This window comes from Sarcophilus harrisii, chromosome 6, assembly GCF_902635505.1.
Source record: "Sarcophilus harrisii chromosome 6, mSarHar1.11, whole genome shotgun sequence".
NCBI lineage: Eukaryota > Metazoa > Chordata > Mammalia > Dasyuromorphia > Dasyuridae > Sarcophilus > Sarcophilus harrisii.
Genome location: NC_045431.1, coordinates 116,823,410 through 117,111,767, shown reverse-complemented (window position 1 = coordinate 117,111,767; position 288,358 = coordinate 116,823,410). Strand labels below are relative to the sequence as shown.

Below are 288,358 nucleotides of genomic sequence, written 5' to 3'. Positions count from 1 at the left end.
ATGTTTGTATGTATTTTTGGTTTTTATTTATCTCTTTGGGATACAGACCTAATAGTGGTATTGCTGGGTCAAAGAGTGAGCCCTTTGGGGGATAGTTACAAATTGCTTTCCAGTATGATTGAATCAGTATACAACTCCACCAACAATGAATTTAATGTTTTAATTTGTCTATAGCCCCTCCAATATTTATCATTTTCTTTTTCTGTCGTATTAGCCAATCTGATAGATGTGTAGTGGTAGTACAGAGCTATTTTAATTTACATATTTCTAATAAATAATAATTTAGACAACTTTTCATATGACTATAAGTAGCTTTGATTACTTTGAAAACTGTTCATATTCTTTAACTATCAACTGAAGAATAGCTCTTATTCTATAAATTTAACTTAGTTTTCTATATATTTGAGAAATGAACTCTTTATCAGAGAAATTTATTGTAATTTTTTTCACAGTAGTTTTTACTATGTATTTTCCTCCATTCTATTTCCCTCACTAAATCTATTCTCTCTTTTCACTCTATCCATTCTCAAAAGTGTTTTGCTTCTGACTTTTGCCTCCCTCCATCTTCTGTTCTATCACTTCCCTTCCCCTCCCCTTTCTCTTATCTCCTTTCCCTCCTATTTTTCTGTATGTACTTGAGTGTGTATCATTGCTTTTTTGACCCAATTCCAATAAAAGTAAGGTTCACATACCTTATCCGCCCTCCATTTCCTTCATCTTTCCCTCCACTGTAAAATTTCTCTGGGACTTATTTTATGTCAGATAACTTAGCCCATCCTACCTCCTCCTTTTCCCCTTTTCCCAATCCATTCTTCTTTCTCATCTTTTATTTTATTTTATTTTTAGATTATCATCCCATCATGTTTAACTCACACCCATGCCCTCTGTCTATTTATACTTCTTCTAAAGGCTCTAATATAAGAAAATTTAGGAGTTTTATTTTTCTCAGGTAGGAATGTAAACAAGTTAACCTTATTGAATTCCTTATCGTTTGTTTTTTCTATTTACTTTTTTCTGCTTTTTTTGAGTCTTGTATTTGAAAACCAAATTTTCTATTCAACACTGATTTTTTCACTACAATATTTGAAATCTTCTATTTCACTGAACATCTATTTTTTTTCTCCTGAAGAATTATATTAAATTTTGCTGGGTAACTGATCTTGGTTATAATCCTAGGTCCTTTTCCACCCAAATATCATATTCCAAGCTCTCCAATTCTTTACTGTTGAAGCTGCTAAATCATATGCTATCTGTATTCGAATTGTATCTATATGCTCCCTTAAATGCTATTAGTTTAGGAGAAGCAGTTTTTAGATTCCAACAAAGCTCCTGATTACCCCAAGTTAAGTATCTACTGTTTAATTCTTTTCTCACCAGACATCTACTCTTTAATAAATACACATAGCAAAAAAAAAAATCCATAATCCAAATATATCATCCAGAAACACAAGAGACTTCATATATACTAGGTAATACAAACAGTAAATGAGCTCTCCCTTTGGGAAGAAGGTAATTAGCCCACTTGTTAGAATCCCAGATCTCACCTAGGGAAATTCCCCCAAATTTCTGGTGTAGCGGACTAGAGGAAGGGACATGACGGAGAGTACAATTCCTCTACTTACTGGCTTCTTCCTAGAATCTTTCTCTTTCCAAGGACCTGGAATGGTGAATTTTCCCTCTCCAAACTAAAACCAGAAAAAACAGGAGGGAGAAAAAGATCTCACTTCTCAAGTTTTTAAAAACTCCTCCCCTCATGCAGGTGTGGAGCCTTAAATAATCAATCTCCACCAATAGGGATACTCCCATGTAAATACACACACACACACACACACACACACACATATATATATGGATTGTATATGTGAAATATGTGCAAAATAAATACTAAGTAGTTATGGAAAGGGACATCTAAGTGGCACAGTGGATAGAGTGTTTGGCTTGGGGTCAGGAAGATTTCTCTTTCTGAGTTCAAATCAGGCTTCAGATATTACTAACTGAGTGACCCAGGCAAATCACTTAATCCTGTTTGCCTCAGTTCCTCATTTGCAAAAATGAAGTGGATAAGGAAATGTCAAACCCTTCCAGTATCTTTGCCAAGAAAACTCCATAAGGGATGATGAAGAGTTGGACATGATTGAAAAACAATTTAACAACAACAAATTTTGGAAAGGAAGTTGGAAGAGGGAAGAAAAAGTCTCAAACAAGGGAAGAGAAGAAGGAGTGGAAGAAAAGGCAAATGAAGAAAGGGGAAGAGAGAGGGAAAAAAGAGAGAAAGTGGGGGAAATGGAGGAGAAAAAGGAAATAGGATAATAAAAGTAAACTACAAGTTGTTACTGCTATCTAAAAGTAGAACTTTTTTTGAAGTTTAACTGCAAATCTCCATTTAAATGGTTTTGTTATTATAAAAGTCAATTTCAAGCTAAATTATATTGTATAAAAATTATAAATAGTAACCAATAAAAGAAAAAGATATCTGAAGTCATCAGAGTTTCTATCTGTAGTGTTTCAAAAAGCTGATCTCTTTTGCTCTGCCATCATAGAGCAATACTAATAACTGAATTGGATGTGGAAAATGACTAGAAGGACCTGCCTGATGAGAATGTCAGATTGTTTCTTTTCCTGACACCTGCAAGGAAAATGCTAGGAATCTATGACATTCACAATTAAAAACTGGAGATTAACCAAGCACAAGTTCAGACAAAGGCTAATTTGGAAATTATTGTCAAGCCTCATTGAGGAGCTGTCATAATTTGGAAGAAAAATGTACAAAATGGTAAATGCCTTACATAGACACCATGACCATGACTTTTCCATTTCAAACAACTTGAGAGGGAAAAAAGAATTTCATTGCATATACTAAAAAAGGTCACCAACAATCAAGACCTATGTAGTTTGAAAGGAATTGTACTTTTGATCTGTTTTCAAGAAAGAATGGGCATAAGTTTAAGTGCAGTAACCCACTGTATCAAAGAATAGAGCAAATTTTTTTTGTAATTTCACCAAACTTCATATTGAATTTAATTTAGAGGTTCTTAGGATTTTTGCCTTAAAACTTTTAAAGTTTTTTTTTAAGTACCTCCACTTTTTTGGATGAGGAACCTTAGTCCCAAAAAGGTTATCCAAGATCTTCTACTCAGTAAATAGCTTACTCAGATGAGAGGATCATAGATTTACTGCCAGAAGGTACCTTGAAGGCCATCAATACTTATTTTACAGATGAAGAAACTAAGGCAGATATGAAGTGATTTGATGCTGTGGCAAGATTTGAGTCCAGGGTCTTCTGACTCCAAAGTTAGTGTCCTATATATAAGAATCTAGTATTCCCTCAGGACCACATCACTCCGTCCATCAATTGTTTGGAGGCTGTAGTGTTCCATGACTTTCAGTCATACAACAAAAATAAAATATTGGCATTTAAAGGATGTGCTTATGTTGATAATTTATAAAGAATTTGAGCAAAGAGCTGCCTTATAAGTTCTTATCTAGCATCCTTCATAAATCAAAATTATGTTAGATTCCTTGAAAGATTTAAGAGCAGAGGCACCAAGAATATTACAGGAGTAGGAGGGTGGGAAAAGTGAAGGATGAAGGGAAGGAGGAAGGGGTTTCTTTCCTTGAAGGAAATTATATTCTAAGCAATGATTTTTTTAAATTAATTTAATATTTCCCCCCAAAACATGTAAAAACAATTTTGATATTCTCTTTTCAAGATTTGAGTTCCAAATTTTCTCCTTGCCTCTCCTCTCCCCCATTGAGAAGTAAACAATTTGACATGGGTTGTACATGTGTAGTCATGCAAAACACATCTAGATGTAAGTCATGCTATGAAAGAAAAAAAAGAAAAGTAAAGAAAGTAAAGAAAAAGTATCTTCAAACTACATTAAGGCTGCACTAGTTCTTTCTCTGGAGATAGACAGCACCTTTCATCATAAATCTTTCAAAATTGTCTTGCATGGGGCATACAAGAAGAAGAAGCAGCATTCAAGAGCTTTTTGTGAGTAGGATCCTCCCAGTGTTCCTTTAGTAACCTGCAGGGAAGGAAAGGGGAAAAAATTAGTACAATTGATCAATACATTAGAAAATTCCCTACTGTGACATATTTAACATATATAGGACTGCTTGCCATCTGGGGGAGGGGGTAAAGGGAAGGAGGGGAAAAGTTGGAACAGAAGTGAGTGCAAGGGATAATGTTGTAAAAAAAAATTACCCAGGCAGGGTTTCTGTCAATAAAAAGTTATAATAAAAAGAATTCCCAAACATGTGCAAAGTGTAACACTTGTGGGCCTCCTACCTTCAACAAGGAGTGAGTTGAATGTGTCTTCTCAGTTTTCATTTGAATCCTGCTTCATTTTTATAATTTTGTTACATCTATTTTTTGTTGTATTGTTCTTTCCATTAACATTGTAATTACTGTATAATATTGTTTTCTTGACTCTGTTTACTTAACTCTGTATCCATACATCATGATCCTTCTCTGTATTCATCACACTCATTACTTCTTATAGAACAGCAATAATCTGTTACATTTATGTACCACCTTGTTTTTGTTTTTTCTAACCATTACCCATTTGGTGAGCATCTACTGGTGTTGATACCTAAATCAGAAAGGGCCAAAACAACAAAAAAAGAAAATTATAGCCTAATTTTTCTAATGAATATTGATGCAAAAATCTTAAGTAAAATATTAGCAGATTCCAGCAATTTATCAGCAGAATAATGTGCTATGACTAAGTGGGACTTAGACTAGGAATGTGGGTTCAATACGAGGAAAACTATCAGAATAATTGACCATATCAATAGTCAAACTAACAGGAATCACATGATTATCTCAATAGATGTAGAAAAAGCTTTTGACAAAACACAACACTCATTCCCGTTTTTTAAAAAAAGAACTAGAGAGCATAGGAATAAATGAAGTTTTCCTTAAAATGATAAGTAACAATTATCTAAAAGCATCAGCAAGCATTATATGTAATGGAGATAAGACTGAAGCATTCCCAATAAGATCAGGGATGAAATATTAGTCCATTATCACCATTATTATTCAATATTGTACTAGAAATATTGACCTTAGCAATGAGAAGAAAAAGAAATTGAAGAAATTAGAGTAGATAACAAGGAAACAAAACTATTACTCTTTGCAGATGATATGATAGTATATTTAGAGAATCCCGGAGAATCATCTAAAAAACTACTAGAAACCTTATCAAAGTTGCAGGATATAAAATAAACCCACATAAACCATGAGCATTTCTATGTTACCAACAAATCCCAGCAGCAAGAGATAGAGAAATCCTATTTAAAATAACTGTAGATAATATAAAATATTTGGAAGTTTAACTGCCAAAACAAAGCCAGGAATATATAAACACAATTATAAAACACTTCTCATACAAATAAAGTTAGATCTAAACAATTGGAAGAATATGAAATGCTCATGGTTAAGCCGAGCTAATATAATAAAAATAACAATTCTGCCTAAGTTAATCTACTTATTCAGTGCCATGCCAATCAAACTGTCAAGAAATTACTTTATACAGTTAGAAAAATAATAACAAAATACATCTGGAAAAAACAAAAGGTCAAGAATTTCAAGGGAATTAATGAAAAAATGCAAACAGATGGCTTAGCTGTACTAAAATTAATTATAAAGTGACAATCATTAAAACCATTTGATACTAGCTAAGAAATAGAGTTGGATCAATGGAATAGGTTAAATTCACAAGACACAATAGTCAATGATTATCATAATCTAGTGTTTGGTAAATCCTGGATTTACCAATCTAGATATGGGTTTATTATTTAGATATCCTTTTAGGGAGATACTATAAGCAAATCTTACTTTGCATATATATATATATATATGTATATATATATATATAATCCCTTAAACAAGGGATACATCTGTCTCTCAGATCTGTGGAGAAGGAAGGAATTTATGGCCAAAGAAGAACAAGAAAACAGTGAGAAATGCAAATTAGATAATTTTAACTACATTAACTTAAAAGTTTTTGCACAAACAAAACCAATGAAGGCAAGAGTAGAAGGAAAGAAGAAAGCTGAAGGAAAATTTTACAAAATTTTACATCTGTTTCTGATAAGGCAGCATTTTTAAAATATATAAAGAATTGATTCAAATTTATAAGAATACAAGCCATTCCCCAACTGATGGTCAAAGAATACGAGCAGACAAATTTCAGTTGAAGAAATTAAAGCCATTTTTAGTCACATGAAAAAATGCTTTAAATCACTACTGATTAGAGAAATGCAAATTAAGACAACTCTGAAGTATCACTTCAGACCTCTCTGATTGGATAAGATTCAGGAAAAAAAAAAAATAATGATGAATGTTGGAGGGGATGAATGAAAACTGGGACACCAATGCATTGTCAGTGCAGTTGTGATTCAACCCTTCTAGAGAGCAATCTGGAACTATGGCCAAAGGGCTATCAGAGTGTGCATAACCTTTGATCCAGCAGTGTCTCTATTGGGTCTATATCCCAAAAAGAACACAAAAAAGGGAAAAGGAACCACATGTGCAAAAAAATGTTTATAGTAACCCTTTTGTAGTGTCAAGGAAGTGGAAATTGAGTGGATTGCCCTTCATTAGGAAATGGCTGAATAAGTTATGGTATATAAATATAATGGAATATTATTGTTCTATGAGAAATGATGAGCACACTAATTTCAAAAAAAAGCCTGGAACAACTTACATGAACTGATGCCAAATGGAGTGAACAGAACCAAGAGAACACTGTACAACAAGATTATGTAATGATCAAGAGTGATGGAGGTAATTCAAGGCAATTCCTATAGAATTGTGATAGAAAGTGCCATCTACATCCAGAGAACTATAGAAACTGAATGTGGATCAAAGCATAGCGTTTTCACCTTTTTTTTGTTGTTTGTTTGTTTTTCCTTGCTTGTACTTTTCTTTTTTATTTGATTTTTTTCCCTCAGCATGATGAATATGGAAATTTTTTTAGAATTGCACATATCTAATATATATCAGATTTCTTCCTATCTTGGGGAAAGAGGAAGGGAAAGGAGAAGGAGAAAAATCTGGAACATGAGGTGTTCCTTGCAAAGGTGAATATTGAAAACTATTTTTGCATATATTTGGAAAAATAAAATGTTATTGAAATTTAAAAAAATTTTTTTGCGTTCCAAATTCTCTCCCTGTTTCCCTTTCCAGCCCCTGTCATTGAGAGGGCAAGCAATTCAATATTGGTTATATTTCCATAGTTATGTAAAACATTTTCATATTAGTCATGTTTGAAAGAAAACAAACAAATTTTTAAAATCTTGAGAAAAATAAAGTAAAAATTAAAATATTCTTTAATTTGTATTCAGATGTTATCAGTTCTTTCTCTGGAAAAGAACAGCATTTTTAATCAGAATTCCTTCAGAGTTCTCTTTGGCTGAGAACAACTAAGTTATTCATTGCTGATCATCTTACAATGTTGCTCTTACTTTGTATGCAGTACATTTCGCTTTGCATCAATTCCTGTAAACCTTTTCAGGTTTTTCTGAGAGTATCCTGTTCATCTTTTCTTATAGCACAATAGTATTCCATCACAATCAAATACTATTATTTGTTCAACCTTTCCCCAATCGATGCACATCCCTCAATTTCCAGTTCTTTGTCACCAAAAAAGAATTGCAATATATATTTTATGCATATAGGTTCTTTTCCTTTTTAAAACAAAATCTCTTTGGGAATAGTCCTAGTAGTGATATTGTTAGCTCAAAGAGTATTCATGATTTTATAGCTATTATTTATACAAATTTGATTCCATTCTCTATATGTTTGGCAAAAGAGGCTTTTATTAGAGAAAGTTACTTCAACTTTTTTTTTTTTTACAATTACTATTGCTAACTTATTTCTATCCCATCCTCTCTGTAGTCTATTTTTTTCTCTCCTTTCAATCTGTTCCTCCTCAATAGTGTTTTGCTTCTGAATACCCCCTTCCCCACTTGGTCCTTCTTTCTATAATCTCCTTTTATCTCCTTCCCATCCTAGTTTCTAGTGGGATAAGAGAGATTTCTATACCCACTCAAGTATGTGTTATTTTATCTTTGAGCCAATTATGGTGAGACCTTTCTGTCCCTCATCTATTCCCTCTTCCCTTCTACTGTAAAAGCTTTTTCCTCCCCTCTTTTATATGAAAAAAATTATCCCATTTTGCTTCTCATTTCCCTTTTCTTCCTTCTTCTCTCACCCCTTAATTATATTTTTAGATATTCTTCATATTCAATTCATACCTGTGTCTTCTGTCATTTTACACATATAATATATGTATATACACACACATATATATGTATATATCTGTGTGTATGTGTGTACATAAATTATTAATGAGAAAGTTCTTGTGAATTATAAGCATCATCTTTCTATGTAGGAATTTAAACAATTTTTCAATTTATTGAGTCCCGTGTTATTTCTTTCTCCTGTTTGCCTTTTTATGCTTCTTCTGAGATATACTTTTGGAATTCAGATTTTCTATTCAGCTTTAATATTTTTATCAAGAACTCTTGAAAGTCCTCATTGAATATCCATTTCCCCATTAAAGGGTTATACTCAGTTTTGCTAAGTAGATGGTTCTTGTTGTAACTCTATCTTCTTTGCCTTCTGGAATATCATATTCTAAACCCTTCAATCTTGTAATGTAGATGCTGTTAAATTGTTTCTTTCAGATTGCTTGCTCTATTTTCTCTTTGACCTGGGAACTCTGGGATTCAGCTATAATATTCCTAGGAATTTTCATTTTCATTCATCACCTCTTTTGGAAGGTGATTGGTAGATTTTTTTCAATTTTCACTTTATTCCCTGACATTAGGGCAGTTTTCCTTGATAATGATGAAACATGATGTCTAGTTTCCTTTTTTGATCATGGCTTTCAGGCAGTCCAATAATTTTCAAATTTTCTTTCCTGGATCTATTTTCCAGATCAGTTGTTTTTCTAATAAGGTATTGTCTTCTATATTTTTCATTCTTTATGGTTTTGATTTATTGTTTTTTGATTTCTCATGAAGTTATTTGCTTTCATTTGCTCAATTCTAATTTTTAAGGAATTATTTTCTTCAGTCAGCTTTTGCACCTCCTTTTCTATTTGGTCAATTCTACTTTTTAAGGAGTTTTTTTTTTTCTTCAGTGAATTTTTCCTGCCTCTTTCCCCCTCTACAATTCAATTTTTCCAGGCATTTTTCTCCTCATTGGCTTTTTTTGTAGTTCTTTTACCATTTGACCTCATCTGCTTTTTAAGGGATTATTTCTTCAATATTTTTTATGTCTCTTTACCATTTCTCTTCCCAAGTTTTCCTCTATATCTTTTGTTTGATTTTCAAATACTTTTTGAACTTTTCCATGGTCTGAGACCAATTCATATTTTCTTGGACCCTTTGGATGTTGGAGCTTTGACTTTATCTTTTTATGAGTGTATGTTTTGATCTTCATGATCATCACAGTAATTTCCTATGATAAGAATTTTTTCTGGCTTTTTTTGTTGTTGTTGTTCATTTTTTGGTCTATTTCTTGGCTTTTAACTCTTTGTCAAAGTGGGATTCTGCTTACTGGGTGGAGGCTACACTGTCCCAAACTTCTGGGGTTTGCATAACTGTTTTCAGAGATACATTTAGGGACCTGAAAGTTTTCAGTTTATCCAAGGGGGTATGTTCAAACTACGGCCCGCGGGCCAGATGAGGCAGCTGAGGACGTTTATCCCCCTCACCCAGGGCTTTGAAGTTTCTTTATTTAAAGGCCCACAAAACAAAATTTTTGTTTTTACTATAGTCTGGCCCTCCAACAGTCTGAAGGACAGTGAACTGGCCCCTTATTTAAAAAGTTTGAGGACCCCTGATCTAAGAAGTGTATTTATTGCTCTAGAGAGTAGTGCTCTTGTTTGTGAGTATTCTCTTCTGCGCTGGAAGTATAAGAAGGGTCCCCTTTCCACTGGAGCCACAAGCTCTAGCGTACTACTGCTCCTACTCACCTTGGAACTGCCATCCAGGACAGAAAACCTTGATCCAAATATGGGCAAAGCAATAGAGTCCTGCTTAGGCAGCACCGAGGTCCTATCAAAAAGACCCCTGTAATCTCCTTCTGACTAGTTGTTAGACCCCCACTCACCCTTTATGTGCTAGAGTTCTTAAGCAATCACTGCTGATATGTTTCAGTGGCTTTCAAGGCCTCACCTGATTTGCTGAAAGCATGGTCTGCACTGAACTGTGCTCCACTCTCACCCAGATGAGATGGACTTTTCCCACTAACATTCTCCATTGCCTTGGCTGGAAAATTATTTCACCCCCATCTTTTTGTGGATCCGTTGCTCCAGGCATTGTTTTGTAGTATTCTTTAAAAGTGTTTAAAATGGTTTAGGGGAGAGTGACTTTGGGCAAGCCACTGCCTTTGCTCCACTTCTGTACTTTTTGTCTTGTTAAGGGGAGAGTGACTTTGGGCATGTCACTGCCTTTGCTCCACTTCTGTACTTTTTGTCTTGTTAAGGATAACTTCCTTAAAATACAAGTTGAGTAATTGAATCCCTGGATGAAGGGTATGGACATTTAAGCATTTTATTTGTATAATTCCTAATTGTTTTCCAGAATGGCATCATAAAAACAATATATTAATGTATTTTTCCATAATCCCCCCAACTTTGAGTGTTGCCATTTTTTATCATTTTTATTGATTTGTGGGATGTGAGATGAAATCTTAGAGTTGTTTTGATTTCCATTTCTCTTATTGTTACTGATAGGTGAAGCATTTTTTTTCATGAGGTTCTGAATAGAGTTGTCTTTTGGTTTTTTTGGTTTTTTGGTTTTGAGGACTGTTTGACTATCTATTGGGGAATATATTTCATTTTTTAGCTTTTGGCTACCAAACTATTATCTTTTTTTTTATTTAATAGCCTTTTATTTACAGGTTATATATATGGGTAACTTTACAGCATTGACAATTGCCAAACCTCTTGTTCCAATTTTCCCCCTCTTAGCCCCCCATCCCCTCCCCCAGATGGCAGGATGACCAGTAGATGTTAAATATATTAAAATATAAATTAGATACACAATAAATATCCATGACCAAACCGTTATTTTGCTGTACAAAAAGAATCAGACTCTGAAATATTGTACAATTAGCTTGTGAAGGAAATCAAAAATGCAGGTGTGCATAAATATAGGGATTGGGAATTCAATGTAATGGTTTTTAGTCATCTCCCAGAGTTCTTTCGCTGGGCATAGCTGGTTCAGTTCATTATTGCTCCATTGGAACTGATTTGGTTGATCGCATTGCTGAGGATGGCCAGGTCCATCAGAACTGGTCATCATCTAGTATTATTGTTGAAGTATATAATGATCTCTTAATGTGAAGATCGTGTATTTTTAAATCAGCAGGAGACAGGAATTCAGGTTAGGGGAAAATCGTCAGTCTTTATTCTCAGTGAAGAAAGATCGGAGGTGGAAGAGAATCGGCAATAGCAATGTGTGCAGCTGAGTCAAGAAGCTAGCTCGACCAGCAGCCACACAACCAGCAGCTCAGAGTCTCGAACCCAGGGCCAATCTCTCCCAGCTTCTCTTCCTGTCTCTCCCTCTGCCTCCACCCACCAAAATCGTCATTTCCTATACAACACATCAGGACTTGCACAGAGAGTGGGCAGGGACCATTCTTATCCAAACATGTATATTAATAGAGTATAGCCCAATTACTCTTTAGCCTCACGTACTTGGGACCTCAGTGCATCAACTCAAACCTCAGCCCATTACATCTCCCGCTTTCTTTTATTTTAGAACACATGTGGTCATGCCATCCCTGACTCCTCAGGGAGGTCAGAGCCCCAAGGGAGGTGATCACAGCCTCCCTAACTTCTCAGGGAAGGAGGTGAAAGCACCGAAAGGGAGGTGATCACAGCCTCCCTGACTTCTCAGAAAAAGGTGAAAGCACTAAAAGGAGATGATCATGCCCTACTTGACATCTCAGGAAGGGAGATGAAAAGCACCAAAGGGAAGTGGGGGTTGCTAGCGGGTTTCTGGGCTGAAGGGTCTTAGTATGCACAAACCCATCAGCATGGGAGGTATTACACAAGCACATAGCAATAACAGAGGCTATTAAGGGATGACCCTCCCCTCAGTCAGTGCAGGCTCGATGTGGTGTAACAAACATGAATTTTACCACTAAGTAGCGGAATAGCAAACAATATAAATCAACATGGTGTTGGAAAAAGATCACCAGAAGTCCTAGAAGGTGGGTATGTAAACAACAGTCACACATACACCTTCTTCAGCAGCCAAGAGATAGTCCAAAACCAATCTATTGTCCATTGTTTCACATGTCAGAATCCAATGATCCCCCTGAGTTTTTGAAGTCCTGCAAAGTCTTTTTTTATGTGTTAGGGAATCCAATGATTCCAGCAGATTTTGAAGTGTTGTAACAGTCTTATCATTTCTCAGAGAATCCAGTGATTCCTGAGAGTTTTCAAGTCCTATGTCTCAGAGAATCCATGATTCCTGAGGGATTTTCAAGTCCTATGTCTCAGAAATCCAATGATTCCTGAGGGTATTGAAAGTCCAACAATCTTTGATGTCCATGAGTCAAACGCCATAACTCCCACGCTCTTTCAATGGTGAGCACAATCAGCAACAGAACCACCCCGATATTTCTTGGGTCTTCTCCTTTGTTTCAAGGGTCTGCTCCATCTCTCTGCGATGGACAAGGCGAATATGGCTCGTTGGTACCCATCTGATTCCTTCTCCACCTGTAGAGATACAAGAAAACCCTCTCCCCAAAGCAGTTAGCCTATCTGGTCCTTTCCATTCACCACTTTCTGGGTCTCTCCACATCACCTGGCGATTATCTAAAGATAGTGGAGCTGCTCGCACTGGACACTGACCTTCCGTGTGGTTATAAAACCTGTCTGCGGAGCCAGTGCATCTTTGTCAAAAATCAAGAAGTTAATAGTATAAAGAGCTAGATTTAGAAGTTCTCTAGGGTTACCTGTGGCTCCCCCTTTCTTTGTTGTTTTGGAGGAGTGTCTTAATATCTCTGTTTCTCCTCTCACTATTGCCTGTCCTTGAGGATTAAAAGGTATGCCCGTGGTGTGTAAAATCTTATACTGTGCACAAAAGTGTGCAAAATGTTTTGAAGTATAAGCAGGACCATTGTCTGTTTTTATTGCTTGTGGCACACCCATAATGGCAAATGCTTGTATGAGGAATTCAGTGACCACTCGGGCTGTCTCTTTTGCTGCTGGCATTGCAAAAGTGAATCCCGAAAAGGTGTCTACCACAACATGGATGAAAGACAGACGACTTGGCCCTGCTTGTTTCACACAGCATCCATTCATGTAAGTCTCTCCAGGCCTTTCTGAAATCATCCTGCTGGTCATTTCTTACAGAACAATAATATTCCATAATATTCATATACCACAATTTATTCAGCCATTCTCCAACTGATGGGCATCCATTCAGTTTCCAGTTTCTAGCCACTACAAAAAGGGCTGCCACAAGCATTCATGCACATACAGGTCCCTTTCCCTTCTTTAATATCTCTTTGGGATATAAGCCCAGTAGTAACACTGCTGGATCAAAGGGTACGCACAGTTTGATAACTTTTTGAGCATAGTTCCAAATTGCTCTCCAGAATGGTTGGATGTATTCACAACTCCACCAACAATGTATTAGTGTCCCTGTTTTCCCACATTCCCTCCAACATTCCGCATTATCTTTCCCTGTCATTCTAGCCAATCTGACAGGTGTATAGTGGTATCACAGAGTTGTCTTAATTTGCATTTCTCTGATTAATAATGACTTGGAGCATCTTTTCATATGACTAGAAATAGTTTCAATTTCTTCATCTGAGAATTGTCTGTTCATATCCTTTGACCATTTATCAATTGGAGAATGGCTTGATTTTTTATAAATTAGAGTCAATTCTCTACATATTTTGGAAATGAGGCCTTTATCAGAACCTTTGACTGTAAAAATGTTTTCCCAGTTTATTACTTCCCTTCTAATCTTGTCTGCATTAGTTTTGTTTGTACAAAAACTTTTCAGTTTTCTATTTTGTGATCAGTAATGATCTCTAGTTCTTCTTTGGTCATAAATTCCTTCCCCTTCCACACTTCTGAGAAGTAAACTATCCTGTGTTCCTCTAATTTATTTATAATCTCATTCTTTATGCCTAGATCATGAACCCATTTTGACCTTATCTTACCAAACTATTATCACAGAAATTTGAGGCAAAGATTTCCCCCCCCATATTCACATTTTCATTCTTATCCTAGATCCATTAATTTTGTCTGTGCAGAAACTTTTCAGTTTCAACTCATCATACTTATCTATATTATTCTTTATAATTGCCTCTCTTGTTCATAGCTTTGAGAGTCATATTATCTGTTTCTCTTCTAATTTTTTTTCTTTTATTGTGATGCACTTGGGGTTAAGTGACTTGCCCAAGGTCACATAACTAGTTAAGTGTTAAGTGTCTGAAGACAGATTTGAACTCAGGTGCTCCTGACTTCAGGGCTGATGCTCTATCCATTGTGTCATCTAGCTATCCCCTCTTCTAATTTTTTTATAATATGATCTCTTTTTCTATCCTTTTCTTACCTCTATTTAAAAAGAAAAGCAAACTTTTATTGAAACTGCAAACTAGCTTAAAAGAGTGTTCGTTCATCATTTTGCTTGATATTCTGAATTTTTTGCTCTTCCAAGGGATGCTTATTAATTATTCCCTTGATAATTTGATTGGTGTAGCATTAAAACTCTAAATTAGTTTTTGTAGTAGTGTCATTTTTTCATTGGCATGGCTTAGCCACGAACACTGGATATTTCTTTATTTCTTAAATAGCACTTTATATCTATGCAAATCTTTTTTATATGTGCTCTGGGAGGTTGATCCCCAGATATTTTGTGTAGTTATTTGGAATTTGATTTTCCTTTCTATTATTGCTTTTTGTGTTTTTTTATTATTAAATAGTTCAACACTTTAGAGTAATGATGCTTTCAGGTTATGGACTTCACTAGGTTTTTGCTCCTGAGTATCTTGTTGCATACTGAGCAAACTCCCACAATCTGAGACTGGGGTTTCCTTGGAATTGGAAAGATGGTGAAGACCTTATACTATAGGAGTTTGGATATAAGCCTTTTATACTGAAATATATATTTGTATAAGACTCATAATGTAGTCGCATTGCCAGTAGTATGAGAAATGGAAGAGGATTGTTGAGTGAGCTAAGCAGTAAAAATCAGTTCCTAAGTTTTTATTTGTTTAGTTTTTTTTTAACCTTCTTTTGGATTCTAGTAGATATGCTACACTGTGGAAATAGCTGAAATTGCTTTATCTTCAAGACATAATTCTATTTTGGAGAGGTCTGAGAGATTGTAGAGATTGGGGAAAAAATGTCTAGTTCACTATCTCGTTCATGTGACTTGGAGATCTCACCACAACTTTTAGAACCCCATGAAAGAGGGTTAATTACCAACATAAACCTTCCCTTTAAAAATGTGCAGAGCCTGGCCCTGTCTGAAGACAGGAAGTATGCTGGAAGAAAGATCAAACTAAAAAAAGAATCCCATTGTAAAAAGCTATTCTGGTGACAAGGTGTCCTAAGGGACACCAACCCAGAAGAAGAGAATGACTCCAAAACATCTATAAGCAAAATCTTAAAGAAAAACATAACTCAGGCAGAAATTCAATTAGAATTCCTGGGAGCTATGAAGCATGAATTTTAAAATTAATTTAAAATGTTTTATAGGTGAAAAATAAAAGCTCCAGATGGAAAAAAAAGGGGGGAAATGAGAGCTATGGAGGAAAAAAGAATTGGAAAGGGAATGAATATGCTAAGGCATAGCAGCTATAAAAATTTTTCCAAGCAAAAAATTTTTAAAATCCAAGGCATTATATTTTAGAAATTATTTAGAAAATATTTAAAAGAAAACTTCTTAGAAGAGGACAACATAGAACCAGAAAATTTCAATCAGTTAGCTCCTAAAAGAAGTCCCCAAATTAAAACTCCCAGGATCTACATATATGCTAAAATCCAGAAGATTATAGGTCAAAGGAAAAAAACACAATTGTAGCACAAAAGAAAAAATACAAGTAATTGAGGAGCCACACTCAGAATCATGCATGATTTAATGGCCACAAGTTTGAAAGAGCAGAGAACCTGAAGTTAAAATATTTCATAAGGTCAAGTATATAGGCTCACAGCCAAACATATCTTAGCCAGAAAAATTGAATATAATGCAACAGGAGGGGAAATTGATTTTTGATGAATTAAGTGATTTCCAAGCATTCTTGATGAAAAGACTAGTTACATAGAATATTTGAAGTTCAGACACAAGAGTTAGAAGAAACATAAGCAGGTAAATACAAATGAACAACCAGAAGTGACTAAATGAGATAAAAGTTTACTTTCTACTATAAGGAGATAACACAGGTATCCCCTCAGAGCCCTATTATAAGCAAAGGTCCGAAAGGAAGTCTTAGTGAACATAAAATCTGGGGTGGTTCTATTATATCCTGCTGATCTTTAAAAACAAATCAGAAAGAGAGGAAAAAGAGCAATACCTTGAAGTATGGCAAATATTATCTCACATAATTGGGGTACAGAAGGAGAAGTCTATATTAACAAGGAGGAATGGAAAGAGTGGCTAACATATGAACTTCATCTCATTTGAAACAATCAAAGGAGAGAAGAATTTAGTCATGAGGTTGAGCTCAGCAGGAAAAGAGAAAGGGAGAAGGAAGGAGGAGGAATAAGAGGGAGGATAAATTAAGAGACCTTATGCAAAATAATCTCTAAAGACATACAAAAATATTTGTAGCTCTTTTTGAGATAGCAAAAAAGGGGGGAATTTGAGGAGATTGGCCATTAACCAGGGAAGAAAGAATATTGTTCTGAAAGAAATGATGATTTCAGAGAAAACTAGGAAGGAATATGTGATCAGATGCAATGTAGAGTGAATAGAATGAGAACAATGATAACAATATGGTAAATATAAACAAGTTGGGAAGAATTAAGGACCTCCATCAATGTAATAATCAGCAAAGATTCTAAAGAAGTAAAGATGAAATATACTACCCATTTAACTTGACAGAGAAGAGTACAGAATTGTTAGGTGTGTTATATGCATGCATGTGGATATGTATATGGATGTGTACATTATAGCATACAAATCCATATATACATACCTTTTTTTCCCTTTTTGGATATGATCAATGTGGAAATTTGTTTTGTTTGACTGGACATATTTGTAACAGGAGTTAAATTTTTTTTTTCCTTTCTCAATAAAGGAAGGTTTAGGAGGACGAAAAGGCACTTTTCTTCTGAATTTAAAAATATATAATATAAAAAGAAATACTTATTTACACCCTCAAGATTAATTTTCAATGTCAATTGCTCTTATTTGGACAATGGCAAGCTGAGACCTATTATGGAGGTGGGTGGAGTGCTGAATGAAAAATTAGTGGAGAGGAGGGGATTAGAGAAACTTGTTGGCAACTGTTCACACATGACAGCACCAGAAGGGGCCTATGAAAACAAATAAACAAGATGATGGAAGGAGATGGGAAGAGACGACAGATGTGGGAGGCTAAACTCATTTTCATGAGTTTAAAACAGATAAAACCCTTAATCTAAAAGAGAAGTAGACTTGTGTAGATTGGAAAGTTTGTTCTCTAGTAAATATTGTTCTTCTAGAGGAACAATCTGCCTTTGGTCTTGGGGTACTAATAGCACTTCTTTGAGCCAATTATTTTTAAATTGATAATTAGTCTTAGGGATTCCTAGGATCACCTGGAGCACACTGAGTTCTTCAATCAAAGCTCAGCCTTGTCATAACAAACTAAGTCAGTCCACTGCACAATTGTGAAGGAGAGTTTGAACTTGTGTAGCCCAGTCTTTCGGTCTGCATGGTCTTCCTTTCCCTCCCCACCATTCAGGTTCTTTGAACCTTCTTATTTTCTGTCCTACCTCCCAATAAAATTTCGAAGGAAGTAGAATTAAGTTCTTTGGGGGCAAGGACTATTTATTTAATTTTTGTCTGTCTACCTACTACATCCTCTGCTAGATGCTAGGGAATCTGAATCAATGCTTGTTGAATTGAATTGAAACTATTCTCATGTTCTATTATTACTCATGAAAGCACCTCACATTAACATAGTATATTAAAGTTTAATATATGTATTTCAGAAGTGAGTACATTAAGGTTTTGAATGGTTCCTTCTACAACAGACACTTAACTCTTCCTAAACAAGACAAGTCACTTAACTCCAATTACCTCAGGAAAAAAAAAAGTTCACTCCTTCAATCAATAAACAGTTAAGCTCCTACATTGTGCCAAATAGAATGTTAAATACTAGAAATTTAAACAAAAGCAAAGATAAAAATCACACAAAAAACTCAGTGCCTATTCTCTTTTTGTTCATTCAATATTATTTTATTTTTCAATTATATCTAAAGATAGATATAATTTCAATATTTTAATATTTATGAAAACATTCATATTTAACATTCATATTTAAGTTTTCAACATTCATACTGAAGATTTTGAATTCTAAATTTTATCTCCCTCTCCCCCTAACCACCCTTCTCAGGAGAGCAATCTGATATAGATAATACATATACAATCATTTTAAATATATTTCCATATTTGTCATATTGTGGGAGAAAAAATCACAAGAAAAAGCAAGCAAAAAGTGGAAATAGTATACTTCAATTTGCATTCAGTTTCCATACTTCTCTCTGGAAGCTGGTGAAATTTTCCATCCCAAGTCTATTGGATCATTAACTGATGAGAAGACTATCATAGCTGGTCATCACATGATCTTCTATTACTGTGTACAATGTTCTCCTGGTTCTGCTCACTTCACTCAACATCAGTTCATGTTAATCTTTGCAGGCTTTTCTGAAATCAGTCTGCTTATTTCTTATGGAATAATAATATTACATTATACTCATATACCATAACTTATTCAGCCATTCCTCATCAGATAGGCATCCATTCAATTCCAAGTTCCTTACTACTACAAAAAGAGCTGCTACAAGCATTTTTGCACATGTCCTGACTCTTATGATCTCTTTGGGATAAAGACCCAGTAGTTCAGTGCTTATCTTCAAAGGGCTAACAGTTTAATGGTAGAGACTACATGTAAACAACTATGTAAACAAACATGTAACAACAATTCCTATACAGGATCAATTGAGATCAATAGATCCAAGGTGCTAAAATTAATAAGAGAATGGAAAAGACTTCCTGGGACATGAAAGAAGTCCAGAAATAAGTAGAAATGAGGAGAGAGAGCATTCCAAGTTTGAGGAACATCCAGTGAAAATATTCAGTCATGAAATTGAGTGTCTTATTCAAGAAAGTACAAGGAATCCAATGTCACTGAATAGCAAGATTCATGGAAAAAAGTTATGATGTAAGGTATAAGATTGGAAAAATGTGATAGGACAGGTTATGAAAGGCTTTGAATGCCAAATATAGGATTATATATTTGATCCTGGAGGTGATAAGAAGTAATTAAGTGAGGAGGGGTATGTGTGATGGTTCACATATGCTTTTTAGAAAGATCAGTGGCAACTAAATGGAGGATGAATTGGAATGGGAGAGATTTGTGGCAGGGAGACCAACCAGCAAACTCTTGCGGTAGTCCAAGCATGAGGTGATGAGAGCCTATATCTAGGTAATTATAGTGTTAAACGAGAGAAGGGAGTGAATTCAGAGGATATTGGGAAAGTAAAATTGACAGGTTTTGGCAACAGTTGGCTATGGCTGGGGGAGTTAAGGATGCCAATTAAGTTGTGAGTCTGGGCAACTGGGAGAACGGTGATGTCTTCCATAGTAAGAAAGAAGTTAAGAGGTTTGTGTTTTGGTCATGTTGAGTTTAAGATGTCTATCTCTTAAACAAGTTTGATATATTTAGTAGGCATTTGGAAATAAGAAACTATAAATCAGAGTTTAGGACTGAATAATTAGAGTTGAGAATCATCAGCTTAAAAATTATAATTGAAGATTTGCCTAGGATGATTTATCTAGGAAAATCAAACAACTCAAAACCTAGCCTTTTGAATCTAAAATTAAAGCTCATTCCCCTATAATAGATCTTAAACTTTTTCCACTTGTGACCCCTTTTCACTTGAGAAATTTTTATGTGACCCTAGGTATATAAGTATATAAAACAGGTATAAAAAATCAATAATTTGCTGATAACAAATCATAATTTTACAACCCTCACATTTAGTTACAAGACCCACACTATTTTTCTCTCATTCTTTATTTCTTTAATTCTTTCCTTTTCCTCTTCCCTCCCTTTCCTCCCCCTTTCTTTCTTCCCTTTCCCCCTTTACTCCCTTCTTTTTTTTCTCTTCTTCCTGTCTTTCTATCCTCTCTTCTTCCTTAATTTCTCCTGATGATATCTTAATATAAAGAGTTCATAGATGAATAAGAAAAAGTTTTCACAATCAAAGCATTTATAATTTGATATTTCATATCTTAGTTTGTTGTACATTGATATGTTATATCTAAGTGACATGGTGAATAGAGCATAAGACCTGAGTTTAAATCTGGTTCAGGCACTATGTGACTGTGTGACCCTAGACAAGTCACTTAACCCTGTTTGTTTCAGTTCTTCATTTGTAAAATGAGTTGGAAAAGGAAATGACAAACCACTCCAATATTTTTGCCAAAAAAAACCCAAATGGGGTCCTGAAGAGTTAGACACAACTGAAAATGATTAAACAACAATTTGATTTGAATTCCTATGTTAACCTCTCCTACCTATTCAATTTTTTGGTCTAGAATGGAAAAGTTTTGCCCCTTAAGAATGGAATTTCTCATGTCTTCCAGTAGTTGTGGTGAGAGGAAGACCTTTAGAAGGTCAGTCCTACACACAAATCTCAAGCTAGATCATGAATGCTCTCATTCACTTGCACAATCCTGATGAAATGAGATGATATTACTGAGTAACGTGGTCTATTTACCTGGAAGCAAGGTAACAGGCGGGAACTTGTAAATCTTCAAGAGGTATAGATGAGCCCAAGCTGTTAGCCCTTAAACATGCTCATGAATCTCCCTCCCATCAACTCCACATAATTTCTGGCCCATTAACAAACTCAAATAAACACAAAGTAGAGGCTAAGCTCTAGGTAATAAACCATATTAAATTACAATTTGTCTCCTAGCCTTTTGTAATTTAAGTTAAAAGGTTAATAAAGCTCTAGTCTGAAAGGGGCAGACATAAAAACTATGAAGTTTCCCAGTGCTCTTCCTGAGAGCTGATGCCCAGACAGGAAGAAAAAGCAAGAGCAGGAACTTGAAAATCAAGAATAGGCACCATCACTTCAGGAACACAGGGAAAATGACTTTAGGCCAAAATTAAATTCTTTTCTCTTTCCTTAGTCTAAGTGGGAAGCAGACATTCTAAATTCTCACTGTTTCTCCATCTTTATCACCTAATAAATGCAATATTTCAGATTCTTTCCTTTAGATCTTCCTATAAAAATTCCTAATTTCTCTCCTAACCCTCTCTCTTCCAATGTCTAAGATACTCTCCCGTTTGCATTCATACATACATGTGCTTGCATTTTGGCACACACACATTAAATTCATCCCACAAATAAATTGTATATCCTCTCCACTGGAACCAGGGATATCAAATATTAAACAAAATAAAACAAAACTACTTCTCTCAATTCTTTTCCTTCTTGATACTACTTGTGGAAAAATTCTATTTGTTTAACTTTTATATACTCAATATTAGTTTCACTTTGTTTTGATGATGGTAACAGGGCAATGGTAGAGCACTGGACTTAGAATCAGGAAAACTCATTTTATTCAGTTCAAATCTGGCCTCAGACATTTACTAGCTATGTGACCCTTAACCTCCATTTCCTTATCTAGAAAATGCACTAGAGAAGGAAATGGCAAACTAATGCAGTATTTTTGCCAATAAAACACCATATGGACTCACAAAGTATCAGACACAGCTGAAATGACTGAACAAACTGGAGCAGGTGTTTGGAGTCACAAAGACTTAAATTCAAATGCTACCACAGCTTCTTACTAACTATATGATCTTAAGAAATTCACTTATTTCCATAAATCTCAGATTCTTCAAGTATAAAATGAGGCTAATGCCACCTAACAGGGTTGTGATGAGCATAGTTAGGAACCTCTGCAAATTTTTAAATGCCATATATAAATTATTATGGGAGCTACCTGCTGCTGGGGATCTACTTCTGGCCAGCAGAATAGATCCCTTCATGTGAGAGGATGGTAATGATACAAGGAGACTGAGAAGCAGTTGCATTCTCTGACCTCTCTCCTCTTTCCTCTTGTCTCCAATTTATTTCATTCCCAATCCACAAGCAACTTCTGCTTCAGTAAAGGCTGCAACTCCTTCAAGTATGTTATGATTCACAGCTGTGGAGGCTTTCTGGAGAATTGACCTGCCCCTTCACACTTAGGGATAGTCCTTAACAATAAATGTTAACTATGATTATTGTTGTAATTAGTAAAGACATATAATTGCTATGAAGTCCTGGACAAGACATTTAATCTCTGAGTGTTCCCTGCCAAATCTCTAAAGATTGACTATAAGTTTCTCAGCAGATATAGATTTGCATTGAAAGAGGGAGTTTTAACACTGTCAGTCCTTAACACTGATGAATTCACAAGGCTAATTTAAAAAATGCTACAAAACAAAATTACACATAAAAGAGTCAAAGCCAAGATGCCAGAGTAAAAGCAGGGACTTGCCCAACTTCTCCCCCAAACTGCACCAAATTCCTTTAAATAATGACTCTAAACAAATGTAAGGATGCCAGAAACCTCCCCCCCCACCAAAAAAAATTTTGAATTCAAGTGTAGGACTTCACATTTATTGTTAATAAATTCCTTCTTACTAGGTTTGGACTGACCTTCTAGCCTGTCAAGATATTTTTGAATGTCATTGTTATTATCTAACCTATTAGATACCTATCATTATGCTTTTATTCTAGTCTTTGTAAAAAAAAATAAAATGTTGAAATTAATGGAACCATAAACAGATAGTTGTGTAGCCTCTCTCTTGGGATTAACATTAGTCCATTCATCAAATCACAATTCTTTGGGTCTATTCTGAATCCAACCTAACTACTATTCTATCACTTAGCCCTTAATTCTCCATGTTGTCCAGATACAGGGCATGAGCAGGACATTCAAGTGATCTCTCAGGCTAATAATATTTTCTAAAAAGAAAATGAAGAAAATCGGGTATAACTATTCTAAGTGAACCAAAACTGACTCACTGATTGCCATTTTTCTCCAAGTACATATGATCCATTCATTTGAGACTCTATTTCGAAGTATAATATCTGACTATTTCTTGTCTATCAAAGAGGATAGAAAGATAAGAAGCTTAGGATGGAGATGAAGTTTAAGAAGGAATTCAAAGCACAAGAACAGTCCTTATCTGATGTTCAGAAATTTTGCCAAGAGGCTTGGCATCCTACTTATTTTTATTTTGCTAAGCCTTCATTGTGAAAGTTATCTCATTTTAATCATGACTGTAAGAAATACCAGCCAATGTATAAACAGCTTTCTTCTATGAACGACCAGTGTATAAACAACTTTCTTCTGTGACCCTTGTGTGAGCCCCACTAAAATTTATTTCAAAGACATTGAAGTTGGGACTTAGTAAATAGTTTAATCCCATAACAAGAATGCTGAAGATATCCTTCCTGATGGACGTGAAAGATTGTAGCTCTAATAGAAACAATATTTCAAGGCACAATGAGTTCTATTCTCCCTCATCTCAGAAAGACTGCATGATTTTTCATAACTCCGTAGCTTTCTCACTCCCCCACCCCAAAGTATTCTGGACAGGCTCAGAAGGAAGAAACTCTGCTATTGAGCTAGGTAGCTTCCCAGGAGGCAGTTCTAATACTATTTCCAAATCTATGTGGAGCCTGTCTCCTTCCTACCTTTTCAGTCTTTTTTCACTTTGTGCTTTTCTCTATTCTATGATCCAGTGACAATGGTCTCCTTTCTGTTCCTTGCATAAACCACTCCATGTCCAAACTCTGTACAATTTCTTTGATAGTCCCCCCCATGCTTGGAGTACTCTGTGCCCTTCCTGACATCTTTTTAGTTGTCTTTTTCCTTCAGATCCCACATTCTTCAGGAGGTTTTTCCCAGGGTCCTTAGCTGCTAGCTGCCTGGCACAGAGCAGGTGCTTAATAAGTGCTTCTTGACTGACTGATAAACTAGACTCTTCCCCTATAATATTCCCTTTGTATTTTAAACTAGCCTGTTCATTTAAACTAGCCTCCCTCACTAAAACGTGAGTTCTTTGTGTACAGGGATTCTACTTTCACCTTTATTTGTATTGCCTGACATATGGTGAGCCCTTCACAGATGCTTCTTGAGGAAGCAAAGTGATGCAGTACACCAAAAGTCGGGAAGACTTGAGTTCAAATGTGACCTTAGCCACTTATTAACTGTGTGACAATAGAAAGTAATAACCTTTACCTTTGTTTCTTCTAGTGTAAAAAGGAGATTAAAATTGCATCTAACTTCCAGGGTAGTTGTGAGAATAAAATGAGATAATAACACTTGGCATAGTGACTGACACATAGTGGGCATTAATAAATGCTGGAATGACGGCAGGATTTGAATAGTTGGATATAGTATGGGTTCTTTCTTCTTGAATGATGGTCTAACTCTTAAAACAGAAAAATTCTCCTCTGAATCTGCAGGAGACTTCCAGATATCTCTCACTTCTGGGTCTCCTAAGAGTCTCTCTATTATTAAAAGGGCTTGGGGATAAGGCAATAAACTGGATGAAGCTCTCTTCTTTTAAAACATGTTTTAAAAAATAATTAACAGTAATTATTTACTTTCTCTTCCACTTTCACAACATTTAAAGAGAAAGAAATTCCACCAACAATGTATTAGTGTCCTAGTTTTCCCACATCTTCTCCAACATTTGTCTTTTCCTGTCATCTTAGCCAATCTGAGAGGAGTGTAGTGGTACCTCAGAATTGTCTTAATTTGCATTTCTCTCATCAGTAGTGATTTAGAGCACCTTTTCATATGACTAGAAATGGTTTCAATTTCTTCATCTGAAAATTTTCCCTTTATATCCTTTGACCATTTATCAATTGGAGAATGGCTTGAATTTTTATAAACGAGTCAATTCTCTGTATGTTTTAGAAATGAGGCCTTTATCACAGGCTTTATCAGAATCCTTGAATGTAAAAATGTTTTCCCAATTTATTGCTTCCCTTCTAATCTTGTCTACATTAGTTTTGTAATGCACTAAGAGATTGTTAGTGGAATTGTGAACTTTCCCATCATTCCAATTTGGAACGATGCTTAAACGAGGTGCATACCTTTTGATCCAGCAGTGTTTCTACTGGGCTCAAGTAGATCTCAAAGAAATCTTAAAAGAGGAAAAGGGACCCACATGTGCAAAAAATGTTTATGGCAGTCTTTTTTAAAGTGGCAAGAAACTGGAAACCGAGTGAATCAGTTTGGAGAATTGCTGAATAAGTTATGGTATATGAATGTTACAGAATATTGTTGTTCTATAAGAAACAATCAGCAAGATGATTTCAGAAAGGCTGGAGAGACTTACATGAATTGATGTTAAGTGAAATGAGAAGAACCAGGAGGTCATTGTACATGGCAAGAGCAAGGTTATACTTTGATAAATTCTGATGGATGTGGCTCTCTTGAACAATGAGATGATTCAGGTCAGTTCCAATGATCTTTTTTTATGGCTTTTTATTTACAAGATATATGCATGGGTAATTTTTCAGCATTGACAATTGCAAAACCTTTTGTTACAGTTTTTCCCTTCCTTCCCCCCACCCCTTCCCCCAGATGACAGGTAGACCAATACATGTTAAATATGTTAAAGTATATGTTAAATATAATATGTGTATACATGTCCATACAGTTATTTTGCTGCACAAGAAGAATCAGACTTTGAAATAGTGAATAATTAATCTGTGAAGGAAATAAAAAATGCAGGCAGACAAAAACAGAGGGATTGGAAATTCTATGTAGTGGTTCACACTCATTTCCCAGAGTTCTTTCCCTGGGTTCTATTCATTACTGTACTATTTAGTTCCAATGATCTTATGATGAAGAGAGCCATCCAGAGAGAGGACTACGGGAACTGAGTATGGATCACAACATAGCATTTTCATTTCTTTTGTTGTTGTTTGCTTGAATTTTATTTTCTTTCTCATTTTTTCCTTTTTGATCTGATTTTTTTGTGCAGCAAGATAGTTGTATAAATACAATCTATATTGGATTACTTGCCATCTAGGGGTGGGGGTGGGGGAAAAGAGAGAAAATTGGAGCATCAGGTTTTGCAAGGGTCAATGATGAAAAATTATCCTTGTCTATGTTTTGAAAATAAAAAGCTTCAATAAAAAATAATAAAAAGAAAAGGAAAGAAAAACAAATTCTTTGTAACAAATATATATAGTCAAGCAAAATAACTTTCCTCATGACTTTTATAGATATTTAGATATAAATGTTTATGATAATAAATGCATAGTAAATCTAAATATATGTAACTATATGTATCATTTTGTATATAATGTGTGTACATGTATGTCTCTATACAATTCTGTACCCTAAATCTAATGAGAAGAATAGCTTGCTTCATCATTGGTCTTCTGGAATCAGAAATTCTCAGTGATCATAGTTCTTATAGCTTTCATAGTTCTTTATCTTTATAGTGTTATAATTATTTTATAAATTGTTCTGGTTCTGTTCCCTTAACTCCACATCAGTTCATATAAGTCTTTAGCTGTTTCTCTGAAATAATCTTTCCTCATTTCTAACAACACAAAAACATTCCATTACATTCATATACTACAATTTGTTCAGTCTTTTCCTGATTTATAGGCATTCCCTTAGTTTCCCACTTAATTCTGGCTCCATAAAATGAACTGCTATAATTTATATATGTACATATATGTGTGTATATATATGTAGATATACATACATATGTGTATGTGTAAAATCTTTTCCTCTGGTTTTTAAGAATCTCTTTTGGGAATAGACATGACAGTTCTATACCTGGGAGCTAAAGGGCATGCACTATTCTCAACTTTCTCTGCATAATTCCAAATTACCTTTCAGAATGGCTATACCTATCCCAGTCCACCAATAGTTCCTTAATATGCCTGTTATCCCATAGCTCATCCAACTTCTGTCATTTGGGTTTTTTGTTATCTTTGTCTGTCTGATAAGACTATAGGTATCCTTGATTTCTTCTCTTGAGAGCTGCCTATTTATATCCTTAAATATAGCCCCATTAATAGGGAACCCAGAGACATACAAGATGGATTTTAGAAATGTGCTGGTGTGAGTGAATTATATCCTGGCCTCTTTAACAGCCTGACCTGGACATCTAGCTTCATTGTTGGATGAAATTTCATGCTGGTCTTTTAGGTCATGTTCATAGTGGTCATGGTCATTGAAATATGAAGTAAAAAATTGAATAGAATAATGCTATAAACAAAATTCAACCTTGAAATCCTCTGTTATCCTGAAATAAGGAGGAGGAAGGGGGGAAGGACTCAGTTTTTGATTGTTGGTTACCCTGATGTAATCTATTATGTCTGGGGACCGCTGCCATGTACCAACATCTGGGATTCATCATTCTCCTTCTGCTCTGCCAGAGATGAGATGATTTCTGGATATTAAAATAACATGGGGACACTCAATAGTTTACCAAAAGGAACAGCATGCTTTTCTAATTTATTGTACCAGATGATCAAGTTTAGAGATCGTACGGAGAGCTTCATGACTGTGTCAAGGTGGGAGTCCTCAGGACTCTACAGATCAAGATAAACACAAATCCCATCTGTTTTGAGGGGGCAGGGAGGAATCAAACTATAAGAGACAAACATTCCCTGTGCCTTTTTCTTGATGGTTGTGATAGTTGTTCAAAAGAATAGATACAATGCAAAAGTCTTTGGGGACAAGAGTCAGGTGGAGTCAGGTTTAGAGCTGTTTCTGGACTTAGTTAAAATGTTCTAAGAACCCAATCTGAACAGAGTTCCATTCCTTAATAGTGGCTTCTAATATATCTCAGGAGAGATTCATGCACACAGAATGAGTAGCATCCATCTGACAGCTATAATAATAGTAATTGCTAGTATTTGTACAGTGCTTTAAGATTTCACTTAAAAACCACTTTACACATTGTCTCATTTGGTCTTCACAATAACCCTATGAGGCAGATGCTATTAATACCCCCCTTTTTTAAGATGAAGAACCTTAGTAAAATGACTTATCTAAAGTCACATAGCTACATAAGTGATTGTCCGATGCTCAGAATAATGCCTGACACATAGCAGGCACTTAATAAATGTTCATTAACTGATTAAGGCAGGATTTTAACCCAAGACTTCCCAACTCCAGGGACATCATTACAGAAACGGAAAGGATGTCAAGGATCATGGAGATGTTAATCTGGCTTAGTTTTTATTGCTACTGTGCTACCTCGGATTCTGCATCCATGCATAAAATGGGGATAATAATACTAGAGTCTCTAAATAAGACAACTGTTGAGTATATCAGTTATGGGTATAAGTGATTTTCAAGTTAGGGTACCTCTGGAGGAAAGCAAAAAAGACAAGGAAAGGGCTAGAAATCACATGGTAGAAAGTGTGATAGATTTGGAATGGCAGTACCTCCTTTAAACCCTTTAGATTGTAGTTTCCTTCCATAGAATGAGGGGGTTCTCTGCCCAAAGTTCTCTTACATCTCCACAGTTACGATCTTATAACATATAGAACAAGAATTGTTTATTTAGCTTGGAGAAAAAAATCTGTCTTCTGAGTGTTCCAAGCATTGTCCTTTGGAAGAGCAGTTAAGACAAGCTCTTTTTGTTCCAGTGTGCAGATCTAAGAACACTGGGAGGAGGAAGAAAGAAGATTTCAGCTAGATATAAGGAAAGTAGAATTAGAAATATCTAAAATTCTTCAAGAAGCTTAGGATCATAGGATTTTAGTGCTAGAAGAAGTTTGAAGTCATCTTGACCATCTTTGTAATTTTTACTTAGGTGATTTACTTGAAGGCACATAGCTTGCTAGTAACTGAGAACAGATTTGAACCCAGACTCTCTGAATGTAAACTATATGTCATTTTCATATAACATTCACTGTCTCTAAGTTGGCAGGAACCTCAGGGGTCATTTAGTCTAGTCATGCATAAAGAGCAATGTTTTGCATGACATCCCAAAACAGGGGCAATCCAGATGACATTTGAAGACTTCCAGGGAGGGACCGACAACCTCCTGAGGTAGCCCATTCTACTTTGGAGCAGTTCTATTTGCTTACATTAAACTGAAACCTGACTGTCTCTAACTCCAGTCTATTGTTCCCACTTCCACACTCTGGGAATAAGCAACTTTGAGTCTCATTCCTCTTTCATGTGACAGCTTTTCAGAATATTGTCATGTCCCACAATTCCCAGCTCTAAATTTTCTCTTGACCAAGCTAAACAACATCTCTAGTTCCTATACCTAACTCTCCTGTGACATAGTTTTTATTTACCTCACCATCTTAGTTTCACATTTCTTCTTGTCATCCCTGAATGCACTTCCTAAAAGGTGGTATATGCAATTTAATATAATACTCTATCCATAGGTAGATTGCCACCAGGGCAAAACACAGTGACACTATCATCTTTCTCATTATAGAGAGCATGTTTACTGCAATGTAATCTAATGTGGCATTAACTATTTTAGCAGCCACATCCCCTCTTTCTATCATGCTGAGTTTGATAGCACTCAATTCTGTTCCATGCAAACTGATGTGAAGTCATATTTTCCTAAAGTGTACTTGAGAAATGTATTATTTGGAATCCAATTAAGGAACTTTACATTTAATCCTTTCTTTGATTTAACCCAATTTGGCCCAACATTATAACTTGTTCAGACCTTTTTGGGTTTTCCTAGAAGTTAGCTCTCCCTTAAAGCTCTGAGATCCATCTGCAAACTTGATAAGCATTACCACTGATGCCTTCATCCAAGTCATTAATAAAAATGTTAGCACAGGATATACTTTTGAGTGGGGTGAAGGGAAGAAGTATAAATTCCTACTATGTTCCAAGTACTTTACAATTATTATCTCATGTGAATAGGGTTAGTTGGATGTTGTCTTTCATTCTTGAAGAGGAACAAAACGACATCAATATGTTCGAGTCAAAGTGCAGCATGTCTGACTGTGGTTAATCGGACCAATTTGAGTTCAGAAGACTGTACCACAAGTTGGACACAAATGGTTTATGTGAACATGTGGAGATGTCTCTAAATTTGTGCATTTCATGTTTTTTTGAAGTACAGCAATTCTGTTTTGTTCATAGAGAAAATCTCATTTGAGTAGAGTATACCATTCAACAATTGCTATATTCTATCTGTGGGTCTCATTCTATCATGTCTCACTGATTCAAATATTTCTCTCTTCCTTAGGATTGCTATTTCAATTTTATTACTGTATTGTGTGTATGTTTGTGTGTAGACATCTGAGATCATGGTCTTTATTGATGGCCCTTTTCTTAGATATCACTTTTTTGTGAATTTAGTTGTAGGGGTTGAATTAGTTGACCTCTGAAGGCCCTCCCAACTCAGCGATTTTATATACTACTCTGTGACCATGGAAAATGAAATATCATTAATATATGTACGTACTGATAGATTATTATTAAATAATGATCGATACTAGCTATAATTCTGGATTGCCAAATGGTCTGCTTGATGTCAAAAGGCAGCTGAAGGAAGGAGCCCCAAAGTCTTTTCTCTTTGTAAATTCCCAATATGAAATAATTGTCATACATCTTATGAATCTTGCCAATAAATATATTTTACTACCATTGTAAGTCAAGGAGAAAAGTTTCCATCCTTCATGTGTTAAAAATTGTAACTGTTTATTGGAGGTCAGGGACTGGGAATTTTCACTGTATTTTAGCCAACACCACATATTGTGCATATGAACTGCTAAACTGTCACTGAGAAATATGGACATTCTTTCTGAGTTCTAGAATTGAATGAGTATCTAAACATCCCCCCAATAACCTTTTATTACAGACAATTTCTGGTTCAGTTAGAGTACACTATACTATAGGAGAACATTTAAAATGCCAGGAAGGGATATTTTAGAAACTATTTATCATCCTATAAGGCTTTAGTTTTCTATCAACTGTTCCAACTTGAGAAAAGAGGGCCTCATGCTGAATTTTTTTTAATAAAGGAGTTTATGAACAAATTGGGATTTGGAGCAGCTGCTATCTGACATAGATCATTTTTGTTTGATAACTCCATTTTCAAGACAAGGAATTACTAAGAAGTGGGGACATACTAAATGCACTGGGGCAAAACCATTATCTTGAAAGAAAGATGTCAACTGAAAAATTCTTCCAGGCCACAGGATTCTTGAATTTCTTCATTATTACAGAGTAATAAATCCTAGAGTCTTCTGGAGTTGGGGAATCAAATGTTACCAATACAAAGGACCTCTGTCAAGTAATTTCCATGCCAATTCGAGGGAATAAGGGAATAAGAAATACTTTTATTCAATGAATCAAAACAGAATGAAAAGATTTGAGTTTTTATAAATGTTTCCCCACCAATTTGAAGAGAAAATCACTTCAATACTGGGCAGCAAGGCCAAAGAACAAGAAAGTGAAAATAATCTGAATTATTTAGAATATTTCATCTTTAAGAGTTGGGGATGGGAAACCATAAAAAGGTTACTTCTATTCTCTGTGTAGGCTAATTTAGTTTTCTACATTCTATACAAAAGACTACAAAATTAAAATTCAATTAACTTAACAATACCAACAAAATTTTCTTCCCTCCAGTTCTTTATCTACTGTAACAGTTCTAATGTTCTTATTGTGGGAAGGGGTACCTGGACATGGGTAGGGATAGCATTTTATCTACAATTTATAGGCTTGGTAACTTCCTTAGTTGCTAAAAGGGCAAGTGATTTACTTAGGATCAAATAGGCAGTCCATGACAAAGGTATGGCTTTCTGAATCCTGATGTTTCTGGCTCTTAAGATCAATTCTCTATTTCCTGTACCACACTGCTTCTCATGCTATGTTATACAGAACTCAGAGGGGGATACTATGTACTTCATTTTATCTGTAATCTCATAATGAGGAAGCTTTTCTCTCCACTAATACAGATTGCAAACCACTTGTACTTGTAGCCATACTGTAAAATTCTATCCTTTCAAGGATTCTCCAAAGAACTCCCTCTTTTATTATATTATGGATACCTCTGTAATATCCAAGGGCGTTCAAAATCTGGAAATGATCATAATGTAACACCCAAATTGGAACATCCATGAGCCTTCATTCTTGCCACATGAGTGACCCACTTCCTTTTCTAGGAAGTCTCCACGGTGTCTTTTGGTGCTATTTATCATGAGCAAGTAATTACTGACAATTTGCTCTTGCTCGTTTTCACCTACTATGAATCTTTCTTTTGCCTTTTGAGTCACCTGGGATTATAATTCCTCTGAGAGTATTTTCTATGATTTGAAGCTATGTAAGAGGAGGACATGGAAGGAAATGTGAGAACATTGTTTTCATTGTGTGGGGGTCTTTTTAGAAAGGATTCCTGGAAACACTGCAAGATTTCCCAAATGTAATCTAAGCTGTTCAATTACTTTTATTCAACCTTGTGCCAACTCCTTGTCCCTTAGCAGTGCCTACCCAAAATATAACGTGTGTACTGATAGACGATGTGTAATGAGGATTGGCGACTCCACTCTTGCTGGGTGCAAGGGTGGAGCAGTCCTCAAGCTATGATTGGGTTTGGGATAGGGTGTGGGAATATCTCCGCTCAAGCCACTATTTAGTATAAATTCTACTCATTGCCCAGACAAAATCCTTTAATTGAACAGAAGTAATGAAACACAGCAGAAAAACCCATGCAATAAAATTGTTCTTAAACTTCATGAACTAATGGAAAACAATCCTGCAACAGATTCCCACTCCCTACCCCCAACTCCCCAAATAACTTCAAATCCATACACACTTCTACCAGTGTAAAAAAGGAGAATTGGAGAAGGGGGAGGCATGATTGTAAAACACTGTAAATATAGTTGTCTGAAGTGTCTAGTGAAACACTTCCACATTGAACTAATTTTGCCTCCTTACAACAGTACCTTCCCCACCACAATTTCCACAGTATCCTGCCCCCTCAATCAGGTTCCACTTCCACCATTGTCCATCTTAGTAAGCTCTCCATCTTTAGGCATGATTCTCCATCACAATGGCAGTCAAAGTCATCCTTGTTAACGATAACTCTTCCTTTGACTTTATCTTCATCTTTTCCTTCTCCCCTCTACCCTCCCTGTTCCTCTTCCCCTTCCCCTTCTCTCTCTTCCTCTCCCTTCTTCTCCTCCTTTTCCTTTACCTTCTCATTGTGCTTAGCACAAAGTAAGTACTTAGCAAATATTTATTGAGTTGATAAACCTCAAGGAGGAGGCAAAGTTATTGTGAGAAAGCTACCAGCATGGTCATGGACAATATTATGCCATATGAGGACTGGTTAAAGAAACTGGGAATGTTTTAGAGCAGAGACTTAGAGGAGAAATGAAAGCTGTCATCTAACAATCATCTAATAATTGAAGTACAACCCTATGAAGAGATATCAGATTTGTACTACTGGACTTCAGAGGGTGGAAGAAGACATAGGCAGAAGTTTCAGAGTCTTTGGCCATATGTGGAGAGGGCTGAAACTCTTGAGTGGTTGCGCTGAGGTCAGGACAGCAGGGTACTTGAGGCTAATTACTGATTGGATGATACTCTATGGGCATATACTTGGAAAATGGTCCTTCCCACTATCCTGTACTGGCTCAATGATTGGTGTGTACAGAGGATTGTAAGAGGGGCTAGGGGGTGGAGTAAGACTAGCCAGAGTCACTCTTTGGCGGTAAATGAGGGAGAAGGTAGTTGCCAAGATTCTATTTCCATCCCCTTCACTTCTACCCCTAAAGACCAAGAATAAAGACTAAGGACTTTTGCTTATCCTGACTCCGGCTGATTCTAAAGTATCCTGGGTGCTAGCGCGGTCGTCACACTTATGCAAAGAAAAAATAGGATGCTTCAATCTGCATTCAGATTCCATCTGAATCTTTGGAGAGCATTTTTCAACACGAGTCCTTTAGAACTGTTCAAAATTATATATATATATATATATATATATATATATATATATATATATATATATATATAAAAGAGACGAAAGAAGGCTTCAAACACTTTACTAGCTGTGTGGCACTGAACTGAAATCATGTCCATAAAATAGTAATTATTTGTGTGAACTGGGCAAATTACTCATATTAGTTTCCTTTTCCCTAAAATGAATAAATTGAACTAGATTGCCTCCAAGGTTCCTTTAGTAACTTTTATATTATAATCTATTGATTAAATTCTGGTTCTAGCTCTTGACTATCTACAACACTCACTGACATTCATGATGGTATAATGCAGTGGAAAGTGTACTAAACTGGGAGTCAGAAGACATGAACAAAGGTAAGAAAAGCCAGCCTATTGTTACTTACTACATGTTTGACTTTGGACAAGAAACTTAATTATTGCTATTAGTTTTCTTATTTTTAAAGTGTGGGAAATGAGAAAGATGGATGAGAGGACCTTTCTAGCTTTAAATCTATGATTCCATAATGGATTAATTCACAACTAGGGAATGTATTTTTCATTCAATTTCACAAAGATTTTGTAGTATTCCAAGGTTTAGACAAAGTAGATCTCATATCAGTTGTTGTTATTCAATTGTTTCAGACAAGTCCAACTCTTTGTGACCCCACACTTAAGGTTTTCTTAGCAAAGATATTTGAAGGGTTTGCTATTTCCTTCTCCATCTCATTTTCAGATGAGGAACCTGGGCAAAATCAAAAATGATTTGTCCACAGTCACATAGCTAATATTCAAGGTTAGATTTAAACTCAGGAAAAGGATTCTTCCTGACTCCAAGCTGGGTACTCTATCCAATATGATACCATAATTGTCTCATTATCTCAAAATGTTGGCTTCTGACATTCAATTGGGAGAATTCTGAGATGATTCAAACCAATTACATGTAAAGACAATTTTAACATTCACTTTTTATTTTCTTTCTTTTTTATTTTTAAAGTGTTTAAATTTATTTTAAACTTAAGTACAAAATAAGAAAAGAAAAGAAAATCCATTGTCATGTACAAAGCAGAATGCAAGAGAAGATTCAACATAAAGCAATATATTTCCATTTCAAGAAAACCTATATAATAAATATATGCATTGTTTTCAAATCTGTCCCACTTTTCTTTAGTTCTCTACTGTGCATTTTTAACTTCATTTTTCCCCTTTCCTCCTACTTCCACCATGAAGTCTTCAATTTGATGGAACACACATATACATATGTCCTTCACTCTATATATATGTGTGTGTATATATATATATATATATATGCATGTATATATGTAAACATATACATTATATGTAAATATATACATTATGTAAACATATACACTTACACAAATATAGATTATATATAAAATATAAGATGTAAGATGAAATTATGCTTATTTCTACATCATTTATTTCTCTGGAGATGGATAGAATCTTCTTTCATTAGTACAAATCTTCCCATGTTTTTCTAAATCAACCAACTCATCATTTCCTGGACTACAGTAGTATTCCAACCCAATCACATTCCATCTGAGAAATTGTCCATGACATTTTTCCTCCGTTTTTTTGTCCCCCTTCTGTTTTTGGCTGAACAGATTTTATTTATATAAGAAAGTTTTAATTTAAAATAACCAAAATTATTCATTTTATACTTCAACACTGCTTTCATCTTACAATATAGTTTAAGGTTTGATACTACTGACTCTGCTTCCTTTACAGTTTTTTCCTCTAGTTTTCTTGAATTTTTATTGTTTCATTTTATTATTTATTATTTTATTAAGTTTTATTATTTTAATATTTTATTCTTCTACTGCACTTTGTTATTTTTTTGTAACTCAGATGATTTTTAGTAATTTAATTGGAATGGCATTACATAAATAGATTAGTTGGGCAAAATGGTTATTTTTTAATATTGACTTTATCTATTCACGAACAATAAATATCACTTAAATTATTTAAATCTAACTCCACATTAAAGGTGTTTTATCTTTATATTATATTAACATTTCAACAAAATATTGACAAATAAACATTAATTATTTCTTTGTTAATAATGAAAAAGAAATTTTGTTTGTATTGGTGGATTTGACATTCATTTTTTTAAAAATCTAGAATGACAAATTTCTCCCTCCCCCCAACCTCCATCCTCCCTGAGGAAGTAAGCAATTTGACACAGTTTATACATTTACAATCTGTAAAACATATTTTCATAATAGTTGTGGTGTGAAAGAAAATACAGACCCAAAGAAAAAGAAACCATGAAAAAAGTACCAAAAGTGGAAAAAATAGGATGCTTCAATCTGCATTCAGACTCCATCTATTCTTTGGATAGCATTTTTCAACATGTGTCCTTTGGAATTGTTCAAAAGTGGGTTTTTTGTTTGTTTGTTTGTTTAAGAAGCACCACCCAATTAGATTTGAAATGTTAATTGTCTTGCTTTAGTATGAGTATGTCAAACTAAACTAGAAATAAGGACATTAAACCATAAATAAGGATCCTTGGGAGCCACATATTGACTTAGAAAAGCCTATATTAAGATTATATATGTTTTTTTAAGTTGTTTATTTATTTCTCAATTCCCAATCTAACTGTACTAAGGGGTGTTGTGGCCAAAATGTCACCAACCCCACAGTATCCCTAGTCATCTTGTTTAACATCTTTAGTGTCTAGAGAATGACTTACTCAATCAGGAAGCTGTTGAGCCAAGTGAGACCCTGCCAATAGAAGGTATGCCTCCAAATGTCATAGAAGCCAATATTCTACAAGCTATTTGTACAATCTACTTTCCCTCATCCTCATCTAGAGTTCAATTTCTTCAATATTCTTCAACCCCAGAAAATACAGGCTGGGTACACCCTGTTCTACCACTCATTAAAGTGATGTCTTGAGGAACATAAGCTTAATGAAGATGGGAACAAAATATTCTAAGCAGCCAATTCACCACAGAATATAGTCACACCATATGGCAGGGGATGGAAATATTGGAACCCCTACTCCCACAGCACTGAGACAGTATGAATCACAGCTTAGTTGCGGTTACGCAGAACTAGTCGAACACATCAACCTACCAAACTCCCTTGGTCTCCTTTAGTTTGCTGCTTTCAATAAAACATCCGTGTTCTTCCATTATGTTAAGCTATTGAGAAGATTCAAGATGGAAACTTCCTACCTTTTATGAGATTCAAACACTTGGCAATGTAAGTGTGAAACTTGTATTTTTTAACCAATTGTGTCTTTGCAATAATAACTTTGAAGATGGAGACAAAATAATGATTTTTTTTTAGAATTCCCAAATACTCCAAGGACAGGTAACATTTGTATTGTGTGGGTACTACTTTTCAAAAAGTAGATTGTTGTCCTTATGCTCCAACTTGGTACTTGAAGTGACCCAAGCAATCATCACCTTGAAGTCAGCTTTCCTTACTTAGATAGAGTCCTTCCCCCTAAGATTATCTTCTATCTACTCGTGATGTATTTTATACTTTCCTATTTATCTAAATATCTTCCTCATGAGAATGTAAGTTCCTCGAGTTTAGGGCCTGATTTTGCCTTTCTTCAAGCACCTAGCACAATACCTACCATATAGTAAGTATATAGTATATAGTATAGCATATAGTAAGTATATAGTATATACTAGTACATAGTAGTAAGCATATAGCATATAGTAAGTGCTTAGTAAATACTTGGTAATTGATTAATAATTGGTAGGTCTTCAATCAACAGGCCTATCTTCCTATTTTTTTCTCCTGTGAATAGTGAATAAAGTGCTTTATCACCATAAAGTGTTAATAGATAAATAAAAGCAAGCAAAATTAAAAGGTTTCTACAATTAATTCTAATTAGAAATTTTTGAAACAAATAATGGAATTCAGAATGAAAAAAGAATAAAAGAAAAGAAATAAAAATGGGAAACATGCCAGATGAAAAATTAGATTAAAGCAAAACTCACATTCCTAAGAAAAAAAGGAGTCTTGGGACAATTACAAAGAGCAAAGCAAATCAAAGGATGGGAAGCATTTCTTTTGTTATTCTTTTAGAGAGTTTATCTCCACAGGCATCAGCAGCCTTTAGATTTAAGATATAGTTAAAAGCAAACATTACATCAGCAGTTATAATTATCAGATGATCTTTAAGCCCCTTTTTGCCGATAATATCCCTAAGGTATGTAGCACCTTTTGTCTCTCCCAGAAATGAATAGTATTAATTCCACCTGCTTTAGTTTGATGCTTTCTCATTGGAACAACATTTACTGACTTTTCTCAATTGCTCTTAACCACACCCCCAGACTCCTTAACTCTTTTCACAAGACACTGTACACATTCAAGTTTGTATATACATATATACATAACATATACATAATTATATACTATGCACAACAACTATTTGATGCTGACACAGCCTGAATGGGTAAAAGAAAAGAGCTAGCAGTAAGGGAAAACATAAGGACAAGAATGGTAGGTACACAGTTTTTTAACCCTCCTTTTTTACCAGGGAAGAAGACTGAATTATTATGGTGTTAAAAGATAAAATACATTGATATTATATAGTACTATATAATTTTTTTACGCAGTTCTGAGTTTCTAAACTTTTTCTGTGTTGTTTTCTGGTCTTTGCATGTCATCTATAGCTTCTGCAAAACTCCCCCAAAATACACATTTAATTTATTATGCCTATCTACAATACATAGAAACTTCAATGGGGAAAGTCACAATGTAGAAGGGACAACTGTCATGCTTTTAATTTAGTGTTTAGTCTTTCATCCAACTCCAATTATTTTAAGTAGGGAAGAGTCATTAACACCTCTCTACTCCAGGCAGAGACAAATAGAGCAAAGAAGTCACTGAAAAACCCAACTGGTTAAAAGCTATTTCAAAAAGCAGCAAATCTAAGGAAAGATCCAATATTTCCAAAAATCCTGGTCCAAAGGCATCCTCATCTATTCCAAATAACCCAATGAAAACCTCCCAGCAGGAAATATCTATGGTACAATGAAAAGAGGAGTGGCTCTAGAAAGGATCTGAGTTCAAATTCTGCCCCTGACAATTACTCTTCTGTTACATTTGGTAAATCATTTAAGTTTTCTGGATCTCAAGCTCCCAAACTTTTTTCCCCCAAAAAAAAATTTAAGAGGATTTGGGTTGGACTAAATGAATTCTGAAGCCCCTTCCATGAACCTAACTATAATGCACAATTATGGAGAAATTAAAGAATATGGGTACAAGAGAATGGAGTTGATAGAATCAAACACAGAATGTCTGGATTTTAGTAGTTTTGTTAGTCATTTTTCAGTCATATTTGGCTCTTTGTGATCCATTTGGGGTTTTCTTGGCAAAGATACTGAAGTGGTTTGCTATTTCTTCATTTTACAGATGAGGAAACTGAGGAAAATGGGGTTAAATGATTTGCCCAGAGTCACACAGCTATTAAGTATCTGAGGTTACATTTGAACTCAGATCTTCCTGACTCCCAGACTCAGCTTTCTAGCCTCTGCCTTACCTAGCTGCCCCAAATTTGCATAAATAGTGTACATACTTACTATGTTAAGCTTTAACAGTTTAAAACTGCACTAAGACTTTTATATAACCTTCATTCATTATCCTCACAAGGTAATCCTGTAATAGAACTGTGAAGAACAATGTCTTGAGGTAAATGTCAGGGGATAGGGAACAGCTTTCAAGTAATGAGAAAATGCAAATAGCTTAGTAGGAGAGTGTCCTAAGAGAACAATATCCCAAGAAATCTCCCTCCTTATACCCTCTTCATTTGCTCTTTGTTTCTTTCCTATCACTTCAATCATCTATTCTTTCCTGTTCTGCAGAACTTCATTTTCTTTCAATTAAATCAGTTTTTAAAATTATTTTTAAATTTATTTTAAAATAAATTCATGTATTTTATTATTCATTAATGTCTATTAATTATTATATTATGTTACATAATATATAAATATTAATTATTATATATTTATTAAAATAAAATTTATTTTAAACTAAAATCCTCTGAAATTGAGCATAAGCTTCATATTCTCATTCTATATATATAATCCTTCTGTGAAGGAAGCGGAGATACAGAAAAATGCTGAAAATTATTAAAGTATTGACACTATTTCAAATGGGGTCTCTTCCCCTCTTTACTTGAAATATCTTGCAATCATTAAGGCCAGGTTAATTTAATTGTGAGCATTCTGTACATAAAGATGATGAATTAATATTTTTCGTACCCTCACTGAACTATTGTATTAGTTCACCAAAAGTAAGTTAAAAAAGAAAAAAAATTCTAATTCTTTCTAGCTCTGCATTGATCTAACATGGCAAATTGAGTTTTATAAAATGCAATAACAAATTATATTCCTATAACACTCTCAGGTTTACAAATCAGTTTTTGTTACAACCTTGGGGAATAGGAAATTCTTACTACCTTCAGTTTCTAGACGAGGAGGCTGAAGGTCAGAGGCAGGAAATGACCTAGGATAGCATAGTTAGCATTAGGGGTTGGATTCAAGCATGAGCCTCTCTTGGCTTTATGTTAAATTTTCTCTTCTCCAACTTTTTCCTGCCTCTTACTCACACTGACTATAATAATTGTCATCAATTGAATAGGCAAAATGAAAAGACAAAGGTGACTTCCATTATGTTTTCTTCCGTCTTGGAGCTGAGACTAAACATCCATATGTTGGGTATGCCATGGTAGAGATTCTTTGCATGAATAGATTGACCTAGATGGCTGCTAAGGTCCTCTCCCACTCTCAAATCCTGTAAATCTGCCTTGCTTAAATGACCAGCTTAAGTATATGGAATAAGTGACCTAAAAGACATCATTAAAAAGATGTGTAACAACAAAAAGGAGAACCAGGCAAGTAGAGGAACTGAGAAATAGGAAATGGAAATAGTAAATTACTTGCACTGGTATCCTTAAGAAATTACAACCATAGGAAGTCTCCAGACTCTTTGATAGAGAATCTATAGAAGACTTTAACAAGAACAATGATGTATAAAAAAGTATGAAAAGTTTTGTAGGGTTTGTAACCCTCATGGATAGGGTACCAGACTCATTATAAAATCTGACAAGCTACAGTTTCCTAAATTGTATAGCTTACCTAATCATTTTAGAGAAATGGGAAGAGGAAAAATTGAATAATTTTTTCCTTTAAAGAATTCTCCACAAGGGGTGGAACCAAGATGGTGGAGAAGACACATGCCTCTATCTCAGCTCTTCTTTGCTCTCAGACTACTTCTTTCATGAAAGGCCTCAGAATTGGTGCTTGATTGCCAAAACCTATGAATATTGGGACTACAACACATTACCAACAGAAGATATTCTTGAAATTCACTAGAAAAGGTCTGTTTTTGCTTGTGGGCAGGGATAGTTAGACCAAGTACAGCATCAGAAAAGTTAACAGTAAGATCATGTAAGGCAGCTCACGCTGAGCAGACCAGAGGGGGGTCTCAGCCAGCGGAAAATTTACGGGGAGAACTTTACCACAGTGCGAGCTATCTTGCTTGAGCAGCAAGCCAGTAGACCAGCAAAGAAGCTATAAACGCAAAGGGTAAAGACTATAACGCCAAAATGTTAGAGTCTCTCAGGACCTGGCCACACCCACCCAGCACCTGGAGTGAGTCAGCATGATCTCAGAACACAACCATTGATTCTAGTGCAGCCATTGCTGTCCCACTGCTACTTCACTACTACTTCCTGTTGTCTGTAGAGGAAGCTTGGTAACACCACACTGCCTTAAAAGCAAACAGCAATTTTTGTTTGTTTGTTTGTTTTTGTTTTGTTAAAATGAATAAAAAGTTATACTGATAGAGAACAGACTTCAAACCCCAAGGAGACTAAAAACAGATTGTCTCTAGATGAAACACCAAAGGGGGAAATGATCTGATCCCCACCCCACACGGCTCTCATAGAAGAAATTTAAAAGGCTCCTTACAAGAGAGCTAGAAGAAAAATGGGGAAAGGGAAGGGAAGCTTGGCAAGAGGGTCTGAATAAGTCATCTTACTCATTTAAAGAAAGAGTGGATAAAGAAATCAACTCCCTGAAAAACAGAATTAGTGAATTGGAAAAAGAAAATAGCTCTCTAAAAAATAAAATCGGAAATATGGGGAAAAATTCCATAGAACAAAACACAATTCATTTAAAAACTCAATTGGACAATTACAAAAAGAAATTTAAAAAGTAAATAAAGATACTTTAACATATTTAACATGTATTGGTCAACCTGCCATCTGGGGGAGGGGGGAGAAGGGAGGGGAAGAAGGGGGAAAATTGGAGCAAAAGGTTTTGCAGTTGTCAATGCTAAAAAATTACCCATGCTTATATCTTGTAAATAAAAAGCTATAATAATAATAATAATAAATGAAAAAAGGTAAATGAAAATAATTCATTAAAAATCAGAATTGAACAAATGGAAATGAATGACTCAAGGAGACAACAAGAATCAGTCAAACAAAACCAAAAAAAGAAAAAATAGGAAAAAATATTAAATACGTGCTTGGGAAAACAACAGACCTGGAAAATAGATCTAGGAGAGAGAATCTGAGGATTACTGGACTTTCTGAAAATTATGATGAAAAAAAAAAAGAGCCTAGACACTATTTTTCAGGAAATCATCAAAGAGAGCTGCCCAGATGTTATAGAAACAGAGGCTAAAATAGACATTGAAAGGATTCATCAATCACCTACTCAAAGAGATCCCAGGATCAAAACTCCAAGAAATATTGTGGTTAAATTCCAGAACTATCACACTAAGAAAAAAATACTACAAGCAGCTAGAAAAAAAATTAAATACAGAGGAGCTACAATAAGGATTACTCAGGATCTAGCAGCATCCACATTAAAGGATCAAAGGGCCTGGAATCTGATATTCTGAAAGGCTAAGGAACTTGGTATGCATCCAAGGATAACTTACCCAACCAAAATGAGCATTTTTTCCCCAGGGAAGAAGATGGACATTCAATGAAATAGGTGAATTCCATCTATTTCTGATGAAAAAAACTGGAACTAAACAAAAAGTTTAACCTCTGAATATAGGACTCAAGAGAAACATAAAAAGCTTAAAAGAAATCTTGGGAACTATATTTCTGTTATGAGTTTACATAAGGTTTTACTGTTATAAAAAAGAAGCTAGAGGTGGAAAGGAAATAGTACCAGAAAAAGGGAAAAGTGGAGGTACTACAACTCATGAAGAGGCAAAGGAAACCTATTATATCTGAGGGAAAGAAGGGAGAGGAATAAACATAGTGTGTATCTTACTGTCATCAGAATTGGCTTAAAGAGAAAAGCATTAGACATATTCGATTTACAGAGAAAGTTCTCCCACCTCATTGAAAAGTGGAAGGGGAAAAGTGAAAAGGGAAGGAGTAAACTCAATGGAAGGGAATACAGAAATTGTAAAGAAAAGGTTTAAGAAAAGGGGAGGGAATCTAAGGTGGAGGGAGGGATCCTAAAGAGGATGCTGCATGAGGCGAGTGGTGCTTACAAGTGTAATACTGGGGAGGGTGATAAGGGGGAAAGAAAAGAGAAAAGCATAATCTGGGGTTAAAAATATGGCAGGAAATACAGAATTAGCCATTTTAACCATAAATGTGAATGGGGTAAACTCCCCCATAAAGTGGAGGTGGATAGCAGACTGGATTAAAAGTCAGAATCCTACAATATGCTGTTTACAGGAAACACATTTTAAGAAGGGTGATATATACAGAGGAAAGGTAAAAGGCTGGAGCAGAATCTACTATGCTTCAGGTGAAGTAAAAAAAAGCAGGAGTAGCCATCCTGATCTCAGATCAAGGAATCCCACTCCTAACAGGAATAATCCTATTAACATGACAAAAATTTGCCCCTACTGCTATTTTTTTCCAAATCGCCCCTCACCTTAACACAAAAATCCTAGTAATCCTAGCAATTCTCTCCACCTTAGTAGGTGGCTGAGGTGGCCTTAATCAAACTCACCTACGAAAGATCCTAGCCTATTCCTCCATCGCCCATAGAGGCCGAATAGTAATTATCGTACAAATTAACCCCACCCTAACTATCCTAACTCTCACTATCTATATTATAGCCACTCTAACCACATTTATAACCCTTACCTTATCAAACACTACCAAAATCAAATCATTAGGGGGTCTATGAAACAAATCAGCTACAACAACTATCATCATAAAAGCAAAAATTGATCTAATTAAAAGAGATAAGGGAGGGCACTATATCTTGCTAAAGGGTAACATATTTAATGAAGCAATATCAATACTAAACATATATGCACCAAGTAGTGTAGCATCTAAATTCTTAAAGGAGAATTTAAGAGAGCTGCAAGAAGAAATAGACAGCAAAACTATAATAGTAAGAGATCTCAATCTTGCATTCTCAGAACTAGATAAATCAAACCACAAAATAAATAAGAAAGAAGTTAAAGAGGTAAATAGAATACTAGAAAAGTTAGGTATGATAGATCTTTGGAGAAAACTAAATGGAATCAGAAAGGAGTACTCCTTTTTAGCAGTTCATGGAACCTATATAAAAATTGACTATATATTAGGACATAAAAACCTCAAATTCAAATACAGAAAGGCAGAAATTGTAAATGTATCCTTTTCAGATCATGATGCAATAAAAATTACATTCAATAAAAAGCCAAGGGAAAATAGACCAAAAAATAATTGGAAACTAAATAATCTCATCCTAAAGAATAATTGGGTGAAATAGCAAATCATAGACACAATCATTTCACCCAAGAGAATGACAATAATGAAAAGTCATAACAAAATGTGTGGGATGCAACCAAAGCAGTAATAAGGGGACATTTTATATCTCTAGATATATCTATATCTTGCTATATCTACTTGCATAAAATAGAGAAAGAGAAAATCAATGAATTAAGCTTGCAACTAAAAAAGTTTAAAAAAGAGCAAATTAAAAACCCCCAGTCAAACACTAAACTTGAAATTCTAAAAATAAAAGGAGAGATTAATAAAATTGAAAGTAAAAAAAAACTATTGAATTAATAAATAAAACTAAGAGTTGGTTCTATGAAAAAAACAACAAAATAGATAAACCCTTGGTAAATTTGATTAGAAAAAGGAAAGAGGAAAATCAAATTGTTAGTCTTAAGAATGAAAGGGGGGAACTTGCCACTAAGGAAGAGGAAGAGGAAATTAGAGCAATAATTAGGAGTTACTTTGCCCAACTTTATGACAATAAATTAGATAACTTAAATGAAATGGATGAATACCTTCAAAAATATAGCTTGCCCAAATTAACAGAGGAAGAAATAAATTAGTTAAACAGTCCCATTTTAGAAAAAGAAATAGAACAAACTATTAATCAACTCCCTAAGAAAAAACCCCCAGGGACAGATGGATTTTCATGTGAATTCTGCCAAACATTTAAAGAACAATTAACTCCAGTGCTATATAAACTATTTGAAAAAATAGGAATTGAAGGAGTCCTACCAAATTCCTTTTATGACACGACATGTGATACCTAAACGAGGTAGGTTGAAAACAGAGAAAGAAAATTATAGACCAATCTCCCTAATGAATATGGATGCAAAAATCTTAAATAAAATATTAGCAAAAAGATTACAGAAAATCATCCTCAGGATAATACACTGTGACCAAGTAGAATTTATACCAGGAATGCAGAGCTGATTCAATATTAGGAAAACTATTAGTATAATTGACTATATCAATAACCAAATTAACAAAAACCATATGATTATCTCAATAGATGCAGAAGCATTTGATAAAATCCAACATCCATTCCTATTAAAAATATTAGAGAGTATAGGAATAAATGGACTTTTCCTTAAAATAGTCAGTAGCATCTATTTAAAACTGTCAGTAAGCATCATATGTAATGGGGATAAACTGGAACCATTCCCAATAAGATCAGGAGTGAAACAAGGTTGCCCACTATCACCATTACTATTCAATATTGTATTAGAAACATTAGCTTCGGCAATAAGAGTTGAGAAAGAGATTAAAGGAATTAGAATAGGTAATGAGGAAACCAAATTATCACTCTTTGCAGATGATATGATGGTATACTTAGAGAACTCCAGAGATTCTACTAAAAAGGTATTAGAACTGTTCCATATTTAACATGTATGTGAACTGCTTGCCATCTGGGGGAGGGGGTGAAGGGAGCGAGGGGAAAAGTCAGAACAGAAGTGAGTGCAAGAGATAATGTAAAAAATTACCCAGGCATGGGTTCTGTTACTAAAATGTTATAATTATGAAAAAAAAAATAAAAAGCTATTAGAAATAATTTACAACTTTAGCAAAGTTGCAGGATACAAAATAAATCCACATAAATCCTCAGCATTTTTATACATCACCAACAAAATAACAGCAAGAGATTCAAAGAGAAATTCCACTTAATATAACTGTCGATAGTATAAAATATTTGGGAATCTACCCAAAGGAAAGTCAGGAACTATATGAGCAAAACTACAAAACGCTTTTCACACATAGAGTCAGATCTAAACAACTGGAAAAATATTAAGTATTCTTGGATAGGCCGAGCGAATATAATAGAGATGACAATACTACCTAAACTAATTTATTTATTTAGTGCTATACCAGCCTCCCAAGAAACTATTTTAATGACCTAGAAAAAAATAATGAAAAAAATTCATATGGAAGAACAAAAGGTCAAGAATTTCAAGGGAACTAATGAAAAAAAAAAATCAAATGAAGGTGGCCTAGCTGTACCTGATCTAAAACTATATTATAAAGCAGCAGTCACCAAAACCATTTGGTATTGGCTAAGAAATAGACTAGTTCATCAGTGGAATAGGTTAGGTTTACAGGACAAAATAGTCAATAACTGTAGCAATCTAGTGTTTGATAAATCTAAAGAGCCCAACTTTTGGGATAAGAATTCACTATTTGACAAAAACTGCTGGGAAAACTGGAAATTAGTATGGCAGAAACTAGGCATGGATCCACACTTAACACCATACACCAAGATAAGATCAAAATGGATTCATAATTTAGGCATAAAGAATGACATTATAAATAAATTAGAAGAACATAGCATCATTTACCTCTCAGACTTGTGGAGGAGGAAGGAATTTGTGACCAAAGAAGAACTAGAAATCATTATTGATCACAAAATAGAAAATTTTGATTATATCAAGTTAAAAAGGTTTTGTACAAACAAAACTAATGCAGACAAGATTGAAAGGGAAGCAATAAACTGGGAAACCGTTTTTATAGTTAAAGGTTCTGATGAAGGCCTCATTTCCAAGAAATATAGAGAACAACTCTAATTTATAAGAAAATCAAGCCATTCTCCAATTGATAAATGGTCAAAGGATATAAACAGACAATTTTCAGATGATGAAATTGAAACTATTTTGACTTATATGAAAGGGTGTCCTAAATCAGTATTAATTAGAGAAATGCAAATTAAGACAACTCTGAGATACCACTACACATCTGTCAGATTGGTTAAAATGACAGGAAAAGGTAATGACGAATGTTGGAGGGGATGTGGGAAATGATGCATTGTTGATGGAGTTGTGAACAGATCCAACCATTCTGGACAGCAATTTGGAACTAAGCTCAAAAAGTTACCAAACTGTGCATACCCTTTTATCCAGCAGTGTTACTACTGGGCTTATATCCCAAAGAGATATTAAAGAAGGGAAAGGGACCTGTATGTGCAAGAATGTTTGTGGCAGCCCTTTTCATAGTGGCCAGTAACTGGAAATTGAATGGATACCCACCAATTGGAGAATGGTAAATTGTGATATATGAATGTGATGGAATATTATTCTATAAGAAATGACCAGCAGGATGAATACAGAGAGTTTCTCTTGGAGAGACTTACATGAACTGATGCTAAGTGAAATAAGCAGAACCAGGAGATCATTATACACTTCAACAATTCTATATGAGTATCAATTCTGATGGAAGTAGATATCTTCTGCAATGAGAAGATCCAATTCAGTTCCAATTGATCAGTGATGAACAGAACCAGCTACACCCAGAGAAAGAACACTGGGAAATGAATGTGGATTGCTTGCATTTTTGGTTTTCTTCCCAGTTTATTTTTACCTTTCTAAATCCAATTTTTCTTGTGCAATAAGAGAACTGTATAAATATGTAAACATACATTGTATTTAAAATATACTTTAATATGTTTAACATTTATGAGGAGACTGCCTGCCATCTAGAGAAGGGGGTGAAGGGAAAGAAGGGAAAAGTTGGAACAAGTGATTGCAAGGGACAGTGTTGAAAAATTACCCTTGAAAAATAAAAAGTTATTTAAAAAAAAGAATTCTCCACTATTCAGGAACTCCTCAGTTCCTACACCAAGTTTCCATATCTCTATTTCAATCAGCATGTGCATTGTTGCTACCACTAAAGTCTGAAGGCCTTAATCTATCATTATCATTAGAAAGAACCTGAGGTTAATAGTTTATCTAGACAGTAGTATATTTTGACAAGCTAGCAGAGGCTTGGTGACATAGTGGATAGAGAGTAACCTCAATCTTTCAGTCAATAAACATTTATTAAGCATCTAAATAGCTAGAGCACCAGATCTGAAGTCAGAAAGATCTGAGTTTCAGACACTTACTAGCTATATGACCCTGGGAATTCCTCATCTGTAAAATGAGATGGAAAAGAACATGTCAAACTACTCCAATATCCTTGTCAGGAAAACCCCAAATGGAACCGCAAAGTGTTGGACATTACTAAAAACAACACAATATGCTAGGCATTTTGCTAAAAATTAATATAAATACAAAAATGAAAGATAACTATTGCCTTCATGGAGTTTATATCTATATCTGATAGGGAAGACAAGGCAGAAAAAGAAGATTGAAAAAAAAGGAAGACAAGTAGGGAAGGGAATGGACATGCTGGAGAAATCCAGAAGAGCACATCTCCGACAGGCTCTTTCCAATGATAGATTAAGGCCTTCAGATTTTAGAAATACTGATTCAAATGCAGTTGGAGAAACTTGGTATAGGAATTGAGCTCAGAAGCTTAAATTAGTTAAAAATTCTTTAAATGAAATTTTTTAGGTAAAATGAGGTATATTATAAAAATGAATGGGACTCATTACCACTGAGAGGTAATGCCTTAGCTCAAAACATATGTATATAAAAGGATTTACATGCTCTCTGCATCCAGAGAAAGAACTGATAGAAGTTTGTATAGAATAATTTAATATGTGCATGAATGTATGTGTATATATATATATATATATATATATATATATGTATGTATTTAATAGTAGTCATCTCTAAGATGGTAGAAGAAAAAAGGGGGGAAGGAGATTTAAATGATAACTTTATTAATTAAAAAAAAACAGAAACTTGCACCTAATAGATTTATAGTTCCATGTGTAATTATCTTTTTATTATACTGTTATGGAAATTCTTGTTTAATTCCATAAACCGAAAATTAAATAAATTTTTTAAAAGAAATTTAGTTCATTTTGTGCATGATAATGTAATTGACGATTAACCTAGCATGTGGTATATCTCAAGGGTACAGCTCTCATCTATGAGGATAGCAAGGAAAGCAAATGTATTTTGTTATAGCCAGATGCAAATTATCTGTCTGATGGATCACAGGTCTAACAGTATCAAGTTTCAAGTCATTGGCAGAGAAAAGATGAATGAAGTTTGCAACCTATTAGGATGAAGATGATGGCTGATTTTTTTCCCATTCCTGTCTTAAGGGTAATGGAAATTAACTTATAATGGAAAGGTAAACAAAGATAGAATTTGCAGAAGTGGAGTGTTCTCTGGATTCAAGTGTTATAAGCAAAGTGTTAATATTAAATTTAGCATGCTTAGGAACTCTGGCTGTTATCAACACAGATGAAACTAGGACTAAGGGTAAGTGCTAACAGATGAAACAAGTCAGACAAGACCTATTGTAAATAAGAGGAAATTTAAAATAAAACCAAAGGATTAGAGGAAGTAGGAGGAAACAATGTACCTTAAAAGTAAAAGTACAGGAAAAGAATTAAATAACAAATCTTTTAATTGAGAGAAAATGCAGAAAAGGACTAAAACTGTGACTTCACTAGTATATGGAACTCCCAGGTAAGGAAATTTTCTACTACAATGCAGGTTACACTTTCTCTGACATTTTTAGACTGAGAGTTGTTTGGAGGCATTGAGAGTTTAGGGCACCTGCCCAGGGTCTTTTTGCCCTTATTTGTCAAAGGAAGGCTGCCTTTGAAGTCAACCCAAAAGTCTTCCTAATTTACCATGTCATTCCATACCCTACTGCCCAGTAGGAAAAAGCTATAAGGAATGCGATTTGTAAAAGTGTATTTAACAATCACCTAGACAAAGTATTTTTACTGGGGAATAAAACTTTTATCCCGCAAGAACTACAATTTACCAATTATCTTATGGTCCAAAACATAAAAGAGAGTAAAACATTTATATTATTTGGCTGTTTGCCACTGGCCTGTGGATCTTTTTAAAATTTTTATTTTTATTTTCAGTTCTAAATTTTCCTTCTTTACCTCCACTTTTCCCCCTACTCCTTAAGAAGGAAAGAAACATGATCCCCATGAAACATACTTCTGTATAAGCCATGTAGGGAGGGAAGTAAGAAAAATAAAGGAAAAACAGATGTTTCAATCTGCATTCTGAGCTCATCAGGTCCCTATTTAGAAGCAGATAGCTTTTTTGAACATTAGTAGTTTGGGGTTCTAATGAATCACTGTATTAAACAGTTACTAAGTCTTGCACAGGTGCTTATTTTTACAATATGGCTGTTACTGTGTATGTTGTTCTCTTGATTCTGCCTTGCATCAGTTCATATAAGCCTTTCCAGTTTTTCTGAAACCATATCCTTCATCACTCTTTCAATATTCACAGATCTGACAGGTAATTTCTTCCATGTGACACTGATTTGCTTATGATATGACCAGTTATATCTAAATCACATACCCATTTTATCAAATAAGTAGTGTGAGATTATTGGTATATGCCCACTTTTTGTCAAGACTAATTTCTGGTTTGCTTAGCAATTTTTGTCAGAGAATAAGTTCTTACCCCAATAGGTGGGATCTTTTGGCTTATCAAACACTAGTTTTTTGTGCTCATTTTTTCATATTGTAAACTTAATCTATTGTATTGATCAAACACTGACTACCATTTTGCAATAGTAGTTTAGAATTTGGTACTGTTAGGTACTTTTATTTTCACTTTTCATTTATTGCATCTCTTGATATTCTTAAACTTTTGATCCTCTAGAATCTAGAGTCTAGATGTTATTGGTTTTTTTAAGCTCTATAATTAATTATTTGCAATTTAATTGGTATAGAACCAAATAAGTCAATGAATTTTTCTTTCTTTTTTTTTTTTTTTGGCTTTCCTTGCCCAAAAGAAACATATTTCTCCATTTAAATGTTTTTGTGTGGAGTGTTTTGTAATTGTGTTCATATAATTCCAGTATGTGTTTTGGCAGGTAGGCTCCCAGTATTTTGTACTATCTTGTGATTATTTTAAAAGAATTTTTTCTTGTTAAATTTTGTTAGTAATATGTAGAAATGCTTATGATATTATGGGTTTATATTTCTTTGGTGATTGTGCTAAAGTTGTTGTTTCAACTAGTTTTTTTAAGTCTATTCTCAAAGCATATCATCTCCAAAGTGATAGTTTTGTTTCCTCGTTGTGCATACTTATTGCTTATATTTCTTGTTCTTGTCTTATTCTTATAGCTTGCTTTTGTAGTATAATAATAATATTGTGATAAACCCTACACTCCTTATTTGGAAAGGCTTTTTATTTTATTCCCATTAAGATGCTTATCCTTGGTTTTAGATAGAAACCGCTCACTATTTTAAGTCTCCATTTATTTCTTTGTTTTAGCAATAGGTGTTTTCTTGTCAAAACTTTTTCTGCATATATTGATATAATCATATTAGTTTTGCTGTTTTTCTTGTTGATAATGGACATCCTTGATTCTCCCCCCTGATCTTATTGGAAAGATTTCTCATTTATCCAATTTCTAATTATCCAAAGACAGATAATGTCTGTTTTTTATTTTAGGTAGATACTACTTAGCATTTCAATGGTAAATTATCCTTATAGTTTTCCTAATGTCAAACCAGTCCTGCATTCCTGCTTTAAGTACAGCCAAGTCATAGTGTAAGTGTATCTTTGTAATATATTGTTATAATCTCCTTGATAGAATTTTATTTTTTGCATCAATATTAGAAAAATTGGTCTTTAGTTTTCTTTGCTTTTGCTTTTCTGGATTTTGAAATCAATACCTTATTTGCATCATTAAAGAAATGTGGTAGTATTTCCCCTTTACCTAAGTTCTTCAAATAGCTTATATTGTATTAGAATCAATTATTCTTTCAACTAGCATAATTTTACTATTTCTCCCTGTAACTCTCATTTAACTTTTCCTTCAAGAATTTGAATGCTGTGCTATTTAGTGCATATATATTGAGTATTGATATGAATTCATTGTTTGTGATACCTTTTAGCTTAATTTCCCTATTTTTAAAAATAACATGTTTTTGCTTTTGTTTTCCCTAAGTCCATGATAGCTGCCCTTGATTTTTTACTTCAGTAAAAAGATAATAATCTTCTCCAAACTATTATTTTGACTCTATGCTGGTTTCTAATCCATTCTGTTATACTCTTCCATTTGATGGGTGAGTTCATCCCATTCATATTCAGTCAAGATTACCAAATATGTATTTACCCCATTCTCTTTTAATTATCTTTCTCTCTTTGCTGTTTTGTTCTGATCATTGCCTCCATTAATCAACTCTCCCTTTTGTTACCTCCCTTTCATTTAGTCGCTCCCCAAACTACTTTCTTATTGGGTAAAGTGAATTTCTATACTCAATTGTGTGTATACTTCATCTTTCAGATGAAAGAGTCAAACATTGTTGATTAAATCTACCTCATTTCCCCCCATTGTAAAAATTCTATCTATGAATTTTTCCCATTGTTTCTTTCCTTTTCCTCTTCTCCCAGTGTATTCCTCTTTCTCACCTTTCTATCCCTTTTTTGAGATCATTCCAAAATGATTCACATCTTTATTGCCTAATTAGATTTTTTAATTTCCGACAGTAATGAAAGACAGATGATATCTAAGTCTTTAGATATCATCTTGCCTTATAAGAATGTAAACAGTTTAGTCTTGTTATGTTTCCTCATTAATATTTACCTTTTTATGTTTCTACCATGTTTGACAAGTTTTCTATTTAACTCTTTTTTTTAAATAAAGAATACTTGGAATTTCTCCATTTTATTAAAGGTTCATACCACCATCTTCAGCATAATCACATTCAGTTTTTCATAGTGAGCTATTCTTGTGATCATACCTTCTTTGCCTTCTAAAATATCATGTTCCAAAACCTCCACTCCTTTTGAATGATGCTAAATCTGTGTATGTCTGACTATGCTTCCATGTTAGAATTGTTTCTTTCTGGCTGCTTTCAGTATTCTTGCCTTGACCTGGGAGCTCTGAATTTTGGCTATAATATTCCTGGGGTTTCCATTGGGGTATCTCTTTCAGGAAGTTACCAGCAAAGTCTTTCAATTTATTCTTTGCCCTATAGTTCTAAGATATCAGAGTTGTTTTCCTTTATTTAGTTTTTAATTATGTCAAGGCTTTTTTTTGTTCATGGTTTTAGATAAAGCAATAATTCTTATCTTTTTTTGATGTATGTTCCAGGTTGGTTTTGAAATCCTATGAGATATTTCATTTTTCTTTCTCTTTTTGACTTTTGTTTCCTAATATCTCACATCATTAATTTCCATTTGTCCATTTCTAATTTTTAAGGAGTTATTCTTTAATTTTATACCATTTGGCCAATTCAGATTTTTTAAAAGTTATTTTCTTCAGTATATTTTTGTGCCTCTTTTACCAAGCTGCTAATTTTCTTTTCATACTTTTTGCATTGCCCTCATTTCTTTCTCCATTTTTTCTTCTACCACTCTTGATTTTTAAATCAAATGTGTTTAAATCAATTTTTGTTCTAATTTTCACAAATCTCTTTAGCTCTTCTAGGAATTCTTGTTGAGCTCATTTTTCAATATGCATTTTTCCTTTGAAGCTTTCTCTTGTACATATTTTCAAGTTATTTTCATTCTTTGACTTTATATCTTGAGGTTTACTACTATTACACCTATAGCTTTTTATGGACAAGATTTTGTTTTGTTCATTTTCCAGCCTATTTCTTGATTTTGAAAGAGTTTGTTAGAGATGGGCTGTGATCACTTCTGGGGTGTATATGGGGTGGGCTTAGTTTTTGCCATATATGTCGTCCTATTTTCACAGCTCAGCAGGAAGCTGAAATTTTTGGTGCTTTCAAAATGGTGTGATCTAGGGAGAGACCTAAAACTCTGCTGTTTTCTGATCCTTTTTAGTGTCCCTGCTCCTTCACAATCACCACTGCATCTTTCCACTATGATCCAGAACTGGATTTGGGTGACATATGGCAGCAGTTTCTGCTCCCAATGTTAGAAAAGAGGTCCCTAGGGACCTCTATCTGACCAAGTATACAGTTCCTTTATCGTTCCTGGGTGCTGATCTGCTCCTGTTGCTGACACTTATCCCATGGGGTACTCCTTGACACCCCCCCCCCACGCTAGTGTTTGCAGATCTTTCTATCTTCCTAATCTGCTCTAGGTTGGAAAAAAACTCATTGAGATTTTTTGTTGGCTTCTCTACTCAGAATTTAGTTTGGTAGGATTTTCCCAAGTTGTTGTAGAAGGGTGTGTTGGGAGAGCTTGGCAAGAATGCTAGTGTCACTCTGCCATCTGGGCTCCTACTCCTTATCCCATCCTTAATTATCACTTTCAAAGCTCTTCAGAAAATAGCTGCTTCATCATGTCTGTCTAGTCATATGTACTATTGGATTCAGAGAACCTGAACCTTCTTTAAATATTTTCTTAAGGCCCCCCAGTCCCATCTTTCACATTCTTCTCTTCCTTCTTGGGTCTGTTCAAGCCATCAGAATGGCCCCCATTGCACCTCCCATGTCACATCTCCTTTCCTTTAAAATTATCATTAGTTGTAACATCTTCCAAAAACATTTTGCCAAGTGAACCTTTAGCATTGTTCAAATAAGTTTTATTTTCATATCTACTAAAATGTTTGGGACAATGGGATTGTTTTAATAAGTATATGCATACATGACTGTACTTGTGTATAAATTTCTAATAGGGATTTAGATAACATTCTCAAGTTGGCAAAGTGCTTTATATATGTTATCTCATTTAATCCTCACAAGCACCTATGAAATGGATGCTATTACTATTCCCATTTTTCAGATGAGGAAACTGAGTTGGAAAGAAGTCGAAAGTGACTCGGGACCACATGGCTAGAATGTATCCAAGGCAGAATTCAAATTGTCTCTAAGTAAAGCACTCTACCTACTGTGCATATATGTGTGCATGTGTATAAATGCATATGTGCACATATATCTCATATAAAACTGTGTGTGTACAAAAGTATCACTCATTTGATACATTTTCTGCTCTGGTTTTTAAAAATTAGATATTACATTATAGTCATGTCTTCAATTAGCTAATTCTAAGTACTTATTAACTTCACTAATGTTCAAATTCAAATAGATGCAAATATTCTAGAGAACTGTTATTTTCAAGAATTTCTAGAAAAATCATTTTATAGCATTCAGCTTTGCTCTTTTCTCTCTTCCCTCTCTCTGTTTTTGATATGCATTGGAAAAAATTCTTCATATCAAAATTCTCTCCCTTCTTTAAGAAGAAATATCCAACCAATATGTATCTATTGCCAAAATTTAAGGAACATATAAATGGATTGCCTAAAATGTTTTCTCTCAAATAAAAAAATCCACTTAGACATATAACCAAATGTTATTTAATATCTTAAAAAGTAACACAATCCAAAATGGATATTTCACACGACACTACATAAACAACATGAACACAATATTACCATGTGGAGGGACTTTCAAATATAGACTTACAAAAATCCCTGTCCTTTTTTTCCTTTTAAGTTATTATACTAAGCATGACAAGTAATCATCATTTACAATATGGTACACAGACACAATAAAAACCATGTTACAAATGTGCTGTTATAAATCAGTAACATTAGGGAAGACATTTCATGAGCTGTAATTATTTCATATGAAATACTATACAATATAAACAGAACATCCATCTTGGATGACCTTTACAGCAACCAGAGACCAAGTAAATTTTTAAAAATTTTTTTCAGTGCAAACACATTTATTCAAGGCAGTCTTGGCTGCAAAACTCCCTTCTAACATACAGTAAATCCCACTTGCGTTTCTTAACTCATTTAACCTAATGCAACAGTCACATTCAGTCACTCAGGGAAAGATACCTGCAGAATTATGATCCCTTAAAGTTAGTATTTAAACTGAAGTCTCATCTCTAAAGTAATAGTTATGCCAGCTACTCTAAGGACCTTCTTTATAGCTGTTATTCTTACATGGAGGTGACCTTAGGGTGGCACTATCCCCTAACCCAGCACGTGTGCACAATACTGCACATTAGTCTGCCCTTCCAATGTGGAAACATGTGGCGATGTATCAGCATCTAGGTGGAGATGGAAGGGAGGATAGGACACAGGGGTGACAGGAAGGGGAGGATTTGTCGAGTGTGCACTTCAATGATTCTTTCATCTAACTACAAAGGATGGATGTAAATCAGGTGAGATCTTCACAAGATCCCAGATTTGGTACCTCTTTTTGGTGGGAGCAATAAAGGAGCAGGGGCACTGAGGTCAGCCCTTGGAAAGGGGAGGCAGAGCATGGGCAGAATTAGTCTGGAATTCTATGGTTTCCTCACCTCCTCCAGTCACTACTTGGGAAACGTCCCCTGCTTTCAGCTGGTATGGTAGTAGATGTTCATATCTGAAGCCAAAATATTAAAGCCCTGTAACAGGGTGTGTTTGTGTGTGTGTGTAGATATATGTATGTGTGGGTGCATATGACTAATAGAAGAACATTTAATTTTTAAATCAAAATCTATTTTTAATCCACATCAGCCTTCTAGAATTCCAACAGAATTCTAAATGATCCATGGAAATCTATACAGAAATTGTAGAGACCCAAGATTATTTGCAAAAGCTATGCAACCTGTCTATCTGGATGTTGCTGAAAAGAAAACTTCAATTAATTCGTCCTAGGAGATTCCAGTTCCTCAATTCAACTATAAACAGAATTTAACCATGGATTTTTTTTAAGTGTAAAGTTGAAGGAGTACCTCCTAAATAAAAATCTGTCAGAAAAATAAGGATACTGAATGCATTCTTAACAATGCAAAGTTTCTTAAGGAAGAAGAGAATGGCAACTGTCAGGTCTCAGCCAATTGAAACTATTTATTCATTCACTTGGCAAAGACACTTGATAGTCATCTCTATTCAGCCCAAGACCTTCTTTGAACCAAATCCAGGTTTGCTCCTAAAACCATATATGCTTTTTTCAATATACTTTAGCTTCATCTAAACCTCTGCAGAGAAGAGCCACTTTGCAGACAAAAGAAGAGTAAGTATATAGGCTGTCTTCTGTAAGCAGGCAAGATGGTACTGGAGGTGGTCAAAAAAAGGGAATGCTGTGCTCTGGGTGCTCCCAAGGCCGATATAGCACATTGGACAGCTCTGTCAACTGGCCAATTGAATTGAGGAGCATTGTCACTGTTAAGGCTGTTTTCATCCCTCCATTTTAGAGGACAAGGATAAGAAGACTAGCTCCCTTCAGTAATCCAGATCCTCCAAAAGAGTAGGCAGAAACAGATTGTACAAATTCTCCTTTGTGTCCAATAGCCCTGTAAAAAGTACTTGATAAAAGTTTTTAATTAAAATATGTATTCAGCACCTTCTACTGCCAAGAGCAGTCATGTTCCTGAAGAATGTCATTGTAGCATAGAAGATGCAGAAACTTAATATAAAAATCATAGATGAGGGGGCACATCTAAAATTACCATTGGTTCAAGTAGGACATTTGGGAAGAAGTGTCAATTAATTTGTCTATAGTTTTGCCTCACATTCTATAAGCTGAAGGGATGATATCAAATTATAAAAGCCCTGAAATTTTTAAGTAAAAATGGATGCTGTAAAGAATTATTTTCTCTTCCTTGACAATAATAAATTTATATTAATTATTATTACTCTTTATTGGGAGTGATTCATTTAGTGCTTTCTTATGATGGTCGTCTATCATCTAACAGAAAAGATAATCAATAATCAATAGTTGCCCCTGAGGGTGATCTCAAATCTCACTACCTGATCATTCTTTTCTCAAAAAAGGTATTATAATAAAAAGCACCCACAATTTTTTTGTTTGTCTTGCATTAATGACTCTGAATGCTTTGGAAGCACTTTGAGATCCAAGGTGAACTGTATGCAAACAGAAGTTTATCAATCATTATTTTTAGTAGGCTCCAAATGCTGCCTTAAGTGAGATACATAAAGTGTTATGATTATGAGCAATAGTTATATAATTTAAGTTAAAAACTTTATTTTCAAGTACACTTTGTGGTAAAAGAAGTGGTTTACTCCCCAGGTAGATTTTTTTTTTTTTGTTACATTTGCTGCACCAAACTGAAAGGAGATGGTGGTGTTCGTGCTTCCTTTTGCAGAGTCCCTCCCTCAGTACTGTCTGTGGAGGGGGAGGGAGAATTCCTGCTGTAAAGAAGGATTTAGGGAACACCTAACGTACAACTTAGTTTTTGATTTCTGGACTTTAGGACAAAACCCCAAATCTCAAAGTTCCAAATAACAGTAACAGGGTTGATTTGTTCTCCCCCTACTCCCTGCTATCTCCCTTTTGACTCTTTTGTGCATGTCTTGATAGGATGGCACCCCCTTCTTAATCTACTCATTAAGGTACCCTGAGATGTGCACAATATAGAAAATGGCATATTATGCATGGTCTGCACAGAAAGTGAATTAACTGAGAAAGGGAGAGTGGAAGTAGGGGAAATGGAGGGAGAGAGAAACAGAGAGAATGAAACATAAATAGAGAGAATGGAATGTACAATGCAGCTCTCTCAAGTAAAGTGAAAATTTGACTTGATATGTTAACATGCAAGTGAAGGCAGATTGGGGCCCAAAGTGCTTCAAAGTTGGCAGTTCAAATATCTGATGTGTATTCTTTGCCTTATAAAACCTAAAACTCTAATAGGTGCAAATAGCCTGCTAAATCACACTTACCAACTAACAGAAAAAAAAAAAAATTAGCAGGGACAGGGAAAAGACAAGAATTTTAAATGTTCTCTTGATATGAACACCACCAACAAAAAAAACACCCAAGTGAGCTTTCTTGAGGAGAAATACAAAGATTGAATCTGAGAATCCAATTAAAAAAAAGGAATCATGGAAATTTGGGTGGAGAATGGTGACTTTTAACATGTGTCAACACACAGAAAATATCGTGACCCGATGCTTCAGAAAGTTTTAACCTTGCTTTTTATAATACCCTTGAACACACTGCTGCCATTTCATTGAATTCATGGAGGTAGTTATATGTGAAAATAAAAATTACCATAAAGTAATATGTTGTATTATAATAATACATATTAAATGTGCAAAATACTGACAGATGTGTTGACCTTTTAAAAGTTGAACACACACAGAGAGATTCAATCTAACTCAGTTCTGTAAACCTTTCAGTCAATATACAAAAAGAGAAGACCAGATAAGAAACCATAACAGAAAGTTCTAATCTCATGGAAGGAGTATGATCGTATCAGAAACTCTTGGAGAGAGGCCCAAACATTTGGTCACCAAGAACCTCAAGACAGAATAGCCTTAAGATCCCATTGTAAATACATTTTTCCAAGAGTAAAAATTAAATACAGATGAGAATGTTTCTATGTGAAACTCCTGTTTACATTCCATTTTTTTAAGTCCATAATTTCAATACTCATGACTGCTGGTCTATGAGAGTATTTTGAAATCATATACACCACTTATCTGGCAGAGGGTGTATAGGTTTCATTAGATTGTTAACTTCTTGTCTAATTCTTGACAAATTTTTATTTTAAAAAGTTTCTCTTAAGGGATTTTTTTTTCTTTTCTGTTCATATATTATCTGATTTTTACAGTGGCTATTTTCAGATGACCAACTAGAGGTTAACATAGCCTTCCAATGTTTCTTTTTCTTATGAACACAATAGCATGATATAAACTTCAAAGAATGTGGGGGGTTTAAAATGAATTTACGTGGAAAATTTAGTATACAACTCCCCAAAGAAATGGATTCTGGAGTCTATTAGATACATTATCATTCCTTCTGCACATATTTAAACAATGAGGCAAATGATGCATTTCTGAGCAGACATGGCATGCCATAGAGGAAATAAGGCATGAGGGTGAAGGCCCACTGGTTGAGGAGTCTACTCAGAAATGCAAGGGAATGTCTAATTGAAACACAAAAAGGAATCTTCAATACCAAAAATAAGGAATTTGACCCATGTGCCTCTCAAATATTTGCAAAGGAATTAGAAAGTCCCCAAGTGTTTCAAGTTCTAAAGCAATTTGGGGGTATTGGGAAGGGGAAAGGAATCTACAAATTGCAGACAACCATAAAATATAAGACTGCACAGATTTCTGTGTTTCCTGGTGATTCAAATTATGACATTAAGACAGAAGTGTTTTACAAAATGTTCTACCTGCTAACAAAAATCTGAGATGAAACTGCAATTTACATTTACAATTAAATGTGAAAATCATTTATAAAACCTGACTGACCAAAACAAACTCATCACAAAAAAAATCTTCCTACTGTTACATATCACTGCCTTGCAATCTTACATTGTCTTTTTTTTTTGTACAAAGCATTTTTATTTATATATTTTATTTGCTGTTCCAATAAAAATCTAGGAACTTTCAAATACCAACTTGTTTTGAGACTGAAAATTTGGTATCTTTGTAATAATCCCTAAGCTGTGGAATGGCATCTTTAACGCCTTAAACTAAAAACCAAAACAAAACACTAACAAATCTTTTGTAGGAACAATATGGTCTAATGATATCTATAAGCCTACCTAAGAGTGACTCCTGAAAGTTGGTACAATGTATCTGTAAACATTACTCTGGCATAGTTCATATATGCATAATTATCCTGGGAAATTTTAGGGGAGTACAAATTATGTATATGCCACACTTGTAGAATGAGGGCCTCCTGCTATTAATCATATGGGCACAAATTCTATTTCCACTCAAATTGTATTTTTGTATGTCCACAAACATTTTTCCAGGAATCAAAGGCCTGAATTCCAACTCTCCCTAAATTTGCTCTTCCATATAACCACTAAAGATTATGTTCCACAGCCTAATTTAGGCATTCTATTTAAAACTACATAAAATAGAATTATGTCCTTCCATTAGAAAGAAATAAACTCCTCAGGCCATACTCTTCATTTGTATCACAAAGAAATTGCTTTTCATTTAAACAAATTAGTTATTTCCTCTATTATATTAAACTAGGAACATCATAAGTATCACAAGAATAAAATGACCTCCCTAAGATACATGATTTAATACTTAAAAAAAAAAATCCACATTACCTCTTCCATCATTTAGTGCTGTTGCTAAGCCAAGTTGGATATTTCCCCCTTTCTTTGTCCACTTCAAATTCAAAGGCCTATATTCTTGTTTGTAGTTATGGAAGGTTAAGAATAAGACAAGCATCTGATATTCACCAAAAACAAAACAAAACACACCCATTAATTCAAACACAATCCCTTCTGACTCACTTCCAAGGGCTCCTGCAAAAAGTGTGTCATGAGAACTCACAGTGAAAATGATGGGTGTGAAATAATTCACAGATAGAGAAGGGCTGAGGTCCTTTCTAGTCGTGTTTGGCATTGTGTTCCTCAAGGTGACCTGTGCCTTTTATTTTATGCTTTCTGCGGTGGCTTAGCTTGGGGGAAATAAGTGTCAAGGATCAGTTCTGTGGCACCGTTCAACCATGGACTAGGAGCATTATCACACATCTGTGGCATTTGTAAATGGAATTAGCAACCGCATGACACCAAAAAATGCAGCTAACACCTACAGTGGCTAGACTCTCACCTATGTGCTCAGTTATGATCAATTAAGCAAAAGTATACACATTACCCCTACTGGGCTAGTCTGTTGCTACAGAGCCATAAACGTGAAAAACAATACTTGGAAATTAAGATTTTTTTTTGTTTTTGTTTTTTTGTTTTTTGTTTTTTTGTCCTAGCCTACTTAGCAGCACAGTTTAAGTAAACACCAAAACTGTGGTGGAGATGCTTGTCTTCCCAAAGATGTAAACATCAGTCCCAATGTCGTAAACTTCGCAATACAGGATGAGACAGAAGATTGGAGGCAGAATGACTATCACACACTAGTAACAGAAGCTTGCAAGCAATTGGGTTTCGGCAACTTCTCGGCTTCATTTGCTGAGGGGTCTGTACTTGTGCGGAAGCTGAATGCTGGAGCAGCGCCTATGTGCGCAGGGCTCAGGGTTGGGTTTTGACGACGGTTACTTTCAACAATGCTAGAAGTGTTGGAAGCCAGGCTCTCACGGGTACTGGAGAAATAAAAAAAAAAGTTTTCACATAAATAATTACATATCGAGTGCCAGAGGAAGAGAGAATGATGTATTTAATGGACTTCCTCTGTTGGTTCGTAATGTCAGATCAATAAACTACCCCAACTTGATTACTCACATATGCTTCTTCAAAATGGATTCCAGAAGTTTTCACGAGTCAACATGTTATAATACTAGCATGTTAAATGGGGTAAAGGATTTCATATGGCTGAACACACATTTGGATTTTTTTTTTAACTTGAGGAAACTACTTCAAGATGTCACATGCTAGACAGACTTCAGATAGATTTTTTTAAACACACACATAAATATACATGCATAATGCCTTCATTTCAAGCTGGCAAGTAAAGAATTAAATACCACCAAATAGGGGCAATGAATTTACTGATGGATTTTTGTTGAACTTTGCCAAATTGGACTGATCATGCCCTTTTTTTCCCATTAGAAGAGCAAAAAATTAAGACCCTTAATGTCCTCCAGCTAGTACACTTTTTAGTCTGATCTTTAGGTCAAATTTTAGCCCTTATAAAATTAAAACACTTTTTAAAAAAAATCCACAACATGAATTGTGTACCTATTCCTATCATGGACATAGATGAGACACCTAAGAGATATGCTTTACTGCTGTGACCTTAAATTCCACACACTCTGCATGGCAGCCCATTTTCTGACAACTGACCTTCCCTCAAAGAACTGGGATCTGCCCTGGAAAGCAGAAATGCTATCCCCATTGCTTGATATGTATTCAAAGCCATTCCACTTGGTAGGACCTGACTAAATGGCAGAGCTTGCAAACTCATGCCAAGATTCCAGGGGAGAACATAACTTGAAATTAGTTCAAATATTGCTAAGGCAAATAAATAACATTTGCTTTTCCCATTCAGTTGTGGGGCATATATTTATTCTTTCCTTCCTTTCTCCTTGGAGGATTCTATGTGCTAAAAATGCTTTAACAGCTATTTATTCAATTTCTTGGATAATTTCTCAAGTTTAAATGATTTGAAACTATTTTTCTAACTCTAAAAAGTCTAAGACGATTAGTGAAAATTTGTGGGGAATTTACCAAAAAACAAAACCATTTGGGTTTAGTGTGAGGGCAGGATTGCTTAATGGTGTTTCAGTCATGAAAGGCTATAAAAGTTTTTTAGTATGCTGAGAGAATGTCTCTACTCCATCATACATTTGGATTTCCTATTTGCTAAAATGAAAAGCAAGGAAAAAGACAACATATTCTTGGACCCATTGGGTGGATCCATCATGTACATGTTGAAAAAGCTTTCAAGTTCCACCCTCATCCCTGACATGAGATAGCACATAAAACTTATCTAATAAAACAGACTGGTTAAAATGTCACTTCCATCTATGAGATGCTCAAACCCTGTGCTGACAATGTTCCTTGCCTCCTGTGGCTCCTGACCACACAAGAGTTTAATGTAACTTTGGCCCATTATCTATCTAAGAATCCTCAGATGTCTGGAACTCCCCAGGTAAGATTCCTTCTCACAATGTTTCTTTACCAATCCAACGTTCCCGGAATCTTTCTGTGAGGAATGAAAAGGAAGCATCAGATTAAAGCAGCTTGAGCACAGTTCACATTGGAAACAAGTAGCGCTTGGCCTAAGTGTACAAGGTCCTTCCAAAAGTTATAAAGAGGCTAAACTAATTTTTGTTGCTAAAAAGCTTAAGTCAGGGCTTAAAATCATATTAGTCTGACTATGTGAAGTGGCAGTCTTACATTAAAGATTCTTAGCCTCTCTCATATCCTGCATGGATTTCTCCTCAGAATAATGTTTTTGGATAATTTAAAAAGGAAATGCTAAATTTTTGTTAAAAACTGCTGAAATACTTTTTTGTCATCTCAGTTTGGGAATTTCCTAAAATCAATGTATCCCTCTGGGGTTAGTGAACACCAGATTAAGTACTTGGTGTTTCCTTCCCTTCAAAAATGCTCGAGATTCCACTTTCCCCAATGGAGAAAATAGTAGCATATTCAAAGCCCATGGACTGTAAGTGTCTATTTTGCCACTCTCTAACCCGTTGTAGTCACATCAGCCACTACATGGAAATATAAAGATAGGGGTATGCTGGTATGTTTAACAATCAGCTCTTCAAAGACAAAAATGTACACCATGACACACTGCTAAATTTTACCTCTAATAGTAACATTTTCTTGATCACTTTAAGTTTAGGCACTCAACAAATTATTAAGTCCTGACCTGTTGTATTTGCCAATTTCTAACATGTAAATGGTAAAGCTGAAAATGAAATAATCAGTTCTCACAAACAGGTATTAGTTGACTCCAGTACAGTTTCTGGTAAGAATCAAGAGAAAAGAGTAGCCCTTCTCTAAAGACTCTTTTATGAAATAAGGACATCAACTGAAATGCCATTTTCTCTTATACAGTGGATAGCATAGGATTTCCTTGCATGGTAAATGCTAAATCTAGGATATCCAAATAACTTTTAAGCTCTATCCTTTGTTTGCAGTTCTTTCTTCTTGCTCCTTACCACTACTTTTGAACTGCTGAAATCTGAAAATTTTAGTCTTAAAGGAAATCATTTAGTCCAACTAACTCCCTGATGTCTACGTAAAGAAACTTGATACTCAGGGAAGGAAATGGCATGTTCTACTGTTTAGTAATTAGGGACAAAGCCAGGACTAGCTATAAGTCACTTGACTCAATCTGATGTGCTGGTCATTAAAGAATACTCCTGTACTATTAATAGAAAATGTGTTTATTAATTAAGCTTTCTATATGACAAGTGGGACTCTCAAAAGTTCTTAACCATTTTTGTATAACAGTCTGATGACATCTGTATGAATTCTCTCAGAATGGTATTTTTTAAATGCATAAAATAAAGTGTATAAGATAACTTATTAAAGGTAGCTAAGTTACACAGTGGAGAGAGTATGATGTCTATACAAGAAGACTGGAGTTCAATTCCAGCCTCAGATAAGATTACCTGTATGACTGCAAGTCATTTAGCCGCTGTCTTGATTTCCTCTTCTGTAAAAGGATAATATTATAGTGCCTACTTCCTAGGGTTATTACACTGTGATGAAGCACTATATAAATACTATTAGTATTATCATTACTAAAGAAACCAATTATAATTAAATACAGTAATCAAACTATTTTCTAAAACAAAGTCAAGTTCATGGACTCCAAGTTAAGAAGTTCTGCTCTAAAAGGAACACAATGAATGAAAAGGTGGTAGCAGAATGGGTGGAGGGGAAGGGAAAGAAGCAATATGCTGAGAGTGGAAAATGCACTGGTCTTAATACTGGAAGATAGGGGTTTAAGTCTAAATCCTGACTCCTCCTCCTTTTCTAACATTAAAGCTATTAATAATTTAACCTCCTGTTTAACTTCAATTTCCATAAGCAAGTCGATTTTTTTTTAGTTGTCCTATCTCGGAGAGTGTGTTTTGGGGAACAAAATGAGGTAATGTGTAATAAAAGTATACTATTGCTATTAGGAGGAAATGGGAGAAGGGAAAGCTCCTTTGTGTTGCCCAAGCAGGAGCTCAGGGACAAACAAAAGTCCCTGTTAATTCCTGATATTTTTACCACATCAACTGCAAGGTCACAGTAGTAATAGGAAAAAAAAAAAAAAAAAAGAAAAGGAAGAAAAGTCCTATTCTTTTTCACTGAGGGAACTTTTTGTTATTCACTACCCATCTTAATCTCTGCTTCTGTTCACGGAACCAAGCAAAGAAGACTAGAAACTAAGGGAAAATGATTATTTCAGTACTATGAATCCTATACAGGAAGGAATGAAATAAACCTAGGATTAAGTGCCTAGAAATGCCTAGTATGGTGCCAAGCTCAGTGCCTTAGCACAGTTAATATCGGAGACTAAATTTGAAGAGAGTCTAGGAGGAGACAAAAGGGAATTAGATGAAAAATGGGTACCAGTAAGGGCTGGCCTCAGGAAGGAGGAGAGTAACTCCATCAGAGCAGGAGCAAATAGAATCTGCCTTCCAATAAATATCCTAACCTTTAAGAATTCAGGGTCACATTCACATTATGATGGGGCATTGGTTTAAGGCTTCACTGGAAAACTGTTTCTTTAAATATCGCTAAAGAGAATGGGAGGATTTCAAAGGTGGCAAATATTTTAATATTTTAAAATAAAATTTAATGTTTAAGTACAATCATTTTGATCTGTGAATAGGCTTTCTTTTATTATTTTATCCCAAATACATTTATTTTTAAAAGAGTAGATACTTTCATTGACTTCAACACTAAAAAAATAAAATAAATGAGGTTACTGGGGAGGGGAGAGAAAACAATCCAATGAAAGGGATCAAATTGTCTATTTTTTCCCATTGAACACTTTTTATCAAGCACAAATTAGAAAAATGAAATTTTACTACATATCTCCATCACTTTGGTTACTTATTCAATTTGCTAGATTTGCTAAAATCTATTAAAAATTAATTTTTTAAAATATTAAATGAACTGTATATATAATTACCCCCAAATTTTAGTTAGTGTTATGAAAGAACTCCACATGACATTGTCACCTTTCTCTACTTCTTTGCATGCCCACCACTCCAGGCTGCAATGTACTCTTTCCTCCCATCTACCTCTTAGAACTACTTTCTTTTCCTTAAAAGAGCAGATCAAGTGTCACTTTCCCCTTCTGAATTTGCATATTTTATGTTTGTATGTTGTTTCTCTTGATAAGTACACACCTTGAGAGCAGGGAATTTTTTTTTTTAAAATCTTCACCATTTAGCATAGTGAGTGTATGTAGGAGGAGCTTAATACATTCTAGGTAGCTGGGGTGTGGTGGATAGGAAGATGGTCTAGATGGTCTGGAAGACTTAAGTTCAGACCCTACCCCTCAATTTACTCACTAGTACAGGGGTCCCCAAACTACAGCCCGTGGGCCAGCTGCGGCAGCTGAGGATGTTTATCCCCCTCACCCAGGGCTATGAAGTTTCTTTATTTAAAGGCCCACAAAACAAAGTTTTTGTTTTTACTATATATAGTCCAGCCCTCCAACAGTCTGAGGGAGAGTGAACTGGCCCCCTATTTAAAAAGTTTGAGGACCCCTACACTCTAGTAAAATGGTAATAACAATAGCACATATCTATTGAGATTCTTGCAAGGACCAAATGAGATAATTAACATAGGTGAAAATAATTTGCAACCCTTAAAGTCCTATGTAAAAGTGAGTATGAATAATTGATTCATTGATTGCCATTTGGATTGCATTTTCCCAGAAAAATGATGCTATCTTTTATGGTATTTAATTTCCTTGACCTAAATCCTCCTCCCCTCAACTCTCTAATCTACCTTATTTAACCTGCAACATACCACGATATATAAATCCTCTATAAATAATACCCAAACACCTTGTGAATTTATGTTTCTATCTGGAAAGCATTCTGGATGTGGGATTGCAGTTATATATTTCAACAATGGTAGTACTAGCAGTGAAAGATTTTGAGTTATTGAAGTATTCTTCCTGTTCTGGAAGCTGTATTGGAGTATAAAGGGGGTGGAGGCTCTAGAGAAGACAGAGCTGGAGACAAGTCTTCAGATTTCTGGGCCTCTCTTCAAGACCCAAAGTTTTCCCTTTCCTTCTTCAGCTGCTAAAGGCAGAGCACTGGACCTGCAATAAGGAAGACCCATATTCAAATCCTGCCTCAAATCCTTCCTAGTCATATAACCCTAGACAAGTCATTTAACTTGTTTGCCTCAGTTTCCTCAACTATAAAAATGGGGATCATAGTAGCAACTGCTTCCCAGACTTGTAAGAATCAAATGAAATGAAATATAAATATATTATCAAATGATGCTTCACAGAGGACTATATTAAATACTAATTATTTTATTATATTTCTACCTATCTGTTAAAGACCACTTAAATACCTTCTATTAACTACTTGTATTTTTATAATTACTAATAGGCACACAAATTGTTTCTTCCAACAAAAACTTCAAGGTGAGAAATCCTTTGGTTTTGGTATTAGTATTTCTAAGGGCTAGTGCATTCCCATCCCGAAAGGCTCTAGGTACCATCCAAATGACAAACTGTGTGTAAGTGGAACACCAGCTTATCACCACAGGGCGATAAATGCTTTTGGCCACAGCAACTCAACAAAGGTCAAAGACTCGGGGAAAGACAAACTGTGTTCAGCGTCAGTGAAAGGAAGTCTCCCCAAGCCATCACCACCACCCAGGAGACATTGCCAGTCTATGAAGTGTAGAAATCAGGAATGAGTACTTAGAAGTAAAAAATCTGAATTTGGTGTGAAAATGGACCTTGCTTTTGGCTCAGACTTCACTATGTTCCACAAAACCTGAAAATCAGAGTTATGAGATATAGCCAAAATATCATGTGCCAATTCCACTCTAGCTATTCAATGCTGGCAGACTGCCATTCGCTGTACTGGGCTCTGTATCATTTCTGAAGATAAATGCATAGCAAGAGAAATTATGACAACAGCACTTCTCTGTTCCCAAGGATTTGGAGTTCATCCATCTCCTAATTTGCTTTTCCTGGGTCCTGAGAATGTATCACAACCACTTCTGAGGTGTCTGTTTTCCTATTCTTCCACATCAAGGGAGAGTCATTCCTGGAGTAAGGCAAACATTTGGCTTGAGAAAAAGGCAAGTACATGGTAGATATTACCATGCATTTAGACCATTAATGGAACTGTTGTGGATGCTATATAAGAAATAGCCACTCTATCACCACCAAATTGTTTCATCAAAATATAGAGGCTTTTTATGATCCACCATCAGATTTTTTGCAAGTAAAAAACCAGGACTTTGAAGATAATCTAAAAACTAATTTTTGAGAAAGTAGGTTTTGGTACATGTAAACCCTCAAAGGATTTTATTGTCATAATGTCCTTGAGGACCTATTTAATTTTGTCTCAGAACACTAACAAGGGCATATTCACATTATGGAGTTTCCCTTTCCTTTAAGGTATCAAAAACTTAGTAGGTTACTGGGGTTTTCCTTTAATGAATTTTTTTTTCTTTTACTTTTGGGCAAGGGGTGAGGTGGTAGGGAAGAAAATGCTTTTTATAAATGATCTTTTTTTCAGATGCCTTATTTTTTAATCAAAAGTAATTGTTCTACTTGATATCACAGTCAGTCTCCAATTGGTAAAATAATGAATTTCATAAAGTGGTTGCATTTATTTGCACTTTCAAAAGTTAGTTATGTAAGATATGGATAATTGGTTCCAGTCTAGTGAAAATGTGTGGTTACAATTTGAATAGTATGACCTCTTCGTGGAATTCATTATTCATACTAATTAAGATGTAACTAAGCTATCAAAAAAGGTCTATTATTTGAAGAAAGCTTACAAAGTAAATGGACTTGTCCATCCTTACCCACATGGGATTGGATGAGAGCCCATTCTAAATTTTTAACAGGCTTGACTCTTAATTTCCCTGTTGGATAATCAATGTGGCTTGCTTCATATCAAGCATGGACTTTTTGGGACTTAGAATGGGTGTTATTATTTCCCACCTAGCTACACTCCTAGCTTTCTGGAGGATAATGGATCATCCCTCCACTCTCAATTTCTCAGATTTCATCAGCTCTGAAACTGACACCTCTTTCAATATCATCTGTCCTTGGGGTGGTTTTTGCTAGTCTCTGATGGAACTAGAGACCCGACTTTCCAGAATCTCCATTTAAGGAGAGGATCCAGGTCAGCTTTCTCTTTATTTCCCATCTGACTTTCCTAAATGTCACCATGCCCCTAGCCCTGGGTGCCTTCTTACCCTGCCTTCCCTTATTTTCTGCTTCATGATTGCTTTCTCCCATTAAATTATAAGGTCCACTGTGTTAAGTGTTTACAAATATTTCATCTCAGCCTCAGAACAACCCTGCTGTAGAGTTTAATACTGTTTAAACCTCCATTTTATAGTTAGGAAATTGAGGCAAAAACAGAGATTCAGTGACTTGATCTAAAGAATCTGGGATCATATTTGAAAACTCAGGTCTTCTTAACTCCAGACCCAGCATTCTAACTAGTTATTGACTGACTGAGCAAACCCTGACTTCAATCCACTATCCTTTCCTATGCACCACACTTGTCTTGTAGGCTTGCCATAGCTAATTCTTCACCCTGTGGTTTAGACAATAAGTGAAAAAGCTTTCAAGATCTATTGGGATAATCAGGATGCCACATTTTAAAAATACATTTCATTTAGGGGCTGAATAATAGGTTGTGTATGCAATTTATATATTTTTTCCATTCTATATTGGTGTTATTTTTGATGAAGACAGACTGAAGTATCGGGGAATTCATCTTTCCTGATGGGCAGAACTATTTGATGTATTAATACTGTCTGCAGATCTAGAATGATTACTCTGAGCACAAAATCATGGACAGAAACCATGACCAATCAGAAACATGAGCTGTGAGAACATTCCTCCAATTAAAGTTCCTGTTTCTCTATTATGTGTCAGATACAATTTTATTCATTTCTAAGGTCTCCAGGTCAGAAGAACTTAATCCATATGGCTTTGCTCACAATGCTGACAAACATTGACACTTCATTGAACTAGATGTGTTTGCAATATGTTAAATATCTTGTTTGTGTTTTATACAGTATTCCTAGCAATTGAAATTGAAATTATGAGAAATGAACATGGTATAGTGGAGGGAGGGCGACCTTGAAGGCAGTAGAACCTGGGTACTGATGTAACCTCAGACACACAAGGGCCATGTAGCTGGATAAAGGCATATAATCTCTCAGTGCTCTAAACAAATTTTTGAGGATATAAGTTGCAAATAGTGTCCCAAACTGCCTTTGTAGAGAAATGGTACTTACCTGTGAGTTCTCTAGACAGAAATGACATCATTGGTCTAGCCCTAGGACTTGTATTTATACTGTAATTATCAATTATTTTTCTTGCCTCAGTTTTTGAGCATTTAGGTTATTAATTAAGATATTTATAATTTCTAATAGAATGTAAGCTCATAAGGGCAGGAACTGTTTTAGTTTTCTTTGTATCTAGCATGGTACCTGGCATGTGTTTTAATATACAAGTGTTACTTATTAGCATCAGATATCATTAGCATCAGATATCATCCTTTACTGATACTCTTCTCCTCCAATGCATTATCAGAGTGTAGAGATGAATATGAGATTCATCTTTCTGGGTTCAAATCTGGTCCTAGATATTTAACTTTTCTGTGTGAGCCTGGGAAAACCACTTTAACCCTATTTGCTTCAGTTTCCTCATGTGTAAAATGAGCTGGAGAGAGAAATGGAAAATCACTTTGGTATCACTGCCAAGAAAATCCCAGCTGAGGTTATGAAAAGTCAGACATGGCTGAAAGATGAGTAAACAAGAAAAAAATAATAGGCAATGCCTTGTCTAGAACCTATGGGGATTTAAGGGGACAAAAATCTGAAGCTAGAACAAGATACTGAGAATATTAAAGAGAGCAATTCTTTTTAATCCTCTTTAATAAATGTGGGATTATCACATCCATTGGCTAATATATCTTCATTTCCTATGGGACGCATATACTTCTGTGGTCCTCTTAGGTGATCACAGAAGACAATAGATATTGCTTAAATAAAGGATCAATGAATCCTAGGATTAGAAGTAATCTAGTCCAACCCCTTCATTTTGCAGGTGAGGAAACTGAGGCTAAAAGTGAGCCAAGGGACCTCCCAAAGGTCCCAAATGCTCATATCAAGAGAAGCTTCTCTGACTCCAGAGCCAATGCACTTTTCACTATATCAAACTGAAGATGAAAACAGAGGAGAAAATTATTTTATTATATTCCAAATTACTGTCTAACACAACAGAATACAGTTCTAAGATCATAAATTATAAAAGTGAGGAAGTTCAGGTAGGTTACATTAGCTCTTAGAGTACATTAATAAAAGGAGATTTAAGAGCTAATTGTTATAGAGCAATCCAAGAAAATAATAATGGAGGCATCAAGGGGACACAAGGGATTTACCACTGCTGTTCTTTATAGTTAGCAACTTCAAATCCCCTCAAATACTTAAAACTTAAATGAGCAACTCACCCTCTTGGCTTCAGTTCCCTATATGTAAAATAGGAATAATAATAGCACCTACCTTAACTGTGAGGATCAAATTAGGTAGCATGTGTAAAGTGCTTTGTAAAAATCAAAGTGCTAAATAAATGCCAGCTTTGTGTGTGTGTGTGTTTGTGTGTGTGTGTGTGTTGTATAAAATATTAACTTTTAAGCATAAATTAAGTTGTAAAAAAACTTATTCCCTCCCTCTCTCCAGACTCAATCCAAAAACAAAACGTAAATTCTATACTAATAATAACATGAGTAACATTGTTGGGAAACAATGGCTCCAATGTTCTTATTTCTTTACCTTGTATAAAAAGTCTCTAACCATGTTATGTCATATGAAAATGTGAGATATATAAAAGATTCCCAATTGCTCCCTAGTGCCAGTGTCTTTAAGACCACACTTTACTTGTTTTTTTTTTCTTCATGGGAGCCAGGGATGCTGGGAAAATGCCTTGTGAGTAGTACTGAAAATGGTTTTGTGAAAAAGAAGTAGGGAAAAAATCCTGTAGATGAAGATACCACACAGTAGAAAGGCTTCAGGTAAATAGCCAAGCACTTCTTTCAGGGACTGTTTTCAAGTTTGACTAAAGATTAAAGTTTTAATTTCCCTGGGATCCATCGCTACCCAGAATTGAAAAGAAGGACAGATTAGGAAAGGAAAACAGATAAAGAGACAGAAGAACAACAAGCAAAAATTCAACATTACATATTAGGGGGGGAAAGTCCAAAATAAGTTTCCTAGAAAACGAACTGGCTGCTGAAATTGATTTTTAAAAAAGACTTAAAAATGACAATGTAAAATCTGAGATTCCCAAACCTGGTTTTATGACACTCCAGGGCTGCCAAGGCATGTAAAAAGAATGGAATGAGACTCAAAACAAAACCAAAAATTATTACTTAGTTCTATTCTAAATATAGGAATCTATCCAGGTAATGAGTAAAATGTTAATGAAGAACTAGAAATCAGCTCAAGAAATGGCTGACCTCCCAACAGTATTTCTGCATCTAAGAGTCACCAATCTGCATTAGAAAATAGGTGAAAATAAGAGCCCCGGGTCAGCCCTTTAAGCACAAAGAAGAGGCTGAAAAGGAAACAAGCTAAGAAATTCTTCTCTGGTTTTACTTTTTACTTTTTTTAAACTTTTTTACTTTACTGTTACTTAAACCTCTTTGGACATGGTCTTTTAGTGTCATCTTCTTTAATGGACAGTATATGGCATATAGTTTGGGCTAGAAAGGGCACTGAAACCAGAATTTAAATCCTGGCTCCAAACCTATGCCCCCTTGGATAAAGTCACTTAATTCCTCTCTCAACCTCAACTTCTTTATCCAAGAAATGGACATAAGAGAACAACAATTGGTTGACTATTCTACTTCTCTCCCTGGATTATGCTAAAGAAAAGCACTTTGTAAACCTTAAAACCCTACAAAAATGGGAAGAAATGCAAATGCCTTCAGCTTTCCTAAAAAATGAGGGGTTATTATCTAGACCCTAGCTTCTTAAACTGTATGGGATATCTCCCATACTGAATGTGGGGGTCATGAAATTATGATTTATTATTAGGAAATGTTTGATTTGCATACTTATTGTATGTATATCTGTACGCCTGGAGATCATGTAAAAATTTCTCAGGTGAAAGGGGTTTTAAAAAGTTTAAGAAACTGTGATCTAGAGAAATAGTGTGCTCTAAAAGTCTTAAGTATAATTTTAAGCTTTCTTAAGCTAAGACTTTCTTAAGCTAAACTATATAAACAGTTTAGAATTATCAACTCTATAGTAAAAATAAGAACAGATTAAACTCAAAAGAATATTAATATTAATAATAACAACAGTCAGAGGCAATGCAATACAGAAGACAGAGAACCAGCCCTCAATGCAAGGAGAGTTGGAGTCAAGTTTCAATTATAACACAAGCAACTTAATTTTCCATACCTGGAAAACTCTCAAAACTTATCTTAGGTATTCAAATGCCCCAAAAAAATTTATTTAAGAAAGGCCCCTCATCTTGAACTTTCTATCATTTGCAGAATGGCTATAAATCTACAGTGGGAGAAGATATTTCTTCATCAGGAGTGCCTTATATCAATTAAATTACCAGACAAAAAACAAGTGGCATTTATATACTTCTTTTAAGGTTTGAAAAGTGCTTTTAAAAATTCCCATTCCTTCCCCCCCCTTATGAAATTACAAAAAGATTCCCTCAACTATTTTAAAAAATCCTTTTTTTTTCTTAATAAGAAAGGAAAACTTGACATATTTCCTTTAGTTCTAAAAATCAGTTAAAGGAGTCCTGAGGAGGGAAGGGAATTCCTTATTTCCATTGTGTTTCCTGGCAAAACTATGAAAGGGAGAATAACAGAGAAGGCATGTGGGTAGTGGGAGAAGGCAACATGGCAGATGGAGTGTGGTTGCAGCAGCTAATTTTGTATCTAAAAAGAGATGCCCATCTAATTGGTTTGAATGTCTCTCTCTTTATGAGTTGGGCTGTGTACATGGGATGGGAATTAGCTCTCACTTCCTGAACGATTGGTGATGCTTCATCAGAGGAAGAAAACTCCTGATATCAGAAACTCTCAGTCAAAACAGTCTAGGTCTGAGGGAAGGAGCCAACCCACCAGTCCAGATTGGTGATCTCTACAGCTGCAGAAACATTGTTTTTTGGGGTTTTTTTTTCAGTTCCTGAAAAAGAAGTCAGAAATAAGTTGTTAACAAAACAGTTCCACAGTTCTGAATCCTCATTCAAAGAACAGATCCTAGGAAAGTATCTGAGTATCAATTAACATTAATTAGACATTACAGTGCTCAAGGGTAGAACTTTCACCTTTTGTCCTTTACCTTTCTTTACATCTCCAGCATTTACCACTACCCTGGCACACTGTAAGTGTGAAAAATGCTTATTGATTGACCGAAAATAGCCAAATTATTAAAGGTAATTGTGTATATAGAAAGCCATACACACATATCCCAATACACATTGCTTACCGTGGTGAATTAAACCCACTATCCACAGTGATACTGCTACTGTCCATGCTGTCCAGCCGGGCAGAATGTGTTGCTCTCTGGCTGTTGCTGTTATCAGTTTCCTTTGGGGCAAGGAGAGTGAGGTTCTTCTCAAATTTTCTCTGTAGGTCTCTTTCCTTTTCCCGCTCCAGCAGCCACTGCATGGTCCCCACATCATCCCGATTTTTCTCCTCCTCCGTATTCTTGTGTGCTCCTTCCTCAGAGTCATCATCATCGGAGACGTTGTAGTAGTCAAAGGAAGCTTCCTGGTTCCCGCCGGCTTCCTGCTGTCGTTGGGAAAGGGGCACTGCTTGGGTGACGGAGGCTGCCAGGGACTGTTCCAGGATCTCGCAGCGGCCTGGCAATGCATCAGGAGATGACTGTGGGTGAGCTTTCAGGAGGGACACAGTTGGCTTGTGATAATTATTCATGGACAGGGCGCTATGGAGCGGTTTGAAGAGGGTGTCCTTGCTGAATATCTTATCCAGACTGATTGACTCTGCTCCATGGTGGGGGATCAGCCGTCCATTGGCAATGGGGTCCGTGGCTGGGCCAGAAATTGCTGCCAAGCCTCCCCCTGGCCCTTTGGGCGACTCCTCTTTGTGCACCACAGGTTCCCTGGTGGAGTGCTGGGGCTGCCTTTCCGCAGATGACAGCTTTTTCATCCCATCCGTCAAGGTCAGAGTATCAGGGTCATCTTTGTTCTTCCCCAAAGGTGATGGAGCCGTGAGGACCGTCTCGCTGGAGGTGTTACATTGGAAATAGTCATCCATGGAAGCTTTGGTTGGACAGGCATTGAGTTCATTATAAGATGGCAAACTCTCTGGAGGTTTGCTTTGTTCCGAAAGGCTACAGGAATTGGAGGGGTCAATGCTGCCACTGACGACTTCAGGTATACACACCTCTTTATAGTTTGTGGATGAAATGTGAGCCCTTTGGTGATTGATAGTCTGTGTAGGCCTTAAAGTACTATCATCAGTATAAGACTGGCTAAGCATTGGGTCATCTTGGCTACAAGCTTCAGCTATGTCTTCCGTTGTCCCTAAAGACGCAGCACCAAGAGGGCCTTTGGAATTATCCATCGATCTGGACCTCTCCTTGGCTTTATTGGACCTTTCATTCCTGGACCTTCGATCCTGGGTATGGCTGTGACTTCGATGGACTTTCGAGTGAGAACTTCCCCGTGAAGGCTCAGGAAAAGGCATCTCGGTCCTCCTCTTGGCCAGTTCACCAGACACATCCCATTCTGGCGTCATGGGAAAATGAGGCTCAAGCATGTTAGGGTGGCTGTGTGTAATGAAATGATCCCCTTTGTGTTCGATGATAAAGCAGCCTTCCCGTGGTGAGCGATTCAAAGGGTCATTCAGGTCATAGTCTCTGTCTGCTGCGATATCAAGATGAGAACCATCCGAAGGGTCTCCTCCTTTGGACCCCCGCGTCTTGCTGTGGGAACGAGTTTTCCCGTGGGTTTTCCGATGGTTCCTACTCTTCTTGCTTCTCCCACTGTGATGGGCAGATGACCCCGTTTTGCTCCTCTGAGCTTTTTCTTCATCAAGTTTCTTCATTAGTGCAGTGTGCCTCATGACGTTTTCTACAGTCAGATCTGGGTTAATACGCCTGATAATCTCCATTTCTACCTCTCTGGGGATTGTTGTGGGTGTCTCCTCATCTCTCAGAGGCCATTCCTCTGGGGGAAACTGTGCAGAAAAATTAGTTAGTTGTTTTGTCTTGTCTTTCTTAAAACTTAGCCTAAACAACTTGAGCCCAAATTTTTTGGACTGTTTTTCACTGTCCTTAGGTTTTGAAAGCGTTTCTGTCTTATAAGAAAAATTTACAGTACTTTTACTTTTTTCAGTGGGTGGCAATTGGCATAGTGAAGGGGGGCAGTCCTTGGCAGCTTTCCTCTGCAGTGTAGATGCATGCATGCTGTGCATGTCTTCTCTACAACAATGGCAAGAGTCGCAGTGGTTTTTGGGTAATGTTCTGTCCCGGACACAGCCCGAGGTGGAGGGTGTGATGGTTCCTGGCTGTGGAGAGGTACACTGAGTCCTGTCAGGTATCCTCTCATCCAAATGATACCATTTACTATTAGTTCTTATGAGGGAAGGAGTAATAAAATAAGTCTGTGGGGTCACAATAAAATAGCCATCTGGAGTGGGGTAGATTTTCCTCTCACGAACCAGCATGCTCAGTGTGTGCCGGAGGATTTCTTGGCTTGGAGTTGGAACACCTGAAACCAAAGCAAGACACAGATGAGAAGTGACCGACCACTCTTGGCTTTTTCTCAGCAGTCTCCTCCTACCATCCTTCTTCCCTTCCTCCTCACAAGTGTATTTTATAAATAGAGGCAATATGTTAAAGAGGAACAGGTTCAAAAATTAATCCAAAATTAAATATTAAAACATGCTAATTAATATTTTTAGAGTACTAAAGATATCCAGCATTGCTAATTACAAAATGCCAAATGAGAAATGTTATAATTGTGTTTTTTTACTACTCAGGTGCAACTGGAGCATTTTTCCAGTGGGAGAAAACTGACCAAGACTATAGTACCATAATATAAAGGAAGTAAAAATATGGTTCTAGATTTTAAAGGTATCATTAAACACACACACACATACATGCACACACAATCATATAGAATGTTAGATGTAGGAAAGGACCTTTGTGATCATCTTTGCCTCACATACCCCCCCCTTCTTATCAGCCCTCAAAATTGGATTCTCTTCTCCCAATTCTTGGTCCCATGTTCTTTCTAGCTATATCATTCTGTTTTCATCATTATCACCATCTTTAAGAATTATGGTAAGAACTTACCATGAAGTCATTGGTGGCTTGAACAACTTCCTAGACTTACAGCAGTGTCAAATTCAAATAAAAACAGGGGTCATTGAACCATATAAAAGTATTCCTGTTTGCCAAATACTGTCTTGGAAAACTGCATAGTAACATTATTTATGTTCTACCATATTTTTTATTTATTTTGTTAAATATTTCCAAATTATTTTTTAATCTGATTTGAGTTGTACTTGGGTGGGTTATAGACAGTTTTGGCACCTCTGTCTGCTTAAATAAATACTAACTAAATATCCAATAAATGTAAATCACTTCTGGCATCCCATCATAGTTTTAAGATACAGTGCTTCATAGAATAAATAAGAGAAACCTCATTAAAGTTTCAGAAGTATGCACTATTTTATAGCATCGAACCTAGAATCTGGTAGATATTAAGCAGAGTATTCAGAGAAATTTTCTTTCTTGACACATAATGCTGATGAGTAAAAATTCCTAATGGAAGGTTCAAAGGTCTTTGATGGTGCTTCATTTTTCAGCGTATCCTTCATGTTTTTATGCTTTTTTAAAAAACCTCTCATAGCATAAAGAATAATACTATAAGCAAATTAGAAGAGCAAGGGATAGTTTACCTATCAGATCTTTGGAAAAGGGAGGAATTGATGGCCAAAGAAGAACTAGAGCACATTATGAAATGTGAAATGGACAGCTTTGATTATATTAAATTAAAAAGGTTTTGCACAAACAAAATCAATGCAGCCAGTATTAGAAGGGAAATAGAAAATGGGGGAAGGAGGGGAAATTTTATAGCCAGTGTTTCTGGCAAAGACTTCATTTCTAAAATATATAAAGAATTGAATCAAATTTATAAAAATGCTAGTCATTCCCCAATTGATAAGTGATCAAAGGATATGAACAGACAATTTTCAGATGTTGAAATTAAAGCCATCAATAGTCATGTGAAAAAAAATGCTCTGTTTAACATATATTGGATTACTTATTGTCTAAGGGAGGGGGTGGGGATAAGAGTGGTAGAAAAAATTTGGAACACAAGGTTTTGCAAGGGGCAATGTTGAAAACTATGCATATATCTTGAAAATAAAAAAATTAAAAAAAGAAAAATGCTCTAAATCACTACTGATTGGAAAAATGCAAATTAAAACAACTTAACATTCCATATTTCTCAGATTAGCTAAAATGACAGGAAAAGATAACGATAAATGTTGGTAGGGATGGGGGAAATAGGGACATTAATGCATTGTTGGTCAAGTTATGAAATAATCCAACTGTTTTTCTTTTTAAAGATTTTGATCATCATCAACTGATGGATGGCATTCTTGCCACAAACAAAAAGAAAAGAAAGAAATTAAATGATAACTAATGGAAGAATAACTCACAGATATTCTCAGAGACAAGAGTAGAGTGGATTTTATTATATGTGCAGGGGCAACATGTAACTTTACTTAATGGGGCATATGGTCATTATGCCAGAGAGAAGTGTTTCCAAATAAAAATACCATGAAAATAATCACAGCTTATGCATAAACATTAATTGGTAGAGCTAAAATAGGTAAAGAAATTCTAAAAAAACTAAAAGGATACTTTATATTAAATTAACATTCTGATAAATGGTGATTATAATGCAAAAGTGAAAAAAAGGTGAAGATATGGAACAATATATAAGCATAGTTTGAAAAGAAGGAACAAGAGTCCAAACAAGAGTCCAAAGTCTCAAGGATTAAACAAAAATCTCATGCTTTTACATCTTGGATGCTTTCTTTGGGAAAAGAAAAAGCAAACATGGGACATAGTAAACACCAAATAATACCAATAAAAAGCGAAATAAGATACATTTTGACAAAAGACATTTTCTTTGATTATAGGTCTTATTCCTGAATTAACTTTCTATTTACAGGCAGGGCTTAAGATAAGAATATTAAAAAAAAAAACAAGACAAAGAATAAGACACAATTGAAACCACCTGATCCAGAACCATTTAAACAAGTAATTTACAAACAAAACTGGGAAGCTGGTCCACAGAAATTGTAGCGATATTGATTATAATGATTTTATACTTTAGTTTAACCAATGTAAACTAATTAGCAAGGATACCAAAGAGCCCAAAAAATGCCTTAGTCAACAAACATCTAACTTTTGTGCCAGATAGGGAGAGATGACTGCCAAAAGCAACACCGAGATAGACTATAAACTCATTTGTAAAATCTGACAAAGAAGGATGATGGATAATGATTAGTAGGTTCATCTCATAAAGCAAGAATTGTAAAGGGTAGAACTAGTTTAAAAATTTTTGGCAAAGTATCCACCTAAGCAAAGTCATCCCAAGGGTATTTAGGGATGAAAATGGAAGAAAGTCAACAAACAAAAGACAATAGGTGAAATTTGTAAAAATCATTATCACAGCCTATATTCTCCATCACATAGAGCAGAACCAACATACTTAAAACTAACAGCACAATCCCAGATGTATTCATAGAAGTAGAAATGATAATAAGAAGAACAAAAATGGGAAGTGCAGACAAACTATATAAATATACATATATAAATATACATACATACTTGTAGACACATATGCAAATATATGTATGTATATTATATTATATTTATGAGTAATATGTATGTGCATGTACACATTTATGTATACTGGGGAAGCCATATACAAAGAAATGATATTTAAAACTCATAGGAACTGATAAGCCATCAAGAGGATTGTAGACAAAGAAGACAGCTTGGGACAGAGGCCTTATCTTCCCCCAATCAATCTACTCAATGTCATTTCCACAATTCATCATTATGAACTTTCCACTTCAATCAGAACAGTATTATTGGTGTGACTACGAAGGCCCATCTGTGTCTAAGTTAATAGTTTCTCCCTCACTCTTAAAATATAAGGAAATGCTTGCCGTTTCCAAAAAGTTAACAGATATAATTGTTTTGGACATATTAAATTCAATTATGTGAGTTAACATGTGAGGTTGAAATTCTAGTTGTAAGTATAAAATTAGTTTTATATCAATTAGACTGTAAACTCCTTAAGGGATGATGTCTTATATTTCTTTTGCATCACCCAAAATACTCAGCATAATTTTAGGAGCTCAATGAATATCTGTCCAATCAGTATTTGAATGTATAAAATATCCAAGAATGTGGCAAAAGCTTACATATTTCTGACACAAAGTAGTCTTTCATTTGGAGAAACCCATTTAATTACTACAAATAATTCATAACGTTTGCCTAACATTGTGTAAATGCTTCTTTAATGAATGTTTAAGTCATACAGTGATTACTATTAATGGGGTAGCATCACAGGCTTAATTAACATATAAGAGATAAAAATCTTTCTGAACAGAAGAAGCATGCTACTTCTTTTAAGTCTTTGGATTACTCTAAAGATTGACCCCCATTTTAATTTCACGTTTTTGGCCTTCTAACATCCTTCTAGATGTATATTAACCAAAATAATGAAATTTTATGAAATTGTTCAGTAGTCAGGTAAAGATGTGACAGCATTTTCCATTCTTTAGTCTTATTTCAGTCTTCCCTTATTCAACAATATAAAAGACTATACATGAATCTAATAATGGCCTATAATTTTATAATTCTAAATAAGGTATGTATGAAGAATTAATTATTTTTCCCTATTGTAGATATATCCATGGATCCATATCCATGAAACATGAAATTTGAGCTACTTTCCGAAATTAGCAGTTGGTAGCCACACAAAATTTTTTTCCAGGAGTTATTTTTTCTAATATAGTACTTTACCTTGCCTATGAAGGAATTCAAAGTGTTTTAGAAGCTTTATGTACATAGTGGGTATTAACTTCCTCCATATAAATCCTACCTTCAATGTGGTAATGTAATGTGAAAAAGACCCAAAGAGTTCACAAAAGCCAAGTCAGGATTTGCAAGGGCTAGCAAATCTTATGCAAAACTGGAAAAATTTTAAGTATGGGCTCAGCAACAGACCAGCCTGAATTAATGGGGAAGGGATTACATGACCAAAAGTTGGGAAAGGATTACATGACCAGAAGTTGGACACACAGGAGGAGTTTGTTGTGGCCACAAGAAATCTATAGAATGGAGGGGGAAAGGGAGGAAGACCAAAATGCCCCTTAGTTTTGTGCAGTCTCCAGAGTGATGGCAACTGGTAATGGAAAAGGAAAAATCAACCTAAAAATTATACAGTTCACAGACTGTTTACAAACATTAACTTAAATGTTGGCATTCTCTATGTATATGATTTTTCTTCGTCATCAACAAGTTGATATACTTCTGGAGGGACTAAATCACATCAACATTGACATTCGTGCTGTCATGAAGAAGTTAAGAGTTAAATGAAAGACAGCTCTCAGGTTTTCCTTGGAGAGGCAAATAACTGAGTTGGCAAGGGGCTGGTTTTATCCTGCACCCATAGGCAAAAATAAACATAATTTCATGAAATACTTAAGTCATCTCACCTTACAGTACTACTCACAAAAAGCATAAGCAAACAGACCACCATGAAGATAATTGCAGCTTATATGCCAACATCCACTGAAGATGATGAAGTATACAAGACCTATTAAGAACTTAACAAAAATCCTCTGCCAACATATACTTCAGCACTTGGTGATATCAATATGAAAATGGGCACTGGGAAAGTTAGTTTTCAACCTATGTTGAAAAATAAAGAATGAGAACAAGAAACCAAAGGCTACTTGGGAACAAAATCAGGAGCTTTCATCTGTAAATCATAACTACCTTCAAGGAATGAGATGGAAAGATAATAAGCCAGATGAACACTGAGTGATATATAAAGTAAAACTGGCAATATGCTAAATTTAAGAAACAATTCATTATAGACATAGCATTCATTTCAGAATTAACTGTGATCCATTATGCCATCAGCTAGTTAAAAGCAAAGGTCAAAGTAGAGATAAAATTAAAGGAAAGAGCAAAGATATGCTATAATAGCTCCCACCACTCCATCTGTTGATTCTTAAAAATAGGAAATAGAAAAGTAAATATTAAACACTGATTATCACATTTTCTAGAAAAATAAAATTGAGTAAAATAATTTTCATGATAAGGCTGAAAAGAGTCAGCTACCTTAACACTGTTTCAAAAAGACTAATCATGAAAAACATTTCCTATGTCACCTTATATATTAGATATCAAAAAAGAAAAAAATGACAGTTATTGAAAGGGCTGTGGAAAAGTAAGTACACTAATATATAGTTAATGGAGTTATGAATTAGTCCAGCTTTTCAGGAAAAGTAATTTGGAAATATGCACCCAATGCCACTACACTGTGAATAATACTGTTTTATTTGGTGATACTACTAGGCATATATCCCAAAAAGACCAAAGGAAGGGGAAAAGGACCTACATGTGTGAACATATCGATGCAACTCTGAAAGCTAAGAAAACATTCATTTACTAGGTAATGATTAAAAACCTTATGGCATATAAATGTAATAAAATATTATTGTGCCAAAAAATGTCAAAATTAATTAAGAGGAAATAAGCATTTGTTAAGTGCCTTTATGTGTCAGGTACTATGCTAGTTTCTGAGAAAACTGAAAATACCAGTATGAATTGATACAAAGAGAAGTGACCAGTGCGAGGGAAACAATTTATATAACAGCAGTAGTATTACAAAGAAGAATTACTTTGAAAAATTCAAGAATTCTGCTAAATGCAATAATCAATATTGTTATGGGCCAGAACTCTGAACTTGAAACAAGGTGTTAAGTCAGTGGAATTGATAAAGACAATGGTAGTTTAGAATATGTACTTAGTTCTTAATATAGTTCTACAAGATTCACACCTATGATAAGAGAGCATATAAGCTCTGACAAACTCAACCAGAATCAGAACTAAGGAAGACAGAGACCATGATCGGTGGTGGTCCTCCTACTTCCCCCACAGAAACCAAGATACATTCAGGAGGACACCTCAAGAAAGCTGGCCCGGGCCCCAGGCAAGGAGATAATAAAGGATTTGGACTTTAACTTCTGGCTACACTCGTGTAGTGATTACTGAACTGAAACGAAGGCTGCTCCCAGAGACCCCAAGGAAACCGAACCAAGAACAACATTACACAATATCCTTCCAGAAGACCAAAGAACTTCTACGTTGTTACAGAGCTTGTGATAAGGAAAAGATGGAGGAGACACATTTATGAATGGTGATTAGTGTTCAGTTCTCTCTGCTTAACTATGTATATCTTTTATGAAGGTTTCTTTTTTTTGTTGCTGTTGAATTAGCTAAAATAAAAAAGGCCCTACCTGGTAGGGTGAGGTGGGCTCCCACCCAACTTGCCCTTACACATTATCACAATTTTCCAAATTTGTGGATTTGATGTCATCTGCTGTTTTGGTAAGGAGCTCCATTAAAAATTCCTAATTAACACTCCACTGAGGAAAAAAAGTGAACTGAAAATGGATAATCTTGATTACATTAAATTAAAAAGGTTTTGCACAAACAAAACCAATGCAACCAAGATCAGAAGGGAAACACCTGGGGAAAAATTTTACATCCAGTGTTTCTGATAAAGGCCTCATGTCTAAATTATATAAAGAATTGACTCAAATCTATAAGAAATGCAAACCAAGCCCCAAATGATAAAATGATCAAATGATATGAATAGGTATAGTTTTCAGATGAAGAAATCAAAGCTATATATAGTCATATGAAGAAGTGCTGCTCTAAATCACTTTTGATTAGAGAAATGCAAATTAAAACAACTCTAAAGTACAACCTCATAACTATTAGACTAGCTAAGTTGATAAAAAAAAAAAAGGAAAATGATAAATGTTAAAGAGGATAGTAATGTACTGTTGATGGGGTTGTGAATTGAGCCAACCTTTCTGGAGAGTAATTTGGAACTATGGCCAAAGGGACAACTAAACTGTGCATATTTAACTTAGCAATACCATTATTAAGTCGGTATCCCAAAAAGATCATAAAAAAGAGAAAGGGATTTGTACATGTGCAAAAATATTTATAGCAGTCCTAGTCATGGTGGCAAAATATTGGAAATTGAGGTAATGGTGATCAATCAGGGAATGGCTGAACAAGTTATGGTATATGAATGTAATGGAATATTACTGTTCTATAAGAAATGATGAGAAAGCTGATTTCAGAAAAGCCTAGAAGGACTAGCATGAACTGATGCTAAGTGAAGTGAGCAGAACCAAGAGAATATTGTACACAGCACCAACAAGATTATGTTATGATCAACTGTGATGAACTTGTCTCTTTTCAACAATATGGTGATTCAAGGCCATTCCAATAGACTTGTGATGGAATGCATCATCATCCAGAGGGAGAACAAATATGGATCACACCATAAGATTTTCACTTCTTTTGTTGTTTTTTGCTTGGTTTTTTGCTCTCTTTTTTTCAACTTTCTGATCTGATTTTTCTTGTACAACATTAGGAATTTGGAAATAATTTAAAAGAATTGTACATGTTTAATATTTATTGGGTTGTTTGCTATCTCCCATAGAAGGGTGTGAAGAGAAGGAGGGAGAAAATTAGAAAAACACAAGGTTTTACAAAAGTCAATGTTGAAAACTATTTTTGCATAGGAAAATGAAAAGTTACAAAAAAAGAAATAAACACAATAGTCTAAGTATATAGTTTTTGAAAAGGCAAGCTATGTAGTAAGATTTGCAGGTTTTTTATCAGTATTTTGTAAATGGAAATGTTTGTGTTTGGTATCAATTAACAAAAAAAGTAAACATAATAAAAAGCACATGTATACAATTTCAAAAAAAGAATGGTTTGTGAACATTTCAGAAGTATAAGAATTGATAGTTTAAAAGCATAGATGGATTTTATAAAGAATAGATCATATATTCCATATATTTAACCAATATCTTGGAGAGAGAAGTAGAAAAAATTGTCACACAAGGTTTTGCAAAGGTGAATGTTGAAAACTTTGCATGTATTGGAAAAATAAAATATCAAATTTCCTCCCCCCCAAAAAAAACTGAATCATGCCAGAATCATTGCATTCCTTTTTTGTTGAGGGGGGACAGAATTAATAGACTAGATGATCATATGAATATCACAGACAGAGTAATCTCTGTAAGTACGACAGACTATATCAATCCATCTTGTTCTTATACTCTGGATCAATCAACAAGCATTTATTAAGTGGATGTTATGTACTAGGCAATAGATGATGGTAATTAGGTATGTTTGGAACTGACTTAAAGTTATTGAACACCAAAAATAATGAGTCATGATCAATATCATCTTGGAGGGAGGTCTTTAATGGATTTGGACTTTAGTCCTATGTTGTTCAATGTTTTTATTTTGAAAAGTATGAGGCCAGGCAAAGTGAAGTTGAAAGAAGATCAGACTGCAAACGCAATATTTTAATCAACAGAGAGACATGGCAACCAAAAAAGATGATGAAATCTTTGGTTCTATTAACAAAAGCAATGTTCAAAGTATACTCTGCCTTAGAGAGTTTTGCTCACTTCTGAACATTACATTTTAGGAAGGCCATGAAAAAAAGGGGGATCATGTCAAATGAAGACAACTAGAATGGTAAGATCACACATCCATTATCCTTGATTGACACATGATCTCCATCTCCTTTCTAACACACATTTACTTCATTCTATTTTTAACACAACTTCTGGTACACAATTCTTCATTTCTAATAGATTTCAATCTATCTAAACCCACCATTCATATGAACATCACTCTTTATTAATCCACAAGTTCAATTGTTTGGAGAGTGTGCTATTCCATGATTCACAGCTACATAAGCCATAAGCAGAAGAATTTTGATGGGCTATTGTTCCAAGGAATAGCTTGGTATATTAAGAGAACTAGAAAAACACTACACAGTTCTTCCAAATATCATACATCTTAGTTTCTTGCGTATTGTATTTGGTGGACAATGTGACAAGGAAGCCAAAAAAATGCAGCATCATTTTGGGCTGTGTTAACAAAAGTATCGTATTCATATCATGGAAAGTAGTTATACTACTTTTCCCTACTTAGACCCACATCTGGTGCAACATATTAAATTTTAAGTTCCACCTTGGAGGAAAGATAGTGAAAAAAATGAATATATAAGATTAAAATGACCGGGGTGGTAAAGAAACTGGGAAACATGCTGTATATAAGGAGTTGCTGAAAGATCTAATGAAATTAAACTTGGAAAATAATTAGAGGTTAGGAGTTGGGGCAAAACGAGCAAAATTCCTTCAACTAGGCACAGATTCTGAAAATACATCATATGACAATCTTTTCTAATTCCACTACTGTTATGTTTGTGTGTCCATGCTTATATGTACATCCCATATTGGTCTGTGAACATGTTGTATTCCCTCCAGTAGAATAAGAGGTTCCTTTAAGGGAGGGATGAATCACTTTTGTATTTATATTCCCAACACTTGTATAATGCCTGGTACTTAGCATATACCTATTATATATGATTCTTGATCAGTTGTTTCTACCCCACAAGGTGGAATTAAAAGCACAGATATTAAAGAGAAAGGTTTTGATTTCAAGTAAAGAAAAAATTAAAGCTGTCAAAAACATAGAATGGACTGCCTCAGGAGACTGTGAGTTCCACAGAACTGAAAGTCCTAGTGCTTCAAAAAGGGAGGAAAGTTCACATTTAGGTCACTTCTCCTAGATCTTCTAAATCTTTTCCCGTTCTATACTATTTTTTAATTTGAGACGTATTTTTACATCTTATTTTTTCCAATAAAAGTCAAATAAATTTTCAACATTTGCTTTTTAAATTTGAGTTCTAAATTCTCTCCTTGAGAAGGAAAACAATTTGATGTAGATTATACATAATCAGTCATACAAAACATATTTTCATATTAGCCATGTTGCAAAACGAAACAAGAACAAAAAAATAAAGTTAAAAAAAGTATACTTCAATTTTCATTCAGACCCTATTACTTCTTTTTCTGGAGGTAGATAGGCATTTCTCATCATAAGTGCTTTGGAACTATTTTATATTGCTGAGAATAGCTAAGTGATTCACTTAACTATTCACAATATTCCTGCTACTACTGTGTACAGTGTTTTCCTGGTTCTGCTTATTTCACTTTGTGTCAGATCATACATACTATTTCTGATAAATTATGACCAATGCTGGTCTTTAAAGCTGGGATTTCACTTCACTTCTTATCCCAGATTATTTTAAGTAAATTTTGTTCCTACTCCAATCTATCCTGTAGTTCCCCCCTTCCCTCCTCTTTCAGTTAAAAACAATTCTTCCCTATCTGGAGCCTTGTGCAATCTTCCCTATCTCTGGACCTTCCCAATTCCTTTACCTTTTACCTTTGGGATTTTTTTTCTTTTTTACAAGGCAATTGGGGTTGTGACTTGCTCAGGGTCACACAAGCTAATGTGTTAAGCACTAAGGTCACATTTGAACTCAGATCCTCTTGACTCCAGGGCCAGTGCTCTATCCATTGCGACATCTAAATGCCTCTTACCTCATAGTTTTCAGTCTGTGAGAACTTGGTTTTCTACTTTGCCTCATATGATAAAACTAAAACTCAGCTTATATCTATTTTTTTAACTAAGTTCTTCCCTTGTTATGAAAAAACATATACACCATATATGAAGCCTCTTTAGCAAGCACTTTATAGACCTGTTCTTCCACTTCTTTACACCATGACAACTTCCCTCTAAATTAACTTTATTTTCTGTACAGATCCTGCATTATCAAGATTGCCTGTGGCTCTCCACTATTGGTTGAGTTAACTTAACAAATATACTGTGGAACCAACAGACACTGCATAGTCTTTTTTCCACTAGTTTCTGCTAGATATAAAACTCTTTATCCATTGTTGGATCTTAAATCACTTGAGGGACAGGAAGCAGATTCTAAAAAAATTATACATTGCAATAAAAATAACAGTTTGGACATATATAGAATTATAAGTATATTCTACACATGCAAACACAAAAATTGGGCAAAGACATTTTATACATGAGACACCAGATGGATACTTTGAGGAGAACACTGGTCCTCTGCCAAGGCACTAAAATAATAAGGCTTCTTCCAACAGGGCCTTCCTTTCTCATCCTTATGTTAAGATTCTTAGCAGACTGAAAAAACTACAAAAGATTTCTTATATGAAGAAGTATTCACAATGAAAGAACCACTAATCTAATAAGGGTCAAAGTAGCCTTCTACAATCTGGCTTCTACTGTAACTGCTTGTGCCAAAGTTAACAGTAATTCCTAAACTGTCAGATAAAATAGCTTCTTCTTTCCCATTGTCATCCTTCTTGACTTCTCTGCTAAATGTGACACTGTTGATTATCCCCTTGCTGATTATTCTCTAACTTTTTCTTTTTCTTTTTTTTTATGGGTGGGGAAAGGGAAGCAATCAGGGTTAAGTAACTTGCCCACGGTCACATAGACAATATATCTCAGGCTAGATTTGAACTCAAGTCCTTCGTGACTCAAGGGCCATCACTTTATCCACTACTCCAAGTAGCCTATTCTCTAGGTTTTTAAGACACTGTTCCCTCCTTGTTGTCCTCTTCCCCATCTGGCCACTTCCTTTCAGTGTCTCCACTGTTGAAACTAAGACAAGAAATCTAATCACTGGACTCCCCATACACCAGTCAATGCTTTCAATACGTACCTTCAAATTTTGGGAATTGAAAAAGACTTAAGTAGTCATCTAGGTTCACTCATCCCCACCAGGTATTTCTTATAAAACCCGTAACTGACAAGTGACCATCTAGACTCCACCTGAAAATCATCTTCCTGAAAGTCAACTTTTTGATGTCTCTAAATCATTAGGGTGTTTTTCTTCCTGACATCAAAATAAACTTGCTTTTTTGTGACTTCCAGGTATTGCTTCCAGGACTAAGGAGAATAATTTTAATCACTCTTTCACAGGCCAGCCCTTCAAACAATTGAAAACAGTTATCACATTTTCCAAGGCTTCTTTTTTTTAAACAAGCTCAGTTCCTTTAGCTGATCTTTCAAATACAGGGGTTTCAAGGCCATTTTTTTGAACCATCCTATTTGTTCTCTTCTGGGGGCTTTCAATGTTCTTACCAGTGTTTATAATTGCCCACAACTGAATATGATACTCCAAATACAGTGACAAAGTTAGGGTACAAGAAAAAACATTGTTTCTTTGTTCTGAAAGCAATACATCTTTTAATAGGGCCTAAGTCTTAACTTTTTTTTGGTTGTTGCCTTACAATGCTGATTCATGTTGAGTTTGTAGTCCACTGGTGGCAACTTGTAGATAAGAGTGCCTGCAGTCTGGAAAAACTCATTTTCCTGAGTCAAATCTGGCTTTAGACACTTGCTAGCTATATATAACTCTGCGCAAGTCACTTAACCCTGTTTGTTTCAGTCTCCTCATCTGTAAACTGAGCTGGAGAAGAAGGCAAAACTCTAATATTTCTGCCAAGAAAACCCCAAATTGCATCACAAGGAATCAGACATGACTGAAAAATGGCTCAGCAACAACATTGCAGTCTATTAAAACTCAAAACTCAATTTCAGAGAAACTCTTTCAGTTATTCTTTTCCCATCCTGTATTTGAAAAGTTGTTTTTTTAAATCCAATATAAGACTTGACTTTTATATTCAATGATCCACTAGGATTATTTTCAAAAGCCATGCCCTAAAGAAAGCATGATTGTGAAAGAAAGGGTTTTTCCCTCCATTCTCATTTCTAGATCTTACTCCCCACATAAAAATTTAGGAATCTGGGGAATAAAGGGAGCAAGAAGAGCTTTGGATTCTTAAGGGATTAAAAACAACACTACTCTGGTTATCCACCTCTTCACTCTAAGAGGAAAAGAATAAATAACTTGTATGAGTTCAAATACTACATGCGTCTAGTAAAATAAGGCAAGAGTATGTTCTCCTACAGGGCAGTTAGCACAGTGAATAGAATTGCCAGGTCTGGAGTCATGCAGTTCTGAGTTCAAATCTGGTCTCAGACATTAACTGTATGATCCTGGACAAGTCACTTAATTTTGTCTCCATTTTCTTATCTAACAAATGAATTTGAGAAGAAAACAGCAAATGAACTCCAGTATTTGTACCAAGAAAACCCCAATAGAGTCATGAAGAGTCAGACACAATTGAAATGAATAAAAAATAAATATACTATTTTAATCAATTATTTATTCAATTCTACACCTCAGAGTCCTTTGTACTCTCCAGTGATTTTGCACTGATTCCAGGAAATTGCATCCTTTATTACTCAAAGAAAAGTAACTAAAAGTTCATTCAAAAATCATGATGATGATAAGCTCAATATAAAATTATTTCTAAGTGTCTTTGAGATTTCACCCTCATAAATTATGATATAGCAACTTTAAAATAACTAAATATATACTATTATCCCAGCTTTCCTTCAACTCCCTGAGAAAGTATCCTGATAGTAACATTAATTAAAATTACTATTCCATTTTAAGTTACTATTGACTCTGACGAATAGGCAAGTATCATTCAGAGAGCTGGCCAAAATATGTAAAAAAGAGGTAAGTCGAATGGGAGATTGCTTCCTTTAAACATATTCTTGTGCCCCTTCAGCCAATGATATTGAGGGGAAAATATTTAAAGGATGAAAAACTATCAAATCATTTCATCACAAACCATAACTCTGTTGACTAGAGAGCTTTTCATGAGAAGGTGGATGAAAGCACAAGGAGGATAAATTCTAAAATGTTCTTTTGATTCTAAGGTTTATGTCAGATACAGGAAACTTTACAAGTTGATCAAAAAGTAGAAGTCAGACTTTTATGAGTACTGTTTGTGAGACTACAAATTAAGAAACAGAAAAAATTAGTTTCTTTACTCCAAGTTTTTGTAATACCCTAATTTTTTTTAAATGTAATGTTTAAAAACAACATACAAAAATCCAAACCCTGGGCATTATTAAATGTGTTTATTAAAAATATACTGTTTAAGGGGTATTACATTTTGTAAAGTAATCTACAAATAAAAGGAATATTTTTATTTGTTCATTGATTTAAGGTTTAACATGCAGAGTGGTTGCTATGGGAAGTTATAAATAATTAGCATACCTCATTTTTCAAAGAGGCTGTGTCCCAGAATCCTATCTACAGAGCAAATCTAAACATCAGCAACCAATATACCACACATTTGAAAAAGGATCATTTTCTCTTAGACAACTGTGACCTTGGGATATATAACCAACGTTCTGTAAAATCTTGCCAAATTTTTTTTATACAATAATCAACTTATTTCTATACTAAACAGTTTAATGTATTTAAATCATTAGTTTGCCTGGCAATGACTAATGTTTTACTATTGTACACTGGTTCTGATCTACTCTCCCTTATCTCCATTTACACATTCCATAAAGGAAGATATTCACTTGAATTCTACATCATATAAAGACAGAATGGTATAGTGAGTGATTACAGCTCTACTGTACAGCAGAGGGCCACAGAAAAAGCTATGCCTTGGCAGTCACAAATCCTAGGTTAGCACTCTGGTTTTCCCAGTTAATAGTTGTGAAACTTCAGTCAAGTCACTTATACACTTTGGGCCTCAGTTTCCTCATCTTTAAAAATGACAAGAGTGAATCTGATAATCTCTAAGGTCCCCTTTTCCAACTTTGATCCTATGAAGATTGTACTTTTAGACCTGAGTTTTCAATGTTACCATAGCCAATTACTAGTTTTGTGTGACCATGACCATTGATTGGTCAACCCTCTCTCACCTTCAATTTCCTTAATTATAACAGAGAGACCTAATAGAACCTATCTCCCAGGGTTGTGATAATCAAATTAAATAATGTGTGTAAAATTGACGATGGGAACCCCGAAACTCTCTAAAACTCCTTCAAGGAGAAAGTGTCTTTGAATCCTGCCTCAGTAAAAGACCCTGGGACCAAGGAAACAAGATAAACAGTTTCATTCTGTTATCTAGGTGGGGGCTAGCTGAGTCCAGAGCTGGAGAATTCCAACCTTATTGAATTAAAAGACTCATTCACTTCTATTCAATTCCAGCTCAAGCTACACTGACCAGCCCCTATCAAGAGCAACTCTCAGCTTGCAGCCAAGGCTTATAAAATGAGCCAATTTCAAGCTTTGTCCTTGCAGAGGACCTAACATGCCATGCTATGCCATGCCATGCTATGCCATGCCATGGCAAGGAAACCTCTGAAATAATATTTTCTCAGTGTTATCCTCTCTTTATCTTCATCTATTTCCCTAACAAGACTTTATACCTCTCTGTCAGGATCTCTCTACTAGAAATTTTACTTCTCTGCCAGGATGTTGCCACTAAGGAATTCAGTCTTTCTACTCATGCATAGCAAAGGCTGACTTCCCAATGCCAATAATAAACTTCTTCTTACCAGTCTAGCTTTTCAAGTTTGTAAATTCCTTTTTGAAGGACCACTGCACCACTAGAAAGAGGGTTCCCACAACTCCCTACCTTCAAATTCTAAGGGGATTTAGGGGAGCCAAACCTTTTCATTTGGTTCCCTGAACCCTGAACTGCCATATGAATCTAAATTTTATCAAAGTAATTTATGAACCTAAGAGCAATAAGAAGAAATAAATCAAGATTGATTTTATGTCGTTTATTGTGAAGTCATGTTTAGAAATAAAAAATCAAACATCAGCTATAGGATTGCTGACTATTAATAGTAAGCATCAAAGCAAAGGCATCAAAGCAAAGGCATCTAAAGCAAGGGAGACTTTCTGTAAAAGTATCATATTTGTGAATAATGTAGAAAATGATATAAAAGATCAAGCATTTAAAATCTTAGTTAAGTTTCAGTTGAAAAGGCAAAGTTTATCTGAGAGGTTTTGTTTTTTTGTTTTTTAAATGATAGGCATGGAAGGAGCCAAGATGATAGAGAGTAGACAGGACTTTGCCTGGCTCTTCCTAGCTTATCTCAGAATCAACATTATATCAAACCTCTGAATGGATTTTGGAGTGATGGAACCTACAACTATTTGGAATGTAATACATTTCCAGCACAAGATATCTCAATTGGACTGTAGGGAGAGTGAGTGTGGTCCAGCACAGATAAAGCACAGGGAGGTCCAGAATAGAGAGGTCCCACTCAAGAAGTCTAGTGGGAAGTTCTTAACCAAAATATAGCCGCATTGGATAATCTGTTCTGGTTTAGAAGACCAGTGGATTGGCAGACTAGCTGTGAGACTTCCAACGCAAATAGCAAGACCTTTAACCCTGGTATAAAAGGCAGAACTCAGCCAATCCTACTCAGCACAGTGGGAAAACTGACTCCAGTATAGGGTGAAGCTCCTGTAAAAGAATCTAAGGACCATCTCCCGTGTGCCCTAGGAGCAGACCTCAACCTTTTAAAATGAACACAAAAGCAAAAAACAAAAACAAAAAAACTCTGACCATAGATAGCTATTCTAAAGACAGGGAAGAATAGAATTCAAACTCTGAGGACATTAAAGGCAAAATGCCTCCAAATGAAAGCTCAAAAGGGGATATTAACTGGTTTCCAACTCAAAAGGCTCTCTTGAAAGAATTCAAAAAGGTTCTTAAGAGAGAGTTAGAAGAAAAATGGGGAAAGGAAATGAGAGATTTTCAAGATAGTTTAAATAAGGAAACAGAAATTGACTGAAGAAAAGACAGAAATTGACCGAAGGAAACAACTCCTTAAAAATACATTTCATGAAATGGGGAAAAATATACTGAAGAAAACAACTTTAAAAAGATTTGGCAAAATGGAAAAAAAGATTGGTATATGGAAAAAGAAAACAACTTCTTAAAACTAGAATTGGCAAATTGGGGGAAAAAATCCAATGAATAAAACAACTCCTTTAAAAGTACAATTAGCCAAATGCAAAAGGAAATAAAAAAAGCTAACTTTAGAAAGTAATTCACTAAAAACCAGAATTGTACAAATGGAAGTGAATGATTCAATGAGACATCAAGAATCAGTTAAACAAAACCCCAAAATTGAAAAAAAAATAGAAAAAAATAGGAAAAATGTAAAATACCTCATTGGAAAAACAACTGACCTGAAAAATAGATCCAGGAAAGACAATCTAAAAATTATTGGGACTACTTGATAACCACTATGAAAGAAAAAAAAAACTCTAGATAATATCTTTAATGAAATCATCAGAAAAATTATCCTAATATCCTAGAACCAGAGGGTAAATAGTCATTTGAAATAACCCAGCAATCAACCCCTGAAAGAGATCCCAAAATGAAAACTCCAAAAAAAAAATACCAAATTTGAAATTCTGAAAATAAAAGGAGAGATTATTAAAACTGAAAGAAAACAATTGAATGAGATCAGAAAAAAGAAAAGAAGAAAACCAAATTACCAGTATCAAAAATGAAAAGGGTGGACTTACTACCAAGGAAGAAGAAATTAAAGGAATAATTAGAAGCTATTTTACTTAACTGTATGTCAATAAATATAATAATCTAAATGAAATGGATAAATACCTACAAAAATATAGATTGCCCAGATTAAGAGAGAATAAAATAAATTACTTAAATATAGCTCCATTTTAGGAAAAGAAATTGAACAAGCTATTAATGAACTCCCTAAGAAAAAAGCTCCAGTCAGATGGATTTATACAAGTGAATACTGCCAAACATTTAAAGAACAATTCCAATATTATACAAACAATTCAGAAAAACAAGGGAAGAAATCCTACCAAATTCCTTTTATGACACAGATATATAGTGCTGTTTCTTAAACCAGGAAGGACCAAAACAGAGAAAGAAAATTATAGACCAGTTTTCTAATGAATATTGATGCAAAAATCTTAATGAAAATATCAGCAAAGAAATTACAGCAAGTTATCACCAGGATAATGACCAAGTAGGATCTATATCAGAAATTCAGGGCTGGTTCAATATCAGGAAAACAATGAACATAATTGACTATTTCAATAACTAAATTAACAGAAATCATATGATTATATCAACAGATGTAGTTTGTCAGATGCTTTTTCTACAACACTCAATCCTATTAAAAACACCAGAGCGCAAAGAATAGAGTTTTCCTTAAAACAATAAGTAACATTTATCTAAAACTACCAGTAAGCATCATATGTAATGGGGATAAACTAGAATCATTCCCAATAAGATCAGAGGTAAAACAAGAGTGTCTACTATCACCATCACTATTCAGTATTGTATTATAAATGTTAGCTTTAGCAATAAGAGAAGAAAAAGAAGTGGAAAGAATTACAATAGGCAATGACAAAACAAAATTATCATTTTATGAAGATGATATGATGATGTACTTAGAGAATCCTAGAAAATCAATTAAAAAGGGGCAGCTAGGTGGTACAGTAGATAGAGCAGCCGCCCTGAAGTCAGGAGGACCCGAGTTCAAATCTGTGCTCAGAAACTTAACACTCCCTAGCTGTGTGACTCTGGGCAAGTCACTTAACCCCAATTGCCTCAGCAAAAAAAAAAAAAAAAAAAAAAAAAAAAAAAAAAAAAAAAAAAAAAAAAAGAGAAGATCAACTAAAAAATACTAGAAACATTAACTTTAGTAAAATTGCAAGATATAAAATAAACTCACATAAATCATTGGCATTTCTATATGTCCCCAACAAAGTCCAGCAAGCAAGAGATAGAAAGAGAATTCCCATTTAAAACAACTATAGATAAAATAAAATATTTGGGAGTCTACTTGCCAAGACAAATCCAGGAACTATATGAACACACAAATAAAGTTTGATCTAAACAACTGGAAGAATATCAAGTACTCATGGGTAAGCCTAGCTAATATAATAAAATGACAATTCTACTAATCTTCTTAGTCAATATAATACCAGTCAAATGCCAAGAAATTACCTTATAGAGTTAGAAAAATTAATCTTGAAAAACAAAAGGTAAAGAATTTCAAGGGAATTAATGGAAAAAAAAAATGTACCAGATCTAAAACTATATTATAAAGTAGTGGTCATCTAAACCATTTGGTACTGGTTAAGAAATAGAATAGTAGATCAATGGAATAGTTTAGATTCACAAGACACAATATTCAATGACTATAGTAATCTAGTATTTGATAAACCAAAGATTACAGCTTCTGGGATAAAAACTCTCTATTTGATAAAAATTACTGGGAAAACTAGAAAATAGTATGGCAGAAACAAGACACTGATCAACACCTAACATCCTATAATAAGATAAGCTCAAAATGAGTTCATCTTTTGGACATAAAGGGTGATACTATAAAGAAATTAGGAGAAGAAAGGATAGTCTACTTCTCAGATCTGTGGAGAAGGAAGGAATTTATAGTCAAAGAAAAACTAGAGAACATTATGAAATGCAAAATAGATAATTTTGATTATATTAAATGAAAAAGATTTTATACAAACATAACTTAATGCAGCCAAGATTAGAAAGGAAGCAGAAAATTGGAGGAAGGGGAATTTATATCCAGTGTTTCTGATTAAGGTCTCATTTCTAAAATATATTAAAAAATTGACTCAAATTTACAACAACATAAGCCACTCTCCAATCAATAAACAGTCCAAAGGTTATGAACAGCCAATTTTCAGACAAAGAAATTAAAGCCATTTCAAGTCATATGAAAAAATGCTCTAAATCATTATTGATTAGAGAAATGTAAATTAAGACAACTGAGGTACCACTCAAATTGGCTGACGGAAAAAAAGCTAATGATAAATGTTGGAGGGAATGTGGGAAAACTGGGAAATTATTCTAGAGAGCAATTTGGAAAGATGCCCAAAGGGCTATCAAATTGATCCAGCAGTGCCTGTACTGGGTCTGTATCCCAAAGAGATCATAAAAAGGGAAAAGGGACCACATGTGCAAGAATGTTTGTAGCAGCCCTTTTTGTAGTGTCAAGGAACTAGAAACTGAGTGGATGCCCATCAGTTGGAGAATGGCTGAATAAGTTATGATATATGAATGTAATGGAATATTATTGTTCTATAAGAAATGATCAACAGGATGATTTCAGAAAGGCTTGAAGAGTCTTATATGAACTGATGCTAAGTAAAGTGTAAAACAGCAAAACAATCAGATTATATGGTGATCAACTCTGATGGACTTGGGTATTTTCAACAATAAAGTGATTCAGGCCAATTCCAAAAGACTTGTGATGAAGAAAGCCATCTGCATCCAAAAGGAGGACTATGGGGCCTGAATATGGATCAATCACAACATAGCATTTTCACTTTTTGTTGTTGTTGTTTGTATTTTTCTTTCTCGTTTTTCTTCCCTTTGATCTGATGTTTCTTGTGCAGCATGATAAATGTGGAAATATGTTTAGAAGAACTGCACATGTATAAACTATATATATAAAACTATATATATATATAAACTATAAAATTGCATATTATAATCTATATAAATATATTTATATCTATATAATTGAATATATTAATATAGATAATCTATATTACTTGCTGTCTAGAGGAGGGAGAAGAGCAGGGAAAGGGAGAAAAATTTGGAACACAAGGTTTTTCAAAGGTGAATGTTGAAAATTATTTTTTCATGTATTTTAAAAATAAAAAGTGTGATTATTTCTTTATAGGCATGGATCAAAAGATGAAAAGCTGCCACACTCCAGACATACAAAGATAAAAATTATATATAATCTGGTTTATCAATAAGTGGACAAGAAAGAGAATTAGGATATTAGACCTTTTGTCCTTGTCCATGCCTCAGGGTATAAAAAGGGGCATAATTTCCCTGTCTTCTCTTAACCCTCTTTCTCAGTTTACATATATATGTAGTCCTGGAGGATTGGATCTTGTATAGGAGGTAGTAAAATGTGATAAAGGAAGGGAGTTCAATAACAGTGGACTGTTTTTGACAGTGGTGAAGTTGGGGTTTTTGGAGAAAAAGAGAGATTGTCTTTATCTTGAAAACAACAGACCATAAAGTTAGGGTCTGAAAGAGAGCAAGCAGAGAAAATATTGCTAACTTAATAGGCTCAAAGTGAGAGAGCTAAGAGTGATCTTTGTACTTCTTTCTAGGGTATGTAGACCAATTAAAAATAGGGAAGAGAGAATGAAGGGCACACAGCATATACAAGAATCAGTGTTATGTATTTTGCTGGAGTATGCTTTGTGTTCTCCTTCCTCCTTCCCCTTATTCATTCCCTCTCTTTTTTCCCTCTCTTCCCCTACCCCCTTTTCAAATCCTCTTGATGGGCATTAGGGTGGTGAAGGAAGCTGAGGAATCCCATCAGAAAGAGTAAATCAGGGCAGCTAGATGGTGCAGTGAACAGTCCCTGGAGTCAGGAAGACCTGAATTCAAATATGGACTCAGATAGTTAACACTGCCTAGTTTATAATGACCCTGGCCAAGTCATTAACCCAAATGCCTCCCCCCCCCAAAAAAAAGAGTGAATCAAATAGAATGATCCATAAACTGAAGGTGGCAGAGGTTTGTTTTTTTTCCAATACTTTTATTCTTAATTTTTTTTCTGATATTCCCATCGCAAAATAACAATTATAGTAACAGCAATAATGATAAGAGAAAGGAAAAAAGTTTCTTTGAGGAAGAAAAGGGAAGCACAATTAGATGTTTTAATGCAATACAATCTCTTCTAAGTAGGAGCTGGAAATACCTTAAATATTTTTTATGCTGACTCCTCTGAAAGCAGGACTGTGCCTTACTTATCTCTTCCCACAGAAAAACAGCATGGTACAATTTATTGTGATGTGTTTTGAATCAACATGTGTTCTATTTCAACCTACAAAATAGTCAAATTCAGTGATCCCAATTCTTAATACTGAGATATTCCAGAGCTAGCATAGAGAGTTGGGCCCTGTGGATAAAAATGCTCAGCCACTCACTAGTTGAGGGCTTACATAGTCTATCAACCACTTAGAATAGTTATTCCCTTCTTTCACCTATCTCTGCCTTGACTCTTCATTTGTACAATTAAGAGTGATAATGTCATCTACCTCATAAATGAATCCTGTAAGGAAAAAATAGGAAACTGTATATGAAGTACTTGGCAAGCCATAAAGCATTATCAAAATGGCAGCTCCTATTGTTATATTTGATAAGTTCAAATGTGCTCAACAACACAGTAATTATTTCAAACAAAATAATAGTTCATTTTAACTGTAAAACAAATCTTGTTTAGATAAATGAATAAAGCATTTATTAAGCATAGACTTTGTGCAAAGAGCATTGTGCTAAGGATCGAGGATACAAGTGAAACAATTTCATTCAGTACACATTCTGTCCAAAAATCGAACTCCTCTTTTCCTCCTAAATGTCTCCCTTTTTAAAAATCTCCTTGTGGTCACCTAATTTGCAGCCTGAGATGCATCTTTTGAGTCTCCCCTCATTATCTATGAAATCTATATATCCTCTATACCTACACCTCCCTTTTATACATCCTAATTGATATGCCTTTGCTTCTAATCATACCCCATTCCAATTCATCCACCATCCACCAAACAATTTCTAAAATAACTTTCTAAAGCACAGATCTGGTCCAAGTTACTGCTCAAAAATTTTCAGTGGTTCCCTAATCTCCTTAATTTGGCACTCAAAAATCTTTATATATCATATTCTGGTACTCCTCTCTACAATCGCTGACTTATGTTTGATAGTACTCCTCTCCCCCACACCTTTCTCTCTTATCGACAATGCCAATCAGTCTCCTAAAATTTTGAGCCTGCTTCTAGACTCATCTCCTATGTGAATCCTTTCTTAATGTTTCTAGTTGTGTTTTTTTAATAACTAAAGCAATCTAGTGTTTGACAAACCCAAAGACCCCAGCTTTTGGGATAAGAATTCACTATGTGACAAAAACTGCTGGGAAAATTGGAAACTAGTATGGCAGAAACTAAGCATTGATCCATACTTAATACCATATATATCAAGAGAGGTGAAAATGGGTTCACGATCTAGGCAGAAAGAATGATATTATAAATAAATTATAAAATGAAATTATAAATAAATTAGAAGAACATAGGACAGACCTGTGGAGGACGAAGTTTGTGACCAAAGAACTAGAGATCATTATTGACCACAAAAGAGATAATTTTGGTTATATTAAGTTAAAAATGTTTTGTACAAACAAAATTCATACAAACAAGATTAGAAGGGAAGCAATAAATTGGGAAAACATTTTTACATTCAAAGGTCCTGATAAAGGCCTCATTTCCAAAATATATAGAGAATTGATTCAAATTTATAAGAAATCAAGCCATTCTTCCAATTGATAAAATGGTCAAAGAAAATGAACAATTTTCAGACCAAGAAACTGAAACTATTTCTAGTCATATGGAAAGGTGCTCCAAATCACTATTGATCAGAGAACTGTAAATTAAGACAACTCTGAGATACCACTACACCTCTCAGATTGGCTAAGATGACGAATGTTGGAGGGGATATATGGGAAGACTGGGACACTGATTTCTTAATTCCTTCAGTGCTGAATCTTGACTCTATCCAAGAAGACCATAAGCTCCTGAATGCCAAGGGTATTTGTCCTTTGCTCATTATATTCCCAGGTCTTAATACAATGTCGTTCATAGAATAGGAACCTAAAGGCTTACTGAATTAAATTTTGTGGGAGAGAAAGTAGTCAGAAGAATTCTGAAAATAAATCATTGCTAGAAAATTGAAAATCACTTCTCTTTTCCTTAATGTCCATGAATGAAAAAGTAAGCAGTCAACAAATATCTATTATTTCACAGGAAGGTGGGACAATGGATGGAACTCTGGATCTTGTGAGAAAGACCAGAGTTCAGAAGTCACTTAACTTCAGTTTCCTCAGTTGTAAAATGAGTATCATAATAGCACCTATTCCGCTCCCCCAGAATGGTTGTGAAAATCAAATGAGATAATGTTGGTAAAGCATTTCATGTCTTGCACATAGTAGACATTTAATGTTTTTTTTTTCCTTCCTTTCTGACACTAAGGATACAAAGTTGAAAATCTTAACAGATTTTCTTTCAATGAGTTTACATTCTAATGAAGGGATGATCTGAATGAGGTATTCACAAGATAAATATAATACAAGGTAAGCTAGGTAGCAACGTGATAGAATACTGACCCTCTAGGGCCAGTCACTTACCTTGATTGCCTTCAAAAAAAAAAAAAGATAAATGTAATAGAGATAAAAGATAAATATAATACAGATATTCGGTTAATTTTAGGGGAAAGGGCACAAGCAGGAAACATCCTACAGAGGAAGGGGACATTAGAGCTAAATCTTGAAGGAAACCAGGAATTCTAAGAGGGGTAAAGAGGAAGGACACTTCAGGTATGGAGGGACATTAACTGCAAAGGAAAGAGAAGAAATTTTGTGCAAGACCAGTATGACTAGAGGAATGTACTACATACATGTCTGGAATAGAAAAAAAAAATTTAAATGTGAAGAACTTGGAATATTAAGTAAAGGTTACGTGAGGGCTTATTTTCTGGTTAGATATGCATTTTGGGAAAAGCACTTGGTAGGTGTACAGAAGATAAACTAGAGAGACTTGAGGCCTGGAAAGAAACTGGGAGCCCAAGTAAGAAATGATATCACATAGCTGCTGCTGTTAGGCACCCAAAAGGAATGTATATAAGATATATAGGGATGAAAGGATCTGGCAATCTCTGTGTGATGAGGAAGAGAAGAGTTTTTGAAGCTTGACCCCTGAAATGATAAACCCACGTGGAGTAGAAAATAATAAAGAAATTCCTTAAGTGACTTAGAATCTGAGAAACCCAATTTCTTCAACATAAACATATATAAACATAATAGTATCTATAATTGGTTTGGCAAATAACCTCTTTACACCTAAGTAAACAGAGCCTGACATGTCACTTAAGAAACTCATGCACAAAAACCACAAGTGAAGTTGAAAAAGGACTAATTGCTGGAGTTTAAAACATTTTTTTCAAATCTTAAATAATTAAACCTCACATTCTCAGAGATCAACTTAAGTGATAAAAGATAAATTGCTAGGCATATATATTTATTTTAGACATATCTTAGACAATTTCAAAGCCTTAGACACTAAAAGATATTAATTTATTTCCTGGTCAGAACTCTTAAATTATTTTATTCAAGAATTTTAAACAAAAAATTAGTATAGTTCATTGGTTTGTAAAAATGAAATAGAATATTTGCTATTTTTATTGTAATATTTGCATGGACTATAATTTAATTCCTTTGTTTAAGACCAATTTAAAACAGTAGCTATTTGGTTGAAGAAGGTACATTGTTATTTTTAAAGTAATATAGCTCCCTTAATTCCACAGTCACTTCAGATAAAAGTTTATTGCTGGTCTGGGTAAACTCAGAAAAAAAATGACTTTTAGAAGTTCTAGGCAAACCATTAGACAAGGGCTCTTACCTGGAAAACAAGTAGTCAGGTGTTCCATCAATGCTTCTGGTGTGACAGGTTTTCTTGCAGAGTTCATTGCTGAGATGGCCAAGCAAAGGATTTCTCCAAGTGGAATAAATTGAGATTGGCTGATGGGAGACATGCTGATTGGAGAGACATCACCTGTGGAAAAGGAGAGCATATGTTAAGTACTTCATTAAAGAAATCCAATTATATTCTAATTCTCTCCTTCCCCCCAACCCTTTTTCCTATCTCCATCTTTCTGATCCTCTCTTATACACACACACACACACACACACACACACACACACACACACTTTCAAGCTGATTACAACCCAACAGAAGGGAAAGAACCAATAACCAAGTTTATTATACAGCAGTACATTCCATTTAGATTAAAAAAGAAAAAGATGTGAAAACATAGTTAAGGCTTCTCTTGCCTCACTAAATAAAGAGTTTATCACATAGTAGATGGCCTAACTTACAGATTCTCAACTTTTTTGAGGGAGGTAAGGGGGTTCACTGATCTGTTAGAAATCTGGTGAGGCCTATAGATACACTTCTCCAAATAATATTTTTAAAGCATAAAATTAAAATACATAGGATGACAAAGGAAATCAAATTATAGTCAAAAACAGTTATCAAAATATTTTTTAAAAAACATTCACCCACACTATTAGAGACTCCTAGATCTTAAGCCAGTTCATGATACCATTTAACAATATAATTTGAGCCATTAACACATAAATATAGAATAATTCATGCTATAGTGCAGATATGAAATGAAGAGGAAATTAGTCTTGGTAAATACAAGGATACTTTGTTGTTGCCCTAAAATACATTTTACTTTTGTCTAAAAGAATTTATCCCTCATTCCCAACTTTCCTATTCCAGGCCTTCCATTGCTATCTTTGCATCTTCTCTTATATTCATTCTACCTAACCAAGAAATTGTTAAAACTTAGTATTACAACATGAAGAAAAAAAATAACATCTTTGCTAAAGAAATAGGAGAAAAGATATATAACAAGAGAAATCTTCCCAAAAGTACAACATTTCTAATGTTAAGAACAAATTATATTAATATGGAATGCAAAGAATGAAACTCTTAAGATGGGCAGCATATGTGTATATGATTAATATTAAAAATGACAGATAACAGTCAATCTAACTTAGCTTTGTTACATTTAGTTCATTTCCCAACAAAACTGTTCTAATTAACTAAGCATTCTATTTTTTAAAAATCTGTTTATTCCAAAGCAATAAACTGAAGACTATAAATATTGGTACAATGCCACAACACACAAGTATTTATAGAAATTACTACATTGAGGATTAATTATGATCTATGATTAATAAGAAAAGAAAACTTGCCAGTTAATCTAAAGCATGAATACATCTGTCAATATTGCACTCAGTAGATGGAATGAATAATCATTTGAATAAGTTAACATATTTTCTTTCACAGAGTTAAAAAGAGACCTTCCAGATCATTAGAGCATCATAATAATCAACTACAACAACAAAAACTGAGGCCAATTTGAAACTAAGCCCTCAAAGACATTAAGTTGTGCAGACCTTTAACCTAGTAATATGCTCATAAAAGAGACCAAGAAAAGATAAAAATGACCCAAAGATACTAAAAAAAAATTATATTCTCTTCTTTTGTAGTGCAAAGACATGGAAAGAAAGGGTGGTAGAGAATGGCTGAACAAGTTATGATATAAGAATGTGATAGAAAACTATGGAAGTGTAGGAAATTATGTAGGGAATAATGAAGGAAATGCAGAGAAATCTATGAAGACTTGTATGAATTGATGCAGAAGCAAGGTAAGCAGAATCAGAACTAACTAATCTGGTGATTAGGATCTCTGAATAGACCTACACTGTTCATCATCATAGGTTCATACTTTTTTCATTGTGACTTTGTGACTTGCCAGAAGCCAGGCTCTGATTGGGATTGGGGGTGAGGGTGGGGAGAAGGGAGAATCTTTTAGGAGCTAGTCACCCTCATACCAAAAGTAAGGGCAGTGAAAAGTCTATCTCCTCTTTTACTTCTATTTTTTTCTGATTTTTATCAATATCCTTGGTAATATATGTTCACCAAATTCAACCATTTCTTATGAAATATTATTGGGTTTTATTTGAATTATTCTAATAATATTACTTTCTATCATTATTCACTACAAACATACAGTATTTTCAGGTGCACCACAAACAGCTTTTGGGATCCGTAGTTGGAGGACTAAATTATTCACAGTACTGTTTCTATTTCTTAAATGGATTACACATTCATGAAGACTAAAAAAGACCACATTTGTAAAATATGTCAATGGCCCAGTTGCAATACAAAGAGCTTCCATCCTCTTTTCCTCTCTCTTCTTCCTAGAAACCTATTGGTAGAGTTACTAATTTGCCAGAGTTTTATCTTAAATACCCTTGGGCTTGGGGGAAAAATCACAAGCAGCCTGTGGTTACAGTTAAATGAACAACTTTGATAGAGAACATCAGAAAATATCTTGTGTTTACAACTTAATTTAATATATTAACACCAATTATATGTATAAATACTTCTTGGCTCTTGAAACAGAAAGTTTACTATAATATTTTTGAGAGATTTGTTCCAAAATTCAAGGATTCCTTTCCTAGAACATTTACTTGAAGACTACAATACCCATACATAAGGGACATAGCATATGGCTCTCATTAACTCAGACTGCTGCTAGTTGCTAGCAGCTTCCCTTTGAAACCAAATTACTATACTTGACTTTCAGATGTATGTATTTGAAATTAAAAAGCTGGAATCCAAAAAGCAACTTCCTCCCTAAAGTTACTGTATGTTTTGTTTAAATGCTGCAGTAGTGTAGGGTTTTTACTTCATTGTTTCTCATAGTGGAAGAGAATTTGGCACAAAGGGATATTCTTAAAAGGAAACAGCAAACATTAAAAAAAACAACTTTTTAACAAAAAAAATACCCTAATGCTCTCTTTAAATACTTCATAGCCCCGTTAAGAAAGCTCAATTCCCACAGCTATTAATTGAAAGAACACTCCTGTTAAGACAGGGAAAAAAAAATAAACCCCAAATAGTTATACTGAAGTTGGCCTTGCTAACATCAGCTCTGGCGCTCCTTACAACTCATAATGAGGTTTAGGGAAAGTGCAAAAATCACATGGTAGGTGGAGCAAGAGACCCATATACAAGTGAATTCAAACCAAACTCAAATCTTTCCATTTAGAGTTTTTTCTAATTGTCCACTCATCCCACAAGACAGATAATGCCCAGCAAAAACAAAACAGAAAGCAAAAAAATAAAGCACCAAGCTAGCTGTCCAATTCAGCAGATCCTGACTCACACTGCTTTATTAAAGAATCCATCACCATCCCTACACATTGTACACACATTCTCCACTATGCAAATCAGTCAACATTTGCTGTTTTAGGGTTTGGTCAGGGACTAAATGATTGATGGGAAAAAGCAGGGTGAAGATAGGGCCAAGTGAGGAAGAAAGGCAGAATGCAGAATGCTATGCATCAACACTTGCTAGGAATCTGCCTCCCTCTCCATCTCCTTTGATAGATTATGCCCATTAGGTGCCTCATTGTCTCCTCTTCATTCAGAAATTCTGAAGCTATGTTAAGATATGCATCAGTGGGGAAAGAAGGCCTAATTTAACTCCCAGTATCATTGCTGTAATTACTATAGGAATATTAGTTCACATTTCTACAATGCTCCTAATCCACTAAGCTGTCTTTCCTAGCTGGGAGAGGGGAGACACGAGTTGGATCAACTGGAAACTTTAGTGATTCAAGACCTCATAATGATCCTACAATTTAATTCAATTTGTGCCTGAGCGGCAAGTCTTTGTTCATGGCATTAAGCGGATTGTGATATGGCCAAAGGAATATCAGATCTGCAGCCCAAAGACCTAGTTTTCTACGCCCAACTCAGCCACTTAACAGTAGGGTGACCCAAAGGCAGGCCCTTAACCTTGATTCATTACAGTTTCCTCACTTTAAAATGGTGATATATTGCTTAGGCTAATTCATAGGGTAAAGATGAGATGTGCATGAGATAATGTATCTGTATAACTTTTTAACTGTCAAGTTTTAGATAACAATTACCAGTTGGTAATAGCGCACTGTCACATTTGCAGAGCATTTTTATCCGACTGGATTCTCAAAAAAACCTTTTGACTGCATTACTTTGGGATTTCTCCGACTTCTCCACTCTGTCTTGCAGCAGCTCATCATTGGGGGAAATCTTATCATCCTACAGAATTCAATCAGCCTTGGTACAACACTCATCACTGTCCTCCAACTCTTGATTGGAAGACAGAGCCATGAACTCCAAAATCTCCATTTAAGGAGAGGTCTCAGCAGAGACAGTTCTGCAATTTCCACCTGCTTCACTACTTTGGGAATCCCCTGACTTCACTATTCGTTGCCCAGAAAGGCATGGGTGGATTGTGATTTGTATTACTAGAGGGAATATTCATAGCTATGCTTCAGATGGAGTGTTCCATTATATTGAATGTAACACATTTTTATAAGTGAGGCAAAATATTATGTACACATGGCATTCGTCAAGTGGGTGTCAAACTACTCCAAAGACAATCACAGAGTTCATCACTGATAACCTAAACTTATTTAACCAAGGTTTCTGCCCTAGATTCAATATTGCTATTGTTTTAAATCAATATACTCTTTAATAAGGTAGAGAAGTGGAGCATTTAGGAACATGAGGAACATTGAGAAATAGCATAGATATCATATGGGAGGACTGTGTACATGTTGAAAGTTTTTTGGGTTTTTTTTGGGGGGGAAGCTAGCATTTATACCATGCTTTAATGCTTGCCATGTGCTTTACAATCAGTATTTTTTTCTTTTATTATTTAATATTTTATTTCCTCAATTACATGTAAAAACAATTTTAACAATTCTTTTTTTTAATTTTGAATTCCAAATTCTCTCCCCCTTCTCCTCTCTCCTCATTGAAAGAGCAAGCAATTAATGAATAAAATTTTGTAAGCATCTACTGTAGGTCAGGAACTATGCTAAATGCTGAAGCTACATGAAAAGGCAAGTCCTCACTCTCAAGGAGCTCACATTCTAATGGGAGAGAAAACTACTACATTCAAGCAAATTATATATAGGACACATAAAAAATATTAAGAAAGGGAAGGCATTATAAATAAAAGGGTTTGAAAAGACTTCCTAGCTTCTTAAAATGTGATTCATCACCCCATATGGGATCATCTAACTAAATAGAGGAGTTGGACAATTATGATTTATTGTCACAATGTTTGATTTATATTTCTATTTTACATATCTATCAGTCTCATATAAAAATTCTTTGGGTGAAAAGAAATACAAAGGATAGTGGGCTTAGTAGTACCAGCCCTAAAACTACATTATAACGCAGCAAACATCAAAATCATTTGGTACTAACTAAGAAATAAAGTGGTGGATCAGTGCAATAGATTAGATACACATGACATAATCAAGGCCTATAGTAATTTAGTATTTGATAAACTCCCAAACTCCAGTTTCAGGGATAAAAAGTTACTATTTGACTTTTGACATTTGTCTGAGGCTGGATTTAAACTCATTTTTCCTGGCTTGAAGCTTAATATATTAAGAAAAAAAAAACTAACTAAGATCTTGGCAACTGATCCCATCACTTCCTGGCAAACAGAAGGAGAAGAAATGGAAGCGTGTCATATTTTATTTTCTTGGACTCAAAGATCAATGCAGATGGCAACTATAGGCATGAAATTAAAAAATAACAAAACACTTATTCATTCCAAGGTAAGCATTGGCAAATCTGGACAGCATACTTGCAGAGACATCACCTTGCTGACAAAGGCCATAGTGAGAGCTATGTTTTTTCCAATCACAGTATATGGTTGAGAGAGAGAAGCCTATAAGGAAAACTAAGCAGTGTAGAATCTACACTTTCAAAATGTGGTGCTGGAGAATATTTTTGAGAGTTCCCTTGGACAGCAAGTAGATCAAATCAGTCAATAGTTAAGGAAATTAACTAAAACTATTTTAAAGATAAACTAAGGCTTAAAAAAAAGGTAGAAAATTTCAGTTACTTGCCCAATTTGGACTCAAAGAGCTTCCCAGTGGAGCCCAATTTGAGAAGCTTACTTTCTAAATTATGCATAAAGAAAAAAAGTCTCTCACCAAGAGTTTACTGCTACTCTTGTAGCTGATTCTCTTTTTTGTAGCTTTTTATTTATAAAACATATGCATGGATAATTTTTCAACACTGACCTTTGTAAAACCTTCTGTTCCAACTTTTCCTCCTTCCCTCCACCCCCACCCTTAGATGGCAAGTAGTCCAATACATGTTAAATGTGCTAAAGTATATGTTAAATCCAATATATGTATACATATTTGTACAATTATCTTGCTATACAAGAAAAATCGGATCTAGAAAGAAAGAAAAAAATCTGAGAAGGAAAACAAGAATGTAAGTAAACAACAAAGAGTAGAAATGCTATACTGTAGATGGCTCTCTTCATTACTGAACAATTGGAACTGGTTTAAATCATCTCATTGTTAAAGAAAGTTCACATCCATCAAAGTTGATCATCATATAATCTTGTGGTTACCATGTACAATGATCTCCTGGTTCTGCTTATTTCACTTTGTATCAATTCATGTAAGTCACTCCAGGCCTTTCTGAAATCATCCTGGTGATAGTTTCTGACAGAAGAATAATATTCCATAACATTCATATACCACAATTTATTCACAGCCATTCTCCAATTGATGGGCCTCCATTCAATTTTCAGTTTTTAGCCACTCTTGTAGTTGTATCTCAAAGTAGTTTCAGTCAGTTTTCAGGGTTGCAAATGATTCAGAATGAAAGCAAGGAAAAGCCAAAAATAGTCTCATTCTATATGAAGGTGACAGTAGAGATCAATTCGTCATTTATTAACCATTATTCTTTTGAAAGGGAAGGAGAGAGGGAGGGGAAAGGAAGCACCAGCTTTTAAAGATAGATAAATCTATCTTTAAAAGTATCAATCAACCAGTCAACAGACAGCCCAACTGTTGACTGGTTCAATAGATAACTTTTAAAAGACCTTGACTATCAATTATAGATACTGATTAATATCCTTTTTTACTATAAGATGCCATACCTTCTTACTGTTTCTGCTGTTTCCAAAGTTTGGCAATTGTTTTTACTTTACAACATTATATGTTGTAAGGCAGAGATGGGTGGGCTCAACGTGACATGAATCAGATTAAAATGTAATTTGGAAACAAATAATTAAAAACAAAATACAGATAACATTAATATGTGGTTTTTCTAAGTCAATATGCAGCCTACAAGGATCCTTGTGTAGGCTTATTGTCATTCAAGTCCTTTTTAGTGGTGTCCAATTCTTCATGATCCCACTTGGAATTTTCTTGGCAAAGATAATGGAGTGGCTTGCCAAGTTCTTCTCCAGCTCATTTTATAGATGAGGAAACTGAGGCAAACAGGGTTAAGTGACCTGCCCTGGGTCATGTCTGAACTCAGGAAGAGTTCTCGACTCCCAAATCCAGTGTTCTATCCATGGCACCACCTAGCTGCCCTCTGTGTAGGTTTAGTGGTCCCATTTCTATCTGGCTTTCATGTCAGGTTATAAGACTAAGTGCTAAGGCACTGAGGAAGATACAAAAAAATAGACATAGCGCCAACATTTGAAAAGCTAAAGCATTTTATTGATGGTCAAAGGCCCATAGAAATGCTCATGATTCTCTGGATAATATGCTGCAACATGAGTTCTGTTATAGAATTATATATTATAGAATAGAGTCTTAACATAGGATGGAAAGGAAGAGATAGTGTTTTACTAATATTTATAACTCATGACAAAAACTGTCCTTTAAGACAGTTAAATATTTTTCACTTTAAATTAAATTGGTGTAGTTGTAGTTTGCTATGCATTTTCCTCATATATTTTTATTTTTTTATTACATGCTTCACAATTACATGTAAAAAGACTTTAAAATATATATTTTTTTAACTCTCCCTTTTTCCCCTTTCCCCTTTTCTTCAGAAGACAAGCATTTTAATCTAGAATTTCATGTGGTCACACAAAACATATTTCCATGTTATCCAGATTTTTGCTGGTTTGTTTTAATGTTATTTACATGATGAGATATATTTGAGAAAAAGAAAATATCTCCATTCAGTGAAAGTAGAACATGTTTTAAGAAAGTTGGGAGGAGGTTTTTAAAGTTTTTTTAAACTCTTCAATTCCTGATTTGAATTTTACATGAACATAAAAAAATGTCTCCAGAACTATCTAAATAAACATATGAAATGTTACAACAAAGGTTTATCAAAATTGATTTTAGCTAGAAATGATTTCAGAGGCCACCTTCTTTAAACCTCTATTTTACAAATGAGTAAACTGAGGAATACAAGGCAATAAGTTTTCAAGGTGGGATTCGAATGCAGGTCTTTAGGACTTTAGGGCCAGAATGGTATTTTCTATTACACTTCCTCCAAAAAAGGAGAATCAACACCTTTAGAACCATAGAATTCTATCCTGCCATTGTGATGGGACATGTGGTTTTGAGCATTAAACATTTACCTTCTCATAATTAAAAGCATTTAACTGAAAACTCCCCTGATGCAAAAAAAGAGATGCCTATTATTATGAATTCTAAAGCAGAGCTGTGCTACAACTATGGTTATTTCATCAATATTTTTAAGGGGGGTATTAACAAGTTTCAGGGTCTGGGAGTATCTCTTAAGGAGAAAAATCAGTCTTCCTTGTCTTTTGGTTCCTTAGAGTTCTGCTACCAAGAAATTAAAAGCATGTGACCTGTTGGGAGCTATTAATTAATTCTTTGGAAAACATCCAAATGATATTTCTGAAGTGCCCTACAGCAGCCAATGTAGATGATTTAATCCATAGTACTTTTGGATTATTTCCTCTTTTGCAAGTCTTGCAGCTGGCTGACTTCAGCTCTAATGTGACACTCAAGAATGAATCATGCTGTGGAGGTCACATCTGCTAGGAAGCCTGCATGAAACAAGACAATTGCCTAGGGCCGGGGAGGAGGGATGGAAGAGCAAGTCCACTTTTTAATATACTATGCACCCATTCGAAGTGTTTTAAATATCATATAAGTGTGTGTGTATACACATATATACACACACACTCTCACATATCCCATATATCATTCCCTTCCCCACCCAAAAGAGAGAGAGAGAGAGAGAGAGAGAGAGAGAGAGAGAGAGAGAGAGAGAAAGAGAGAGAGAGAGACACAGACAGAGACAGAGAGAGAGAGAGAGACAGACACAGATAGAGACAGAGAGAGAAATAGAAAGGCAGAAACAGAGAGCCAGAAAGCAAACATAAAGAGAACTACTTGACCCTCTGCCCTAGCTCCATCCCCCAGGTAGCTTTGATGCTAAAACTTAGTTCATGCTAAGGTATTACACACAAGGAGGAAATAAATAAAATAAAAAAAGAAAGAGGAAGCTTTTATATCATCCTGGTTGAAATTAGCCATTCTGTTTGGCTACTGAGGGCACTTTGGAACAAAAGGCTATCCTGATACTTTGTTCAATCAGCCAACATTTATTAAGTGCCTAGTATGAGACAAGTATCTGCATATACAAAAACAAGACAGTTCCAGACCTCAAAGACCTCACAATCTAACACGGGGGACTAGGGGTGAGGGGGAGAGGGGGGAACAGGACAATATTGTAAACATATATTCAAATCAAGGTATATACAGGATAACAGAGGGAAAACACAGGAACTAAGAGTACAGTTAGGGAGGGATTTCAGTAGTTAGTTTTTTTTTTGGTTTGTTTGTTTTTTTAAAGTTCCAGAACTCTCAATTCTTACAATTAAGGAATGAAATACTAGCACAAGTCCAAAAGCAGAAGGGGAAAAAATGTGTATATTTATGTATGTATGTATGCATGCATGCATATATACATATATTATACATAATACTTATATTTTTATATATTTACATTACAAGTTTATGTAAGTGTTTATTCACACACATATATTTGTAATAAACCAAGAAACAATCCTAAAAATGCTTTGTAAAAGAACTTTGCAGATAATTTTTTTGAAAACAGAAACCAAAACAACTGCCTCTGTCACATCTCTACTCTTTCTAGCTATTTGCAGGAAAAACAGGCATAATGTTTTTTTTGTGCCCACTCTGGTATATCAAAGACACTCATAACAAGCCACCTTCCCACTGCAATGCCTCAAGATTCTGCAGTATCGCTCCTCTTCTGCCTGGTTCTCTGCAAAGTGAAGTCATAGGAACCCATCAGCCAACCTGACTTCTCACTACCCTGCCCAGAATCCTTTGTGAACCAGAATGAGTCATCGCTCTGAGAAAAGCGACAGGACAAAGTCTCTGGATGTCTGAGTGTTTTTCTTTGTCTTGCCACCGGAGGATGCCTGCATCGGGGAGGATACCCTGCTGCTATTGGAAGTGGGAGGGGTACAAACAGGCTGGCTGGTCAAGTGGGAAAAACTGCTATGCATTAAAATCAAGATAAAATTTTTAACCTTCCAACAATAAACACATGCACGTCTCACGTCCCCCCCTCCCCAATGAAGTTGTCATGTACTTACCAGTCTTAATTACACTTCATACACATCTTCCCTTTTCCCTCTCTGCTCTATTGTGATGAAAGATGCACCTATCTCTTATTTATCAACAGGCCGTTCCATTGTGCACCAGATCAAAGTTTAGCTGCAATGAGTGATTTGTCATAAATTCCAACAGCTGTAACAAGTCCTTGCAAGCTTGAGCCTCATCATCCCCATCACACACCAATTTCAGGCTTGGAGTACAGGGAACCAGTATCCAGCTGCTGAAAGAGGAGAGCCAGCAAAGCTCCGGTGTCTGACAAAGGCATTGCCATTTAGAGTGAGGTCACTATGTCAGGAACTCGTTTTAATGTGTGTGTGGGTTTTCTCCTAAGTTTATGACAGTCCTCAAATACATGAGAAAGTGGGCTTCCTCTTTATCTGTATTATAGAGAGATTACATTTTTATTCTGCATCAAAAATCAATGGAGCAAAAAAAAAATCAATTATGCATTTGTGGAATGATTTCCTCCACACTCTATAGAAAGGAACAAACATTTACTAAGCACCAGGAATACAAATAAAACTATTAGAGGTAAGAGAAACATTAACCCATCAAAAAAGGCTAGAAGTGGGAGTATTCTTTCCAAAATAGAAAAGGGAGTAAGAAGTATTCATATTGGAGGAGGGAAAATGAAGCAAGTTCAGCCTGAATCCATCCCTAAAATGGAGGCCCCAAAATCAATCAGAGGAGACAGCTTGCATAGTGGAGGGATATCTTGAGGCATTGAAGGCATTTACAGGATGAGCATCTGAGTCACAGTGGAAAATTCCTATAGGAATTAGCATCCCATAATATGAAAAGGCCCCATACTATATTACATAGCTGGTTTGTCTATGGGCACTATAAAGCTTAAGTAACCTAAAAGATAAGAGTGCTTATAAACTATAGCTTGCTTTAGAAGAACTTATCAAAACAGAAGAACCTTATTCATCAATATTTTGGCTATAAGGCCACTATAAATATAATGGGCGTAGCATTTTTAAAGGAATGGGAGAAAGGTGGGAGAGAGAAATTATCAGGAATATCAATAATCACAATAAAGCAAAATGGATACAAAGGAAAAAATAACAAATGACAGAAATAAGTGATGGTGATGAGACTCAACCCTTCCCATCAGCCTTTCCTTGCTCTTCTTCTCCATCAAAAACACAACCACCAAAAATAAACCAGAACTATCCAGTATATAGCAAATTCTTGTACAGCTTTTTGAACAAAATAGAACAGTCTCTACGTCTATAGTAGTTAAACTATTAAAAAAAAAGACTAGAATGGAATCACAGAAGCAAAGAATCTTTAGAATGAGAAGGAACCTCCCACCCAACCAGGAATCCCTCTAAATCCCTCCTGGCCAAAGGACTAATATAGTTTCTTTTTGACCATTTCCAGAGACCACAATCCCTTCTCCCACAAAGCCATATGTTCCATCCACAGACAGTTCTAATGGTTTGAAAGTTCTTCCACACACTGAAACAGAATCTGGCCCTTGTAACTTGGACCCACAGATAATTCTGAGAGCAACCCTCCCAAAAAGTTTGTTTTTCCACAAGAGAACCCTTCAAAATATTTGAAGATGGGGTCATACATCCCCACACACACCTCATATGATCTTCAGACATCATCATCATATTAGTTTTTCTCTCTCCCTGCTTCTCTAAACATGGGAAAGTCATTTGTTGGTATATCTCTTTTAAAATGTAGCACTAGCAAATGAGGCAGTCTCCTAAGTGGTTCTGGATATCAGAGTTAGGATTAATGTAGCCTAAAATTATCTTTTTTGAAAGACATATTACACTATTGGCTCATACTAAATATAGGAAAAAAATTAAAACCCCTCAGGTCTTTTTTTCACATGAACCACACACTATTAAGACCAGGTAATCTGAGAAACAGAAAAAGAGATTTGGTAAGATGTATAGATAGATGGCATGACAAACAGATAGATAGAAATTATATACAGATGATATAAAGACAGATGGAATTGAGCCTAGAATCAGTTCAAATCAAGCCTCATATGCGTAAGTGACCCTGGACAAATTATTTAATCTTGTTTTCACATGGGCAGAAGAGACCCTCCCCAGGCCAAATCAAACACTATGTATATACACACATACCCACTATGCACACATATATGTATATATTTATGTCTTCTATCTACTTATCTCTTTCTCTCCACCCCTCTCTTTTTCTATTTTCCCAACCCCTTTCTTTCTCTATCTCTATCTAATATTACTATTGATAGCTAACATTTCTGTAGATCTTACTATGTGCCAGGCACTATGCTAAACCATTAACAATTATGCACCCCCAAACAAATCTGGGAGCAGATACTGTTTTTTAGGCACTACCATTTTATAAATGAGCAAATTGAAGCAAACAACAAAGGCAGAAGAGACCCCTCCCCTGGCCAAATCAAACACATTTTTTTTTGTTTTTTTAACTGATGAAGAAACTTAAGTCCAGGCAGATTAAGTGATTTACCTAATAAGGTCACATGAATAGTTCATATCAAACTGTGATTTGAACCCAGACTCTCTTACTCTTTAGACAACCCTTGGGGCAAGAGGTTCAGCAAAGTACTAGCTATTGAATTTTTTCTTCCAACATGTTTCTGTGCTTCTCTTAAGCAAAATAAATGAGCCTGCACCTGCGTGCTGACATTTCAGTAGCATACAAAGTCATCATATACGATGAAGAATGAATTGTTAGCTTTGGAGGGGAAGTGAGCTTAAGCTCACTTTTTTCTCTGCTTCATCTTGTCCCTTCCCCTTAGGGCCAAGGCTTCTCCTAAAATGGCAATTAGTTTATCTGATAAACTCAAAGTACTAATGGAAAAATGAGAGAAAGCTATATGGGCCCCTTGGGGCTTTCCCTCCAGTTCCTAGGCCACACAAGTTCACCATTAAGAGCCTTCAAGAAAAAAAAAAATAACCAATCATTAGGGAGGTTCTGTTCTTAATCAGAAGCCTGAACTTGGAGCACCTGGATAATTTTTTTTTTTTTGGCTGGGAGAAGTATATGAATTTTGATGGGATCTTTTTGTTATGCCACAGTTCTCTTTTATTGTCCTGACTCAGTTTCCCTAATTATCCTGACTCAGTCTCCCTAAATTGTTCTGCCTTGGTTTCTAATTGTTTTGCTCAGTCCTGCAAAACCACCCCTCCCCCTCTTAATCAGAATATTTGATAAGGATAAAAAATTTTATAATTTATAATATCAGAATGCCTCTCTCCATCCAACGCTATCAGAGTATCAGATACCTTCTTATCAAAGATGTCTCTTCCCATCTCCGGGGTGCCTCCCCCCATTATGTCATCTCCCATGGCTCACCCTACCCTGTCAGAGTTCCATTCCCGCTCTCAGCACCCCATGTCTGAGCCATGTGCATATATATCATTGAGAACTCAGATTGGTCTCCAAGAATCCAGCAAGCATAGTCTCATTCACCCTGGGATCAAACCATGGATCCATTTGGTCCCAGTAAATCTCTCCCTTTCAAATAAAATATTAAATACTCTTTAATCTTTATCTTGCCTCAGTTTCTCTGGCATTACGCTTTTATTTTTATTAATCTCTAACTAAAATTTGTCATTACCTCCTATTATAAATTCTTGGAATAATCATTATTCTAAGAAGGGCTCCTTGATAATGTTTTTTCTAACTTATTATAAAATCCTGAGAAAAGAAAACAGTAATGGAGATATAAAGACCAGTACAGATAAGGTGGGTAGATAATCTTCTCCAGCATCAAACTAAAAAAAATAGTTTACAAATTACATTTTAAGCCGTATTTTGAAAATGGTTCCCTCCTCTTATGTAGAGCTCACCAGTCTAGACTGCCAGTAATTTATCACTATTGATCCATCAATTTTACTTGATTATAGTTGTTTAATGAGTTATACACCTCCTAAACTATACTATTCAGTTCATGATTCTCCATTTTGTTTACTAAGATAGCACAGAATTATGCCTATCAATAGGCAAAACTAATTTAAAATAGACATACCAACAATAAGTAGTCTAAAACTAAGAATTCAAAGACAAAAAGTTTAGCAAAAAATCCAAATATAGGCTATCTTTGTCCTGGCTCTTTTATGTCCTTTTGGAAAGTTTACATACCATCTCTTTACAGATCTCTTTTTTAATACCACAGAATAAATTTATGAAAAATAAGGAAAAAAACATGAGGGCTAAGAGATGGAAAGTTGTAAGTGAAGGAAAATGGGTCATGATGATGTAATACCCACAAATATTTCTCATCTCCCATGTTTCCATCTTACACAAACCAACATTAAAAATAAACATCCCATAACTCAAGTTTATAGTTTCCAATAAAGTTAGTGAGCTCAATTACAACTTGGTGCCAATGGGGCCCAGGTCATAGGTTCAATCATCACATAGCCTGGTTGGCTTCTTTATGCTTCATGGCCCTTGACAGTAACTGAACCCCAGGCAGCAAGCAGTCTTATAAAGACAGACCACGTGGACTACCTAAGAGTATGAGGATGCATTAGCAAAATAACAACAAAATAAACCTTATGTTCTAATTGGGGAAAACCAAATACATGCTCCACTATCTATCTATCAATTAATTTATTTGTTCACACCCTAGAAATAAAGAAGGGTTAAGGGAGAAATAGAATGTAAAATGAATAGAGGAATGTATTAGGGTCTTAAAGTTACAATACTGATGGTAAAATAAAATAAAGCTTACAATCAATTAACAAATGATAATTATTGTTAACAATTTGTTAACAGATATCTTAATTGAGTATTTATGAGGTACTATCATTATGCTGGAAAAGATACCAAAAAGCATTCCATTATGTCTAACCACATTGCTTAGGAATCTTAAAACAAGGATGAAAGGGAAGGAAGGAAAGAAGAAAGGAAGAAAAAGAGGGAGGGAAGAAAGGAAGAAAAAGAGGGAGGGAGGAAAGGAAGGAAAAGAGGGAAGGAGGGAAGGAGGGGAAAAGGGAGGAAAGAAGAAAGGGAGGGAGAGAGGGAAGGAAGAAGAAAGGGAAGAAGAAAGGGAAGGGATGAAGTAAAGAGAAGAACAGAAAAAAAAGAAGCGAAGCGATAGAAGAATTTGGCTAGGTAGAGGGGAGTTGAGGGGGAGAGAAGATAATTCCACATAGAAGATGACAGATAAGTGAGCAAAAGAATTGACATGCATATGGCAGTGTGAGGAATAAAGTAAAGAGAGCAGCCTGGCTAGAAAGAATTAGTGCTAAAGAGTATTTAGATAAGAAGTATATAGTTGTCCATTCTCAAAGAGAACCAAAATGACATGAGTACATTAGAGTCAAGTTACAGTGTGTGTCCAGTTGTGACGGATCAGATCAATATGAACTCAGGAATGCTTTATCACAGATCTGACACAAATAGTCCATATGAACATTTGGGGTGGATTCTCGTAAGTCTGCACACTTTTCATTCTTTTGAACAACCATTGAATGGACTACCATCCCCCCCTCCCAGTTTTATATTCACTGTAATATTTTATTTTCATCAATAAGCTCCTTTTAAAAGGAAGGACCACTCCAGTGAAAAATCTTAAAGCTTCCTACTAGTTTTCCAGCACTCTCTCTAAAGTATTGAGCTGACTCTTAAGAGGTGAGGGATAGAAAAAATATGAGTAGTAACAATCTGTTCGTGCCTTGTACTATTGTATAGATTTGAGTTCACTAGGATTGTCTCATTGTACAGTTGGCATTTCTAAGGAATTGGAAGAAGGAAAAATGGGAGGGGAGAACGGGAGGTTTTTGTTTCTTCTGTTTCAAAAACCTGAGTGCCTAGAACAGAGCCTGGTATTTCATAGGTACTTAATAAATGCTTACTGGATTGGATAATAACACAGATTTTGGATAATAACACAGTCCCTTTAGAGTTCTAGCTCTCAAAGCTGATAAATAGGTACAAGTACTACTACTCACAGGATTTATCACAAATTCAACGTGTACTGAACAGTCTATGCAAATGGTAGTCCTGCTACTGTTGCAAACTATACATGAGCAACAGAGTCCAGAGTGTAATGTTAACTCCAGATGAGAAATCACAATACAATGAAAATGAATTCTCTGAACAGAAATCCCTGGACACCAAAACAATAGTTAACCATTCAGGCTTTCTTAGATGTAAGAACTGATGAAAAGGCCAGGCATGATAAAAATTTAAAACACTACCAAAATGGTTTCCAAAAGAGAAAGTCAAACCTTTCTAATCAAGAGGTTATTGGTCAAGTACATGCCTTATTTTTAAGAAAACAATTTCAATTATATTTGGATCAGACACACTGGAATATAGACAGGGGTTCCAAATACTTGAGCAACAAATATTCTTGGCATTCTCGTCTATTATGGAAATCACCAAATGACTGGGGAGCATGTATTTATTACACATTTATATATTGCTATATATGAAGGCAATTCAATTTTGTTCCTTAGGAACAATAACCAACACATTTCCATAGTACTTTATAAGCTGTCCAAAGCATTTTCAGAAAATCTAAGATGAGCCAGAAGGGGATGTCAAAGGTCATTTGATCCAACCCCCTCATTCATAGGTGAGGAAACAGGCAACCCATAAAGTTGAAATATCTTGCTCAAGGTCACACACCAGAAAAATTTGAATCCACATTTTCCTCATTCCAAAGACAGAGTTCTTTCCACTGAACCACCAGTCTTGGTGATTCACATAGAGCCTCCCAAAGGTCCCATGAAGTATATTCATTTTGCAAAGAAGGAAACTGTAATTCAATGGTTAGGTGCCTTGATAATACTTAATTAAGTAGTAGAGCCTAGATTCAAATCCATATCCCCCTGGATCTAAATTTAGTGCACTTTTCCCAATACAATGCTGGAACTGATAATCATACATATAGAGAATACATGATAATAAAACAATCATTCATGAATCCCCAGAGGATCTGTGATTTTGTCAGGATAGGGAACACTTGGTATGGGAAACTCCTTTCATCAAACCAGATCATAACTAGCCTCTGACTTTGTAAATAAATCCCAAAGTTGTTAAAGGTAAAAGTAGGCTAAGAGACTTGTCCAATACTACACAATTAGAAAGTTTCAAAGGTGATTAAATGCAACATTTTTTTATTGCAAGCTTGGCACTCTATTCACTAGGTGTGGAAAAATATTGCTTTGTAAAGCATAAAAGACTGATTACTTTCTTAACAGTATTTGAAAAGAAATATAGAAGTATTATTATGAAAAGCATATTTTTCAATACTAGATCATACATAAATTGTTTTTTGTTTCCCAATCCTTTACTTTTTAAAAGCTAAAGTGCCTTAGTTTTTTTAGTAGATGATTCAAAGGGCAAATTTGATGGTACTTGGAAAAAGCATCCAAAAGTTTTAAAGTATAAAATTAACTTTCATATTTATTTCATTACTGTAACAACTAAATAGGTGGGGATAGGGAGATGGTTTAAAAAATGAATGGAATGAAAAAGTACTAAATTCTTAGGCTATGCCAGGCATTGGGAATACAAATAGAAAAGCAGGAAAGTTCCTATTCTCAAACCCTCAGTGGTTCTTAAAGATGAAGATGATGTTCCCATTTCAAAATCTTACTGGTTTATATTTCATGGAGCATGTCTGGATAGCTGTATGGCCTTAGACAAATGTTTAGTATATCTGAATGTAAAGCTTCTCTTAAGAGATGAAGTCTCCAGGTTCAAATGAAACAAAGGAAAATAAAATCTTGAAAGAATTACATAATTCCCCAATTACTGTGCAAAATCTTCATCAATATCACTTCTCCCCTTTAACTCATCAAACTATAAACTATTGCAGTCTTCGTAAATTATATATAGCTAGTGCCAATTCCTTCTTTTACAAACACTAATGAAGTATGATTGTGAATAACTGATTTTACCCTGTTCTCTACCCTGGCTTTATCATCTCTAATGTAGAAACAGAACAGTAGCTTATGATTTATGTAAGGACAGTCTGATAATTATAAGAGGTTCCACTTCAAATTCTTTATACTAATGAACACAGTGGCCTCAATCTTTGATTTTCTTGCTGTATACACAAAGATGACACACAAATTTCCTTGTCAACTCTTAGAATTTTTCCTTCCTTTCCATCCTATAGGTCAGGGATCCTCAAACTTATTAAATAGGGGGTCAATTCACTGTCCCTCAGACTGTTGGAGGGCAGGACTATAGTAAAAACAAAAACTTTGGGTGAAGGGGATAATTGTCCTCAGCTGCCACATCTGGCCTGCGGGACGTAGTTTGAGGACCCCTGCTATAGGTTATGGGCCAGAACTCTTGTACTTAAAACAAGGATTCTTACAAGATGCTTTCTAAGTGGAATTAATAAGACAATGGTTATCTAGTTTAGCGTGGTAATTAACAGTTCTCTAGTTCAGTATAACTGATTTAATCTTACAACAAATAATGGTTCCCTAGTGATATAATGATTGTCTTATACTCAGTATGAGGAATGGATTTAACTGTTAAAGAGCATATAAGCTGGCACAAACTCAGCCCGGGTGGGACGCAGAGACAGATTCACATTCCATCGTCCATCTTTGTGGTGGCTGGAGGCTGAAGCGCAAGCTCTGGGATTCAGAGACAGATTCACTTCATCTCACACCACAGTGGCTGGCCTCCTGCATTTCCTCCACTGAGAACAAAGCTTATCTGAAGGACCCCCAGAAAGCTAGCTGAAGCCCCAGGCAAGCAGATAAGACTTTGAAGGAGACAATCAAGAATTTGGACTTTAACACCTGGCTATTCTTGTGGTGATTACTTGGCTGAAAAGAAGGCTGCTCCAAGACCTCCAGAAAACCAACAAGAACATTACATTTGTAATATTTATCTATTTTATGTGTAGAAAGCATGGTTATACTAATAGAAAGCTAAGGTTTGATTGTAATTTGGGAGCAGATCATTGAACAGTACAGTACACATCTCCTTGGTTATCAAAGGAAAAAGAATTAGATCTAGGTGAGTGGAAATTGGTAGGAGAGCAACTATGTGAATATTACAATGATAATGGTCCTGATTCGATTGCTAAAGAAACACTTTATACATATAACTTAATACAATTGGGTTTAAGGAATTATATAAGTATTAGAATAAAGAAAAAAGAAGAAAGTACGGGGGGAGGGGAGAGAATACTGACAAACTAGGTGAAAAGGATGAAGAATTAGACAAGCATGGAGTTAAGTACAATTCTGATGAAATTAAGGAGTGTGGTGCTCCACAGCAGGAGCCATTAGGATATTTCCCATCTCATGACTCCCTCCCCCCCCCAATTAACCCTTCATGGCTGTGAAGGGAGAAGGAGGAGGTGGAGGGGCAGTGACACAATCAGCATCATGTCTGAAGTATCCTATGACAAGATTAAAAAAAAGCACTAGAGTTAAAGCTAAAAAAGGCCAAGATATATATGATTTGATAAATGCATACTCAGTTATTGAAGAGTTTGACTCTTCAGATCAATCCAGGAGAAAATACACTCCTTTTGATCTGGAAAAAAATCAAAGATTTGAAAAAGGATTGCACTCTTTATGGGGCTACATAGTCTTATGTTAAAATGGTATTAGAGAATCTGGCTTATGAAATTTTAACCCCTAGTGATTGGAAATCTATAGCAAGGACATGTTTAGAACCTGGACAAAACTTGTGGCTTTCAGAGTACAGTGAATGTAGAATGCAAGCCCAATGAAATAGGCAAACAGGAGTTAATATACAAATCACCTTTGACCAACTAGCAGGTAAAGGTATTCAGACACTTCAGTACAGATTAATTACCCTTTGATAGCATATGAGCAAACTGCTGCTGCTGCTATCAAAGCATGGGGGGCTCCCTCCCAGGACAAGATAGAGGGGAAACCTTCACAAAAATAGAGCAAGGTCCCAATGAACCCTTGCTGATTTTATGGGACATCTGCAAAAGCTGTCATATAAACAATTGGAGAAAATTCAGCAACAGGAATAATGATCACACAACTTGCTAGAAAAAATGCCAATGAGGTTTGTAGAAGAATTATACTGGGACTATATAAGGATGCTCCTTTAGAAGAAATAAGGACACTGTGCCACAGTGGGCACAAATGCCTTTTATATCCAAGCTATGATGAAGAACATGGGAAGACGGGGGTCCATGTTGGCAAGGGACTTCCAGAGGGCCTCATCAATACTTTCAATGTGGTAAAGTAGGGCATATGAAAGTGCTCAGTGTAGGCATAGAGATAGAGTGAGAAGACAGGGTGAGAGAAAACAAGACCCAAAACCCTGTACAACAAAGGTTTCCACTGGGCCTCAGAATGTAGATTGACTCAGGAAAATGAGAGGTAGGGCCCAGTTCCAAGACCTCAAACAAAAGACAGGTTGGGCATGATGGCAGCCGAGGTTACACCCAGAGAGTCTTTAGAAGTTCAGGACTCTGATATGATCAATCAGCAGAGAAGTAATCAGATGGGAGAAAAGGATTACAATTGGGGAAAATACAGGCTTTTTAACCTGACAGAAGGGCAGTGTCCAGTGTGAACAGCTCCAATATAATTGCCAGGTGATGAGGAGAGATCCCGAAAGCAGTAAATAGAAGAGACTAGATAGGTTAACTGCTTGGGGGAAAGGGTTTGCTTGTATTTCTACAGATGGAAAAGGAATCAGATGGGTGCCAATGAGCACCTGGAGAGAAAAAGAAAAAGAAAAAAAAACCTCGAAACAAAAGGAGACAACCTAAGAAATATCTGACACTGAAAGAGCATGGCTGATAATGAGACTGTTACAGAACTTCAAAATCTGCAGGAATCATTGGAGTCTCCGACACATGATGAGACTGTTGCAAGACTTCAAAACTTGCAGGAATCATTGGATTTCTGACACATGAAATAATGGACAATAGATTGGTTTTGGATTATTTCCAGAAATTATGGACATTTTTAATTTGTTCATGTTGTTTGTTTGTAATGCCCTCCCATGTTGATGGATTTATGTATAACTGTTTCAAGTGAGTCCCTTCAGAAACCCGCTAATCTGGTTTGATTCCCCATTTTCTTTGGTGTTTTCATCTCCCTGAGACATCAAGGAGATGTCTCCTTTGTTGGCGTTTTCACCCCTTTTCTGAGAAGTCAGGGAAGGTGTGATCACCTCCTTTTTGGGGTTCTCACCCTCCTTGAAAGTCGGGGAGAGTGTGACCACCTATGTTCTAAAACAAAAGAAAGTGGGAGATGTTATGGGCCAGAACTCTTGTACTTAAAACAAGGATTCTTACAAGGTGCTAAGTGGAATTAATAAAACAATGGTTATCTAGTTTAGCATAATGATTGGCTTATACTTAGTATGATGAATGGATTTAACTGTAATAGAGCATATAAGCTGGGGCAAACTCAGCCAAGGGTGGGATGCAGAGACAGATTCCATTGAGACCAAGGCTCTTCTGAAGGACCTCCAGAAAGCTAGCTGAAGCCCCAGGCAAGGAAATAAGACTTTGAAGGAGACAATCAAGAATTTGGACTTTAACACCTGGCTATTCTTGTGGTGATTACTTGGCTGAAAAGAAGGCTATTCCAAGGCCTCCAGAAAACCAACAAGAACATTACACTATATACAACAATTCACTAGACATTATTGAATAACTGACCTGAATGATAAAAATATCTTTCATTTTGTTTTTAAAGAGACTAACATATTCCCTATCTTCATCAGGTTTACAACATAAAGAGAAAAAAATGAAGGTATATGAAAAGCAAATCATACTATCACAGACTTGGACAATACATGCCGAGGTCATCCACTCTAAATCTAAACTCCATACTTCTCTGTGAAATATAACCGATTTGGCCTATATGTAAATACTCTCACAGGTATGGGATCTTCATGACATTACTGATTCCATTTATGCATGACTAAATGCTATAAATAATTTCTTTATGTGCCACTGAATATGTTTCCCCATTGGACTTGACTCTACCTTTGGAAATTAAAATGAAGCCTAATCTTTTTCTTATATGATTTTTTTGACTTTTGAAAAGTCATCATGGCTTCTATTTTCTACCCTAAGCCTTCTCTTTTCCAGGAACGAAGAACCCAGACTACTCACTCAAATGTTTTCATAGGACTATTTCATAGGCCCTCTTCTGAAAATGTTCCACTTTATCACATTTCTAGTGGAAGAATCAAAATTAAGCACAGATGTGGTCTAACTAGTTGATTAGAACTATTAGTTCCCATATTTGGCTCACAAAAACATTTCCAGCATTAGACATGAACCTATAAGTATATTGATAAACTATGTAACATTTAGTCAAGGATAATAGGAAACATCAGAAATATTAAACTCATTATCCTATCACTAAAGTCAAATGCCAGTCCCATGATCATGCTCTCCCCCTACATATCTCTTCCCTTTAACTTCATCATCATAGTGGGCAATGCCACTGTTTCACACAAAGAATATCAGAGGGTACTTCAAATGTCCAATATGCACCTGAATCTGAATTCCTTCTGTGACATCTCCAAGGGGTTACCTACCCTTAACAAAAATAATTCTAGTGTAAGGAAATACACTATACCCCAATTAGATCCCTTATAGATTATAAACACATGTAGTTATAAAAAACCATATAGAGTCAAATAAAATAAATTCTGCCACTGGCTATGTCCAAAAAATGGTATTTCTCAATCTACACCAAATCTATCACCTATCAGGAGGTAAGTATTCTCTGGACTGCTGATTGATATTTAACTGTTTAAAAGATGTTTCTCCATAGATCCAGCTAAAATTTGTTCTTAAGCAATTTCCATTTGTTACATCCAGTTCTGGGGCCAAGGATAAGAAGTCCCTTCCTCATGAAAATCCTGGAAATACACCTATCATGACCCCATCCTGTTGGAGCCCAGATCCAGTGAATAATGAGAGTGTGAATGAGTATCCAAGGCCAGATAGGAGATATACTTTGCAGTGTTCCTTTATTAATCTGAGTATCAGTGGCGTTTATATACCTTTTAGATTAGTGTTACAAAATTACTAGCTTCCAGGGCATTACCTTAACCATCAATATCAAGATGCTTATCAACACAGAATTGTAAATAGCCTAGTTGTGAAGCTCATCAACTTCAACAGAATTGTAAATAGTTGTGATATTTATCAATACAGAGCAGAAATTATCATACCAATGTATTTACCTCCAGTATGTCTTTGATTCATTGTATAATTAAACTGTCTTCTTCCTGTCCCAAGTTTATCAAGTATGTCTTTGATTCATTGTATAGTTAAAATGCTTTGTTCTTTTGCAAGCATTCTCCATCAAGATCATTCTGAATTTATCAAGCATGTCTTCACACAATCATGAGGGAGATGGTGAGCCAATATAGTTTGAATAGTTCGCCCTAAAAGAGTAGGTCTTAAGTAAGACTGGACTGGACCTCTTGCTTATTCAATATCAGCTCTCTACACCTTTCTTCTCAAGCTTTCTCTTTTTTTATCTTCAGCAAATCCTCAGAGGGCAGTGGTTATCAATACTCCACAAAATGTTGACCACCCTTATCCTCTGAATGTTCCCATTTGTCCATGTCCTTGTTTAGTTATAAAGTTTCTAGAACCAAACTCAATATGCCAGATGAGCTTTGATCAGAATATCTGAACTAGTTTCCCTTGTTTCTAATGCTATGATTTTAGTGCCAAGACAGCACATTACCATATTAATTTTTTAGACTGTGATGTTTCATTGTTGATTCACACCAAACTTGCAGCTCTCCTAAATCCCCAAATTTGGTACAGAGGAAAGAACCCAGCCTGGCGCAGAATGACCTTGAACAAAGTCATACACTCACACGCAAACACACACACACATATAATTGTGTTCATCCCTTAATTTCCGTAAACATTTTCTGTCATTCATTGGCCCTACTTTTAACTCTAAGACTATAATGTGATTATTTTCCACATAATTTCCTCCTATATTTATATAATTGATTCTTTGAACCTAACATAGATAGGCCTTTATTTTTAGAAAATTTCATCTTGTTAGATCTTTTTGCATCCTAATTATTATCCAATGAGTAAACTATCCCTTCTGTTTCATATAATTTCTAAATTTGATGTATACTCATGGAGGCCATCATCTACCCCGATGACAAAAAAGACAAACCTTGGGGCAATCTATAAGAGACCTACCTAATCTTAATTCATTAATTACTAAATGTTTTGAGCTAATCATTTAACCAGTTCAAAATTAACCTAACTCCAGTCTCATCTATCTCACCACCTTGTTCAAAAGAATATAAAGGCAGATTGTCAAATGACTCACTGAAACCACATCTATGTCATTGCACTGATTTACCAGTCCAATAAACCCGTGAAAAAAGATATCAGTTTAGTGTGACATGAATTTACACAAATTAACTCTTAATAACTATTTCCCTCTCTGAACAATCACATCAATCTATCTTCTTTAATTAGTTTAAGAAATTGCTAAAAATCACAGTTTGAGTTTAATTTGAAAAAATACCATTTCTTCCCTCTTTTGAAAAGTAGGAAGTATATTTGTTAGTTTTCCAGTTCTGTGGCACCTTTTCTATTTGAGATTTTTTAAAAGCTCCTTGGTACTCACTATTCAATATCTCTACAACAAAGACCTTTAGAGTTATCATCATATTTCATTCCCAGCCTTTAACTTCACCATTTTTAAACTTTCTATCAATAAATCGTGGCCCATACTCCAACATAATATCTCCTCCCTCTGCCCTTATTGCCCTTTAATCTGCTTGACATACTTTTTCAGTAGGAACCAGTTAAACTATTATGGTCCCTTTATGATAAGTCATCTCTCAGTTAAACTATTATGGTCCTTTATGATAGTAATACAATGGAGAGAATATAGAGTCTGGAGTAAAGAAGACTCTTTCTCCTGAGTTCAAATCTGGCCTCAGATATTTATTAGTTGTTGTGACTCTAAGCAAGTCATTTAACCCTGTTTGCCTCAGTTTCCTCACCTATAAAATGAACTGGAGAAAAAAATGGTCAACCCCTCCAATATCTTTGCCAAGAAAACCTCAATGGGTTCACAAAGAGTCAAATACAACTAAAGCAACTGCATAACAAATACTGTGTATATAGGTATATCTTGGTGTATGAATACATGTATGTTGTGCCTTTTATACAAATCATGTTCCTCATCCTGACTCCTCCCATAGAATGCAAGTTCTATAAGAACAAGGATTTTTCCTTAACATGTTTTAATCAAATACTTTAGAGGCAGTGTGACTTAGACAGCAAGTAGACATCAGGAAAAGCAGGGTTCAAATGCTGCCTCAGATACAATATCACTTCTTGGTATGTGAACCATCTACTTAGGACTATAAGAATGGGTGAGTTGCACATGGGGAGAGTGCCCCAATAATAGAAATACTAATATGGGAAATTCTGGTATTTTTTCATAGTAGAAAAAAACATGTGAGCAATCTCCCTCATAAATAGGCAGCTTGGCTATTTGTGGTCTTACTTGTCCGAGTCCTCTAGATAACTCTGCTTTCTCAATGAAAACTTAACTAGTCATCTAAGTTTATGTTTCTGTCATTAATAGCCGAGTCTCTGTATTGAGACAATGAGTCATATTGTTTTCATGTAGTCTTTTCCTTTTAAAATTTTAAAATATTCTCACTAAAGAATCTATGATGGAAGAATTGTTTAATTTTCAATGACCAAAGAAACTTTTCTTGATAACTCTGTCATTTGCCCTCTCCCCATTCAAATAACCAAAGTAACTACATATCTGCATTTGTATTGTTAATTCCTAGGTAAAATGTGACTACTATCTTCTAGCACCTAGAACAGTGCTTTGAACATAGTAAGTTCTAAAGTTGGTTGAATTGATTTTGACTTTTAAAAATTCATCTTTTTTCAAAAAAAAAAAAAAGATAAGGGCTTTATTATTATGACAGACTAGATAAACTCCCTTTTCCCAAGAGTTAAGTGATTTGAGTTCCATTTCACTAAACCATCCTCTATCGTCACAGTGTGTCAATGAGCTTTGTAAATAGAGATACAAGGGACAGGAAATAAAGTAAAAAGCCTACAAGAATCCACAGACTATGGACTGCTAGGTCCTGAAAAAGAATGGAATAAAACTTTCAAGTGTGCAGCTCCATTTCTTCTCTATCTCTGTTTCCCCCAACCCACCTCCCATTTAAACTGTCAGTCACTAATCAGGGGAGAACTGGATACTAGAGGGCACTCAGCCAGCCAGTGATGAGTAGTCCAAAATGAGTAACAGACTTATTTTGGCAGAAGGAAGTTGCAGAGACACTTGAATCATTTGGAAATATTTTCAGCGTTAACCTATTCCCATGAAGTATATCATTTACATGTTAAAAACAAGGAGGGTGAATAATTTCATACCGTGCTTTCCCTTTTCTTTTGCTCCTCATTCCAACTACAAATTCTATTCACTTAGTTATCTTTCTGGTCACAAATAATAAAATCAATTATCTGATGGCTGTGTCCTTACCAGAAGGATTTATACTGTAACTATACCTAATTAATTTTTAACAATGTATGTCACAATGCACCAAGCAGAATATCTACAGAAATCTAACTTTTGAAGGGTATTTTTTTACTTAGATTTTTTTTTGCAATTACTTTTATTATTTCAATTATTTCTTTTTGCAACTCATCAGTAGGCTTTGATAACATAGAAAGAGAAGATAACATATAACTCTTTCTTTACTGTATGGAAATGTTATTTTGTGATTGGGGCCAAAGTCTATTTGTAATTTTACCTAGTACTGACCTTGGAGAAGATCACTTGACCTCTCTGGGTCTTAGTTTCCTCAGTTGTAAAATGAGAAGTTGAACTAAATGATCTCTAGCTCTGTTATGTGGGATAATATGGTTATTGCAGCCTCTGCTGACTATTGAGGTATGAGAATCAACTGCCTTCAGAACAACCTTGGCAGGCTGATTAAATCTGAGAATTGGCTATCTGCTCAAAGGCAAGGCAGAAACTGCCAGGCTTCCCTCTAGACTTTAAAATTTTATATATTTTTAAAATGAGATGATTAATTCCATCTTGGAGGTATGTGGTTTGGCCTTCAAACCTCAGGATAGGTTAAGAAGCAGCTTATGGATATGCCAGTAAAGGAAAAATATAATTTTGGTTAAACTCTATTACACGTGTCCTAACTAGATGGGGAAGGAATGGGAAAAATATTGAGAAAACTCACACAGGGGCTTCCTCTCTCGTACTCCCTGCCAGGCCAGCGTCTGGAACAGGGTCCACTGCCTCTTCCTCCTGGGTGTCCAGCCAGGAGGCCACAGCCAAGCCTCTTCCCCTCCTGAGCATCGACTCCAGTACCATACATCTCTGCAATCTTCTTCTGTTCTCTCTCCTTCCGTTTCCATTCTCGTTTTCATCCTCATGTTGGTTTCAGAGCTGTTAGGTCAAGGAACCTCATGTCAAATAAGCCCATCGGGGGCCCAGGAGAAATATTTATTTGTAATCTAATTGTTGTCTCTTTAGTAGAAATTCCTCCATTTAAGTATTTTTAACATTAGTGCTAAAAAGTCATAGCCTCACTTAATGCCAACAATTTTTAATAGATTTACATGTTTATATGGAGCTGGAAATTTCCCCATGTGTTTGCTGGGTCCTAATTAAATATCTTATCTTGCTGAAAAAAGCTGTGTGTGTCATTTTGGAATTTGGCCCACTGCATGTTCTATTGGTCAAATGAAAAAGATACCAATGGATACTATTTGGGAACACAATACAAAATGAACACGAATCCCTTTCCACAGTAGCATTCATAAGAGGTCATTGGCTTTTGTTTAAAAAGAGGAAAGCTTCATTAAGATATTCTCTCTCCCCATCGCAACTTTCTTTTCTCATTAGTGGCAATGATTTGTACACTGTCATTCACTCCCTTTCACATGAATTCCATTTGACCAGCATCACACTTTGCCAAATAGCAGGATAAGCTCGAAGAAATCTGTGCCAATGAAGCACAGTTTCCCCATATAACAACCTATAACCACTGCTTTAGCTGCCAAAATTGGTGCCTCCGTTCACTTGAATAGCGACATTGAATGAGGTCCTACTATCAAGACAGGCTCTTAACTATCTAAACTGGTTTGGGGATTGGCCAAATTGAACCTTCTGGGTCAAATACAGCTCAGGGGCTGAGACCCAGAAGGGGATTTTCTAAGTCCACACACACTTATTGAATATAGCAAATGTGTGTCTTCTGACTCCACATTCAGTGTCTGTTAAACTTAAATAGAAACATAGCCATTGAAACATACATAAGGGTCTCTGTTAGCCAAATATTGCCTAAGAAAACTATATATTACCATTATTCATATTCTATTGTATTTGTATTTATTTTTGTTAAATATTTCCCAAATACATTTCTGTACGGTTGACATCTCTGCTTCAGAAAACATAATGGGCAAGATCTACTTATGTAACCTCAGAAAAGTTATGTTAATTCTCTAAAAGAATTGAAGGTTGGACTAAGTCCCTACCCACCTTTGACAAGAAGCCTTCTCCACCTTCTCTTAAGCATCTTTACTCTGTTTATTATTTTCTCTTTATCCTGTATAGAGCTTGTTTTGTAGCTATTTGTTTATATGTTGTTATACTGTAACAACAATATTGTAAGCTTCTTGAGGGAAGTCTTTTTCTTTTTTTAATCCCAGCCTTAGCACAGTAACTGGGACATAGTAAACTTAAAAAATATTGATTGATGTGATAGCCACTGAAGATAGCTGAAAGAGTAACTTCTTAAATGCTTATTAGACATTTAGAAGTAACAGGATATATGACATTTATAAACATGCAAAAACTTTCAGCCTGAAGCAAAAAAAAATCTAGATAAAAATTTTTTTAAGGTTGATTGAAATGGTTTAAGTATCTACCTTATTATAGAACATGGGCATCAATATATATAGTACATAATGTTTGCCAAATAAGTTTGAGAAAAGATCTTATTAAAAGCAATGCTGAGAGGTTTGGCAATTGTTAATGCTGTAAAGTTACCCATGTATATATCCTGTAAATTAAAGGCTATTAAAAAAAAAAATAAAATAAAATAAAAGCAATGCTGAACATAGGCAGCTGCCCAGATATTCAAATCAGTCATAAAGAAAGGTGCCATCTATTGAATTATCCTATTCTTTCAACTTAACTGAAACAAGGGTCAATCTTTGAAGGGGAAAATTCACAATTATATTTCCTACAGGCAGATACAGTACAGATTCTCAACCTACTGGCAGCATGAACAATAGAAGATATGATGGACAGAATGTTAAGAAAAAGGCTGGTCAATGTAGGGAAAGCACTGAAAATTCTACAAAGCTAATTGAGTATTTAAAATCTAATGATTTATTAATGGCCAGAGTTTGCTGTTATTTTTGTCAGTCTAAAGTAAATTTTAAAAAAAAGGTCACTGGATTTCTGCAGGAGCAGCAGCTCCTGCTACCCAGGAGCAATGAGTAAATTATGTATTATGTATCTAATTATGGTTTAAATTTAAAGGTTCTTACTACTCCTCTCACCTTCATACTCTTTCTGTTTGAAGACTGAGAAATTCTATGAATTTATTAAAAAAAATAGCTGAATATTTATTTTTTCCTATCCATCTTCAGCTAAGGGAAATTTTTGGCACTTTACAAAATATACTACAACTTGTTCAATTCATTACTTTTGGACTCTCATAACTCTGGTGAAGTGAAACTTTTAAACATTTTTGATATTTTTCTCCTAACTAATACATGTGTTTAAATGAGTGTTGACTGCCTAACCTATGTGATGCAAAAAGCATTTCTATGTTGATATTCTAAGATCATAGAACTGAGCAATATAGTAGATTTAGAAGTCAAAAGATGACATTTTAAATCACAACTGACACTTAGTAGCTGGATTATTCTCTGTACAAAATTCTCTAAATGCTAGTTCCTTCACCTCCAAAATGTGAATAACAATGTCTGCCCTAACTACTTCACAGAGAAAATGGCTCTGGAGGAAAAAAAATTGGATATGAAAGTAGTCTAGAGGTAGTGATGTGCTGGAGCCAGCTCAAACCATCTCTAAAGCCTACTGTTAAATTTTCAAGATGAGTGTTTACACTTTAGAAATAGGCAAATACTACAAAACAAGATTTGATTTATTGTTTTGTTGATTGCCTAAGATGTTAAAAAAAAAAAACTAATACACAAAATGTGAATAATGCAGATTAAACTTAAAAGCGTGTCTTGCATACATTTTTCCCTCTAGAGGGACAGTTGTTAAACAGTATACTCCTGTCTGCACACTATATTAATATATGATACTATTGTTTATGAAATTTTCTAAAAAGATCTAAAATGTGTTTCTAAATAGTAAACTGATAACAATTTGGTTATTTAAATCATAAGCTTTGTGAAATCTATTTTTCTTGACACCAAAGGGTATTTGTAGAACACACATATATATATATCCTCTTTGTTAAAAGACATTTATTTTAATTTTCTCATATTTATATATTCAGTAATTTTCCATTAATAGAATATGTACCCATTTTTAGACATGATAAAAACACTAACTGGTTTGTCTTCTCCTTCTATGTTTCTTCTCTCCTCTTGCAAACAAAAGTCTTTATTTTTTTTTCTTTTATGTTTTATTGACCTAGGACAGAGCACAGAACTTGGAATCAGGAAAATCAGAATTCAAATGTGGCCTCTGACATTTATTAACTTTGTGACTCAGGCAAATCATTAGGCAATCAGTGTCCTCCTCTGCAAAATGAGCATAATAATGTCTCCTTCATTGGGTTGTTGTAAGGATCAAATGAGTTAACATATGTAAAGTACTTTGCAAATTCTATGTAGATACTAGCAAATCATTACAAGTTGGCAATTTACAATTAAAATATTATAATACATTAAAAGATACCTTATTTCCATATAACTTAGTATCTTAAAATTCTCCCACATTCTATAATTTCCAATTATATAAAGCCTACACTCCTTGAGTATGACCAGAAAGCCAATTATTCTTATCTTTCCTTCATTGAAAACATTCAGCCTTTAATGGTTTCTTCATCCTAGACCACCATTGTATATCCAGCATGCCAACATTTCAGGAAAATGCATTGACTTGAATGATTTCTCAAGCATAATTTAACTGAATCAGTTAATTTGTTAGAGGATCCATATATACAAAATAATCAATTGCATACACATCTGACTACCCTCTTCCCATTTACACCAACTCCTGCAAGACAGTAAAATTCAGGCTGAGGAGAAAGGAAGTATGTGATACAGCAATTATATGACCCAAAATCTTTCCTTATTACTTTCTTTTTTACAAGGATTCAATACTATACCTATAATGCGATTTTCTTTCCTTTTATCTTTTACCATTAACTAGTCAGTTAACTTCTATCTCAGATACCTTATTTTTTATATATAAACACATATATAGAGATCTCATTAATTACTCTTATTTTCTTTTGTTCTCTATCACCTTCTTTGTATCTCTTTTATCTCTATCTCTCTATCATTTACAAGATCTCCTTTGTTGGGGCTTGCTCGATCTGTTTATGTCATCCTGACCGGAATTCCTTGTTACATTCATCTATAGACTTTCTGATCCAAAGATTCTTAACCTTGTATGTGTAGTCTGATGAAGCCTAATGACTTCTCAGAATAATGTTTTTAAATTCCTAAAAAAAAATACACAGGACTACTAAGTAAGCCAATTATACTGAAATACAATTATCAAAGTACTTTTAAAGTTCATGGTCTCCAGGTAAAGAATCGCTACTCCAATCATTCTCTCTTTCTCAAGGACAAAGAACATATAGGTGCCCCAAACAAAATGGCCTCCTAGTCCCTCAACCTTCTGGAGGACAATGTCCTATGTTTTTATATTGCCCATCCTCATAAATGGATGTAACTTAAATCTCACCAATACACATAACAATGTCATTGCCACGATCCTGAATTCAAATTCTATTCTTTGTCTACAACACATTACCCTTCCATTTCTTTTTCTGAGACAGCTAGCAAGTGTCCCGGATAGAGTATTGGGCCTGGAATCAGGAATACCCGAGTTCAAGTCTGACTTCACATATTAGCTGTATATAACTATGGGAAAGCCATTTAACCTCTTTTTTGTATGTTTTTTCAGCGGTAAAATAGATATAATAACAGTACCTATTTCCCAGAATTGTTGTAAGGATCAAATGATCCTATTTGCCAAGTGTTTAGCTGAGTGCCTGGCAAACAGTAGGTTTTATATAAATGCTTATTCTCCTGCTCTTTCCACTCCTTCTATTCCATGTTTCCTCCAATGCCTTCACTTTCCTTCTGTTCTCCCAAGTTTATCATCATACACTCTCCTCTGCTCTTAAATTTCTCACTTCCTTATCCCATCACTGGTCATACTTTGCCAAATCCCAGTCCTAGGGTCACTCTGTACCATCTGCCTTCTACAATCCTGCTGGAAACACTGAATTGGAGCTTCTATAAATTTACATTTTCTAATCTCATATGGGCTCCTAGTGATCTACTGTCCTGGAATGACAGTACACTTATAACAGGTGTTTGTTGTTGTTGTTGTTTTTTAAAGTTCTGCTCTTCTCTCAAGAATCCTACTTTATCATCAATAATAACAGTAATAAACCATAATAATAGTACTTCTGTATCACTGTAAGGTATGCAAACCTTCCCAACAACCCTGAAAGGTAAGAAGGTAAGCTCTTATTCCCTTCTAAGGAAACTGAAGCCAAGGAAGGTTAAATGACTTGCCTACCGCCCCACAGTTAGAAATGTCCGAGGCATGATCTGCATTCAAGACTTTCAAGAACTTTATACTTCAAGACCATCACAAAGTCCATGGTACAACTTACTTCTTTTCCCCATACTTCTCAGCAGAAGGCCTCACTTCTTTTCCTAAGAGAAAACAAAGGTTCTCTGCTCATAAATTCTATTCCTCAGAACCCCTCTGGATCATCTCCTCTTTCCCCCTTTTCTTTAGTGTCAGAGGAAGAGGTGCTCTACCTGTGCCCTGGATCCCAGGCCCTTCTGACTGGAGCCTGCTCCATTGATTATCCCCCTTCTGTTTCACCTTCAATCTTTTCTTCATTGACTCATTCCCCATCATTCACGAATGCACCCAGTTTTCTCCAGTCCTATAAAAAAAACTTCACTTGAGTCTTCTTCCATCAAGGCTTGGGACTACATCTTCCTCAGACCAGATTTCCTTGAAAAAATGCATCTCCCCCCATTCTCTCCACCCCTTTCTCATCACCCACTCATTCTACTAGCCTTGTACCATTTTATCCCAAGATTATACTATGATCTAGCTAAACTGGCTTTCTCTATGTTCTTCACAAGTAGCTTTCTACCTTTTTTCTTTCTGCACTGGCCATCTGTGGGTCTGAAATACACTCCCTCCTTAACTCTTTTCCCTTTAAGATGAAAAGTCAAACGTACATGAAACCTTTCCTGAAACTTTACCCTCTCCCACCCACTGCTTGTGCCTCTTTCTCCTTAATTACCTTTCACTTAACTGTTGTTATTCATTCTATACTTACTTGTATGTGAGAAGAGAGGGGATAAGCATTTTTGTAATGCCTATTATGTTCCATACACTGTACTTGACAAATATTTACCTCATTTGATCCTCGCAACACACCTAGAAGATGGGTTGCTGTTCTTATTTCCCATTTTATAATTAAGTAAATTAGTTGGGCAGAACTCTGCCCAGGATAATAGGAAGTAACTGGAGTCTCTTCCTGACTCCAGGCCCAATGCTTTATTCACTGTACCACCAGCTGACTCATATATATGTATCTGTGTGTATCAATGTATATGTGTATATATAATTCAATTGAGTCACATATATATGTCTAAATAGTCATGTCAATCATATGTATCATATATATATATATATATATATATACATACATAATTCAAGAGACATACTAATTAACTATGTAACCCTAAGAGCAAGTCACTTCATCCTATTTGCCTGAGCTTCTCTTCCATAAAATGTGCTAGAGAAGGAAATGTCAAACCACTCCAGTAGTTTTGCCAAGAAAACTCCTAAGGGTCAAATACAACTAAATAACAATAAATGTATAAGGATCAAATACAACTAAATAACAAATATCTCTCCTCCAGCCCTCCTCTCTTCTCTTCAGTCTCATATTGCTTTCAATACATCTCCTTAAGATGGATGTCCCATAGGCATCTCAAACTCAACATGTCAAAAATCATTATATTTCTAAATACACCCCTCTCCCTAACATCCTTGCACAACCACACTCTTCCAGTCATCCAGTTTCATAACACCTGAATCATTCCTGACTCTCATTATCCATATCCAATTAATTGCCAAGTTTTGTCAATTCTGCCTCCATGATCTCTCTCTCCTCATGTGACCTTTACTACTAGACTCTTGAAGTCTCTTATCTCAATTATAAGGACTGCCTTTTGATTAGTTTCTTGCTGCCAAGCCCCCCCCCCCCCCCCCCCACTCCATCCTCCATATGCAGGTACCAAAGTTCTAACCATATCTCCTCTTGTACTCAATAACCTTGTAGCACCTGTTCACCAAACAGGATACAACCCAAACTCCTCAGCATGGCATTTAAAGCATTACCCCCTCCAATCTTGCACCAACCTACATCTCCAAATTCAAATTATTTTATTCTTTCATACACTGTGTTCCAACCAAACTAATTGTTCTCTGATCTTGGCATTTAATCCTCCACCTGCCTTCCTCTCCTCAAGGCAGTTTCATGCCTAACCCCCTTAGAAATATCCTATTTTTTCCCCTACAATGTTTGTTTCAGATGTTAGTCATAGACCTACAATAGTCAGGGATCTCTGGGAATCCCTTTCAGTGGTAGGGATAGCTGCAGGGTCCAAATTATTTTCGTAATAATACTAAGATGTTTTAATTTATAATGGAGTAAAAACTGATCAATATATAACTCTCATAAACAAATGCTCTGGGGGGACCACCACATCAATAATTTTTAAGAATGTAAAAAGGTCCAGAGGCCACAAAGTTTTGTAACCACTGTCTTAGGCAAATCTTTCCTCATTTCCCTTCTCTCCTCACTCTTGGTAATAATGTTTGATCTGTCCCCAATGTGCTTAAGATTTTGTTTCCTGTATAAATACTTTATCTGTTTTGTTCCCTTTATAAATACTGTATTTGATACCTCCCAACTAAGTGGAAGTTAAATTCCATAAAATAGTACTTAGTGATATGGGTTTCTTTGCCTCTGTATCCATAGCATCTAATATACTATGCTCTACACAAAGTACCTACCTAAACCTTCTTGAACTGGAGTACGTATGATAAAGTGATGTTCAAGTTGACCAAATTTTAAATTTGGAGATAAAAGGGATATTTGATTATCAAGCCCAACTTCCTCATTTAGAAAATGGATGAATACAAACTCTCTCTTATTCAACTTTATGTTCATTTTTTAAAAATCACTATGCTTTTAATAATGCTGTTTTGTATAATTAAAAGTCAATGTGTCATGTTGTTTCTTGTTTTATTATGGATTAAAACTAGCTTTTGTAGTTCCTTGAGAAAATGCCCCTGGTTCAAAATACCTGATTTTAAAACGAACTTCTCTAACAACCCAATTCTAAGTGGGAGACTTCCTATAATAAATTTAGCTTCCAATGACATTTCTACTAGAATTCTCTTGTCATCAACAATATATTTTGCCATACTAATAAGCTTTTCACACAGACATTTCTATATGGTGTCTTGTACATTCCTTTTGAAAATTAACATCATCTTTTTGGGTTGGCTGTAGATGTGTCATCTAACTATTTCATATTGTATCAAGTCTTTTTCCCGAGCCATATTTTAAAATGCTTGAGGCCAGGGATATATAATATTTCTTTTGTACCATCCACCATTGTCTCTTCCATCTTCCTCCCGTTCATCTGAAACATTTCTGCATATTTAATTAGGTCTCAAAAAAACCATAATTAATTGATCACATATTCTTCACAATTTAAATATATTGGCTCTCAAGATGGTTACCTTTAAATAATATTTATATTTCTGTTCCAATGTTCTTCTCTTTACCCTTACTTTGCTGCCCTTTTAAATATCTCTACTCTCTTAGCCCCCAATTTACTAATCATTATCACAGGCTAGAATAACAAAAGTAAAATTGAGGCATGACCCTCGCATTAGTGGTTTTAACAGTAATTTCTCTTCTTCTCAAGACAAAGTTTGTCTAGCAGAACAACTTCCCAGGGCCTAAATAATAATCGTTCCGCTATCTCTGCAGGGAGGAAGGCCCATCACAAAGATATGTGGCAGGCTCAAAGTTTGCTTTCAAAAGCAGTTGGGCAAGATGCAACCACTGAATTAGAATGGAAACTCTTTGAGGGAAGAAGCTGTTTTAAAGTTTTCTTTTTATCCTCAGTAAGTCCTTAGCAAATTTGGTTGTTGATTGATATACCTCTTAATTAAGGTAGAAAGTTCAAAATGTTCATTGTTTTTGTTGTCAAAATAGTAAGAGGTTTCTTACCAACATGGATCATATTATGACTTTTGCCCATGACAATGAGTTAATTTTCTATCTGTTATTCTTTGTTTAGTCATATTTGACTCTTCATGGCCCTCATTTGGGGTGTTCTTAGCAAATATACAGTAGTAGTTTGCCAATTCCTTCTCCAATTTATTTTTCAGATGAGAAAACTGAGGCAAACAGGCTTGGCCATAATCACACAGCTAATCAGTATTCTGGAATTAACCTCAAGTATCCTGACTCCAGGACTGTCATTCTATTCACTATGCCTCTTAGCTGCACCATAACTGTCTTTAGACTATTTTATTAAAAACTGACTTTTATAGCAAATAAGCCAGAATAGCACTTAAAGCAAATAGTCAGAATTTATATAGTACTTTAAGGTTTGTGAAGCACTTTACATATATAATCTTATATATTTACAAATATTATCTTTTGACAACCCTATGAAATAGGCAGGGGATTATTTAATGCTAGAGCCCACTTTAGCCTGCTTGAAGTAGAGTGCAAAATTTCCATTGTGAACAATTAACCTCAGAAATCCAACATCCTCACAAATCAGGCTTTGGTTTATTGTTTTGTTGACTTCCAAACTTAAGTGTTAATGCATTTAAAAGTGTGTGTGTGTGTGTGTGTGTGTGTGTGTGCACTCAGTCCCCTTTTTCCAGGTCAGTTGCTAAACATTTACCAGCCTATTATTACCCCCATTTTACAGATAAGAAAATTAAGGCTAAAAAAGGTTAAGGGCATTGTCCAGGGTCATATAGCAAAATTGGTAGTATTTGAGCTCAGGTCTTCCCAATTCCAAATCCAGTGTTCCAGAGACCTTGGAATTCTTAAATTTTATGATTCTGTGATTTACTAATTAGGAAATCATTGCATTTTATTTTCTTTTGGGCTGGGGGGGCTTTCTTTGTTCCTCGTAAAGCTCAGCACAATACCAGATACATATATAGTAAGTGCTTAATAATAAATACTTTTTCACTTGAAAAAGAAGAAGAAAAAAGAGAGCTCACTGTTGACCTCAGAGCAAATCATTTCAACTGAATTGTTAAAAACCAGGTCAAGGAGGGCTGCAAAATGAGTGGAAGGTGAGGAAGTAGAAGCTATAATATCGAGTATTTTCTGAGTGGCCTTCGAAGGGAATAGAAACATAAATGGAAAGCTTGAGGGGATAGAAGGAAGAGTGTAGTGAAGTGTTTATAAAGATGGACAAGATTTAACCATGTATGCAGTTTGGAAAGAAAAGATAAGTCAATAAAGAGAAACTAAAAACTGGGAGAAGGGAAGAGAAAGAGAGAGAGAGAGAGAGAGAGAGAGAGAGAGAGAGAGAGAGAGAGAGAGAGAGAGAGAGAGAGAAGAGGATTATTAGAAAAGACAAAATTCCAGTGGCAATAGTTGGGGAAAAAAATTAAAGGCACTAGCAAAAAAGATTGGTCTTCAATGAAAACATGAAATAAAGGGAATTTGAGGTTTAACTGGGGAGAAGGAATGAATGTGGTTTTTTATAATATAGTATAAGGGGAGACACTCTGTTGAAAAGGAGTAGGTATTCTAGGTTGCTATAAGTAGGTCAATAAAGAAGGCATCATAGGCATGCATCATTGAAAACCCAGTTGAAACTGGATAATATAAATCTGCAGTTTCTTCCAGTGGCATAGAAACAGGAATGGGCAAGGAATGTGGTGGGAGAAACTCCATAGCTGAAGTTGTAAAAGAAGTGAGCAGTTAGTTGATTAACAGAACAATGGAGAAAGGTGAATTCAAGATTAGTTAACCTTTCCATTCCCCAAACAATTCTAAAGCTACCAGTCAGAGGTGAGCTGTTGATCTCTATTGGTAGCGGATGTTTTTATCTTGGGATTCTGCCTCTACATCCATGAAAATCACCAATTCAGAACAATGTCCACAAAATGGTGAACTTATTACTACATAAAATTAACTTTTAGATGTCACCAAGATATCCAATTTTCTTCTTCTCATTTAAATAAACTTCAGAGTTTTGTAGTACTAAATATTTGTAAGCTTCATGCAGAGATAATTACCAAATATATAATTTATGTTGACATTTTTCTCATGATTTTAAAGATACATTGATATGTCTGTTTTTTTTCCAGAAAAGTAATTTTGCATGTTTTATATGACTGCATGTGTATAACATATCTAATTGCTTACCATCACAGGGAAGGAAGAGGAGAGGGAGGGAGGAAGGAAGGGAGAATTTGGCACTCAAAGCTTTAAAAAATATTTTTAAATTGTTTTAACATGTAATTGGGGGAAAATATATTTCACAAAACTTAAATGAGGGGAAAAAAAGAAAAACAATTTTGCACCCTTTAAATAGCTGAATTCTTTAAAAACTGAATTTGTGCCTTGGTCCTCTTATCAAAGCTTGTGGAAATTTTACAAGCTGTCAATGTTATCAGTAGCACATTAAGGAAAACCCTTTACTAGTTTCAAGTGATAATATTTGAAATTAAAATCAGATATGGAAATATTGGCACCTGCCAGTAACCTATTAATAAAGCTCTATATCAAAAGTTAATCCTCATCTTTATCCCTGTTATGGGATGTCCTAACTCACTTAAGACCAAACTAAAGATTGCTACCTTGAAAGATTTTTCAAACCAGTTTACTGCCTCAGCAAAGTTTGGCAGCTAGCTAGGTGGTGAAGTGGATTCAAGAGCTGGACCTGGAGTGAAGAAGACCAATTTTCCTTAGTTTAAATGTAGCCTCAGACACTTGATAGCTCTGTGATCTTGAGCAAGTCATTTAACTCTACATGGGTAAAATTAGTATCTCTGCCAAGAAAACCCCAAGTAGCGTCACAAAGAATAAGATATGGTTGAAAAACTAAACCACCCCAAAATACCTTTCCCCATGTTTTGCACATAATAGTTGTTGCATAAGTAATAATAAAAACTTAGTATTTTATAATGTTTTAATGTTCACAATGTATTTTACAGACATCTTATTTAATCTTTACCTCTGGGAGGTGGCCCATTTTACAGAGAAGGAAACTGAGGCAGTTCATTAAGTAATTTGTTCAGGGTCACTCAATTAGATTTGAATTTGGATCTTTCTAAATCCAGGTCCAACTTTTACTCACTGCATCACTAACTAGATACCTCAAATGCTAAAAATGTATAAACTCTCAATCCTGTTAAAGGATTTAGGCAAAGAAGAAGCTGGTTATAAGTACCAGCAAATATATCATTTTAAAAATTGGTTTAATTTGAATGTAATTTCTATAGTCTTTGCCTGCATGTCCTGTTCTTGAAGCAATTTCTATTCTTAAAAGAAAATAAAAGTGACTGGTGGTAAAATTACATATGAGTAAATTTCCTATAATGTTTGTTATTTTGTTTTGGGTTTTTATATGTAATATTGTAATGTTTCCAAAGTGTTTTATATTATACATCATTTCATTTTAATTTCATTTCTAAGCTATAAGACAAGTACTTGGTGCACCAGTATTCCCCATTTTATAATCATTTAAAAGGCATTTTACTAAGTATCTACAGCATGGAAAGAATTAGAGATTTAGAAATTAAGGTATAGCGATTTGTCCATGGTGACGCAGGTAGTAAGGGGACAACTTGAATTTCTCCTTGTTTCCAAGTCCATCAATATTGTCCAATTCCAGTAGTATGCTCCCTTTTTACCCATCCCCAGGGAAGCAAAGAAGAAAAAGCATAATAGTCTGAAAAAGAAAGTGTCTTCTTTTGACAAATGTTTCTGATCGTCTCTATGCTTACAAGATTCCCAACCATAACATCATGGGATTTCCAGTTTTAAGTAGCCTAGTCACAGAGTAGGCTACTTCCTCTTATGAGAAAGTGGAGACAGAGGGAAAGTTAAATAAATGCCCATGGCCATACAGCAGCTAAGAGTAGCTGCATTCAAAAATAGGTCCTTCTGATTCCTCCTCATTCTTTTCTACTACACATGACCTTTTTGAAGAAAAAGGCCTTCTCTACTGATGTTAGGGACAACTTGATCAGTCCACTAAACAGAAGATTTTGCTTTGGCATATAAGTTACAACATGACTAAATCAACATGTTGATAAAAGTTAAGATCCCATCATCATAACTTTTTTAACTTCATTGATTTTTCTATCTATTAAATATTTTTATTTATATACTGTGATATTTTCACTCCTCCCAAAGATAATTGCCAAAAAAATCCCAAACCCACCCAAAACAAAATTCAAACAAATTTTAAATACCTTTAAGATTATAGGATGGACTAAGTCAACAGCCAAAGACCGAATCCCAGCTGGTCCCGCCGGCCACCCTGAATTCCTTGAATCACATGGTAACTGGAACTCCACAATCACCCAATTCCAACCATATGACTATGGCTGGATTTCATGTATCGCAAGGTAGCTGGAAGAGTTCAACATATACGCCACAGCAGTAGCAGAAGACACACCTCATTGTTAAAGGTGTTTTTATTCTTTGTTTACAAATGTAAAGACCTATAAATTTTTATGAACTGCTTGTGAAGTAAATACAGAGTGCTGGTGACATGTCAGATTATCTCTGGCTAACTCACATGCTTTCACTTAGGGCACCGAGAACCAAACCATCCCAATGGCTAAGTTTCTCTCAAACTCTACTGGGCAACTCAACATATATTGAAAACCCTTTAAGGCCACAAGGGCACTGGGTACTCCTATTCCTGTTCTCAAAGTATCTGGGAGCCCTGATAAAGGAACCCCAAGAAGCTGGGGCAAAAAGTGCCAGATCCAGCCTGACATGAAACAGTGCTATGTCTAGATATGGACCTCAGTCCACATTCCTTTGTTACATCATCACTTCAGTGCATTTGCTTCACAAACAGTCTATGATTGTTTCTTAGCTTTTTTTTTTTTTACAGTCATTACATTTACATTACATTTTACTGTCATTACATTATATATGTAATCAATGCCGCTTCTGATTAAAAACACAGATTTAAAATGCCACTATCAAACAGATGATTCAGGGCAGCCAGGCATTGTGTTCAATTAAAGAAAAGCTAAGTCAGTATTACCATCACTTGAGGCAGGGCTAGTGGGAGGGAGGGGAGAGAGGTATACCCAGAATGTAACCATCCAAAAGCAAGGAACCAAAAATGGTTTCCACCTTGATGACAAAGCAAATATAAAATGTAATGTTTACAATCTCCCTTTTTGCCCACTGTCAGTAACTTACCTTTAAGAATTTAAAAGGCAATCAACACCAAAAATCTTTCTGAAAAACTACAGCCTTGTTTAATCTAATCTAAATGTTCCTCCCTAGAGTACCATTTATCCATGGTACTATCAATGACCCACAGGAATCTGAGATGAATTGTTGATCAAAAGCAGAATGACAAATATGGTGGGTTACATTTTTTCACAATATAAGCTTATACATACATACACACACACACACACACACACACACACACACACATATATATATAAAAATATACACACAAACACATATATGAGTATGTCCATAAGACACATCCATGTATGTGTAATATTATCTATGACAATACACCTATACATAAATGAATGAGAAAAGGTACTTGTAAAGATTCTTAAGCATGTAACCATCAATACTTAATTAAAAATAGGAAGGTAAATACTCTAGACTGCAGCAGTCTTTTGGAGGCAGGAGCTTATAATCCCCAAAGATCCAGAAGCATTACCTCATTGCAGCCTTGAGACAAACTGAGCATTCACTCTAGGTCTTACCCATCATCCACCAGCTCACACAAAGACAACAGAGGCGTGACCAATCGCATTGTGATGAGCAGGCACTGTTTCAAAGCTCTCTCTCTCTCTGTATTGCCCATTGACATGCTAAGCTGGCAGCCTGCTGGACCCGTCGTCATGGCAACAGAGCCCAGCTGCGTACCCAGTCTTGTTACAGAGCTTTTCCTTTTCAGCACTCACTTGGCTAATTAAAAATTTAGACCTATGTTTTGCATGTTGGGTGCAAATGGAAACAATGAGAGGGTCTCCTCTCCCCCATCCCGACTTTCTGCTGGAGATGAAAATATGCTGGGAAGAGCAATTTGAAGGACACTCCCATGAAGTCTCAATGTAACCAATCAAGAGGCAGCTATGGAGTTCTGACCAGATGGAATTTGTTGCTGAACTTAATCTGTTATAAAGCAAAACAAAACTCCAAATGTAGCTAACGATAACTCTTCCTGCTTGAAAATATTTCAATCTACACAGCAGATATTATGCCTATTTGTAATATTATCACTCCTTCAGGATGAATTATTCTTTAAAAATTCTTCCTTAATGGTGTTTTAAGGGCTTTACCCATAATTCCAAAATGTAAATAGGCTAAACGAATAAGGGTGGGGAGAAAAAGATGCTATGGAAAGAACTACCAATATGGACAAGGTGTCCATAAGGTATGATATTTCTTCTCTCTCTCTCTCTCTCTCTCTCTCTCTCTCTCTCTCTCTCTCTCTCTCTCTCTCTCTCCTTTCCCCCCCTCCCTTTCTCTTCCTCTCTTTTCCCCCATTTGCACCCCCACACACACAAACACACAGTAATAAGAAGAAAGACCCACAAGATAATCTCTTCCCTGAGATTCAGATGCAACTACCCAAACCTACCACTTACTGTAAAAGAAAAGGCAATAGCATCTTTCTGGTTGGAAAACATTAGAAAACAAAATACCAGATTTTGTGTGCCAAACCCCAGAAAGAAACTCAACCTGGCAGACAGTTTTAGAGATAACTGCTGTCTCATGTAAATAAACCATGGTTCCTTTGGAAACTCCTATATCCTTAGTCACAGGAAATGAAAACAGTGCCAGGGCTACTGATGACATTTTCTAGCATAAAAATGAATACCTTGTAGCTCTCCCTACTTTATTTCCTTTAAGGACAGCTAAAATTAAGCCACTAGAAATTATATTTGTTATGAATAAATTACAAGATGAGTAGACTATAGAACTACAGATGGTGGAAATACAAGCGGTCCAAAGTGATGCAAAGATCTGTCTTTGGAATAATTAATGACAATGAGAGACAACCAAAGAGAGATGAACAATGCAACAGGTAAGGTAAGCTCAACACGCAGCATCTTGCTTTCTGCTGAGACCAGCATTATAACAGCCTGAAACCATACTGGAGGCTCACCAATATTTGGAGCATTCCATCCCATTTTGAGTACTATTTGCAGTATAAAAGGGATAACGCTGCTCCAGCACTATGACTAAGGCTCTCTGCCACTCACTGGAGCAATAAGGGCTTCTTGGAGGTCACAGAGAGCTCTAGATAGGAGAGGAACAAGAGTGAAAGGGAAAAGGAAACCAGGGTTGAAATGAAGAAGAGATATTCTTCATATATACTGTTAGGAGAAAGAAAGGGAGCAGTTAACTTGTTTTTCTTTCATTTCAACTGTTCCAATTTAAAAAGCTTTAATACAAAACAATCATCAGTAAGCAGGTAGTAGTGCTTGATAGAGAGTGGGACATGAAGTCATTAAATGCAAATACAACCTCAAACAATTCCTAATTTTGTGACCCTGATCATGTCATTTGGTGACTATCTGCTTCAGTGTCCTCATATGTAAAACAGGAATAATAAATAGCAACTACCTCTCAGGTTGTCATAAAGACAAAATGAGATGATATTTGTAAAGCATTTTGTAAACCTTAAAGTGCTACACAAACCTTAGTTATTATTACCTATTGTGATGATGATTAAGGGTCTTTTATGTGCAAGATGATAAAATTATAAAAAACAAAATGGTTTTTGCCCTCAAGGGCAAATTCTTACATTCTACGAAGGAAAATAACATGTATATAATATAAAAATATCTCCAAAACATAACAATTCAAATCTCAAATGAGATAAGTAAAATACTTATATTTTCTCATTTGAATTTCACAAAAGCCTTGTGAGATGGCTTTTAAATATCATCCCATTTTAACAAATGGGAGAAGTGAAACTAAATTAAATGATACCCTAGAATCACAAAATAGTTCTCCAACCTGGGCCCTTCCTGGCTACGAAGTACATTATCTAATCCTACTCCAGTATGAACAGCCTAAGACTGACTTAAGATTCAGTCAATCAATAAGTATTTATTAAGAGCTTGCTAGAAGCCCATCAATAGGGATGCGCACTGAACATCTAATAAGGCCTCTTTGATCAATCAACAGATATTTTTGATGCATCTGCAAGGTGCCAAACGAAAAAGAAATGGGCAGAAAAGTAGGGGAAGAACCAGGAAAACAAATTTTACAAAAACACAGAGAGGAAAGAATATACAGTAATAAAAAAGGAGACCCATAATGTCAAATTTTACAGAGATAAAAAAGATTTAGGTTGAGAAAAGTTCAATGGTTTGCCATTGAGAGATCTTTAATAACTATGACACTGAAATTTCAATTGAGAAATGAGATCAGAAATAAGGTACCAAGTAATAAGGTTCCAATATGAGGAAAAAGAGGAAGCCATTGGAGGCAGGTTTTTACAGCATTATGACTATGAAAAGGAAGGAAAATACAGGATCAGGTTTTAAGGATGGAAGCTGTCTATTCATGTCCGTATACAGAAAAGAAAGAACCACTAGTTAGAGGTTAAAGATTAAGATGAAGAGGTGACTAATTGGGAGAGACCACCCCAAAATTTTCCAAAGAAGAAGGGACAAGATCACAAAGATGTTGACCTTGGTCTTGAGAAGAACCAAATTCTTCATTACAGATTGGAATAGAAGAGAGAATGGAGGATAATGAGAAAGGATTATAAAATGGAGAAGAGGGAGCTCAAGGCAGTGATGTATGAGATGAGCTCTTCCACTGGGAAGCATTAGGGAGAAGGTAACATAGAAGATTGGAGGAGAATAGGGAACTCTGCAACAGCCACTATATGAAATTCTATAGGGAGTAATTTAGGAATGAAAAGTAGGATTGCCTTTAGAAAGCATGAATAGCAAGAATACAAAGAGGCAGGAAATTCAAGAGTAGAGGACAATGGAATATAGAACTTATTAGCTATAAGGTATAAATTGATATCAGCTCAGAGATGATGACTTGGGAAAACCTCAAACCTAATCAACACTGTCTTAGCATACTTTTTAAATAGCTGAGAAATACCGATATCTGTGAAATACCTTAAGGATAAGGAATCATTAAGAAACCAGTACATTAATTAAAGGGTTTGGAAACCAGCACTGGGTTTGCAAGGACACAGACACTTACTTATCATTTCTTCAATGGAACTACCTCAAATACCATCATCAAGGTTAAGCTTCTCTAAGGCATAATAGGTACAAGAAAACTAGAAACATTATAAACTCAAGTCAAGCTCCTGCTGCTGCCACCATACCACTCCATTTACACTGCTATGGCAAATAACTTACAATAAGTTCCCCAAGTTGAATTACTTTAGTAAAAACACATTCCTCTTTCCATTTCAAGCATGCCATGAGAACTACATATGTATTACATGTATATGCATACACAGATGAGTGTGTGTGGGAACATATATATAATACACATACATTTTTTAAAATCAGCCTGATCACTTCAAACAATTTAGAACTTGGAACTCCCACAGTTTTCAGACAAAAGATGAAACCAGTAACAGAACCCTCATTGCTACTTTTAGAAGAGAAATATTAGGAATAATTGGCCACATGAGCAATGGGATGTGTTTTTGGTTTTCTAAGTGGATACAAAGAAGTTGTATCTAAGGCTTTTGCAAAAGAACATTCATTTTAAAATATAGCGTGTGGGTTCCATAGCAATTTTCCTGTTTTGAGACACACGACTTCTTTCATAGGGTTTCTGAATTCATTTTACATTCAGTTTTGTTTTTTTTTTTGCCTTTTAAAAAATAGACATATAAATATATTTGTTCAGAACTAAAGTCCTCTGAAAATCAGAGCCTAGAAATTAACTGCCATGATGGGGCTATAACCAATTATGGTTTGTCTCAGGGTTAAAATTGTTTTAATGAAAGGCAGCATGGGGCCAAGAAAGAGAACATTGGTTCTAGAGTCAGCCGTGGTTCTTATTGAGTATTTCATTTATGTATGACTCTTTATAAGCCCAATTGCAGCTTTCTTGGCAAAGATACTATAATAGTTTGCCATTTCCTTCTCTAGTTCGTTTTACAGTTGAGGTAAACTGAGGCAAATAGTGTTAAGTGACTTGCCTACCTCTGTGCTTCCCAGCTGCCCAAAGTCAGAAGACTTCATGTGAGCTTCACATAAAAGAGCTCTTATTGTCCTTGAGTCTAACTAAGTCTCCTTATCTGTTAAATGAGGGCAATGATATTTGTATAGCTACATTACAATATAGGGATTTATTTATAAATTTTATAATTTTTATTATTTATAAAATTTATAAACCTTAGAGAGTCACTTAATCTTTCTATGCCCTCAATTTCACAATCTTTTAAATAAGTAAGGACTTTCTACATTGTACTAAGTCATGTTTGTATGCAATTAGAAAAAAAAAACTGATAAGAGTTTTGTGCACTGAGCTGCTTCAAACAGAGAGGGTATCAGCTTTAACTTTTTAAACATTCTTTACTGCCCTGATACAGAAATCAGTACCACTTGAACAGAGTGGAAGGGATAGATGGTTGAGTTAACTCAAAGTCAAATAACTCAAAGCAAGAGTACAAAGAGGCAAGAAATTCAGAAGTAGACTAGGACATATATATATATGTGTGTGTGTGTGTGTGTGTGTGTGTGTATAAAATATAAAAATGAAAATTATTACTGTAGAATAATTATAATGTAAAACTATCTAAAGCATTACAATTCAGCAAATATATTTGGGTCATATTTTAAAAAATTATATCAGAGGCAGTTTTTCATCCAAATCAATATTAGAATCTCTTCTATAGGGCAAGGACATTGATGAATTGGTTAAATCTGAGCCTAGGAAAAAGAAATCCCAACTAACCTATTCTATCTTGTGTGTAAATGACTTAGTTTCTTACAGCCTGTCAACCTGTCCTATGAAATGGAGATGAGAGGATTGTGTTGCACATTTGGCAAATAAAGGATGACAGAAAGACAGTGAAGGACAGTGATTAGAGGACTAAATAGGAAATAGAGTTCTCAGTAATAATTCCAGCTATTAACAGGCTAGAGGTAACCTTGAACTCTATGCCAGTATGCCTTGAGGAAAAACATTGAGAAATAGGAGCAGCACAAATGTGGCTGAATACAATAAAGCATATGTATCAGAATGAATAATGCAAAAATTATTATTTAGCCCAATTACTAAATTTATAAGAGGCATTTAAATTGTATTGTGGTTATTTTTAAATGGACTCACTAGAATAAATTCCAGGCACTAAGGAAGAAGTGTTCATCCAAATTTAAACCCAGAGTAGACCATGGTTGACAAATGAACTAAATAAACTTTATGCAAGTCTGAAAAATATTGACATTGAAAAACATCCACTAATTTATTCAGCATGATTATAGTGTCCATCTTTTAAACTATATCAAAAATAATTTTATTTTTTAACGTTAAGGCTACAGGAAGGAAGGAATACTATCAATTGGCAAGTATTTATTAATGCTTTCTATATGTGCTCTAAAGGCAGAGGATATGGAGAAAAATAATTTTTATAAAAATAATCTCTATTCTCAAGGAGTTTACATTATAACAAGAAGACATGCAATAAATGCATAGATAGACTAATGAAAAGAGAAAGCAAGGCAGTGGCTAGCAAAGAGAAAGAATCATGGATCTGTGTACCTCAGAATTAGGACTAAGTTATGGTTTGACTCCACTGGTAACATTAAGAGCTCAGACTTGCTGATTTCTTATTAGAGCAGTAAAGAATTTTTTAAAAATTAAAGCTGATACCCTCTCTGGGAAGCAGCTCAATGCACAAAACTCTTATCAGTTTTTTTTTTTCTAACTGCATACAAACAAGACTTAGTACAATGTAGAGAGTCCTTACTTATTTAAGAGATTGTGAAATTGAGGGCATAAAAAGATTTAATGATTGTCCCCTACTGGAGTCATATAAACTTAATATTAGCTGAGTAAGGGATAATTGGGAGATATTCCAACACTCACTCTCACACACACACTCTCTCTCCCTCTCTCCTCCCACCCCCGCCTCCATCCCACCTTGGTGCTTTAGTACAAATCAACATATTTGCTTCCATGGAAATTATAGAATAGAACAAATGACTAACAACATTACCTACAGGGAGACTTACAAATATTCTCACTGACATTGAAATGTTCAAGTGTCATCCATCAAGTTAAGGACAAATAATGAATGAACAATCTAAAAATAATCTATCTAATTAAAGGTAAATGTAATGGCCCACAACATAACACATGTCCTTACAGAGTCACTTCTAAATATAAGCCTGAATAGAGCCTCATTAAAATCTAACCCAACTTAGCACAAAACTCTGTATAACACAGGCCTATTTTGCATTCTGAAAAAGATCTCACTAATGAAAACAATTCATTATAATATAGTTCCAACATCTATAAGTCATACCTACCTATGGCATTCATCCTTAGGGTGGTATTTTAATGGGCCTTCAGTATATTAAATTAAATCTATAAATGGAATGAGTTCTGTCTACTCATCTACTTTACTTTGGAAACATCTGACCCTATTATTTGCTACAGCTATCTTATACTCTCTTATAAATGTCTACTCTCTTTGCAAACACCTAAGCATCCATGTGATATAATAAAGAGAGTAGAGGTTGTGAAATAAGGAATACTCAGGTTCAATGCCTTGGACATTCAATAGCTACATGACTACAGGCAAGTTACCCTCACTACCAAACTAAAATTTTAGACTTATGAATTAAATTGTCTCCATTTATATGATATAGAGAATCTATTCACTTTTTGTACCTCACTCTCAAGCTTTCCCTTTGTTTCATATCTAAATGACAACAGATATAAATAGAATAGCTACATATAACTCTGGACTTGGAGTCAAGAGTTCTAACTTCAAATCCAACTTCATTCACTCACTAGCTGAATGACCCTGGGCAAGTCACTTAACTTGTTTGCTTCAATTTCCTCAATTGTAAAATGAGGAAAATAACAGCAACTTTTTCCCAGAAGTTTAGTGAAGATCAAATGAGATAATATTTATAAAGCATTCAGTACAATGCCTCATAAATAGGAGGCCCTTAATAAATAACTGCTTCATTCCTTCCTTCTCTAAAGCAATACCACCATTCTCACCACTTTCAACCCATCTTTGGGTTTCCTTATATTGTTTGCTTCTCTTTTTTCTTTGGCATAAGCTATTCCCAAATTCTTGCAAAAAAAATCTAGTGTGTTGCCTTTTTCCAAATAAGTGAATTCAAGTGTGTGGAAATCAAATGCAATTCAATGAACAGCACGCAAGAATTTCCTTGGTGCTTAGAAAGACAAATTACAGTATCAACAGATCCTGTAGAAGACGTTCTCCTTGAGTGTAGGTACACTTTCCTTATCTTGGTACTCTCACCACCTAGTACAATGCTTAGAATATGGGATATGTTTAATGTTTGAAGAATTAAATCCCTTCACTAAAGCTCTATTCCCATATTTCATCCTGTTGCAATTATAGTTCTGGAGAGTCATCTTACCAGAAATGAAATGTAAAAGCTTCTAGTCTAAACCCAGGATAACCTTGCATCTTTGGCCTATGGACCAATCTGTGATGAAAAAGGCCCATCACTGGAAGACAGGTTATCAAGTGTTTATTTTTTGTTTGCCCACAACAAATGAAAATGTCTATACCAGTGGTGGCAAACTCATAGAAACCACTAAATTCACATAAGAATTTGTATGGATCATATCTTGGCTTAGAAAACCACAAATTAAGCTATATCTATGTTTTATTACATATAACTTGTTTTTTAAAATATTTCCCAATTGTATTTTAATCTGCTTTGGACCCCATTAAGGAATATTGTGGCCCACATATGAACTATAATCTGAAGGTTATGTGGTTGATAGCGCTGTTCTATACTATTGCATGCCTTTATGGAGTTGTGATTTTTATTGATGAAGGGAATACCAAAAGCAGGAAAATAATAATTCTTTTAAAGAAGCATAATAACCAATTAGCTTGGATTTACAATAGGGAATTAGGAACCAAAAAAATTTTATCTAACAAGTTAGTCATCATCCAAATTTCACATCCCCTAAATTTGTAAAAGGCAATACTATTGTTGATTCATTAGACATTAATAAAGAATATTTTCTGCCTTGAGATTTTTTTTAAAGGGTATATGATCAATTTGTTTGATCTGATTCTAGCTCAAAAAATATACTGACATTTTACTTGACATTATTATTATTGAAAGGTAGCACAGGTTAGTGTGTAGATAGCTGAATTTGGAGTCAGAAAGACCTGGTTTTAAATCCTACCTCAGACTCTTAAAAGTAATGTGACACAGAACAATCACCAAAGCTGTATAATAAGCCTCAGTTTTCTCACCTGTAAAATGAGGGGATTGTGTTCTATGACTTCTAATGTCTCTTCTACCTCTAAATATATCTTGACCCTATAGTTCTATGATGCCAAACCTGACAGCCCTGTATTATGCAATGATGACATAGTATGCCATTTCTGAAGTGGTATAATAACAAAATCACACACACACACACACACACACACACACATATATATATGGATATATATATATATATTTATATATATACACACACATACACACACACATATGTGTGTATATATAAGATCCTTCCATGCTTTCTTATTGAGTCTTATCATCCAATTCGACTGAGAAACAATACCCTGAAGGTATTCCTCCCATTAAATGCCTCCCATACCTGTTTTAAAAACTATAAGATTCCTTGAAAGATATAATGGGGTCATTTTGACTGATGCTACTCTAATTATTCATTGCAATTAAGGACAAAACTAAGAAGACCGGATCACAGGTGGATTGTCATTTTTACGGAGGAAATCTAGTGCAGAGTCTAAATTGGAATTTAGAATTTCCTCTGGATATTTGGGTCTTCTAGATATTCCCATTTATAAAAGACATTGTGCTGATTCCATCAAGCTCAGAACACTGTAGAATCTCCTAAGAGATCCATAAACATTCAAAAAGAGTTCAGCCTACAACTAATGAACTCTGAATGCAGATTGAATTATACTTTTTTTAACTTCAAAATTTTTTCTTATTTTTTTTGATCTGTTATCTTTTTGCAACATAACTAATATGGAAATATGTTTTACATGACTTCACATGCATAAAGGATATAAAATTGACATCTCAAGGAAGGGGGCAAAGAAGGAGAGAGAAAGAGAATTTGTAGCTCTAAATTTTTTTAATATTATTAAAATTTTTACATGTAATTGAGAAATACTTAAATGAAATAAATAAAAATATACCTTTAAAAAATGTACCCTAATGATCCATAAAGAAAAAAAACAATAAAAAATGAACAAAGTTTATAGTATAGATGATGCTATTCAATTGAATAAAAACACAAAAAACCTGGTCTCTTGTTATAGACTGTATATCTTGGATTAATGCTACAGATGTGCAATGAATTGAGTACCCAAATTTAACAGGAATAAGACACGGGCCAGATTGCCTTTTGGGAAATTGCTAAGTGCTTTTAAGCATCCAAGGCTTTTCAAAGAAACAAGGACACTATTTTCTTTCAATGACGCTATAAGACCTAAAAATCTTGAAATAAAACATTGCCCAAAGAATTCAAGTTATAGATAGCTCAAATAGAATTGAAGAGGTGCCTGGTAGGCAGAAACAGTTCAATACAATATATTACCAAAGAAAAATCCCATACAATTTCTTGTAAAATACATCAAAGAGAAAATATAAATATAAAAGAAGATGGAACATAGCAAGAATGAAAACTATTAGACAGCCTGTGTACTCCATTGTACACATAATGTCAGTAAAATTGTGGAAAAAGCAATACAAGGACATATTCAAGGTTTCTCTTAAGAACTTTAGAATTGATTGCATGACATGAAAAACATTGGCACAAGACCATCCAACATGGCGTGCCCTCATAAGATAAGGTGCTATGCTCTCTGAGCAAGCAGAATTGAAGTAGCTCAAAAGAAATGCAAGACATACAAAGTCAAACAATCCACCCCAAATGTTCATATGAGTTATTTGTGCCTGACCTGTAATACAGCACTCTGGAATCATACTGGTCTCATCAGTCATAGTCAGACACACTATTAACACAGTGATGTCATTTTGGTCCTTTTTGAGAATGAAGGGCAACAACCACATCAACCAATAACAGGGAAAAGAGAGGAAGGACACAGGCACAGTGCATGGACCCCCGCAATGGATTTGAGAGGACATGGCTAAGAATCACATAAGACAAAAAGTCATGAGAAGAATGTGACTTTTGCCTTTAAGTGTATCACAATACACTTAAATATCACAATATTTCCTCTAATAGTAGTCTTTAAAAGGCAGTGGAAAAGACCAGTAAAAGTAGGTAGATTGAATACAAAAATATCCAGATACCATTTTCCAATGTTTCTACAGAGCACTCCCAAATTATTTATTACTATTCACTGTCAACCTGCTCAAAAAATAATCACTTATCCACTGCATACTGTATTTTACTCAAACCCTCTAACTAATATGCTATACTCGGTGGTTCCCTATTACCTCCAGAATCAAATATAAAATCTTCTGTTTGGCATGCAAAGCTTCATAACCTCCTCCAACCTGTCCCCTCAAGTACTCTGAGATCCAGCCTTTTTGCTGTTCCTCAAACAAGATGTTCCTCTTCCTGACTCCTACTCTTTTCACTGGATGTCTGAACCGTACCCAGAATTTTCTTCCTCCTCATGTCCAGCTCCTGGCATCCCTGACATCCCTCAAAAATCCAAACTAAAATTCTACTTTCTATGAGGAGTTTTCCCAAACCTTAATTCTAGTGCCTTCTCTCTTTTTATTATTTCAAATTTATCCTGTTTTTCACCTGCACAGTGTCTCCCCATTAGAGTGTAAGCTCCTTGAGGAGGACTGTCTTTTGCCTTTCTTTGTATTCCCAACACTAGAAAAATACCTAGCACATATTTACTGACAACACAAATGAAGAAATCTGACAAATGTCATTGTATAAGCAACTAAAACTCATATAAAATATTATTTCTTTTTCATTTTCACATTGGAGAAACCAAATTAGAGGTTCAAGAAATACAGTCATGGAAAATGTAAAGCCAGAAATGTACCACCTAAGCTCTTTGGGCAGGGAATCTATTTTGTTAACAAAAAATGGGCTTAAGCCCATTGATGACAAAGAGTAAGAATTAAAAGTGATTTCCTACGACAGAGACATTAAATGAGACAGAGTGACCAACCAAAATTCAAACCCACATTTTTTCTCCTCTTATTCTAGCACTTTTTGCAGCATAACATTATACTCAATACAGAAAACATATTTTCCATTTGCAAATCAGGTTGAGCTTCCATTAAAATCTGAAGACTAATTAGTTTCTTCATAGTATGGTATTTAAGCTAACCTTGGCTAGAACTAAAATATTAACTTTGATATTAAGAATTACCAATTAAATCTAAGAACCATGGATGCCTATTTCTTTATGAAGTGAAACTATCTGACTTGGGGAGTTTCTTAGAGATATGTATTTGTAGTTACTTAGAAATGGTTTCTGAAGGAACTCAGTTTAAATCCCTAAGAGAGAAGAAGTAGAAAATAGCAAAATCCTCTTATGAAGCTATTCTCTATTGTTTTCCTGTTCCCATCATGCAGTATGGGAGACCTTCTACCTAATAGTAAGTCAGCCCTTCTACCAACATTTTCAAATTTGATTTGCTTTTTATATTATTGCTTCAGGATTTCACAAACCTGCTCTTTACCATCTTTAGACTCATTTTTTGGAGTAGTTAGAAAGAGCTAAAAAGGCAGTTAACATACAGAACTTTTTCATTAATAAGTGGCCATCATTAAAAAGAAAGAGAGAAGAGAAGAGAGATTGAAGGGAAGGTATCTTCAGGCCCGATAGAGAAATTCAAGGAGACAGGTGAAATCTAAAAATATGAACTCTGATTAAATGAAATGAACCAAGAGAATCTTCTTGGGAATAATGGAAGCTCAAATTTCCTTAAAATATATACAAATATATTTGCAATATAAGTAAATCATGACATATATGTACACCAAAAGTTTGTAAACTGGATCAACAACCTATTATTATCCATCAATCATCAGCAAATTAGATTTTGCCTTTGTTGACATTTGTCTTCTCAACTTAATAGTTTATTTAACTGGTGGCTGCTGTTTTCCTCAGGGGCTATTAACACAAAAATAGCATTTATTGAGCCAGGCAAAGTGATAAATTACTTTGTGTTTACTCTTGTCACTAAGGCTAATCACTGACTAATCCCTAGGGTTTTCATTTTTTAAACATTTTTTTATTTACAAAAAAAAAAAAAAACCAGTATTTTTTAATTAAGCAAAGAATAGGACTGTCAACAAGAACATAACAGAACAACTTGCTGATCATAGATAGATGTAAGATCACTATGTAACATTAAGAAATGTATCAAATAGCAATAAAGGCAACTATTTGTTATCCATCCAACATAAAACATAAATTTTAAGATAGAGAAGAGATAGTTCAAGAGGGACCAAATTAAAAATTCTCTGATTTGCTATTTAATTGCATCACTGAATTTAGGAGGATTTGGACCTGAAAGGGACCTAAGAAAACATCTAATCCAGAGACTCTTAACTCAGAGATTACAAATAAATTTTTTTTAAAATAGTATGATGACTTTATTTCAATATAATTAGTTTCCTTCATAATCTTGTGTATGTTCTTTTATGCATTTTAAAAACATTATTTTGAGGAGTCTGTCCACATATAGGTTTCAGCAAATCACTTGCCAAAGAAATCCAGGATATACCCCAAAGTCAAGAATCCCAGCTCTAATCTAATTCTTTCACTTTGCCTATGAAGAAACAGGGCAAATAATTTCCCCTTTCTGTGAGCCTAAGATATAGGAAATACAAGATAGAATCTGAACTCAATTCTTTTTCCTTCCCACAAAGGTGCTTATATACAATGTGACAATTCATCAGTCAAAAGCAAGAAGGGAAAAATGAGCAGGTGAGCAAAATATACACTTCCTAGAGTACCGTTAGCATTATCACACACATATACAAATCCACCAATCAGTTTTAATCTGTCTACTCACAGATGCATAAACTGGATCACGTTAAAAAAAAAAATCAGGCAAGTAAAAAAAAAAAATAAGTGTAAACAAAAAGAGTGTGTAGTACAGTACATAGAGCACTGAGCCTGAAGTCAGGAAGACTCAATTTCTTGAATTTTCAATCTTGTATCAAACATTTAACAAGCTGTGTGATTCTGAGCAAGTCACTTAACCCTGTTTATTTCAGTTGCTTTATCTGTAAAATGAGCTAGAGAAGGAAATAAACCATTCCAGTATCTTAGTCAAGAAAACCTTAAATAGGGACATGAAGATTTGGATACAACTAAACAACAACAAAATTTTTTTACTCTTTCATCCTGCTTCCCTGTCTTGGCTTTTCTACACATGACATGGCCTTTGTTCAAATGCTCCAAGAAGTAATTCTAGGGCTTCTGTAAAAAACAATTTGTAACCACCATTTCTCAGATGAACACATGCAGAAACTGGAGCATCAAAAAATTGAGAGACAACCTACTATAGTAGATAAAGAACTGACCTCAAAGCCAGGAAGACCTAGTTTGACTTGGTGCCTCAGACATATACTGGCTGTGTGATTCCAGGACAAATCACTTAACTTCTCACAGTACATCCCAGCCCAAGCAACTCTCCAAGGTTACAAATTAAGGAGAAGGTTCTAATCTGCTTTGGTAGAAGAGCCTCCTCATCCAAGGGTTGGTTTCCCTACACCAATGAAATTTCAGGTCCTATACCTTCTCCTAGCAAAAGGTTGGCAACAAAATAGGTGTCCACCAATAACTTAAAAAATCATGTTGATTCTCTGGCCCAAAGTATAATTATTTTTTACTTATGCTGGCACAAAAATAGATTTTCAAAATTGATCATTCTGTTTAATTGGGCAATAAATGCAAGAAAAATTGTGAAGCCCTAAAAACTCTACAAAGTCTCCAAAAATGGATCCATTCATTAAGACCTCTAGCAGTGGGAAAAGGGGAAAGAATGTCCTAATTTGTAAGATGTTCATCTTACAAAACAGATGCCCTCCTGTCTCATTAATTTGGTAGAGCTGAATACATTTTTCTTCATTGTGTGTCCAACAAAGCTTTTCTTCTCTTCCCATTTCACTCAAGCTATGACAGCCTAAACAATCTCTGTGCTTTCAATTCAGAAAGCTTGCCTCAGATACAGTACTGAGTTAATGAAAAAGAGTAGTGAGGTTACTTAAAGTGTTAGATTATTTTTTAATTGGGGTTGGGGGGAGAAACCATCCTCACTCCATTTCCACAAAACAGTAACAAACAACAACTTAACTTTCAGGATGAAGGATCAGCTACCAGAATGCACATTCACCTCTCCATTCACAGAAAAATCATGTCATTTCATCTAGCACAGGGTTTCTTAAACTTTTTCCAATTGCCATTCCTTTTTGCCCAGGAAATTTTTCTAAGATCCCAGGTATATAAGTATATAAATTAGGTATACAAATCAAACATTTACTGACAACAAATCAGAATTTCACAATCTCTACGTATCAGGTTTTAATAATTGAAATGAATGGAGAAAGGCAAAATTAATTTAGTATACCTTCCCTAAGGAGATAAATCTCAAGGAAGGTTGGCTAAAGGAAGGGAAATAAAGGTAGCCAACACATGTAATAATAGAAAGAGGAACAACAACAGCAGCAGGATGTTATGCTAATTTTACAGATATGGAAACTGGCAGACAAAGGTTAAATGACTTGTTCAAGGTCATTATCTAGGAAGTATCTGAGGCAGGATTTGAATTCAGGTATTGCTGAATCCAGGTCTAACACTACCCACTGTACTACCTCACTATTAGTGAATAGAACGCCGAAATTAAAATTTAAAACAATCTTCATGTCAGATATTGTATGACTATCATTAGCTCTGTAGCCATGGACAACTGGCTTAACCTCTCTAAGTATCAGTTTCCCTCTGTGTAAAATGAGGCTATTTAAAACCTACACTATTCAACTTCAGAGAGTGATTTGGGAGCCTGAGATGAGACAATGCATGGGAAATGCCTTAAGAATTTTAAAATACTATAAAATGTCAGCTCTCATTATAAGGCTAGCAGGTTGTTAGTATATATAGGTTAGAAGAATTCAGAAATATGTTAAGAACAGTTAGAAGGAGGCAGCTAGGGGCTCAGTTCAAAGAGCACCAGTCTAAGTCAGGAGGACCTGAGTTCAAATTTGACCTCAGACACTTTAATACTTCCTAGCTGCCTGACCCTAGGCAAGTCACTTAACCCAAAATGTCTCAGCAAAAAAAAAAAAAAAAAAAAAAAAAAAAAAAAAAGACAGACTCCATCAATTAGGTTTTATGGCTGATACAGAAAGGACAAACTAAGCAATGGGAGCAATGGAAAAATTAACAAGCTGGGCAATACTTTTCAACTGTCAGTACTCTCTTCCAATTTGTTGTTGGGAACCTGAAAGGAAAGGTAACTTCTTGTTTCTGATGTAGAAAAAGACCAGAGAATGGGGTGGTGCCACAGGCAGCTAGATGGCAGCTAAGAGGCACAGAAGATAAATCACTGGGCCAGGAGTCAGTCAGGAAGATGTGAATTCAAATTCGACCTCAAACACTTACTAGCTGTGTGATTCTGAGTAAGTCACTTTACTTTTGTTTTCTTAATCCAATGGAGAAGGAAATGGCAAATAATTCCAATATCTTTTCTGAGAAAAACCCGTGGACAGCATTGGTCATTGTCCATGGGGTCACAAAAAGTAGGACATAACTCAACAAAATCTATGAGTAATAAAGTGTGTGAAATCTAAAAAATATGCTTAACATTTAATACCTCTAGGATCCATGATTTCCTTTCTCTGGGGCCTCATCCCCTCTCCCAAAGCAGAATACAACTGCATCATTTGGGAAGATGGTCTCTGAATTCGAACTCATCACCACATGACCGATATTTCTGAAAAGAGCTTAATTTATAAGCAGGAACCCAAAAAGTCCACTAATATTAATTTTTAGGCATGCTGTGCAAGAGCTAACATTTTCATATATTAACTATGCCAGTGTTCTACCCTAGCCTATCTCAAAATTTCCCTTTCCCATTTCAAGACTATAGTTCACTTTATGTATTTATGCATAGATAGATGTAGATCATATATGTATTTGCACATAAATAGATGCAGTTATATTTTATGTACATGTATGTGGGTACATATAAAATATATTATACATATAACATTAATATGTGCATGTATATTAGAGGAGGATTTTAATAGAAGAAATATTTACATTTATACAGTATATAGATATATATAATATGTAGGCATAAATAATGCATACAAACATACAGAGACAAAGGGTGGAGAAAAAAGAGACAGAGAAATAGGGAGAAAAGAAAAACAGACAAGAGACAAAGATCCTTCATTAAAATCTTCCTCTCATGCCCCATTGTGGTATTGTACCTCACTGAGGTAATCCTGGGTCATCAAAGATTGAGCCAGCAGAGTACAGAACCCAGAAACTGAATGTGTTCCTGTCAGCCCAAATTCTCACAAATCACAAGATTTTTTTAAGGCAAATATATAGCCTGTCCGCAAGGCTTGCATACTCCTGTGTATAGTCTGAACTAGATTAAAATGTAATTGGGAAGTATCTAAAAAATAAACAGAATTACAATAGAACATAGATAATATTAATAATATGTTTTTCTAAATCAATTTGTAACCCATAGGGATCTAGAGGTCCCTGTTTCTATATGAGTTTGACACCACTAATGTAGGTATTTTTTTAAATCTGTAATTACTCAAAAAATCCTTAGAGATTAATATTTATATCAGTAGAGTGAATCCCTCTGTCCCCATAGACACAACAGTATCCTTTAACTTCCTATTGCATTGTCCCATTCCCATCCCATTTCTCATCCACTTAAATAACCCTTATCATCTAAGTTCTCTGATCATATTCTAGGGCAGTTGAACACTGCTGAATAAAAGCTTTCTAAACCAGGGCATTCTTAATCTAGGTTCGTGAACATTTTTTTTAATTCTTTAAAAAAAATTTACTTAATAGCATTTTATTTTTTTCCCAATTACATGTAGTTTTCAACATTCATCATTGTAAGATTTTGAGCTCTAAATTTTTCTCCCTCCCTCCCAAAATAGCAAGTAATCCAAAAGAGGTTACATATGTACAATCATGTTAAATATATTTCCATGTTATTGGGAAAGAAGACTCCAAACAAAATGGAAGAACCATGAAAAAGAAATAATAAGAAAAAAAACCAAAAAAAGTGAAAATAGTATGTTTTGATCTGCTTTCAGATTCCATATTCTTTTTCTGGATGTGGTTATCATTTTCCATCATAAGTCCCTTGGAATCATCTTGTATCATTGCATTGATGAGTTAAGTTAATCATAATTAATAATTACACAATATTGCTTTACTATGTACAATGTTCTCTGGGTTCTACTCACTTCATTCAGTATCAGTTCATGTATGTCTTTCTAAGTTTTTTCTGAAATCCACTTTCTCATTATTTCTCAGAGTATAATAGTATTGTATTACATTCATATACCACAACTTGTTCAGCCATTCCCCAACTAATTGGTATTTTCTCAATTTCCAATTACTTGATACCATAAAAAGAGCTGACATAAATTTTTTGTATATGTGTGTCCTTTTCCCTTTTTTCACAGTCTCTTTAGGATACAGTCCAATAGAGACACAGCTAGATCAAAGAGTATGTACAGTTTTATAGCTCTTTGGGCATAGTTCAAATTGATGTCCAGAATGTTTGGATTAGATAAACTTTTTAAAGAAATATTTTGATAACTGCGTTTTAACACAGCTTCCTTTATAATCCTTTGTATTTTACTTTATGCATTTTAAAATATGGGAATCCATAGGCTTTACCAGAGTGACAAAGAGATCATAACAAAAAGAGGTTAAGATCTCCCATTCTACACCCAAAGCCATCCCCTTCCCAACATCCTCACTTCTGTCAAGGGCATGACTATACTTCCAGTTATGAAGTTCAACCCTCACTCTCCCTTTACCCTTCCCTATATCCAATCAGTTCACAAGTCTTGCAATTCTACTTCCATGACATCTTGAATTCCAAAGGATGGAAAGGTCATCAGTCAGCACAAAGCATTTAGTAGTAAACAAATGAAAGACCGTCTAATTTTAGCATGCATAGTATGAGGTTATCATTAGTTATATTTAAAAAAAACCAGCAACAAGCAAAAAACCAAAAAGTATTACTACAAAGCATAGCTAATATAAATGTTTCTTCTACTTAGGGAGCACGTGTCCCCAAAGCAATTTCTATATACACTTAGTAATCAAGAGACTCATCTCACTCTGGGGTTTAGTTCATCATTTACTCTTTCAAATAAGTCAAAAATAATAATTATCAATAGTATCTCAAATCCCAACATGGATCATAGTGGTTACATAAGGAGCTAACAGATAAAAGCCCCCTTCCCAGGATACACACCTCAAATTTGCTTGTTTTTCTCTGCTCACATGACCAACCATTCTAGTTCCAATCCTCACTCCTTGCCTAGAATATTACCCTCCCTTCCTAATTAGTTTCCTTGTGGCCAGTCTCTATCCTAAGTTTTTTCTCACATACCTGCCAAATTGATATTCCTTAAGCAGAGACTCCAGCAGGTTACCTCCCCTGTTCAAGAAGTCTCAATAGCTAACTACAGCATAAAATGCAAAATCTTCTGCTTGGTCTTTAACACCAGCTCATCTTTCTCATGATTTCACATTACTCCCCCTTAGCAGTTAGAGGCAGAAGGGTCATTAGAGATCTATTACCCAATCTAACCTCCCCCCATATTATAGATTAGGAAACAGAAGCCCCAGTGCAGTGGAAGGTTAGGGGTGGAAAGGAGGGACTTTCTTAATGTCACATAGTGATAGGCTCAGAACCCAGTCTAAAGCATTCCCAGACCAATCTAGAGTTCTCCTTACTGAATTTAGCTCTGGGAGACATGGAGTTGACTATTACTAATTAAGTCATAAAAACAAACCCTAATGCTATATTTACTTATATTTTTCTAACCATAAATACATCATGAAATTACCTCCTAAATAATTTACTTTCAATTCCCTTTTTTTCCTTGAAGGGGAAACACATACACACACACACACACACACACACACACACACACACACACACTCTCTCTCTCTCTCTCTCTCTCTCTCTCTCTCTCTCTCTCTCTCTAAGTACAATTTAGTTTGTCCTTGCCTAGAAAGTCAAATGGGAAAGAGCTAGTCAAATGTCTTCCTTTTCAGCTAATTAGATGCCTCGTCCTCCCTTTCCTCCCTAACTGGATGTCACCTTTCTGTCATTCCCTCAAATTCTGTCAAGAGACAAACACATGGACCACAGTTAGCTGAGCCCTAGGTAAAAGACAAAGAAAATTAGATAATGTTGGCTCCTTACAGGTAAGGACTTGCTGCCACTCAGGGCACAGGGCCTCATAAAGAGTATATTAACAAAAGTTTGCTTAATTCCTGAACACCTTCCTTGGGGGAAAAAAAAAAGCCCTTGAAAATTCTCTTCCTCATTCTTCATCTTCAATGTTCTTATCTCAAGCACACAAGGGAGCTCATGAAAAGACAGTCTTGAAGGAACAAGAAACTTTTTTAAGAAGAGAGAAGCTAGATTCTAATTAATTTTTACCATTGATTGCTGTGCAATGCTGGATACAATTCCAATGTTTTAAGGAAGTTATAACCTTAGAGACAAATGAAGGTGTCTCAGAGTGGTGAGGGACTTGAACCAATGAGCTTAAAAAAATGTTCTCTATTCCCACTTTAAAGGTGAAGAAAAAGCAAAAGACTGAGCAGAGAGAGGGCAGTTATGCAAGCAAATTGATTAATTTCAGGCTCTTACAAAACCAAAGCTTGTATAATATACTTACTATAGTATCTAGCTCAGAATAAAAAACTAGAGAGGAGAGGGAGTTGGAGGACGGGAAAGAGAGAAAAAAAGACAGACAGAGAAAGAGACAGACACACAGAGAGACAGAGATAAAGAGACAGAAAGAGAGGGAAGGGGAGAGAAAGAGAGAACAGAAAAGGAAGAGAGCTAGATGCTATACTTATAAATAGAGTATTCTAACTCAGTATACCTTCGGTTAAATGCTTTTCTGAATACAACTTGCTAAAACCTTAACTACTTAAAAAGATGAAATACTTGCTAACACTTTAACTGGGCACTGTATATCAAACATAAGCACAATATACTCCTTTCATTTCTGGATTTCTCTACTATGCAATTTTCTTAGTTGGAATTAGATCCACTTAATAAAAAAATACTCTCAGTGATGAGTTTTACTTTATTGATAATACTGAAGCTTTAAAAAGTGTTATTTTAAAGAGTGCTAAATGCCACAGTATTTATACGCCTACAAAGAATCTCAAACAGATCTTATTCATGAACATGACCAAACACACCTGAAATTATCCATCAGTCTGAATAGAAACTTTAAGATATCAACTTATTATTTTAGAAGACTAGGACATAGAAGGAAAACCTAAGCCCACAGGCAAATTATTTAGCAGAAAATCAGATTTACATTTTTTATAGTTGACACTTAAAAGACTAACCTCCAACTTGCCTAATTCATAGGCACAATTTAAGGATAGAGCAAACAGCTATGAGGAAATAGAATAGTCATAGTGGAAAGAAGATGACATTTGCAATGGGCAGACTATGGTTTGTACTCTGTCTTTACCACTCTGGAGTTGTGTGATTATAACCAAGCTCTAAGAAAATATGTGATATAACAATATAATCTGGGACTCCCTTTCTCTTTGACATGAGGGCTTTAGAACAAATTCTAAAAGGTCCCTTTCAGCTCTAAGCACCAATAGACTCTTTAGAACAAGTACTTTGGAAAGTATCAGGCCTTCTCAAAGTAATATTCCAAAGAACCTCTATAAATATTTCTCAAATGAAGTGTTATGTAGGACATTTCTGGAGTTCTATTGCTGCAGAAACGCCTACTCCTGCTACAGATCTGACAAAGAGATGGGAAACACTGTTGGTGGAGTGGGAAGCTGGGTTTCCCATCCCACAAGATGACTTGAAAAGCATTATCAACAAAAACCATGCCTCCATTCCCTCAGACCAATAGTTCTTACCCAAGGTCCATAAAACTTGGCTGTTTTTTTATTAACCATATGTCAATATAAATAGTTTCCTTTATAATCCTCTGGTTATTTTATTCATGTATTTTATATTTAAAAACATTATTCTGAGAAGAGGTTGGCAGATTCCATCAGTTTGTCAAAGAATAAGTTAAGGATGTTCAAGTCATCCTGTTCAAGTCAAGGATGTTAAGAACAAAATAGAAAAGAATGGATAGTTAACCGAGTCATCTATCAGGTTGACAAATGTTCTTCAGACAGAATTCACAAGAAACCTATGACTTCAGAGCTCATGTGGGTCCTAAAAACCAAAATAAACCCACTAATCCATTTGTAAATTGAGTTTTAGGAATTATCAAGGCAGTGTGGTATTGTGAAAGGGAAGCTAGTTGGAACAGTGAATAGAAAACTAAGCTTGGAACCAGGAAGACTCATCTTCCTGAATTCAGAGCTTGTCTCACATATTTACTAGCTATGTGACCTTAAGCAAATCAATTGATTCTCTTTGCCTCAATTTCCACATCTGTAAATTAAGCTGGAAAAGAAAATGGCAAACCACTCCACTATCTCTGCAGAGAAATCCCCAAGTGGGATTATGAAGAGTCAGATACAACTAAACACAAATGTTATTGTGAAGAGAATAATGGGTTTAGAAATAAACAAATAAAAAAACAGTTCCAATTTGTGTTCTGCTAATTAATAATCAGTGTGATGATAAGATCAAAGATTCTGAACTAGAATGGACCTTGGAGGATCTTCAGTTGACAAAAAAAGAAACTGAAACACAGATTAGATTATGTTGATTTAGGCTAACACAACTAGAATTTGAACCGAGTCTTAATTTCTACAATTGTACAATGAGAGGTTTGAACTAAATGACTGCTATTGTCCCTCCCAGTATTGATTTCCTAAGAACTACAAAATCCAGTTATAGGGCCATCTAGAGAGTTTGCCTTCACTTAATTGAAAGGAAGAGCCCACCATCAAGAGAACTGTCTTTATTTCCTTCTCCCAGTTCCTTCACAGAAAATTTAAAAAGTCTTACAACTTTCAATAAATGTATTTCCATTGAGCAAAAAAAAATCTACAAATCTCTGAACTAGTCTTATGCTCAAAACTCAAGTCTCCTTAGTTTTAAGAATGCTACAGAAGCAATATCCATATTCACAGAAATCGTCAATATTCTGGTTGGAAAGGACTTTGGGGATTATCTCCAATTTTACAATTAAAGAAACTGAGACCAAGGAGAATTGATGACTTGCCAAATTTTACTCTGATAATAACTGGCAAAGTTGGAATTTTGAACTTGAGTCCCCGATTCTTACACCACTATCTTCTGTTGACATTGTCTAAGCAGAAGACTATAAATGGGATTCAGTTGTTTTAAAGGGTTGTTGTTCTTTATTGTTTTATTTCAAATCCATCTCTTCAAGGCCCCATTTGGGATTTTCTGGGCAAAGATACTGGAGTGATTTGCCATTTCCTTCTCCAGCTCACTTGACAGATGAGAAACTGAGGCAAACAAGGTTAAGTAATTTGTCCAAGATCACACCTAATCTTGTCAAAAGGCTAAATTTGACTTGGCTCTTCTTAACTTCAGGAGTGGCATTCTATCCACTGTACCACCCACCTATCTGCCCCTAAAAGGAATAACATTGATGACATATCTTTAGCACTGTAACAATATGGTTTTATATCATCCTCTCACTGTTTAACAAATCATGAGGACTTATAAACAGGACAGTTACAAAACTCAAATAATTGTCTGCGATATTTTTTTTAAGTATGAAAATAATCACAGAAAGGGAACATAATGTCAGCTGAATAGTTTGTACCTTGGAAATAAACACAATTAACAGAGGGAGATAATCACTACTGTGACCTTCATTGTATAATGCAGCAAAGTTGTCTCTTTTTGGGCGTGTGTGGGGGTGGAAATGGGAACATGTGAGTTATGAATCCTTAACATGGCTATCTTTGCTCATTCTGGCTTTAATGTTTAAAAAATGCTCAAGAGAACCTAGTGAAATTCAAAAAACCAAAAAAAGTTTGTGCTTTAGTTTGTACTCCCTATAAGAGCTACTCTGAAAAATATATATTCCATAAACAGTGATATGGAATAGATTTTGTTCTAGAGTAAAAGAAGACAAACACACATAAGTACAGAATTGATTCTAGTCACATTATACGATGAAATCATTTCATCTGACTTTCATCTCAAAGGATATTGTACACTTCATGCACGTTAATTAAGTTCTAATTTTCTTAGAAGGGACAACTTGGTGGGGCAGTGAATAGAGCAGGAAAACCCGAGTTCAAATTTGGGCTCAGACACTGCTTAGCTTTGTGACCCTGGGCCACTTTAACTTTTGCTTCACTTTCTTCATCTTCATGAGAGAGTGAAAGGAATGGCAAACCACTCCAGTATCTTTGCCAAGAAAACCCAAGATGGAACAATGAAGAGATGAACAGGACTAAAAGGATTCAACAAAACAACAGCAACTGTATTATTCTCATTTGTGGGTATCATCCTTACTTAATAGTAAATTCCTTGAGGGCAGGAATCTTGTCTTATTTATTGTTTTATCTCCTCCAGCTTTTAGCATGATGCACTGCATATAACCAATCCTAAATAAATGTTTGTTCAATGACTGAATGATTGTAAGCTCCTTGCAAGCAGTGATTGTATTGTACCTCTCTTTGAATCCCCAGCTCTTAGTACAGTGCCCAACACACAAGTGCTTAATAGCTTTTTGATGATCAAATTCTGGAACATTGTTAAGGAGGTTGTCTCAATGTAACAATCCTTATATCACAACCCACTTCCTTCATGGCAATCTGATTCATCATATTGGCTTGAAGTACTCTAGCTTTGTATCTAGTATTCCAGTAGCTATTATCAGGTGAAGCAAAAATCATCATGCAGATGAAGCTTATAATATATTCTATTTATAGCTGTCAACATGCTACCAATAAGAGTTTCTTTTTTTCCATTAGTAAAAGTACACAATCAAAGGGGAGGCTTTTGTTCCTCCTTAAACTTCTGAGTTCACTGGCTATTCTGAATGTATGAACTCTGTTTTTCTGGCTAGGATATAAGTGCCTCATCCCCACTAACCATCTTCACATGTCATTACACCCATTCCCTCTGCCTCTCACCTTCCACCTTTGGCTCTGGGAATAGTCAACATCACCCTTCCAAAAAAGTACATGTAAATAATTTCTTTGATTCAAATCCCCATAGGCAAGAACAGCTAGGTGGCACAACAGATAGAGCTTGATACTCTGAAGTCAAGACCCAAGTTCAAATAAATACAGCCTTAGACACATACTAGCTGTATGCAAGTCATTTAACTTCTTCCTCAGTTCCCTTAACTGTAAAATAGGGATAATAATAGCACTTACTTCAGAGAGCTGTTGTGAAAAACCAAATGAAATATCATAAATAATACTGATAAAGCATTTAACACAGTACCTTAAGACATAGAAAAAGGTTAATTAATGCTTTTTTCCCTTTCCACTCTCCAAAACCCACTCCTCTCTAGCTCCTGCTCCCCTATATGTTTTGTCTCCTTCTATTGGAATGTAAGGTCCTTGAGGGCAGAGATTGCCTTGCTTTTCTTTTATTTTTAATTTTTATTTCCAACATTGGAAATGCCTGGTACCCTGTGGGGGTATAAAAAACTCTTTTCCATTCAACTGCCTATTGTTTATCTTACAATACATTTATTTCTTCAGTGCCTCCAAAGATCTGTGGGTATTTTCTCCACCAAAACCAATTTATAATTTCTCTAAACCATTTTAGAAGGGCTTTGGACAAATAATTTTATAATCTGCTGATCAACTTCTTAATGTATCTTTCCAAACTTAGTGAAACTGGTCTTATATTTATATAAGAGGGATATCCCATAATCCTACCTCAATGCTTACAGAAAACTCGATATAAAAGGAGTATTCTATATCCTGCCTCAATCATTTCAGAAAGTCAAGAATTCTCATCTGACTCAGAGGCATGAGTAAATGTGACCATCTCTAGACATCTCTACTGAATCAACAAAATTTAGCAATTAAATATGAGCAACCCAATTAATCAGATAGAGAAGAAGAGCATTTCAAGCTCCGAGATGAATTATAACAACACAACACATGAAATGTATTAGGATTGGCTGAGGAAGTTCTGTTTTACCCCATGGGTTTTATACACAAATAGTGAGTTTAGAACCTGGCCATTCCTGTGTCTAGCCAGCAGTCCAGTCAAGTCTCTGAGAGGAAACTGTTTTAAGGGTGGAGAAGACCAGAAACATTTTTATGAACTTCAAAAGGCCAGAAGATCTGGATTTCTCAATGGCATCATAGTATTGTTCCAGAGACAACTAGGAGCAAAGAACAACTAGACACATAAGTTAGAGACTCTATGAAGAATTCAGCAGAAAATTACATAATGCATAAGGAGAACTTCATGAGAGCTCCACAATTGCAAGAAAAATATTTCTGGCAAAAAAATGATGACTTCCAAAGGGATTGTGAATCACCCCATTTGCCACATCACATGTTCTAAATTTGAGCTTATTTTCCCTTGGTCTTCACATGTACTCATGAGGTAGTATGTCCCAGACTTTTAGTGGGAAGATATTTTGTAATAATTGTTCTTATATCATGTTAATTAACATATTTAATAATTAAGACTATTTGGTTACTTAATATCAATTGATAATATGGGAAGCGCATTTGTGTGCTTCATTAACTCTAGTACTAAAATCTTTTTATGTCATGGATCCCTTTAGTAATCTCTCTATGGTCCCACCCTTCTTTCAAAAAAATAATTTTTAACATAATTTTTTATAATTCATAATACATAATTATAATTCATTTACATAATTAAAGGAAATGTTAAATGTATGTTAGCATTTGGCAAAAGTAAAGAAGTATTTTTTCCCCTCATTCAAGTTTATCCACTAAAGACTCTTTAAAACTACCCATGCATCTTTTAGGGGTCTATGAACCTAAAGTCGAATCTCTGTATAAAAGAAACCCATACACACCCTTCAGGGCTACTCCCAGAACCCTGAAAGGAGAACTAGTCACCCTGAGGACTAAATCTACCATTGCAAGTCAAGACTGCACGCATCTACACTAAGATGAGAAATATATAACCTGTTTCTAGAACTATTCTTAAAGATCTGCCATCTTAGGGCTAGAATCTACCAGCACTTTTTGCTCACTGGCATAGCATTTGGTCATCTCCATACCACTAGAAAGGGAAGTGCAGGGTTTTTAATATGACCACTTTTTAAAAAATTTATTTGTTTTTAAATTTTATTTTTAATTTATGGAATAAAACAAGCATTTCTATAATATAGTACAATAAAATAGAATTGCACGTGAAATTGCAAATCTATTATATATAACTTATTGTGTACAAGTCTATTATGTATCCCTTTTTAGGCTAATCTTTCAAGAATGGAAATTACTTTGGTAAGATTCCAAGAAACATGAAGCAAATGACCCTATCAAGACTATTAGAATTGACAGAACAAATCATGTGAAAATTCTATAGGAAAACAGAAAACATTAAAAAAAAAAAAAAGCAAACAAAAGACTTTTTAAAAAGCTGTTCTTTTAGCTCAGTACAAATAAAAGAAGTACATTTAAGGTGGCTATAAATGCCTAGCCTAGAGGCCTCTTGCTCATGACCCAAAAACAACCTATTAAGAAATGTACCACAGAGCTGATAAGCAACATCAAAAGAAATACTTGAAATAATACACCATCACTCCTGATGGACTCTATTCACCTGAGAACAAATTGACAATTTTTCCCTGTCTAAAATGTATTCCCAGTGGCCATCCTAATACAATACATGGTGAGCTGCAGAAGAGCTGGTCTGCTGCCATCTCTGATGACTTATAGAAAACTGTTTTGCTGAGTGGTTGGTTCACTCACTGGCAAGACCCAAAGTATATTAACTCTGGATGACAGCAAGAAAACAGACAGGAGATAGAACCTTTTGGAAAGTAATGCCTTAGCCCTCTTTGTAGTGGCTAGAAACTGGAAACTGAGTGGATGCCCATCTGTTGGAGAATGGCTGAATAAATTGTGGTATATGAATATTATGGAATATTATTGTTCTGTAAGAAATGACCAACAGGATAATTTCAGAAAGGCCTGGAGAGACTTACACGAACTGATGCTGAGTGAAATGAGCAGGACCAGGAGATCATTATATAGTTCTACAACAATACTATATGATGACCAGTTCTGATGGACCTGGCCATCCTCAGCAATGAGATCAACCAAATCATTTCTAATGGAGCAGTAATGAACTGAACCAGCTATACCCAGCGAAGGAACTCTGGGAGATGACTAAAAACCATTACATTGAATTCCCAATCCCCATATTTATGCCCACCTGCATTTTTGATTTCCTTCACAAGCTAATTGTACAATATTTCAGAGTCTGATTCTTTTTGTACAGCAAAATAATGGTTTGGTCATGTATACTTATTGTGTATCTAATTTATATTTAAATATATTTAACATCTACTGGTCATCCTGCCATCTAGGGGAGGGGGTGGGGGGTAAGAGGTGAAAAATTGGAACAAAAGGTTTGGCAATTGTTAATGCTGTAAAGTTACCCATACATATAACCTGTAAATAAAAGGCTATTAAATAAAATTTTTTTAAAAAGAGAGTAATGCCTTGAGAAATTTCTAGAAAGGGTGTGAAAAGGGTAGCTATTCAGGTGCCAACCCATGCCCTATCAAAAATCATCATTTGGTACTCCTGTGACTCTGAAATCTTAACTGCTACTTCCAGATTAGAGATGTGCACTAAAAAAAAAAAAGGATTGTATTTATCATACATTTTAAACATTGTAATGACCAGTAAATCAAGGGAATTGTAACTGCTTCAAGTTAGCTGCTTCAGTTAGAAATTTCAGACAAGGGAAGAGTTTGGAAATAAGGGTACATGTAGGGAGCACATTTTAGGCGTGTGTGTGTGTGTGTGTGTTTTAACAAATCTGAGTGAAAAATGCAGCTGGTTACAGAGTACTGGAGTCTTGAGTCAGAAAACCCAAGTTCAAATCCAGCCTCAGAAACTTTTATTGGCAAAAAACATTTAAACTCTGTTTGTCTCAGTTTACTCAACTGTAAGATCAGGATTATATCTCATGGGTTCGTTGTAAAAATCAGTTGAAAGGATATTTGTAAAATACACTGCACATAATAGGCACTATATAAATGCTATTACTTTCCCTTCTAATACAAAATAGAAGATGATGTGGTCCAAAAGAATTCTCCTTGCTTCCTGAAAAATGAGTCTATGTCATTAAAAGTTCCCCCATTCTAGCATTCTTTAAAACATGCCAGAAGTTATCACACCTAAACAATAAACAACCTGCATTTCTGATGAGGGTTTTAATGGATTACAAGCTCACCTGCAGGGACAGTGTGCTACAACAGTCAATGTGATCAACATGGAAGTGTGCTTTAAAAAAAGGACTAGGGATCTGAGAGTGTACTGCTCAGCTCTGAGAAGACCACTTGTCAGCTCCATGCTTGGTTCTGGGCACTGCATTTCAGAAAAGGCACTGATGAACTGAAGAATGTTCAGAGAACAATCAGAAGGATGAAGAACTTATGCCATATGAAAGTCTAGCTGAGCTAGATAATAGTAGCCTTGGGAAGTAGGACACTTGTAGCCATCTTTAAATATTTTGAGATGCCATGAGAAAGAAGGGGGATAATATCTGTTCTACAAAACCAGAAGTAATAGGAAGGATTTGAAGAGAAGAGAATTTAAAGTTTGATTATAATTAAGTAAACCATACTGAAGACACTTGGATAGATTAAGATCTGTGCTTTCTTCAGAGTATAAATTTATGATGTAAAGATGTTTTCAAGAAGAAGACTTTAATATAAACCTAAGATCAAAGTTACTTTTCAAGCAACCAAGTATTTTAGAATCCTACATTTGTAAAATAACTGATTTTCTAATTTCAGTCTGTTTTTAAAAATTGTCTAAGAAAAAGTTAAAATAATAATTTCTTTAGTGTATTATCTAATTTATTTTGTTTTTTACTGCTATGAGACCGATTTTCTTCCCAATTGGCCAAACTCAGTTATTCAACACCTACGGTTATGGCTATAGTTGTTTAGTTTTTGTTTTTTCCAAATTACACTCAATGGCCCATAGGGAAGTACACAAAGGATTTGTGATTCTATTAGTGTGGGGAACTGGTGTTGTGGTAAATCCACTGAGATCACAATTTTTTTAATGTTTTAATATACAAGTCATTTCCCTTCCTTCCCACTCTCAACTCAAGCCTTTTTCTTCCCTCTTTAATTTATCCTCCTCATTCTTGATTTTCCTTAAATGCATATGATATTGAGTCACTCCCTTGCTCAAACTCCAGGAATTTCCTATTACTTCTAGGATCTAATATAAACTCCTTTTCCTTGCCTTTCAAAATATTTTTTAAAATCTGTTTCCAACCTAGATTTCTAGCCTTACCCTACATTATTCCCCTGCACATGTTTTAATGATCCTGTCAAAGAAGCATTTTTATTGCTCCTCCCATACCATATTCCATCTCCTCTATACTGGCTGCCTCCCATTTCTTGGGCAGAAGTATATGGACTTCCTTCTCATTTAAACCTCCCAGAATTCCTAATTTCCTTCAATGCTTATCTTAAATTCTGCATTCCACATGAAACTTTTCCGGATAAGCCTGCTAAAACCACTAATGTGATGTCATGTAATGAATATAAGGCCTCAGCAGAAGCCCAGATGCCAGTGCCTTCTCCTCAAAATTACTTCATTTATTTTGTAAATAATAGTATATGTCATCTCTCTAAGAGAATGAAAGTTCTTTGGGGACAGTAATAGTTTCATTTTTGTTTCTGCATCCCCATCACCTAGCACAATGCCTGGCTCACGGCAAATGTTTAATAAATGCTTGGTGATTGACTAATTCATCTCCCCATACCTCATGTATGCACAACTGTGGTAAAAATAAAAACATGCATTCATTAAGGAACCAAGAATCTGAAGCTGATGAATTGACCGGAATTCTGAAGAATCTTAGAAGTAGGGAAGATGAGAATGAGCGGGGAGGATCAGTGTTTATTTATCTCTTACTATATGCCAGACATTGGGCTAAGATGATGGGGACATGTTTCCTCTGATCCTCACAACAACCCTGCAAAGTAGATATGGTTATTATCCTCATTTTACAGTTGAGAAAACTGATGCAAACATAGGATAAGTGACTTGTCCAGGAGCACACAGCTAGTGTCTAATGCCAAATTTGATTTGGGTCTTCCTGACTTCAGATGCAGTATCTGTATATTGTGGTGCCACTTAGACATCTGTTACCAAGAAAACTTGACAAATATTGATTTGTCAAGATTAAATTTGACCTTCTCAAACTGGCATGTGTCAGGTGAGGAAAGCGATGGGATAATAGTCTCACTACAGTATCTGGCATTTCTACACCACTTTTTTCAATTAAAGGGCTTTACATACATTTTTCATATAAGCATCCAACAACTCTCTGATGTAGGTAATACACGTCCTGATAGAAAAGAAGAAAAAAAGAGGCCAAGAAAAACTTGATGCCTTAGTAAACAGTCAATGGCAAAAATAGGTTTGAAACCTCTATTTTCAACTAAAAAGAAATCTCTAGAAAGAAGGAGTGCTATAGCAGAAAGAATTCTAGGCTTGGAATCAGGAGAAATATGGGTCCAAATCCCAACTCCATATCCATCCACTGAATCCAAGTCATTTTGTTGGAAGATCATCAAATCATGTCCCTGGAGCAGGAAGGCTATTCAGACACCATTTAATACAATCTGTTCATTTTACAAATGGAACCCCCGAGGCAACTGCCCAAAGTAGTAAGAGCCAGAGACAAAATTTGAACCAGGTCCTTTGATGCCAAACCAAGGCTCTATTATATACCCACTGGTTCCATTTTAACCTATAATTTCAGTTTCCTCATTAGTAAAATGGGGATAATAGTCCCTATATCATAGGGTTCTGATAAGGACAAATGAAAATGTGCTTTGTAAATCTGGAAGCATTCTATACATTTCAACTGAGGATCAAATTTTATTGAAAGTGAAAACATTTTAAGTGCTATATAAATGACATCTATTATCAGCTACTCTTCTCTTTTGAGAGGGGGAAGGAGACAAGGAGTTTTTTTTTAATAATAATTTTTTTCTGACCATACTTCTCTTGTTCTCTAACAAATTCTCTCTCTCTCTCTAACTCTCCATCTCCCTCTTCCCCTCTCTCTCCCCCTTTCTCCCTCCCCCTCATCCCAGTGTCTTTGCTGGGGCTCCTTTTTCTATCTCTAACATGGCTATACACAAAATTGGAGCACAGCTAATATGAGACATCTGGATTACTATTAAAAAATATCAATACAGTATCAAATTTACTTAGTATTCTTTCAGAATGAGTACTCACTCAATTCTATTTGAGTTTTGATGGATCTTTTTTGACCTCTAAAATAAAAGCCCAGAAATCAGTATCCTTATTTCTGACCTAAGCTTTTCCCTTTTCTTGACCTCCATCTCCTTTTTCTTCCCTTCCACTGAGATTCCATCTGCTTCCCCCAAAGTACTACATCTGGAAAAAAAGCAAAAGCTTACCATTTCTCAATCTGTTCATTCCTTTGATAAGCAGTTATTAAAAGTTTGTTATATTCAAGGCTCTGTGCTAGGCAAAGGGAATATTAGGACAAAAAAGATCTTGTATGTACCCAGTATGTACCAGAGACATGTTGCCTCCCCATTAAAAATGTGAATTCATAATAGAGGTTAGGAATTTGCTTTTGCCTTTTTTTGTATATCCAACATTTACCATAGTGTCTGGCACATGTTATTGCTTAATCATTTCAGTTGTTACCATTTCTTTGTGCCTCATTTAGGGTCTTCTTGGCAAAGAAACAGGAATGGTTTGCCATTTTCTTCTCTAGCTCATTTGACAGATGAGGAACTAAGGCAAACAGATCACACAGCTTTATGTGTCTGAAGCTAGATTTGAACTCATGAAGACTGATTCCAAACTTTCCTCTATCCTGTACTATTCATCACACATCAGCAACTAGGAGAAGCAACATGTAGGTTCCATGTTATTAAATCTTCTTGAAGAATCTATTTTTAATAGCAAGGACACCTGGATGGCTTGATTTGGGTATAAGATACCCTTAGCTTATAAACACTGGCTTTTCAATCAGACTCATTTTTCAGATTTTGAAAACAGTCATCTCTGTGGCAACTCAGACAAAATAAATGAACAGCCTTGAAACCTTGAGCTTTGTTATATTGTGCCCATCTAGTTTTCGTCTTCCTTCTCTTAATGGTTTCTCCCATTTTAACTGATTCTTCTTGATTTAATGCCTTTTTGATCACAGAAGGGCTCAATTAGACATCCTTCTACTTTTTTATGTTTCCTCCCTTAAGGAATTCCCTTACATAGGTTCTATTACTTCCTACAAAAAGATAACTCTCAAATCTACCTCCTGGACTCTGAATTTCCATTTTCTCTCTAGTCCCCTTGTCCTTAGAAAATAGGTTTATTTCATCTTTTGTGGTCCATGTATACTGGAAATATTAACATGCCCCAAAGCCAAACTTTCATTTCTTTCTTCCTTTCTTCCTTGTCCATCTGGCCAATTTCCCAATTATTAGCAACAGAACCTGATTCCTTATGTATATCCTTGCATTTATGTCTTGTTTTATACTTCCACTATTCAATCCACTCCCAAATATCTCCAAAAAGACTCATCTCTATTTCTTCCTTCCTTTCTGTGGCTTCCTACCTTGTGCAGGTTCTAATGCCCTCTCATCTAGACAACTTCAATAACTTTTTTTAATGATCTGTCTCCAGTCTCTCAATACTTCAATCCATCCTTTATGCTGCTTCTAGAACCATCTTCTTCAAATAGCATTTTTATAATGTCATTCTCTTCAAGACCCTAGAATGACTCACTGTTTCTTAGCATAGTAAATTTTAATTGCTTTTGCCTGACTTTTTCAAAGCCCTTATTCATTCAACAAATATTTACCAAGAGCATATTGAGCACCTTGCTCAATAGAGTGAGATGCAGAAAGGTATACAAGACATGGGATTCTATCATAAAAACCCTACACTTTAATAAAGAAAACAAGACACATTCACAAATAAATCCAATATAAGCTACTCTTTGTACCATATAAATGGTACAAATTATATACTAGAGAATATAAGGGAAGAAAGAGATTACTTTTGGCAGGAGTGTTCAAGAAAAGTCTCATGGAAGAGGTGTTATTTAAAAATTCATCCCTGAAGGATTTCAATTATCAATGGGAAAAGTTTCTAGCAGAAGAGGTGGCATAAGCAAATGAATGCAGAAGGGAAACAGAGAATGGTGAGTAGTTCAAATTGGCCATAATGTATTACTTCTGTAGGATAATTATAGAGGGCACTGAATACTAGATATGGAAAGAAATGTAACCTGTACACTGCACAAATTCATACAAAATCATACATAAGTAGACAAGAGATGCAAGACAAAAATTATGAGATGTCCAACAGGAATAAGTAGCCTGTATTTGCTTTCTTTACTACTCACTTATTTGAAATGAATGAAATCCTTTGAAATTTATGAAAAATTAATAATTGAGAGGTGAGGAACAGTAAGTAGATTCTGTTTGAAAAATACTGTCTGTCTCTCCCCCTCTGTCTATCCGTCTGTCTCTCCCCCTCTCTGTCTGTCTCTTCCCCTTTGTCTGTTTCTTTCTGTCTTCCTTTTCAAAGCCCTAAGTTCTTTCAAAGTTCTTTCCTTGGCCTTCTCATTCTGTTCTCTTTCTTGACAACCTCCAATCTCTACAAAGATCAATTCTAAATCTATATTTTAGCCCTGACCTTTTTTCATAGCCTTGAACTTAGTACCCTAGTTAGCTAAGCTTGACTATCCTGTTATTTTTATTTCCCCCTTTCATTCACTCACCCTGCAAATACCACTCCTTCTCCCATTACATCTATCTCTGAAACATCTCTTGTAGCCATCCCCTTTTTTTGTCTTCAATTTCACCACCATAATGTTCCATGGTAATAAATGCTTATTGATTGATTGACTGCTCCAGAAAATCATTACTACATGCCTACTACATTAGAGTAGACCAATAATATCAAGTTTCTCTGACCATATTCTTTCTTTCCTTCACACACCTGTCAAATTAATCTGTTTTATACACAGATCTCATTATGTCACTCTTCTGTTCAAAATCCTTCACTGGTTCCCTATTGCCTATTTGTTAGAAGGGTCTAACCTCTTATCCTGGCAATCTGAAACCATTACTCCTTTCCATCCTTAATTTAGGATTATAAAATTTAGACCTGATGGGTACTTTAGAGATCACCTAATCCAATCTCTTGAATTAATCAATGAGTAAGTATTAAACAGTTACTATATTAAACATAATCTCTCTCTACTCTCAAACATCTTTTGTATGTAACAAGGTATTATAAGACACACACACACACAATATAAAGATGATCTGAAAGGCAAAGGCCACCAGCAGCCAATGAACCTGGTAAAATCCTGTTATTTTTTATTTCCCCCTTTCATTCACTCACCCTGCAAATGCCACTCCTTCTCCCATTACATCTATCTCTGAAACATCTCTTGTAGCCATGCCCTTTTTTCTGTCTTCAATTTCACCACCATAATGTTCCATGGTAATAAATGCTTATTGATTGACTGAGGCAACAAGGAGACACTGGAGCTCACTAGGCAGGAAGGATAACACTATCCAACCTATGTTTCAGAAAAATCACCCCAGCTAACTAAGTGGAGGTGGAGCTTGAGGCAGGGAGACTCATCAAAAAGTCATATAGCTATTCCTATGAAGGTGTTTATAATTTTATAACCTCCTTACCAACCCATACTAATTTTACAAAATCAGACTAATCATTATCCCCTATAAATATCTTGAACTGACCAGTGTCTGGGATTTTCCCTTCTCTCTGTGCCTGGAATGATTTCATCATCCCAATCCCCTCCCTCCCTATTTAAATCCTATCCACCTTTTAGGTCCAAATCAAATGTGATCTCTCTTTTATCAGCTCCCAATAGCTAAAGTTCCTTTGCTATCAAGGGTAGAATTTGTTCTATGTTTATTTATGCACTGTAAATATATTTGTATTACAGTTATTTGTGTTTATTAAATTTCACTACCAGTTTCTATGTTCCATGAAGGCATGGGCAATGTCTAATTTAATCTTCATAGCTCCCCTGACACTTGACAAAATAAGTATTGGATAAATGTATTTTGCAAACAATTGTTTAATAAATGTCTTGCTGTTGAAAGGAGCACTTCTATAAGTTCAAATACTTCGGGCAAATAATTTAACTACTCGTGCCTTAGTTTCCTTGTTTGTGAAGTGCATTACCTCTCTTCTGAGTTTCTTACAAGGAAAGCACTTTCTAAAGCTGGAAATATCAAATAAGTGTTAATTATCATTTGTTTTATCACCTAGTTGGAAAGCATTTGAATATAGAACCAGGATGGCTGTCACCCAAGAATGTATCTCAAATTGAATATGTTTCCAGGTGATTTTAATAATAGAGCAGGAAAGGAAAGACAAGTTAAGGTATAATCTGTACCTAAGAATCCCTCAAAAGATTATCAACAATGATGAAAGAATACATATACCTTTGAAAGTAACAGAAGTAGACAGACCTACAAAGTCACCAGATTACTAACAATAAACATTACAAAGGGGCATGGATGATGAAACAATGGCTGTCTCCTTTCTTACTTGTACAGAAGACCTGATACAAATTTACTTGAGATTAACATAATTATAGCAATTGCTGCAAATTACCTGCCTAATTTCTGATAGCACCCTAATAGATATAGAAAAATAGGAAAAAAATCTATGAAAAAAACACATTTCTTGAAATTAATATCTAAAGACAAGAAAAACAAACTTGGATCAATTCTATCTTAAACAAAATAATCCTCCTTAAGGTGTGTTGGTCTTCCCCAAATGTCAGGAACAAACAAATTAACCAAACAAAAACATTTCCAATAAGACAATGCAGCTTTATGACAATGTATTTCACCTCACACTGCTGGCCACTTTGTATTTCAACAAATGTTTGGTAATGAGACATTAAAGAGGTAGTTAATATAGAATGCTTCAGAATGGAAACACTAAACTTTTTTGTGGTAGCAATGAACTGGATACAAAATATGGTTACCCATCAATTGGGAGAATAATGATGAAACAAGTTACGGCACATCAAAGTAGTGAATATGACCATACTGTGAGAAATGACAAGTCAAAGAATTCAAAGTATAACAAGACTTTGGCATGTGTCCCCATCACCTAAAATAACTCCCTCTCCACTAGGTATCTGTTTCTGGAAGAAGACATTCTACATTCCCCTACCATGTGGGTAGGGGACAGCTTTTTCCACAGGCTGAATACGGAATAACCTGCAATAATAACTGCAGACTATGACATTCTCTCTTTTTTTTTTCTGGCAGTGTCCAAAGGGTAAAAATCCTGTTCACTCATAGCACAGATGTTGTAAACTAACCAGGATAGGAGAAAGATCTTGTGGCCCCAAGGAAAAAACCTGGGGTATCAATCTGCTTTGTTTATCCTTTTTTAAAATTCTAGATACAAGCCAGGGCAACCTCAAAGATAAGGTTCCAAGCCAAATGTTATTGCTAGCCTAGGAGGGAATAACTGAGAAGCCAGAATGATGAGATAAAAGCCCAGGGTATGTTCTGGACACAGAACTCAGTAAGACCATGCTACATAAGAATTAAATTAAGCTGTAAACCTGATTTTTCTCTCCCAGAGACTAAAAGAACATAAGGCAATATGTCTCCCAGGTTGGGAAAGGGAGTAAAGATTTGTATGTTGGTTCTTTCTATAACTTGGAAGTAAATATTATTTTGTAAAATCTAATCTGTTAAGGGGCTAAATGGAACTGTAGTACAGGGACATCTAAAACTGAGAAACTACCATCAATGTAGGTTTGAACCAATGGCAGACTCTAGATACCTCCAAGAATCCTTCAGAATACCAGAGAATCAGAAGCCTGGGATCAAATGAATCATACTAGGGGCTTTTAAGCAGTAAAGGTTAGAGTAGTCACCGTTAAAAGAAAAACAGGAAGATTTATTTGAACTGATAGTAAAGTAAGCATAATTAAGAAAAAATAAAGGAGATAACAATGTAAACAGAAAGAACAATACTGAATGGAATATAGTGTAATTATTATGACTAGACTTAACCCCAAAGAAAGATGGAGAAACTTCCTTCACTCCCTTCATTTCAAGGACTGGATAGGAAGAGGATTAGAGTAGAGTAGAATATTGCAGATATTGTCAGTGGACAGAAGAAGAAATTTCTTCTTTTTTTAATCATTAAAAAGGAAAACTCCCCTTGTGGGGGACAAGGGATGGAGGATGAGAGGGTATTTGGAAATGAAATGAAAAAACAAAAGACATCAATAAGAAAATTTAAATGGAAGTTCCATAAATCTTGACAAATAAAGTTTTTTTTTAATCTACCCTTAAATCCCAGTGAATCTGACTTCAGAGATCAATCTGAATCTTACTCTCAAAATGCTTTGTTTTTAAAGGGAAAAAACAAACAGAACCGTTGTAATATACATACATACTCATAATATAGAGCTTTTATTCTTGGTAATATTTTCCTTCACACTTTTAGTTATTATTCAAGTCCTACACAGCAGACTGTCTAATGCCTACTATTCAGCTTTCTATAAAGGTATATGCTTGTAATGAGGTATGTTTGTAATGTGATGTAATTTTTTAACTGACATCTGATGTAAAACATTTTGGTGAACCTGGGCAAAAAAAAAAAAAATCCTACGATGCATTTCAAAATTTTGCCACTTACTAAAAATTCGTCTAGAATAGAGGTTTGTTTTGTGTTCCTTTAAATTTACACATAGTCAGTAGTTTATGTAGGAGCTAAATTGCACAAGCTCTCCTACCCACAGAAGCATTAAATAACAGCTTGCAGAATTTGTAACAGAATTCTATCTACTGCCTTTGCCAGGGGTTACTAAAATCATCCCCTTTGACCCCTGAAGTATTAGAGAAAATTGTAAAGAATTTCACTAAGTAAAGTTAACCTCCTGTTGGGTGGTAAGGTCAGCATTTTATCCCCTCTAATTAAAACTGAAAACTCCTTAAAGTTGCTATTTCTAATCACAAATAGAAAACTTGACCTAATCTTAATTTCACATACACTTTTGTTCAATGTATTAAAAATCTCTCTCTTACATGCTCATTAATTCTTAGAATGCAGGTCTATACTTCAGGTCTAATCTTGCTTAAGAATCTTCAGTGGCTCCCACTCAACTCATCTCTAATATAATATTTAGCATCCTCAGTACAGGATGTAAAGTGCTTCCCAATTTGGTTCCAACCTGCCTTTCCAAATATTTGACATTATTTCCCTTGATTCACAATACATTCCAGTTAAACCACATTGTTTCCCAAACTAAGCATTCCATCTTCCAGTTCTTCTCCCATGCACAGACCAATACACCTCACTGTCTCCTCCCTCCCTTCTCCCAAGCCTAGAATCCCTCCTCACCTACAGTATTTAGCAGCTTCGGCTTCCTTCAGGTTCAATTAAAATGACATTTCCTATGAAAAATGAGTGTTTTCTATGAGTGTTTTCTTCACCTTCAAATCTCATAAAAAATTGTTTGTGTTTATATTGTATCCTCACAGTAAAACATAAACTCCTTGAAGGCAGGGACTACAAGGCAGATTATAAGAATGTTCCTGATTCCAGGCCCAAGTGTCTGTTCACTACACCACTTAGCTGCCCCATAAAAAATGAGCGAAAGCCATGTAAGTGCCCTAAGATACTTATCTTTCCCAGAGCCACAGATTTCTTTCTTTTTATTTTATTAAGAAGGGAAAAAAGAAAATTGGAACACATATCAATACAGAACTTACAAATTACCAATACAGAACCTACAAAATCAATAGAGTTGCATCCTGCTTTAAAGATATCAGATATTTAAAATCCATTAACATGTACATATTAGATGCACAGTAAGGCAGTTAGGTAGTATAGTGGATAGAGTGCTGGATCTTGAGTCAGAAAGACATTTCCTAGCTATATGACCCTGAGCAAGTCACTTAATTCTGTTTATCTCAAATTTTCTTATCTGTCAAATGAGCTGAAGAAGAAAAAGGATACTTCAGTATCTCCGTCAAGAAAATCCCAAATGGGGTTACAAGGAGTCAGACGTTGACAAAATATCTGGCATTATGCTAAATTCCAAAGTAATATAAAATAAGGTGTTTAATGCCCAAGATTTTTTTTAGCTAATACTCATTTTATTTTTTTCATTAAAGCTTTTTATTTTTCTAAACATATGCATGGATAATACTTCAACATTAACCCTTGTGAAACCTTGTATTCCAAATTTTCCCTCTTTCCCCCACTCTCCCCTAGATAGCAAGTAGCCCAATGTATGTAAAATATGGTAGAAATGTATGTTAAATACAATATATGCATATATATTTATACAATTATCTTGCTGCACAAGAAAAATCAAATCAAATTGGAAAAAACAAGAAAATAAAATGCAAGCTAAAAAAACAAAAAGAGTGAAAATGCTATGTTGTGAACCACACTCAGTTCCTACAGTTCTCTCTCTGAGTATAGATGGCTCTCTTCATCACATGATCATTGGAACTAATCTGAATCGTCTCATTGTTGAAGAGAGCCACGTCCATCCGAATTGATCATCATATAATCTTGTTGTTGCCATGTACAATGATCTCCTGGTTCTGCTCACTTCACTTAGCAGCAGTTCATGCAAGTCTTTCCAGACCTCTCTGAAATCATCCTGCTGATTGTTTCTCACAGAACAATAATATTCCATAACATTCATATACCATAACTTATTCGGTCATTCTCCAACTATTGGGCATCCACTCAGTTTCCAGTTTCTTGCCACTATAAAAAGGGCTGCCACAAATATTTTTTCACATGTAGCTCTTTTTCCCTTTTTTAAGATCTCTTTGGGATGTAAGCCCAGTAGAAACATTGCTGGATCAAAAGGTATACAGAGTTTGATAACTCTTTGACTGCCCAAGATTTAACAAAACAACAGGCTGTCAAAAAAAAAAAAAATCCTCTGATGCAGATAAAGCAGGTAAAATGATTTACCTTGCAAAATTCATTTTCTAATTTTATAAAAGGATTCAGAGAAATTGATTTTAAAATAGCAGCTCTACCAAAGTATTAAAATGATTTTATTTACAAATGGGATTGATAAATATCCTAATAAGACCCATCTTGTATCCAAAGTAAAGGGCATATATTGACACATGGCTGTTTAAAAAAAAAGTAATAGTCTCTTCAGGATGTGACATTAAAAGCATGTAACATAATACACATCCCAAAGATACAAATAAAATAACAATGGGGGTTTGTTTACATTCTCATATGATAGATAGCCAGATGGTTGATACCTCCTTATGGTAAATGGAACCCAAGCAAAATCCAAAAAATCAGAAGAGCAATTTCCTAAGCACTTATATACAGAGCACTGTGATAGGGGCTCAGAGAGAAAAAGGAAAAACAGAAACACACTGATTAAGCAAGTGATTACTTGGTGCCAAGTACTAGACTACTGAAGGATGGAAACGCAGAAAGAGACAGACTGTTCTCAGGGAACTAGCAAATTATTCAATTCAATTGATAAATAATTAAACACAAGGCAGAGTCCTTGAACTTTTAGAGTCTTTCATCTAGATGAGATATTATACATTATTGTATCACTATATTGAAATAATAATGATGATGATGATGATGATGATGATAGGAGGTAGCATTTATTTAGGACTTTAAGATTTGTTAAATACCATCATATGGCATCTCATGTGATCCTCACAACAACCTTGAGATGTAGGTGCTCTTATTTTCCCCAGTTAATAGAAACTGAGACTGGGACAATTTAAGTCACTTGCCCAGAGTCAAGTCCCACAGCTATTACATGTCCAAAAATCTAAACTTGCGTCTTCCTGGATCCATATTCATGGCACTTTTCCTAAAAGGCACTTGAGCAGAAATTCTAAAGAGAATTAGAAATGGCTTCCTGAAAGAAGTCACATTTTACTTTGCCTTTTAAGCTTGTTAGGAACTTAATAGGAAATGTGGAAAGACATCCCAAATATAAGAAACAACTTGCACAAGACAAGGATGTATGAGAGCATCTATAGAGCATAACTCTGGCAGAGACTGAATCATGGGAAATAATGAATAAACTGGAAAGATAAGATGAACCTCTGAATGTCAAGCAGGATTTTTATTGTAATCAATTACCAAATGCAGAGCCAGATTATTAAGCAGAAAAGTGATGGGATTATATAATAATATGCATGTGTTCATAAAAAATAAAAATTTAAAAAATTTAAAAAATTAAAAATTAAAAATAATAGTAGTAGTAGGAAGAGAAAGGTACTTAAAATCAAGAGATATTTCAAAAGAAAGAAACAACAAACCCTAGTACCTGATTAGATATAAGAGATGAGAGAAGGGGAAGAATGAAAGACTAGAACCAAGGTTAGGATGGGAATATGAGAGACATAGTAAATGGTGGTACTATACCAGAAAGAGGTAAATCAGAAAGATGTGGTTTAGGGGTAGTACAGCAGAAGAAGGTCTAGATTAAGAGCAGACTTAGATCCAAATTCAGTATGTCCGACTGTGGCTGATCAGACCAATATGGGCTTGGAATGGTCTGCCACAGGTCAGACACAAATAGTCTCTATAAACATCTGAGCCTTATATGACTTTACATATCTCACTTTTTTTGAGCTGCTTCAATTCTTCTTTGCTGATGCAGGATAGCATCTTCTCGGATGAGGGCATGCCATATTGGGCAGTCCTGTGTCAGTGTCTTCCTGTCAATTCTAAACTTCTTAAGAATGATCTTGAGAGTATCCTTGTATTGCTTTTTCTAACCACTTTGTGAGCACTTGCCCTCTTTGACTTCTCCATAAAATAATCTTTTTTGGCAAGCACACATTTGCCCTTCAAAAAATGATTTACAAGGTGAGGAGTTCATTGCTCATATATAATCTGACTGAAATTTTCTAGATTATATGGCAAGAGGACATTATGCCACAGAAATTCAAGGATGCCTCCATTGTTCATCTTCATAAAGGCAAAGTGAATAGATTGTCCTGTGGCAATCACAAGAGGAGTCTCTCTCTTAGTCATTGCTGGCAAGATTTTCACCAAAATGTTCCTTAAATAGGCTATCCATCCCTACACATGGAAATAGATCATCTACTTGAAAGCCAGTGTGGCTTTGCAAAGGGTTGAGAAATAGTTGATGTAATGTTTACTTCTTGACAATGCCAGCAAAAATGCCAGGAACAGAATAGAAGTCTATATACAACATTTGTAGATCTAACCAAGACTGCTGATACTGTCAGTCATGGGGGTAGGGAAGAAGAAAGTTTGACCAACCTTCTAAGTTGGGAGTTCTTAACATGGGATCTATGAACTTTTGGGAAAAAAAATCCATTTTGATTGGTTTCCTTTGTAAATCAATGTACTTATTTTATGCTTTAAAATTTAAATTTATTTATATTTTAAAATATAAATTTATAAAAATGTATGGTTTTAAAATGTCATTCTGAAAAGAGATTCATAGGCTTCAATGGACATTCAGAACCCACACAAAGGTTAAGAACTATTCTAAGTGAAAGGTAATTCTAGATCATCTACTCCAATTGTGAGATTAGGGATAACAGACATTCCACTTCCATCTGAGGGGTTGGGCTAGACCATGGGATGCAATGATGAGAATGTAAAAACCATAACTGAAGTTAAGTAGATATAGCAGCTCTTTCAATAAACACCTACAGAACAACTGAGGTTTGAGTATTGCTTCCAAAATTTCCCAGGTATTCACTAATCCTACACAGAAAGAGTGGAGAAACAGGGGACTCAAGGAAACCCAAAAGAATCCACTTTACTAATATTACTAATTAGCCTCAGTCTTAATATTTTGTGTGCTTTCTTCTTTAAAATCATTTTCTGTGCTGACTGCTGACAATTATTATACATTCAAAGAATTGTAGTTTTAAAAATATAACATGTAATGTTTTTATTTGATCTTGTCCATCTTCCCAGTTCTGAGTAATAAACATACAACTTTTCTTTCTCTTCATAATTTCTATTCTAACATGTGGATACCAACTGCTACTATAAAAATTTCATAAGAGCAATTGCTGAGGTGCTAATGACTATCAGTTCAAAGTAGGCGTGCTTAGAAACAGTTCTTAGCTCCTCAAAACTCTTACCAAGCAATCCTAGTTACTTGGGAATGATGGAGAAGATGGAACTCTCCCTTGAGTGCATCTATTCTAACAATACATGACCCACCCCCAAAAGCTAAAATTCATGCTACTGGTGCTGTAATTTTCTCACCAGAATCTATCCTTTTTTTAGGAGAAACATAAGCTAAAAATGTGTATTATATGGACAAATATGGCAGGTGAAAAATATGATAGCTCTCTTAGTACTCTACAACAATATTGAAGAAGGAAATGGCAAACTGGGCCAGTATCCTTATCAATAAAATCCCATAAACAGTATTGGCGTGCTTTGGTCCACCAGATTGTGAAGAACCAGACAAATGAATCACTGAACAACTACCACTGCACTCCACAATAATATTTCCTAACTTGAGCCCCATAAAATCCCAGTTTTCTTCATAATACTAATTTGTGAAACTAAGAAATCATTTTCCTTCAATACACTAAATATAAAATCATATTACATAGCAAAATTCAAATTACATAGGGCTTTTTTTTACTTTTACTTAGAGTGGTCTTTCTTTTATTTTGCTTTAAAATTCCCCAGGCTCTTTCTATTATTCTGGAGAAATAATAGCCAGAAGTTCACCAAATCATCATTTTGGCCCTAGCAACATATTCTGAGGCTCAAAAAACTCCATAAACAATATACATATCCCACTAAAATATGCTACTTATTGATAGTGAGACCGTTACTTACATTTTTCCATCCTCTATATTCCTTTTACTTCTTTGTTATAGGAATTTTGTGGACTAGAAAAATACAAAGAAATTGGGCATGAATAAAGATCATGGTGTGGCAATAATCCAAATTCTTTAGGTTATCTATATGGCATTAATATTTTGGCTTGAAAATAAATATAGGCGATATTAATTCTACAAAGACTATGAAAAGAGATGGCAGATGGTATTATTAGTCAAGGAAGAAATGAGCAATCTAAATCTCTGGTCTTTTAAGGGAACCTTCAAGGGAATGGAAAATGAAAACCTACAGTATTGTTCTAGAAACTGGAAAATTTCTAAATAGTACATTATTTCTTATTTGTATTACATAGCAAAAATCTTTCCACTATGCTATTTTAAAACTTTTAAAATGGAAATGCAGCAGTAGATCCAGTGTCTAGAATAGATACAAAAGATACAATATTTTTCTGTGTGTGTGTGTCTCTGTTTCTGTGTGTCTCTGTCTCTGTTTCTGTGTGTATGTCTGTAACTGTATGTCTCTGTATGTGTCTCTGTCTCTGTGTTTTTCTGTGTGTGTGTGTATCTTTGTGTATGTTTATCTCTCTGTGTACTTATCTCTCTTTGTGTGTCTGTGTATGTCTCTGTGCCTGTGTGTGTCTCTGTCTCTGTGTGTGTGTCTGTATGTTTCTGTGTCTCAGTCTCTGTGTATGTTTGTGTCTCTGTGTATCTGTCTCTTTGTGTGTCTGTCTCTCACTGTGTGTGTGTCTGTGTGTCTAACACACACACACACACACACACACACACACACACACACACACAAGCATCCATTAGCCTCACCCCTTTCCAAGCAGGAGAGCACAATGTTGAGAGCACTAAATTTTCAGAGATCCAAGTCTCATCCCTGTCAGTTTCTGTCCCTTCAGCCCTAAGCCTATCCCCTCTCTGGGCCTTAGATTCCTCATCTGGAAAATGACAGGTTGAACCAGACGGCCTCTGCATCTCATCCAATTCTAAATTAATGATCCTAGGCCTGCCCCAGTATTTTTTTTACCTGCTGACTGTAGGCAAGTCATTCAAAAAGCAAAAAACAAAAACTTAGGATAACAGCTGTTTTGCCTCTCAGACAGTTGCTCTAAGGATCAAATGGGGCAGTGGACATGAAAGCATTTGAAAAAATTGTTAAAATGCCACCAAAAAAGGCATTAGCTATTGTTTTGTGAGACCAACATTGCTCTCAATAAATTGCATACCCCCAAGTCTTGTGTATGTGGCATTTGCTTAATTTTGGTACGACAGCTGACCCTGGTACAAAACTACATTTTTTATGGAAGAACTTATTTTTGTCTAGTGATAAGATTACAAAGTGAAAGTAGATTAAACTCTAAAAAACAAATTTAAGAGAAGTAAAACTATACTGAGAATGGTAAAATGGGCTCTCACAATCTTTAGAGGAACCAACCAGAGAAGAATCAAGGAGAAAAAAAAGACAAAGTCAGAAGTGGCATCCCCACAAAAAATGGGACCATCTCAAGCTAGAACTTGGAGGAAACCTTAACACAACTAATGCACCCCAAGGATCTGCCAAAACATTTGTCTTTTATCTTCAAAAAGGAAGAAGTTGGCCCTGAGGGCCAGCATGTCTTAGTGTGGAAAGATAAATGGATATTTTTGTCTTCAAGTATGAGCTAAGCCATAATTTTTTAACTCAATAGATATATGACAGATGTTTAAAATATACATTATTTATATTGGTGGCCCATTCCTTTGTGCTGCCACTTTCTTTTAATTCTCTTAACACCTCTCTCAGCTCTAAATACATCTCTGGTAAATAGCAGATCTAGACTGATTAATACAAGTTCAACTGCCTAGAGGACTGTAAATACTGTTTCAGTTTTAGGAAAACTAGAACTTCCAAATCACAGGCAGATAATAGGGTAAAGGAGCCATTTTCTTAACTTGTTTGTCCATTCATAGAATTTTCTCTGCTCTTTTTAATGGAATTTGAGGAGGAATAGATTATGTGATCTCTAAGGTGTCTTTCAGTTCTTAAATTCTCATAATAGATCACCTCCCTTTTTATTGTTAGAAGGATTTCTGTATAAGAGAGGTGTGTATGTGTGAGCGTGTGTGTGTGTGTGTGTGTGTGTGTGTGTGTGTGTGTAATGAGTAGAGAAGCAAGTAGGTGGTACAATGGATAGAGCATCACATCTGAAGTAAGGATACCCAAGTTCAAATTCAGCTTCAGATACTTACTAGCTATGTGACCCTGGGAAAGTCACTTTACTCTGTTTATCTCAGTTTCTCCATCTATAAAATGAGCTAGAAAAGGAAATGGCAAACTACTCCAATATCTTTGGCCAAAAAAATCCCAAGTAAAGTTGTGAAGAGCCAGACATGACTGAAATGACTAAACAATAATAATGGATAGACACACACATTCATTTACTCCAAGTATTTATTGAGAAAGATGGTGTGGTGACCAAAAAAAAAAAAAAAAAACCAAAAAACAACTAAATTTGGCATTAAAAGATTCTTGTTTATAATCCCAATTTCAATACTTAGATCAGCATTTCCTTGGGCAGCCCACTTAACAAGGGAAGAGGAAAGGAATAAAGAATAAAGGAAGAAGGAATAGCCTTAAAAAGGAAGGAGGATACTTCCTTCAACAAAAGGAAAAAAGAAGTCAATAGTGGACACTTGTGTGCAGAGATGTTGTGGAAACCAAAGTCAGATAGTCTCAAGATTCTCAGTAAAGTAGGGAATGAAGTCACCTACCATGAGTGAGAGGAATGGGGCTTGAAAAACGTGGGAAAAGTTCAGAACAACTGTTGTGGGGAGCGGCAATAGGGGTGAGAAAGAAGAGCCCATGAAATTGATGAAAATCTTTGCACATCAGAGAAGAGGGGCCCGATTAAGATGAAAGAATATTCATTTGGACTGAAGCCATGCAGCAATTATCTTGTGACTTTTCCTGAAATGGGAGAAGCAGATTTGGAGAGTTAACCAGGACTGTGTATTGGAATGACAGCCACAGAAGAAATAATCAGACTCACTTACTGTAGCCTTCCATTGAGGTACAAGCATGGGATAGAGACTCAAATGATTCCTGTAAAGTAGAAAGAGCTAATGGACTGGCAGAATGAGACATTTAAGACTCAAAAGTTTTAGAATTCAAAGAGACTTTAAAAATAATTTAGTTGAACTCTTAATTTTACAATTAAGGAAAATGAGGGAGCTAGAGGCAGAAAATAATCACAATGAAGGTGGGCAAGTTCAGCTTTAAAACAAGTTTTGTTTTGGAAAGCAAGAATTATAAGTGATTAGAAGTTTATATTCAGGGGGAAGAGTTTGGAATTTCAGATCTTGGAGGTAAAATGGTTCTATTGAGGCCATTTCTAATCAACACCACTTATACTATCACTCCTCTCTCTCTCCTTTCATCGGAGTTCTAACCGACTCAGACCCTGGACTCTAAATGGAGAGTTTTAATTCTTTCTTGCCAAGATTAGGCTGTTCTGACATTTTCTGAATTCCAAATCATGCCAGCATAACAGGAACTATTATTCCTCCCTCTTCCAACAACAGCTCCCCTTTATTTATTGTCTTTCCATATTAAAGTAGAAGCTTCTCAAGGGCAAGGATTGTCCTGCTTGCTTGTATTTGCATTCTCAATTCTTTGAACTGTCTAGCACAGGGTAAGCAAATAATAATAATGAATTAATAATACCAATTGACATTTACATAGCATTTGTTTGACCTTTGTAACAATGCTGGGAAGTGGGTTTTATTATTATTCTCATAGTAAAGATGAAGAAACTGAGACAAATAGTGCTTAAATGATTTGGTTAGGTCCTATAGCTAGGAAATACCTGACGTTGGACTTGAACTTAGACCTCCAATTCCAGGGCTTCATATACTGTGTTACCATCTTCCCTAAAATATGTCCTTTAATTGTTTTTTTCATTAATTCAAAGCATGACTGAAGTCGAGGTGAAAATAAAGATCCTAGAAGTGATTTTGTTGTATTTGTAAGTACATACTTATTTTGGCGATGGGGGACATTTCAGCTCTTTAAAAAATACTTTTCAAAACTAAATTTTTGTTTAGATAGTTCCCAATTTACAAAAATACAAAGGAAAAAGTGAGAAATCCAGTATTAGCTACTGAAGTGGGCATAGCTATGCCTTTTTTTTTTAATACTGTTTCCTTGTATGACAAACACTCTTGCTTTTTCAGATTCATCTAAGGCATAACAGAGTCTTATTCCTGGTCCTCATTTTAACTTTGGATAAATCTTTATGTGTTAAGTGTGTTTCTTGTTATAAATAACATTCTTGGATTCTGCTTTCTAATACCACACCACCACACTCCTTTGTTTTATAGGCAAATTCATCCCATTCACATTCATAATTAGGACTAATAGCTATTTTTCTCTCCATCATATCCAATTATGTTTCTTCTCTGGCCCACTCTATACCTATTCTTTAAAAAAAAAAAGAAAGGAAACAAAAAAAAAAGCCACAAGATACCAGTAATCTATATTTGGAGTAGCCTGCTATTACTATGCTGCTCTTCCACTCTTCCCCAAAGCTCAAATCATGAAATTTTTTTTAAACTTTCTCTAATTTTATTTTCCCCTTTAGAATCAGCCACAGTTCAAATTTATTGTGCTTGGCACAAAGATGATGGACTAGAGGTACAGAAAGAGACATACATTTTTAGAAATAGCTAATATGCTAAATTGTTTCACTTGACTATATTTATTACAATTTCTGGGGGAAAGATATTGAGAGAGAAGAATAAACGGGATGCAAAAAAAATCCCTAATAAAACATTTTAAATGGAAACAGAAGAAAATTTTTACAAAGTAGTATAAATGAGGAAATCTGTTACTATTATACTAAATTAAAATTGCATTTGAAAGAATCAAGGGACAATTCGATGGTGAAATGAATAGAACATTGGCTCTAGAGTTAGGAGGACCTGAAGGAAATCAAACTGTACATACAAGTTCTCAGTTTAATGCAGTCTCTTTTTTCTTTTTTTGCTCTATATATGCTTAAATATTCATGTTTTCTTATTCAAAATTTTATGAATTCATAATTTTAGAAAAGAATTTTTAAAATTGTCTTAAAGATAATCATAACTTGGCTAACATACCACCACCACTCCTCCCAAGGAAGAGTCTAAATCTGAGCAACCTTGAGCCAAGATGCAAGAGATAACAGATTTGGAGTGGTAAGAGTCATCTAGAGATACAAAACACAAGTCATATAAAGGATGAACTCTCTGGATGGATCTATTCAGAACATGAAAACTGAATGGGTGACAAGCTTCTTGTCATTCTTTTGCTCTTTGTTCATTTATTTCTTTGATTTCTGTTGATATTTTGTTTTGCCCCTCCACAGAAATCTTAATGAGCACATTTTTTTTTCTCTTCACATTCTCAGTTTCCTTGATTATCCTTGTACTTTTTTTCTGGTTTTCCTCATATACATTTTCTCTTTCTTTTGTTGGTGATACGTCCCCTCTCTTGACCCATAAGCATTCTTTTGTCACAAGCCCTCTGACTTGTCCTCCTAGTGAATCACTCAGAGAACAGGATTTGGAATCAGATGGCTCAATCTGCCATCACAAGTTCTGTCACTTAGTTCCTGTGTACCTTGAGAATATTATTCCACCTCTTTAGGGATCATTTTTTTCATCCTTAACCTTTTACACAAATACCAAATCCCTATTTCCAGCCACCTACATCTATCTCTGCTTTAAAAAAAAATTGAACTTATCACCTTTCTTGTATATTTAGTTCCTTTTGCCAACTTCCTCTATTCTATTAATATCAACACTATTTTCCTTAATATCTTAGGGACCTTAAAGTATTAAATCTTCCTTCTCCCTCTATTGATCACCAAGGTCTATTTATTGTTTCCATTCCCTTAAAGGGAGAAAAAATGTTTCTTGAGGACAGGGGCTATTTCACTTATCTTTTCCAATATCCTTCCTTACCATTAACACAGTTGCTAGCACATAGTACATACTTAACAAATGCAAATTAATTCCTTCTTCTATCAGATGATTTACTGTTTCTACACAATTTCTCTCAGCTGTTCACCTTGGTTTTCACTTTAATTCCTAATACCTTAATTCATCATACTTTGGCTACAGTGATAACTTCTAGTTCCTCAGAAATTAGAATACCTCCTTACTGCCACCAATTCTGTGTTTAGTTTTCAAGACTTTTCATTATGTCTTCTAACCCAACAATCCAATTTTCTCCTTCAATATTCATTGCTCCATATAGTTAAAAAAAAAAAAAAAAAAAAAAAAAAAAAAAAAACAGCTTCACTTCCAGGAACTCCGACAATCTTGAATCTTCACCTCTCTTTTTTGGACATGCAAATCTAACCCACTTTCCAAGGACTATACAAGTCCTGGAGCATATTCTTCAAAAATATACTCAAACTTAGAACCAAAATTGTTCTAAGACATATTACACAATATGTTGATATTTTTTCTTCCTGAGACTTTAGCTCCATTATCCTCTCAAACTTTACCTTTTGAAATTCTAAAACAATGTCAATTCACCAATTCCAACAAGCTATGGGGGGGAGAGGGGAAGAGATAAAGGGGAAGAGATGGAAATCCTTCACCACCAAGTCAATATTTCTTATTTTCACTAAATGGGGCCAGTACAAATCATTTCAGATGTAAATCTAGTTTATATCCACAAAGCATAAATGCTGAAATAGGCATTTGACACTATTTATTAAAACTGCATCTCTTACAATTTGTCAGGTTTCAAACTAGCATCCATGTAAACCCCAAAATATATCCATCTAGAATCATATTTGAGGAAAATAGAAACTAGGACCCCAAATTATTCATATTTATAGAGTATAAATCTCAACTATTTAAGTAAAAGTTAGAGAAGAAAAGAACAGGATATCCCAAAATACTTTTTAATACTTTCACATTAATGTGCACTTGGAAGACATGTATCCTAGAAAGTTCAGACCTCACTGTTACATGTTTAAACACATTAATACTGAACAAATTATATGATAAAACCTCCTTTTATAGCCATCAGAGTATGAAGAGGCCATGTTATTTGTCAGTGATAAAACTAGTTTGTGGTTGGCCCAAGATTCAGACCCAAAGCTCCCATCTTCTACTCCCACACACAGTCTGTTCCCATAAAAGCCTCACATGTCTTAAAATGAAACAGAAGCTAAAGAAATTGAAAATACAATATATTATTTACCCAAATTAGTTTTCGCAAACTGTCAACTAGTAAAACTAGTAAAAGTGGTGAGTAGCAAGCCAGCTTTTTCCTTATACTGTTAGACCCACTTAAATTAACTCACAAAACTGATTTTAACTTTTTTAAGTTAATACCATGTGCTTTGAGTTAAAAAAGAGAAAATCTTTCAGATCTACAACATGGGTCTAAAAGTCAATTTTGTGTTTTAAAACAAACCAGAAAAACAAAACAAAAAAGATAAAATAAAATAAAAAACTTCCAAGAACCAAAACTAGAATTACCACAATTGCAATGCTACAGAATCCAGGGGGAATTGGGAATGCATGTGGTTAAATGGATCTGTCAAGCAGTATAATAATGTCATTCAGCCAGACAACAAATATTTTTACTAGGTACCTCCTACAAAGTGAACACAAAGTTTAAATTATGCATAGTGTCTGCCTTCAGGAAGCTTATAGTCTTAATTAAATTAACCAAAATTTAATGGCATTAATGACATCACTAAAATACACAGAAAGTAAAAATCAACATTACCAAGAAAAAACAAGAAATATCTAAAGCAAATGTCATCTTTTAACAGGTGGAGAATAAACTAAGCCCCACCTTTCTTTTGGAACAGAGGAAAAAACCCTCCAAATCAGTCAAATAGCACTCAAAATACAGAGCATTTCAAAGTAGTTGCCAAACATGTTTTCTTAAATATACATTTTTTCAATTAGCAAACATTTATTATTTTCTGCAACCTCCAAAGAAAGAGAAAATCCAAATGACAAGTATCAACAATGAAAAACAAGAATTCACAACAAATAAATTAAAGGATATAATTAAAAACATTTTCACCAACTATATTCCAATAAAAGCAACAAATAAAATAATGAATACGTGTGAAAATCTAAATGATTCAAATTAATTACAATGTATACCCAATGTGAATATTCACTTTCAAGTATCCCTATAGAAAGCACTATACTTGATAATTTTTAAAGATTTTTTTCATTTTTCCTCTAACATAATTATCTTCCACCAGAAAAGAACAATTTGTAGTTTTATAAATAATTTAGGTATATAACCTGCATTTGGTAAAACTCTCTATTTTTTCACTTTTTATCCCCCTTTTTATTATCAGTTGCAACAAAAAAGAAACTACCCCTACACTCAGCAAGTTCTTCACTGGGAAATTATTATTCAAGATGAACAATGAACTCATCACAAGGCCTGTGAACTTACCCGTTGCTAGGAGGCCTGTGAATACTTTGAATCATTTAAGATCTGGTAGTATGAGCTGAAAGATTAATCAGCAATTTAGGACATTCTCTCCAAGATTCAAAGTTTCAGAATTCTCTAACTGAATTTCTATATGCTTTATATATGGTTTATACATGTTATAAGTTGTAAAACTTAAAGGTAGATTATCCTGAAAGTATTAAACACAAAGACACACACACACATACACACACACACACAAAATGTCAAGGCCATTTGCCATAAATCACTTTCAAACTTGTAATTATTTGTTAGAGAAGGAAAGGCTGCTTTAAAGTGTGGTGTCATTATAAAGCTAAAAATTTTTGTTTTGATAAACAGGATCAACTTCACAGATATACCATCAAATAAAAATCAAATTAAATTAGTATTTATCATCTACTCTCTTTATGAAATTCTTATACATTATATACTGTAACTTTATTATTACTACACCCTTCACAAAGTCTCTAGGGAGCTTCTATCCCCTAAAACAATCAATCTCTGCACATTTCTTACATACCTACTATGTGCTAAGCAACTGGGGATACAATGACCAAAATTTTTTCCCCATTATTTTAAGAAAATCAATCTTTCTTTCTAGAAACTATCTGTATGATTTTGTTTATGTAAGGGGGGTTGTTTTTTGTATACCACTGAGGAACCTATTTGCCAATTTTTTTCCCCACAGAAGTGAATCTTTCCAATGAAAAAATCTTCCCCTCCTCAACAATACAGCCTTTAATTCAAAAAGAGGTGATGTCAAATGACTAAACGCAGAAAATAAAGAAATATGACAATCCTTTATGTGTTTCCAAGATGTTTTCTTCAGTATTTCATTTTATGTGACAAAGAATGTATTTGCATAGAGTCCCTGTAACTTTGAGACTTTCTATAAGTTTCCTGAGAGGGCAAAAGATTCTTTTAAATAATCCCAAACTGTTTAAATATACTACCTATTCCTCCTAGAACATTTAGAAAAGAAATGAAGAATCTCTATTAAAAAAAAAAGTTTTTACAAAGGGACAATGACTCTCATCATAGATGTGTCTGTTAATTTTTAATCTCATATTACATTAACACCTGCTTTTTAATTAGCCACAAATATAATAAAAAAGAGCCTATTCAACATCCCCCATTCCACATTGGTTATTTCTTCCTCATCATCTGTTATTAAATATGAATCCTATTCCTTGTCATCTCTTCATATGGGTTACTTGTCACCAGGAGAAGGCCAAAAAGTAATTCCCCTCATCCTTTAAAACATCTTGTAGTATACAGAACAGAACAGGTAGTGGGAAATTATAAAACAAGCAAACATGCCTTAATAGCTTCATTCCGAAGGAATGAATCTATTATAAATTCATATGAAAAGAGGTTCCATAGGATAAGTCTAAAACTAAGAGAAGAACTTTGAGACTTGCTAAGGGAGAAAGGTATAGCTACAGATACTATGGAGAGCTTGACACGTTTTCAGTAGTGGTTTATGAAAAGAGGAAAGAAAAGGGGGGGGGGGGGAGAATCGGGCTGCCAATATATGAAGCAAACAACTCAGGCTTGATGCAACAGAGAAAAATCTCTGAAACACAGTCACAGATAATGAGTGTTTGTGAAAGTAGGGAGGAGCTTATTTATGAGGCTGGAGTTAGATTTAGATATGTTTCAAAATCTGCTGCCACATTTCAGGATGAGATGAGTACACCAATCACAAAAGTATCTTCTCAATACTAAGGGATGGCTGGTGCTTGTCATTTCCTTTCAAAATTCTGGCTTTTCATGGAAGTGTTACAGTCAAGGCAGCCTCCTTGCCAATATCCTCATGTCGGCAGGTTTTCAATGGAGAAATAGTAGTTTTTCACTGCTGTGTTAATAGCAGCATGTTGGCAAGACAGTTTAAAAGCATGCAAAAGTGATTCTAGCTAAAAAGGACTTGTTTTTATTTTTAGGAGATAGTACAACTAGACTGTGATTGCTAACAGAAGTTTAACTCCATAAGCCCCAGGAAATATATGGATTAGGAATGATGAATTGCATTAATTTCATTTTAGAAAAAGAGATCTTCCCTCTTTAGATAAAACAACTCTTGGAAGAAAATACATTCTTTCAGAATGGGAAAAAATAACCAAACACAAAACAAACCTGACACCTGATATTCCTATATATACACCAGGGTGGTCATAGTCACCAAGCAAAACAACAAAAGGCTCCTAGGATTTTCCCCCTTCAGCATTTTCCCAAGTATTCCATCACTGTGTCCTCAAATCTCAGACCAAGGCCATTCAGTCATATTTCAAAAGGGGAACCTCTTCAGAAATGTTTTTTTTAATACCCCTGCATTTAAGAGCAAGTCTTCCTTTCTGAAGCCTTCACTTCTTTTTTTTGAAAATGTTTGTCCTTACTCCCTGACATGCAAATACATGCTACAGCCTCCATTATTTCCACACAGCCTAATTCAAAGCAGTGTATACTGAATACCCACATGAGCACACTAAGATTTAATAACACACACAGACAATCACACTATAGAATATTTTTAATGAGCCTCAACATGGTTTTCTGTAATATAAACAAACATGTAGTTGAACCATATGCAGTAACAGCATTCCACTGGCTAATAGCATCTGCAATTACAGAGATGGAACCTTCCCTGCCCACCCCCACCCCCCAAGAAAAGAACATTCAGAAAGACCCACCAAGATAATTTGGCATAATGGAGAGAAGGAAAGCTGGGACTGTGGGCAATATGAATTGCACCCTGATTCAGCAAAAGCAATGGGGCTGCTGGCACCAAGGGTTTCCAGCCACTTTATTTAACTTAGCCAAAAACCCAGATATTTCCTTTCCTCATTAATTTTAGTTGACTAATAGCTTTTATACCCCATATTGAGCCGGCCTTGCTGGGAATTCTGCAGTGGTACAAAATGGTGGATGTGTGCTAATTTTTTTTTCTGCTTTATTCATAATATGTGTATATATACACGCATGTATATGTGTGCACATATACATGCATGCATACATATATAATAGATTTCAAAATGCCCCCCTGCTTTTCTCATCAATCCCGCAACAAACACCATATACACACCACACACATACAGCTCTACCCAAGCTGTTGCAATAACCAAGAGGAAAAAAGGTTACCAACCTGATGTCATGTAGCCCCGTGATGCCTGGGAGATAAAGGCTGGTGGGAAGCGTTTGTGCAAGCGATAGTCCTTTTCACTGCGGGACCTCATGCGGTCTGAGGCCCGGTCAGAGAAATCGGAACTAGGCCAGGCTCGCCGTAAGGTTGTACTCCGGGTCTTCTTCATTTTGGAGGCGGGCTAACCTGCTACTGTCTCAATACTGCAGGAACCTGGGGGAGCTGCAGCCTCGAGCCAGCGCGCGGCTGTCCCCTGGTTCATGAGGCTGCCGCAAGCCCAGCCTGGGTAGATTCTGCAAACATTTTCCCACCACCACCACCTCCACCACCGCCACCTTCTCTTCCTCCTCTTCCTCCTCCTCCTCCTCCTCTATAAAGCACACTGCAGGTCCGTTCCTTCCCACACACCCCCACCTCGAATGATCCAATTTTACACACGTCCCACAATGCATTACACTTCATTTGCAATCAGTCCAGCTTATAGCTTCCAGATTCATGTGGAGGAAAGGCACATTAGGAAGGCTTTCCCAGCCAAAAAGGGGGGGGAAGAGGTTGGGGGTTGGAGGAACACAGATCTGCAGCGTGAAAAGCGATGGGGTCTCAGACAATAGCTCAATTCAGCAAAGGAGTGCTTAGCCAACTGTGAGCCTATGGCACAAAAGACCCAAACAAATGGGGAGGGGGGGTAGGGGTGGGAGAAGAAGAAAAGTGGGGGGAAAAGGCCTTTGGTTTTGACCTGAGACAGGCGCCCAGGAAGCTGCGCTCGGATGGGCTCTCCTCCTGCAAGAAGGATTAGGAGGAGGCTTTCCAGATGACAAGTCTCCAACTTGCTTTTCCTTTCACCTATGTGAAGCTGTAGCCGCAATCAATGAAGCGGGCCGGATCCGGTCTCCACCGCAGTCAGGCGTGAGGGAGCTTCCTTCCAGCCGTCCCTGTCGCTCACTGGAGAGAATGAGTGTGAGTGTGTGTGTGTGTGTGTGTGTGTTCGTGCGCGCGCGCGGTTCCTCTCACACACGCACATGCACACACAGGCTCTAGGCAGGGTCCGCGAGCAGCAGCTGCGGCAGTTCTGCTACTGTGGAAGGAATCCACCCACCAGCAGAGAGAAGGTCGTCACCAGGACCGCAGCTCCTCCTGCATCCTCCCCGTGCTCTGGCGCGGAGGCTGCTTCTGCGAGCGCGCCGCGGGCACGTACAGGTTCCTCACATACTCGTGCATTTTTCTCCTACCTACGAGCTCTAGCCGATCCAGGAGCCATGGCTGCCAACAGATCCCAGCTCCTGGCTGCTTTCAGCACTTCCAAAGTCAATGCCCCTATTCAGTGGCTACTGCTCCTCAGCAGAAGAGTCCTGAAAGAGGCCAATGGCTACTGGAGGGCTGGAAACCCGGCAGCCACCCAGTCTCATGCTAATCAAGAAGCTGTCTAAAGTTAGAGCACTGATCCTGTCAAGCTTCACATTTTAATGTAAAACACCCTTGGGCTTCGCCAAAAGACCTTGGCTGGTGCCCCAGCCTGTAGTCAGCTCTTGTAAATTTACATATTTTTAGGATAGTCCAACCCCCTTCCAAAAAACTAGGGGCGGGAAGAAGGAGGGGGAAAAAACATCTTCCTTCTAGAAAGGAAATCTGCAGTTCACCTTCCCCACCTGCAGCAGATTCTAAAAGGGTCAGCTCATCTGACAGCCGCAAATTCCGAGTCAAAATGCCCAAGCGGTCTAGAAAACGAGATGGATGGAAATGGCCTCTTGTTCTAGTCCCCCCTTCTCTTTCTTGCCTCTCTCTTTGTAAGCCACTACCAACTGGCTAAACTGCATTAAGGTCGGCTACCCCTTTACAAATCAAGGCTGTGTGCAGCTGTTTCTAGTCTAACAGCCAATCATTAAAGGACAACAATGCACATGGTGAGGGAGGGGAGGAAAGAAAGGCAAGCTGATGCCTTCAGCTTGGATGAAGCCCAAGCAGCAGAGAGTTAATGCAGAATTAAAGGCGCATGGACAGATTGCCAGCTAAATATTAATATTGTTGCTGATGATGATGATGATGATGATTCTCCCCCTTTATGCCTCCCTCCACCCCCCACATACAAACAAGCCTTCTTTAGCTAAGATCCAAAAATTCTTTAAAGACACTAAAAGTGAATTTTTACAATTTGATTTTCATTGTCAATGTATTAGTCTTCCTCCCTTCCCCCACCCCAACTTCGTTTTCACTTATCTAGTAATTCTTACCACCAGAGACAGGGTCTTCCTGTCCTTCTTAGCCTGATAGAGGGCAGTGGACTGATTCTAAGCAGTTGAGAATCAAGAAGGTTAAGATTCAGAACACTCTAACACAATTCCTAGCTATTTCAAGTCTGAAATGCCTCAGAGACAGGCTCAACTTAGTAAGCCTCAAAGCACATCAGAAGTTAGGGGATGATTTTCAGTCCCAGACATGTTGTAGAAACTAGAGAGAAGGCACTCCCATTCTGTCACTCACCTGTCCCCCTTGTAAATCGGGGACAATATTATTAGCCTCTGAGCAGGGATGTCGGGAAGAGTAACCAATAAAAACATAATGATAAAGCACTTGGCTAGCCTCTGCAAGGAAATAATATTTAGGGTAGTGACATACTATTATTAAATGTAATTCAAAAAGCTAGCTTTTTCTGACATTGTGGAACAAGTTAGGAAAAGGGGACGCCCCCACAGTCCTTGATGTGGATGGTTCCTGGAAACAAAAAACTGCAAAAAACAAACGCACCAACTATATGACAAAAGGATGGGTAGTGTATAGCCAAAAAGATAAACTGTGAATAGCCTTCGACCCAGAAATGCAACTCCAAAAAGATCAAAAAGGCTTATATGCACAAAAATATTTCTAGCAGCTCTTTTTATAGAGGCAAAGAGCTGGAAACTAAAATTCTCATCAAATGGAAGATGATTAAGCCCATTATGGAATACAAATATAATGAAATGCTATGAAAACAATGGTTTCAGAAAAACCTGGGAAGACTTGTGTAAACTGATCTAGAGTGAAGTGAGATGAACCAGTAAAACAATTTATACAATAACAACATCATAAAATCAAATAACTTTGAATGACCTAAGAAATCAATCTTGGCTAGTCAATTTGGTAGATTTTTTTTTGGTATATGAACTTCAATCACCTAGGCAGATATGGGCAGACATATCTATTATGGGTATAACCCAAATCTTCAGAACATTCCTGCTGGTAGTATGGAACCCCATATTTTTTCTTTACAACTTTACTAAACAAGACTAGAAACATGGTATCATAAAAATTATGGGCTTGAAGTCAAAAGGCTCCGCATTCAAATCTCAGCTCTGCTACAAGCTGTCACTATAGGCAAACCTCTGTTCTTTAATGAGCTTCAACATTCCTCATTTGAAGAATGAGGATAATACTTATTGTGAGAAAAATGTGTTGTAACTCTTACAGTATCTTGTAAAGAGAAACAACTGGAATTACTTCATCTCATTGGCTTAGAGATCTAGAGCTGGAAGACATCTTAGAGATGACCTAATCTAACTTCTTGATTTTGCAAGTGAGAATTCTTAGGTCAAGACAAGTTAAGAGACTTTGGCCAAGGTCATAAGCAGGTTTAACTAGGGTCAAGCCCAGGTCATCTGGCTCCCAATCTAGCATTTTTTTCTTTTGCCCCAATTGGACCCTCAGAACTGTTTCTTCAACAAAATGTAGTGATTGGATTAGATGGTGTGTAAAGTCCTTTCCAGCTCGAATAGTTTGCATTTCTAACATTTGTCCAGAACACTTTCTCACCATTTGCAATCAAAAGCCAACAGCTGCCACTTGATTCTGCTACTGAGAGAGTATGATAAATGGTTCCATACAGGAATGTGAAGTAAAGAGACTATTATGTCCTTTGAGAGATGAGTAGGATGGTACAAATTACTTGGCATTAATCACCAGACCAAATCCAAGCTATCCAAACCTTATTTTCCAAGGTGAGAAACCTTAATCTATTATTACATAAAAGGAGGTGTGGCCTTTAGCAAGAGCAAGGAATAAGTAATAAGCAGACTTTGATGTCTGGAGTCCTGAAGCAGAGGTTTGAAATCTTAGGGTTAATGTACTTTTTGGGGGAGGCTGTCTGGCTTAAGTGACTTGCCCAGGGTTATACAACTAGTAAGTATCTGAGGTTGAATCTGAATTCAGGTCCTCATCATTCCAGAGCTGGTGTTCTATCCACTGAACCATCTAGCTGCCCCTGGTCAAGGAACTTTTTTAAAATTATTTTATTTAATATTTTCCCCAGTTACATTCAAAATAATTTTTTACATTTGTTTTTAAGATCTTTGAGTTCTATGTTCTTTCCCTTATCCCTGTCCACAATTAAGAAATCACATGTGAAGTTATGCAAAACATTTCCATAAAAGTCAAGTTGTGAAAGAAAACATAGATCTCCCAGACTAACGAAAATAAAAACCCTCAAGAAAAATTGGGTATGAATAGGATTTTTCATCAAAAGTCCTTCAGATGTAATCACATCTGTAATACAATCGTATTACTGAGATAACAAAGTCATTTAGAGCTGGACATCCCAGAACATTGCTATTAATTTGTATGTGGTATATTTCACTTTGTTCACGGAGGACTTTCCACGTTTTTTTGTTTTTCCTGAGAGCATCTTGATCATCATTTCCCAGAGAACAATAATATTCCATCACAAACACATATCACAGTTTATTGAGCCATTCCCCAATTTTTTTCCCTGAGAAAAGAGCACTATGAATATTTTTATACATAAAGGTCATTTTCCTTTTTTTCTTCTGTTTTTTTCCCAAATGTCTTTTGGTATTAATGCCTATAGTACTGTTGTTAGGTCAAAAGATATCATTAATTTGCAGCCCTTTGGGCACAGATCATATCTTTTGATCATTTACCAATTGGGGCATGCTCTTATTTTTTAATAAGTTTGACTCAATTCCCTCTAATGTTTAAGAAATGAGGCCTTATCAGATAAACTTGCTTCAAAAACTTTTTTAGAATTACTATTGCTAATTGTATTTCCCCCCCCCCATTTATTCTCTCTCTCTTTTCACTATCTTCTCAAAAATATTTTGCTACTGAGCACTACCTCCCCCAATATGCCCTTTCTTTTGTCATCCTCTCCCCCTCTTCCCATATCTCATGCCCCTCCTACTTTCTTTTAGGGTAAGAGAGATTTCTATATCTCTATTGATTATGTAATTTCCTATTTGAGCCAATTCTGATGAGAATAAAGTTCACTCACTCCCTTTCTTTTCCCCTCCACTGTAAAAGATTTTTTTTGCTTCTTTTTGTGGCAGATAATTTACACCATTCCACTTCTCCCTTTCCTTTTTTCCCAATACATTCATTCCTCTCTCACCTTTTATTTTCATCATTTAAAAATATATATTATCCCTTCACATTCAACTCACACCTGTGCCTTCTATCTATATTATATGTGTGTATATATGTATATATATATATATATATATATATATATATATATATATGTGTGTGTGTATGTGTGTGCCTTTTAACTGCCATAATAATGAGAATGTTCCAGTGAGTTACAAGTATCATCTTCCCATGTAGCAATGTAAACAGATAAACCTCAAGTCCCCTATGATATCACTTTCCTAATTATCTCCTTTATGCTTCTCCAGAATCCTATATTTGAAAATCAAATTTTCCATTCAGTTCCAGTCTTTTCATCACAAATACTTGAAAATCATCTGTTTCATTGAATGACCACCTTTTCCTCTGAAGGATTATACTCAATTTTGCTGAAATACTTTCAATTTCCATTTTATCCTCTGGTTCTTGAATATCATGATAGTTTTCCTTGATAATTTCTGGAAAGATTATGTCCATGCTCTTTTTTTTCATTATGACTTTCAGATAGACCAAAAATTTTTAAATTATCTCTCCTGGATTTATTTTCCAGGTTAGTTGTTTTTCTAATGAGATATCACACGGTTTTTCTATTTTTCCTCTTTTTTTGTTTTCCTTTATGGTATCCTAATTTCTCATAAAGTCACTGGCTTCCATTTGCTCAATTCTATTTTTTAAGGAATTATTTTCCTTGGTGAGCTTCTGTACCTTCTTTCCAAATTGGCCAATGTTGCTTTCTAATGCATTCTTCTCCTCATTAGTTTTTTATATTTCCTTTTGCACCTCTCTCAATTCTTTCCCTAATTTTTCCTCTATCTCTCTGTTGTTGTTGGGAATAAATGGGAACAAACTCCAATAGCAGCTTTGCAGTAAAATACAAGAGGAGGGCCATCCACAGAGCCAGACAAAAAGCACACAATCTTTAGGAGCTGAGGAAAATACAGCATCAAAAACACAGAGGCTTTCCCATGCTGGGAAAAATCGAGATGTATATGACTCTGGCCAATAATAAGTAACTATGTTTACTTATGTGAGTAAATAGGGAAGCTCTTTGTGTGAATCAAAGAGAACAAGATAAATATGATTCTAAGGGACAACATAATGTTTTGAATAACAAAAGGTCCTAACAGCAGCTCCAGTATCAACTTAGGAAAAGACTTCCTGGGTAGACATTTTGAAAATGCCTGTTTGTCCATTAGTTTAGATTCATACCTGCATTAAAAAGAGAACAGTGATCAAGTCTACTCAACTCTATAAAAACTCTATAAAAAAAAACTCAAAAAAATTCTTTGAATGCAGAGGAGGACAAATTCATACTCAAACCTGCAGCAACATAGAGGATTCAATTTATAAATATTTAATAGGTATCAAAATATAAAAACAGATAGAGAACAACCCCTGACCTCAACGAGTTTGTATTCTACTGAGGGGCAAGATACAAGCATACACAGATAAATAAATGCATACTAAAGCAAATCAAATGCAAAGTAATTTGAAAGGAAAAACAATAATGGGGGGGGGGAACAAAGGAAATCAGGAAAGGCTCATGTGAGCTGAGCATTAAAGGGAACTAATAGTTCCAAGATGATGAGGAGGAAGAACATTTCATGGATGGAGGACAGCACATTCAATGGAAAATGTAATGTTGTGTATGGTGCATAGTATGTAAACTAATCTGGCAAAATAGATAATCTGAAACAGAAACTGAAACCAGTTTATCCAGGACTTTAAAGGCCAAACAGAGTAGTTGAAATTTTATTCTAGAGGCAATAATTGGCAGCCACTGAGGTTACTTTTTTAGAGAGTAATATGGTCAAAGCTATGCTTTAGAAATAATCCATTTGGCAGATATGCAATTAGTTAATAAACATTTATTATCTACTATGTGTCAGATCCTGTGCTAAGTACTGGAATTACAAAGGAAAAAATATAGTTCCTACCTTCAAGGTGCTTATAATCTAATGGGAGAAACAACTGCAAACATGCATGGACTACATGCAAACAACAATATACAATCAAACTATGTACAAGATAAATGGAAAATAATCAGCAGATGACAGATTAAAGAGAAGAGAGGCTAGATGCAGGAGGACCAATAAAATGGGAATAAAGGTAACATTTCAGAATACTGAGCATCATTAAAAGAAGGCCAACCAATATTTGATTATAATTTCTGATTGTAAAGATTTAATAAAATATGTAACTATTTTTTAAAAAGGAGACCAAGGTAAATTTTAACAAATATTAAAAAATGAAAAAAAATTCAACTCTATTAAAGTCTACCTGGACTCCTCATCATGACATGGAAGCATCCCTAAATTCTCAAGAGCAATGCTCATAGAGGACAAGTTCTTACAAAGTCTAACAGTTTTTGAGTAAGGCCAATGATAAACTGGGTGTGTTCTCTCAGGATCAGCCTACCTAAATTCGGAAAGGTTATCACCAGACATGGTTGCATAGGGTAACTACTGTAGACATCAAGGAAGGCATGAAGGGCTGGAATTCAGAACAATGGAATTCACACTAAGGAAATAATAGTCCATTGCATTGTTAAAGAGTTGTTTTTCTGCATTGACAAAAATCTCACCATTTATAACTCTGAGGTATCACTTCACACCTCTTAGATTGGCTAAGATAACAGGAAAAGATAGTGATGAATGTTGGGGGGGTATGTGGGAAAACTGGGACACTGATGCATTGTTAGTGGAGTTGTGAACTGCTTCAGCCATTCTAGAGGGCAATTTGGAACTATGCCCAAAGAGCTATCAAACTCTACTGTGTCTGTATCTCAAAGAAATCATAAAAAAGGGGAAAGGGCCCACATGTGCAAAAATGTTTCTAGCAGCCCTTTTTGTAGCAGCAAGGAACTAGAAATTGAGTGAATGTCCTTCAGGTGGGGAATTATTGAATAAGTTATGTAATATGAATATAATGGAATATGATTGTTCTATAAGAAATGATGAGCAGGCTGAATTCAGAAAGGTCTGGAAAAATTTACTTGAACTGATGCTGAGTGATGTGAGCAAAACCAAGAGAACATTATACACAGTAACAAGATTATATGATGATCAACATGATGAACTTGGCTCTTTTCGATAATGAGGTGATTCAAGGCAATTCCAATAGACTTGTGATGGAAAGTGCCATCCACATGCAGAAGAGAGAACTATGGAGACTGAATGTGAATCAAATCATTGTATTTTCATCTTTTTTTTTTTGACTTCTTTCTCCCTACTTGAAGCTATTTAGGGAATTCATTTCAATGTATACCTTTGTATTTATATTTATATAGTCATTCAACTCAGAAGGCAATTCCCTAAATTCCTTGTTAGATAAAAAAGCCTTATCTATACTCTTTCCTAAGACATATAATTCTCTGAAATGGAAATTTTCCATAAATGGGGCTTCTAATTAGGGTATGAGCAGATGAAATGGCATAGGGGTATGAAATAAAATATAAATCTTTTTATTAAGAAGGAAAAGGGGGTGATAATCAAGGGATAACAAAGAATCCAAGTTATCAGAGGAAGATTTTTCCCAGTTCCCCTCTGAGGTAGTTGTTGGGAAGTTTCTTCAATGCTTTGATTTGACAAAGCGTGCTAAAAAATACAGGTCCTAATTATTTTCCTACCAAGACCTTGAATGGAAAAAACAGTGTTTATCTTTTGAAGAACACGTTTGCTTGTCCTACAATGACCAGAATGTATCATAGTATAGTACTTTATCCATGTTCTCCAGTGTTTCTTCTTTCCTCACCTCATTTCCTCTCAGTCAATGGTGGTGTCTATAATAACCCAGGAGATAAGGATAAGAAACAAAGAGATAAACAAGTTTTACTCAGTCAATTTAATCCTGAGCTCCACCCCCAGCTTTACCTCAAATGAATCTACTACAGAAGCTTCCCCTTTCCCCCAATCTAGAAATGGATCAGAGAATAGAAAGCAGAACCACAAGAAAGGATAGGACATCTTTTTCTGTCCTTACCCATATACCCATATACAGCCCTTCCATGTCACTTGGATTATCTCATCCAGTTGTTACACTATATAAACTCCATAAGGGCAAGGAATATTTCTTGTCCATTCTTCAAAAAAGTCATCTCCTTCTGTACCTTATGTCACTTGTAGTATTTCAGAGTCAGAGTTGAAGGCAACTAACATCGTTTTATTTTTACTAACTACTTCATGTTCTTGCACTATTTGGGCAAGCTGAAGGATAGCAACTAACCACAGCATACTTCTTAGGGTCTAGTACCAAGCCACTGTGTATAAAGTAGATAAAGAAATTCTTATCTATGGATAGCTTCAAACTACTATCCATTTCATTGATAAAGAGCCTGGACTTGAAGCCAAAAGGCTTGGTTTAAATCCCAATGCTACTATATTTGGATTAGGTGACCCTGACCAAGTTGTTTAACTAAACAACTATATAAACTGCAGAAAAAAAAATCTACTTTGACAGAAAGTGTTTCTTCCTCTAGGAGACAATTTAGGTGGATCAGTGGATAGAGCACTGGACCAAAGGTTAGAAACACTTGAGTTTAAATCCAATTTCAGAATCTAGCTATGTGACCCATGGCAAATCACTTATACTTTCTCCCTCAATTTCCTCATCTGTAAACTCCTATGTCACAGGTTTGTTGTCATATTTGTAATGAGATATCTGTAAACCACCTGCGTAGTAGGTAGTTGGAATTAGTAAATACTTGTTTTCTTTCTTCTTTATACTGACAAATTACAGGTCTAGTCCTTATCTCTATCCCAGCCACGACTGGCAAGAAAGAGTTACTATAACTAAATACCTCAATCTATCTATCTGTATATAGGACACATGTCATCCATCACATGCAGATTTTGGAAAAGTAATTAGATTTGGAGAAAATTCAATTATATCCTTTATGGTTACTGTACAAATTTCATTCTCATTCATTTTATTTTTTACATACATTATTTCTTTTTTTCTCAATACTATTTTATTTTCCAAATACACATAAAGATAGTTTTCAACATTCATTTTTTGTAAGAGTTTCTGTTCCAAATTTTTTTTCTCTCTCTCCCTTACCTCCCTTCTCCACAAGACAGCAAGCAATATGCTATAGGTTAAACATGTGCAATTCTTTCAAACATATTTCCATATTTGTTATGTTGAGCAAGAAAAATCAGACCAAAAGGGAAAAAACTACAAGAAAGAAAAAGCAAACAAACAAACAAAGGTGAAAATACTATGCTTCAATCCATATTCAGTCTCCAGAGTGCTCTCTCTGGATGTGATTAGCATTTTCCATCCCAAGTCTGTTGGGATTGAATTGAATCACTGCAACATTCATTCATTTTAGAAAATATGAAACACTTGAGTGAAGTTCATAGAAATCACAATTTTGTCCAAAATCCAAAAATTTTGAAAAGTTACCTTAAGAGTGTTTGCATTTATGTGTATATTCAAAATGGAAATGAACACCATTCCAATAATTTAAGATTTTTCCCTGTACTTTGCTTTTTCCAAGAGGTTTATGACACTTGAAGAGTTAACCTCCCTGCATGCCTACAGACTAATCAATCTCTAAAGTTTTCTTTTCTTGATTCTGTTTTGCAAATCACCTCAGAGTGAGTTTCCAAACCAATGAAAAACCACACCATGACACAGATGGATTTTAAAGGATGGATCTTTTTTCCCCTCCAACATGTGGTTTCCTGTAATTTAAGGAAATGTTATACATTAACAATTAACATCATATATCAAAAAAAGAAGCAAATACTCAAATAGTTTCCTGTTTTATCAAATTACATAAACTTTTGTTAAGGCCCCAGATAGTTAAATTCCAGATTCCATTTTATTTTAAGAAGGAATAACAGCTTAACTCTCTCACAACTCTATGTACATTTGAGTAGATACCCAAAGTCATGGGTTCCCTTAAACTTTTCATTATGGCCCTTAATATTCTTAGCACATTGTTATTCTCAAACTATATATATTACATTATTCCTGCTTGTTCATATTTATACTTTTGGGGTGTTTTTTTGAACAGCTAGAATTTCATGGTTAGAAAAAAAAATACCAGGATCAAATCTTTTACCATAGACAAGAGATCAAGTTGCCATTTGCCTGAAAAATTACTCATCAGCTGTGAAAACATTAATTTGTCTTTAAATGCTATAAAATTTCTATACTACATCATGTATATTACAGCCATGTTTTCTCAAACTATTAGACCGATTTCTAACTCAAACACCATTGAGGGGAGAAATCACCTTCCTCATCACCAACAAGTGCTGACCAAATGCCACCAATAAGCAGAAAAGCACAGGGGCCCTGGGTATGGCAGCACCTCCCAGGTTTTTATGGTTTGACTTCCAGCCCAGCTCACATACTTATCACACAACTAGGGAGGTGACTGACACCTTGATCACCATCTCCTCTGAGACCCTTTTGAGACAGCGCAGGAAACTGAAAACAAGAGCCTATAGCAATGCTACAAGTCTATCACCTTGGAAAACTAACCTTATGAAAATGCAACCTGGTAATTGGTCCTACAGATGTCACATCTATAGCTACTGAAGACCCAGAATGAAAGCTCTTGATATCAAAGTTCTTGGCGTCAAATGGTTCAACATCATAAGCTGATAAGATTTTATCAATGGAAAAAATGTTAGAGACAGATAGATAGACATTATCATCTACTGGGCTGTTATATTCTAAGGACCATGGGATCTTTACATGTGACTTACAGTTAAAACCTTCAATATGTTGCATCAGAATATGAGCTCCTTGAAAGTAGGAACTCTTTCCTTAACACTTAGTACAATCCACATTATTTGCAATAATAAGTACTGAATAAATATTTCATCCATTCATTCATATTCAGTCAATTGTTAAGCATTTTTATTTTTTAAAAAATCACTCAAGGACACTCTTATATGTCTATCCTGTCATTTTACTGGGTACACAGCAGGCGTTAATATTCCTTTATTGTTCTTTAGGGATGTAAACTCTACATCTTTTTAGTAATCAAGTTTGAGGTACCTTAGATCAAGAAGCTCTTCCTCCCATCATTCTAAACTAAGTTCATTTTCTCCAAATATAAAAATAAATTCCCAAAGAGTTGATTATAAAATTTCACATTTGTTTTAAAAAAAAGAACAACTTGGAAATTACTGCAAAGCTATATATAAAAGTTATTAGAAACAATGTTCTTCCCTTTGATGTTTTTATATACATATTCTCTATAATATCCACTGTTCTTTACACACACAACATATTTATACATTAATATATGTGAATTAATATATGTGAAACATATTTATATATGACCATTACCTTGTATTTTTCTAGAAGGACTCAGTGAAAAATAGCTGTGGATTTTTTTTTTAATTCTGTTACTCTGAAAGAACAGTGTTTCTCACCATAACAACAACAGAAAAAAAAATAGTTTTAACAAATGAAATGTTGGAGAGAAGAAAAAAAAACAAAATATTTAAAACCTCTGAAATATTCAAAAGGAAGTTCTATATTAAATATTGTACCAAATCACTTTTTCATAAGTACTGAATTTTTCTTGACCAGGTCATACATAAGAGGTAGAGAGTGGCCCCAAAATATGCATTGTATTGTATTAGTTGATTTTAGTTTTTTTAAAACACCTAATTTTCTTCACTACCATTCCAGGGAGGAAATCTGAAATTTTCTGAAGCTCAGTGGTATTATTATCCAAAGAGAAGAAACAAAATGAAAGAATGACCTAATTTGTTTTTTCTCTTCAATGAGAAGTCTATGTTCAGAATTTAATGTAATTTATCTGAATCTTTTATCACAGAAGGTTTATTCCTTAGCTGTCTCACATAAACATAAATTCCACCCAAGTCATCATCTATTACTATGCAATACTATAAACTACACTTAAACCCAATGAGGTCCTAGTTAGCCTGGACTAACTCACTGTAATCTCTTCACAACTGTATATTTGAAATGCAATGTTCCAAAAGTCTTTAAACTTTCACTTAAAATGGCACTCTTTTATCAATAGAGTCTGAGACCAGAAGGAAAGATGTGGGAATTTTCAGAAGAATTATAATTAATAACCTCCCACAAAGATTTTATTAAAGACGTAATCAAAGCTGATACTATACATCTTCTTCCGCTTCCCACAAACACACACATATAAGGTCCAATCAAATTAATACTAAGCTTGCCAATGAAAAAGGCATGCCAATCTCTTGCCATAATGCTATGACTATACCATGTGATTTAAAAACCAAAAATTCTTTTCCCTGACTAGTTCCAATGTTGTTTCCTCCAGTAGAAAATAAGCTCCTTGAAGGCAGGAACTGTCTTTTGTATTTGTGTCTCAAGTCCTTAACATGGTACATGGTACATGGTACAAACTAAGATTTCAAAAAAATCATTCATTCATATTAAAAAGTGTTTCATAAATATGAACTTTGGCCTCTAGGAGTTTAAAGGCAAAGAAGCATGAGAAGACACACAAATTGATGCAAAAGAAAAACCAGGAAAGCAACAATTACAACAATGTAAAAGGAAAAAAATGAATGCTATATAAAGCACTATATAAATGATGTCTATCACTGAAGCAAATATATATGTGTGTATGTACATATACATAAACACACAGGCATATATGTACATGTATGTATTTGTAGCATTACATACATCAGAAAACAGCTTAGGTATTGTTTAATGTTGCTGAATAGTCAGTGGTAGGCATGATAAAATGTATTGATATGTCTTGTATCCTAGTGCATAACTGTATAGGAATTGATGTGGGGTCAGCTAGATAGTTTTAGTTTTCACTTAATTCCTCATCAAACAAGATAGTGCTGGAATTCCAAATGTTACATTAAATCCAATAGTGAGGAATGGTCCCAGAAATTCTGATCTTAGAAGGTCACTTCACTATTCTGGAGAAAGTGCCAGCAGGACAGATGGCAAGATACTGGGATAGATCCCAGTTTCCCAATGGATGGCTTAATGGGAATTAGATAAACACATCTAATAAGCTAAGAAATACAAATCGTAATGAACATTATGAAGTTGACAAGAGATTCTACCTCTCCTTTCAGCAGGAAACTAGTGATGAAGAACACGGCATATTTTATTGAACATGGTGATTGTGTTGGTTTTAGTTACTTTGTTTTTTTTCTGTTACGTGGTGAGGGGTGATCAAGGGTGGTATTTGTTGGGCAACCAATACAATGTAAAAGCAAAAGGCATCAATAATGCTTCTTTTCTAAATAAACATTTAAATAATCTAATCTAATATATAATATTAATCTTTAATTAATTAATTAAAAGATAATATAGAATAATATAAATAAATCTAAATAAACACATAAATTGTACAAGAGAAGTACATCATTATTCCCTGTCTTCCATGAAATTTCCTCTGATCCCATCTTTGGTAATGACATTATTAGATGTCATTCTTTACTCCTCAGATCTTATATAACATATTATTTGAACTTTTCTAATACACTTATAATGTACTACTATTTATTATAATTATCTGCATACACATCAGTGTCCTACAAACAGATCCCATGAAAATAAAGATTATCTTATCTAAAATACTTATCTCCTCCACTTAGCATTTAAAATGCTGTTATATCCATGGGATAGGGTGCAGTTAAATATTTGCTATATTGAAAGGTTGTGAAACATAAGAATTAATATCTTTGACTTTATGTGAAATGAATGTATCAAAGAATGTTAATGTTGGAAGGGATTTTTGAGTACACAGGAATAAATGATTATATCTCTAGAACTGAAACAGACCTTGAATCAACATAATTCCAGCCTACCTCTAACCCACCTGTAATGAGCCAGAATTCTGGAGAAATGTACTTGAGGCCAGGGTTCTTACACCAAGGTATTAACTCAGTGGAACTGATAAGACAATCGTTATCTAGTTTAGCATGGTGATTAATAGTTCTCTCCTTCAGTATGACTGATTTAATCTTACACCAAATAATTGTTCCCTAGTGATACAATGATTGGCTTATACTCAGTATGAGGAATGGATTTAATTGGAATAGAATATTTAAGAGGTCAGAGTCAGACCTAGAGGAGAGACTGGGAGATAGACAAAGAAGACAGAGGACTGCAGGCTGGAGAATTCGAAGAGACTTCAAGATAGAGACCCTCAGTGGTGGCTGGCCTGTCCTTCTTCACAGTCTGTCTCCTTCATCTGGGGCCTGGATAGCTTTCTAGAGGTCCTCCAGAATGGCTTTGGGCTTAGTGTTGGAATGCAGGAGACAGGAGAGCCACCAGGATGGGGGGAGACAGAATGTCTCTCTTCCAGTCCTTGTTGGTCCTTATGTATCTATTACAATTGCATCACAGCACACTATGCATGTGTGAACTTATAGAACCATTACATCACCATGCTAAGTACTAAGTATATATATAAACTAGATACCCATTGTCTCATCAATTCCTCTGAGTTAACACCTTGTCTCAAGTATACTTCTTTTAAGTATACTTCTTCAGGGTTCTGGCTCTCTACACCCACCCATTTAACAGATAAGGAATCTGATGCCCAGGGAAATTAAGTGACTCCCCAAAGTCACAGATTTAAATTCTACAAATGTAGAATTTGTACACAAGTAGAGAAAGAAAGACAGAGAGACAGAGAGGGAGGATGATAAGTATTTGTTAAGCCAATTAAACCTATGTAAACAAGTACTGTGTTAAGTACTGATGATACAAGTAAAAAATATGTTAAATGTTCCTGCCCTTAAGGAACATATATTCTAATAGAGTAAGACAACACATAAAAAAGCTCTGGAAAAGGGAAGAGAGTAAAATTATCTCTGAAGCTCTTTGGAGACTTGGACAAATAAGCAAAATAAGGCCACAGCAGGTCTATCAAATCCCAGGAGGGGTTGTAGCAGGGAGCCCAATTTTCTGACTTAAGATCCAATGTTCATTACCATTGAGATAAGGAAACTGAAGTCTATAGAGGTTACTGACTTGGAGAGTCACATTCAGTAGTAGAGCCAAGACAAATACAGAGGGAATCACTAAACTCTGTCAAGTTGCTAATGCAATAAATGTCATGTGTTCTGTACTACTAATAATCTTAAATGTCTTCCAGACGCTAAACCAAGTTTATTTCAGAATGAAAAAGAGGGAGAAAGGGAAAGAGAGAGGGGAGAAAGAGGGAGAGGGAGAGAAAAGGACAAAAAGGGGGAAGGGAAAGGGGAGAGAGAGATAGAGACACACACACAGGGACAGAGAGAGAGAGACAGAGAGAGAGAGACAGAGACAGAGACAGAGAGACAGAGACAGAGACAAAGAGAGACAGAGAGAGCTCAACAATATCCCAAGAAGTTCTCTGGCCTTTCATGAAAGCAAAATATCCCTTTGGGGTAAGAGGCTATGCATCTCTATTCTGAAAGCAAGAAGTTGCCTTGTTTTCAGCATTCCAGGGGCCCTCACCTTGCATGCTGTCAATTAGTCCAAGGAAGGAGGCAAATCAGCTTTGTTTTATGGCCACTGGCAAAATTTTGTGGTTTGAGTAGTCTCCAAAAAAAAAAAAGTTTAGAAGTAGCACTTTAGATATTTAACTCTTATCAACAGAAGCAAGATTCTGTCTATTTCCTAGTGCAGCCCGCTTCTTCCTCTGCAAAGCCTCAGGGCCCATAAATAAGCAAGTCAGAATAAGAAGAAAGCACGGGATCATTATGGATGGAACAGGTAAGTGCATATTCCCAGATCCCAATTAAGCTATGCCCTGCTTAGCACCAGGACTGGTCACACATTAGACTTCACAAAAAGCTTCTTCATTCCCCTTCTCCTCCTTCCTTCCTTGGGTGTGCTGTAATGGAAAAGGCACAAGATTTGAGCTCAAGAAATCTGGGCTTGAATCCCAGCTCTGTTAACCATTAGTCATGTGACTTTGGGCAAGTACTCTACCTCTTGGAATCTCAGTTTCCCAGTTTGTAAAATGAGGGAGTTTCCTGCAGCATCAACTGAGGAAAATGCTGGTTACGGACTTACCAGGTGGTCATGGCTCAAATCACTTTGTTACCTGTGTAATTTTAGGCAAGTCCCTTAACTTCCCTGGGCCTCAGTTTCCTCATATATAAGATGGGGTGATTAAAGAGGATCTTAGGAGAACTATGGGGGCAGCCAGGTGGTATCATAGTACACAGACTGCAAAGCCTGACATTAAATGGAAGACTCATCTTTCTGAGTTCAAAACCAACCTCAGATACTTACTAGCAGTGTGCCACTTAATTCTTTTTGCTTCAGTTGCTTCATCTATAAAATTAGGTAAAGAAAGATGACAAATTACTCTAATATTTCTGCTAAGAAAACTGTCGATGAGGCTGCTAACAGCTGAAAAACAAAAGATCAACCAAAAAGCTGTATCTGAAATGAATGAATGAATTAAAAAGCATTTATTAAGAAATTTAAGTAGGTTTTTACATCCATGATCTCATTTGATAACACAAACACAGAGCCTTGGATCCTGGGCATTCTAACATAAATATTAGTTCCTAACCTCAAGAACTTTACCTTCTGATAATTAAAAAGGAAATTTTGGTATGGAAAGTCATAGAAATCACATCATTATGGATTTAAAACTGAAAGTAATGTTGGAAGACATTGAGACAAACCTCTTGCTTTTAAAGATGAGGAAACTGGATGTCCTCCAAAGTCCCATCTCCCTGACCCTAAAACCTAATGCTCAGTCCCATGATCCTATGATATTATCCTTTTTTATATCCACCCACCCCCTAAAACAGTCTAGAACAGAGAAAGCAAGAACCTGTAATACAAGGTCATTAATTTCAATACAAGGTCATTCATTTCAATGCAAGGTCATTTATCTTAATAAAAGGTGATTCAGTCTCTGCTGGAAGATTTTTCAGTGTGCCCCAAGACAGAGCTATAATTGTTAAGTTTTTGTTTAGCTAGAGCCCCAAATCTCTCTCTCTTTATCTTTTGTTCATTGGTCTTAGTGAGAATCTTCCTGGATCCAAGTAGGACAAATCTTACAACAGTTCTTTTAATTGATTCTCGTGGGGTAGGGTCTCTAGGCCCCTCTTCATCTTAGTCACTCTTCTGGACATTCTCCAACTTGCCCACAAACTTCCTAAGTGTTATGTGCCATACTGAAAATGATAGATATGGTCTGACTAGTGCCAGGTTGAGGAAAAAATATGTCTTGAGTTTATTTTGGAAATGAGAAACAGCTTTTAAGAGGGAACAGGAAGCAAGATTAGAGAACAGCAAATAATCTAGATTGAGTAGCATTTAAAGTATATGAAAGTGAATAGAGTGGCACATTTGGGGTAGACCCCAATACCTAAGGGACCAAAAAGTTTTCAGTGTATGCTTTGAAGATCTTCTTGTATAAGTATAGGTAGAATGGGATCCCAAGATCCCTTCTGATTCTTAGAATGTACAAACAAACAAGCAAGGAGAAACCAAGTGAGGTTCTGTGTGAAATAGAATAATAGGATCGTACCTGCCTATTAGGATTATTATTCTTTCTATGGGAAGAATGAATTGGAAGATAAAGACCAGAATAGAAAAACAGGTTTCAAATGCTATTACAATAGTTCAGATGAGAAATAAGGGCCTGAATGAAGACAGGGGAATTGTAGGAAAGGGGCAAAGGATCAATCAAGAAACATCTGGGATAGTGGAAATAGTCCTGGATTTATATTCAGAAAATCTGAATTTGTATCCTACTATTAGCTATGAAACTATGGAAAGAAAATATTTTTAACCTGACTTTCAATTTCCTTATCTACAAAGTACGAATAACAACATTTGATAAGAGACAGTCTAGCAAAGAAGAAAGGGAGCTGATCTTGGAATTGAGAAAACTTAAATCAGGTCTTTGATATGCACTACTTATCTGTTGATCAAATCACTTGATCTGTCAGGATTGTGGGCAACTCCTGAAGCAGATATGATGCAGAACAGGTGCTGGTCTACTTTAAATTTCCTCAGTGATGTTCCCTCCATAGATGAAATCACAGATATTAATAAAAATAAAATAAAAATAAACAAACAAAAAAACCATCAGTAATAATAACCTTACAGGATTTTTTTGTTTTTATCAAATGAGATCATGGAAGTAAAGCTCTTTACAAACCTTAAAAGCCTACTTAAAATTCTATTATTATTATTAAAAGCAACACTATTTTTCCTAGATTTGAGGAATGAAGAATGAGGAATCAAAGATGATGCAAATTTTAAACCTGAGTTATTGAAAGAACAGTGACTATCAAAAAGGTAACATACTACCTTTTTGTAACTATGTGACATAGCAGATAGAGCACTCCTGTGGGGGTTAGGAAGACCCAAGTTTAAACCTATTCTTGGACACTTACTAGCTTTATGATTCTGGGCAATCCACTTAGACTGTAAAATTTTGTTTCTTCATCTGAAAAACAGGGATAATAGTAGCCCCTTCCTCCCAAGATTTCTGGGAAGATCAACTGAGAAAACACTGGTAACAAGCTTTACAAACTTTAAATGTATAATATATAATATAGTTATATAATAGCTAGCTATTATTTTTATTCTCCCTAGGAACAAGGAACTTAGGAAGAAAAGAAGGATCTCCTTGGGAATTGGTATTTTCTTTATAATATATATTTGCTAAGTATCAGTATAACCAATTAAATTTATTCTATAAATATTTACATTTAAATAAACAATTTAAATGCATAAACGTTTATAACTTTCCTCTTTGACCTTTCTAAGCTTCCATTAAAACTCTTTGTCCATTCATTCTCATTCTTTTTTCCTTTTAGATAGTCATAATAAGCATGCATCCTATTCTTCTGGGTCTGCTTTTTTTTTTTTTTTTACTCTGCATTATTTCATTGAAGTCTTTCCACATTTTTTCATACTCTTCATCGTTGCAGATATTTAACTGTAGTCTAGTTTTCCACTAGACAAATGTACTAAAACTTGTTTCAGCATTACCCTTATTTCTGAAAATCAACTAAAAGTCCAATTTTTTGTGCTTATGAATTATGATCTTGTGTAAATCTTTTGAGTCAATAGTCCCTTTGTTGTTGTGGTTGTTTTTTTTTTTTTTTACATAATAGTTTCTAGGTATATTCTTAAGTGTATGATTTTTAAATTCTTTTTTGTAAGCCAATTTGTCTTGGCACCAGTGTACTAATCTTCAGAAGGATTCTCCAATTTTGCTGTTCCAATACCACTGAGTCAGTTGGCCCATTTCTTCACAACCTTACCCTCACAAGTTTCAATGTTTTCAATGACTTGTTTTTTCCATTTGCTAGGTATGAAGGCTTCCATCAAAGTTATTGAATTTTTCTTAAGAGAAGAAATAAAAAGTTGATAAAAATTTCCATGTGAACTGGTAAATTCCATTGACTATATATTTAACTGCCATATTTACAAAGCAAGTCATTAGATAAGTGAATTAAAAGGGAGGAAGATACATTCATTAGACTGACTGTCTATCTTGATTAGTTTTCCAGAGACCTCCAGAGACCCCAAGAAAACCTCAACAGAAAACATTACATTTTAGAGAGAATATTACAGCTGAGGATTTTCCTCTTTTTTTCTCATCATCAAGCCTTCAACCCAGATCCTTCTAATTCTCCTCACCTCCTCTGGAAAAAATGTGAATTAGTGTCACCTTACATAACTACTACAATCACCATCATTAAATTAAGGAAGGAAACTTCAGACAACACCTAATGATCACATCTTTGCAGATCTACGCACTTAAGCCTGGGGCCAGAATCTCAGTTTCTACTTGTGGCTGTTGTTCAGTCATGTCTGCCCATTTGGGATTTTCATGGCAAAAATACTGGAATAGTGTTGCCCTTTCCTTCTCCACATCATTTTACAGATAAGGAACAAAGGCAAACAGGGTTAAGTGACTTGCTCAGGATTTCACAGCTAGTTGGAATCTGACAGTGAATTTGAACTCATGTAGATAAGTCTTTCAGACTCCAAATCCAGGGCTCTATCAAAATGCCATCTAGTGGCACCCTCTACTGATGGACTTTTCTGCTAAGTAGATGTTCTCTTTCTCCTTGGAGGGACAATTTTTATATCATGATGAAAGAGATAAGAGACAAATAAATGCTCTACAGTTAGAGGTAAGAAAGAAGAAAGTTTACCCAAATATCCAAAGTAGGGAAGGAAGAGAAAAGGAAGAGATTTCAAGCTACTTATGAAGAAAATCTGCAGCTCAATTTACAAAATACCTGGGAATAATCTCAGCTTAATTACTGCATCTCTTTTAAGTTAGTTTCATATTCTATTTCTCTCCATGCTATATTTTAAAATAACATGATGACAAGAAGGCAGAGTTCTAGCACACATGTTCCATTTCACTGATTAATCCTTCCCATCCACGTCCATTACAAGGCAGTATTTATGTTAACAGGCAGAACTTTCTGGTAAACCCCACTTCTCATTCTTCAACCTCCTCATGAACCTTCTCTTCACAAAAGAAAGGGTTCCTTGTGTACATTTCCCATTCCTTCCATTTTTACTAAATTAAAAGTGTACTCTTTACTTTAGACAAAGGATAAGAATTTAAATTTTTGTACCCCAAATGCTACAAGACATAATTCCATGCCAATCAGAATATACCTTGACAGAGACCTTTCCCCTATAAATGTGCTCTCTATTTCTATCACTAAATTAAGGATCTGCCTAAGAAGCTTAGGAGGAGAGTTTAGGACAAAGGAAAAAGGAATATTCCAAACTTTCAAAAAAAATCCACGTCTCCCCAAAAGCCTACCTGGAATGAGACTTTTAAATCAGCAAAGCATGTCTTCAATCACTCATGGATACCCCCTAAAAGCACTCTAAGTTAGAACTAAGAAACTACAGTTGTCTTCATTTATTCACATCTGTTCATACTAAGGAAATATTAGTTAAGGATATGCCAGAAATAATAACCTCAACTTTCTTCTTCTCCACTAGTGTCAAATTTCCTTAATACATTCATACTTAAGTAACTTAAAGTGATACTCAAAGGCCAGCTGTACAGCATGTTTGGAAGATATTACAGTCAAGTCTATAGGTTTTAAGAGGAGAGAAGAATAAAAACATTCTAAAATTAACTGGCTATGTAATAAATTGTTCACTGGTAGTAAAAGTCATAGCATTGCATATCAATGATATTGAGAGCCCTATAACATACTGCACTGTTCTCCCTGACCCAAATGCTCCATGACCCTTGGCAGTGAACTTGCATTTCCTTCAAAAATAAAAACATATTTACAAAAAAAAATAGCCACATGGTTGGGCTTTTTTTTATTAAGTCAAAAATAACAGCTGGAGCAAGTGGGCTATGTTTTAAATCTTCAACAAAAATAAACATTCTATAGGAAACACTAGAACATAAATTTAGAACAGGAAAGGGGGTTAGAGGCTATATAGTCTAACCCCCTCATTTTACATATGAGAAAACTTCAGCACATGAAGATAAAATGACTCCTGTCTGAGGTAGGGTGCAAATCCAGGTCTTTCTAACTGTCCTAGTCACTCTACCCTATTGTCTCTCACCAAACTTTTTACTCTTGTCTTTTATACAAGATAAAAAAATTTATCTGGGGGAAAAAATGGAAGGAAACTTAATGCTATTATATTCTAAGGTTACAAATACAAGCCAAAAAATACAAATACAAGCTCCTACCTTACATTCTAAAGCAACACACATAAGAGAGCTGAAAAGATGTGAGAAGGAAGAGGAAGGGAAATGAAGGTATCTAGAGTAGGAGATAATTTTTAATTCCAGAAGCCAAGAAATGGATTTGGAGGAAAATGAAGGCCAAAAAATGAAGGAAACGAGGAATAGAAACAAGGGGTCAAGCCTTACAAAGAGACAGTCCAAGTTAAGAAGGTCAACAGAGATGGTTGGATGTTCCAAGGTAAGGATTACTGAAGTCCTGATGGAAATGAGACAAGCTTGGTTTTGAATCTTGAAACCAGAAATAGCTCTGGGAGAAACAATCCACTCAAAGTACTGTGCTGAAAAATAAGGAGACCTGATTCTAAATTACCTCCACTTCTTGGCAATCTCTGGAAAATGACATGTCTTCTCAGGACTTCCATTTCCTCATCTGTAACTAAAAGGGGTTGGAGCACAGGATAATTCAACTTCCCATCTAGCTTTTATTCCAGATTTTGTGAAATACAAAGCCCATTTACAAATAAGCAATCAGATGTGTGTTTGACAAGCTGTTTGAGCTTTACCTTCATACACACCAAGTAAGTCCTGACAGCTGCTAAAAGTCCCCAGAGCACTTGTTCGACTTGAAGGACCAAACCATACTCTCCCCCTCCCAAAGCAGGGGCTGGAGCTCTATCTGACATTGATTAAAGGTTTGGCTTTGGTGCTGTCCAAATGCCCTGAGTTATTTTCTAGAGTTGAAATGGCATGAGGTGCTAGAATTTAATTGAATTAGGTTTTGTTGAATCCTTGCAATATTCAAGGATTAAATGACCTATGGGGATACAAGAGACAGTTTCATGTCTGGGATAGACTCTGTTTTCACTTTCAAAATAGCTTAAAAAATAGAATTCGAATCCTCAAATGCCTGGAAAGACTAATGTTCACTGAAAGAGTGAAAGGTAAGGCTTAAGAAAACACATGTGGTCCAAGAGGGAAGAAGAGAATGACATTTCACACCTTAGACTCAAAAAGTTTTTCAAACTAGCACTCAAGAGGAAGGTTTTTTTGGTGTTTTTTTAAAAACTTCCAGAACAAAAAGGAATCCATATAAAAACAGAAACCCTTACTCATTTTGAACAAAAAAAAATGAGTTAGGTATTTTTACATATTGTCACCTTATAATCTTTCTCATTTTACCTTGAAGAAAAAAACAGTGCATGAAATCAAGCTAGTTCTGAATGACCCCCACTTCCAACCACACAAATTAAAGGGGAGGCTAAATTAAAGGTATGCCAAAAATCTGGGTTCAGAGTCTAACAATATAATGCTTTACCTTTATGACCTTGGACTAGTCCCTTAAATGTTCTGAACAACTGGAAATCCATGATCTTAATTACTTGTTAGTGCAATAGGTGGATAGACTTCTGAGTGTTAGGAAATTAGAGTTAGGAAGACTTAACTTTATGAGTTCAAATCTGGCCTTAGATACTTACTATGTGATCCTGAGCAAATCACTTAAATCAAGTTGCCTCTGTTTCTTTATCTGTAAAAATGAGTTGGAGAAAAAAATGACAAATCACTCCATTATCTTTTCCAAGAAAATCTCAAATGGAATCATGAAGAATTGGACACAACTAAAAGAACAGAACAACAATGAAACTACTTGTTGAGTTACTGGTTCAAAATGTCTTCAAAAGAGATGTCTAGAAGTGGACACAAATTGTTCTTTTCATACTTTCAGATATCCTATAATCTATTCCTGGTCTGAAGCCTTATTAAGAAATGAAGGGGACACCTGGGCCCTAGAAGACTCTGTTAGCAAGAGCATAAGCTTTGATAAATACTATGAAACTGGAAAGTTTTTTTTTTCAATAATATTTTATTTCCCCAATTACTTGTAAAGAGAGTTTTCAACATTATTTTTGTAAGATTTTGAGTTCCAATTTTTTTTCCCTCCTTCCCTTCTCTTCCTCCTCCCCAAGACACCATGCACTCTGATATAGGTTAAATATGTACAATCTTTTAAAACATATTTCCATATTTGTCATATTGTACAAGAAAAATCAGACAAAAAGGGAAAAACCACAAGAAAGAAGAAAGAAGGAAGAAGGAAGAAAAGAGATAGAGGGGAGAAGGGAGATTTGGGGAGAAGGAGGAGGAGGAGGAGGAAGTTAAAATGGTATGCTTCAATATGCATCTGGTCTTCACAGTTCTCTGGATGTGGATGGCAAGTCTATTGAAATTGTGTTGGATTTCTGAATTGCTGAGGAAAATAAAGTATGGGGCAACTAGGTGGCACAATGGATAGAACACCAGCCCTCCAGTCAGGAGGACCTGAGTTCAAATCTGACTTCAGACATTTAACACTTCCTGGCTGTGTGACCCTTGGCAAGTCACTTAACCCTAATTGCCTCAACAACAACAAAAAAAAAAGTTTATCACTATTGATCATCACATAATCTTGTTGATATTATCTACAATATTTTCACAGTTCTGCTCACTTCACTCAGCATCAGTTCATGTAAGCCTTTCTAGACTTCTGAAATCAGCCTGCTCATCATTTCTTAGAGAAGAATATTCCATTTATTATTTAGTCATTCCCTAATTGATGGGTATCCACTCAATTTCCAATTCTTTGCCACCACAAAAAGAATTGCCACAAACATTTTTGCATATGTGGGTCCTTTTCCCTGTTCTATGATTTCTTTGGGATACAGACCTAGTAGTGACACTGCTGGATCAAAGAGTATGTACAGTTTTATAACCTTTTTGGAATAGTTCCAAATTGCTCTCTAGCATGGCTGAATCACTTCACAACTCCAAGAACAATGCATTAGTGTTCCAGTTTTCCCACATCCCCTCCAACATTTATCATTATCTTTTCCTGTCATCTTAGCCAATCTGATAGGCATGAGGGGGCAACTCAAGAGTTGTTTTAATTTGCATTTCTTTAATCAATAGTGATTTAGTAACTAGAAAGTTTATCTTCCCTCCAAGGACCAAATACAAAGGACAGTATGGTTCATTATTAGAATGCTTAGCACAGAGTGATGAATATTTTTCAGCTATAGCAGCTTAAAAGACCATGTGGGTCTTAGAAAAGTTTTCAGTTCCCTGGACCTCAATTTTCTCAGTTGCATAATGGAGTTTATGGTCTAAATTAATCATCTCTAAACATTTTTATCATGTACCTCACAATGAGTTAAAAAAAAAAAGGAACGTATTCCTAATGTATGTATATTTACTTATTTATAAGTTTGTACATGTATTGCTATACTAATAATTACATGCATTATAAAACACAAAAAGGATAAAGATGAAATAATATTTGGTCCTAGAGACAAGAGGGAATAGTTTTCTAAGTAAGAGAGAAATGTGACCTGCCACTGTACTTTAGGAAAATCATTTTGATTTTCCTAAAGGATGCGTTAGGGTAAGAAGATACTTGAGTCAGGGAGACAACCTAGAAAACTATTGAGATAATCTGGGCAAGAACTGATGAAGAAATGAGGTAAAGAACATAGAGAGAAAGGGATTAGTGTAAAAAATATGGAAGTAGATGTAACAAAGAGTAACTGGCTAAGTAGATATGGGAAAATAAAAAGCAAAAAATGATATTGAAGTTATGAGAGCTTGAGTGACTAAAAAAAAAAAAGAATATCCTTCTTAACATGAAGAAGAAGGTGTGGAAGATTGATGGGTTTGAAAACAGAAGCTCCAACTTTCCCTCTCTTTGAATATTTTACATGTTTTGTATTTCTTTATATATATGTACATATGTGTGTGTGCCTTCCTTCCTTCCTTTTTTCCTTTCCTTTCTCCTCTTCCCCTTTTCTGTTTTTCCCTCTCCTTATCCCTTCTTTCCTCTCTTCTCTTCCTCCCTCTCTCCTCCCCTCCATTCCTTCCTTTCTTCTTTTTTCCTGATAGATGTTCCTCAAAGGATGGACTATTTCATTCTTGTCTTTGTATCTCCAAAACATAGCATGATGCCTGACAAAAGAATAATCATCTAATAAAGCTTACATAACTAGGTAAAATCATGTATACCTATATTATGCAGAGAATAAAACAGAACCAACTTTGAAAATTATGGTTTCCTCACTATCTTTATCAGGCTCATATGTGATCATATAACTTATGCCAAGAATGCTCTTTTTCAGTTCTCTAAATAGGATGATGTCACATTCGTAATAGAAAAAAATATTGTAATAGAAAAAAATCAACCCCAGAAGGGTCAAGTGACTTCCCCAAAATTACACAATCAGTTACTGGTTAAGCTAGATCTGGAGTCCAAACCTCTTTCAGTACAGAGATTCTGCTGCAATACAATCCTTCTTTTTACCTTCCCTCATCTCACACATCTAAACCTGACTCTTGCCAAGATTTTCTTCCCTTATCGATTATCCAGAGTTACTATCTTGAAGTTATTCTTAATTAAAGTCCCTTAATCAACGATGATATCCAATCAACTACTGTTATGTCTTATATCTTATGAAGACTATCTCTTCCTTCTCTCTCTCTCTCTCTCTCTCTCTCTCTCTCTCTTTCTCTCTCTCTCTCTTTCTCTCTCTCTCTCTCCCTCCCTCCCTCCTTCCCTCTTCCTCTCTTTATTTAGAAGCAAAAGTGACTTCTGAGGTTTGAATATGTGAGTTCCAGAATTGAAATGATCTTTCAAAATGAAGAGGCTCCTGGGGCAAGATGGATTAGTCCAAAGGAATGTAGCCTAGCAGGCTATGCATAATTAGGATACAAAAAAACCCCACAAAAATAATACATTACCTCCCAAAACATAAAATATCTAAATAAACAGAATACCAAATAGAGATCTTACAGATCTCTTACAGAAAAGGAAACAGAACTAGTTGTAAAGTAACTTCCAAAGCAAAAATTCATTTGGTCCTGATGAATTTATAAGAGAATTCCACCAAACTTTTAAAGAACAATTAATGAATAAGGATGCCATCTATCTTTATTATTTGACATAATTCTAGAAATTCTTAGCAATAAGAGTAAAAAACTAAAGGTGTCAAGCAAGGTAATGAGGTGATAAAACTGTCCTTATTTGCTGACATGACAGATTATTTAAAAATTATATAATCATTCAAATCAATTATGAAGGATTTAGGAAGGACAATACTTTCCACTGCCAGAGAAAGATGGCAGTATGTATTTATGGTTTCACAAAGAAATAATTGAGGCAATAGCTTCAGCTATAAAATAAATTCATAAAACCCCTATATGAAACAAAATCTAGGAATTGATAAAATAAAGGGGAAATATGAGTCAAAATAACTATAAAGTACATAATATATTTGGAAATCAAACTACCAAAGCATATTCAATTCGTGTATAGATTTAATTACAAAAAAATGTTCTTCTTTGTCCAAAGGATTATCAAATTGTGTATATGCTTTGATTCAGCAGTGTTTCTACTGGCCTTGTATGCTAAAGGGATCATAAAGGAAGGAAAGGGTCCCATATGTGCAAAAATGTTTGTGGCAGCCCTTTTTGTAGTGGCAAGAAACTGGAAACTGAATGGATGCCCATCAGTAGGAGAATGGCTGAACAAGTTATGGTATATGAATGTTATGGAATATTATTATTCTATAAGAAAGAATCAGCAGGATGATTTCAGAAAGGCTTGGAGAGGTTTACATGAACTGATGCTCAGTGAAATGAGCAGATCATTGTATATAATATCAACATTATGTAATATCAACTATGAATGAGTCTGCTCTTCTGAGTAACACAATAAGTGATCCAAGAGTATAAAGGACTGACAAAGGAAATGTTATCGACATCCAAATAAAAAACTGATGAACTTGGAATACAGATTGAATGACACTTTTTACAAATGTTTAATATGATAGCACATGTATAAGCTATATCAAATTGCCTGCCATCTTAGAAACATGGGGAGGAGGGATTGAGGGAAGGAGAAAAATTGGAACTCAAAATCTTATAAAAATGAATGTTAAAAATTATCTTAACATGTAATTGAGAAAAATGTTATTTGAAGAAAAAATGGATATATATCTAGGATATGAAGGGAAGCAATTGACTGAGGGTAGCTAGATGCTACAATTATGAGTCAGGAAGACTCATCTTCCAGAGTTGAAATCTGGCCTCAGACACTTATTAGCTGTATGACCCTGGGCAAGTCATTTTACCTTGTTTGCTTCAGTTTCTTCATCTGCAAAATGAACTAAAAAGGAAATGGCAAGTCATTTAGTATTTTTGCCAAGAAAATCTCAAATTGGATCACAAAGAGTCAAACATAACTGAAAAATGACTGAACAACAATAAACAAAATGTTGACTAAGAGAAAAAAATCTTTGTACCATATCCCTCTGATTCCCTAGAGTTTCATATTCACGGTATCAAGATAACTAACAGAAATATTCACGACCAAAAACCATTTTCTCAATAGATAAATAGCCAGATGATGTATACAAATTGTTCTCAAAAGAATCACAAACTATTAAAAACTATCCAAAAGAATGTTCCAGGTAACTTATAATAAAATCATGGCAAATTAAAACATCCCTGAAGTTTCACCTCACACCTAGCAAAGTGGAAAATTCAAAGATGATTGCTGGTGGAAATGTGAACTTGTAAACTAATTGTGAAAAGAAAGGTAGAATTTTGCAAATAAAGTGGCTAAAATGGTTCTGACCCAGAAGTTCCATCATTAGATATATAACCCAAGGAAGACACTGACAAAAATAAAAAGTCTAAATATATCAGAATATCTATAGCAGAACTTTTAGTGGTAGCAATAACTTGAAACAGAGTAAATATGCATTAATTGTAGGATGTGGTATGAGTTTAATCAAATATTACTGTCACATTCACACACACACACACACACACCATAAACATAATGAATAGAGATAATTATGAAAAGACTGGTATGAAGAGATACAAAGTAGAATAATAAAAGCCAATAAAATAAAGATACACAATAACTACAACAATGTAAAAATAAATGAATAACCCCAAAAACAATTTTTAAAAAGAATGTTACAATATAACTAAAAACAAACAAACAAACCTCCAAAAGAAGAAATTTGAGAAGTCATATTCCCTCATTCCTTTGCATGGGTGGAAAAACAGCTAGTTAGCAGCAGAGTATTAGGCTTGGAGTCATCAAATCTGCCTAGACCTTTACTAGCAGTGTGACCTTGGCCAAGTCACTTAACCCAGTGGTCCTCAAACTTTTGTTCTCAATATCTTTATCCTATTAAAAAACGATTGAGGATCTGTCCAAAGAGTTTTTGTTTATGTGGGTTATAGTTTTAGATATTGATCATATTAAAAATAAAAACTAATTATGAATTTGTAGACTCTCTGAAAGGATTTCAGAGATTCCCAGGCTGCTCTGGACCATACTTTGAGAACCACTGACTTAATCTGTTTCCTCATCTACAAAGTGAGCTGGAGGAGGAAATGGCAAGCCACTTAACTGTGTGCCTCAGTTTCTCATCTACAAAATAAATCACTCCAGTATCTTTGCCAAGAAAACCCCAAATGAGGTCATGAAGAGTCAGGCGTAACTGAAATAACAATAACATTGCATATGTCACTGGTTTTTTTTTTTAAATACTGATAGATTTTACTATTTTTTCTTTTTTTCCTTTTTATTTTTCTTTTAAAAAACTCTTATGTTATGAAGGAGTCCTCCATGGAAAAAAGGGAAGAAGAATACAGGAGGAAATTTTAAATGAAGTATTTTTTTGAATCAATAAAATTTTATTAAAAAAAAACAATAAAAGGAAAGAACTATCAAAAATAATTTAAAAATATGAGTTGCAAAACAAGGTCAGCCTCAAAGATGAGGCATGAGAAGACATACATTTCCTAAATTCCTTTGCAAACAGGGGTTATACAGATAGAAAGCTCTGCATATATTGTCAGATTTTTTTAATATGTTGCTCATTTGTTTTGACTGTTTTCCTCTGTCTCCTTTAAAAAAAATTCTTTGTTATTAAAGATGGCTCTCCACGAGGGGGAAGACAGCAGGATACAGGGGAAAATCTAGATTGTATAAAACAAAACATATTAGCAAAAAGTCTATTAAAATAGTGATTATGGAGATTATGGATCAGTATTAATTCTGACTCAAGGTGTGTCAGAATCTAGTGGTACTGACTTGATTAAGTGTCCATCATCTTATTTCTTGCTTTCTCTCTCTTTGAGCACTGTAAAATAATACAAAGCATACAACTGGGGATATTTAATATCTTTTTCTTTATAGAAATAGTCTGTGATAATATAAAGCAGTTATCCAAAGTACCAACCTTGTCCTTCTATTATTTCAAATATATATTTTTTCAACCAGTCATCATTATACAGATTTTTATTCATCATCAAGTAAATCACTGAAATTACTAAAAAAAAAAAAAAAATAGGGAAAGAACTCTGCCAAAGGTTGGTGCTTTCACTGAGAGACAATGAAAAAAAAAAAGTCTGCTAACCCCCCCTCAAAGATTAATCCCATGTTCCTAATCTCAGGTAGGGGATTCAAAGCATTGGGATTAAAATTGCCTGCAGTTTCAGCTTCAGTTACTCATGATGATGATGATGCTAAAATCTTTGGCAAGGAGCTTTGAGAAAGCACAGTCCTTCAGAATTATTTGAAATGTTAAGTGTAAAGTGAAAGGGGTCATCATAAAGGAAAATTCCTCACAAAAGGAAAACAACTACAAGGTACAGGTTTTTAAGTTAATTATTCATTCCATTTGCCTTTAACCTCAGGACTAGAAGCATGTTTCCAATTTGCTATTGTCTGTGGAACTGAAAATGAAAATGGGGGGGGGGGAGAGAGGGAGAATGGGATTTCTGGATTAAATGAAGGAAAAAATTACTAAACCAGAACATATATGACATGAAAACTTGTCTTAATCTGTTTCTATCAAGTAACCATTCCAATTAAGATCAAATGAATGCCCACTCCAAAAATAAATAAATAAAAGATGATTATAAGAACACCATTTTGGTCTTTCTTTAAAAAAATCAAAAGGTACTTTTATTATATTCATTGGTTATCTAAAATATTTTACAAGACCTCAATAGGCCCAGCATCAAGCAAATATTTTTTAGAAAAAGTCTGTATTAAGGCAAATATATATGTTTCAGGTGACATGGCAAAGAGGAAAATATAGAGGACCTGGATTAAAATCCTCCCTTTCTGGATTTGGATTTCCTCATTTGTAAAATGAAAAAGTTGTACTAATAGCTTCTGAGGCTCCTTCTAGCTCTAGACCTTCACTCTGTCCTTTGACTATTCAGCGTCCCTTAAAGAGCTACTTACAAGAGTCTACCTTTTTAGGATAGAAACTTTTCTCACCTATCCGCCATTTAAAAAAAGAAACAGCAACACTCTGTCTTATGTCTCTTTCCCTTAGCAGTGACGCCTTGCAAAGCAGAGAACAAACATCTAATCACAGACCACAGATTTAGAGCTGGAAGCAACCTTGGAGAGCACTGAATCTAATCTCTCAGTTTTAATGATGAGGAAAGAAAAAGCCCATAAAAGACTGAGTTGTCCAGGAACATATTCCTAATAAATCTGTGATGGGGGATTTGAACTCATAATTCCAAGTATAGCACTTTATTGTGCCACCTATCTTCTTACCAAACAATCCATGATTAAGTTGGTTAGTAAACTTTAGTGGCTTCTAATGCCACTTCTACTAGAGACATGGTCATTAACGAGCACCTTTCTTTCTGGAGATACTTTAAGGTACAGAAAGAAGCGGGAATTACAGGCGCCATAGCAGGTCCAAGGAGGAGATTGTCTTTGGGCAGGTGGATCCATCAGTGCCACATAAATCAATATACATGGGAAGCCACCTAACTCTGGATACTAGGATTAGAGGTAGTATATATATCACCTCTTCATCAGTCCCAATGGCTTACAAAAAATTCCATTCAGTTCCTTTTCTTGTTACTGATATCATAAACAGGAAACACCAATAAGCTCGAGCAGTCATTAGTGTAAGATAAATGTAAGGGTGAGAGCCAACTAGGATAGTAAGCCAAAGTTTATTTTTTTCCTAAAGAAAGCAAAAACCAGATCTTCAGAACTCACTGTATAATCCCTCAAACACACTTGCTGGAAAGTCACCATGTGTTTGCCTTTGCAGGCAAATTTGGGGTGCTGCCAGAAGAATGGGCCAAGTTGGGTGAAATGAATCAGGCTGCTTGGAGGCTCCTTAAAAGATCAAGAATGGTCTCTGCAAATGAAGTGTGGGGCTGAGAAAGGATTCCGATTTCCCCCTCTGAAACAGGACTGAGAGAATGAAGAGATCTGTATCCTCTTGGATTTTTGGAGTTCCAGCTGAGAATCAGTAAAGTATTCCAGTTGTCCTTTCACCTGGCCTGAGTTCTGCAGGTCATTTACATTTGGAGTTTTCATTACTGTATTTCAGTGAGCCCATGACCTTTCTCCCATGTGGCTATTGCCTCCAGCAGTGAAGATTACAACACACGTTCACAACTCTTTTCCATGTCCTTCTGTCCAGCTTCCACAGAAGCCTGCCAAGGAGCTCTTGTCTAGGTTCTTTTTTTAATATTAGAAAGGCACCCAATGAATCAGTCTCATTATATATTTTTTATCATTTAGTCTTGTACCTGCATAGTCCACCTAGTTTTCTGGTCTATTATCATATACATAAAAATAAATAGGTAAATCTTCATTCTGTTGAAGGAAGAGAGTTTGCCTTGCATGCAAACACACACACACACACACACACACACACACACACAAAATCCCTCCACTATTCAGGGAATACATCTGTTTAACACAGAAATCAGGTTTGCAGAAGATGAATCTGATGCTGTTTCCTTGCAAAGGTGACAGAAACCTACTAGCATAGGAGTATTTAAGCAGAAGCCAAACAACGATTTTTGAAAGAAAATTATAGAGAGTAAAGGATTAGATTAGATTTCTCAGTTTTCTTCTCACTGGGAAAGACTAAGTCTAAGTCTAAGTCTTAAGTCTAAGCATGATTTAAAAATGGGACACTAGACTTGGAGTCAGAATGGATTCAAATTTTGCCAAATTTAAATTTTAAGCTTAGGTCTTTAATAATTTACAATGTGACTGAGGCAACACCCATTCAATGACTGAAGGCTAGGTAAGAAAGAAATGAGACAAAGAATGGCCTCTTCCACCTAGTAAAAAAAATCTATTTGGGAAATGAAGACCCTCATGATTTCTGGATGAAACAAAAACAACTGCTATTAACATTCACTCTGAGGCAAAGAGGGCTCAAACAAAAGACTGAGTAAGGTTGGCCTGGGACCTTTTGGTTCTCATACAGTAAATACCAAGGATACAAAGAGCAAAGTGTCTTCATTGAGCTTACATTCTACTGGAATTATAATCTTATTTTAACACAGTGACTAAGCTGAAAAACTATGAACAATGGAGAGAAGTTGAGAGAGACAAATAAAGGTTCTTTTCCAAAGAGAATAGGGAGAGCTAGAAACCCTAGGAAAAATTCTCTGGAATATTTTTTCTGGTTTGTGACCAAAATAAATACACTGGTGGACTAAGTTATTTGTACTCTTAAATACTACATGTATATGTGTGAACCTGGGCAAGTCCTTTTATCTCTAGGGATCTTGATTGGCACAGAGAATTTTGAAATCCAAGGTTCACATCACTACCCAGTCCCTCTCTATTTATTTTTATATACCTGTGTGCCAGCTGCCAGCACTAGGACACCTCCCTTTACCCTCCTCCAAAAATGAACTGTGTCCCCCTGGAGGGAAAACATGTTGGAAACCCCAGAGAATGCATAGCTTTTAACCCCCCTCCCCATTACTCATTTGACTGCAGCAGCTGGTAAACAGGGGAAGCTGCCAACAGCCTAGGGAAGTCTGCCTACTAGAGCTTCTTCAGGACTTTTAAGAGAGAAGTAGGGAGAAACAGGGTGCTTTATTGGCTCCTGGCCAAGTAAGTAGTAAGCATTCTCTCAAATAGGAGACATCCCTCCCCTGAATCAGAGGAGAAAAGAATTAGCAGATTTGTAATGCCCATATCTGAACTTGGAAGGAGAAGACAAGTACTCTTAAATATGCAGCCAGCCTTCCTAGGGCAAACAGCACTAGATTAATATGTAATTTGGAAATAGTTAACAAAAATAAATAAAAATACAACAAAACACTGATCATATTAACATGTGATTTTCTAAATCAGTATGTCCCTGCAAGGTTTCTTATGTACAATGTAGTAGTCTCCAGTTTCTGAGTTTGATTCCCCTGCTCTTACAATTGAGACTAGAGGGACAAGTTTCCTGAACAAACTTTTGTGAGATTCCCCCTCTACAGAAAAAAAAAAAGACAAAAGACCTAATAGCTTTAGTGAAAAATCTCCAGTTTGGCACCATATCCCTAGGGTTGCAATGCCAAAAAAATGGGTTTCCTGCCAGACATAATTTTGAAGGCTGATGGCTACATACTAACAAAGCTGCTCTTAATGACAGAGAAAAATGGATCATTACTGAGGGCTTTGGCCTCCTCCACCCAAAAGACAACAGGGCAGCCTGAAAAGAAAGCCAGACCTGGAAATCCTGCTAAGAAGGGCTCCGGCAAGAAAGTAATTCTTGGCAACATTTGCTGGGTGTAGCAGAGGGAGGAATCTCATATTTGGGTCCATAAATGATTAATTGTTACTTATTTAAAGGTTTTTTTGTTTTGTTTGTCTCCTTTCAATAAAACTGTTCTGATATTCTGAATTATGTGCTCACAAGTGGGTAATATATTTTAGTGTGCTGGAAGTACCATTCATATGTTTTTATTAGGTTTCATGAGTAGGATATACATGTCAAGAATGTAAAAGAATGTGAAAGAATGTAAAAGAAACCCCAAAGTATACATAGGGACCAACATTTCAGGAGAGAATCTATGGTGTGTCTATAGAATAGTGGTTACAAACACAGCCTTTGAGAACTGCCTGAGCCACAAAGAGGTAGGGACTTGCCCAAAGGTATCATAACAATGAAATAAGAGAATGAGAATAATTTTATATTTTTTAAAAAATATAGACAGATACATATATATGGGTATGTATATATTTAGATATATATGGGTATGTCTATGTATGTGTATACATATACATATATGTGTATATATGTATATGTGTAAACATATACACACAACCTCTGTGTAAGCATATATATGTATTTACATATTTATCACTGAATAGGTATAGATATAGATATGTATAGCACCTGCTTTGGGGCAGCTAGATGAGACACTGAATAGAGCTTCAGGCCTAGAATCAGAAGACCTGAGTTCAAATCCAAGCAATCTGCTATTTGTCTCAGTTTCCTCATCTGTAAAATGAGCTGGAGAAGGAAATGACAAATGACTTGGGGATCTTTACCCAGAAAACCTCAATTGGGTTCACAAAGAATTGGAAATGAGTGAACGACAACAAAGTACCTTCTTTGTGCCAGGCACTATTTTACAAACATTATCTTGCTTTATTCTCACAATAACTCTGAGAGGTAAATGCTATTTTTGTCCTCATTTTTACAGTAGAGGAAACTAAGACAGATAATGGCTTGCCCAGGGTCACAAAACTAACAAATGTCAAAAGCAGGTCTTAAACCCTGCTCTCAGTGACTCCAAGGCTGGCGCCTCTATTTACTACATTATGCTATGATTTTAATATAAACTTTATCATCTTGTATATGTTACATACATGAATATTCTAGACAATTTAAAATACTCTATATACATATAAAGACACTGATAAACAAGTATTCCTAGAAATCAACAAAAATGATATTGAGGTAAATTTTAAATAGTGGCATCTATGATTTTATGAGAATCCAAATGTATCCCCTTCATACCTTCATCTTTCTGTTATTCTGCAAGATATAGTTCTAGGCTTAAATTCTGCATGAAGCATTTCCTGATCCCCTTACAATCACCACTAGTACCGTCCTACCCAAACTATCTGGTATTTATAGATTCTTTTTGAATTCCCTGTTACAATGTAAATTTGTGAATACAGACTCTCATTTTTTATATTTGAATCCAGCATGTCTCATAGAAGCCAACACATTAAGTGGTGCTTAATATATGTGACTGTTGAATGATCAATAAATACTACTTCTACTAATGCAGTTAGCAAGCTCTTGTACACTTCAAAGAAATCATCTTCATGAATTGCTTCATAAAACACAGGTAGATGATACAGTGGGCAGAACACTGGGCCTGAAGTCAGGAAGACCTGAATTCAAATCTAGCCCCAGATACTTAATAAACTGGGTGATCCTGGGGCAAATCACAATCTATATTTGCCTCAATTTCCTCATCTGTAAAATGTGGATCAAAATAGGATCTACAAATGTATGTAGATATAAAATAAATGCAAAGTAATTTTATACACTAACATCCTCGGCAAGGGAATAGACTACATGTAGAATGTCAGTTCTCAATCTGGGGTCCGTGCACCCTTAAAAATATTTTGTTAGTTATTTCGATATAACTGGATTCTTTTAGGAATCTATGTAAGTATTTTATTTTATGGGCTAGAAATATTATTCTAAGAAGAAGGGTCTCATAAGCTTCCCCAGGCTTGACAAAGTGCTCCCTATTGACAAAAAAGATCAAGAACAAAATAATGAATAGCAAAATGCAAAAATATTGCATTAAGAATTACTTTAAGCAACTAATTTGACTATTATAAATACTCAAATCAATTATGAAGGACATATGAAGAAAGATGTTGTCTTCATTCAGAGAAAGAACTGATAAACAGAAGTATGGATAGAATTATTTTACACATGCATACACACATACACCTCTCTTTATGTCTAATGGTAGCCATCTCTAGGGTGGGGGAAGGGAAGAAAAAATGAAGGAAATGTATGTATAGAACTTTTTATACATTTAAAAAAATAGAAAGTTGTATATATTGTGTCTGTAGTTTCATATGCAATAATCTTTTTATTATACTATATTATAGGAATGCTTATTTTCTTCCATGAATTAAAAAAGAATGTAGATGTAGAAGGGAGTTCTTGAACTAAGCCTTGAAAGAAACTAGGAATTCTAAGTGGAAATGAGGACAAAACATACTCCAAAGATGAGGAACAGCCCAAAGACAAAAGACATAAAAATAGGGTATAAATTTCAGTAGATGAGTAGCCATGAAAATGTGAGTTTGACTCTACCATCACAAAGAGAACTTATACATGTTAAGGTTAAAAAGATAGGTTGGAGTTAAACTGTGAAGGATTTAAATAACATGGAAAGTTATACTCATTCCAAAAGGTAATTGGAAGCCATTAGATTTTATCACATAGAAGACTGACACAGTGTACTTCAGACTTAGTTGATTGCATTGCAAATCTCACCAGAGAATGTAAGTCTTGAAAGCAGAAAAACTCATTTACACACAGAACAGCATCAGAAGTTTTAGGAATTTAGGCCTGTAGTGTAAATATAGCTTCTTCATACCACTTACAATAATAATAATCCTTACAACAGTAAGGATGATGGTGATGATACATTCGATTTAAACAGCCTTTATCTCATTAATCCTTCCACTATTCCAATGAGATAGGAAAGGGTAATAGTATTGTGCTCCCAGTAATTGTTAACATTATCTCCAAACCCCAGTACTTCCTTAAAAAGAGTGGAGAATAGATGTTAGAGGCATAGGGTTCTTATGATCTTTGAAGGTAATACTCAAAATGCCTCTAAGAAATGGAGAAACAAAGATATTAAAAAAAAAAACAAAATAAAACACAAATCCTTTCCATTTTTGTAACCACATAAAAAACTACTTAAGAACAAATCTGAACAAGCGAACAAGACATAACATGTGGAGACAAGGAGTCAAGATTCCCCCTTTCTACAGAAAATAGATGCCAATGTACTGGAAAAATATGCAGTGTTCTAAACAAACCTGAAGTCATATTCATGATTTTTTAAGAAGGCATACAATCGACTTATAAAAAAATCTAACATCTATTATTGATACCTTAGCTTATAAGAGTCATCAAATTTTCAAATAAAAGTATCTATTAATTTTGTAGTGCAACATTTCATATAGGGAGGCAGTCATGTAGTATATGGAGAGTTGATCTTATGGGGAAGAAGTTGACGGTTCAATCCAGCCCTAATTTAGTGTATCTGTATAACTCTAGACAAATCCCTTACTCTTTCAGTATTCCAGGGAATTCTTTCTGATTCTAAATTACAGAATAGTTGCAGGTCTGAATTGGTGAAAGCAATTTCTAAATAGAGAGTTCCCCATATCAATGAAATCACAAGTATCAGACCCTTCCATAAAAAAGGTAAAACATTACAAAATCCCATAACTTTTCTTCTTTAAAAAGTTATTCAGTGGGTGGATAATATGTAAAAACAATTTTTCGTCCTTTACAATGTAAATTCCCCTCAAAGAAGGCAAAATATGCCCATTCTAAGCTGTTCACAAATACAGCCTGTAAGCTATATGGCAGATAAAGTTTTGAAAAAGAAAACTTATTACATAAGGAATTTATTTTTCCTAAAAAGAACTGAGCCTGAAAGGTTACTTACAAGACAGAGTAATCACAAGCAGATGTCAAAACACTTACACAAAGGTAAAAAAAAAAGAATTTTAAACATTTTGTTCTTTAAAAAAATCAATAATGGCTGGCAATAAGTTTGCCCCTGATTGTCATTAATTGCCATTATAACAGTGCTAGTGATGGCTCTTAATGGAGCTATTTTTCTGAACAATAGCTTTATATTATTTTTCTGGCACAAAAGCCTGTTCACAAATACCACAGTGTTCTCAGTCTAAAACTAAAATGACTGGAAGATTAATAGCAATTAGTATAATTTTACTCACTGGTGTGAGGACTAACAGTAGAGCCAGATATCTATTTTTTCAAGGCTCAACAAATTCTTCAAGTTTTCTGGATTTGAAAGCAAGACAGGAAGCATCTATCAGATGCACTCCAGAAAGACAGGCTCTATGCAGAAAGGTCAGGCTGGAAGGTGAGGAAAGAGAAGGTAAAACACATAGAACATGTGCATATTTTCTATAATAGAGATCACAAAGGAACTAGAAAGAGAACACCTGTCATAAATAGGATAGGAGACTGGGCAAGACTGCCGAAATATTTCTAGAAGTGTAAAGAAGAAACTTATGGCACCAAAGGCATCATTTTGACTGGATCTTAATTCAGATCAACTGCTAGTGTGACTATTTAATAGAACTCTAAAAGTCTGTTTTTTTTAATAGTTCATAACAGAATTCCAAGAGGCATCATGGTATAGTGGATAGAGATATGCCCTCTCAATAAAGAAGTCTTACTTTTGACACAAATTATCTTGTGTAACCCATGTCTTCTCAGTGGCCCCTGCCAACTCTCAAATACTTTAAGTGTCAACAGAGAGTCTCTATCTGTATTGATAGAAGGGGCTCTTCACCAAGTGCTCCCTCCATCAATGGAGCTCAAAACTCTAGTCCAAAATCATGAGGGGAGAAGAGAGAAATCACATAAATGGGCAAAGATCAGCTGAGTAGCCTAGTTTGCCTCAATAACAGAATAGGTGAAGGGATCAAGAATGTCAAATAAGGCTGAAAAGGAAGACTGCTGATCTAGACCGTGTCAGGTTGCAGAGTTTGTATTTCATCCTGAAGTTAATAGGGAACCATGGAAAGTTTTTAGAGCAAGATGCTGAGATAGTCAGACCTGCACCTTAGATAAGATTCTTTTGGCAACTATATGGAAGTTAGATTGGAGAAGGGAAATGCAAGAAGCAAGGAGCCTAGGTGGAGGGCTTTTAAAATAGTCTCAGAAAGAGGTGGTGGCCTTATGAGAATTTTATAATCAGATAAATGTATCAATTTGTACTAACTTTGGGAAGATGCCCACCTTGAATTGGTAAAAAGTATTTTCAGCTTTTATCAGAGATATATGCTGATGGCTCACAATGATGTTGGATTCTTGAAGTTTTTGCCAGTGTATACAAGCTAGAAATTCATGAAAATGAGTATGCTATCTGAGGAATAACCTGGTAAGCTCATCACTGAAAAGGTTGGTCACTAAAAAGATGATTTAAATTTTAGTGGTTGTTCACAACAATTTGTGAAAGCATCTCATTAAGCATGGCAGTTATGATCTACATCAATGCAGGTAGAACTTGTTCCAATAGAATCACAGATCTTCTAAAACATTAGGGTATAGACTATATATTATTTTATATAGCTACAGTTTTATTCCTTTCCAGCAGAATGTAACCTAGTAAACTTAACATCCTATCAGCTAGAATTCTTTTTGTTAACATTTTCAGTTACTATTATTTATCTATTTCTAATAGATTTGAACATATACAAATACTACAAATTAATATTAACTTCATACTCAAAACAATTTAATACATTTTTGCTGAAAATACATTTAGTTTAACTTAAAATTAATTTTAATTAAAAACTTCATCATAATAAAGAACCCACTGAACTACAAAATCTCAGGTTATCATCTGAAACTATCTCCTCACCGGAGCATTCCATTTGCCAATGAAATCACAGGTTTCCTACCATCACAATCATCCAAGAAAGATCAGATTAAATATACTGTAGTTTCAGAATCAAATACAATGTATGGCGATCATCAAATTATCTTATTACCAAAAATGGGTAAAGAGGGAAGATATCAGTCATTGTATTTTTTACCATCTATGTTAAATGTTTATAACAATAATCTACCAACCTGATGAGGGCAGCCTTGGTGAAGATTTGAAAAGCTTAACAAAAACTTTCATGAATAATATTTCTATAGCAGATGATATTTTTACAAACAACTGACTAAAAGGTGAACTACAAGACCCCACTATGCCTATTATTTGTTGACTATAAAATAGTGCCTGATATGGAAAAGTGAAATGCTCTTTTAAAGGTTCTTCCAACAAGATATCTCCCATGTATATGCTAAGATCATACGAGATTCCCCAACCAAAAATGAAAAACATGAGGTGGAGTTTCTGGGTGATTAATAATCAATTTATTAAGTAGGCTAACTAATAACCAATAAGAAGATTTAATAACAAGTCTTCAACTCCTTCTGCTGAGAAAATCTCTTGGTCATGAGAATCAGTTGCCTCCAGCAATCTGGACAGGGAAACTTATCTCCATCTAAACTACTCTGGCTGGTTTTCAAGTTCATGAGCTCAGTTGCCCTAAACTCTAATGAAAACATGCAAAAACAGGGGCTCATTTCCTTGGGGCAAGAACTTTCCTACACCAGATTTCGTTTATAGTCTAAAGAGAAAAAAATATCATAGTTCAGTGAGGTCCCACCCAAGATTAAAAAGCATGTATCTTGAGAACTAGGACAATCTCATCAATCAGTCATATCCTTCAGAAATTGAATTTTTATAGGAGCTGGCCCTTAAATGAGGAAATAAAAAGAGAAAAGTCTGAATCCTAATTTAATAACTGGTAATTAATATAATAACAATTAGAAATTATGGATGGATGCAGAAAACAAATATGTCAAATTAAATATAAAGATATGAAAAATTATTCTTAATTAAACTAGAAGAAAAAATAGCCATTGATTGAAATGGTGAAGATTTTCATGCTGATGATGATCTTTAAGAGGATTTCATTAGTTCTTTCCAAACAGGAGACAATTGTATGGAATATGACTCCTATATCTATACTTGAGGACAATAGGTAAGGCGGATGGAATTCCTCTCTCTTCCTGTCAACATCTGTCATGTCTAGAAGCAGAACAATTTGTATAGGAGGAAACACCTTATCAGTTAGAGAGTCTGCAGCATAGTTGAGTTATATTTAGTAGGGAGCAAAAGTACACAGTCCTTAATCAATCACAGTCACAGAGAAAAAGTCACTCAACCAAAAGGGCAATTACAAGAAAAGAGACTCTTGGGGCAGAAAGACAGTACAGTGGATTGAGCACTGGCCCTGGAGTCAGAAGGACCTGAATTCAAATCTGGCCTTAGACACTTAACACTTCCTAACTGTCTGACTCTGGGCAAATCACTTAATCCTAATTGCCTCACCAAAAGAAAAAATTTAAAAGGGACTCTTAGAAGAAGAGAAGAGAGCTCATGATAGATTTAAGGAAGAACTAGTCTTGGCAATTGATAATTGGGCTGTGGAGGGAGGTAAGTAAATTATGGGAGTACAGTTAAGCCAGAGAAGGAGAAAGAGAAAGATCCCATAAAAAGGTAAATATATGAGGGTCCTGCAGTATCTGAGGCATGTTGCCTAGACCACATGTATTCCCTAAATGTGTAGCTAACTGCCATAACATTCTAAATTGGTATCTACTCTTCCTATGGAAGCTAGTGCCCCAAATTTACGGGGATTTATGAATTATAGTTACCTTTCTTCATATTTTGCTTTTAGGCTTCTTTGCAAATCAGGCTTTGCTTTCAGCTATTAAAAGTAAATTTACCAATAGGAGCTTGTGGGTTAAATAGTTGGATGAATAGAAACTCTAGAACCCTGCAGGTAATATTCCCCATTTAACTCACTACAGAAACATACAAACTATCAATATGTATCAGAATATAACCTCTATTATCTATAGATTTGATTCAATTTTCTATACTTTCTACATTTATATGGCATTATGTTCAAAATGAGAATCTGGGGAAAATGAAAAGTGATAGCAAAAAAAAATGAATTATTATAACATACAAAATGCCATAACACTATGTCATTCGATGCTTGTAATACATTAATCCTGAGTTAATATTAAACTATGTTTCATATAATCATATTCAATAAAGATTTTCATTAATAATAAAGAAAAATAATCTTTGGGGAAATTCTCATTAATTCATTTAACTAAAGTACCTTATTGGCTCTATGATCCTCAGCAAATCAGTTAACATTTGTTTGCCTAATTCTCATCTATAAGTTGGGATGAATAATAGCACCTATGTCCCTAAATTGTTGTGAGGACTAAATTACATAATATGTGTAAAGGACTTTGAAAAGTTCAAAGTGTTATATAAATGCTACCTTTATTCTGAATAGTCAAGATCTAAAAATCTAGTATATAATTTGAGAAGCAGTATAGTGGTAAGAAAACTAGGTACACAAATAGAACACTATAAAATTATGAAAAACAAAAGTGGCCCCAAAAAAGATATATGAGAGGCCTCACAAATGTTTTGAAAAGGAAGTCCATATTTGTGCTATAATATATAATATGACAATGTGAAGGGTTTTTTTAATGTTTGCTAATTTTTTTTTCTCTTCTTGCTATTTCTTAATTTCATTGTTAGAAAAGAATAACTTGTTGGGAGAGGGTGAGGAAGGGACATAAGGAAAATGAAGTAATTAAAAAAAGCAATCAATAAAATACTATTTTAAAAAAGAGTATTAAATTTATTGGTTTAAACTGGGCTTAAATCCCAGTACTGCTATTTATTATCCATGTGATCTTGAGTAACTTGACTAACGGCCTTTAACTTCATTTTCCTTCTCTGCAAAATAAAGGGATTAAACTACATGACTGCTAAATTCTCCCCTAGCCCTAAATTCTTGACCTATTAAGAGAATATAAACTGCTTAAGGGGTAAGAACTATCTCATTTTTTAAATCTATATTTCTAGTGCCTTGTACAATATCTAGCACAAAAAGAGCATTTTTTCGAATTTGATCTAATTTATTTCAATTAATAAAAACTAATTGAACTATCTTCCCTTACAGTGAGGAAAGGAAAGGGAAAGGGAAAGACAAAGGAAAGGTAAGGGATGGTGGGGAAAGGGAAGGGAAAAGGAAGGGCAAGGGAAGGGGAAGGGAAGAGAGAGGGAAAAGGAAGGACAAGGGGAAGGGGAAGAGAAGAAAAGGAAAAGGAGGAAATGAAAAGGAGAAGGAAGGGAGGGAGGGAGGAGGAAGGAAGGAAGGAAGGAAGGAAGGAAGGAAGGAAGGAAGGAAGGAAGGAAGGAAGGAAGGAAGGAAGGAAGGAAGACAGGCAGGCTCTCCAGGCTTTGCTGAAACCTTCAACATTTTTTATAGCACAATGGTATTCTATTATATTCATATATCTTAATTTGTTTAGCTGTTACCTAACTGATGAGCATCTCCTTAGTTTCTAGTTCTTTGCTACCACAAAAAGCTTTGATATATATACGTATGTATACATTTATACAAGCACACACGCACACAGACACACACACACACACACACACACACACACACGGGTTATTTTGCTTTCTTTTATCTCTTTTGAAGTAGTCCTAATAATGGCATTACTAGGTCAAAGTGTATATACAATTTAATAAAATTTGCGCCATAGAGCCAAATTGTCTAGACCAATTCACAACTCTACTAAGATTAGATTAGTATATCTATTTTCTCAAAGACCCTCCAACATTTGTCATTTTCTGTTTCTGTCAATATTGACAATCTAAGAATTGCTTTACTTTGTATTTCTCTTCTACTTATATGAAATATTTTTCATAAAGCTATTCATACCCTGGATTTATTCCCACGAAAAATGCCTTTTCATGTCATTTGACTATTTATCAAATGGGACTTTTTTTTTTTTTTTACAAATTGTCCATTCTTATAAATCAGTTGTTAATTTATTTTAAAAATAAAATCTTTATCAGTAAAACAGAGTGCAAAAAAATTTTCCCATTTACTTGCTTCCCTTCTAATTTTAGTTGCATTGGTTTTATTTATGGAAAAACTTTTAAATTTTATGTTAAATTTACTGGTCATCCTGCCATCTGGGGGAGGGGGTGGGGGGTAGGAGGTGAAAAATTGGAATAAGAAGTTTGGCAATTGTTAATGCTGTGAAGTTACCCATGCATATATCCTGTAAATAAAAGGCTATTAAATAAAAAATTTTAAAAAATAAAGAACTTCAGGCTTTCAAAAAAATTTTTTATGTTAAAGATTTCCTATTTTATCTTCTATGATGCTCTTTATCTTTTGTTTGGTCATGAATTCTTTCCCTATTCATAATAGTAAAAGCAATTAATAAATATTTATCTATTACTACATTGTGAATTAGAATAAGATTAAGAAACTATATAGTCTTCAGAAAAACAAAATACCTGATTCACAATGAAGTAAGAGAATTGTATTAAGGCTATAATGTATCTGGCTCAACTTTGATGATCAATTCCTTATTTTCCCATACTTTATTGTATGCATCAGGAATACATTATTCTTTATGATCTACTACAGAGTCATTTCAGGACAGCTAAGTGGCACAGTGGATAGAGTGCCAGACCTGGAAGCAGGAAGACTCATCTTCTCAAGTTCAAATGCAGCCTCAGATACTTACTAGTGATTCTGGGCAAGTCACTTAAGCTTATTTACCTCATTTTTCTTATCTGTGAAATGAAGAGGAGAAGAAAATATTAAACTACTCCAGTATCTTTGTCAAGAAAACCCCAAATGGGGTCACAAAGAGTCAAACACAATTGAAATGATTCAACAACAACAGCCTCACTCCAAATTATATGTAAAAATAAATTCTCAAAGACAACATTTTTGAAGAGAAGAAAGTGGGTAAAAGGCAAAGGAAGATAGGAAGAAATCTGAAGGTGATAAAAGAAAAAGTAATTAAAACCAGTCAACAAGCATTTAATTAAGTGCTTATTATATGTCAGTCACTGTTAAACCATCAACATATAAAGAAAAAAAGACAACTCCTGTTTCAAGGAGCTCACAAAAGAAAAAATAAAGATAAATGACATTAATATACAAGAACATGTTTGAAAAATTTTCTCCTTACTTTTGTCAAGCAATCTACTCTTTACCCAGTTTAATATTCTTTTATAAGTAGAATTGTTTTACATTCTCTTCCTAGGTCACATTCTTTTAAACAATGTTCAAAACTCTGGCAAACAGTGTCAACTAATTTTGAAAATACCTGTTTGTAGCTTTTTCATACTAGTCAGAATTTTAGGAAACTTTTTGGCTGATGTTAAAGAATTAACTACTGAAAGGCAGGGGCTAGGATGGAAGCCAAACACTTAAAAGAGAAAAATGCAAATTATATATATTTATATACACATGCACATGCATAAAGAACACACACCCACCTTGATCTATTTTAAAATCTGTAAAATAGTTTAAAGGCAGTTCTAGGACTGAATCAGGAAGGAAAAAAAAAAAAGAAAAGAAAACTTGGATGATTTGACCCATAAAACAGTGCCCTCTGCTGCATAAATTGGCTCTAAGTAGAAGATAGCTCTCACTTTCATTTGTAGCACAAACTATAAAGGAATTCGTGATCTACATTAATTTGTGGTCATATTCATTTGCAAAATAAAATGTTACCCTCTAAATTTTTCTAGAATCATTCTCTACTTTTTTTTTTCCCTTTGCCATCTCCCTTCTGACATTTGGATTTTTTTGGGAACGAATTGGAGTTAGATTCCAAAAGATCAAGAATCTTGGAGGGAGGGGTGGTAATTGTAAAAAAAAAAAAAAATGCTCATCAGCATAAGTGTCAATTAATTATACTTTGAGAAACAGATTCCATCAGTTGGAGAATGGCTGAATAAATTATGGTATATGAATATTATGGAATATTACTGTTCTGTAAGAAATGACCAACAGGATAATTTCAGAAAGGCCTGCCAGTTCTGATGGACCTGGCCATCCTCAGCAACGAGATCAACCAAATCATTTCCAATGGAGCAGTAATGAACTGAACCAGCTATGCCCAGAAAAAGAACTCTGGTAGATGACTAAAAACCATTACATTGAATTCCCAATCCCTATATTTATGCACACCTGCATTTTTGATTTCCTTCACAAGCTAATTGTACAATATTTCAGAGTCTGATTCTTTTTGTACAGCAAAATAATGTTTTGGTCATGTATACTTATTGTGTATCTAATTTATATTTTAATATATTTAACATCTACTGGTCATCCTGCCATCTAGGGGAGGGGGTGGGGGAGTAAGAGGTGAAAAATTGGAACAAGAGGTTTGGCAATTGTTAATGCTGTAAAGTTACCCATGCATATATCCTGTAAATAAAAGGCTATTAAAAAAATAACAATAATAATAGCCATGGTATAATATTTAAAAAAAAAAGAGAAACAGATAGAAATATTCATAAAGCATACAAGTGGGGTTCCACCAACAATCTGGAATGTCAAAAGAGATTTTAAAAATAAGTTGGATCTCTCAGAATACAGCAAATAATCTTTCCAAAGATCCATTCAATCTGGCTGTGTAATGAACAGAATACAATTCTCTTCTGGACAAAACTAGCAAATGATTAAGCAGATTGTCATCATGTTAATGATGATTGTATAAGTTGACTGATATAAGGTTTATAAATTATTTCATAATTTTTGCTGAATTTAGCTTCACAATAATCTACTGTTGTTATCCCCATTTTAGAAATGTGGAAGGTGAGATTCATTGACTTGCTCAAGAAAACATAGCGAGTCATTTTCAGAGGTAGGATTTAAAACCAGGCCTTCCTAATTCCAAATCCAGAACTCTATCCCACATCTATATTGCCTCTCAAATATCTTTATATCTGTCTGCTTGTACTAACAGGAAATTCTGATAATAGAAAAAGGGACAAAATTTCCTTGCTGGAAAAGGTATCTATTTTGTATGAAAATGACAAATAGTCTGTCAGAGAAATAATAACAAAATACAAGACCAATCATTCAGAAAGTACATTTTTTCATCTTTGTGAATGAAACATGCCCCTTTGGAAAGGAGATTCATGTCTTCCTCTCTTAAGCAATCTGGTTCTCAGTGTTGTTTTTGTCATTCTCCTAGATCCCCTTTCTAAGAGCAGAATTCTCAGGAGCTTAGTCCCATCTCTCCTGGATTAATTCCCCTTTCTCCTCTAGTTCAGAAGTTCCTTAAGCTTGTGTGTTATGGACCCCTTTGGCAGTCTAGAGGAAAACCCCTTTTTCATAGTCCCTTTTTCAAAATGACAATCTTATGTAATTGAAAGAAATACTAAAATTTGGAGGATAGTGAAAATAAATAACAAAAAAAAAACTATCCAAGTTCATGGACCTCTGAAGTCTATCCATGGACTCCTCAGGGATCTATGGACTCCCAGTTAACAACTTTTGTTCTAGTCCTGTGGTAATCATTCACAGAAAACTAATATAAACATAGATTTAGAGCAGAACTTCTTAAACTTTTTCCACTCACTCCTTTTTGCCTGAGAAATTTTTACATGACTCTGGGTATATAGGTATATAAAATAGATATATGAATCCAATATTTTTTGATAATAAATCATAATTTCATGACCCCCACATTCAGTTACATAAGCCCATATGGAGAGCCTTGAGTTAAAATAAGAAAGGACCTTAAAGATTATCCAATCTAACCTCATTTTACAAATAAGGAAACTGAAACCCACAAAGTAGAAATGACAAAGTCTCATAGGTCAAAGGGACCCTAGAAGATCCTCTAGAATTTTACATGATGAATAAATTGAGGCCCAGAGAAAGGGACTTCTTTCCATATAAGCAGTATGGTTTTATATTGAAGTATGCACAGTCCACTCTCAAAGTGGGGTAAAGAAATCAAGCTTCTTTATTACATTTTTTTCTATTTTGGGGTGGGAAAGGATTATTCTTAAAAGGGATGCATGATTCCCAAGATTCTGCGTCTGCCATAAATTAAGCATAGAAATGGGGAAAGCAGCATTTCCATACACTGCTACTCTCAAAGACCATATCTGAAATATTTATTGTATTCCATTCTAAGCGCCATATCCAAGTGCCAATGGCTCTGACACACTGCAGGCTTAGAAAAGGATGACCAAGATTATGAGAAAAGTGAAAGCCAAGATATATAAGAATCAACTGAATGAATTGAGGAGGTGTGGCTGGAAAAAAAAGACTTGGGGAGGGAAGGAGACATGATAACTATCTTCAAGTATCTGAAAGGTGGGCTTGTCATGTGAAAGATGGATTACACCCTTTGTGCTTGGCTCAGAGAGAAGAATGAGAAGCTATAGGTAGAAGCTAAAGAGAAAAGCAGACTTAAGTTTTTTTTTTTTAATGTAAGAAAACATTTTAATAGGCTATTTAAAAGTTAAATGGGCTGCCTCCAAAGAACATTGGCTCACTGTCAATGAAAGACTTAGTAGAGACTGAGGGATTCAATTAGAAGGCATTTCAGCTCTAGTCCTATAATGACTAATTGGAGATGTGGGGAATGGAGTCCTGTTCAAAGCTGGACCAGATAAAATCCAAGATCTCTTTAAATTTTGATATTCTATGACTATATTCCAATTTGGATGGAATGTAGACTACATGAAGAAAGTTACATGAAACAAGATTGGAACAGTAAGTTGGAAGTCTGTATTCCATATGATATTTATCCTACATCTAGGCACATGGAATACAGATATCCTGTCAGTATATCTTACATAATAAAGATACATTATAGAGTGGACATTACTCATTTTTTAAAGAAAAAAGAAAATTTCCAGGAAACAAATTCAAGTAATTTTACATTTCTGGAAAGCCAAAGGATACACTGTCACTCTATACTAAGGAGTAATCAAATGAAAAACAAGTGGGTGGAAAGGTGATTTAAATTTAAGTTCATTCAGTAGCCAACTTGAGAGCAAAAGCTATCAATGAACAATAATAGTCAGAGCTTCTGAGCACACACCTGTACAATGGCATGAGCCTCTTTTAGGGTCTCAACCAAACTAACCCTTTCATCACTATAAACCAGGCAAAAATACTCAAATAAAATATAGGAAACTTCTTTCACCTCCTGAAGGCCAGAAGACCCAAATTGTAATACACAAGCTGAGATAAATTTAAGAATCATAGGTCCTCTAGGTAAAATACTTTATTCTCCTTCCCAAGGAATCTGGAAAGTGCCACGCAATATCAGACTACCAGTGAATAGAGTGCTGGACCCAAATTCAAATCCAGCTTCAGACATTTACTAACTTTTTGACCCGGGGCAAGTGATATAATCTCTGTTTGCCTCAATTTCCTCAACTATAAAGTAGGGGTGATAATAGTAGTTTCCTCCCAGGGTTGTTGTGGGGATCAAATAATAATATTACAAGCAATTAGAACAGTTCCTAATATAGGTTTCTTCCTTCCTTCTCTTCCTGTCTTGGACATTGTGTGACATCTCAGGATTCTATATGTCATCATCTGATTCAATTGATTCAATCAACTAATCGACAAATATTTATTATTAAGTATTTACTATGTGCCAAAAACTGAGCATTCAAAGGAAAAAGGCAAAACCATTCCTGACCTGAAAGAGCTTACATTCTAAGTGCTTAGGAGTCTTGACCTTAGAGGTGATTTCCAGGCTCCCATTGCTGATGACTAATCCTAAGAAGATTTGGGGGACCTCATCTCATTTCAGAGATGTATGAGCCCAACATAAAGTCTTCTAAAAGTCAAGTGCACATGCATTTATTAAAGCTCACAGTATAATGAAGTAAACAACCATGTACACAAGATATAGCTAGGATATAGATTTTAGCTGAACTGAAGGAAATCATGGAAACTAGTGTAGTGCTGGAGAAACTGAGGCAAGATAGAGATTAGAGAGTTTTTAATATTTTATTTGAAAGGGAGAGATTATTCTGGGGGCATGCTGCACCTAGGGCTGAAGTCCAAAGCATCCAGAAACTAATGTGTGCTTCCCATGAAATATATGTACACAGGTGGTTCAGCTACAGGGATAGACCGAGGCAGGGGTGGAGTCAGAGCACTGAGAGCGGGAATGGACTATCAATCAGGTTCTGACAGGGTGGGGGGAGGCACCAGACATTCTGATAAGTTGGGATACAGAAGAACAATGATAGGATCAGGGGTAGGACCATAAATTCTAACAAACTGGGAGCTTAGAGCCAGGAAGTCTGGAGTCCCCCTTATCTTGAGTTTATACATTGATAATTTATAACCTTAGAGTAAGTAGCCCTGAGTTATAGTAGTCTTAATGAACTGGAGCTTGAGGAGGGGGGGGGAGGAGAAAAAGGTGTTGCAACTAAGGGGATCGAGGCAGAATAATTAGGGAAACTGAGACAGGACCAATTAGGGAAACTGAGGCAAAACAATAAAAGGGAATTGTGGCACAACACCAAGAGACAGAAAAGAAAAAAGAAGAGTATTGCAAGCATCAGGTATTGAAAGGGAAAATGCACTGAAGCAGATTGCCATGTGTTAGGAATTGCAAAGAAGTGGGTGTCACTAAATCACAAAATATGTGGAAAGGAGTGAGATTTACAAAAACTGGAAATGCAAGAAGGGGTTAGGTAATGAAATGTTTTAAAAGTCAAACAGAGAATTTTATTTTTGATCTTGGATACAATAGGGAACCTCTAAATTTATTGAACAAGGGAGTGACATGATCAAAACTTGCACGTGAAGAAAATTAATTTGATAGCTGGGAGGATGGACTGGAGAGGAGAGAAATTTGAGGCAGAGAGACTGACCAACAGGCTGTTATAATAGTTCAGGTATGAGTTGCTGAGGACCTGCACCAGGGTGGTAGCAGCAGCAGAGGCAAAAAGTGGGCATTATTAGCATTATTACTAACTATTAGTGGGCAATTAGCACTATTGCTAATTGACAGGACTTGGCATCAGATTGAATACAAGGGGTGAACTGAGTATTAAAATGAGACTGTAAACCTGGGTAACTAAAAAAATTGTGAAGCCCTCCATGGTAACAGGAAAAACAGGAAGAAGGAGGCATGAAGGGAAAGATAATGAGTACACTATTGAATATCAAGTTCAAGATGTCCAATAGGCAGTTGGAGAAGTGGAGCTCAGGAGATAAGTTAGAACTAAATGAATAAATCTGAGACTCATCTACAAAAAGATGCTAATTTAATCATTGCTACCTGATAGGATCATCTAGTGAAATAATATAGAGAAAAAAGGGAGGGTTAAGGTCAGAGACTTGTGGGACAACTTGCATATAATAAGCATTTAATAAGCACTTAATGGATTGGATTGAATTGAGCACCAAGCCTGAAAGAGGATTGGGGGAAAGAGGGGAACCAATACTCATGCTCTAGTTTCTGTCTGTCTCTCTTACACACACACACACACACACACACACACACACACTCACACACACACAGAAATAATAGCAGTTCACAAGAGGAGTAGGAGAAAGTGATACATCCTTCAGCCTTCCACAGTTAGGCTGAATAAGCAAGGGCCATTTTGTAAAATGTGTTTGTAAAATGAAGAAGTTATGGTTCGATGAATTCTAACGTCCCTCCAAGTTTAAGATTCAACCACAGGTTTCCTGAAGGAGATGCTACTTGTAATGGGCATTAAAGGATGGGTAGGCTTTGAACTGCCAGAGCGACAGAAAGAAGTCATATCAGACAAAAACAATAGCCTAAGAAATTCACGTTACTCTCACTACTCACAAATATTCAATGAGCTCTCATGGGGACACAACAGTGAACGATGCATTAGTGATTTGTCTAGTTTGACTGGATCATAGAGTGGGTGAAGGGAAGTAATATGAAATAAGGCTGAAAAAGTAACCCTATAGCAGGCTGTAGATAAGTCTTAAATAGTGGGGCAAAGGAATTTGTCAGTTAAATAACAAATATTTACTTACTGTGTGTTAGACATTATGCTAAGAGATGGAGATACAAAGGCAGGCAAAGATACATCCTATTTTCAAGAGGCTCACATTCTAATAGGGAAGACAAATATGAAAATAACTAGATAGGTACTAGATAAATACAGCAAAAGAGAAAAAAGAAGGCACTGGTACTTGGTGGTTAGGGGGAGATCTGGAAAGATGTCTTGAAGGTGAGATTGGAACTGAGTTTTTAAGGAAGCCAGGAAAATTGAGAATGAAGGTGAGAGACCAGAACATTGGATTACATCCAATGCAAATGCAGAAGTGGCAGAAGAGATGTGTATGAGGAACAATAAGAAAATTAAGATAGTTGGATTTTAGAAAATAAGGAGAGGAGTCAAGTATTAAAAAGGCTTCAGAGCAATTGTTTTCAACTACAGCACATTTCTTCTCCCATCCCCTTGTTTTTACAGATGAAGAAAACTAAGACCCAAAGACATTAAATAACTTGCCTAAGATCACATAGTTAAGAACTAGCAAGATTTAACCTGGGGTCCTTTGATTACAAATACAAATTTTTCTGGAGGATCATCTGAATGGCTAAAATGAGTGAAGTCTCCTTTAGTTAAACAATGTAAGTCACTTTATCATCAGTCAACAATTCTGGCAGATCTGGCCAACTCCTAGATGGATTTCACATCAATCAATAAATAAGCATCTATTAAGTGCTTATTATATACTAATAGGCATTGTCCTAACAGCTAGGTAATAAGAGATTAGAATCTAAATAATTCCTGCCCTGGAAGAGTTTATTTTCTAGTAGAGGCATGTATACAAATACACATATGTAAGATACATACAAATGGGATATCAGGTGATGTTGGATGAAAAGGCACTAGCATCCGTGGGACCACAAAAATCCTCCTATAGACTGTGGCACTTGAATTGAATCTTAAAAGAAACCAGAGAATTCATGGGGCGCAGAAGTGATGAGAGCTTTATAGGGATGGAAAACAACCAGGACAAAAATTATTTTGTTTGCTGCTGTTGTTTGCCTTTCCTTCTTGAAGAGGATCAATGACATCATGAGGGTGATGTCTCGATTTGTAATTGAATTGGATTTAAGTGAGGCAGAGTTGCAAAAAGTCATCAGTCTTACTCTGTCTTCCAAAAGCAAAGGCAAGACAAAGGTCAAGACAACTGGCATTGGCCCACAGATATAACAGATAACCTTGATCTTTCTAAATAAAAGTCTTTCACAGGCCTCAATTTGTCTAAGACAATGCCCATTCATTTCAGAGGGACTATTTCATCAATGAATCATTCATTTAAATTTCAATAAATAATATTGTGTCTCCCTTATTTAGCTCTCAATGGACTATGACATGCATGGTGTCTGCATACTTTGACCCATAGTATTCAACAGTGGGGACACCACTATTCCCAAGCAGAATTTTCAGATAGGAAATTTGAAAAGATAAATAGTAGTTGTAGTGAGAAAATGAGATTCAGAACAGTTTAGGGTGTTGTCGTTGTTTAAGTAACTCTTTGAATAGTTAGATTAGTGCTCTATAACAACTGAAAAGGATTTGTTTCTCTAAATAAAGGGTCACCTTGGAATGATTAACATGGCTGCCAAAACAAAATCTCTCTCTAAACTACTGATGGTGGCCCCTGACAAGTTTCTACAAGGAGGAAATCTGGCAGCCAAGGATTATTGGAAAGGCCCTATGTTACACCTAACTCAGATGGAAATGTAATTGTTTGCTTTCTCTTCCATATGTTTGACAGATTCTTCCAGTTCCTGTGTAGTTTATTATAAAGGTGTCAGACCCTATCAGAAATTTGATGGCAACTACACATTATCAAATGAATAGAAAGAATGTGCTTTTTGCCTCTTTGAAGTTCTCTCAAGTTACTCAGAATAGCATCTTCTTCTGCCAAGTTTCCAGTTTCTCACACTATAATAATTTTTAATTAGCATATAACAAATAATCCTGATCTTCTTTACAAGTCCTGATACATTTTTAAATGCTTCCTTTAAAGGACATCAGGATTTTTCGCACTTTGGAAAGGAAGAAAATGAAATCAACCTGTACACTTCTTCAACATTTTTTTTAATTCAGGGAGGAGAAGGAAGTATGGTATATGAATGAGTAAGAATGTTCAACTGACTATTGCAAGAGGCCTTCAAAGACATATGGTTTTGGACAGGTCATTTAACCTGTCTCCATTTCTCCAAGAATAAAGTGAAGGGGTTAGATTAGACACTCCTTTCTTCTCTAACATAATTAGACGTCAATTTACAAAAATATGAGCAATCTTTTTCTTTTTTTAACTTAATGTTACTTCTTCAAGAAAGAAAAATTTATTCTCTCCCTCCCAACCACCCCTAAGAAAAATAAAATCCTTATAATAAAGTAAAACAAATTCACATATTAGCCATATCCAAAAGCATACAACCATTTTGCATGTGGATCATCTTGGTTTCTATAGTGGATAAAGTCTTCTGTCCAAAGCCTTTGGAAATATTATTATTGAGCCATCACTTTGAAAGTATTCCAAACTGTGGTGTAAAGGCTTTCATGGTCTATAGCAGCTGGACCACACCAGAAGGCCTTTGGTTCTGCGCTTTCTCTTCCATTAACTTATAAATAGTATTTGAGCTTCAACATCTACTTTAAAGCTGCAAGCAGTGATTGAAACTTCAGACCACCCCAAGTTCCTCTGATTGAAAAAAGAGAGAAGCTAGGTGGAGGTTACAAAAAAAAAAAATGATGCTGGCTTGAGCCAAAAGCAAAATGTAATTAGTTGAAGCCCCAGGCATTTCCTTCAATTGTCCTTAGAATAGGAGGGAAAAGCCAGAACTCACACAGCCTATTTCTACAATTACTGGACCTAGTTAATTTCTGGTTTTGCCCTTTAGACCAACTTATAAGAGTGCTTGCTCCTTCCTCTTCTAGCCCATTGTCTTTGAAAGGGGTAGGGTCCCATTTTTCTGCAGCCTTTTGACACATATTAACATAGGTTATAAGCATATTTATTTGATCATTCTCAGAAGACATTTATAAAGGTTCTTTGGAAGAATATGTTAAAGGTATAAGGAAAAGGGGCAGCTGGATGGTGTACTGGATTATGGCACTGGCCCTGGAGCAAGCAATACCCGAGTTCAAATCTAATTTCAGACACTTAATACTTGCTAACTGTGTGACTCTGAGCAAGTCAATTAACTCCAGATGCCACAAAAAAAGTATAATGAAAAGTTTGGAAGGATGGGGAAAAGAGAGAATAAGAGTGGTGGTAGAATAAGCTAGCAAATAGACAAACGAAGCAGTAATAGATAGAAGTTGGGTCATACCAAACTTCATTTCCTGTTTTGTTTGGCTGGAAGGAGGTGGGAAGCAGGTAGGGGCAATATTACTAGCCAGGTAGATCTGCACAATGTAACAGACTAAGTACAGATGAATTTCAATTAGTCACCTGTCAAAGACTCTCATGTTCATACAAAACAAGATGGAGTTCTATAAAAAGGATGCTAGTGTAGTCGGCTGGAATTGGAACTGGCTGAATGACCAAACCCAAACAATGGAGAAGAATGCACTTTGTCAACCTGGAATGCTGAAGAGTTCTATTCTGCACTGCTTGACATTTTGTTAAAATGGGATGAAGGCATAGATGAAATACTTATGAAATTTACAGTTGATATAAAGTTACAAGATGATGTTACTATGATAAATGGAGAGTCCTTAAGCCAGCTCTAGCCAGCACCTTGACTGTTCACTTTTCAGTGGATGAATTTTTACCTCAAATCAATAAACAAACTGGGGTTTGATATATTCTATAATTTCACTAATGTTAGACTTAAGAAAATGATGGAGAAAATATTAATGCTGCCGATTAAACTTAAAATTATATCTCAAAGGCAACTATTAGCATTTACCAAACACCAATGGCTGGATGGAAGGGTCCAGACCAAAAAGACCTTAACAGCCTGGAAAACTTGGCTAAATATAATAAAATGAAATGTATAAAGATAAATGAGTCCTTATACCTGATTGTTTTGTTGATGTTGCTATTTTTTAAAATCATTTGTCCAGCTACAATCTGAAAGTAAAATGACATCTTCATGTAATAACAACCTGACAGCCTCAGTGGATCACATAATGAATATGAATCACAATATAATATATTAATACAATATGAGGCAACATTAGAGATTTCTGGGGGTGGAATCAAGATGGCGAAGAGCAGACGTGATTCTCTGTGACCTCCTCTGATCTTCTCTCAAACCAACACCAGATTAAGCCTTTAAATTGGTTTTGGGGTCAAAGGATCCACAAATATTTGGAGTACAACACATTTCTACAAGTTACCTGGGAATAACTTCAGAACAGGTCTCTTTCAAACAGGCAGGAGGATAGTCTGCTGAGCCCAGACTGCATCACAGGGAGAAGGGGTAAGAAGCTGGGGATAGGAATCAGAGCATTGTAGCTTCTATGCACCTGGGAATCTTCTGTGAGCCTCTTAGGCCACTTTGTCCTGTTGCAAGCAGGTGGTTTGGCAGATCTGCCTTTTGTAAAAGGCAAATTGTAAACCACTGAGCCCCAGAAGAGTGCTGGACCAAATAGTCAATTCCCAGTACTGGAAATAAATCAGCAGAACTGCCCCAGAGCAAATTAAAACAGCCGTCACTCCTTTGCATTGAACAGATCTCAAGCCTTAAAAAAAACGAATAAAAAAAACAAAGAACTCTCACCATAGACAGCTTTCATGGAGAGAGAGAAGAACAGACCTCAAATCCTGAGATTCCTAAAGGCAAAGCAACTCCAGAAGAAGTCCCAAAAGGAGACATGACATCACGGAACTTTCTTGAAAGATGGCATAAAGGATCTTAAAAGAGAGTTAAAAGAAAAATGGGAAAATGAAATCAGATTATTGCAAGAAGGAATAGAAAAAGCATATAATGCCCTACAAAAGAAATATGAAAAAAGACACCAATTCACTGAAAAACAAAATTTGTGAAATGGAAAAAGAATGCAATGAACAAAAAAATTCAACTGGCCAGTTGCAAAAGGAGCTAAAAAAAAGGTAACTGAAGAAAATAATACACTAAAAATTAGAATTGAACAAATGGAAGTGAATGACTCAATAATGTATCAAGAATCAGTCAAACAAAAAACAAAAAAATGAAAAAATAGGTTTTCCTAGGAAAAATAAATGACCTGGAAAATAAATGTAGGGGAGGCAATCTAAGGATTAGTGAACTTCCTGGAAGCCATGATGAAAAAAAGAACTTAGGCATTATCTTACAGGAAATCATAAAAGAAAACTTACCAGATATTTTAGAATCAGAAGGTAAAATAGCCATTGAAATAATTTGCCAATCACCTCCTGAGACCCCAAAATTAAATCCCCAAGGAATATTGTGGCTAGATTTCAGAACTATCACACCAAGGAAAAAATACTGCAAGAAGCCAGAAAGAAAAAATTTTAAAACCAAGGAGCCACAATTAGGATGACCCAGAACCTAGCAGCTTCCACCTTAAAGGATCAAAGGGCCTAGCATCTGATATTCCAAAAGGCAAAGGAACTTGAATTATAGCCAAGAATAAACTATCTAGCTAAAATGAGCATTATCTTTCAGGGAAAAAGATGGATATTCAATGATATAGATGAATTGAATTTCACCTTTTTCTAATGAAAAGAATGGAACTGAACAAAAATTTTGATCTCCAAATATAGAATTCGAGAGAAGCATAAGGTAAAAAAGAAAGAACTCTTGAGAACTTTATTTTTGTTACGGGTATACTTAGAGAATGCAGGTATAATTTGATTTTGTTATGATAATATGAAAAAGAAACTAGAGGTTGGAAAGGGATTATACTGGAAAAAAGGGAAAAGGAGGTAAAATAAGGGAAATTACATCTCACAATGAAGCAAAGAAAACCTATTATAATTGAAGGACAGAAGGAAGGAAGATGAGCATTGTGTGGATCTTACTTTAAGCAGATTTGGCTCTAAGAGAGAATATCAGACATATCTGGTTTCACAGAGAAACTTATCTCACTTTGTAGGGAAGTAGAAGGAAAAGGGGGGGTTAGAAAGGGAAAAACAGAAGAATTGGGGAAAGGTGTAAAAAAGGGGAGGGGCTATAAAGGACTGAGGGAGGTGGTCATCAAAAACAAAATACTGGGGAGAAAGGAAAGGGGAAAGGAAAGAGAAAAGCATAATTTAGGATAAATAAGATGGCAGGAAATACAGAATTCGTGATTTTAACTGTGTATGTGAAAAGGATGAACTCTCCTATAAAATGGAAGCAAATAACACTGGATTATAAGGCAGAATCCTACAATATGTTGTTTACAAGAAACATATTTAAGGCATAGAGATACATACAGAGTGAAGATAAAGAGCTAGAGCAGAATATATTATGTTTCAGGTGAGGGGAAAAAAAGCAGGGGTAGCTATCCTGATCTCAGATCAAATAAAAGCAAAGACAGATCTAATTAAAAGACTGATAAGGAAGGAAAATATATCTTACTAAAGGGTACCATAGATAATGAAGCAATATCAATACTAAACATATATGCACCAAGTGGTATAGAATGGAAATTTCTAAAGAAGTTAAGAGAGATACAAGAAGAAATACACAGCAAAACTATACTAGTGGGAGATCTCAACCTTGCTCTCTCAAAACAAGATAAACAGAACCACAAAATAAATAAAAAAGAAGTTAGTGAGGTAAACAAAATGTTTAAAAAAAAAGTTAGGTATGATAGATCTTTGGAGAAAATTGAATGGAGCAAAAAGGAGTTTACTTTTTTCTCAGTGGTTCATGGAACTTATACAAAAATTAACCACTTATTAAGGCATAAAAACCTCAAAATCAAATGCAGAAAGACAGAAATAGTAAATGCATCTTTTCAGATTATGATGCAATAAAAATGACATGCAATATAAGGCCAGAAGACCAAAAAGTAATTGGAAACTAAATAATCTCATCCTAAAGAATGAATGGGTGAAATACCAAGCCAATAGACATAATTAATAATTTCATCCAAGAGAATGACAATAATGAGACAATATATCAAAATTTGTGGGATGCAGGCAAAGAGGTAATAAGGGAAAATTTTATATCTCTAGATGCTTACTTGCATAAAATAGAGGATGAGAAAATCAATGAATTGGGCTTGTAACTAAAAAAGCTAAAAAAAGAACAAATTAGAAATCTCCAAATACCAAACTTGAAATTCTAAAAATAAAAGGATTAATAAAATTGAAAGTAAAAAAACTATTGAATTAATAAATAAAACTAAAAGTTGGTTTTATGAAAAAAAACTAAATAAATCTTTAGTTAATTTGATTAGAAAGAGGAAAGAGGAAAATCAAATTGTTAGTCTCAAAAATGAAAAGAGAGAACTTTCCACCAATGAAGAAATCAGAGCAATAATTAGGCGTTACTTTGACCAACTTTATGCCAATAAATTTGATAACCTAAGTGAAATGGAGGAATACCTACAAAAATGTAGATTGCCCAGATTAACAAAAGAGCAAATAAATTACTTAAATAGTCCCAATTTAGAAAAAGAAACAGAACAAGCTATTAATCAACTCCCTAAGAAAAAATCCCCAGGACCAGATAGACTTACATGTGAAACCTAACAAACATTTAAAGAACAATTAACTCCAATACTATATAAACTATTTGAAAAAAATAGAGAATGAAGGATTCCTACCAATTTCCTTTTATGACACAGATATAGTACTGATAACTAAACCAGGTAGGATGAAAACAGAGAAAGAAAATTATAGTCCAATCTCCCTACTGACTATTGATGCAACAATCTTAAATAAAATATTAGCAAAGAGGTTACAGAAAATCATCCCCAGGATAATACACCATGATAAACTAGGATTTATACCAGGAATGCAGGGCTGGTTCAATATTAGGAAAACTATTAACATAATTGACTATATGAATAATTATATGACCAAATTAAGAAAAAAAAATGTGATTATCTCAATAGATGCAGAAAAAGCATTTGATAAAATCCAACGTCCATTCCTATTAAAAACACTAGAGAGTATAGGAATAAACTGACTTTTCTTTAAAATAGTCAGTAGCATCTATTTAAAACCATCAGCAAGCATCATATGTAATCAACTAAAAAGCTATTAGAAATAATCCACAACTTTAGCAAAGTTGCAGGATACAAAATAAATCCACATAAATCATCAGCATTTTTTATACATCACTAACAAAATTCAACAGCAAGAGATACAACCAGAAATACCATTTAAAAATAACTGTCAATGGTGTAAAATATTTGGGAATCTTATCTGCTAAGGGAAAGTCAGGAACTATATGAGCAAAACTACAAAACATTTTCCACACAAATAAAGTCAGATCTAAACAATTGGAAAAATATCAAGTGCTCTTGGATAGGTCAAGCAACTATAATAAAGATAACAATACTACCCAAACTAATCTATTTAGTGCTATACCAATCAAACTCTCAAGAAACTATTTTACTGACCTAGAAAAAAATAACAACAAAATTCATCTGGAAGAACAAAAGGTAAAAAAATTTCAAGAGAATTAATAGGAAAAAAAGCAAATTAAGGTGGCCTAGCTGTACCATAGCTAAAACTAGTTTAAAAAGCAGCAGTTGTCAAAACCATTTGGTACTGGCTAAGAAATAGAATAACTGATCAGTGGAATAGTTAGGTTCACAGGACAAAATAGTCAATGACTATAGTAATCTCATGTTTGACAAACCCAAAGACCTTAGCTTTTGGGATAAGAATTCACTATTTGACAAAAACTGCTGGGAAAATTGGAAACTAATATGGCAGAAACTAGGTATTAACTCACACTTAACACCATATGCCAAGATAAGGTTCAACTGGTCTCATGATCTAAACATAAAGAATGATATTATAAACAAATTAAAAGAACATAGCATAGTTTACCTCTCAGATCTGTGGAGGAGGAAGGAATTTATGACCAAAGAAGAACTGGAGATCATTATTGATCACAAAATAGATAATTTTGATTATATTAAATTAAAAAGGTTTTGTACAAACAAAAATAATGCAGACAAGATAAGAAGCAAAGTAATAAACTGGGAAAACATTTTTACATTCAAAGGTTCTGATAAAGGCCTCATTTCTAAAATATATAGAGAATTAATTCAAATTTATAAGAATTCAAGCCATTTTCTAATTGATAAATGGTCAAAGGATATGAAAAGACAACTTTCAGATGAAGAAATTGAAACCATTTCTAGTTATATGAAAAATCACTATAGATCAGAGAAATGCAAATTAAGACAACTCTGAGGTATCACTACATACCTGTCAGATTGTCTAAGATGACAGGAAAAGATTATGACAAATGTTGGAGGGGATGTGGGAAAACTGGGACACTAATACATTGTTGGTGGAACTGTGAATAGATCTAACTATTCTGGAGAGCAATTTGGAACTATGCTCAAAAAGTTGTCAAACTGTGCATACCCTTTGATCCAGCAGTGTTTCTACTAGACTTATATCCTAAGAGATCTTAAAGGAGGGAAAGGGACCCACATGTGCAACAATGTTTGTGGCAGCCTTTTCTTTAGTGGCTAGAAACTGGAAACTGAATGGATGCTCATCAATTTGACAATGGCTGAATAAATTATGTTATATTGATGTTATGGAATATTATTGTTCTGTAAGAAACGACCAACAGGATGATTCCAGAGATGTCTAGAGAGCCTTACATAACCTGATGCTAAGTGAAATGAGCAGAACCAGAAGATAATTATACACAGAAACAAGAAGACTATACAATGAACAATCCTGATGGACATAGCTCTCTTCAACAATGAGATAATTCAAAACATTTCCAATTGTTCAGTGATGAAGAGAGCCATATACACCCAGAGAGAGGACTGTGGGAACTGAGTGTGGATCACAACATAGCATTTTCACTCTTTCTGTTGATGTTTGCATTTTGTTATTGATGAACAGGCTGATTTCAGAAAAGCCAGGAAAGACTTAACAAGAGTTATGCTAATGCTAAGTGAACAGAACCAAGAAAACACTGTACACAGGAACAAGGTCATGTTGTGATCAAGTGTGATGGACTTGGCTCTTTTCAGCAATGAGGTAATTCAAGTTAATTCCAATAGACTTGTAATGGAAAGTTTCATCCACATCTAGAGATGTTGTTTGTTTGCTTACTTGTTTTTTTCTCATTTTTTCCCTTTTGATCTGATTTTTCTTGTGCAGTATGAAGAATGTGGAAATATGTTAAGAACTGTACATCTTTAAACTATATTAGATTAGAGGTGGAAGGAAGGAGAAAATTCTGGAACCCAAGATTTTGCAAAGATGAATACTGAATTTGGAAAAATAAAATACTCTTAAAAAGTTAAAAGGATGCAGTGGGGGTAATTAATAAATGAAAATTCATGAAAGCAAATTTAAAGATAAAATTAAGAGGATCTTTGGAAATGGAAGAGGAGTCCTCTTTCATGTTTATCTCCCTCTTTGAGTTCCTACATTCCTGATTTATAGCACATAATTCAGCATTTCAACATATATTCTCATATACTAATGTTTCATGTATGTTAGTCTTCTTTCCCCATTAGAATGCAAATTCCTTAAAAGAAAGAAATGTCATATTACTTTTCTATGTGTTTTTCCTTTATTCCTTTTCCCATCCCAAATCCTTGTAAGTACATTTAACAAGCACATGGTAGAATCCAATAACTACTTGCTAACTACTTATTTAAATCCCAGAGATCAGGGTAATATCATATATATAATATCATGTATTACAATTTGACTCAATAGAATCGGCAATAGAAAACAATACACATTTAATTCATGCCCAAAATGCCCTATATAAAAAGACAAAATATTTTCTACTAATACTTTAGGAATTTTTTTTCCCTAATGGCTAAAATACTCTATTATTTCTGACATGTGGGATGCTACAGGATCCATGTCAGCTAGGCTCACACATATTACCCCACTATTAACTACAATTAGCCAGTAGCAATTAGTACAAAGTGGCAACTCCTAGGCCAGTAAATCTAAGAGCTCAAACCCTGAGGCAGCTTTACCATTAACTTCAAATCTGAGGAGAGACTGAGGCAGGTCTACTTTGGCAGCCAGCCAGCCCAAAAATCCCTGATTTTCAGATGAGCTGGTTCTAAAGGTCTGGCAGACCATATGAACACAGGTCTGCATCAAAACCCCCTGAGGCTTTCACTGCCACAGTTCTTGAGCTCCCAGGAGATATGGGGCAAATGAACATCTCAGGAGAATTCTCCCAGAATTCCTCTTGGCCCCAGAATCACTCAAACTGACCCAGGATACCTCCTGAGACAATTATATGAATTTCTTAAATGTCCCTCATCTAGATTCCCATAGCATATATTTTATGGATATAACCATTAATGTGCTCCATAAATATGAAGCCAGACTCTCCAATACCCATAAGCTGTTTTCCTCAAGAAGGACATACTTGCAAGTTGGATTAAATGTTGTAGGCCATTAGGGCCCTATTTAATGGACTGAAGGATTAATTCGCCAAATAGGACCCTAGTGACCAAAAGCATTAATGCCACTTTTCAATATATCTAACTTATTCCCCGGGAGTAACAAATAAAAGGGGAAAATATGACTCATTAAATAATAGAAATAAAAAGTACTATTCTGAGATTAACACCAAACACAGTTTAAGAGATCCAGACATATGCTTTAATTACAAAATATAAATATACTGCTTGACTGATCTTGGAATAAATTCTAAGATTCCCAACCTCCCCAAAATCTTCATCGTTTCATATCTTCTATGGTGAATTATTCTGTGGAGTTTAGATTGCAAAAAAGCAAAGAGTTTCTTGAGAGTCATTAAGTTTACAGGGCTAGCAGGAAAAGAACAAATCACATACACATATCCAAGAAACTATTCCAAATAAGTATAAAGAACGGGGCCATGTTGGCCATGAATTGCCAAATAGCATCCTAAATTTACACACACATTTTAAAAAAAGCTGTTTAATAAACAACCTTCCATATGTGCTGGATAAGAAAAATCTTAATAAAAATTGATAATAGTCTGACTTTCACAATCTGCCATTAATTACTATTTTAGGTTACGATAATATTTTTTACCAAATTGTATTTCCAATACTACAACATTTTCATTTATTCTTTGAGAAGGCTTACATTTATCTGGAGAAGATGAAAAGTACTTTGTTTTAAAATCTCATATTATTCCTGTTTTTGTCTTAAGTTAGACTATGCAATGCAATAGTCCATTTCTATTAAACATAGAATCTCTTAATACACAGGAATTAATTTCTAATAATGGTGAGTTAATTAACTTTCAATTATATATGCAATAGACACAAAGTATCAATGATACCATTTATCCAGAAATCTGTGTTTTCTACAAAGCTTTTCAGTTCTGACCCTTAAAACTCTGAACAACAAAATTCCCTAAACTTTCTCTATAAAAGAGTGACAAAAAAAACCACTTAAAATACATATACAAACAACTCATCTTTTCAATTTCCTTTCTATAGACTGACCATACTATCCCTTCCCCAAGTCAAATCTAATAACTCTTTTGAACATATGGGAAAACGTAGATGGTTTGCCCATATTACTAAATTAATCAATCAAGTACATTATTTAAAATATTATTATCTAGTATATATATATATTATATATATACTATGTTTATCAGAAAGTACTTATTCCTAACATAAACAGAGAAAATTAAGCTGACCAGTGTAAGGTGACCAGGTCACCAAAGTGACCTCTTTGATTCAGTTAAGGATAATAATATATCATTATGCTGCTTAAAATGTAATGCAATTTAATTTTGAAAAAATTTAATTCTTTTGGGAGAAAACATGGGAATGGTCTCAAATCATCCTCCAGTCAATCTTCTCTCTTAGGTCCAAAGGAAGTTCTTCCCAAAAGGACCATTTAAGAAACAACTGCCAATTTCACATCAGGCGTGCAACTCACTGACCTTTCCACAGTAATATAATAAAAATAAAAACAATTCAAAAGTTCAGGATTGTTAATTTGAAAATAAAATATCATTCAGAAAGAAATAACAGTATGGAAAAGAAATACAGTCATGGTCCTTAGCAACATTTTTCACATGAGGCATAAAAAATCAGTCAATTATTCCAATGTAACAACATTTTTAAACAAACGGACTTTTTCTCTTAGGGAAACAATTGTCATATTTCAAAACCTTTAAAAAGGATTTATGTCTATTTACTTTGGGGTTCTCTAACAAAAGAATATATTCCATGGTTCAGCATACTCACTCACCAGCTTGGATCCTAGGTTTCTGCTTTTTGCAAAAGGTCTGTAAAATGTACAGATGGAAATAATCAGTGAGTTCCTTCAAATTCTCTTGACTGCTGCTTTTATTCTCCTGATTTCCTTTGGTGCCAAAGATGTCCTTACACACCGGTGTTACTGTATGCTGAATGAAACTGATGTCAACATTTTATTACATCCACTGTTTCAGGTTTCCCAATAGTTAATTCAAACATTAAAGATAGCTGCACTCTGTATATTTCTCCATTCTGTTTTCTTTTCTCTTTTTTGGAATGGTGCTGGACTCTCCTTATACATTACAGAGATTTGAAGTTGGACCTCTGCAGGGCTGCACTAAATTAAATATTAAGGAAATTCATTTCAAACTTCAGTCCCCCCCTTTTCTTCTGGCTCTAGTTGTTCTGGCAGTGTTAATTTTCCCACACCCTCCTGTAGTAGGGAACAGCTTGTCTGGGCATGTAAGATAACTCTTTGGGCAGGAGATTAAAAACCCACACTGAAGTCATTAACTACCTACTGGGACAGGCCCTGATTTTATTCTGCACAGCTTCTACACAGCCATCAACTACCACTGAAAAGCTACCAGAAGAGCACAGCACTAAGACATGCTCATGTTGATATTTCCAGAACCTGGTATTACTTGTATTTTATACCATGAAATAGGATTACAATTTAGCTGCCAGAACTAAGGATTTAGTTTTGCCACTTTTTATGGGAACTACCAAGACTCATCTCTTGTACCCTTTGGCTTCAGGCCTGGAAAGTTCTTTGCATTCTGCAAGTTGTTTTGGAAAGGAAAGAAAAAAAGTCTCATAACTATATCCTCAAAACAGAATGAAAGTATCAAAAACGCATTTCCAAGATACTAAAGAAGAGAAGATACTGATTGGAGGGGGAAAATGATAAATTATGTTTAAAAATGATCATCAAGATGACATGGTTAACTACCAATTCACTTCCTCATCTCTATAAAATCTTTATGAGAGTGTGATACACATATATTAAGGATAATTTTAATGATAGTAGGAAGAGAATAACAGGCTTACACAAGTAGCAGTCAATGGTAAGCATCTTTGCTATAGAAGATGCAGATTCTTCAGAAACAAACTATTCGAAAGCATAGACATACAAGATCCCCTAAGTTTTGTTGGTTTATTGTTCCAAAAAAAAATCTAACTCCAAAAACTTTGTTGCAAACTCTAATCAACACAGTGTTCAACTCTAGAGGTGTCCAGAAGAGCAATGGTGAAAAATGCTACCTATATCCTTTTGGAGATGTGATAGGTTCAAGGTGCAAATTAGGCAGTGTGAGATGACTATACATATTTGTTGCAAGAGTTTTGTTCTTTTTTTCTGTGAAGGAACTGGAAAGTGAGTCAGAAGGAAATTTTTCTAATTTAACAAGTTGGGTTTTTTTTAAGCATTTACTCATTAGGGCAAAATATGGCCTTAAATGTTCTCCTCCAGAAAGGAGTTCATATATCAAAGTATATACTTTAAGATATTGTACTTGATATATGAACTGACAAAGAATCAATGACTACATGATTATTAGCATCAAGTATTTTACAAATAGAGCTATTATTATGTTCTTAAACAGAAATCATCAAAGTCATGGTGATATTAAAAATCTGAATGGAATAAGGATTCTCTATAAATGGTAAAATTTTCCAAAACTTTGTATGTGAAATGACATTATGCTGATGACTTAAAGACCCAGAATAGTATAAGACCTCTTCAACAATCTCAATGATCATTTTAAAGATATTAAGAGGCTTAAAAATGTAGACAGGAAAAAACAGATAAAAAATGTCTATAATTTGATGACTATGATAAAGAAGACTATGATTTGAATTTAATATAATTAGTCCATTAGTACATATACTTTGGAAGTTAACCCAGATATGATGATGATGCTAAAATCAGACCTCCAGAGGATGATGAAAGAGGATTAGATGGCATTTAGGAAATATTCAAGTAGTGTGATATCATTTGCTGACTCAAAACCCCATTTAAAAAAAATTTCTCTATTATTGTTCTATAAAAAATAATGAGTAGGCTTATTTCAGAAAAGCCTGGAAATACTTGCATAAACTAATGCAGAACCAAAGTGAGCAGAACCAAAAGAACACTGTATAGGAACAAGATGATTATGTGATGATTAACTGTAATAGATTTGGCTCTTTTCAATAATGAAGTGATTCAAGGCAATTCCAATCAAGTTGTGGTGGAAAGAGTCATCCACATCCAGAGAAAGAACTATGGAGACTGAATGTGGATCAAAGGATAGTATTTTCACATTTCTGCTGTTTTTGTTATTTGTTTGGTTTGGGTTTTTTCTTTCTCATTTGTTTTAGCCTTTTGATCTGCTTTTTTTTGTGTGCAGCATGACAAATATGTAAATATGTTTAGGAGAATTGCACATATTTAAACTATATTGGGGAGAAAAATTTGCAACAAGATTTTGCAAAGGTAAATGTTGAAAACTATCTTTGTATTTGGAAAAATAAAATACTATTTAAAATTTTTTTCTCAAATATATGTAAAAACAATTTTTAATATTTGGGTGTTTTCTTCATTACTGAAATATGAAACTCTTTGGCTTAAGGACATGGTTCGATTTTCAGCCCTAGAATAATTCTATCACTGGCATGAGGATGTAACCTGTTCAACTCTTCCTTTCTCCTGTTTGCACCATAACTAAGCAGCAAAATGGAAATTAGTGCTCAAACTTAATTTTTCTTTCAATCCTTCTTTTAAAAAAACTGATGTGTACCAACAACACTGAAGATTAAGCCTAAAATAGCAATTCCTACAAATGGGAGCACCATATTACAAATATGAACCATCTTCTTGAATTTTATATAAAGTGACTATTACCAACATTTATCAAGCCAAAGAATATTTTATAAGAAACATAACTGTAAATCACTCTCCATCTCTCCCCAGCAAACACACCAAAAATAATATCAATAACTATAGAAAAATCTATGAAGAACACAGTATTTGGAACACAGCAAATGTAATAAAGAACTGGACCTGAATAATTCAAAGCAATTTATAAGCAACGTCCTTAATGATATTATTATCTTAATATTCCACTTAAGATAAACAACACACAATCATTTTACAGATGAAAACAGAGAAGCAGATTCACCTTACAAATTCCATAGCAAGTGATAGCTTAATTTTTTTTAAATTATCCTTTTTTGGACCCCTTGGAACAAGAATTTTCTCAAAACTTATTTTCTTTTCAAAAGTTTAAGAATAAAAAGGATTTACAAAATAGAGAGGAAGGCAAGACAACTACATTATGTTAACAATCTCATATCCAGTTCAAAACCCAACAGAGATTTCCAATATGTAGATATAGATGAAATCCATAAAAAACAATATTGGAAATTTCACATCACAGCAAAGAAGTTCAGTTTGGTTTCACTGAACTTCAAATACCAGAACATCTAGAGAAGTCAAGAGAGTTCACAGATTTGTTGACCTGGCATCAACTTTTGTTTTTCTAAAGATAATTTCCCAAATCTAAAAATACTCAACTGACCCAAGCATTAGAGCTTAGAAAAACAGTAAGGCAGCCAAGAGGAGAAGATAATTTAATCTTAACAACTACTTTATAATAATGTCTCTTCCTTCTCATTATCGAAGATTTACATTCAAGAAAACTGAAAAGCATAAACTTAGGTTGACAGTATAAACTTTCCTTTAAATGAATGACAATGTATCTCTCAAAAACCACACAAAGTTTTTAGCTAAGACAGAAAAATGAAACATTTCATGAGAATACTGATTACAGAAGAGACAGTAGAAAAAAAACATAATTTGTATCCAGAATTAGACTTTCTACACACATCCGCAGAATTTTAAACAAAATGTCCACATAAAGAAGTCAACCGCTTTGGGAGAGGCTGCCTCCAATATTGAGTACAAATATCACCCATATGCCTTTTACTTAAGCTCTTTACTTAAAGAGCTCTTAAGAAAATTACTTTCTTTTCAATATAAGTAATACGAAAGAGAACTGGAGAAAGAGGTTTTAAAAAAAAAACCTTTTTTCCAGAGGAAAAAAAGTTGGAGTTTAAGGATGAAATTATTTTGAATGTGACGGCTAAATTTTGGGGTCAAAAAAGTCATATACTCAGAAGATGCTGGAAGGAGATATAGCAAATATGTTTTATTATGAAAGCTTGTTACATTGATATCACATGGAACAGAATAGTACTTTATGCTGCAATTAAAAAAAAAATGTCCTCAGTGCACATCCCAAACGGGTCTTGTAGCTGATATTAGCAAATAACTTTTTGTTTTTCACCTTTCTTTGTATTGCCAGGGCTTAGAATAGGGTCTGCTATATAGTAGGTACTTTAAAAATATTTATTGATTGAATGATTGTTCCTCAATAACTTTGCACACTCTTTGCAATATCCCTTTCTTTAATGACTTTCCCTGTTATTGACAGCTGATAATCAAATCCAATTTAGTGAGGCAAATAATTTGTCAGATTTGCTCATAGTAAAATACCCTTTCTTCAATAACTCTGCAATTTAAAGTTAAGAATAACTAACAAATGTTTTGTAATTTGGTTTTTAATTAAGAATGGGGGGGGGGGGAAGAGACACCTTAGTACTAAGTTTGGAAACCACTTTAAAAAAAAATCCTTTTGTTCAAAATTGAAGGCCAACAAAATTTTGGTGATTCATCTTCTTAAATTTGGCAACTTTGAATTAAAAGGAACTTATAGATATTGTTTGATAAAACCTTTCTAAGCAGTATTTTCTTTACAAATGAGAGAAAAGATGTACTTATCTTCAATTTGCAAATATCTATTTTTTTGTAATTTGCTGTTATGTGGCACAGTGGATAAAGTACTAGATTTGGAATCAGGAAGAGGAGTTCAAATCCTAACATAGCCTCAATTTACACATCTGTAAAATGAGGATAAGAATAGAACTTACTTCATATGGTAATCGTGAGGATCAAATTGCATAATATGTATAAAGAGTTATTTATTATTATTATTATTATTATCATTAACATTATTAAAGGGAGATAGATTTGACAAGATGAGTCCAACCTGAGGCATACTCTCCCTCTTACATGAATTATTCTGCTTCCTAACTAGCTTCAAAAACTCAGGAAAGGCAGAATACAAACCTCTACTGAAATTCTGATCCATGACATCAGTACAACATTGTACCTCTTCACACTTTGTGGTACTTCAGTGTTCTCAAACATATAATAACTTTAGTTAATGAATATTTAATCAGAGAATCATTAAAGCAAAGCATCAAATCAAAGAATTGTAGAGCTTTAAGAGACAAGATAACAGTGTAGTTCTTAGGCAGTGTTTTCTAAAGAGTAGAAAGCTGACTTCGGCAGAGAAAGATCTGGGTTCCAGTCTTACCTTCCATACATATTGACTATGTAACCATTATCAGGTCACTTAACTGATCTTTTCTTCCTCATCTCCCTTGCTCCCACCAATTCTCAAAGATTATACTTACAAAGTACATATTGAAATATATTAATAGAAAGGCTTTTCTTATCAGGAGTTTTCCTACATCACTAAAATTATATTTGGTCAAAAAAAAAGCAGTCTACTCTAGGGGTTCTTACATTTGTTGTGTATTATTTAACTCTAGGAAGTATGAATTACTTCTCAGAATATATGGACTTTTTAAAATCAGAATTAAAGAAAATGACAATTAGAGGTTAAAAAAAATAAAGATGAATTTTCCCATCTGAATTAATGGGAAAACTATCTACCCACAGACCCTTAAGTTAAGAACTCCTAGTCTATAATGGGCTTATATTGCAAAGAGATCTTAAAGAAAGGAAAGGGATCTATATGTGCAAGAATGTTTGTGGCAACCCTCTTTGTAGTGGCCAGAAACTGGAAACAGAGTGGATGCCCATCAATTGGAGAATGGCTGAATAAATCGTGGTATATGAATGTTATGGAATATTATTGTTCTGTATGAAATGAACAACAGGATGATTTCAGAAAGGCCTGAAGAGACTTACATGAACTGATGCTGAGTGAAATGAACAAGACCAGGAAATCATTATACTTCAACAACAATACTATATGATGATCAATTCTGATGGACATGGTCCTCTTCAACAATGAGATGGACCAAATCAGTTCCAATAGAGCAGTAATGAACTGAACCCAGGTACACCCAGTGAAAGAACTCTGGAAATAAGTGTGAACCACTACATAGAATTCCCAATCCCTCTATTTTTGTCTGCCTGCATTTTTGATTTCCTTTACAGGTTAATTGTACACTATTTCAAAGTCCTATTCTTTCTGTACAGCAAAATAACTGTATGGACATATATACATATATTATATTTAACATATACTTTAACATATTTAACATGTATTGGTCTACCTGCCATCTGGGGGAGGGAGGAGGGGGAAGGAGGGGAAAAACTGTAACAAAAGGTTTTGCAATTGTCAATGCTGAAAAATTACCCATGCATATATCTTGTAAATAAAAAGATATAACAATTTAAAAAAGGGAAAAAAGAACTCCTAGTCTAATCTTTCAATTTATATATGAAAAAATTGAGGGCTCTAAGAAGAAAGTGATTTTACTATGATCATATAGTCACCAAAAGTGGGGTTTCCAGGCTCCATCAGACTAGTATTCTTTCTAGACCATAGTACTTTTCTTATTTTCTTATAAAAATATTCTAGCTAGGTTTTTAAAGCTTCTTTCTCATAAACCCTCTTCCTCCCCAAATTAAAAAGAAAGAAAAGCACTATCGTGTCTCAAATTAGAAGACAAACAAAACAAAAGCACACATTTGCAATGTCATAAATATAGCTCATTCTTTACCTTCCATTAGGAGGAAGGTTAGAATGCTTCCTGCTCAGTCCTCTGTAGTTATGGTTGGTCACTGAACTAATTAGACTTTTACAGGTAGTTTTGTTGATGTTCTTGTTATTCTTGTTCTTGTTGTTTTTAAACCTGTGACTTTTACCAAAAATTTTACTCTGGGCAAATCTGATAAATTATTTGCCTCACTAATTTGGATTTAATTATCAACTGTCAAATTCCATATGTTTCAAAACAAAGTGAATCTTTATATAATTCTACTCATACCTTTCACACAAATTCCTCTTAAGGTTGCCAACAGTGTTAGCTATTTCTGACCCAGAAAATAAGCTCCTATACTTTTACTAAATGGAAGGAAATATTGGAATAATGACATTCACCTCTTTCCCCCTCTTTTATGCTCCAAGGGCTTTCAGCACTGGTTACTTTTCATGGTTCTCAGCCTTGGAAAATTGATAAAGAATGGAAAGAAAGACAAAAAAGAAAGGAAAAGGAAAAATACCTTTCACAAATCTTAAGACTCAGGGAGAGATGTCACGTGACAAATAATTCACCCCATATTTGAGAGAAACGGAATACAAAAAGTCACTCTAAATCTGATATTTAAAAAGAAGAGGCTAATTCCTGCCAAGATGGCTAAATCAAAAGTGAACCACCCAGTTCCCACAGATCTACTCCAGCAAAACCTAACATTCATATCAGACTGAATAATGATTAAGAATTCAAATAAGAAACATTGATCCCAGAAGTACACAAAAAGTCAGCCAAAAGCCCACAAAGAACAGCCAATGAGACCCCTTCAGGAAAATCAATATTAGGACAGAGCAGCCTCCCACTATGACCAGAAACAGGATGGGGTTCTAATGCTGGAAGACAAAAAGAATGGAGGACTCACCTGAGAATGTTTCAGCATGTGCTCAGAAAACACCAGGGCAGGATCTTTGGAAATGCTTGAGTAACAGCTAGCAATGATCAGTGCTATCTGTGACTATTTATATGTTGCAGTGCTCAGCATTCATGAAGAATCAGTGTTCTGAATTCCAAAGGTCCAGGGAGATCTAAGCAAGGGAGACTGAGATCAACCCAGGGGTCTCAGAATGAGATCAAACAGGTACTTAATACCCATCAAAATTACTGCAGGGTATTAGAACATGGTCCTGGCATAAAGCCCCAAAAAGCCCCAGTCAAAAAGCTGGAAAAATTGGCAAATCAAAGAACACACCAATTAATATATTTACCCAATTTACCCTGAGAAGGGACTCACCAAGATATCTAAAGAAGGTTGAGCAGCATTGAGACTGGATCTATTGATAAGGTCTAGATTTAGGGAACCAAAATGAGATTAGGGTTTCTGGTGGTCAGGGAGTTAAATTAAGGTTTGGTGGCAAGTTCAAAGTTCAGGGAACCGAATGGAGGGTTTGGCTCCACTGCACCCCCTTAGGAGTTGGCACAAGGGTAGGGAGTTTGGGGGACTCCCTTCTGGTGGCGCAGAGATTCTCTGTAAAGGAATTTACAGACCTGAAAACCTAGATTGATAAAAGAGGTTTATTATGGGGATTGGGAAGTTAGGTTAGAAATCCTGACAAAGAGGCATAAAGTCTGGTTAGGGAAATAGATGAGGATAAGGACTGAAAAAGAATATTATTCCAGTGGGCAAATCTATGGAAAATGGAGTTTTGCACTGAGAATGCAGTTCTCAGTGGACAGAAGGTTCTGGCAGCAAAGGGATCTGCCAAGGTCTATCTGCAAAGACTTTAGTTGGTAGAAGCTTATTATGTTGGGTGACTTAGTGGGGGCTGGCAGAATTGGCTCAGACCTAGTGGGGGCGGGGAGAGCCTGCTATTGGAATTCAAAGGGATGCTTTTTGACCAAGATTTGTAATTAAATCAAAGGCTCTGGCATCCTGGAAAGACAACTTGTCTGGGGAGGATATACCTCAACCAGGAGGGTCTGGGAATCTGAAAGGAATCACAGATCAATAGGAAATACAGTTTCTTAAAGGGACCACAACCTGCTTCACTATAAGTGCTACAGAGAGAAAAAGGAAAAGGGAAGGAAGGAGGGTAAGAGATTGAGAGAGACAGAAAGACAAAGAGAGAAGGGAGAGAGAAAGAGAAGGAAGAAAAGAGACAGAGAAAATGCTTGGCCTGTCCTCTTGTAGAAGCCGTCCTGGGGCAGAAATGTTAATTACAAGCACAGTCCAGATCCCCATGGAAATGGGGAAAAGAATTATAAGATCTGGAGCTAGAAAAGACCTTATGGATCATTTAGATCAAACCTATTCATTTTACAGATGTAGGAACTGAATCCCAGAAAGGCTGAATATCTTTCCCAAAGTTTCCCATAAATAACTGTTAGATCCTCTAACTCACAAGGTCAGCAAGATTTCAGAGGTAGAATTTAAATCCAGGCCCTTGATTCCAAATCCCTATTCTTTACACAACACACAATATTGCTTTCTTAAGAGGGAGGGGAAGGGCATAGAGGTAACAGGGATTGGATGGAGTCTTTTTGGTACCGTGGTCTTAAATATAAACTATTATTATGTCCTTTGCTGTGTAAATAAAATCTATTCCATGTTGATTCCTTGCTTCCTTAAGAGCTGATGGCCACCTCTTGAGGCAATATATGGCAATGACATTTCTAATAGCCATCTGAGTAAGGATCAATGAGCCAAATGTGGTAGTTCCCCTATTTTATTAAGGTGGAGAAAATGAGTCAGATGTCTACATTCCCAGGGTTCATCTAGATGACAGCAAACAAGTCACAGAGAAATGAGAGGTCCCTGAAGTGACTCAAGTTCCTTTTATCAGGAGGGAGCCTCTAACACCAAAGTCATTAATTTTTTTTCATTTTAAACTTACACCTACCCCCAGACAGCATTAATGCATTTGAAGACCCATCCCTGTCCTGCTGGCTTATTCTCTCAGTATAATTATAGTAGTCCACTCACTTGCATAATAAAAAGTTTTCAGTTAATTACACCAATGAATTTCAAGTATGATGTCAATTTAGGTGACCATAATAATAATAACTTCATAGGTGTTAGTTTATTATGTTTCTTTACTCATTGTAGAACCAAAGAAATAAGAGCTGATATGATAAAAGTTATAGACTTTTGAATCAGCTCAGCATGCCAGTCACAGTGAGAAGGCAGATGGCTTTGCCACTATGACAAGCAAAAAGCTATCTCTTTTATGCAATATCTATACATTAAATTTTCTCTTAATGTATTTTAATGGACAGTTCCATTCACCAGTAAGAGTTGATGTGTTTTCAAAAAGTGAACAAAATGCTCTCTTTGTACTGGTAGAAATAGATTTAGCACATTTAAATCTTTTAACCACCTTCCTACTTACAATTAGAGTACACTTTGTACTCATACTTACCTTCATGGGTATTATTAATCTCTATAAATACAGTTGTAATTTTTAAAAATGCTTTTACCTTCCAACTTTTGCAATTGTTCTTCACAACTCTATTTTTAAATATTCTAAAGACTTTTGTTTAAGCATCGCAAGGGTCTTGCAATGGCTCCACGAAAGAGGGTCACCTAATGGATTCCCCATTGTATCTCAGGGCTTCAATAAATAGTCTAACTCCTAAAGTTATTTTTAAGGTTTAAGTTATATTTTTAGATGAAGAAAATAGAATGAAATTAAATAATATGTGAATCTATTATAATTAAAGATTAAACAATAAATGACCTGTTAAAAGGTCTAATACATTTCAATTTTCTACCACCATCATCCTAGTCCTGGATTTGAGAATAGAGGACCTCAAATTTGGGATACTGTACCCTCCCTCCTGAAAATAGAGTAATACTTTAACAAAGAGTTAAAAGTTGGAGTAATAGGCTAAGAAAATGAGCAAACAACAGAAAAAAATTCTGATCATAGAAAATTGCTCTGGTGACAAGGAAGATCAAGATACTTACTCAGAAAAAGATAACAAAGTCAAAGTTCCTAAATTCAAAGTCACCAAGAAAAAAAAAAGAACTGGTCTCAGGCTATGGAAGAACTCAAAAGGGATTTTGAAAATCAAGTGAAAGAGATAGAGGAAAAATTGGGAAGAAAAATGAGAGTGGATACAGAAGGAAATACAAAAAGCTAGTTAGAAAAACTGGCCAGATGGGGAAGGAGGTACAAAAGCTCACTGAGGGAAATAATTCCTTAAAATTTGAATTGACCAAATGGAAGCTAATGGCTTTATGAGAAATCAAGAAACAATAAAACAAAATCACAAAAGAATGGAGAGGGAGAAAACAATGTGAAATATCTCATTGGAAAAACAACTGACCTAGAAAATAGATCTAGAGAGAGTTAATTTACAAAGTATTGGTCTATCTGAAAGCCATAATTTTAAAAAAATGTCTACACATCATCTTTTAAGAAATTAGTAAGGAAAACTGTCTGATACTCTAGAACCAGAGGGTAAATTAGAAATGGAAAGAAAATGCCAGTCACCTTTTGATTCCAAGATGATTCCAAGATGAAAACTTTCAGGAATACTATAACCAAATTCTGGAACTCCTAGGTCAAAGAGAAAATACTGCAAGCATCCAGAAAAAATAATTCAAGTATAGTGATGCCAAGGATAACACAAGATTTAACACCATCTACATTAAGGAATCAGAGGGCTTAGAATGTGATATTCTGCAGAAAATTGGAGCTACAATTACAACCAAAAATTACCTACCCAGCAAAACTGAGTATAATCCTTCAGGAGAAAAAGTGAACATTCAATTAAATAGAGAACGTTCAAGTATTTGTAATGAAAGCCCTGGAGTTGAATAGAAAATTTGATTTTCTAAATCATAAGATATTTAATAAGGTTTATCTGTTTATATTCTTACATGGGAGGATACTAGTAACTCACAAGAACTTTCTCATTATTATGCAGTTAGGAGTATATAAAGACAGAGGGGACAACTTTGAGTTGAACATTAGAGAATAATATCTAAAAAAATAAAATTAAAGGGAGAAAAAGAAATGTACTGGGAGAAAAAAAGAAAGAAGAGGTGGCATGGTATAAATTATCTGCCATAAAAGAGGCAAGAAAAACTTTTATAGTGAAGGGGAAGAAAGGTAGAGGAGGAGCAGTGAATGAATTTTACTTTCATCAGAATTGGCTCAAAAAGGAAATAATGCCTACAAAGTACACAGTCAATAAGGGTATAAAAATCTATCTTACACTACAAGAAAGTAGGAGGAGAAGGAGATATGAAAAGGGGGAAGACTAATAGAAGAGAAGGCTTATTAATGGAGAAGATGATCAGAAGCAAAATATTTTCGAGGAGGAACAGAGTTAAAGGAAAAAGAGAATAGAATGGTGGAAATCCACTTAGCAATAGTAATTAGGAAAATAATTTTAAAGCAAAGTTTGCTGATGAAGGCCTCATTTCTCAAATGTACAGGGAATTGGTCAATTTTTTTAATTTTTATTTTATTTTATTTTGCTGAGGCAATTGGGATTAAGTGACTTGCCCAGGGTCACACAGCCAGGAAGTGTTAAGTGTCTGAGGTCACATTTGAACTCAGGTCCTCTGAGGGCCTGGTGGTCTATCCATTGCACCACCTCACTGCCCTAAATTGGTCTTTTTTTAAAAAAAAATAAGAGCCATTCCCCATTTAACAAATGATGAAAAGATACAAACTATGTTAAAAGAGCTACAAAATCATACCTATCTTTTGACCTAACAATACCACTACTAAGTATGAATACCAAAAGAGATTTTTTAAAATAAGGAAAAGAATCTGTATGTACAAAATTATTTATAACAGCTCTGGGAAAAGAATTAGAAATTAAAGAGATGCCCATTATTAGGAGAATGGCTGAATAAACTGTGATATGGGATTATGATGGAATATTATTGTTCTATAAGAAATGATGAGCAGGATACTCACAGAAAAACATAGAAAATCTTCCATGAGCTCAAGCAAAATGAAATGTACTGTGTACAAAGTAATAGCAATGCTGTGGCAGATGATAAACTGTGAATTGCTTTGCTATTCTCAGTAACATAATAATCCAAGACTACACTTGTGTCTGAATACAGACAGAATGGAATATTACTATTCTATAAGAAATGATGAGCAGGATGCTCTCAGAAAAACATAGAAAGTCCTCCATGAGCTCAAGCAAAGTGAAATGTATTGTATACAAAGTAATAGCAATATTGTGGGATGATAAGTTGTGAATGGCTTTGCTATTCTCAATAAAACAATAATCCAAGACTACTCTTAAAGACTTATGATGAAAAATAAGAACTAATTATGTGTGAATACAGACAGAAACATATTTTAAATTTTTTTGAAGATTTTTTCTTTGGTGGAAGGGAATGATTTAAGTTTTCTTTCACAACATGACTTTTATGGAAATGTTTTCCATAACATCACATTTGCCTGCTCAATTGAAGGGAGAGGGCAGGATGGAGAGGAAGGGAGAGAATCCAGAACTCAAAGTTTTAAAAATAAATATAAAATATTATTTACACGTAACTGGAGAAAATAAAAATATTAAAACAGAGAATCAAAGGATCTCAAACTCTAATTGACTTACAAGTGAGTTTTTTCCCATTTCCTAGTAAGCAACTACTTGATAACTTTAAACTCAGTTTCTTCGAACTAGAAAATGTGTCCCTGAATGTTTTAGAAATTAGCTGAACACATCACGCAAAATACAATGCTTACACCTACTCATACAAACCTTAAAACAGAGAAATTCTAAGACTATCCTGAGGATGGGCCAAGGACAGGTGTAAGGGGTTGGAAAGGGTGATAGAAAACCTATAATTAATAGTTCCTTCCAAGTGACAATTAAAACTTCATTATTTAATGCTGTGTTTAATTCATATACATTTTGGCTTTTAATTATATCCCTTTCTCTTCCCACATCTCTTTCAACTCTTGTGCATACTTGTTTTGACATGAGGTGATGTGGGTGGGGAGAGAGACCCATGAGACCAAAGAACACATTTGTTTCTGAGAAAATGGAATTTTCCTTAGAAAAAAAGAAGTATTAGGGAGAATATAAAATCAGATAGTTAAGTTAAAATAACATTTTTGCTAGGGAAAAAAAGATAGGTTGGTCTCGTGGTAAGGGGATAGCCAAAAGGTTCCATTGGTTCCTTCAGAATGTTAGGAGGAAGTGAAGAAGGCACTGAAGATACTGACGCCTCTTATCCTTCACAGTGAATTTATGGAAGGAAATGGGTAAAAGTCACACCGGATTGATGGATTGTGGTTTGCATCAGTGAAAAATTCATCTTCAATTAAGACCATAAGCACTACCACCTAATCTAGGCAGTTAGTGGACAAAGTGTCAGGCCAATAGTCATGAAGAACTAAGTTCAAATCTGGCCTCAGTCACTTACTAGCTGTGTAACCCTAGATAAGTCGTTTAACCTGGTTTGTCTCAGTTTATTCATCTGCAAAATGAATTGGAAATGAAAATGCAAACTCCTCCAGTGATTTAGTTAAGATAACCCCAACAGGGTCATGATTGGTGACTTTTTTTTAAGCAGGTTATTCTTAATATGCTATTCACATTTCAACTTTAGGAATACAAAGTCAAGTTCTAGAATAGTGTCCCAAAAGAAATTAGATCACTAGAAAAAGCAAATGTTTTCCCCTAGCCCCTCCTTCATCTTCACTTTAGCTTAAAAGTACCTGTTTTCTTTCTTTTTGTATTTATTTTTCTAATTTTTATTTGCCCCAGTTACACATAAAAAACATTTTGTTATACATATACAGTCAAATTTTTTACATACTTCCTTATGAAATATGAAAAATCAGAACAAAAGGAAAAAACAAGAGAAAAAAACAGAAGAAAAAGAAAAAAAAAGTGAACATAGTATGTGTTCACTTACATTCAGTCTCTACCATTCTCTCTAGTTGCAGATTGTGTTTTTCATCCAAAGTTTATTAGGATTGCCTTGGGTCACTGAATTGTTGAGAAGAACGAAGTCTGTTATATTTTATCATCACACCAATTTTCTTTCCTCAAACAAGAAAAAGACGCACACTGCTATTAAGGGATGTGTAAAAAAATAAACATGTAATATATGCTTTCACATATGTTTACATCTGAGCAGGCACAGAGGGTTCTTTGATAAATGCCTGATATATCATTAATCCCTTACATGAATCTAGGTGGCTTAGTGGTGCCTTAGTGGACAGTGTTACATTTGGAGGCAAGATGACCTCAATCTGTTACTGCTGCTATAACAATGAATACATCACTTAACTTAGCCTCAGTTTCCTCATTTGTAAAACACTTCACCTCACCAGGTTGTTGTGAAGATTAAATCAGACAAAACATATAAGGCACTTTAGGTGGATCTCATTCTCACTACAAGTGACTCACTTTTTTTTCTGTTCTTCAGAATTCCTTTTACATCACTTTTGACATGAGGAAGGAGGTAGAGCCCAGAACTGTGATTTCATCATGTACATAACAGCCAATAAAGAAACTCCCTCTGTCAGTACAGATTAGGACCTATTATGCAATTTCATAAATCTCTAAGACTTTAGACCCTAGTCTAGGACATTAAAAAGTCATTCAGTCAATGGGCATTTATTAAGCACCTATTGTGTGTCAGGCAATGGGCTAAGTGTTGGGGGCAGAAAGGTAGCAGTCTTTGCCCAAGGTCACAGAGCCAATATCAGTATTTATCAGAAACTTAAATTTAATTCTTCCTAACTCTAAGGCTGACTTTCTATCCAATACATGATGCTGCCTCTCTGCAACATTTCTAAAATCATCACTACTACTGCAAAACTTGGTACTGATCACCATGTATCTTCCCATTTTCTTTGGAATACTTGTACTCTTGATATATCCAAGTTGGTAGTAGTCTATAATTTATGGTATCCTCTGGATAAGAGAGAAACATTGGCAACAGGGACTAATTTGTGATTCCTGAAAATATTATACAACTTTCCCAAATGAAATTCAACTCATTATCCTTCTACTAATGGAGAAGTTAGGTGGAGAAATACTTTGTTTTTAAAAGCTATTTTGCCTCCTATTACATTTGTTAGAGATTGTCTTAATCTAATAGGAGATTTAAAAAAACAGACATCTGGTCAGCAAAAACACTATGGTGGGACAATATAAAATAGAGCTGAACCAGCTGGAGGGTACACATCTAAAATCTCTACTCCTGGGAAAGCTGAGGCAAGTGGATCCCTAGAGCACAGGAATTTTGAGATACCAAGTGAATAATAATAATAATAATGCTAATCAGATATATAAACCAGGTATGGTACCAATATAGTACCTCTTAGAAATGGAGGGCCCAGGCAATGAAAGATGGAGTAACCCAGCCCAAGTCAGAAAATGGAGCAAATGAAAACTCCCATCAATCATTAGAGGGAATGCTGCACTTCTAGCTTAGGAAAGATGGAAAGACCCAGTTTCCTAGAGGAAAAAAAAAGGAAAAGGGAAAAGAAGAAAAAAACAAATGGAGTTGAAAAAATTACTACTCTTTCAGTCCTTATTATTACAAGTTAATCTCACTTTGTGCACATCTATTTAGCATACTTTGTGAAATGTATATAATTATAAAGTAACTTCATTTATATATCATGATGGCTTTCCTGGTAGAACAGGAGCTAAAACAAAACTTTAGAAGAAGTATATAGATACATAGAAAGATTTATCACTTATAATTTAATACCTAATGTTAGCTGACCTCACAGAAGTCCTACATTGATACCTTATCATGGTAAAGAGGTGACCCCAGGATCTCAAAGGATATGCTAGCTAGACACAAAATTTTCCTATTGAAATCCACATTAACACAAAGGAACACTAACCAACCAAATTTAAAAAATTAAATGGATAAAAATTATATCTTTTGAATTAATTCATTGATAAGTAGATCTTGGACTAATACTAGAAGGACAGCAAAGAATCAGAAAATTGAGTACAAGAAGACAAATTTGGATAGAATTTGAAAAATGTACAGTGTTCTTAATGATCACAAAATACCAAAATACTTAGTGCTATAAAATTCACCTTTTTAACAAAACTATGCTATGGTTTTATATATAATAAAATCATAAAATCATAAAAAATCATAAAATGCAAGCTTCAGAACACTAATAACAACTAAGGCATGAGAAATAACAATACATAAGACTAGAAAAACAAAATGGTCAAAGCCCAGTTGGCACACTGATATCTCCCTAGAATACTAGAGGAAGATCAGAGGAAGTTCCAAATCATAATCCTCTTTGAAAACTTTATAGGAAAACATGGACAAAGATGGTACACAATGAGAAAGCATGATGATTATAAGTATAATCTGAATTGAATGAGAACTGCCTACATGATCCAAGTCCAAATTAGCTGCCAAAAAATACCAAAAATGATTCAGTAATAGGCACTTTTACCTCTTTCTTCAGACATTCAAACACATCCCTAACTAAGCATCTTGACACATTTCTTGTGGTTGATGTGTTTTCCTTTCTTTTTATAAGATGAAGTGCCTGCTCCCATGAACACACCAAATATTTAATAAATAAGTTTCCTAAATTAGGCAATTTACAAAGCCTAGATTCTATATTAAAAAACTGATTTTGCTTTCGCAAAGAGTAAGCTTTTACTAAATGCCTGCAACAACTACATATCTAGAAAGATCAGCTGCTTACATCTTCAAATATATGAATTTCATACAAATGCTCAATGAAATGAGAAATTATCCAGGTAGCAGCTTTTTAATATATATATGTGCTTCAATTAGTATGAAAACATCAAGTGGATTCTACAATCCTATTACTGTCTGTTTAGCTAACTTTATAAGGTAAAACTAGATATACATGAACAGCTACAATGTTTCAGGAATGAATGACAAAATACCTTTTGCATCCAAATTTTTTCCATTTGAATGCATCTCTGAAATTATATTATGAAAAATAAGAGAATGATCATGTTTATCTTTTCCTCTCTTCTCTCTTTCTCTCTCTCTCTTTCTACATATATATATATATATATATATATATATATAAAACTTCACATAACCATAAAGAAAAGTGAATAAAAGCAAAGTCAGATAATGCTTTAGAATCATATTGCACCCTACTTTATTGGGAAGAAAGCTTTTCATCCAATAAGTTCTCAAAAGAAGTCCTCCCAAAAGGTCTGGTAATTCTTGATCCAATGTTATTTCTGACTTATACAAATTGACTCATTCAAATAGACTCATTTATATATGTACATACATATAAATATATTCCTGGGATATGACTAGTTGTATATATTGTGTACTTTCTAAACTTAATAAATTATATTAATGACTACCTTAGTTGATAGTTTTACCAGAAAGATGCCTGTTGATACACAATCTTCACAAATGATATGGATTATAAACAGCCAGAGGATATTAATAGGAAATTTTCCAAAG

At 35.1% G+C, this 288,358-nt stretch overlaps 1 protein-coding gene across 11 annotated transcripts; it reads right to left on the bottom strand.

The window, feature by feature from the left end:
• Positions 1 to 56,041: 56,041 nt before the first annotated feature.
• STOX2 (storkhead box 2) lies at positions 56,042 to 205,047 on the bottom strand. Of its 11 annotated transcripts, none has more exons than XM_031943402.1 (9): positions 146,705 to 147,210; positions 145,314 to 145,473; positions 137,570 to 137,700; positions 137,419 to 137,461; positions 135,081 to 135,191; positions 131,752 to 131,960; positions 103,913 to 104,065; positions 75,790 to 78,037; positions 56,042 to 62,732 (listed from the first exon to the last, which is right to left on the bottom strand). In XM_031943402.1, the coding sequence occupies exons 3-9, from the start codon at positions 137,670 to 137,672 to the stop codon at positions 62,540 to 62,542; spliced, it is 3,060 nt and encodes a 1,019-aa protein (XP_031799262.1). In that variant the 5' UTR covers positions 137,673 to 137,700; positions 145,314 to 145,473; positions 146,705 to 147,210; the 3' UTR covers positions 56,042 to 62,539. The 11 variants fall into 11 exon arrangements, 9 of the variants coding, with proteins under 9 accessions (XP_031799262.1, XP_031799263.1, XP_031799264.1 ...); XM_031943403.1 differs by having other exon boundaries at positions 146,768 to 147,210; XR_004230361.1 differs by lacking the exon at positions 146,705 to 147,210 and adding an exon at positions 75,423 to 75,486 and having other exon boundaries at positions 62,660 to 62,732; positions 145,314 to 146,486.
• Between the last annotated feature and the right edge of the window lie 83,311 nt (positions 205,048 to 288,358).

Bases quoted from the DNA above. Each gene is read 5' to 3' on its own strand.
- STOX2 (XM_031943402.1), bottom strand. From the start codon at position 137,672: ATGATGGGGAATGAGTCAATGAAGAAAAGATTGAAGGTGAAACAGAAG. The intron at 104,066-131,751 runs GTGAGTTTTCTC...CCTTTTCCACAG, and splicing joins ACGAGAGAGGAAGCCCCTGT to GTGATGTCTCTCCAATCAGC. The intron at 62,733-75,789 runs GTAAGCAATGTG...TTATTTCTCCAG, and splicing joins AGTGGGTTTAATTCACCACG to TACCCGTGAGAGCCTGGCTT.